General features: G+C 40.0%; 14 protein-coding genes across 28 annotated transcripts in view; 10 read left to right on the forward strand and 4 right to left on the reverse strand.

Moving 5' to 3' along the window:
* Positions 1-1,357: 1,357 nt before the first annotated feature.
* On the forward strand, positions 1,358-30,462 carry ldlrap1b (low density lipoprotein receptor adaptor protein 1b). Of its 4 annotated transcripts, none has more exons than XM_074692737.1 (10): positions 1,358-1,699; positions 14,912-15,054; positions 15,810-15,922; positions 18,252-18,366; positions 20,636-20,708; positions 23,615-23,710; positions 25,186-25,280; positions 25,482-25,516; positions 27,549-27,580; positions 28,265-30,462. In XM_074692737.1, exons 1-10 carry the CDS (start codon positions 1,615-1,617, stop codon positions 28,309-28,311), a joined length of 834 nt encoding a protein of 277 aa, XP_074548838.1. In that variant the 5' UTR covers positions 1,358-1,614; the 3' UTR covers positions 28,312-30,462. The 4 variants fall into 4 exon arrangements, with proteins under 4 accessions (XP_074548838.1, XP_074548837.1, XP_074548836.1 ...); XM_074692736.1 differs by having other exon boundaries at positions 1,359-1,699; positions 25,186-25,319; XM_074692735.1 differs by lacking the exon at positions 27,549-27,580 and having other exon boundaries at positions 1,359-1,699.
* A 261-nt stretch (positions 30,463-30,723) lies between these two features.
* On the forward strand, positions 30,724-40,770 carry kop (askopos). Its single transcript, XM_074691996.1, has 7 exons — positions 30,724-30,876; positions 31,493-31,559; positions 34,400-35,655; positions 35,748-35,875; positions 36,137-36,237; positions 36,610-36,703; positions 39,141-40,770. Exons 3-7 carry the CDS (start codon positions 34,405-34,407, stop codon positions 39,280-39,282), a joined length of 1,716 nt encoding a protein of 571 aa, XP_074548097.1. The 5' UTR covers positions 30,724-30,876; positions 31,493-31,559; positions 34,400-34,404; the 3' UTR covers positions 39,283-40,770.
* A 3,723-nt stretch (positions 40,771-44,493) lies between these two features.
* Positions 44,494-64,200, reverse strand: fndc5a (fibronectin type III domain containing 5a). Its single transcript, XM_074691998.1, has 6 exons — positions 63,213-64,200; positions 47,916-48,031; positions 45,960-46,158; positions 45,360-45,449; positions 45,014-45,199; positions 44,494-44,703 (listed from the first exon to the last, which is right to left on the reverse strand). Exons 1-5 carry the CDS (start codon positions 63,271-63,273, stop codon positions 45,060-45,062), a joined length of 606 nt encoding a protein of 201 aa, XP_074548099.1. The 5' UTR covers positions 63,274-64,200; the 3' UTR covers positions 44,494-44,703; positions 45,014-45,059.
* A 5,330-nt stretch (positions 64,201-69,530) lies between these two features.
* olig4 (oligodendrocyte transcription factor 4) lies at positions 69,531-78,690 on the forward strand. Its single transcript, XM_074692575.1, has 2 exons — positions 69,531-69,600; positions 77,693-78,690. Exon 2 carries the CDS (start codon positions 77,926-77,928, stop codon positions 78,688-78,690), a length of 765 nt encoding a protein of 254 aa, XP_074548676.1. The 5' UTR covers positions 69,531-69,600; positions 77,693-77,925.
* A 4,455-nt stretch (positions 78,691-83,145) lies between these two features.
* Positions 83,146-88,842, forward strand: bsdc1 (BSD domain containing 1). The gene is made up of 11 exons (XM_074692018.1): positions 83,146-83,223; positions 83,870-83,924; positions 84,258-84,374; positions 84,541-84,708; positions 84,964-85,018; positions 85,401-85,516; positions 85,671-85,739; positions 86,955-87,039; positions 87,132-87,620; positions 87,721-87,824; positions 87,922-88,842. The coding sequence occupies exons 1-11, from the start codon at positions 83,213-83,215 to the stop codon at positions 87,949-87,951; spliced, it is 1,299 nt and encodes a 432-aa protein (XP_074548119.1). The 5' UTR covers positions 83,146-83,212; the 3' UTR covers positions 87,952-88,842.
* A 3,086-nt stretch (positions 88,843-91,928) lies between these two features.
* On the reverse strand, positions 91,929-96,744 carry LOC141806467 (gap junction beta-4 protein-like). Its single transcript, XM_074692019.1, has 4 exons — positions 96,629-96,744; positions 94,178-94,388; positions 93,471-93,772; positions 91,929-93,374 (listed from the first exon to the last, which is right to left on the reverse strand). Exons 2-4 carry the CDS (start codon positions 94,346-94,348, stop codon positions 93,035-93,037), a joined length of 813 nt encoding a protein of 270 aa, XP_074548120.1. The 5' UTR covers positions 94,349-94,388; positions 96,629-96,744; the 3' UTR covers positions 91,929-93,034.
* Positions 96,745-99,308: 2,564 nt separating this feature from the next.
* On the forward strand, positions 99,309-106,682 carry LOC141806901 (protein tyrosine phosphatase type IVA 2-like). 8 transcript variants are annotated; one of them, XM_074692610.1, is made up of 9 exons: positions 99,323-99,415; positions 100,160-100,298; positions 100,380-100,504; positions 101,460-101,659; positions 101,996-102,099; positions 102,197-102,289; positions 103,094-103,224; positions 104,656-104,730; positions 104,920-106,682. In XM_074692610.1, the coding sequence occupies exons 5-9, from the start codon at positions 102,004-102,006 to the stop codon at positions 105,029-105,031; spliced, it is 507 nt and encodes a 168-aa protein (XP_074548711.1). In that variant the 5' UTR covers positions 99,323-99,415; positions 100,160-100,298; positions 100,380-100,504; positions 101,460-101,659; positions 101,996-102,003; the 3' UTR covers positions 105,032-106,682. The 8 variants fall into 8 exon arrangements, with proteins under 8 accessions (XP_074548705.1, XP_074548710.1, XP_074548709.1 ...); XM_074692611.1 differs by having other exon boundaries at positions 101,460-101,553; XM_074692604.1 differs by having other exon boundaries at positions 99,309-99,411; positions 100,163-100,298; positions 101,460-102,099.
* Positions 106,683-107,514: 832 nt separating this feature from the next.
* On the forward strand, positions 107,515-112,988 carry sdsl (serine dehydratase-like). 3 transcript variants are annotated; one of them, XM_074691786.1, is made up of 9 exons: positions 107,515-107,631; positions 109,078-109,232; positions 109,355-109,391; positions 109,480-109,619; positions 109,779-109,867; positions 110,002-110,235; positions 110,314-110,444; positions 110,523-110,609; positions 110,815-112,987. In XM_074691786.1, exons 2-9 carry the CDS (start codon positions 109,086-109,088, stop codon positions 110,916-110,918), a joined length of 969 nt encoding a protein of 322 aa, XP_074547887.1. In that variant the 5' UTR covers positions 107,515-107,631; positions 109,078-109,085; the 3' UTR covers positions 110,919-112,987. The 3 variants fall into 3 exon arrangements, with proteins under 3 accessions (XP_074547887.1, XP_074547886.1, XP_074547888.1); XM_074691785.1 differs by having other exon boundaries at positions 107,526-107,668; XM_074691787.1 differs by having other exon boundaries at positions 107,527-107,631; positions 109,075-109,232; positions 110,815-112,988.
* Positions 112,989-113,628: 640 nt separating this feature from the next.
* Positions 113,629-120,879, forward strand: LOC141806781 (protein NLRC3-like). The gene is made up of 9 exons (XM_074692456.1): positions 113,629-113,759; positions 113,844-113,963; positions 114,377-114,542; positions 114,784-116,633; positions 118,338-118,511; positions 119,258-119,431; positions 119,825-119,998; positions 120,590-120,763; positions 120,870-120,879. Exons 1-9 carry the CDS (start codon positions 113,629-113,631, stop codon positions 120,877-120,879), a joined length of 2,973 nt encoding a protein of 990 aa, XP_074548557.1.
* Positions 120,880-122,021: 1,142 nt separating this feature from the next.
* atp10d (ATPase phospholipid transporting 10D) lies at positions 122,022-149,244 on the reverse strand. Its single transcript, XM_074691784.1, has 23 exons — positions 149,037-149,244; positions 141,115-141,464; positions 140,020-140,214; positions 135,963-136,167; positions 135,773-135,852; positions 135,461-135,567; positions 134,627-134,758; positions 134,007-134,119; positions 133,432-133,684; positions 132,152-132,369; positions 131,648-131,839; positions 130,922-131,561; positions 128,843-128,949; positions 128,622-128,748; positions 128,362-128,546; positions 127,780-128,074; positions 127,516-127,592; positions 127,285-127,410; positions 126,517-126,717; positions 125,937-126,017; positions 125,741-125,845; positions 125,069-125,256; positions 122,022-124,110 (listed from the first exon to the last, which is right to left on the reverse strand). Exons 2-23 carry the CDS (start codon positions 141,399-141,401, stop codon positions 123,915-123,917), a joined length of 4,110 nt encoding a protein of 1,369 aa, XP_074547885.1. The 5' UTR covers positions 141,402-141,464; positions 149,037-149,244; the 3' UTR covers positions 122,022-123,914.
* A 294-nt stretch (positions 149,245-149,538) lies between these two features.
* On the forward strand, positions 149,539-154,556 carry commd8 (COMM domain containing 8). The gene is made up of 5 exons (XM_074691788.1): positions 149,539-149,714; positions 151,062-151,217; positions 151,472-151,627; positions 152,245-152,400; positions 154,403-154,556. The coding sequence occupies exons 1-5, from the start codon at positions 149,670-149,672 to the stop codon at positions 154,421-154,423; spliced, it is 534 nt and encodes a 177-aa protein (XP_074547889.1). The 5' UTR covers positions 149,539-149,669; the 3' UTR covers positions 154,424-154,556.
* A 1,682-nt stretch (positions 154,557-156,238) lies between these two features.
* On the reverse strand, positions 156,239-215,419 carry gabrb1 (gamma-aminobutyric acid type A receptor subunit beta1). 2 transcript variants are annotated; one of them, XM_074692763.1, is made up of 9 exons: positions 207,775-208,528; positions 207,596-207,687; positions 207,434-207,501; positions 186,901-187,121; positions 168,000-168,082; positions 164,001-164,144; positions 163,273-163,425; positions 162,902-163,155; positions 156,239-161,237 (listed from the first exon to the last, which is right to left on the reverse strand). In XM_074692763.1, exons 1-9 carry the CDS (start codon positions 207,852-207,854, stop codon positions 160,896-160,898), a joined length of 1,437 nt encoding a protein of 478 aa, XP_074548864.1. In that variant the 5' UTR covers positions 207,855-208,528; the 3' UTR covers positions 156,239-160,895. The 2 variants fall into 2 exon arrangements, with proteins under 2 accessions (XP_074548864.1, XP_074548865.1); XM_074692764.1 differs by lacking the exons at positions 207,434-207,501; positions 207,596-207,687; positions 207,775-208,528 and adding an exon at positions 215,339-215,419.
* An 11,179-nt stretch (positions 215,420-226,598) lies between these two features.
* On the forward strand, positions 226,599-254,984 carry gabra2a (gamma-aminobutyric acid type A receptor subunit alpha2a). Its single transcript, XM_074692762.1, has 11 exons — positions 226,599-226,806; positions 226,911-226,990; positions 227,277-227,353; positions 229,690-229,802; positions 235,071-235,138; positions 243,045-243,265; positions 245,210-245,292; positions 246,053-246,196; positions 247,377-247,529; positions 249,272-249,474; positions 251,825-254,984. Exons 1-11 carry the CDS (start codon positions 226,659-226,661, stop codon positions 252,125-252,127), a joined length of 1,593 nt encoding a protein of 530 aa, XP_074548863.1. The 5' UTR covers positions 226,599-226,658; the 3' UTR covers positions 252,128-254,984.
* Positions 254,985-272,241: 17,257 nt separating this feature from the next.
* gabrg1 (gamma-aminobutyric acid type A receptor subunit gamma1) overlaps positions 272,242-288,358 on the forward strand; it is a 16,295-nt gene continuing 178 nt past the window's right edge. The window contains exons 1-9 of one of the 2 annotated variants that reach the window (XM_074691759.1): positions 272,242-272,570; positions 281,083-281,243; positions 281,596-281,663; positions 282,916-283,136; positions 283,419-283,501; positions 284,578-284,715; positions 285,207-285,359; positions 286,910-287,112; positions 287,206-288,358. The exon at positions 287,206-288,358 is cut by the window's right edge and continues 178 nt beyond it. In XM_074691759.1, the coding sequence (XP_074547860.1) occupies positions 272,494-272,570; positions 281,083-281,243; positions 281,596-281,663; positions 282,916-283,136; positions 283,419-283,501; positions 284,578-284,715; positions 285,207-285,359; positions 286,910-287,112; positions 287,206-287,484 (1,383 nt within the window). In that variant the 5' untranslated portion in view covers positions 272,242-272,493 and the 3' untranslated portion in view covers positions 287,485-288,358. Of the gene's footprint in view, positions 272,571-281,082; positions 281,244-281,595; positions 281,664-282,915; positions 283,137-283,418; positions 283,502-284,577; positions 284,716-285,206; positions 285,360-286,909 lie in introns of both variants that reach the window. The other variant, XM_074691758.1, reaches the window with a different exon arrangement.

Raw genomic sequence — 288,358 nt, forward strand, 5'->3', positions numbered from 1 at the left:
AAAATGTCGGGTGGTTAAAATGATGATGATCAGTCTTTGGACACAGCTGTAGAAGTTTCTTTAAGCAACTATCAGGCCTAACCTGCTCATCCAGTGATTGGTCACATCAGGGGGTTTGTCCCTGAGGACACACCACCAGTTGATATGAATTCAAGGCTTCTAGAAACAGTCCTGCAACACATGTTTCTCTTGGAACATGGCTAAGGTGAAGAAGGGCCTAAGATGTGAGCAATGGGTTGGAATGAAAGCCCTTTTTGATGGTGGTTGGGAGTTGTTGTCACAGAGCCAAGGACTTGAGATGCAGTCCAAGCACTTTAAAGTACACTTTAGACCTCTATAATGCTACCAATTCACAGCAGAACTAAAGGGAGAGATACAAAAAAGAAACTCTCACACAGACAGGTGAGGTATCCTAAAATGTTCAGTTTTAAAGACCAAGAAAGTCCTTACTACAACTGTATAGCACGATCAATACCACAATGACAAATGATGAAACAGCGTCCTCAAGAACTCTGCATCAGAAACTAGAAGGACTTGTTGACAGAATAGCTTCTGGGGTCCACTTATTGGGCTTGGATTTATTTTCTAAGACAAAGACCCTAAATATTAGAACCTTTGTCTGAACTACATGCAGAAAGAGTGATGGAACACTGAAAACAGTGGACTAGCCCTGTAAAAGTCTGTACCTCAACACCATCCAGCAAATTTAAGGTGAGATGAAAAATAAACTAGAGCGGATCTCTTGTACATTCGAAGGAAAGCATTTGGCTTCAGTTGCAGAAGGCATGAGATAACAACAGCGTTGAAGTTCTAAGAAAACACATTAACATACCAGCAGATGTGATGCTGTTGTTGCCGCAAAAGGGGGAAATACCAAATAGAAGAGTCAATGGTGAATAAAAACAGCAGGATTCACTTCTTCTGGTTGGCCTATTTATTGATAAGCGCAACCATATGCATGTCTCAAGATCATTATGAAATTAAAATCATGTTTAAGATGAAGAAAAGGATCAGTATTTTCAGATCTGTCAAGTATTTTAACATTTATGGTCTCACACACACACACACACACACACACACACACACACACACATACAATCATCATAATCATTTTATACTGGTGTTGGTGGATGTTGGTGGGGAGCTTCTTTTGCTTTTTTTTAATGAATAGATGCTTTTTTTAATGAAAAGATGTGAAGCTTAAAAAAAAGAGAGAGAAAAGCTAAAAACAGCCTATGATATAGCTAATGCAAATCCCAGCGCCTAAAGGGTAAGAGGGAGGGTGTGAGTATCTGTGTACCATGCTATGAACCTAGTATCATCGGGAACAACAGCACCGCCCGTCCGGGATGCCAGCGTTGTTGCTGCAGAAACCTAACTCGCGTGATTTCACAACGGGCGTCATGCACATTATTCGGCTAATTTACATACATAACACCGCCCAGGGGGACGAACATGTTAATTCACCATCGATGGAGAGCTAACAGTAGGGAGGAGGGAAAAAACAGCTGAAACAAAGTTTCGACTAGGGTGTCTTGTTTGAAACCAGTGGAAGTGTTTCGACGGAAACATAAGGCGCTTGTAGGGCTCTTTGCCCCACTTTTGGATTACGACATGGATGCTTTGAAATCCGCTGGAAGGGCAATTATACGAAGCCCCAGTATCGCCAAACAGTCGTGGGGTTCGGGCAGACATAGAAGTGAGTATACGGTTATTCAAAGCATTAACATAAAGGCGTTAGCTGACGCCACTTTGGCTAAAATATTGCTAACTGGGCTGAAACAAGCTAGCACCGACAAGAAGCTAACGAAACAAGATGTGTTTATGTTACTTAGCGTTACTTTACAAGTCGTCTGTTTACGTCAAGCCCAGTTGTTGGCGACACAGTAGCTGTCAGTGCTATAGCTACTCAAACAGACCAAACGTTGGTATGTTGAAAAACGGGAAATTCATCATTTAAGCGGCTATTTAATGTCAAAACTGTTTTGTTATGGTCGGAAACTTAACACCAAAACTGACAGCAGCACCAACGGCTTGTAAACTAACTAATGTTGAGCAAAATGTCATAAAATCCGCTCTCCAACTGATCCTTGCATATCGACCGTGTCAAACGAGTTGCTCGGTCTTGTGCACCCGGGCCAAACGCGACCGACCGCATGGTACGACAAAACTTCAGAGTTATGTGTAATCGTGCTGTTGTCTGCCACGTCACTCGTTTGACTGACTACAACGATTTGGAAATGCACAACGGCTTAGCAGGGAGCTTAAACGTCCTGTTGACCGACCGGAGAGAAATGGGGGAGTCACCGGAGTAAAAAGACATAAAGAGATGAGGAGTCGTCTTCTTCCTGGCAAGGCTACTCAATCCTAGCAACCCACTGTTGCTTGGTGATACATTATGTGAAATAAAAAAAGAGGAGCCTCCATAAGGAATACATTCAGAATCCAAATTCAATTTGACAGTCTTATTCAGCTCCCGTGTCAAGCTCGAAGAGGAGATTAGGCTAATTATCGCTGATAATGTCCGGCTTTAGCAAGTGCTGTGCACACTTAGAGGTGTAAAGCATGAATACTGTACTCACTATGCTATCACTGGCATGTGTCGTACTGTGATACCGAAAACGGTTCTATACACAAAGGAGGGATGTCTCCTGCTTCTATGCAACCCCCTTTTCTCCTTTATTCCACAGACAATTGAGCACTTGGCAGAAACATGTCACACGTGCCAGACAGTGAAATCAGTGCTTTGTCTCTGACACCTCCTCACTTGGACCGCTTTAACAGCAGATCCTTGTCGTCTGCCATGGCAGTGGTAACAGAGGTCGACTAACCAATCAGTCTCCAAAGCTCAAACCTCAGACTGATGTGGGCTTTGCCAGAGCTCCACGTATAGTCTGTAGAAAAAGGCACAACCCTCCTTCTGTTGGATAATTAGAAAAACAAAAGCTTGTTCTGATCGCTTCATACCAATTTTAACAACTTATCCCCTTTATAGGGTGTTTCACTGTTTCCCTCTGATTTTGTCCATAGATAACCACGTGTTTTCCTCAGATCAGTCTTTATAAATAACAATGGATATAGCTCTATTTTAGTGGGCACCTGTTAACTGCTGAGTTTTGGGTTCTCATGAGCCTAGGAGGCAACTTGTTGTGTGAGTAAGCTTCTGCTTCATGGTAGACTGTATTTCCACGAGTGGTATCTGGATACGGTTGCCGTCCACTGCAAAAAACTGAAATCTTATCAAGTGTTTTTGTCTTTTTTTAAAGTAAAAATTGTCTTAGTATACGCGATATGAGCCACTTTCAACTTATCAATCCAGAAAAATGTCTTGTTTCAAGTTATCAGAGTACAAAAATGAGGTTTGAATCGCTTGTAACCAGTAAAAAAAATCTGCCAATGAAACAAGAAAAAATTGCTTGAAAATTTCCTTGAGACGAGAACAATGTCTTAATACAAGTAACTTTTCTCTTGTTCCTTTGGCAGATTTTTTTACTGGTTACGAGCAATTCAGACCTCATTTTTGTTCTTAAATAACTTTAAACAAGACATTTTTCTGGATTGGTCATGTGAATTTGGCTCATATTGAGTCTAAAAAGGAATTTTCTACTGAAAATAAGACAAAAACATTTGAAAAGTTTTTAGTTTTTGCAGTGTTTAGAGTAAATTATTTAAAGCTCACTCATATAATGGTGGCCTTCAACAGAGGTTTAAATAGATAACAGTGCAATATTTATATCACATGAAAAATCTTTACCCGTAAAAATGTGTACTCAGCCCTGTCTAATTTGCCTTTTCACTTCTTTTAGGCATTTTTTATTTCTTCTCCTTCCACACTACAGTGTTGAATTGTAGTAGGTTGTAACATTGTTTTCGAATAATACTGTATATCATGACAACATGTATGTCACGTCTTGGCTGACATCAAGTGACAACCTTCGGTCTAAAAATGTGAGGCAATGCAGAAGTGCTGAAATCAGAGGTTAGTCAAGTGTCCGCTTGAGGCTGGCTCAGCAGGTACCAGAAACCAAATACACACCAAACCAAAAAACCCCCCAATTTTCATAGCAGAAGTTAACATGTTTACAGCCTGGTACAAAAAATAGGGATGGGTACTGAATTAGGTGCTTTTACTGACTGTAGTGTGTCTAATTCTGTCTGCAGTATGGAGTACCTTTTCACATTGAATCAAACGGCACCATGTTTAGGTACCTAAACACATCCTTGTGACTGTAAGGGAGTGGAAAAGAAAGTTAATATATTGAGAAATAAATGTGTTCAATCAAAGAACTTTGAGATTTCATCATTAAGCAAATTCATATTTATTACCACATAAACACACAACAGAACAGAACAATTGGTACTGTAGAGTGCCGATTCCAACTGCCAGGTACCTGGCAACCAGGCATTGGTACCATGGTGAAAGGTACCCATCCCTAAATCTGAAAAGCTGAATCCTCTAACAGCACATATTGAAGATATTGAGATGATGACTCAACCCAATCAAAGGCATGATGTTGCAGAGACTACGCTGTCTGGGCTATGTCTGACATTATGTCTGACATTAGCACCACAATTTGCTTTTCCACCGTTTCTCTGGTCATTAGCCTCTACATGGTTGTGAATGATTTGGTGATGTCATTTCCTGCACAGTTTGAAACAGTTCAGGTGCTTTTGGTAGTCTTCTAAGCTGACTGAATGTTTCTCTCTGCTGACCTCCCAATACATCTGAATGGTTTCCAGTTGAAGGTGGGGAATAGAGCATGCACCAGCGACACTATTTTTTCCATCACCAACCTGAGAAATGTGGGTGGCAGAAAATCCCTGTCTGCATTGAAGAGAAATGCTTCCATCCCACATATCTAGCCTGCTTTCGTGGGATGTCAGTACCGAGGCAGCCACATATCAGGGTGCAGGAGACAAATTGGTAGTGTGTGTGGACCTAAACCTCTCCAGCTGTATTAACAAGATGAGTGAGCATCTTTTTTGCACTTGAACCTTCACCAACCCTGTCCATGGCACAGATCAGGCAAACAGGGCTTACCATCTGGGTTTCTTCTTGCAGGATTTCTCTATGGAGTTGTTGAGTCTTCATTCTGTCGGCCCACTGGAGTTATAATAAAGGGAAATGCATGTTTCACATTCCAATTTCATCTGATACAGCAGCAACATCACAATCTCCATCAGAATTTCTTATCATGACCTGCAGTTATCCAGTTATCCCTGTGTGGTGAGTGTATCAAACAGAGAATACACTATTTGCATCTGATTAGGAGCTTAATGTCATTACATTTATTAAAAACATTATAAAAAACAGCCTCCATTTTTGTCAAACCTCCAAAGAAACACTATTATAAATATAATAAGCATTTAAATTGTCCTTTTGCCTCTTGTCTGTAATTATTCTAAAGACAGTGCCAAAAGAAGCTCAGCGACAAACCAGTTCCTCTTCCTGGTGAGAAATAATTGATGTAATCTCTTTCAGCCATATGTGTGGACATATGGTCAGTGTGGCAGTTCACAGTTCCTTGTCAGTAGGATACCTTAGTGTCCAAAAGACTGTACATTGGACTTCTGCAACAAGTGGAAAGCCTGAAAATGAAAAAGAGTTAATTGCATTAATGGCTTACTGAGTACACAGATAGTATTTATTTACCTTAGCAGTTACAGCTTAATTCACTGTAATCACCTTGTATTCAAGGGAGTTAATGAAGTGTCATAAAAGTGCAAACACAGTCACAGCATGAGGAAGAGCCTTGTTTAGCCCATGTAGCAGGAACAGCCTTACTTTACCAGTCAGCTGAGCTATGGAGTCCCTTGGATGTCCTCTTGGTGTTGGGTCAACAAGCAAGAGAAATGCTCCAGTATTTGATAATGCATCCTTGGATTTCTTTGTGAAGAGTGGTATTCTAGTCGGGTTTGCTTTTTGTCCACACCTGCCCCTAAACTGATGACTGTTTCTTTTCTTTTCTTTTTTTGGCCAGTGTTGTGAAATGTGGAGGAATGTTAGAGGGATTAGTTTCATCAAGTGATGATTCCTATCCCTGTATTTTCCCCTCTTTTCCACACCCTTATATCTGCTGCTGCCAAAACTTCAGGCTGGGACACTTCTATGTAAGGATGTTCAGTAATCATATGGAGTGAAAACAAAAAACAAACAGTTGTACAGTGCTTATACAGAAAAGAGATTTGTTGACAATCAGCGGGATGTAAACGAAGTTGGTTGTCTCCCTTGTGTCAGACTTTGCTATGACAGACTCTTTGATCAGAACTAATACTGAGTCAAGGCTCTAATAGTTTTGAATTTGTCATTATAGTTTAGTTTTAGTTAGTTTTGACTTTTTTTCCCCATTACAGTTTAGTTTGAATTAGTTTTAGAGCGGACATTCTAGTTTTTATTTATTTTTGATTTTTGCAACAAGGCTTAGTTTTAGTTTAGTTTTAGTTTATTTTTAGTTTAGTTTCAGTTTAGTTGTAGTTTTTTCATACCTTATTTGCCAGGTGCAGGATTCAAAAAGGTCAGAGTAAATATTTTGTAATACAGTTTATTTTCAAGTCCAACACAGTGCTCACTGCTCAGTTAATGCTGATACTGAACTGTTGGCTGCTGCCTTAAACACAGGAAAATGATATAAACTTAATATAAAAATTATAAACATAGATTATGCAAAAATAATGTTAACATAAATTAGATAAAAATATTATAAACATAAATTAGATAAAACAATATAATATGAGCTTTAATGATTAGAAACTTGGACTCTGTAACAATAAAAGCAGACTCAAATACAACTAAAGTCAGACTCACATGAAATTAAACTATTACAGATGCTCTAATTCATTGCTCCTATACGTTACGTTGCAGCACAGTGCACATTCAGTGCAGCAAACAAGCACGTCCCAGTACATCCCTATGATGGTGCCGTACGGCACTGACAACTGCTGAAAACTGTCGTCAAATTGGTTGGGAAAATGTGTCTGATTAATTTAAATCCTAAAGGCTATTGACATTGTCAAAAACTAAAACTAAGGACATTCTAATTTTAGTTAGTTTCAGTTAGTTTTGTGAACACAAGATACAGTTTTAGTTTACTTGTCGTTTTTGTTTTCTTTTCTAGTTTTGTATTAGTTTGGGTTAACTGCAATGTATTTTAAATTTTGGTTTTCGTTTTTAGTTTTGTTATAGTTAACTATAACCTTGTACTGAGTGCACCAAGCCTGACTCAGACTGATTTTATCTGCGGTATTAAAGTAACACACAGGTGTAACAGAAACTTGCCCAGCTGGTGCATTTGGCACCTCTAGGATCTTATTTTTTCGTTAATTAAAATTAAGTTATTTTATGTCTGTGGATTAATCTGGTGTTGTCATTCCTCATTTAAAACCCTAACTTCACAGGCCTCCGTTCTACAGTTCAGTCATTCAGTTCATGTTTAGTGACTTGATGATACACCAAGTCCCACAAGCTTAGACACGGCATCCGGAGGCGTCATAATCATTTGATTTGCAACAGAGGCTGGCTCCTCCTGCTAAGCATGGCTCTACAAAGTGTGCTTTAAGTGATCGTTTTCATAGCTTTACTGCTTTTTGAGAACATTCTGGCCTTAGCTGGTGATCAGCAGTAATCCCTGACTGGCATGAACACTCATTTCCTCACGCTCCCTTACCCACTTTCCTTCTTTGAATGGATTTAGTGAACTCTGACAGACACGTGTCTAGATGTTGCGACTTAAACTGTGACTACAAGGCTCTTAGCATTTGCAAATCCTTTCCTTATCCAGATGGAATTGTTTTACACAGTCATCATATTAGATGCTGAGCCACTGTCATGCAGCACTTCTTTGTGAGGTAGGTTCTATAGAAGTGAAAAAAAGCAAATCCATGAGGTATATCTGTGTCCAATGAGGTGCCAAAACAGACAAGAAGTTCCCCACTGGAGCTTAAATATGAGTCTGATGCTTCAAAAAGTGAATTACCACCAGTATTCTGGTTCCCAATGACAAGAAATGACAACATTGCCCCTGTAGCCGGCCTGTGGTGGTTTGTATCTGATTCTGTTTGTGTTTCAGACGTCATCTTCTTCATTGTTCTGTAGAAGAGAGGTTAACGTTGAATGGAGTAGTCCTTGTACCAGGCAGAGACAGGCTGTGACAATGGACCATGTGTAGGAACAGTTTTTTTTTAATAACACTAATTATTTTTTCTCTCCCAACAATGCTCTATCTTATCCTTTTCCTGCAAAACCAGTATCTGTCTTAAAGGAATAGTATAATAAAGCTATCACTGACCTGCACCATACTGTACGGTACATAAAACGGTTACCTGCAGCTGAGTATGCCATAGAAATGTCAGGCTTTGTTGCATAGAAAAGGGTTGTCCAAGGCTCTCTGCTAACAAGCATTGTGCCATCTCTGTGTGTATCCCTCCAGGCGTCTCTCCTCATCTGAGTCGGCAGTTTCTAAATTAGTCTCAAGTGTCCTGATTGGGATCTAATGATGCTGCAATAGATCTTTTCTGCATGTGCAGAGTCACTGTAGGATAACCCTAAATAACTTTCTACACTTGGATTTCAAGTGTTGTTTGTGAATTGTCAAGTCAGGGTATGTTCCTCATTTTTTCTATAGTCGGCAAATTGAAAAAAAAAAAACATATTGAAATGAACAACTGTCTTGTTTTAGCCCGTTATCTTGTTTTTGGTTTCACTCACTCTCTCATTGGCTCTTTCTCTTTCACACATAAACAAAACTGTGTAACAGAAAGTGGTGCTTCTCTATCTAGTTTATAACTGAGTCTCTTAGGGTGCGGTCACACTGGCTATGAGTGCTACCTTGCTCAGACACAGCACACTTCCTTGGCTTTGCCAGACTTCTGAGAGGTGTGCTTCTTTGTGGCACACTTCATACCCAAGCAGCCATACACAATGAGGACATGATGTGTGAGGGTGGGAGAAAAAATAGATTCACATGAAGTATCCTTTTCATTTTGTTTAAAAAACATTTTTTCTTTTCTTTTTAATTGAACTCCTTTATTTCAGTCTATGTTTACAAGCCGTGTTGGAAAAAAGTTACCACTTTTCTCCAGGGCAGAGGGCAAAATGTTGCAATATAACTCAAAAAGTAACAACTGGATCTTCATGAACTATTCAGGAAATGTTCAAAATAGGATAAGAAAGGGGGATCACTGTCTGGGTTCAGGATTTTTTTAAAGGATTCTTTATCATTGTGAGATAGGGCTGTGTTCACCATATGTGTATATAACTCCACCATAGATAGTCGGATTGCTTTGCTAAACAATGCAAGACAAGGTCACCATCATTTCTGACATCTGATGTAAAAGTACGATCCAGATCCTGACAATATTCTGGATACTAAGATCTGGAACATGAAATATGTACTGGATCATCATCAATTTCAACAGTCAGGTAACAAACTATGGTACAAACCTGCAACTAACACCAAATTGTAGCAGACAGTCTGCTGAAAGGGAGTATAACGTTAAAGTAGGACGAAAGTGTTGGTGACAATCACAATATGTTTGTTGGAGGTCTGCGCTCTCTGAGTGCTTTTCTAGTTTAGTAATGTGATGTCAGATCCCCTGAATACATCCTTAGAAGTTACTGACTGACTGACTGATTTGCGTTTTAGGGAAAAATATGGCTCTTGATGCAGTCTGTAGAAATCATGATCATCATTCAACTTTTTCACATGGCCTTGTGTTAAAAAAGGAATACCAAAAATTGCAAAAAAAGAGAGAAAATATTTTAAAATGGCAATTTTAATCTAATTGGCACCCCGGGAATCGTAAAAAAAAAAGTAAAAAAAAATACTTGGTAGAAAGGCATTTTTTCCTCAGCCGTAGTATAAATCCATAATGTATAACCTCTACCACCGGTCCTCTCATCAATCATTTTAAATGATAGCAGGGTGTTAGAGAGCTTAACATGACCTAAAAAGGCACTAAAGTCAAAGCAGTGTTCTTTATTAAAAAGTAGTGTAGCCTCATCAGAGTCTGCACAAACAAGGACACAGAAGCTTCATAATTACATAGGCAGGCCATGTGTGTGCCTTAAGCCTGGTTTATATTGGAGTAGTGTGACCGCGGGTCGTACTGGCCAGCGGGGGAACAGCACTGTGGGGGGCCAATCAGTGTGACCGCGCTCTTCGCTGACCACATCAAGGTCAGCCAGAATACACACCTTTTCAAAATATCTTTAGGGTAAGGCACTCGTCCAACCAAAGCAAACATTTAGACTGTTTTATTTGCCAGGTGTCTTGCAGTGCTCCCCTGAGGGACAAGAAGTACGACTTCAGCAATATTCTGAGAAACTGTTGTGAGATCTAACAAAAGCTTTTAATTTTGGTGAATATAGGTAAAGAGGGTCACAGGCACATGCTAACATTAGGACATTCCCACTCCCATTGCCCACAACTTCCCTCCAAATCTCCAAAAAATGTTAATGCAGCAGGCTTGACTTGTAGAGCCTGCAGGGATCAGGGTGTGCTGATGGCTCTGAAACTTGACCTGAAAGTTCAGTATTAACCTGTGAAACCAAGCTGGACCACTTTGCTACATGCCAAGGATGAGAAATGACCCCTGGCTATCAGCCCTGTGCAGGTGGAATGTAAAACAAGACACTGGCTGGTACATTTCAAACACTGAATGAATGATGAACTGTAAATAAAACGTTAACACTATTTACTCTGACTGAAGACAAGCTGGATCATAGACACGTGGTTTAAGTAGTTTCGATGACACTTTGGTGATTTATCCTAAAACTTAAGTTATGCACGTCTCTCTCTGCCAGGCCTGGAGTGATAGCTGCGTTATGGAGCCTTCCTTTACAGCATTGCACAATGCTCCTTACATTGTTTGTATGCAAATTTATATTGGGAATTTTTTGGAAATCTGACTTTATTCCTTTATATTTCCCTGCTGTTTGACTTAATTAGAGCATGTCGTCATTTCTTTTTTGTTTCTAAAAATCTGGCTGACTACAGCCCAATGTTTTTAAAGCAGAGGTAGGCAATGGAGGTTTGGAAAAGCAGCTGCTCTCTTTCATTACAACTCATAGGAGCATTTGTGATGTTTTCTAACCACACTACACCCTGTTTACCTTGTCTATTTTTTCTGTCTTGACCCATAAATGTCCACCCCATTATACATAATAGATGCTTTTCTCCAAGTCTTTCACGATTTTTGGAGCTCTCATATGAATTGAATTGATTCTTCGTTATTTTGAATTTGTGCAATTTTGCGTTTTCTTTTTCAACTCCAGAAAATGTGAAAAATTGAATGGTGATGATGATGATGATGATGATGATGATGATGAAATCTGCAGACCGAATCAGGAGCCATGTTTTCCCCAAAAATGCACATCACCTGAGTCAGAATCATTTTTTCTCTCTGCTGGAGAAAAGCAGTAACTTTTTTCTAACCTAGCTTATATAGCATTTGAATAAAAAAACTAACAATTTATTAACCAAAAATCCCTATGCTGTGAATCAATTTTTCTCCCGCCCCTAATACACATATAAACATACACATTCAAATAGGGATAGGGTGCGTTCAGGGTCAGCATTGTGTATTAGCTGGGGGAGCCTGATGGACTCACCTGGCTTGACACTTAAAGCACTTCAACAACAGACAGACTTTCTGTCTGGATTTCTGCTTTAACGGTTGTTGAACCCAACAATTCTGATAACCTGTATGAAAGGTACATATTTAACATTCAGTCGCTAGCAAGACCACTGCGCCTCTCATTTCTAAAGCACAGATTGTGAGAAATAATGGTGCTGGGATTAAATGCTATGATGTGGGTAAGGCCCATTTATTTATTCCTGTAAATGTTTTTCCAGGTCTAAAGTTTACCTGGATTAAAATGGCAAATGTGAAACATGATGGATATTATTAACTCAGAAAATATTAGTTTTCTGTAGTTTAACTTGTAGAGACACATTACTTGCAAAAAAAACAACAAAGTGAAAAACTTCATTTCTTCATTTACCTCTCATGGCGATCAGTAGCCACGTTTACATGACAAGTTTTTTGTCTTTCCGAATGGAATCTTTCTGAATGACTTTTCCGAAAACAGTAGTATACATGGAAAGGAATATTCCAATCTCTGGTCTACATGCACCGCTATAATCAAACAGAAAAGTCAATTCAGCATGCCCAGAAAAACGTAAACATCACGTGATTTATCAAAGACAGAGGACAACAGTTTTTTGTTTATCATGGTATTGCAATACTCTGTATTGCGAGTGTCCGTCCAGTCTAGAAATTATGTTCAGTTCTTCAAAGTTTGGATCAAAAGCAAACTTTCCTCCAGTGCCGCCATTTTTAAAATCGGGAACGTCTCTAGTTGCGTCTTACGTCGTATCTTAGCATGCGCTGAAAGAACGCACCCTGACAACTTTCCGTCTGAGTGGATACATGATACCTCAATCGGTTTGGGGAAAGGAATATTCCACTCCTGTGAAACTGATTAAATGTCCATTCAGATTGGCACTTTTCTTTCGGAATGAGGTGTATACAAAGGTTAAATTCTTTCCATTTGAGCAAATAAACCGAATGCAAGCAGAATATTTGGGTCCATGTATACTTGGCTAGTGGCGCAATCACCCAGAAGTGGAATGAAACTATGTTGATACCCATCTGCTTTTTTGATGTTAATGCAGAGTATTGAGACAGGACAGGGTGAACATAGGTTCATGTGAGGTGACCTGCTGTAAGAGCTAGTTTTTGTGTTCCTCGTCTCTTCTCCTGGTAGCTTTATTGGTGTAGTGTTGAGACTTGTCCGAAGCAGGATCATGGGAGCAGGTTTCTGTTTGTCTGGTTTAAATGGTTTTTATGCTGGCTGCTTGGTAACAGGCTGATAATGCCAGTGTTGAGGATATGCATGCAAAAGCCACCAGTACAAAAACAGATCAGCCCTTTGTGTCACTGCTTCTGTCGTAAAACAGCTCCCAGTCATAAATTTTGCCTTTTATGACATCTTTGAAAAATGATTTTTGACTCATTGTGTACCACTTTTAATAGTCTAGTACCTTTAACTACTAAGTCCTTTAAGTATCATCCTACACTTCTATTTCTGACATGAATGGCTTTATGTTTCTTATCTGTATCACATCATCTGGGTGTCTGGGGTTGGGTTCCTAAGACTCTCAGGGTCAATTGTTGGTCATCCACACTTGCTTCCTGCAAGTTCAAGTATGGCAAGCTGAAGCACTCAGATAGGCTTCCTTCTGATGTCTCCAATGAGCCAACTGCTGCAGTTGTCTGTAATTATATAAATGGTACCTTTCCTGAGCCTCAAATTGCTCGGTGTTCTACAGCTCTCCTGTTGAACCTTCAAGCAAACCAGTCAAAATGTGGAAATTCAATGAAAACTGTAAATGTCAGCAATAGTTTAAAGCAGTATAAAACCTAGAGCTACTCATAAATGTGGCAAATGTCATCCTAGTGAGCCCACAATCTATAAAATTTGGTTGGCTAATGTCCTTTATAGCCACATTTAGGTCATTGGTAGCAGTTAATGATTTTGTGTCTCAGATTGTTTCACAGTCACACTGCTATTTGGACTCTAATGTGAGTAGAGGATCAGTAGAGAACCGCCTGATCCGTTCCCCACTCCTGGGACCTTGACCTCACTCTAGGTGTTCACTGATTCTCACAATACTTTGGTATGGTGCTGGTGACAGCTGCACTGTCCCCAGTTACCCATTACAATGGGTTGGACAAGATGTAATGATAACACATTACCACTATTGCTAACTAGAAAAGCACTCACAGAGCCCCACCAAGCATATTGTGATTGTCACTAACACTTTAGTCCGACTTTAATGTTATACTCCCTTTCAGCACACTGTCTGCTACAATTTGGTGTTCGTTGCAGGTTTGTACAATGATTTGTTACCTGACAGTGTTGAAAATTAGAGAGTTTTCAGAAAACATTGTTTTTAGTCAATCAATCAATCAATCAATCAATCTTTATTTGTATAGCGCCAAATCATAACAAATGTTATTTCAAGACATTTTACAAAAACATTTACAGGTCTAGACCTGTAAATGTTAATAAGTGACGTACAAAAGCAGTTTCGTGTGGCTGACAGGTCTAAATGCATAAAAATATGGTAGATTTTAGGGTTTCACAGTTGCCATGGCCTCAAGAGGTGGACACCATCTGCTTGGACACAAACTGAGCTAGAGAACTGGATGTTTTTAATTTTGTTGGTGACAGATTTTTGGTGGATACAACAGATCTCTTTTTCCCCTCAAATGCACACATTGACAAAGCAAAGTTCATCAGGTGTGTATGATTTTCAAGGAGAAGTTAACATGCTTACTGTTGTTACTTTTTGTTTCTGAAGGGTTATCACTCTGGATGTTCTTTTCTATCTTACTGCTCCATTTCCGTGGTGAACTTCCTTAGGCACTGTACCAGATAATTTAGTGCTTTTATCAAAAAGAAGGAAATTGCCACAAGCAGCTCACCCAAAAAAATGGAAATTAAAAGTCAGTATAATGTCATTTTCTCTCTATGCTGTAGAAAAAGGTATATAAAAAATGACTCCTCCCTCAGGGGTTGTTGAATTATTCTCAGTTCTTAGTTGTTTGAAAAAAAAATCCCCAAAATAAGAAGTATTTGATGTTCCCAGAGGTCTCAGAGACATCCAAACTTTTAGAAGGTGGATTTGTCTTTTTCTGTGGAAGATTGAGGTTTGGTCTGTGCCAGGGCTAAAAGGTGCACACCTGTAGAAAGTGGTAAATGGTTCACTGGTGAGCTAATATTGAATAGTAATACTGTGAATAGATGAATATAACATGCAATGTGGAAGCACTTTAAATGATCAGAAGTCATACTTAAATATTGTTTTTTTCCCCATTTATTCATTTGTATATTTTTCATCTGCAGAGCTTCCAGAGAACTGGACAGACACGAGGGAGACCCTTCTGGAGGGCATGGTGTTTCAGCTGAAGTACCTGGGAGTGACGATGGTTGAGCAACCCAAAGGAGAGGAGCTGTCTGCAGCTGCCGTTAAGAGGATAGTGGCCACAGTAAGAGACAATGGAACACAGGACACCAACAACACACCCTTCTCTGATGCACATGAAAAATCCTCTCACATTATCACCTCTGTCACTTGAAAGTCTAAATTTTCAAGTTATGTGTACTTTTCTTTCCTTGATCTGATGACTGCTGTAGTTAAGTTAAAAATGATCTGGTTTGGATGTGATTTGTTTTATTTTAAAAGTCACTGGACATTTAAGGTGGTTACGTGCACAACTTCCTGTCTCGCTCAACCTGCTTTTTATATGAAATTGATGCTTTACAGCTCTGGCATGGGGCATAAAACTGCTACCTGCAGCAGACAGGACAAAGCCGTCATCACATGAGCTATTCGATTTTTTGAAATGTTAATGACTATTTGAATATTCGAAAATCATTGCTCATCCCAAATCCAAATTCCTTCAGAAACTCCATGATGAGATCATGTAACATCTTGGGCAGAATCAGGAGGAATGGGGATGAAGCTGTTCTGTTTGACTTAGTGCTAAAAATATTTAGCTACACGTGTACATCTGATCTATATCTGTTTTCAAAATTCTCTTTAGACCTGTTTTTGCTTTGTTAGTGTAAAACATCTAGTGTAGATATAAGCTGGTGAGTGTGATGGTTGTTGGTAAGAGATAGAACTAAAGGTGATGCTGATGCTGTGGCAGACAGATTTATTTTGTTTGTGTCTTTGACTCACTTAGCCACCTTTCTTGCTCTCTCTGCTTCTCATCTGTCTTTTTCTCTTTTGCTCAAGGCCAAAGCCAGCGGGAAAAAGCTCCAGAAAGTTACATTAACAGTTTCCCCACGAGGAATCATCCTTTATGACAGTGCCTCCAACCAGCTGATAGAAAACATTTCCATTTACAGGTAATCCCAGTCAACTTTTCAACATATTTGGTTTTGTTTCCTTTTATCTATTCATTAAAGAATGTGAGTGTCAATAAATGTGGCATTGCAAAGCAGACTGAAGTGTTTACTTGCATGTTTCTGTGTGTTCAAGAACTTTATCCCTCTCCGTAGCTGTGTGTTTGTGCTACACATGCACACATATTTTCTGTGGTAGATGCTGACAGATCTTTCTTGTGTGCTTCAACTTGCATATTTGAAGATGCTTAACCTTCGCAGGCTTTGAGCTTGTACGCCGAGTTTGAATCACTTCACCGAGGCTAGCCACACACAGGATGACTCATTTTCTCAAATCCTATACAATTCCTATGCAGTTTACATTTGATTTGCAGAGTCCTGTTCTTCTTTTGAGAATGTTTCAGACTATGCTCTTGTGACTTTGCTCTTGGTGGTTATGTTTTTTGTGATGACGATGATATTGAGGTTTCATTAAGATGATGATTATTTTAGTGCCAAATCAATAAAATGAAAACAAAAACCTGTGCTCTTACACACTCTTTGTATTGCCTCTAGCACTCCTTGCTAGTACATTTTTGATTGGACTTGTAACATTATGCGATACTTAAGTTACTTAAATAAATAGCTAAGTTGTTCCCCTCCATCTAGAGGTTTGTTTGTAGTGTTTTTTTTTTTACTTTTTTGCCAGTATGTTCTGCAGTCACACCTATCCAAAGTGTGCCAAAGCAGAGAAGTTTACACTTGAGGTCTCACTGGCTAAATGAGCTAAAGCATGCTTGGGATCGTTATGGATGGCCAGTGTGACTGCATAAAACAGCATCCATGCAAAGAGTCTCGATTCTCTTGTTTGAATTTTTTTTTATTAAGATTTAACCCTGAGAATATTCATCCGCCAAGGCTCACTAAAAGGGATGTATAATGAGAAAAAACAGATAGTTAAATAGACAATGTGTTGTTATGAGCTCAACATTTGTCCAGAAAAAAGAGATGCAACTGTACAAACATAAAAAAACTGAACTTTTTTTGATTTTTTGCCATGTCACAGGAAACCTGATGATCTGTGCTGCAGAAAAATCATTAATTAGGATATCACATGAGTCAAGGACTTGTTCTTAAATTCATTTTTGCCATGGAAAAGGCAACCCAGAGTTTTGATCCTTTTAAAAATCTGACTTATGTTCAAGTAGATAACCAATTGGAACAGTCTTTACATTTAATGTAAAGGGGAATCTGCAGTGTTGCCTTCAACTTGGATGATAAGATTGTTTCAGTTAAGTGAAATACAACAGTCAGGCGTTGCACTGAGTAAGAGCCTCATGCTGGGGCTTCAACGTTCCACATGTTTCTATGAGCCGGCACCATAATTCACACCACTTAAGGATTTAAGTATGCCAAATCTGACATAATCTGCTCTGGTTTGCACTGAACATGTGTATTAGTGAACTGAAAGCCATCCTTGCATTAATTTGATGGAAACTTACAGATAACGTCCCTCTCAGCTTTTTAAAGAAGCTTATTTTATCTTCCACATAAGTTTAAAGATGTTTATCTGTAATTCACACTAGAAATGATAATTAACCTTTGTGTAATACCCTTCACAGCTATGGCTGAGCAAAACTTGCTGTTGTTAAAATACACTCAATTTCTCCACTTCCTGAACACTTAGCTGTGAATCCAGGATATAATGTGCAGGCTCCATCAGTGTTTTGGGAGACCTTTGAAATGTATCCTCCCGTGTTTCGTGTATTTCATTTTATCACTCATCATATCTTAATGTGATGTTGCTTGTGTTTCCAAAGAGTAGAAAAGGCAGATGCCACCCTTCATTGTAGCCCGCCTCCATTATTTTGTGTCCCCACCTCTAATAACTGCCAGCTATTTTGGTATTAGGCAAAAAAAGAGACACACTTTTTGAAGAGTTACATCTCAATTTTATTCCTGCGCTGCGCAAAAGACAGAAAACCATAGCTGAAATCTTCTCACAGCCAACAGGGAAACAACAAGTGCAGCAGATGACCTATTGTATCAGTGAAGACAGAAAACTCATCACTATCACTTCCTCATCCTACCTGCATGGACAGTATTTTTTATTTTGTCAGCATTTACACAGCGATGAGTCTGTATTGTAGGTGGTATTAAGAATATCAGGGATTTTTCCTGGAACAGCTTGGAGGAATACTAGATTGAACAGTATAAATCAGATTGCAGGACTAGCTTAAAGGCTTAGTGCAGATGTTTGCATGATGTCCCAGCTTGATCTGTGGGGGCGCTTTAAAAAATGGAGTTTTTACTAAAGGCTTTGCTTTCGTGTGTGCTGTGCTTTGTTTTTCAGAATATCGTACTGTACGGCGGACAAGATGCATGACAAAGTATTTGCATACATTGTCCAGAGTCAACACAATGAAACTCTGGAGTGTCATGCCTTCCTCTGCCCAAAGAGAAAAATGGTAAGACAATGAATTGTGTGTTAGGCCTCCTAAACAATTTTTCCATCAGTCCAATAAGTTGCTCAAGTGAAAAATAAAGTTGCATGTAATATCCATCTGTATGTAGACACATCAGGCTTTAAACTATAAATGAATGAACAGTACAGTGAAACACTTTTTCCTGAATATTTTTATTGGCTTTTTCTATAAACACAAAGGAAACATTCAAAAGCAGTTTCAGATCTTACACCCATGCATGTATCAACAAATTACGCAAACTCACATTCCCACACTCCTGCTCCAAATACACCAGATACTTCTGCTGTCCAGCTCCGCTCTGTTACTGGTTCTGTTGTGTTGACTGTATTCGTCGACTCACTGGTTGAGAGACCTCTCTTTATTCATGTTGGGCTGTAAAACCTCAAACCTGTCGACTCCTGGTCTGGCTCCACTCAGTACATCCATTTGTTGTTGTAGTCAAGTTAAATACGATCTTTATTTTGAAAGTCACTGGGCATTTTTAGGTAGTTTCTGTGCACGACTTCCTGTCCTACATGATCTTCCCTACGCTGAATTTATGCATCAGGCAAAAATTGGATGGCTGCGTATTACCTGCGACCCGATGCAGCCAGACCACAACAAAGCCCATCCAGTGTAAGTTGACACATTGACCTGAATGGAAACCTAGCTGTTCTGGCGCCGTAACAGAGTTGAGACTGGAGACGCATCCGGTGTATTTCAGCTGATAGCTTGCACACTCTTTTGGATATCTGGTATCAATGTACTTTTCCAACAAAGTGCTATAGCTCTCAGAGTTTGACATTTAAAAGAGTAAAAAATACAAAACCCTGAAAAACATTTTATAACACCTTGTAATGCCACATATACAATAGCGCCCCAATATGTAATAATGTAATAAATTTTCACTTCATTATGGAACAAGGCAGCATTTCGTAATAATTTGCCCCATTTTGTGACAAAATTCTTGAATGCATTATGAAACAAACTTTTTTGCTTTATGTTATAAGTTCTTACTTATTACATGCAGGAACCAGCATTTTGTAATGAGTGATGCAACATGTAAGAACTTATCACATAATGCAGCAAAGTTTATTACATATTGCATTTAAGAATTTTGTTACAAAATGCGTCCGATTATTACGAAATGCAGCGTTTTTATATAATGAGGAAAAATTTATTGCATTATTACATATCGGGGCGTTATTACATCATGTGGTGTTACACATCTTTCCAAAAATCCAGAATTTCAGCACATTTCTATATTTAGTGGACAAGAGTACTTTTTATATTGACACATTTAAAGGTCTGGAACACAACCAGACATATGAATATTGACAGGAGTTATGTATATTTTTGTCAACCATTTATAATTAAGTTATTTCCATTTTGTATTTATTCTCTTTTTTTTGTGCCTTTTAAACAAGCATCATTCCAGTCTGTCTCATTGATGCCCTCTTGAAAGCCATTTCTCCATGCATTTAGTTTGTCTAGTGTTCACTCTTTGGTATTAGACATTAAAACATCCATTGAAATGATCTTAAATGTGTCTGCTAAATATCATATTGACAGCCGAGCAGGTTGGCATTAACACAAGAAAATAAAAAAAGAAGGAAGGTGTGATCTGTCTCTGTTGGTAGGTGTCAAAGCCTTCCTTTTAGCATCACGCTCTCTGATGCACTCCCTCTTTCTCTGATGGAAAGACAAGGGTGTAACAGAGTGAAATGAACACATAGCCTTTGTAAAAACACCATGTCATAAATGTTGCTGTCCCCTCAGACAGTTTCTCTGAGAATGTTTCCAACCACTCCTAGGCTGGGACTCTTTGCTAACAGTATTTAAGCTAGCCTTGGACTTCTATAAGAGGATTCTCAGAGTGTTTGTGAACACGGGCACTGGAGTGAGAGCATAAAGGGTGGGGAGGCTTTGATTCCCCTCTCACATTCTCTCCATCCCTGGAGAGTTTGCAGAACCAGTGAGCCACACCCTCCTCTTCCTTCCCCTCTCTAATTTAGTTCTGGTCAAAAGGCCAAGTATCCTCCCAGTTACCTAAACAACTTGTCATGGAGCTGCTGTTTCTCTTCCTCTCATACAAGTGTCTATGAACAGACTCGAGTGTTGGTGCTCATTTCCTGTTTTTGTCATGGTCACAGCTCCATGATTTCCTGGAGTACCCCTGCACTGAATGAACGGCTTATGAATATTACTTATCTTCCCTTCATTCTTTCATGTGGTGTGTGTCTAACCGTTCTGTCTCTGTGCCCACAAACAGGCCCAGGCTGTTACCCTGACAGTGGCTCAGGCTTTCAGAGTGGCGTTTGAATTTTGGCAGGCTGCCAAGGAAGGTACGTGTTTTCATCCCCAAAAAATAAGCATAAATTTTATTGTCCTTTCAAACCCTCTTTCCCAATGATTGTAATATTCCCATTTTATTTGTGCTTCCTTAATCTCCCGTCCTGGTGGCCACACAGTAATCCCATCTCAGATCTTGAGCTCTCCCACAAAACATGGACACATTTTTTTGTTCTTCCAGTCTGGCCCTACTGATTGTCTCTGTTTTGGGTCGAAGAACTTAACCACTTCACACAATTCTAACCACCTTTTAATGCTGGCCCACTCTGAGGGGATGATCACATACTGTGCAGATACAGACACTGGACAAACAGCAGGCAGGGAGGGTGCTGTGTAAGGGTTGTGTCACTCACATTCTTTTGAACAGCTCAGCAGAACACACATGTAATTTACTCCACTATAATTGAGCAGTTCTACCATATAATATTGGTCTCCTCAGGTTCACCCCCTCCCAACCTTGAATGTGTGTTACTTTGGGGGCATTCTGTCCGTCACACTGTCTGTCTTGTTTTACACCTGACACATTCATCCCCACTCGTTCCAGTGGAGTGTTATTCTCTTCTCTCCCCTTCCACACCCTCCAAGAGAAGAAGAGACAGAGCGAGGGGGATGGGAATGAGGAGAGGGGGCAGCAGAGCATAAAAGGCAGAGAAAGAAATGAGAAATGCAGTGGGGAGGAGGAAGAGGAGGAAAGCGAAGTGCGTGTTTGTGCCTGTCAGTGGACGCTGAACCTCCTGACAGGTTCAGTGTCCTGATCCTGTCTCATGTGAGGGACGTTTTATTTACTCAGACCTTTCAGAGACACACTCGCATGTTTGTACTAACATTTGATGTCGACTTCAGATCTTCACATGTTCTTGCACTTCTAACAGGGTGTTATGGGATGTTTAGCTGTGGTTACATTTCCATTTTGAGGTTGGATCATTTATGGCGAGATCAAGGCCAGAGGCTCTGTGGTGTATGCCTCTTTATTTGGTTGTTTTCATTAGTTGAATATTAAATTTGCTGCCTTGCTTTGCATGTTGCCTTTTTTTAACTCTTCAGATCTGCTCATCTCATATTTTCATGATAAGCTCAGTGATATGTTTGATTTTTTTTATGTTTTTTTGTATACTTCAGTGTAGTGTCGCTGATGAAAGAGAAGTGATGTCGAGATGATAAAAGGTTATGAGAGGGTAAAATGTTTTTTTTCACCCTGAAGAAGTTGGGATCTTATAAGAGGTAAAAAAAAAAAATTCATTAATGTTAAATGCCCGAGAGGATCAAGACAGGAAAAGGAGGGTATCAACTGCATGTTTATCTTGTTTACTGAAACTCTTTTCCATCACTCACAGTGGTTTTAAACACACACTCACACACACATTCCTGACCCATATTCCCCTCCTGTAGCTGAGTTTTCATGGAATATGCTCTGTAAACACAACTTTGAACGGTCATATTTATGAGCTTTGCCAGAAGGAGTTTGATACTTGAGCTGGACTGAGAGCTGCACACTGGGGGTCATGTGAGAAACACAGTCTTCACTGGACTGTGGACTTGAGGGGAATGGGATAGTTCACTGAATGAAATGATAGTAATAATAATACAGTACATCAGATTGATATCAGCTACATAAGGATTGATAAAGGCACAGTCTCCCAAAGTCTGGTCTTAAAAACAACCTCCAGGGCCCAAGAGTCCTAAGAGTTAAGTGGCTTCAGCTTAAAAATGGAGACGCATCATGCATTGTTTCCCGTAAAAAACAAAAAAACAAAAAAACAAGAAACAGATTTAATGAAACTTAATCATGAACAGTCATCCTTTGCTTACTAGCAAGTCTTGGGCCTCTAGTCAGAACCTGTTCCACTGGATGCCAAGATTATGCAGGGCAGGTCAGGACAGTTTGACAGAGTATAAATCCCCAAGACTCTTTTTAATAAAGGGGAAAGTAAGCTGACTTCAGCTACTTATTTTTTAAATGCACTGATAGGCTACGTGTATTTTAAATCCAAAGTTATGTAAATATCAGCTTATAATATTCATTATCTTTTTCAATACACCACCTTAATGGGAGGATTGTTTACAATTTTTAATGAATATCAATAACTAGAAAAGCAGTCAGAGAGCGCAGACCTCCTCCAAGCATATTGTGATTGTCACCAACACGTTAGTCCTACTTTAATGTTATACTCCCTTTCAGCAGACTGTCTGCTATAATTTGGTGTTAGTTTCAGGTTTGTACGATAATTTGTTACCTGACAGTGTTGAAAATTATGATGACCCAGAACATATTTCATATTCCAGATCTTAGTATCCAGAACATTACCAGGATCTGGATCGTACTTTTACATCTGTCAGAAATTATGGTGACCTTGTCTTGTATTGTTTTGCAAAGCAATCAGACCATTTATGGTGGAGTTATATTCACATATGGTGAAAACAGCCCTATCTCAACAATGATAAAGAATTCTTTAGAAAAATACTGGATCCAGACAGTGATCCAGATCACCTCCAAAATTTAATCACTTCCTCATAAACCCATTTTAAACATTTCCTGAATATTTCACCAAGATCCATTTGTTAGTTTTTGAGTTATGTTGTTCACAGACAAACAAACAGACAAACTCTCCCAAAAACATAACCTCCTTGGCGGACATAAACATGTCCAACACTTTGTCATTTCTGTTAAAGATTTAATTGAGCAGATAAATAATAATGTTAAAGTTTTTCCAGATTCTGATTGGTTTACACAAATGATAGTATGGTTATTTAATACATTTAATATCTGCTTTGTCAGGTGTTAAAAATGTACACACCTCACAAAAAATTTGCTCTCCACTCACTTGCAAAGTAACTGTCATAGTCTTCCTCTCCTATTTTACTATCCCGCTTTTTCCTCTGTTTGTTGTTCCCCTCACAGAGAAAGAGAAGCGGGTGAAGCCCAGCTCAGATGGAGAAGGTGGTAGCAACACTCAGTCAGACAGCTCTGCCAGCCTGGGCAGCTTGAAAGGAGGAGGTGAGTTGGGTCACCCATTATTAAGTCTTTCCTTTTCTCCTTCTTTGTCTCCTTGTCAAAGCTATGTTAGCTGTAGAGGACTTAGTTGGTTGAATTATGATGTGTCATGAAAATCACTACTTGGAGCTCTTTTTTCATTTAAGACTATGAGGGCTTCTTGCTTTGTTGTAGATCTATTAAAATCAAATCTTGGGTCACGTGTCTCTGTGTTACATCATAGATGAACAGTCGCCCTGGTTTAATCAGGACTCACAACTACTACAGTCATGTTTTGGAGAAATCATAAAAGAGGCCAGTGTGTTTTTGACCCATTTTTGGTCATGTTAACCAATAATCAGTGGCTTAAGAACCAGGTCAAGGTTTTCTGGACATGCTGTTCGCATGAATTGAGCAAGGCAACAAAAAGGCTTATTGATTCCATATGTGATCCTCAGCTGAAGGTATGATAAGCTGAAAAGCACCCAGTTGCCAGGAGCACTCTGACTGCACACTTATTTTTCAGAATGCTTCTCACAGTTGCCATGTTATCTGCATACTTTTTCCTGTCACTCTTTGTGTACTACAACCTCTCGAAACTGGGAACCCCTGGACATTTCAGATTGACGAAGAGTCAGTCATTTTTTGCTGACAAACATCTGAAAACACTAGCTTTATACAGAGCTTACCTCTCTGCCAAGCAATGTGGCCTCCAGCCAGAGAGGGATCACTCTAAATCTGTCCTGGCTCTTTGCTTGGACTGAATGTGTAATATTTTTTTCTAGTCAACACTGGTTTTAGAGGTGATCTCAAGTGGAAAAACCTGGCAGAATAGGACTTGGAAGCTTCCTCGTAACTAAGAGTGTGTTTTAGACAAATAACCCACTGACCATCCGCTGAGTTACTTGGTCATAACTAGTGCTTCTGTAATGCAAATTGACATAATTGAACCAGAGATAAGCACATTGTGAAAGCTGATTAGTGCCTTTTAAAACATGCTCAGCATTTCCCTCCTGCCCTGATATTCGAACTCACAGAAGGTTTCATTTTTCTGTACCCTTCACTCGTACCGACCAAACGAAGCTCTGCTTGTACATAGAGACTCTAAGAATCAGTTGTTTTCATAAGAGTCAGTTTTATTTGAGAGATGTGATACCTTGAACCCTCCCTGCATACCAGACTTCTTCTAGTGGCTGCAAAATATTAAGGCAACCTCCTTTTGTGTTTGTGTTGTTACCGTCAAATCATCAGTAGATTTACTCACATAAGACTGTCCATCTTCTCAATAGTAATTTGATCATAAAACTGCCAAAATTTTAAATGGAAAAAATGCTCCTGAAAATGTCCTAAAGCATACTTGTGCTTCCAATTGAAAAAAAAGATCCTTGCATTCGGCAAGTTTTAATCATGAGACACTTGCATCTCAGAAAACGATAATGAAGCAAGACCTTCAGATGAGTCCTGATCCCACTCTCTTGTGTTTATGTTTTTTTCCACAGAGGTAGCCACAGGAGAACTTCTGGATTTGGCAGAGGGAGCCAATGTCGCACTGGCCAACTCAGGAACAAATCAAGCTGACTCGGATCTTTTTAGGGTGCATAATCACACATCAGAGAACAACAATACTGTATGGGTAAGACAAGAGTCTGGCTGGTCAGCAAACCTCAACTATTTGACTTGATCAGAAAGGAAAGACAAATGCCACAACACCGACAAGTTAGCCACATCTTTAACAGTGATTCCCAGAGTTAAACTGTAAAAACTGAATCTTAACACATCTGTCTGTTTTTGGCAGGAGTTGGAGGACGGTCTGGATGAAGCTTTCTCAAGGTGAGAAGTGGGGTGGATTCGTGTTTTATCAGATGCTCGGGTTTGAAAACAGAAAAAAAGGAAGAAAAAGAAACTCAACTCCCTGTTCTTGATATAAAAACATGAGATGTGTACTGCTCCTGTAATATGCCCTACCTTTCCTTCTTTTCTGCCTCTGCCTCTGGCCTACTCACCGATTTCATCTCAAATTGCATTTTCTTATCAGTAGATGCTGCAGAGGGTTACACTGTGCAGTGTTTATCTCGGGAACCCTCAGGAAAATTACAGTTCTTGATATATTTTGCTTAAATGTAGTGTTATTATGCAATTATAATGGCAATGAGGTGGATTGAAAGTACAGAGAGAGACAAACATTCAAAATGCAAAAAGTCTCCTGGTCCATGTTAGGAGGAAGACTCATTTCTACCCTGCTGTCAACAATGTACTTTAGGATGCAGCTTGATAAATGTTACAGTTAAGTGAGCCTCAGCACTGAACAATGATAAGCCATGATGATCAGCTGTTGAGCTGCACAGTGTGATGGATGAGAGCTGTTTCTCTAAACTGCATTTTGACATACTAAGGGTTATTTTTCTTTGAGGCACTTTGAGCCTCTCTGTGTCATTTATGAGCTAAATCTCCCAGTAATGGAAGCCAAGTTGGCATTTTTAACTTTATTGGGTAATACGTAGATATGCACCGATCCCTGATCAGGGATTGGTGATCGGCCCATCCTTACATATGAAACTGATCTTATATACCTCAAGGAAGGTCTGACAGTCAGACATTGTTGCTTTTTGCTCTGTTACCTAAAACTCAGGACACTTGATTGATTTAAGTTAAAACATAAAGATTTTATTGTTTCACAGGTATTGTTTGATGATTTTCAATTAAATAAGATTGGAACATTGATGGTATATGCTGTCAGTTATAAAAAATAAAAGAAAAAATTCGGTATCGGCCCAAACCGGTATCGACAGGTCAGACTTTTTAAAAATTTGGTGATCGGCCAGAAAATTGTGATTGGTGCACCCCTTATAATAACTCATTGCTCACTGTGATAACATCCTAATGCAATCTGTCTTTCTCTCCATCATGAGGATGCTCCCAAAGTTGGCAGAGATACTAAAAATAAATATTTTTCAAACTGAAAGGAATTCTGGGCGGTCAGAGTCAGGCTGATTTGTTTTCTATCAGGAGCTGATTGTTTTTGTCAGTTATTCAGTTTAAGCAGAATGAGACAAGACAGTTCCAATTTTGGTTCTGAGAATGTTCTGGAATAATGCTATTTTGATTATTTTGGAATTGGCCTCATGCTGTTTTGTATGAGGACTGGCTTACTCTCTGGATGAATGGAATGGATTGCTCATCCTCAAATCATAAACATCTTTTTTTAATCACGGTTCCTTCTGAGGAAGCTCTTTTACAAAATCCTTTTTGAGAAAAAGGGTTAGGGTTATAATCTTTTTACTGCTTGGGCTCCTTTAAGATTGAGGAAGATGTATCTTTTCATTGTTTATGCACAGATTATACCTCACAGTATCTATTCAAACTTCTAACTAAGTAAACATAAAAGGCACTGTGGCCTCGTTTACTTTGCTACAAGCATGAGGTCAACGGGTAGCAACATTAGCAACAAAAAAATGCTATTATAAAGAAACTCAGAAAATTAGATGGGGATATTTGAATTGGCTGGTCTCAAACAACAATTCCCATATCTATTGAATTTTCAGTTACGCCTTCCATCAACTGAGCCTTTTTTATTAACCACAGATGCACCATGTCTAAATATTTTTCTGTTAAAAAGAGACTCTGCTACCATCTGCTGGTTGTGGAATGTTGATCACTTGCACTGCCTAAAAATGCTTGTTGATAGAGGGATAAGACAAGTAAAATGTATGGAGTGAGGCCAGTTATCCAACTCCAGGAATGTTGTCATCCTGTAGCTCAAAGATTTGTTTTTAACGCGTCATATTGATATACTCACACTTCATCATTAGAGTAGTTTAAAATGAAATTGTTGCCTGACGTGATGTTTCCTTTGTACCCCCAGCCGCAGTCTGGATAGCTTTGAATCTTATTCAGGTAACAAGTCATTTACTGGATCTAGTGATTTTCCATCTCATTCTTCCCTAGCTCACTGAAAATTCAAACCTGCCATCTGTCTGAATGTTCGTGTTAAACAAGACGGATAAAGCTCATCTAGTGTCACGTTTGCTTTGAAGTTCATACACCATAAACGTGGTGTATGGCTGAGGTTTACAAGTGATGGAAACTCCTCACTTCCATTCTACAGCCTGATCCATCAGATAGAATCATAATACTCAGTTCACAGCCACAGGAACAAGTGTAGTCTGCCATTGTGTTCTTGTTCTCATCTCATTTGACTCATGTACACACCGTACAAAAGATTTCACAGGAGACTGAAAAAGAATGTCTGCACATGTATGTCTATCGTCTGTGAGTTTGAATGGCTCTACGTGTCCCCCTTGGGTCTTTCATTAAGGGTCCCCACTGTTCATTTTTTGGGGAAATCCTTTATTCTTTTACATACAGCTTTTTTTCAATCATTATTCTTTTCATTATAAATTAGACTTCCACTGTGTTTATAACTCATCTCTTCAATCAACCAGTCTGTCAACACTCTTCCTGCCATTGTTCTAAAACTATTCAATGCAGAAACCTGTAAATGAAATCACCTTCCAGGTTTTAATTGCTATTAAACCAACAATAATTTGTAATTACAATTCTTATCTTCTGTTTCCTTAGACTCGCTGAGTCTCGCACTAACCCCCAGGTCCTGGACATTGGGGTAAACCCTCAGGATTTCAACACTGAAGAGTGCCTGTCCCCAGGCAAATGGGACCAAGATGAAGCAGACTTTGCTGCACAATAAGACACTTTTGGGTTCTAATGTGAAGCCCATGCCAAGAAAAAAAACAACAAGGAGAAATGAGGAGACTAAAACACATTTGTGTTCCACCTTCTCTGTGCCGCCAAGTCTTCTCACTGGTGTGGACTAGTGGGTTACGATGCTTCTGCATCTTCATGGTCACAGGAGGACAAGATGAGTAGGGTGCTCACAGAACAGGCCAAAGCAATACAAACCAACTTGTACCTGAAAATGCAGTAATGTAGTGTTTGTTACAGTCTATATATAATTTTCTTTGTTTTGTCAATTTACCAATATGTAAATTGTACCCGTTTGAAGTTTGCGTATGTGTACGTGTGGGTGTGTGCTTGCATGGATGTCAAGTTTAATTCCACTAAATGAGTTTTGAGAACTGTTGTAAGGGTTAAATTTGGAACAGCTGTGTACACATTTGGTTTACAGAGACGGAAACATATCACTGGATCAGAGGGAAAACTCACTGGTGCACATCACCTATGCACCAGTTCCAGTATTGGGTGGAGAGTCACTATCTATCTACCTGTTCCAAGGATTTAGCCTTTATTTGGCTAAAAAAAAGCTTTAAAACTATGTATACATTTTGAGCACAGATTGTTTGCGTGGGCATGAGTGACTACAAAATGACAATCTTGTTTTTTTTGTAACTCAAAATCTATTTTTGCACTCAAGCATTCATCCAGTTAAAGAAGCACATGTTTCATACAAGGGAAATTTCAGTAAGCATCAGATGAAATATTCAGGTGTCCATACAGTGCCCTGGAGGTCAAAGGGGATTCATGTGATCTTTGAGCACTGTCCAATTTATATTGTTACATTAACTTCTCTGGTTGACTAGATTTTCCATGGATGGTTCCCAGTGTATCTTATGGCATCTGTTTATATATGAATTAATTTAATTAATTGATTTATATTATGTCAATAAAAGTTAAAATGTGTCAGATGTTAGTACAAAAATGCATCACATTTGTCCCCATGAGATCTTTGCCCTTCCTTTAACAATAAAGTAAAAGACAGTGTAGCACCTGTCTCTACTGAAGACTCTGGATCTACTAGTTTTATGATTCATCTGCTCTCAGGACCACACCTACTGGGGCATGTCTACTTACATTTAAAATGAGGTGCACAAATTTGATCAAGCTCACATCACTTCAAACAGCAAACAAGTGAAAAAAAAAATGTAATTGCTTAACAAGTGCATATTACAGCCATGAATGAACAATGTAAAAATGTTTTAAGATGTTTTGGACTTGAGTCTGACACTTTCTCTAACTAAAAGCTCTGCTGGTGAAACCAGTCACAGCCTGGAAAAGAAAAGCATAGACGTGCTTTGGTTTGTTCTCTTATGGGAAAAAATCAAATTTTTACTTTATGAGTCAGAAATGAAACCTGAGGGAACTGAATTGAAAAAAGTGAGGCATGAGTTCAGTCTTGGAGTTAAAGCACATGCCAGTTGCAGTCCTCATTTAAGTGCTTGACCTTTTGCTGCACGGTTTCAAATTCTACTTTTTGCCCCGTTTTTCTATAGCTGTCCTGTCCTAGAAATGGCAAAAAATAAGCAATATATATTTTTTATAGAAAGAACAAATTTACTAAGGTGTCACATGGTATTTACTCAATGGAACTTGTTATACATGTTCTAGGAGGGCTTTAGCCCACAGTTTGGTAACTGCATAATTTCTTACATTTTTAATAAGTTAACTTGATTTGAAGACCTATTTTAGGCTATTAAATGCAAAAAAAATCAACCCAACAGAAAGCAAAGTAATACTTTTTCAGTTTGATAGTAACAGATAACTGAAATGAAAAATAAAACAATTCAGAATTTGTATTGCAAAATAAAGATCCACTGGTTTAATTTCATTACATAACAAAAAAGTGTTTTGTTTTGTTTTTTATACAGACAAAAGTTAGGTATCCAAAGTGTGAAAATCATACTGAAGTTGCCAATCACTAAAACGTCAAGGTTGGAAAACCAGTCAAATTGTTTCTCGAACACGAATGTTTACTGGACGTGGAAACATTTTTATCTTTTTTAAAAAAAGTCTTCTTCCGTGATAAAATTGTACTGAAAATGCATGTATTAAACAGATGATCTAAAGAGATACGTATCTTGACATTATTACATTACATACATTACTGCTCTGCACTTTACACAGCACACAGGTGACGACTGATGGTGTTGATGAAAATGCTTGACATACAAATTGAAAGTCGATTTTGGTAGGTTTAACAACTATCTGTTCCTCATTGCAACTTGACCAAACTAAGTGCGTTTTCTTCACCTCTGGAGGGGAAAACTACAGAGGAAGTTTTTTTTACGTCATTGCAGTAAACCGTGGCAGTGACCTCATCACCCCAACTCCTGTGTGACCGACCGTTTGTAAATCCGCCACAAAGTCCGCCCAGTCGGTGGTACAAAGCTAACGTACTGAGCAGCAGGTGTTTCCGCGACTTGGCTGCTCCCAGAAAGGTGAGTTTTAGCGCGGTTAAATGTTGGTTGAGCATTAATGCAGAACTTAGTTTAGCTGCCCATAGCTAACATGAATTACCGCCTAAAGTTTGCAAGTATCACCAACGCTCCCATAGCCGTAGAGCTAAGTTTGAAGTGTCGTTGTTAGCTAGCAAGAGAAAACCGCTAAGCCTTTACCGCCCATGAACACGAATACATTGAGCAAAATTTACTTATAGAAATGTGGAAAACTGTGAATTATGTCATTGCAACATAAATACTTGTGCATTGGCCAACTGCACATAGTAAACCTCTGTTTTTCACCGTTTAGCTCAAGCTAGCACAAGCTAACTTTAGCTACGAACTTCATCCTGTCAATGACATTAAACATACCAACTAAATTAAGTTAACAATCGTCTACCCTTACTGAAAATAGGAGTTCATACAAAAACTATTGTTTTTTTCTTGAATTTAAGGAAACAAATTCAAGTTAAATCAGCGTTAACGTTAGTTGTGATACCACTTGATGTGGCAAATATATGGCAAATGCTGACTCTGTGTGTTCATGTAAAAAATATTTTGTGTGTGTATATATATATATATATATGCTAAAGTAAGACTATGCAATCTGTTTCAGAACCTGGGCTTTGTCTTGGCCTCTTCAGCTCTCTTAAGGTTTGAGGACCTTTCAAACACACCACAAGGTGAGTCTGGGTAATATATGTTAAAGAATTTTGTGGAAATGTGTAATAACTTTGATTAGAGTTGCTACTGGGATGCACCAATCCAACTTTTCTGGTTCAGATACTGATACTGGGGCTTTGGGTATCGAGCGATACTAGTGCTAAATAATAACCTGCATGCCCTACTGTGGAATAAGACAGGTAATACTTTGGGTCAAAGGAGTAAAAAATGAGTATATTGAATTACTGAAGCTATAATTTATTTAAACTTTAACAGGGTGTCCGCCGGGTCTTAAAAAGTATTAAAAGTTGATAAATCAATTGTGGGAAAATTAAGGCCCTTAAAAAGTATTAAAAAGTCTTAATTGTAATGTTATGAGGTATTTAATTTTATTGGTATTCAAGCTTTGACTCCAAAAGTATCCATGAATATTTATTTTCCTCCTTGCGACTGTTACAAACCAACCTGACACACAGAAATAGTCCATCTGTTTTCAGGGTCTGAACCTTCAAAAATCACCACACCTAATGATTAGATGATCATTTCGCTCGTCACACTCATCACAGATCAGTGTGAGGATCTAGAAAAAGCTCTAGCGTCTCAAATACTTCACTCTGGATCATAAGAGTTTCTCAAGCCTCCTGAGAAAATTTCTCTGACTTTTGTCGACCTGGGATTTTGGATTCTTACGATTTAGAAAAGACTTCCTCCAGCCTCTCCTGATCTCATTTGTTTTGGAACAAGTTTTCTTTGTTAAAATCACCTTTTTACAGGATACCACGCGATGAGATAAGGTGTTTTTCAATACAGTTACGTAGCGCTGTTGTTTGAGACGTGACAACAAGCAAAGTTGTAATTTTTGTGAGGCGCGGGCTATATGTAGCACCAGCAGCCCAACATATCCGTAGGCTAATGTGACAACAAACTCAGTTCGTACAGTAGTGTAGTAGCTGTCCGTATGTATTTTATGCAAGTTGGCCTCAAATAACTGTTACCTGTTGTGGTAATGGGAATGTCAATTACCCTGCCTTTAGTTTCATTTATACTTTCAAGCTTTATTCCTTCTCAGCTTATCTAATTTATGTTAAAATGAAAACTACAATCATCAAAGATTGGTTGCTAACAGCAGCTTAAAGTCGCGGTAAGGTCTTAAGACTTTTTGAAAGGTTTTTAAAAAAAGTCTTAAAGAGGTATTGAATTTAACCTCAGGATTTCAGCATATACCCTGTTTAAAATATTTAAATATTTAGCAGCATTTTGGTAAAAACAATGCTTCAGAATTTACATAAATTCTATTCAGTGGTACACATTTATACCCTGTTGACTGTAATGCAGCAAAAAAAAAGGGTGCGTCAGAGGTAACATTTTAAATCAAGTAGCCAAGAGTTCTGTTAAAAATAGGCAAAGAGCTGGTTGCCTGGATCGGCCCCTTTCCCACTGATACCAGTCCAGCTTTGAGGGGCAGCATTACATACATACCTGTTACCAGGATCGGTATTGGTGCATCCCTAGTTGCTACATTCAGTTGAGACATTTTTGATCCCGTTATGCAACTTGTTTGTGTAAAATGGTCAATAAAGGCATGTTAAATTGTTGGTACACTTTGGACACAGGATGGGTGTAGTTGCACTGTATATTCAGAAACTATTTCTGTAATTTTTTCAGATTAGTTTTTTTAAAATGAGTTTAACTATAACTTTTGATTTGTGATAAGTAATATAACCAGATAATATCATTTTCCATTTTCTCTCAGATCATTAGTACACTGGTCAGGGTTGTTGAATCCTATTCTTCTTCACAACAAAGGACTGATTTGAAACCTGTTTGCAATTATAACAGACAAAGAATACATATATTTGCTTTGTTCAGTGTTGTATATCAGTAGTTGGGTGGGTAGTTTAAGCTTTTAGAATAGATCATTTTGAACAGAAAGATTTGACTCCTACTTTTGTATTTTCTAGAAAATTGTCATTGGTAGAGCTAAATGAGGCTCATTTGATGATATCCTAAGGTATGGAAACAGTGCACTTCCAAGCACAATAACTTAATTTTGTTTTTTTGTGGAGTTTTTGCTAACACAAAAGCCACGTTTCCACCAAGCAGTCCGGGTTGGTTCAGTACAATTTGGGACAGTTAAGCCTGATCCCGTTTGCGTTTCCACAGCAAACTGTGCCCTCTCGTGGTGGGCGGCGTGTAAGCCGGAAGCCGCAGCTGGTAAACAATAGCGCGACGCCGTAGCAGCTTACCCCGCTATTAAATCCAACAAAGAAGAAAACGCGACACAGTAAATAAAGAGCACGGATGGAAGACATGCAGCATTTCGTCCTCTCTGTGATTTTCATGTAACTCTCTGTTACAAAGTGCAATCAAGCTTCGTTTCAGAGAAGACTGTGTGCCACCAGGAGAAATGCAGCGGCTGTCGGGGTAAGTGACTATTCTTTTGACCAATCAACCGTCTGCAGTGTGTTGCTCCACCTTCAGAGAGTGGATCGGTTCAGTCTAGCACCCATATGAAAGGGTCCCAAAAAATTGGGACGACTCGTCTCGGTTTTTAGGGATCTGTCCCGGGATGAGTCAGTGGAAACGCCGCTAAAAGCGCACCGTACCGAGAGGAACCGACCCGGACTGCTTGGTGGAAACGCGGCTTTATCTTCCCTACTGAACGTGACATTGTATGGTTTGTCTGAAAGAATTAATCTTCTGTTGTATAATTACACTACCAGTCAAAAGTCTTAGAACACCACAATTTCCCATTTTTATTGAAAATTTTGCAGTTTAAAGTCTCATTGTACTCTGAAATCAAAGAATGGTACAAATAATTGTACTCAAAATAAATCAAATCTATGTGTTTTTTTTTTAGCTGACATGGATGAAAAGGACAAGCAGAAGAACACAGTGTTCAATAGGCTCCATCCAATGACATTTGAACACTTTAAACCTATTTCAAAGTATTCAATGTTCATCAAATGTGAGCAAAAGACTGATCTGCATCAAGCAGGCATGCTTCCAAATCAGTTCGTTAATTTTAAAATTGAGGTACTGAACAAGTGTCAGAAAAAAAGAAAGTCTGATGACACTGCTTCTCATCATGGTTATGAAACTCCAGCAAAAAAAGTCTTTATCCCAAATGCTTTGTCTCCAGACCTTGGATGTGTTATGGACTTTAGCTCCCCTACTGCAGGACAGGATTCTGTTTCCCCTTTAGCTTCCTCCAAGCTCTCACTGCTGGATAGCTCACAAACTGTGAGTAGTGGAATAAAAGGTCATATCACATCTGAGCAAGAGTCACAGCAAGTGAAATTTGGGATATTAGTAGACCAAGCAGACATTAAAGAGACCTCGCCACACAGTCTGAAGAGTGAGGAAGTCCACACAGACCGTGCACCTGACTTTGACTGTGATGTGGATGACATCTTGTGCCTCAATCCTGCTGGTGCTCCCACTGGTGTAGAGTTCACTAAAAATGTAGAGAGCTGTAAATTTCCAAGTGAAAACATATTAAAACCAAACCCAGTGAATCCCTCTGTTGCACAAAGACAAAAACTGGAAAAAGGACATTGGCAAGTGGATGAAAAAAAAGAAGAGCAGAGACAAGAGACTGGAAAAGATAAAGAAGAAGAGGATAAGGGTTACTTCTCTGCATCATACCTGAAGGACCTTGAATTAGGGAAGAACCTCTCCCCGTCAGGATATTCTCAGCCCCACTTTGTAGCCTCGAGCCCTCAGTTGGGTTTAGTAAAGGCACCAGAGGATGAAAGCCGACCTGAAAGTTCAAAGAAACAAAATAGTTTCACACAAGCTAAGCTGTCTGTGAAGGATGTCTCCTTGACAGACAGAGGTTTGTGTCCCATTGTAAGTGGGTCGCAGTTTGGGTCATTAAGATTTCCTGAGGAGCTGTTAGAAGGGGGCGTTGGAGAGGTGTGGAATATTGGTCAGCCCATATTCGAGTCGTCTCTATGTCAGGAAATCTCAGTGAAACTGGAAAGTGACGGTGAGAAAGTGTCAGAAAAACTGGAGGGAAATGTGACTGAACCGATCCACGAGTGTCAGGCCACACTTGGTTCAGAAGAAACCACATTAGAGACCAGTTATGATTCCACAATATCCTTTGTGAAGGTAAGCATTTTAATTTACTAAAAAAAAAGGTGTGTGGTGTACAGTGTAAGACAAGGAGTTATTTTACTCTGTGTCTTTTTTGCTTTTTCAAGGTGAAGTCAGTTGTGGTTGCTCCCAGTCACTCCACCTTCAGCAGCAGACTATCATCCGAGCTGAACGCTTACTCCTCTGAACTGAGCCAGAATAGGAACAGAGGTTTCCAGCCTTCAAGGGGACCAAGGTACAGCAGTAACCTCAATCAACTCTAGGGGGAGTCGTATGACTATTAAACAAAACGTGGACATTTCTGCCATTGCTCAGTAGTGTAGAGGGCATCAAGGCCCGTTCTTGATGAAGCTCTCATGATTTCACCTGTCTGCCATTTTGATGGTTTGTTTTGTTCCATGTTTGTTTACAGTTTTTTGTCACTATGTTGCTGAGGATTAAATGTCTTGCTGAATGAATGGAAACACTGACGATGCAGGGATATTATCCTTTTCAGACCAGCAATCTTCAAAACAAAGGCAGACCTGGAGCATGAAAAACAGTTGTACATCCACTTAGTCACAGGACACATGAATGAGAGACCACCAGCAGATCCAGGTATGAGCCAGAGCTCCACCAATATGAATGCCTCACTTATGTGATTTAAAGGCTTAATGATGATGATGATGATGATGATGTGTTGAGTCTCAAACCTTTTTATTTTTTCCTCTTGTTTTCCCTCCTGCACTTGCACAAGTGTTTTTTTGTAGATTAACAGCGAAAATATGTGTGTAGTTTTTCAACATTATCATCAAACAAAATGTGTATTTCTTTAGCATTTAGAGACTTAAAGTCTGATCATTTTTTCGCCCAGTTTAGGTATATTTTATTTTCTCTTATTTGACTTCCTAAAGATTATCTATGTAATCCTTTTGTCCTTTGCATCTAATCTGGATTTATATTCTTATTGTGTTTTCTTCTGTGGTGTAGTGACGGAACTACAGAGCCTGATGACCCATGTTGCTGATCAGACCACAGACCAGTGTGCAGAACAGTGGCAGCATCCGTCAGATCTCACGCGAAGGTACAGTGTTTTCACCTGTTTTAATTGCGTTTTTCTGATATCTGTATCTGTGAGGTCTCAGAAAAAGGCCAAAGTGTGCTGTTTGCTATCTGTGCTTTCCTTGCTTTTTCACCCATCTGATGCTGTGACTCAAAAGTTTTGCTGCAACATGGTTCAATTTTTAAATTGTCTTACTACTGAAGTGTAGGAGTGTTTTTTTTTCCCTTTACACTGATTCCAGGAAAAACCAGAGGTTTCACAGATAGCCCAAAACCTGCGATCTAGTTTCTGCGAACATGCCACAAGGGTGTCACAATTCTCACTTTGATATTGAACCATTCGGTACAGCATCCACAGTACAATAAATTACTTATTAACAGGTTCTGTGTGCCTCTGGGTCCTTGTTCAAGTTAAGAAACTCCTCCTGTAATATCCAATCACTACACGCTGACAAAGAAGGCATACATGTGATGTCATGGTAAGTGGTGTCACTGCAGTCACATCCAGTGAATAGTGTAGCACTGTGTCGTACCACAACAAGAAAGCTAGGCAACAGTAAAATGTGGATGGCCCTGAGTCTGCTACTTTAGTTCAGCTAATTTTGAGAAACTGTGACCCAGTTTTAAGTGAATGTGTTACTGAGAACTTATCGGTCCTCCCCAGCCTTCGCCAAAAAAGCTCATTCCTTTTTGCACCTTTTGCGGATGTAACACTGACATTCTCTTCTGCCTACAGTGCACTGAAGAGCAGAAGTAACCAGGCAGTACAGGTGTATAAACTTTGTGCCAACATCCATGAATCAAGTACAGAAGTGTATTGATGCCATGCTAAAAAGAAAAAAGTGTCATGCGATACTAAATTATGATGTTGTAGTAAAAAGAAAATACCGGGGTGGGAACCTTTTTGTGTTGGTTGTTGCTCCATTCCTACACTGAGCCTCCAGTACACTTCTATGATGTAGATTTTGTAACCTGATTTCATGATAAGTTATTGGTAGGTCTGGACTGGTGCAGCTTTTATCTATGGAGCTTTCTGTGCCTCTACAGCTTGTCGATGATACATGAAGCTACTACCAGAGGGTCGGACTGATTGAGCCCAATGCATTTCAAAACCTGCCTCAGTGTTTGCATACTTATCGTATCATCCACAGTGCTTAGTATCGGCAGAATCTCTGCATGTCTTAACTCGGGGGTCTGCAGCCTTTACTTTCGTAGGAGCTGTTTAGTGTCAGCTCACCTGGATTTAAGTCACTCCAGAGCCACAAAATCTGCTTTATCTTCACAAGTAAGACAAAAAAAGCGTATAAACATCTCTTTATAGTTAGAATCTAGGGAACAATTCTCTAAAAAATAATTGTACATGTGATATCTTCGTCTTTATTATTTATAAACTTGCTTATATTTCAAAGAATTTTAAAACAAAAAAATGCACTAATTAAAAAAAAAAGACTTTTTGACATTTAAATTTTTCAGATTTAAAAAATGTAAATGTGATCAATTTGCAAAAAGTTCTAAAACTTGAAATATTACAAAACAGAATTTTAAAAATTTGCAAAATAAAATTGCTAAAATGTGCAACAAATTTCAGTTTCAAATTATTATTTTTTATTTCAAAATATTAAGATTTTTTTTGAACAATGCAAAATGTTTTTGAAATATCAAAACATTGCAAAATGTCAAGAAATTTTGAATTTAACAAATTTGCAAAAATTTGCAAAATAATTTTTGTTCTGTTATATGGATGCAAATTATCTGCATAAAGCCACTTTGTGGGTGGTAGAGGTGATTAAAAGTCTTTCCTTATATAGGGCTATGTCCACACGTAGACGGGTATTTGGGAAACAGCATATATTTTTATACATTTACACCTGTGGTGCACACGAAACTGCAGCTTTACGTCACTGAAAACAATGTTTTCTGAAAACTCCAGCCAAAGTGAAGATTTTGGAAAACTCCATTTTCATGGTTTGGTGTGTACACCGGTAAACAGAGTTGTCAGTTCTAAAACGTCACAGCTGAATGACGAGGGCTCATTCTGATTGGCTGGCATGGGTTTTACGTCTGGAAAACACTGCCCATTATGGGTTTGGCGTGCTTGGAGCCGCATTCACCGGCAGATTTACCCGCTGCGTGTGGATGGAAGTATTTTTTAAAACAAACGAGGGGGATACTCATTTTTGAAAATATCTTGCTATGTGTGGACATGGCCTATATCTGTATGCTCACATGGTTGAGACTGATTGTCAAACTACAGGAAAAAAGAAACAGAAACCAAAGATGGCTTATGGCAATTTCCCTGTAAATAACTAAATGTGTTTAAAATGTAAAATGGTAATCTTATCGTTATGTTGGTATACACTAGGTACTCTATATTACAAATTGCAAAATGCAGATTCATCTAACAGAACTTTTAACAGAATACCTTTAATGTTTTGTCATACACTTGTGCTTCATTACAGAAACTACAAAAACCGCTTTGGAAGTGTGAAACCCAACATGTCCCTTGCTGAATGGCAGGCTAAGAATCGTACAACACACAAGCGTTTTGGCAGGATCCCGAAAAACTCTGAAAGAAGCCATTCAGCCTTCTTGCTCAGATAACACTTAAATCTTAAAGATTAAAACTTCACTGTTATTGAAAGCAGAATTTAATATTGTTTTTGTTACAAATAGCTCTTGATTTTATGTTTGCACTTAAGTGGTGATTTGTTTTTAGTTTGTCTTGTTTTTGTTCCTACCTACATTAACGCATGTTTAAATTATTGCATGTTTTAAGTGTTTTGATGTTTTGTGAATGTTGCACCCTAGTGTTTAGGCATCTTTTAACTGTATTTGGGACTGTTTGTTTTAATGCCCATTGTAGTTATCCTATCCTAGTCTGGATTATTTTATTTTCATATACTGCTCAGATATTCACCTGCACTGACCCGATTCATACCTGCTGCATCTCTGTCAGCTTTATTTTGAGTATACTCGGCTGCATTTTTGTGTTGTGCACAAGAGGAGTGACAGAAATGACCCTAAAGAGTCTAAGTACAGGGACCCATTGGAGAAACGTGACAACATGGGTCCCATCTATTGAATAATGCACACTGTTTAAGTAATCTTGTCTGTACACATCATTGGTAGACCTGGTCAGCCATCCAGAAGGTAACAGTGGGTGTCAGTGAAGGCCTGATGTCACATGCTGTGGACACTGTAAGGCACGTGTCTGGCAGAGCAACCACAGCACCTCCTTTCACCTTCAAACAATATTTAGCCCCTCTGCAGTGGAGGACAGGATCAAGGAGGATGTTTTTTGTAGTTGTGTGGCATGCTTCACAGTCCCCATTGGAAACAAGACTTTACAGACCATAACATCAAGTTCACAGGGCCAGAGATTCTCTATTACTGGTGTTTAGTTAAAAAAAAGTAGACAAATGTGGGACTTCAGTAGTACCAGTTTCATGTACTTCTCTAATTCTAGAGATTCAGGCCCATGTTGCTGAATGTTGTTACAGTGAATGTTTTCGCCTAGTTGCTGGGCTTCTTTTCAGGAACTTGTTTTGTCTCTCCGTTTTGACAGCTGGTTGCTATTAAAGTTTGAGACCCATGTGTCGAGAGCCTTTTGGCCTGGATTCTGTTCGGTTGCCTTTTCCCCAGTGTTCAGACAATCACATACGATTCAGATGTCACACTTGATACACCTTCAACGAGATCAAACAGATTTTTGTGGAAAATATGTAATATTTTATTTTATTTAGCATACACAAGTAAGCATACACCATACCCTTCATTATTGAAGTTGTGTAACCTTGTGCATAATAGATAAACCATGCTAGCCCTCATAAAGCAATGACTGCAGTACACTTCATACAAGGAATATAAACATGATAGCACTAATAAAGCAGTTGATTTTCTAAACCATGCTTACTTGTTCATCTCCCTCCTGCTCTGTATTTCAAGAATCCAACCTCTGTGTTATACCAATGAACTGTAATTTCCACAAATGTTTGTTTTCATTCAAATTACACAATGTGCAAGTTGTCTTGGAACTCAGTCTTCTCTCAACTGCCCAGTTTTCTAATTGCAATAAAGTTCCTTGCTGCCACCAACAAACTGAATGTTTCAGGCATTTTTATATCACACATAACCGTACTGACTGTGAGGAAGCACCATAAGCCTCTGACACTGAAATAAAGTGGTTTTGGAAAAGAGTGGATGCAATCACAGAGCACAGTGGAATGTTGAGTTTATACAGTCATCACCAATAGTTACAAGTTGAGGGATTTTCTTTTTTTTTTGTCTTTCTGATGGATGTTTCTGTGACAAGCTTTATCCAGATTCATGGACGATATGCTTTTAGATGATCAGCTTTTACCTTAAATGATAAGAATAATGAGTTAAACTGACAGGAAAATTTTTGCTTTACTCCACTAAAAGGACAAAATTAGTGAATTATAGGGTGTAATAATACAGTTTGATATTTTATAACTTGAATTTTTCAATAGCTGTCTGAAAAACAAAGTCAACATTCCAGTCCTCTGTAGCTTTCATTATGTAGCTCAGGGGTGGCCAACCAATCAGAGACCACAAAAATTACTGTGGTCTTAGAAACACACTTCCTCTTACACATAAACAAATTTACATAAAATGAAAATCAATACATTTCCAATTTTCAAAGCGAGATTTATTGTTTTTGTAAGTGCGTTTAAATTTGTACTCGGAGCCATGTCAAAGACAAATTTCTGTTTTTACCGCAGAAGAGACTAAGTTCCATCTATTTATCTATCTATGAGCACATAAGCGATTGAGAGGAGCGCATGTAGACAAAAGAAACTGAAACTTAAGTATCAATCTCATCACCCAAGTATTGATCAGTACTGATCCAAATGTTTGCAACAATATATCAGTTTAATGAGTGGATCGAAGAGCCGCACACTGAAAGGCAAATAGCCACATGCTCTTTGGTTGGCCACCCCTGATGTAGCTGAATCTGTTTGGCTGGTTAGCATACAGGGTAAAACTAGTAAAAGCTGTCCTGGCTCCAGTCTTTGTGCTGAATTGGACTAAAAGGGGGATATCTGTTGTTATATACATTACAGTGTTATCTACTTTCTCTAAGTTAAGCCTTTTTCTCCAAATGTCAAACTATTTCTCTGCCCCGTGGATGCCTATAGCCCTGCGTTAAAACCAGTAATAAGGACTACAATATTTACAGAGACAAGACAGAGGACTGTACCATCATTTGGAGTTGGTTATATAACAAGTTTAGAATGCACTCTATTCAGTTGAACCTCACAGTTTTAAAAATAGAGCTCATGCTTTTGGCTTATTAAGCAACTGGAGAGAAGGAAAGTAAATTATTCAAAACAAGAAAATGGCTACCAGCTGAGGGAACTACAGCTTTGAGAGAACCACTGCTGGCAGAGCTAAGACGTGGCCCCATTCCAGACAAATCATCTGGGGACATCATTGTCATTATTTTTGGCTGGGTGAATCAATTAAAGAACATATGGAGATCACTGGGGGAGAATTGTGTAGTGCAAATAATTGGGTAATCCTGCAGAACAAGCCTCATCAAGGTGGTCCGACCAACTATACCTATACCTAGAGGCCAGAGAGGCGCTTGATGCTGCCTTCTGATCTGAGACCACACTTGCCTTTGACACAAAAGCATAAATTTGGAGCAGTATTTAATGGAGGACTGAAATCATGATCTCTTATAATCTTAAATTGATGATTTTAAGAATGGCTGCACAGAGAATGAGGAAGGAGCTCGCAGCAGGCCTGCCATTGCATAACTCGTCATTCTCTCCAACTGTCACATATCTTTGCTGCTTGTCTTTGCTACCACACATTTGTAAAATTTCTCCAAAAATAAAAAGCCAGTATACTTCCGAACTAAGATGGTTTCCATCTCGTATAAGAATACATCCATAGCTTAATCATTCTGTCAGCACAGACTTCGAGAGGCTGAATGGCCTTTAAAGTATCAAGCTACAGCTCTATGTCTGGCAGTCTTCAAAAATTTCTCACATCACAGTCTTTTCATTTGGCACATAAACTGCACAATGACATAAAGTAATAGAAATACGTAATAGTAGACTAGTGCTATGAACAAGCTCATAAATGACAGGACTAAGTGTATCAAACACACAAAAAGTACATAGCACATTTCACCAGCAACAGTGACCCTTGTACAAGTGGAGTCAAACATTGTCCATGGTAGTTTTGAAATAGGTCACAAAAGGTACCAAAGTGACACCATCCAACGAGAATGAAAATACAAAATGTATTTACACGTCAAATATCATCCATCTCTTCCCTTGATTTCAGATCCACCTCAGCTCGGTCTAAGTGTCACCAGTCTGGGAAATGTTCTTGAGCTTTACACAAATTTAAAAGCTAATAAATATGACACAAATTTGAGATAAAGGGCTCACCATCCTCGTTAAATCAATATTTCAAAGGCAGCACAAATGAGTCTGAAGCAGCCCTCAGATACATCATTTACTCTCTGAAAGTAAGACCCTTTAAAATTGCAGTGCACAGTACTGTTTGGCTACTGAAGCATCTCTTATAATCTCTACAACAAAGAATTTCAAAACAAATGTTTACTTAGATTTCTGAATAAGTCTTGATAGAAGCCCTTCTGTTCAGGATGTCATAAGGGTTTGTCAGGGTTGAATGAAGGTTGGGCACATTTCTTTAGTCCCTTGCTGTCCTTTAAAAACATTTTGAAGACGGCTCTGAAAGACTTCTCTGAAAGTTCAGAGGGAACTGTCTGCATGTGAGGCCCAAAATTCCCTCATAGCTGATATGCAGTTTGATCGTCTGTCAGACAATTGCATGCTGGGAGGTTAAGTTTTTGACAGAGGTTACAGAGTTCGAGTCCTTCCTTCCAGGCTCCTCGAATGCTGTTATTGCTGATATAAGGGATCTATCAGTGTCCTTTCAGCGGCTTTTCCATAGCTATCCAGAAAGTGCAGCCCCCTTAAAACCTCATCAAACCGAGAAATGCACCCCGCTGTGGCACCTCTTCCATACCTCCAGTCCTTTCAATTCATCGTGAAAGAGAAAGACACAAGGAAATACTGTAGGTCTCATCCTGAATGTTGGAATGTTATATTTCAGAAATCTAGAATAAGAATATGAAAAAGTGAGAAGTAAAAAAAGGAAATGTGACGATAAAAAGCCTGACTTGCTCAATACTTTTCAATGGTTATGTGATAAGATTAAAGATGCCAAATTAGCCAGGTGGAGTGCAGATTCCTGAGGTGGGGGAAACAGGCTTGTCAAAATAAAATAGAATGATATTAGATAGTTGAATAAAAGAAAAAAAAATTATGATAGACAGGCAGACAGATAGAAAACCTCACTTAAAACTGAAGGGTATTTATCTCCTGAGGGACTAAATGAATAGTTATAAAAACAACAATAAGACTGTTTGGACCCACCTAGTTCAGAGTCAGACAAGTTAACAAGTGAAGCAAGTGACTTTACTGTTTCTCATTAAGAGCTATAGAAAAATGGAATGTTGAAAAAAAAAAGAAAAAGAAAAAATGAGTTTCATGACTGCAAATTGTTGAGTTTGTGGCTGCTGATCACCAGCGGAAAGGTGATGAGAAGAAAGAGCTGACAAAGGGAGCGAGAATTAAACAGTCCTTGGTTCTGTTCACTGGTTTTGGCGTCAAGATCGCTTCACCTTAACTTTATCCGTCCTCAGAACTGTTTCATTCTTCCATCTGCTGCTTCCTGCTACGGTAGATGTTTCCTCTCTAAACTCTGCTCTCAGACCAGCACTGGCCATGCTGCGTCCAAATGTCTGGAGTCCTACTGCCCCGGCTCTTCACCAGGCCAAAGGAGCACAAGCTTTGCAAAAAGGCCTGGAGTCCCAGTCTTGTCATGATGAAAGAAGGACTTGGAAGGGGCTGATGTATCTGTGAGAACACAGAGTCTTTTGGATTAGGAGGAGATGTCCTGAAGTCACACCTCGATGGTGTTCACAAATGGCATCCTGCTGTTGTTCTTCTCGGGGATCTGTGGGTGTAGAAAGGAAGACAATAGGTATCATGAGGCTGTACTCACATGAATCATCAAAAAGACCTTTTTTATGATTATTTCTTCTCTAAATTTCACCTTTTATGGATTCAAATATGATAGAAAATGGAACGATGATTAGAATAATTAGAATGGTTGTGGTGTGGGAGCAGTGCAAGCTGTGATGTGTTTGCTGTTTAAAAGTTTATGAAGTCATCTCTGTTGAGGAAGCGTTTTTTTTGGCTGCAGATGACTTGACGCTGACTATGTTTTAGCGGTGTTAGTGTGAGAGGAAGAGGTTGTCACCTACCTGGCGCTGCTGAGGGGGAGGCACCCAGGGAATGGAAGGGGGTGGGTTATACCTTACTGCGCAACAGTCCTCCGGTTGGATGTTCAGGAGTGCTGCACTCGGAGGAGTTTTTGGCTTTATCCTTGTTGTTGTTGGGCTCGTTGTCTTTGATAATGTCATACTGCCGACAGAAGAGAGCGATCACACCTAGCAGGAGAGGAACAGCAAGCACTGGTTATCTTGAAGACACAAATACAGGCACCCACCATCTTTGTAGACAGCTGCATGGTTTTATTGTATCTCTCATCACGTTATGACAAACATTGTGTGAATAGCTGTCATCCCTTCAGCACAAGTTGATTCTCACCTGCCCACATGATCAGCACCACCACAATGATGATGAGTTCCCCTGCCCTCAGCTGTGTGGACTGGCCCACCTCCTCCATAGTCACTTCATCTGAAGGAGTCAATGGACAAAAACACTTTACATAATCGTAATAATCAACAATTTCTAATTTTGCACTCTACTGCATGATAAAAACTGCAGCCTGCTGATATAGACTGAAGGCTTTTTCAAAATTATGTAAGTCGTGTTGTGGACAAGCATGAAATAAAAACACTTTCCCATGGTTGTACGTTTATCCCTCACACTAATTAAGTATAGATGGAGCCAAGCTTCAACCAGAGGTATATTGATTTGCCAACCCTTGCATCTTTGACCACTTTTCTCTGGGTCTGATAGATTTCCTCGGCTCTACTGGATGCATGCAGTGAGAGGCCTGCCAAGTCAAGTCAATACAGCATACAGTACAGACCCCTCTGGATGGTTTTTATCCCTGCATTGTGAGCAGCAGGAGACTCTAGGAGCACTCTATTTACAAATCTCCTTAAATGTTCATTTTAGTCTGTGTATGTTCAATGACAGGGCAAGCGTTCATATCGAGTATTTCTGAAACTCACACCCTACCTTTGCTTTTAGAGGCCTGAGTCTCGGCCTCCTTTGGGGTTCGGAAGCGCAGAGCTTCGCTCAAAGGACTCGTTCCAGACATGCTGATAGACTGGACATGTACAATGTAGTCTGTCTCTTCCTCCAAGTCCCACAATGCACAGGATCGTGTGGTGGTGTTGACTTCTTGGATGAATCGCAGCATACGCACATCTTTCTTCTATTGGAGGGTAACAAAATAAAGAAAAGTTGTTGACATTAAAGATGAGTGGTCAAAATGTCGAGAATAAAAAGTCAAAACAACCTGCCCTGATGTTTAGTGCGCCTGGTACAGTAAACTCCTCAACAGCCACAGGCATGACTGACTGTAGCAGCAGCTGCCGGTACCAGAGCCTAAACGACAGTCTTCAGGGTCTGTCTAGGTTTTGGTAATTGGATTTTCCGTTCAGAAAAAGAAAATAAAAAGCTATTTTTATTTCTGAAATAAACTATTAGGAGACAGAAAACAAAGCCTGTTTCTCATATTGTGAGACAGGAAGTTGCCTTTTCAAAGTAAGAGCGCCTGTGAGGACGATGCTGTGTTTCCAGCAAGAGCACTGCAATGCAAAGAGGGAATCCATAGCAACTTCAACTGACTTTTGTATGCTTGTTTATCCCAATAATCATATTAAGTAAGAAAACATGTATTTGTACAAGTCCACTGTACAACACAGACAAATCCCAGAATACAATCACTTACACACACGCACGAGGTATTGTCTGATTTCATGAAAATCAAACAACCACTCATTCTTTGTTTTTTAATACCTCTTTTCTGAATGGAAAACCCCAAAAACAAAACAAACATGGACCCTGAAGACTGCTGTTTAGGCTCTGGTACTGCCACTACTGTTGGTCACGCCTGTGGCTGTTGAGGATTTTACTGCACAACCGATAAACATCCCTGAGTTGACTTTTTTTTTCTCATCATTTCAACTTTTATCCCGACCTGCTGTAAATTATTTTCTCAATCAATGATGGCCCTAATCTGCTTCCATAATGTAGAGAGTGCAATTTATCCACACAAAATGATTCTGACTATTGTTTTTCTCTCAAATAGACAAAAATGGACAGTGTGGACAGCAAAGCTTGGTAAGGCTATGCTAAAAACACACAACTTTGACACCTCCCCCTATTCCAGAATAAGTTCAGATTAGGGATGGGTATCGAATAAGGTACTTTTAAAGGTAGCAACCGAATTCTGTCAAAAGTACTAAGTACCAATTCACGAAAAATCAAAAGGTACCATGTTTAGGTACCTAAACACATCCTTGTAACTGTGAGGTAGTGGAAGATTGGGTGATTTTCCATACTGGACATGAACACAGCATTGCAAGGTTAGATAGTGAAGAAGAAATATGTTAAATTGAGAAATATATATTTCATTATTAAACAAATTGATATTTCTTTTCCACATACAGCCAAAAAAGTACAGAAAATTGGTACCGTTGAGTACCGGTACCAATTACCAGGTACCAGGCATCGGTACCGTAAAATGCTAAAAAAAACCCAAAAAAACTGCCATTAGTGGTTTTCAAGCCATTTCAATTTTACTTGTTATCATAAATAGAGCAAAGACTATGTGTAAGGAATTTAGAAATATATATTTCTAATGAAACCATTATTTGGCTCCAAAAGATTTCATTGCACATATAGGGACTCTGAGAATATCTGAAAGTTTTTACTTGTGAACCAAGGCAGGCATTAAAGAAGGCCTTGAGGAAACAAAATTAAACTTCTTTTGAAAACCAGAAAAACGTTTCTTTAAATGCATAAAAGCAGACCTAGCAAAGAAGGAATCTGGGGGTCCTCTGTCAAGAAAGTTTTAAACCACAACTTTCATAACTTTGAGTGTGTTTGTGTCTCTTGTACTTTCATGAGTGTGTATACAAACCAAAATGTGACATAAACCCATTCTTTGAAGTCACTGCTGCTCACCTGCTGTGTGATGGCAAAGCCAATGACGGGGTCTCCCTCTGGGATGTCCCATGTCACCACCGCAGAGTTTGCTTTCACAGCTTTGATGGTCACATTGACGGGAGGGGACAAGCTATCTGGATAATTAAAAAAAAGACAGAAGGTGACATGTTAGCACTGAGTCTGTGAAATTTAGATTTAAAATTTAAAGTTGTGCTAAGAAGGTAGATCTATTCAGTGGTGGCTCCCAAATTAAATAAAAACATCCCCCACCATACCAATTTTTAAATTGTGTCTTAAAACATATTTTTAATCTATGGCTTTTAGTTCACCATGAAAGTTGTGCAATCTCTGTCCTTTTATGTCTTTTATGGTCTTAACCCCTTTGTTTTTATGGCTCTTAATGGTTTCTATGTGATGTTTTAATTCATTTGTTTGTTTTATTGATTTCCTTATTTGATTTTTGTTGTGCAGCACTTTGAGAAACTTAATTGTTTTTATAAATGTCCATCACTTTAATTCCTATATTTCACAGCAACCATTTGATGAATGGCCCTGGAGTTTTGTTTACTAAATATTATCTATTCCCTTAAACTGAATTCTTCCAACTTTGTCTAAATGACATGATACTGGCATGTTTCAGGTTTAAATGTTCAGTTATGTTTGGTATTTTTCTTTTTTCTTTTTTTGCTGATTAATTTCTAAATTTCAATACCATGCTGTCCAAGGGAAATTGAATACGTTAGAATTTCTTTTTCTGAATGAAAAAAATGTAAAGCCTGGCCTTAACTATGTTGTTTCTATCAAAACTTTTATTTCCAAGACCTGGTGTCTAAAGAGTATGGCTTTCTACATTAGGTTTGTCTTGATTATAATCAAACTCAGATGGTAATACATAGCTGGGAAAAAAGTCTTCACAATGAACACAGAGGAGCTGTATACAATATATAATACAAAGACATTGATACATTTTTTGTTTACATAAGTCAGTTGTGACATTTACTAAGTTGTCAGTCTGAGTTAGTTCAGGATTCTTTTTTTTTAATCTCGTTATCTAATTTAGCACTGAATCCGTGGGATAGGTAAAGTCTTTTTTTGGGGGAAGAGCTGCTTCTCATTCACAGGAGCACTGTTTCACAAAATTACTGGCACAGAGTACAAAAGCTTTTGGTATTGGCCACTTTCAGTATCTGGCACAGTTTATATTTTTGGTTGGCTTTTGCATGAATCCTGGTGAGAAGGGAACCATATAACCATAGTGGACTCCTTTCAAGCCCATCCACACTTTTCTCTCTGAACAAACAAGCCATGGTCTTAATGGTCAGAGATATAATTGATATTGGTTCATTGTCCACATTGCATTATACAGCAATTACTTTTGCTATTTTATGTTTATTAATATTTATATCCAAGGGCTGAGAGGGAGTAATAAAGATGAGGAGCAGTGGTCCCCCTCACCAGTAACACTCCTCTTGTCTTTGAAATGGCATAAATCTAATTCAGACCTCCAAATGCAGCCAATGAGTCGCTGAATAGGTTAGCACTCACTTGTCCTTTTGTGGGATTTAGCTTGAGCCTGGCTGCTAAAACAATGGAAACTACAGACACACTCAGCCAAAAAAGAAAAACTAAGCAGTTATTACAGCAGTGATAAGCATGATAACAGCCTGCTTCAAAAACAGCGTGGGTCTGATTACTCCTGATTTCTCTGCTGGCGCACTGTTTGATAGGCACCACAGCTTCGCTGGCAAAAGTCTTTGCTGCTTTGCAACTCCAACCAAAATAGGTCTCAGAAAATAAACAGCTTTATAAAAAACACTGTGATTTTTTTTATTTTTTTTAAAAGGCACAATGAATTAACTGTGATTTTTTTTCTTTTAGCTGCAGTGCTATGACAAAATGAGTGCATAACGGTTAGTGCTGCAGCCTCAAAGCAAAAGTGATCAATTTGATTCACAGTTTGTTGGGTGGAGTTCACATGGATTTTATGGGCTCTCTACAGGTACTCTGGCTTCCTCCCACAGTCCAAAGCATGCTAATCAGGCTAATTGATCACTTTAAATTTTCTTTAGGTGTGAGTGTGTGTGTGAATGATTGCCTGTCTCTATTTAGGCCATGTCTACACAAAGCCGGGTATTTTCAAAAATGAATATCCCCCCTCGTTCGTTTTTAAAAATACTTCCGTCCACACGCAGCAGGTAAATCAGCCAGGGAGTGCGGCTCGAGGCATGCCAAACCCATGAGGGGCAGTGTTTTCCAGACGTAAAACCCAAGTCAGCCAACTAGAATGAGCCCCCGTCATTCAGCTGTGACGTTTAAGAACCGAAAACTCCTTTTGCCAGCGTCTACACGAAACCATGAAACCGGAGTTTTCCAAAATCTTCACTTAGGCTGGAGTTTTTAGAAAACATCGTTTTCGATGATGTAAATCTGCAGTTTCGTGGGAACGACAAGCGTAAACGCATAACAATATAAGCGTTTTCCTAAATACCCAGCTAAGTGTGGACATGGCCTTACACGACAACGTTTCATCTGAAAACACTAAAAACAAATCTACGTTTACAAGGAAACGCTGAGGGGCTGAAAACGCTATAGTAAGCATGCCAGGCCTGCAGGTGGTGCCATAACTGTCTTGTCCAGAAGCCGCTTTTGGGAGATCTCAACCGAAGTAGGGTTGAGCCGATCATCTGGTGTTTTGGGGAATACTGAGTGCAGAGGTGGAGTAACAGATGTACATTTTGTTGAAAGTCAGTCAGCAGATACAGCAGATTGAGCACCACAAGAACAACACGGTAGTTCGCGACGAACGTACAACGGTACTGTTGTCCTGTTGTTTGCGCAGAGTGGAGTGTGACGTCAGTGTTTTCTCTGAAACCGCCGGCTTACTGTTTACACAGCAGCTGTGTCGGCAGCGTTTCAGAAATATCCCACACTGGAGGCTGTTTTCAAAAGTGTGCGTTTTAGGTCGGCTGAAACGCCGTTTCCGTGCAAACGTAAGGCTGAAACGCAACAAAACTTTTGCGTTTCACCCTAAAACCTTTGGTGCCCCTACGTGTCAGACCTGTGTTGAACAGTGGGAACAGTCCAGGGTGTACCCAGCCACTTGCTCTCAGACAGCTGAACAGGATAAGTGGCATAAAAAATTGATGCATAGAAAATTATGCATGATTTTTCCTTTTATTTATTTCCTCAGAATATATCTGATCACCCAAGTCATCAACCACCCACTCCAGGCTGGTTATGGTCCATCTGCTCTTAGAACTGCTGTGATCAGACCCCTCTTAAAGAAGCCCACATTAGGCCCAGAAATCCTCTCTAACTACAGGCCCATCTCTAACCTCCCATTCCTGTCCAGAGTGCTGGAAAAAGTAGTTACTGCCTATCTTCAGGACCATCTCAACTCAAACTCCATCTTTGAGAAATTTCTGTCCAGTTCTGCCCACAGCACCAAAACAGCTCTGTCAGAGTCACAAATGACCTGCTGATGGCGGCTGACGCAAGCACACCATCTACAGCTCTTGTCACCACCATTTACAGGATTGACAAGAGCCTCAAAAAAAGACTCACGTTTTTTAAATTATTCTGCTGGTCTGAATTTACATTTATACATTTATAGAAAAAAAGATTAACACCGATTGCTGGGATCCTGAGGTTAAACTGGAGTCAAACATGAGAGATTACACAAAGATTGCAGGAGACATAGCAAAGTGTGGAGTGAGATTAAAAAGAAAAAGCACTGTTGTTCTTTTCCTCACTCCTCAGTTGGACAGATTGGAACCATGTCTTTGCAAGTCTGCATGCTCTACAGCCTCTGGTAATCCTTTGTCTTTTTTTTTTTTTTGTCCCCTCTTATCGCTGCAATGTGCTGGCAACGTGCTCGGTGACAACCAAGCAAGAGAGACTGTTATGACCGCAGGCCTTTAATATCCACATGACGAGACAGTCAGATCTAATGAAACACCAGGCAGATGTCTTCATAAACTCTCTCTTTTATCCCAGTGGCGTGCAGTCTGCCTTCACTAAAGGGAGAGGGTGACCTTGAAACTTGATGGATGTTTTTGGTGTGTATGTGTTAGCCCAGTTATTATCAGAGCGACAGTTGGCTGTCCCATGCTGTGAGGAGAGGAGGGTGTTAGCATTTCAGTATCCTCATTTGTTAGGGAGCTGCTGAAACTGTGTGTGGATGTACAGTGTGTGAGCTGTATGTAAAGTCATGGAGAAAAAAAGTCAAGATGAAGCGTGGAAACAGATGTCAACACAAAAAACTGATATACTAATGTAAATACTAATATTGATAAATGCTTTTTATCCAGGTTTAAATGAAAGTAACTGATATTCAGGAAACTTTCTATAATTTGAACAGTTGCTTCTTCATGACCTAGTAGTTAGGATGTGAGTTGAGAGAGTTGATGAGACACTAACAGCGCATAGACGGAGCAACATGGGTAGAGCAGCAGTTAGTTACGATGTCTCATGTTTTGGTTGATGAAGAGTTGCAGGTACTGTAAAACATGCATAAGGTGCAAAGTAATGATGGTGCTGAGGAGGACGGGAGATCTCTCTTTTGTCTCTCACATACACAGACAGACACAGACAGACACAGTCTCACTAACTTTACAACACCACCTTTATTTGACACCTGCTTTACAACAATACCTTTATTTGGGTCGGACAACTGTCACTCTGATCAGCATCTCCCTAAAAAATAAGGAAACTGAGATGCTAACAACCTAATACATACACACCAGAAAGGTCCATGTTTTTATTTCTACAAGATGTAGTGTGTTTAAATTACACTTGCTAAACAGGGGTCGCACGTTAGCTTACCGTAACATGTATTTGCCATGTAGTAATTCTTATTACTTCAGATACCTCAGATCAAATGCTTCAAATATCCTCTATTGGACCCTACGGTGGCTGATGAGTGTCAGACAATTTGCAAAAGCCACAACATGAATGCAAGAGCAAAAAAACACCAATGCAAATGCTACAACACAAAAGAAGTACAGGCACAATGAAAGTTAAAAGAGGCTTCTTATCTAAACAAACACAGAAAAGTTTTAAAAGTAAGTAAAAGTTTAACTTCATCTATGATAAATATAGCTTAATAGGGGTGTCACCTTGTGATATCCTTCATAGTACTTATATTTCTTTATTTACATTGGCATTAGAGCTATATTTATCATAGCTTAAGTTATAAAAGAAAACAATTATTAACTTGATTTCACAACTTTTCTGTGTCCGTTAGGATAACAGTCTGCCTAACTTCTGTTGTGATGTTTGTGTTTGTGTTTGTGTTGTGGTGTTTGCATTTGTATTGCGGCATTTGCAAATCCGCTGACACCAATCAGCCACCGTAGAATCCAGAGAGGTAATTAATTTACAGTTTCATCCCGTCCAAGAAACATAAAAAGACGATGACATATAACAAGTGGTGGAGAGAAGAAGGAGAACTGTGGGGCAGCCAACATGCACAGTGCGGCGCATCCATTTCATTAGCTGTGAAAAAGAATTCAAGAGGGAGGAGAGGAAAAAAAAACACAGACTATGCTCCAGAAGGGAGCAGTTTGAGATTTGGAAAAAAAAAACAGCTCAGCACACAAGCACATAAATGACCATTACACCAAAACGTGAAGCCTAGCACATATGGGCGGGGGAAGGCTGAATGCTGCGTATTGCACCATGTGTTAATGCTATTAGCTGGTTTAAAACTCACATGTCTGTAAGAGAAATAAAGACAGTTGCTGGGGGTGTAACTCAGTATTTACTTGGTATTCTAAAGTTAACCATAGTTGTCTCTGTTCTAAGCAAAGTTCTTTACTACAATGGAGGCCAAATTTATTTAAACTTGGCAGATTTAAAAGGTTTCAGATTTTTTTCTTTTTTTTTTGTCCATTAAAATACTATTAAATGGATGAAATATCTACAGATTCATAATAATGCTGTATTTACCAAAGAATAAAGTCTTCATAAATAGATTTAGATCACTTTCTTTACAAAAAGAAACACTGAAAATAATGGACTGGACCCCTCAAGCCTGGACCTCAACACCACTCAGCAAACCAGGGGGGTGGTTTGAATATAAACTTTTTTAGAAACATTGGTTACACTTTATTTTACTTTACTTATTGGCATTTATCAGTTTCACCTACTGGCCACGTCTTTCAGCCAGGGGCAGTTTGGAGTTGAGTGTCTTGCCCAAGGACACTTCAGCACGTAGACAGCAGGACCTGGGTTTAAACCACAAACTTTAGCGCCAGAATTATTTAGTTATATCTGCATACATAGTTGTATCCTATATCCTTTATTTCATTTGAGGTTTATAACACAATGATGTAAGTAAATTATGTTGGATAATAAGAGAATTGTGTTTTACATGAAATAAAAGTAGTTACTCTGCTGTTTTTTCCCCCTAAAACTTTCCTTGCAGGACTTTTTTCTGTTTATACATCTGAATTTTGACGTGATAAATGGACTTGTACTTATGTTTTTGCTCCTTGCAGCTAATTGGCACTGAGCCACAGAGCCAATTAGCTGCATCACTCATGGAGGTTGAATGAAAGTTGCAGCCAAGTGCATGAGCCTGCTGGTTTATTCTCCTTAGAGACTTAAAGCTTTATGCCTGCTGTTTCCCAACTGTGGGTTATTGTACAAACCACAAAAGGCAGCTATCCATGAATTTTCTTCTTTTATCTTTTCTTCTTATCCCATCACTTTTTCGAAATAAATACCAAAGCTTTTGGATTTCTATCCATGACTTCTTTTGACTACCTACCACTATCCTGTCTTTGGGAATATTTTGCACACCAGGCACAGAACCCCTCGATATACTAAGACTCTGTCTTGTTTTATCTTTTTCCTTTCCATCTCCGTCTATCTCACGAACCACCTGGGTTTATTACGGTACTGCTACTACACATGAGCTTTTTGGCGGATTTTCCAAGGCCTAGAGTTTAAAGCTCTCTGCCTGAAACTGAGACTTCGATGGGAATTTGGTTGCAGGGAGCAGACGGTGGCCAAGCTGACCCTCTCATCTGCTCTTCTGCTATTGATTGGCAAGTACTCGCAGAATGAGATCCACTTTATATTGGCAAATATGAGACTTATAAATGGAATCCACTCAATTTCTGTGAATACAGATTGACTGAAAATATATTAAGAATGTACTACCCCACACATTGCCTGGTTCTGTGGGTGGATGGCTATATGTGTGTGCTTTCTTCAATTGTAAAAGTGAGACAGAGCTCATAACTTTTTTTTGTTTCATTCTGCCCCAGTGTATAGTTTGAGGCTGCCAAATAATCACACCTACTGGTCATGTAAAGGTATTTTGTTTCTGCTGTTTATTCCATTCAATCATTTTCATTGGTCAGTTTAGTTACGTGACACTGCTTGGTCACATGACGGAGGAGAAGCTGAGACTATTGCCACATGATCAGCCAGCAGCTCCAGAACCTTTCTTTTCTGTTTCTTTGTCTGTGACTTGGAAATTTGCTTTTGTATTTATTTGCATCAACAGTTGTTTATATCATTACATGAGAGTTATTTGAGTGAGTAATGTTGGCACACCAAAGCTTTGAAGCTGCCACTCACCTTGTTTTAAAGTAAATGTGCATCTTGCATCTTAATTTGATCATAAAATTGACCTACAGCTAAGTCCTGCCCTAATGCAAAAGACCAAACACAGTGCATTAAGCCATTTTCATACACTCAGTTATCTGCCCAGACATGCTTTGAAATGCATTGTAGAAAGTCTGTTTTTAATCAATTTTATGATTATTTTTTCCTAAGACTTTGAGTTTAAAAATGGTCAAATGGTGTCCATGGGGTACATGCAACTCCAACACAAGATACCTGAGAGGCTGGGCAATGGGTTGTTGTTTTTTTTATACCCTTTCCTAAGCTACATCTCACCTAAGAAAAGTGTCTTCTTGGATAAAGTTGTGTGGCAGACCACCACATCAACTTGACAAAGATGTCTACGTCTATTCTAAGTAAGTCAACACAGTATCTGAGGCAGCATAATGTCACTTCGCGGGAAAAAAATATAAAGTTATCTTCAACATCTCTAATGTTAGCTAAATTTAGCCCAACATTAGCTCGTATTCATCATGTCTCTTTGTTTGTTGGGAGTTCATTGGCTTATTTTGTTCTAGTTATTTTTTCTTTGGTGATTGTACATCATAGTTAGCTGCTGTCCAAAAAGCTCTAGTTAAACTAATCTCAGCATCTGTAGCTTAGCTTCATTAATTTATCTGCCGAGCTAACAAAGGCTAGCAAACATTATGCTGATACAATGTAAATACTGTAGCGGCAAGCTAACAGAGAGACTCTTTGTAAAGATAGTAAAAAAAAGTGTTCATTTAACCCTCAAATGCATGGTTTAGACCCTTCTGGTGACTTCTTGGTGATATTTATTAAATGTTTGCTTTTTTTGGTCATATTTCAGTTGTAAAACTATTAACGACTAAAGGAAAAAAACTCTCAACTTCAGCCTCTGATTTTTCATGTCTGTTAGCCGTCTGTCAGTTGGGACATTACCAATGTTTCCTCCACTCACGCACTCGCTTGCTTTTTCTTTGAACCTCCCTTTCTCTGTGTGCCTGTCTTTTATTTCTCTGCAAAAAATTAAAATAAAATAATAAATACCCATGCTGTGTGACTATAGCCCTTGACTGAGTGTTCAAGCCTATCCACTAAAACTAGGCCTGCAGCCAAAAAAACCATGCAGCATGCTGTTCACACTTTTTTTAATCATGAAATGCCAGTTTATGTGTTTGAATTTGTAACAAAAGCATTACTTAATTTACCACCCTGCATTCACGAGCTGTTTGTATGACAGTACACCAAGCCCCCATTTCTTTACAAGTGAGCTGGTGACTTGGTGAGATGTTGGTTTTACTTGGTATATGCACAAAAATAGCCTCTGGCAGCAAGCACCACTAGATTCAAAAGGCGTTTTAGTGCTCAAACTGTAGCACTTGGTCGTTTGTGTGGTAAAAGAAGTGCAGGTTAATTCCATGGAGTGCCATCCTGTGTGGCTTGCTGTGCTGTGAAACACCATCTGGAGCTCCCTCTTCACCCGGTGCCAGATATAAACTCTGTTTTTATGTTTCATCCAGGAGGAATCTGATGGCATTTTTTGGTCCACACCACATGATGCTCAGATCTATACTTTTGACTTGGATTTCATTTCCTTTGATGCATTAGTTTTGTAACTATACGTGCAAAAATATTTCAGGGAAGCAAGGCATTTAAAAAAAAAAAAAAAAAAAAAAAAAATGAAATCATCATTTACTTTTTTGTGACCTGTTTTGGATTATTTTCGGCTGAGTAAAGTTATGGCTTAGTGAACAATAGGAAATGGAGAAAAATTCCAGTGTTTGAAATAACTTAACTGACTCAGCTTGAAAAAAAAAATTCAGAATTGATGAATATAACTAAATAAAAAATAATAATAATAAAATTGATGCTTCTGAAAAGTGGACACTGTGTCCTGTTTTTATTTTCTGTTCTTTATTTACCAATATGAAAAGACCAAGTTTGTTACATCTTAGTCTTTTTCTATCATTGGACCACAAAACGTTTTGATGAGATTTCAGCGAGTAGGATATTTATTTATCAACTATAAAAAATAGGGCAAAAGTATCTATTACAAAGATATATTTTGAGAGCACCAACCACAATAAATGGTCAAAGATATATGAAATAAAAAACAATATGAAACAGAATCATAAAGATAGGAATGGCTCAGCTTAATTCTGACTTAAACTTATGAAAACTTTTTGATTTTTAATAAATTTGTTTTTGTTCTAAAATGAAAATGTAAGAGCAGAAAATTATATTTAAAGTTGACCACGTATTTGAATGTCATTTTTTTGTTGTTGTTTTTTTCTAAATAAGTCACAAGTTTCTTTAAGTTTAAACATTTAATGTGTCATCCTTGCATTTGTTCGGTCATTTAAATAATTAGTAAACCCTTACCCTAACCCACTCCCCATCCCAATCTTCTGAAATGGGATTGTACAAACAAGTTTTCTTTTAGAATTCAAAAACTTAAGTTCACACAAACATACATGAGGTATTTAGTTTTTAATAGTACAGTAAAATATGATGGAGGAAAAGAGTGTGATTCTGCTTGAAAATTGTAAAAATGGCAATTATGTTGCAATTACACACACACACACACACACACACACACACGCACACGCACACGCACACACATATCCCCCATCTCCTCTCTATGTTAGATGAACAGCCTTTCAGTGCATGTTAGATATAGGAAGATGTAAAGCCTATAAAACAGCTCTCACAGTGCAGGCCTTTGACGATTCTCCATGGGATTTTAAGACCAGAACTCAATAGATTACAAGGTTTTCTGCGTGATAAAGTATATTTTCTCAGCTCCCAATAAGCACAGTCAAAGAAAAAAAGCCTGCAGCCTATGCAGTGCTTGCATCAGCGCCCAATTCCTCAACCGATTCATTGATTAGCCCATTTTTCCCTGATAACTGTGAGGGACTGAAGAAAATTGCTTTTAAGGATTTACGGACTCATTTACAGTGAATGTGTAAGAGGTTTGATTTACATTTTAAATGGATACATTGTGTCTCCTTTCCCTAAATCAACTAAAATATTATGAGTCAAAATAAACAGAGGTACACTAAAAAAGTCACAGTGGTGAAAATTTAATAGACCCAGAGCACGCACTTCAGCCAGCCATCTTCGCTGCCTCTAAAACAGTTCTGCATGGTTGTTAGGGTGCAGTTATCCAACCAACTCTTAAAATAAACTTGAAGACAGAGCCTTGAATGAAAAGGAAAAGGTGGTATTATTTTGTTAATGTTTAGGCTCATTGGGTTTGTATTTTATCATTATCCCCAAAAAAGCAGCTAGTTACTTGTTTCCAAGTTGATACATTTTCAAACCAGAGTCACAGAAGATTATTTCACTTTTTATCCACAATGCCTAAAAGTTAAGGCAAGTGGCTGTATATATGGATATCATTTACAAGTGCAAAAGGTCATACAGCTACTGGATGGCCCTTAGGATGACAATTCAAAAATACAAAAATCAACTTGTTATTGAATTCACTTGTCAGGTTGACCTCTTTTACTCTAGTTCTTTCGATTTTAAATTTTCACAGGCCAAATTGTGTGTTTCCAAAGCAAACGGGATCAATGTGAAGTACTGTTGAAAAATGCATTAAATCAATAGTTGATCAATAAAAATATGTAACACTAACCAAATTTAGTCTATTTCACTCCGCTTAGACACAGCAAAGAAAGGTAGCTTTTGAGAACAAATGGTTAACAGTCTCCATTAACATATGACAACGGACTTCATCTAACTTAAGGTTAGCTTTTACAATAGCTATATTTTAGCCTGTAAAGCTACATCATTGTTTAACACATAAAATGTTTTGTAAGAGGCTCAAGTGCATATGGATGGATTTCAACCAGGTATGAAGTGAATGACCGATGAACACATGAATATAACTATAAACATGTGAGCCTGTTAATAACACTACATCATTTGGTAAAGCTAAGCTATCAAAGCATTTCAACAGGCGTACAGGCTGTGTGCTAAAAAATGTCTGACAATAAAATGTTCGAGTACATATGTATGTGTGTGTGCATGCCCGTGTGCAAAACTCACAGCATATGCACAAAGGACATATTTAACTTCACAACATTAACACTCTCCATAATTCAGGAATATTCCTGAGGATATCTGGGGGACCAAATGAGTTTCTAGTGGCCATTAAAATACACTACATCAGACCGAGCTCCGCAGGTAAAACATGCAGTAAATGTCAGCAGAAAAAAAACTCCTCTAATAAAAAGATCTAATTGTCCAATTTTCAACACTTCTAATCTTCCTGTTAACTTTAGTGTTAGAAAAGCATTTTCTGCTGTCTCTATCATACATAAGCATATATATATATATATATATATATATATATATATATATATATATATATATATATAGTGTGTGTGTGTGTATATGTACACACAAACTTTTTTTTGTTTATTTTTTTTTCTGTCCAGGAATCAAAAGTAAATAAGTAAATGAAAGTAAACGACTGTATTTGCATATTTGCATTTTTTCTATATGTTGTTAAACAGTCCATTTGTAAATTCAGGGATAACAACAATAATATTTATTTTTGCATTAAAGATATAATCTTTCTTTAAAAGGTTGCAAATACCATACTGGTGGATACTGGACATAAAATCATATTTCTTAATCAGCAGTATACCATTAATTCAGGATAGAGGTGGAAAATACTTTACTCGGGGTGGTGGTAAAATAAATTTGTTTAGCACTTTACTTCACGAGTTGAACACAAACATCTAATACTTTTTCGATGTAGAGCCTATTTCCCTCAAATATTGTTCACAAATTTGTCTAAATCTGTGTTTGTGAGCACTTCTCCTTTGCTGGGATGATACATCTCCCTCACAGGTGTGGCATCTCAAGATGCTGGTTAGACAGAGCGATTATTGCACAGGTGTGCCTCAGTCTGGCCACAACGAAAGGACACCCTCAAATGTGCAGTTTTACTGTTTTTTACTTATTGGGGTGGTGCAAGGGATCAGAAAACCAGTCGGTATCTAGTGTGAACACCATTTGCCTCACACAGAGCAACACATCTTCTTCACTCCACAGTCATCTGTGAAGAGAACTCCCCTCCAAAGTGCAAAGTTCACCCCTCCATTGGGTGTGAACATTTTATTTCTCGAGTTGGTTACACTGACAAACTGCAGTCAGGTGGAGACCCCGGTTAGGATGATGAGCATGCAGATAAGCTTTCCTGAGTCGGGCTCTGTCAGTTTGTGCAGAAATTCTTTGGTTATGTGAACTGATTGTTGCAGCAGCTGTCAGGGTGGCTGGTCTTAGTCGAGCTTGAATGTGAAGATGCTGGGCTGGTGTGGTGCCACGTGGTCTGTAGTTGCAAGGCAGGCTGGGTGTTCTGCCAAATTCTCTGAAACACCCTTGAAAACGGCTTATGGTAAAGAAATGAACAAGCAATTCACAGGCTACAGCTCTGGTAGACTTTCCTGCAGTCGTCGTGCCAACTGCACGCTCCCAGCCCAGTTTTCACCAAGCAGTCTGATCAGTACAGTTTGATACAGGTTGAATCAGTAAAGCCTGATCCTGTTAGCGTTTCCACAGCCAACTATGCCCTTCTTGGTAGAGGGCATGTAAACTGGAAGCCGCGTCAGTTGCGTACCCTGCTACTAAATCTAACAAAAAAGAAAAATGTCAGACAGTAAACAAAGAGCAACGGAGGAAAACATCCAGCAATTTGTCTTCTCTGTGATTTCCATGTGGCCCTTTGTTACAAAGCACAATCAAGCTTTGTTTCAGAGAAGGCTGTGTGCCACATGGAGAAACACAGGGGTTGTTGCGCAGTAAGTGACAATTCTCTTAACCAATCAATGGACTGCAGTGCTGTAGCTCCATCTTCTGGGGGTTGGATTGGTTTATCGGGCACCCCAACAGAAGGGTACCAAAAAGTGGGACTGTATGGGTTGGTGACTTGGGGTACTGTCCCGGGATTAGTCAGTGGAAACGCCACAGAATGCGTGCAGTACCAAGACAAACCAAACTGAACCCCTTGATGGAAACATGGCTATATTGTAGACCACCTGGGGTACACTTGTGCAATAACTATGCTGTCTTATCAGCACCTTGAGATGCCACACCTGTGAAGTGGATGAATTATCCCAGCAAAGGAGAAATGCTCACCAACACTGATTTAGACAAATTTCTGAATAATATTTGCAAGGAACCTGCCTTTTTTGTAGCTTCAGAGAAAAAGCCCTTGAACTTTGAGTTCAGCTAATGAAGAATGGGAGCAAATAGATGCTGATTACTTCATTTTTTTTTTTTAATGTTCCGGTAACAGTTAATCCACAGGTATGTGCAATCTTTTTGATCAAAATAATACTGCTAAGTATCCTTGTCTATGAATTTTACAAGGAAACAAAACAAAATAAACGTAAAAAAAAACAAACAAACAGAAACAACAAGAAAAACACGTTACTAACTCTTGATTGTCAAATACAGTTATTAACATGTTTTCCTGAACAGAACAAAGTGTTTTGGTGGTTTATGTTATGTTTGATTACTTTCTGACTTATTTTTCAGACTCTAGTTTTCTGGCTCAAATGGGGATAAAAAAATGTGAAGGAAAGGTTTCTTGTTTTTACAGCAGGTGGTCTAATAAATGTGTATATTATTAGCCTGATAGCAGAATTGCCTAAGCCACATTTCAATTTTTTTAAGAAGAAAAAACACATTTTTTATGTATATATTTTTTTATTTATTTATTTATTTTTTACCAGGACTTTTTTTTAGTCTTTCATATATTCTATTGTATTTCTGTGGATAAGTAGCGTGTTGGGGTTGTTTTTCTTGTACACCAGCAGGTTTGTGCAATATGGGCATCATGCACTGTGTTGAGTTGTATGTGTGCATGGGCCATTGTGTTGATATGTTAATGAGTTCTTTATTTATTACTGTTTATGAAGGCAGTATGATGTCAGCACTAAGCCTACAACAAATGTGCTCAAGGGGGCAATAAAGTTTTATTCTACTCTGTTCTGTTTATATTATCTATATCATTATTGTTAACTTATTGATTCCATTTAGGCGCATTTGACTCTGGAAATAATGTTAAGACTCACAAAAAAATAAATGTTTATAATATATGACATAGGTTCTAATGCTATTAAGCTAACGATATTATAATATAGAATATATATTTATATAGAACCTTCGACCTCGTTAAACTATTTATCTGCATACACATACTAACAAAAACAGGCACAGGCGCGCACGCATGCCGAAGCGCGCATGCACAGACAGTCCACAGAGAAACATACATTCATACACCACTTTGAATTAGGAGACAGGCAAAATAATGTTTTACCAAACGGCTTCTGATATTGATTGTGTTTAATTGGCATGATAATCAAATTATCTGTGATCCCAGTTCACGCTGATCAAATGGGAATGGATCAAACTATTTTCATCAGATGACGGCAAGGAAATACCCATAGTAGCTAACAAACACAGTCACCCTTTCTATAGATACAACAGACTATGCTGCGTCTCACAATAATATTACTGGTGCAAATTGGCAGCCAATATCCTGACGATGCACATCAGTGTAGAACAGTATTTCACACAGAAGCACATGAAATCCCTCTGTTAGTCGTTTTATTAGCCTATGAAACATCACACTACAAGATGTGGCTCAAAAAATGCACGGAAACCTCCCTGTAATGCACATAAACATCAGCTTACCCGCTGTGACTCGAGAGACGTAGAGACAGCTGAGGACGAGCAGGAAAAAAGATCTCTCCATCTTTCTAACGCTCGGTCGACGTGCGGTCCCATTTACTCCTGGTGAGGGTTATGTGTCAACAGTCGAACTGGTGTGCCGTGGTCTGCTGCTGCTGCTCGGCATTCACGTCAGTTCATGTGTCTCGTCTTGCCTGGAAAAAGGACAGCGGCGGGTCTGTCGGTGGCTTTTTTGGTACCTCGGACAGCGTATCTGCAGCACATCCATTCATTCCAGAGCCTTCATTATCCCCAAGTCACCGGCGACCTGCAAAACGTCGCTTGAGTCGTTGGCCAGTCATGAAAAAATAAAACAAAAAAGAGGGGGGAAAGAAAAAAAAAGACTCCTCCCCGATCTGCTTTTGATGATTACCCTGGTGGAGCTGGATGTGGTTTCCAGCACCCCTAGACTACTGCAGACGGATATGAACGTGCTGGCTTTGTGCAGTGTAGCCTAAGCTGTCCCTGCCCACAGCACTGACTCCCGATGGCATGCAGCGACAGAGGGGAGGTTGCAAAACATCCAAATCTCTGAGCTAAGAAAAAAGAAACACATTTCCTTTAAGTTATTCTATGACGAAGAAAAAGTTGTTTGAAATGAAACGTTAAAGACTTCTTGTATTTTTCTGCTGACAGGCCTATCCCACTCTCAGCCATTCGTCTGCTCTTCGTTTGGTTGCAGCCTCTTCAGATTTTTCTCTCCATTCTCTGGCTCTTGTATTTCCCTTATGCAGAGGTTAGCCATCAAACAAACAACAAGCATTACTGTGATATGCTTACTTCTTGAAGCTCAATGGGGAGGGAAAAGCATAGCTGATCAAATACATCTTGCTGCCAACAGTCCTTCCCTTGATGGAGCGTGGCTGCTTCCTCTCTCCCTACCCCCTGTTTCTCTGGCCAACTTGGTGAGCCAGTAGCCTGAATTATTGCTGCCCACTGCTCAATTAAATATGCATTCTGTAACCCACGCAAACAGCCGTCTGTGCAAAGATAAGTCCTTTTTCATCTCCGAAAGCAAACACCTGCCTTTTGACTTTACTGATGCTCCCACCACTATCACTCCATCACTACTACATATGCATGTGTGTGTGTGTGGGTGTGTGTGTTTTAAAAACATAATTTCACTAGCAAGGATAACACCATCAACATGATGTAACTTGACAATGATTTATTGTTTTGATTGGAATAGTGACTCTGAATATGACATCAAACTTCCTGCTTTTGCTTGTTTTGCAAAGCTTAGAGGAAGGATCCATTGTAGCTCCTGGTTACAAGGTGCAGAGTCAAGCTGAGATACACACCTGATCAAAAAATTTCAGACCAGTTGAAAAAAATGCAAGAATGAACATTTTTTTCCATTGTTGTCTCCAAACAAGGTAAAAAGTTTTCTCTCTTTGAATGTGGTCAGGTGGTTTAGATGCATAAGCAAGACTTTTCACAGTGTGGTTGCTGGAAGGTCCGAGCAGTTGTAGGCCAATACACGGAAAGATGTTCGACCAGAAGGCTGTCAGTAGTGCACCGACTGAAGCTCATTAACCATCAGACATCTGCTGGAGCTTCAGGAATAAAAAAAGTCTTAAAAAAAAAAAAAAGTCTCCTCAAGTGCCACAAAATTGCCGGTTTGTACTTTGCAAGAGAACACAAAACATGGGAAACTGAAAGGTGAAAATTTTATTCTCTGATGAGAAAAACTGTAACTAGTCCTGATGGCTTCCAATGTTGCTGGCATGTGAGGAGATCCTACTGGAGATTTTTTCACAGCAGCACAGTGGAGGGGGCGCCATCATGATATGGGGCTTTTTCCTTCAATGGACCAATGGGGCTTCGGGTTTGTCAGGAGCAATAAATGGAAGCTGGCTATGAGGGGATATCACAGGGGGCCTCCTTCATGACTGAGGGCCCCGGTCTGTGTGGTAACTGGGTTTTTCAACAAGACAGCGCTGCAGTTCATAATGCGCGCCTGACAAAGGACTTCTTCCAGAGGAATAACCTCACTCTTTGGGAATATGCTGCATGTTCCTCTGATCTAAATCACAGTGAGAACATTTGGGGATGGATGGCTCATTTATAAAATGGACTTCAGACCAAGACAGTGGAGCTAAGTTATCTTCACCACTTGGAGCTCCATTCCCATCAGCCACAACAAGAATCAACAAGAATGATGAAGCTCCTCATTACTGAGTCCTTTTTTAAACTTTAGTTTCTACTTTAGGGAGTTTTCAGGTTATATTTTAAACTGTGGTATATCCTCCTGACTACCAGTAGTTCAAATTTGTCATCTGTGGAGGACATTTGTAAACCTAAATATCTTCCACTTACTTCACACTACTGAATAAACTCCTCATGCCATCTACAGAGGACATTTAGGGCTTTTCAATGATACCAAATGTGAAGGGGTGGGGCTTTGGTACCTTTCTCTTTTTCATTAAGGAAATGGCATCCATAAGTGGAAGTGCAATTTATGGGAAGAGGAAAAGTAAGTGTATAAAAATTTTTAATAAGCAAATTTTCGCTTGAAATTTTGGTGGCAAATTTTATATGGGACTCTTAACAACACATATGAACATTGTCTGAATAATTTTTACTGTATTTTAGCATTGTAATATACTAGTAATATACATAATATCTGAAATACAAAAAACTTTTTTTTCAAAAAAAAAAAATGTGTTCAGTATTCAAATAACCTCACAAAGATTGGGGAATCTTAAAATCTTTGTGATTGGACAATATTTTTTTTTCTGGTTGTCAGGAGATTAAACCTTTGATCAGGTGATGAACAGCCTATTTGAGGTTAATTGTTGCTTGCAATAAAATGCTTTCTCAATTTTTGTGTCTCATCCCATTTCTTCTTTCTGAAACTCTAACCACAAGCTTTTTAAAATCCAACAGTGCAAATTCAAATTCTAGCTATTTTTCAATTGCTCTTACAATTTTGATTGGGTGTGTATGCTGGATTAGAACAGTTGCAGCTGTTTTGTGCTTCAGAGAGAAATGGCCTGTAGTTTATGTGTTGACGTTAATATCAAGATGTAAGCAGTGCTTGGAAGCAGAATTGAGGCAACAGTTTGTTGACAGATGTTGTGTTATTGTGATAATTCTTTTTGGTAGGAAGCCACTGTGTCTTTGGCTCAAAGTACGGTTCTAGTGAGGAACATGGATCAAACTACTTTTGGTGTTTGCACTTACAGAATATTGGCCAGATGATGTGGGAACCTGTCAGAGCTGTTAGTGGGACCAGACTAAGGAATCTGATTCTTACCCTTGGTAGAAAAGCAGAAATAAAATGTGTGACCTCAAAAGGTAGTGGGGCCAGATGAAGGGAAGTAAAGTGGCTTAATGGGCAATTTTCAAAGTCAGAGACTTTCCATTGGAATTTATAGGGAATATTCAGAAATTTATATTAACTGCATTTATCTGGTAATACACATGCATAACAATTTAATTTGTTATGATCAGACATGCATGCATCATGTCTAATGCAATATTTTTAACTGGCATTTAAAATTAGTTCTCAACAATTTTTCCTGAGTCTAATTGTCACAAATGTAGACATAATTATTATGAAAATAATTGTGAAAAAGTTATAAGGACAAATTTAAGTTCTTAGGCAGGGCTATGCAAGAACTTTAAGGTGACCTATGCTGCAAAGAGGTTACACTTTAGACCAGTGAAGTTACAATTAGGTGAACTAGGCAGATGTAGTAAATCAGTCTACCTAGCCACAAAGCTAGGCAAGCCATCACACTGTTCAATTTTATCCTGGCTCTTCTTCCATCTTTCCTCTCTTCCTTTAAACTTTACACCCAGCCTTTACACTGTGTGGTGTTACAAACTCATTTCACCCCACATCAAATATAGCCACAGGTTGAAATGTTTTTTTTTTTCCATCAAATGTTTAAAGTAGTCATTTTCAACTTAACTCATTAATGAACAATAGCTCAAACTTTAGGGTTGCTCATCTGAGTTTTAAAATATAATAATAATAACAATAATAATAATAATAATAATAATAATAATAATAATAATAATAATAATAATATTAAAGGCATTTAACTTGTGTTTTTTTTTTTTTCATTTAGAGCTGTCAAAACACACCTACATGCAATAATAAAACCAATGCTTTTGTCATGGACTTAAGAGGTATTTGACAAAAGTCAGCTGGGCTTGTGGGAGATAAAGTGCTTAAAACAGAGCTGGATATCATGCTAGTTACTAATAACTTTAAAGAAAGAATGAGTTAATGGGGTAAGCTATGCTGTGTTCCATCATCTGACATGGCACATGTTTGACCAAGACTGCAGAAAGTTTCTGAAATGATATCTTTCCACATTTTACCAGCAACATAATTCCTGTCACATCTTCCACACATGCTGAACTGACTGAAATTGGTCAACAGAGGGCAGCAGACACTTAGACTGACACTTTTTTTTTTTTTTTTTAACACGTTTCAGTCCAAACTTTGACTCAGTTTTTACATTTTAATCTTATGTTTGCTTGACTGACAGGAATATGATGACAGGGCACAGTTTGATTGGGTTTAACTTTATAACTTGCACAATAAAGATAAGGACAAGTATTTATTATACATAAATACATCATATAATGCAAGGTATCATAAAATATAGTTGTGCTGTATGTATACTATATGCTACAAATTGTACATTTGAGTGTTCAAATACCAACCTCCGCTCTTACGCATTTATCTTTGTGTTAAAAATTTTGACTTGTGTTGCTAGGCTTTTTTTATTATTATTATTATTCTGACTCTTTTTCTTGTGCAGCATGGTGCTTTTGGAATAAACTATTTAGTCTCCTGCATGTAAGATAACGTGAACTGTTTGCTTAGGTCAGAAGCATGACTTTATGATGTTAAAATACAGGGATTTAGAAATTTATTAGACCATCTGTCATAAAAAATGAGGAAACCACTCAGCATCATGAAGTGCTTAAACTCCCTTTCAGAGGTTTCCTTAGACTTCACTTTTTTTGAAAAGGAGTGAGAGTTTTTTTTTAATGTTTTTACTCCAAAATCTGAGCCAAAAAAGTGGAAGAAGGGGTAATGTATGTATCTATATAAAGGGATTACAACTGATCAAAGTAGATAGTGTAACATTATTATGCATGAGCATCTTTGACATAAGTTATCAGACATGCATGTAGACTTTAACTTCGAATACAGAGGTAAATTGTTCCCTCCGACTTTAACTGATAGAACTGTCATTAGTTATTCATACCACTAGATGTCACTGTACAACAAACAAACTGCGGTTGAGTTGCTGTGTGACATATCAGTCTATAGACATACCTGTAGTAAACAGAAACACCCACAGCAGGCAGCATACGAGGCAGGAATAAGAGGACTGTCATATTATCAGAGCTGGTTGTGGAGTTGGTGAACGTTGGGCCAGATTAGAAACTGTGTTTACAGCTTGAGAGCTCTCTTTCTCTTCTGGAATGCATCAATGATCCTTGACAGGATGTCTTCTGGCATGGTGCATTGAAATTTTTTTGAATGAACAGGTCAGACCAGTCAGTATAGATGGCTTTTCAGAAAAGAACGTAAAACTCAAACCTGTTTTAGATTGAGCAGCTGAACTGAAGGATTTATTGACCTAGTCGGAGTGGAATGAGCTGCTGGTCATATCTGTATTGAGTTCCATTAAATCCCAAGACTGTCTGGATCACAAATGGCTCTATTTGGGGAAATTCTTTAGACTCACTTTTCCAGTAGAGCTTTATTCCTTCTCACTCGCTACCTACCTCGACTCCTACAGATCAATAGGGGTGGTGAAGTGATTACTTTAATTATCCACTGATTATAATCATACATGAATGAGCGTCATCTGTGTAAACGACCAGGACCTTCATAATGCTCTTCAGGCTACCTAGTTCGCTAACTAGCAGGATTTCTTTTTAAGGGCTGGAATAAAACGTTTGACCACAAAACAACAAAAGTAAGACATGTGCAGAGATCGTCTATTTAGCACGCATCTCACGCTGCCCCTCTACAGGGAGCTCTATTACACAGAGTGTGTAAGCTAGGTTTTTATTCGTAAACAGGGAGCACCTGGTTCAGTAATTACATGAGACTTTCTGCTGTCAGCTAGGAGCTGCAGCTAACTAACTGTTGCTGCCAGCAGTGATAAAGACTTACTTTCTTGATAAACTTTCCGTCCCATTCCTGTCTTTACGCTTCTTTCAGTCGGTTCTGTGTGCTACTCAGGTGCACAGGACGGTTGGAAGGCCGAGGGGTTTCACTGACGTCACCATTTTAGGTAGTTACCCGGATGTGCAGCCACCTTGGATATACGCGAAAAATTGAATGGACGAAGATGGGAGTGCGCGGTAAAATGTGAGTTAAAGACGTCATATCTGTCAACAACTGTGGAAAAACGCACAGAGCACACTAAAACTTATAGTGAAGGACTTCCGGGGGAGGACTGGAGGTACTCAGGTAGACTGTTCCACAGACGGGGGCCGTAATTATGAAAGGAAGCTTCTCCGTATGTTTTAGATCTAACTTTGGGGACTATTAAAAGACCACAACCTGAAGACCTGAGGGCTCTAGTGGGCTCATATGGTAAAAGCAAATCACATAAATAAGAGGGTGCAAGACCATTAAGAGATTTAAAAACCAATAAAAGAACCTTAAAATCTATTCTAAAAGATTTTTACTAAAGAATTTACTTTTACTTAAGTGTGATTTTAAGGCGCTATAGAGGAAATGACCTTCCTGTCAGGAAATGCCGTTAACAGGCTTGAATGTTGAGTTTAATGGCAGATTATTGCTTAGGAAATGCAGATGGAGCTTAAGCTAGCCATAATGTTCTCCATTCTTCAGACAATTGTTTGCACTCTTCACCCCGAGCTAGGGCTGCATGATATGGCCCAAAACCAATGTCTTGATATTTTTAAGCTTTATCCCAATTCACGATATACATCTTAATATCCTGATTTTTTCCTCTAAGTCCACTTATGCTTCTCTCAATATCTTTTATTTAACATCTAAACCATCAGCACTATTACTTCTCAAATATAGAGTGGGGGTGGTTTTATTTTTCTTGGGATATTAGCGCTGTATCCCTTTCACAAATTTAAGAAGCTTTATACTAATGTCAAGATGTAGAGAGAATGGGGGGATATAGTATATAAAATGACAGTTTATCTGCTGATTATGAGTATTGCACTAAAATCTGCTCCAGCTCTTGCAATGTCAACGGGATGGTTTTCCTTGGAGATGTGCTATTAAAACATGAGCAGTGGGTTAGCTGAGCTTGATAGGCAAATCATCATGTCTCTTAAGAGACTATCATTTTTTTTAAAACTAATAAATAGATTAAAGAGTTAGAGATTGAGAAATTGCTTGCAGTTCATAGTAAAACCATAGACATTGAGCTGGTTGTTGATACTGCTGATCTTGATGGTGTTAAAAACAATAAAAGCAATAATATGATTGCAAAGCTTGAAGTTCAATTTTCAGTATTTATCGGCATGTCTGTAGAAATATATATTACCCAGGCAGGTTGTATCACAGAGAAGTCCCCAGTTGACCACACAGCCAGTCCCTTTCTGGCTGCATCTGATCAGTGATTTCCTTAAACTGCTGGTTTCCTAGGAGAGCTGTGTGCATTTGCTCTTTACATTAACTCTCATTGATGATTAAGTGGATCTTGTTTGCCTTGAGACAAGACTCCCTTGGGCCACAATAATCTATAAGGTTTGAGAAGTGATGTATTCTGTATATATAGTCAAGAGAAAGTAGTCATCTTTCGGTAGAGATTATGTTGACTTTCCAAGTAAGTTACTTCTCAAAGGTAGACCAGCTTTCAACATAGATAAGCAAAGTTTTCCAATAGTTAATAGGTTAAAGTCTTCTGTATTTAACTATTAAAGGCCCTCGGGATCATTTAGCATTGGAACAAAATTCAATTTGCAGTTTTACTCTGGTCATCATTCCTGCACTTTCTTTAAAGCACCAGAAGTTATCAGAGCAGTGAGCTGGAAGTAAGCACTAAGTTTGGATAATTACAAGGCCTCACATTTCTATCTGTCACAGAGGCTGAGCAAAAACATGGATCTCTGCGTTAAAATGAAGTTTAATGTAACTGTAGTTTATAAACAAATATCAGTTACTCAAAAAAATCCTGATATGTTTCTCTTCTCTATTTGTTTAAATCATCCTGCTCTCTCCCCGTGCTCCCTGTATGTGACCTATCTCCGAGCACCACCCAAAGCCTCGTATATTTTCTCTAAGGACAAAGGCATATCCTCGTACCCTGTTGACTTTAAAGCAGTGCTTTAGTTTCATGCTGTGGCATGCTGACCGCCCCTCTGAAGCTCAGGTCCTGAAAATTGCTGCACCTCTTAGAAATCACCTGGGGGGAGCCAAGTGGAATTGGCTTTAACCCTCCTGTGCTCTTTGCATCACAATGTTTTTGGGTACGTTCCCACTCTTTAACCCTCACTTTCCCTGTCGTATGCGTATATCAATGACTGTGTCTCTCCTCCTGTGGTTTGACATAGAGATCTCACACTGAGCTATTTGATCTTAGTCATAGAGTCCTTTTGCGTACAACTAAAACCAAGGAATTCTTCATCTTTAATACATAAAAACCAGGAAGTTACAGTTTTAAAATTGAATCTAAATAGTATTTTCACTAGTGTTCCATATAACGTGTTGTATTTTCAATCTGTCAAAGATTTTTTGCAGTTTTGATAATTGGTGGTGCATAGTAGCGAGACAGAATATTGATAACTCTTGATTTTGAATCATCCACTCAGTCCCCTCATTCAACTCTTCAGAGGGTGTGATTCATGGGCATGTGAATTACACCATTACAAAATTATTATACTAATAACGCAGGATATATATTTTCATTTTTATGGTATGTCAACACAAGCATCCCTTTATCAGTTTAACAAAACAACATTCCATGTGCCTCAAAGTGGGTTTACTCTTAAGTGATGAAAGAGAAACTTGGGTTAACTAGGACAGAAGGAGGAGAGAAAGAGGGCAAAGGGCACAAACTTACAAGAGTTTCCTCTTTCTCTGATGGCCCATAAAAATGTGAAAGAGCTAATAGTGAAAGGGAGGGATGGGGTCACTGAAAGACACAATAGTAGAAAGGAGAAAGCACATCTCATCGGCTTGGACTTGCTAATTTTATGGAGCACCAATTAAGAAGAGAATTTTATGACTCTTTTTTTTTTTTAACAGAGGTTACCCTCTGCACTATCATCATGCCCCCCGCCCTCTCTTTTCCTCCGGCACTAATGGGATATCACCGCCCTCATCCCTGTCCTTGCCTTGGGAAATGAGGTAAAGTCTGTTTGTTGTTCTGGAAGACTCTGTGTCCCATTTATCACTGACAGATTACAGAAACACACAAAACAGAGCATTTCGGGGGAGGTTGTCCAATATGTCCTTTTTTAGGTTTTGCGACCAGGGGCCCCATGTGGCGAGTACCCCACCCTGGGTCCATACATCTCTCCTGCTCCTTTCTGGGCTGCGACAGCCTTTGTAGCAGCTCAGTTTGGCAGCCAATATTTGTGTCTGCCTTGTTAACAGGGGTCCAGATGAAGCTGCTAACTAGACAATGGATGATCCAAGATGGCCAATGTTTAACCAGTGGCTGGCCCACTCACGCCCACGCCGGCCTCATAGACCTATGCACCTTTGTGGGCTCAAGAGTAATCTTTAGAAATCTTGAGCTGGTGTGCAGCCCATCCTGCCTGCTGTCGCCCAGATATACTGCTTAACAGTCACTAGAGCTGTACTTTTGTGAGGTCTTTTGTTTCTTTTGTGCATTCTGCCTTAAAGTCAGGCCCTCATTACTCTTTGATCCTTAAACCTGTAAAGTAATATCAACATCACAATGAATAACAAACCCAATGAAAACTTAAGAAGATGGCTTGGACTGTGAAATGTGAGTGTTTAGTAAAAAAAAAAAAAAATCAATAGGATATAATTGCTTAGAATTTGATATGTAGTTGAACAAAATTCTGTTTCGTGGCAAAATCCCACCAACCCACCCAACAGACCTCACTTTGCCTCTTCTTAAGTAAATGACCAAAGAGCCCCTTTTACCTTCTTTATACTAAAAAACATATATTATGAAAGAATAATGAGAGTGATACTGACCAACAGTACATCAAAAAAAGACATGGGCATCAGTGCGGTTATCACTTGGCTCTAATGTATAGAGTAAATCCTTGTTTAATCAATGATCTATGGGAAGCACCACCTGAACATTGACGTGGATTCAGGGAGATAGGGTGATCTTTCATGTGGTCCAGGACAGACACTGATCAGCCATACCATTATGACCACCTGGCTTATACTGTTTAGGTGTCGAGCTATGTGGTCATGTGTTCTGACAGCTTTGTATCAAACTCAGTATAATTTATTCAGCAGTTCAGCACCAGTAGCTCTTCTATTGGAGTGGACCATACAGGCCAGGCTTTACCCCTCATATTAGGGAGCTTCATCTAAAGCTCTTATCTAAACATCTCAGCTTGGTCATTGCCCAAACTTAAACCCTTACACTTGTCCATGTTTCCTGTTTCCACCTATCTGAAACTCCTGAATAATATACGTGTATTACAAAAAGGCGTCTAATATTAGCGACAGGCAAAGCATGCAGCAAGTTGTTGTTCCCATGAGACAGATAGACCAGTACATAGAAGAAGGCAAGATGAGGATTGTGATGATGGTGATGATAGGAGTGAAAAGTATTGGGTACCGATTCACAAGAAGTCAAAAGTTACCATGTTTAGGTACCTAAATGCATCCTTGTGACTGTTAGGGAGTGGAAGAGTGGGCAATTTTTTATTCTGGACATGAACACAGCGTTGCAAGGTTATATATTGAAGAAGACATATTTTAAATTGAAAAATTATATACTTCATTATTAAACAAATTGATATTTTTTTACCACATACAGCCAAAAAAGTACAGAAAATTGGTACCATTACCGATTACCAGGTACCGGGCATCGGTATCATATCTTTTCAATTATGAAAGGTACCCATGCGTACTCACCAAAGGGTTAGATTTCAAGTGGTCAAATTCATTAAACATGCTTTGAGAAGTTTTAAGCAGCTATGAAACTCAACAATATAAATTAGTTGTTGTTTTTTTAATTATTGTATTTCTGAGTCTTGTCATTTCTGTTCCAAGTAATATAGTGATTGCAGAATGCAGTCCAAATACCACTAAATATCAATCTTTTATTTCCTGCAAAACTATGTACAGTTTGAAAAGAACCCCAAATGAACATTTTTATTTTTTATTATGCAGAAAAATAAGAAGCCTAAAGTCACACATAATAGTTTATGAAGGAAAAAGACCAATAAAAGTTCCCAAAACTTATCTGACACTGTTCTAATGCACTGACCAATACAAGGCATGTGCCCATTGACCTAAAATGTAGGCATCCATTTCACTGCACTGATTTAAAAGTCAAAGGACCTAATGGTGTGTCACCAACACGTCTAGTGCCTTCAAAGGACCAATGCTAAAAAAACAGATTCGCTCGATTCAGTGTGTCTGCCAAAGCTGTATAGAAACCAAGCACATGTTAGCGCACACACTTCAACCATTAATCAGCCCGCCAATCACCGCCAAAGGAAAGAGCTCGTGGCCACAAACACTTCAATTACTGCGCCCAGTGACCTCGGGGTCATCAGTAAAAAGCTGCGGACTTTGCTTTACACAAAAGGGGAGCATCATGTACAATTCATACAATACAGGGGTGTTGCTGCTGGCACCCTTTTGAACAGACACATGGCAGGCTTACACACAGATGGGACAGGAAGGAGGGGGGTGAGAGCATGTGTTGCCGTGGTGAAAGAGCACATGGAGAGGTAACAGACACAATGGTCCTGATGAAAGACAGAAGCCATGCCTGGGCTTTAAGGAGGGAGGATTATTGGCCAAGCAGGTCCCATTTAATGTGACTGGATAACAAGGGGGATCGGGGGCGGGTAGAAGTCTGAGCTGACACAAAGCCACCTTAATGCATCAGTGGGCAGCCAACTGTTCCAAATGTGACCAGCACAATGCAGCAAGGATAAGCAAGTGTGTGTAATGTTTGATTGATTATAATTTATCAATCTTTGTGCAGCTTTTTTCCTCTTGAGTCACCACAGGAATGCATTAATAAATATCCACTCGTCCATCTAAATACTTTTAGATTTTTTATCCTTTGTTGTTTTTGTTTTAATCCTTAATGTTTTTATTTTCACAGATGTTTCCCTTTCATTTATTGGTGATGGTTCTTAGTCTTTTATATATTTTAATATTTTTCCTCACATTTCTCTTTTACCTCTCTTTTACTTCTTCTCTTCTATTTCTTTTTACTGGTTGCTTTTATGATGTAAAGCACTTTGTAATTTTGTTTTGAAAAGTGCTTTAGAAATAAAGTTTATTATTATTGTAAAGATTATACAGTTGGAATAAAATATTTTCTACCTCTTCACATGAAACCATAGTTTCATTTCATTGTGATGTGTTTAGAAAAAAAAAATTAAAAATAAATTGATATATTATATATTTAGATATACGCTTTATCCATAAAGAATAAGGATATATCACATTCTCAGTCATTTTATGAGAAGAGACAGAAATGATTTATTCCAACTTTGCAGAACAAGGGTAAAGAAACAGTCTGTGACATTATAACTGTATTATCATGTTTCAAGGTTTTCTAGCAACAGTTAATACTTTATTCTGTCAAAATACAGCTCCTCGTGTTCTAAACTATAGTAAATATGGCGGTTATTATTTAAGAGAGAAATATTAAGACAGAGGATGGTTTCGTTTGCCCCTCAAACATCAAATTATTTTTACCCTAAGGTTTTAATATTTTTCATGGTGTTAGCCACTAACATTTTGGTTCTGGTAACCCAAAGGTCAGTATCTGGACCTGGATCATTCATCCTCCATATGACAGTCTGCACAGCAACTGGTTCTGCCTTTTCCTCCTTCACTTTCTCCCCTGGTCTTGCCTTTCTGTCCCCCTCAGCATCCCCCAGGGGTAATTGTGGTGTAATTTATGAAGTTCTGTCAGCATGGAGCAGGCCAGTGTGTGAGACAGCCTGCTGACCAAGTCCCATTCACCTCTGGAGAAGAAGGCCTGACTCCCTTTATTCCACCCATAATCAGCGTCTCTCCCTCGGCCTGCAACCACCCCCTGCTCCCTCCCACCCCCTGACTCACCCTGCCCTACAGCCTTCCTCAGCATGGAACCCTTAGTAGCAGCTTAAAGATGAAGGGGAAAGTTATTGTACTCTTTAGTGACTCACAAACATCTTGGGGACTTTTGGAGTGCTTTTGTGTCTTTTGTTGTCATGGGGATAATACAGTTGTTTCTAGTGGTGTAAATGAATAAATTGCGAGCAATTTTTCCAGGAGTTGAGCGACAACAAAGAGTGGTACTTTAAAATCTCAGAAACACATGCTCAGAAAATTTTCTCTCTTAAAAAACTAAATACTGAAGAAACAGTGAGATGAGAATTATCTAACAAAATTTGACAATTTATCAGTTTCCTTGCAGTCATCTTGATCTTATAACCTGGTTATTTAGGTGACATGAAAACTGTTGTAAAAAGCCAACACTGCTGTGTGTGGGGTTGCTCAGAACCATATGCTTAACAAGATTTGGAGACCTGCTGGTACCTAAGATGTTTGCCCTTCAGAATGGGGCTTTCTTGAGCCGTTATAGGTCCCTATGTGGTTTAATACCTTGTTAAAGCAGACGTTTGTAATAGTGCCTTCATTATTGGGTCATCTGACCAGTAAGTATAAGATGTTATTCAATGCAAAATGCTTCATTTAGTCAAATTCATTGTTCCTGTTTACATTTGGGATATGCAAATAAGACATTGAAGAATTACATTTTAAGTACTAGAGTGCAAAATAAATATGTATTTAAAATCTTTTTTCTTGGAAGAACATGATCCGAGTTTTAAACTCACTTTAAAAGTGTGGGTCTGGATTTTTTAACCATGTGTCCATGCAAGTCATTCACCTTAGATTTCTTCTCATCATTCTGTTTCACGCATGCCAGGATGATCAACTCAATATTTATTACCTCAAACTCAAATAAGTGTTTTTTTTTTTTTTACCTTTTTACTTAATTTAGAAGTCTTACTTTTGGTACAGGTCTGTAAACTCATTCACTGTTCATCATGCCCCCTCTATCTTCAAAGGAATCTTAGCACATAACTCCTCACTATGCATCTCTACAAAGCTTACCCTTCTCCTGGTTAATGTGTAGGGAATTAATGAGTGTTTGTTGTGTTAAATGGGCGTGTGAGACGGTAAAGTGTGGGCGACAGGAAAGAAGAGGTGTTAAGAGAGTAAGAGTAAGCCCCTTTTGCAATTGGCTCATGTTCCAAGTGTCTCATTATGCATCTTTATTGTTCCTTTGTTGTGCCACCAGTATAAATACACCCCAGTGGGCCCGGAGGGTGACAGTTTAAAAAGACCAACTGATGTGGAAAGACTTGTCATCAGACCAGGCAGGACAAACTCAGAGACAAGTGAATCTACGGTGATAAGACAGGGAACTGCTGAGAAGAGAATTGGAAAACATCTCTTTATTTTTTTATGAGGCTGCCTGGATTTTTGGATTACTGTTTTATCCAAAGCTAATTTTCATCTTTTTCAACAATCATGGACTCTGACACAGGCTCCACATGCAGTCGCTCCTCATCTCCAGACCTGGTTGTAGACAGTTCAACCAGGAGAATCTTCTGCAAGTTCCAGACCCAATGCAGAGAGAACAGAGCTGACTACAAGACTAGCAAAAGCCTAATGGTTGGCGGTGCAGCTGGAAAGCCCAGCACAAGGTCTGAACTCAGCAAGGGAGAGATGCAAGACTTAAGATTGAAGGTCAATAGTCGGGAGAGAAAGAGGATGCATGATTTGAACCAAGCAATGGACGGCCTGAGAGAAGTCATGCCCTACGCTCATGGACCATCAGTACGCAAGCTTTCCAAAATCTCCACACTCCTTTTGGCTCGCAACTACATTCTCATGCTGTCCAACTCTCTGGAGGAGATGAAGAAGCTGGTTGGGGATGTTTGTGGAGGTAGTGCTTCCATTCAGAGCCGCTCTTCTATTCTGCCTGTCATCAACCCAACAGCCCCTAATACACACCTCCCTCTGCATCCTCTGGCCCAGCCTCTGCACTCTCTGGTGGGCAGCGCCTCATCAACTGTCCCACACCACCTAACCTCTGCTGCAGTACCAGCCCCCAACTCTCCTCCATCTGCCACCTTCCTGGGTTTTCATTCTCCAGTTCAGGGGCTGCTTAAGGACCCTCATCACCTGACCAGCACCTTCAGGCACTTCCCTGGCATGCCCTGCCCCTGCTCACTCTGCCAGCCTTTGCCAACCACTACCTCCACATTACAGAGCATGTCTATGACCAAGTGAGAGGAACACTAGACAAACATCCTGTTCTGTTTGAACAATGTATGTGCCATGCAATTTAATGACGGCTTGTGCCAAAACATGTACATACTGTAAATACTGCTCATATTTGGGGCGAAGTGCTGCTATTTCTGTGAATCAATTTGTGTCATCAAAAATCATTTATACTCCGTTTATGAATATGAGTGATCTCATGTATTTTTTTAATGTAACAAATACAGTTATTTATCTGATATCTGTTGTAACAAATGTTTTCAATTTAAATGGCTCCTATCTTACAGGATTTCTATTTTCATAAATTAAAAACAAATATTTGGTGCAACTATAAGTGTTGTTTGGCTTAATCTTTTTCTGTTTGTCATCTTGTGTATGATTCGGCTTTTGCTGTAGTTTATTCTGAACAAGGTAAAGAGAAAAGATATTTTCAAAATTAATAAACCATAACAATCTGCCATGCATTGTCTGGTATTGTGACAGGTGTATAAAGGCAGTTACATATATATTTTAAGGGTTTAAGACAAAACACTTAAACTGGCAGCCTAAAGAAGCAAAACAAAAAGAAGTAAAGTTGCTGTTTGTGATAAATGTCTGTCTTACTCATTAGCTTTTGATCCACCACTCTCTGAAAAAACAGACAGACACAAAGGAAACAAACAATTCATGGTGTCATCTAAAGCAATGGCACCATTAATTTTTACCCCAACGGGTGTTGGACATGAAAAGACAACACAGGCGCCAGGAAGGCGCCTTACTTTTGTCTGACCAAGGAGAGGGGGATAGCCATGTTCTGAGCGTAGGGCCGGTGATTTGTCTCTGTCTCACGAAAACATCAATGCAGAAACTCCAAAGGAATATTTGAAGTAGAGGTCATAGAGTGGTTGGTATGCATAAAATATTAGTGAACCCAAATAAAACTTTTTACACAACTTCTGAAAATGCTTCAGGCATTCTATTAAACACAAATGTTTGATAAATTGTATTAAATGTTGAATTTTATCCAAAAAATGTGCCCATAAGTTTCAGATGATTATTATTCCTCTTGACAATAATTATTAATAATGGATTTCCATAAAGATGAATGATTGGACTACCTCAAAGAAGTTACTCATTCAACCAACTATATGTTTCTACTTCCATTGTTGATGGATGAGTTGGGCTGAAATGAAGAGTTGTAACTCTTTGTAAACCAGCCACCTCCTACATTTTACTGCTAAATAGGCCCCAACAATGGCCATGTGTGAGACACAAAGGCACAGCCCTCGTGCCCTGGACACAAACCCCCTTCAGTCAATTTACATTTTATCATGGTAACAGGCGCTGTTGGCCAAAAGGCCTGAGTCCCTCACTCACCACAAAGGCGGTTAGCGCTGATAAATTTGAGTCCATTGACACTAAATGAGTCCTTGTCAGTACTAAGGGACTGTCAGCTGCAGGATGTCCCAGTGGGGGGAGGCAGCTGCTAAATAAATGAAGCAGTTGAGCCACTCTCATGGGGACCAGCACGGTGTCACCTGGTCCCTGGTCTATTGACACAGAGACTTCAAGTTCTCCCACAAGACCCCTCTACATATGGGGATGTAGGATGCAGAACACATTGTGAAGACTAGTGAGGATGGCTTCCATTCTTTGAAGATTATAAGAGACGCTGACTTGTGCAAAGCTGGTGTCTCATGATCAGTCCCAGATGGTGTCGGCCCATGGTGTGGCCCCAGTAGTCATTACAGTTGCATTACATGCATTCCGGTTGGCTGCTGCTGTCATGGTGCTCTGGAGCATGTGCTTAGCAGTGCAGTATGGATATTAGTCTTGGTTCACAAGTAACATAACACAGCATCAGTGTGTGGAAGTTTGTTTTCAAACATTATATTGCATCATCACCAAATTGATTCTATTTAATGTCGTTAAGTACATATCATTTCAGATCCTTTCATTTTGTCAAATGATAAAAATAAACTAGAGAAGTTGCATTTCCTTGCAGCAAATGCGTTGAAATGCTGAAGCTGGAAAAGTTTGAATAAAAGTGGAAAAAGCTGAAAATGTAAAACAAAGGAACGAAAAAATGGTAAGGAATTTGAGGTTGATACAATGAGTGGATAAAGAAAGTGGATACAGTGGAAATGTAAATCAGCCTACAAAAGTTAAAATAATTAAATAAAAAGAGAGAAACTGAACAGTGAAATCTCAAAAATGAAGAAGAAAGCAGAAATCTATGACTAATGTGTTAATGGGATGAAGAGAATAGGACCAGTTTAATATGTGAACAGAGTCTCTAGTCAAAGTCTGCAAAAGGTAGAAGCAGTTGAAGTTGAAGGAGTTGCAGTGGATCAGCAGATTATTTCAGTCTCTGTTTTTGATGGTGAAATGTTTTAAATAAAGTTTAATCATTTAAAAAGTTTTAAAAAAGGGTCAAGATGTAAACCAGTGCTGACAATGTGGAATGGAGAGAAGAAGTAGGAGAAATAGGGGGAAAAAACAGTACAGAGATTAATGCAGCACTAGTAATAGAAGAAAAACCAGCAGTTTGAGAATTATAAGGTGTGGCAAAAAGTTGTATGAATAGTGGAGCATGTAGATTAAGACAAAGGGGGAGGTATGGTATTTTAAGTAACTGAAGTACATGTGTGTCTTTGTTCCTTGATGTTTTGATTACTTAGTATAAACAGCTGTGTGTGATGAAAGGCTGTCATGTTTGAATCCTTTGTCGCCTTGTCTCTGTTTTTGATGGTAAAATATTTGTGTGTGTGTGTGTGAGTTAATCATTCAAAAGTAAAGAGGGTAGAGATGTGAAGCCTACAGCATTTTGTGATATAAGTAGAAGAAGATGCAGTAAAAAGGAGCTGTGGATCCATGCAGGGGTGAGAAGATTGATGGAGGACTTTAGAAATGGTGCCAAAGTCTTTAAAATGTCCAAACAGTGCAAACTTGTGTGTCCTGTGTGTGTGTGTTAGACTGTATCTGCATGTCTTGTGACACCCAGCAGAGATCAGCTGTTGCCATGGTGATCACTACTTAAATCATAACGAGTAACAGATGTTAGGAACCCTACTCCTTCAACAGAAAGCTCTGGGATTTCTGCTGGGACACCCTCTGAATCTTCTGTCACAATTTAGTAACAGAGTGAGATTGGTAAAAAGCGAGCACATCCTATGAAAGCCAAAGCTTTGGGGAACATGTCAGTACAATTTTGTATAGATAGACGTAAAAGAGAGAGGACGGTGGCAATTTCAAAAACGGCCTCGAAATGGTTCTGACCAGAAATGTTCGATCAAAGTCCCATAGTATTACATAGGAGCAAAAGCCAAGTTAGGTCGACAGTTGGCTGCATACTGTCCAAATGGTACAATCTTTTGCTGAAATATCACCTTTGTTAGAAGCAGGAGGACTCAGGAAACATTCTGATGCCTTTTTTGTTTGATTTGAGTCAAGTTTGAGAATTTTATGGCAGGTTAATCGGCAGTTTTTTTCAGTAGCAGCAGCTGCTTCTCCCACTCAATTTGAAAACATTCCGCCCTCTGAGAGCAGGAGGAGAGGTGAAAAGAGTGAAAAGTTTGTGTAGCTTAGACAGTGAAATCTCAAAAACAGTTGAAGATATTAAAAAAGTTATTACAGATATCAGTAGTGGAAAGATCAGTGAACATTTTAAAGCAAAAATGAAGTCTGTAAGTGGGAGTAAGCTGAAGTTAGAGCTTGTTGAAGTTGAAGCAGATTTTAGTCAGAGGAGCTGAAATTTCCCATCTGTTTAACATAGAGAAATTTTTTTGGAAAAAGCTGAATAAATCAAAAAGTTTAATAGTTAGAAAAGTGAAAAGATATAGCACACTATTCCTAGACAAGCTGAATAGTTTAAAAGTTGAACGGTGAAAATCGGACAAAATTTGAAGGCTGTGAAAAGGTCCAAAAAACGTACGGAAGAATAAGAAGAAGTGGAATAAAGTCACAGGATAACAATATGTTGAAATGCTGAATCAGCATTTCAACATAACAAGTCGGCCTATTTTTGAAAGCATTCTTGGTTAGAACTTTTTTCCACCCCTGTCTTTATATTTTTAAATATATAGTTATACCTTGCTGTACATTATAATACTTAATTCTAAAAGATGTATGGGAAAGCGATATATATTGGACCCTATTTTAATAGTCCGGGACCTTTTTAAGGCATGCCCAACTACATTTGCTAGTTATGCAGCACACAATCAGTACGCTGAGTGCCCAGGGTGAAGGGATTATTTAAAAATGTTATGAGCATAACACAAATAATACAAAACTGTGTCTTATATTTGCTTTAATAGCCTGGAACATCCGAAATACTTTGCCTTCCGCCCCTTCTCTTTATTTCTTTTCCTTCCCCTTTTTTAAATCCTTTTTTTTAAATTTTAGTTTATCGCCCAATCAACAACTCCGTACTCCAGTCCGATATGTGGCGGTAAAGAGCCTTTGAGCCGATGTGCCAACCCCCCGATCAGTTTTAAGAACGAGAAAGCAGAAGAAGAAGTTTCTTGAATACTGATGATGTCACCGTCTGAAGATGGCTGAAGGGTGAGAGTGAACCAGCAAATGACTTTTCATTTCAAAATATAACTTCAAAACAATAAGCACATCCGATTACACGTGCTTGGCGTGTTTTTTGTTGTACTATTATTTCCATATCAGGCGTCATTTTTCATCGCAGCACTTTGCTGCTCACGGAATCAGCCCAGGAAGTGCATTTGTTTACCTTAACTCAGATGGCTTTAGCGTTAGCATCGTCATTGTTGTTATCACAAATATTGGTTGTAAATCGACCGAAAAACTTGATGGGTCTATTTATTTGTGTGAATATGCCTAGTTTGTTTGACTGTTTGTTCGTTTTGCTATATTCCGTGTTCGTTCTCAGCAGTCGCACTTAATTATCTCTTTCGACAAACAGCTGACGTTAGCTGACCCACAAATCTTGCTAGGATGCTAGGTGTGTTTGCGTGCGTGTGTACGTGCGTGTGAGCGATCCTGTGAGATACACTGAGGAAGTAAATACTTTACAGTACACCAGTACAGAGCAGTACACCTTACAGAGTTTATTTTAAGTGACGATCTATGTAGACATTCAACTTGGTTCAAAGCACCTTCAGTTACGTTTGTTCAACCGTCGCTTCAATAGTTTAGCCGAGAATGCTTGCTAATTCTCGAAAATTCCCTTCGTTTACAGAGAAGGCTGGTGGGGAGGCTGGCTTCAGCAGAGCTTCCAAACCGTCAAAGACAAGGTAATCCTCATAAGCTATTCGTCAAGAGTAAGGAAATTTATCTCGGGTCAAGAGCTGGAAAGGTTTATGCTAAATTTCAAGATCACCATTTGCATGACAGTGTGATTTTAAAGCTACTGTCTGAAAAAGAAGTGCTGTACATTAACCAGCAACATCAAATCTAGTTGAGCAAGATAGAAAAAAAGCATAAGAGATAGTAGTTCTTAATATTGTATATTTTAATGTATCAATGGCAAAAGCTTTACCAATCGCTTTCTTCTGGCTTTGTTTCTGAGCAGAAATCATTGTGAAGGTTATAATGTTGACCCTGTATTTTATGAATTTAATTTTCAGTCATCTGAGGCCTTAGAATTCCTGAAGCGAGACTTAACAGAGTTCTCAACTGTAGTACAACATGACACAACCTGCTCCATTGTGGCTACAGCCACTGCTGTCAAGAACAAGCTTGCGGTAGGTTTCAGCCCTTGCCTTGTCACTGATTTTTTTTTTTTTAACTTCCTTGAAGTGATCAAGTGCAAAAGAGTGTCAAATTGATTGATGTGTTTTACATATCTTGTTCAATAAAAATTTTGGTTTCCAAGTACCTGTTCTCACCAACTGGTCTATTGCTTTTCAGGTTGAAGGTTCTTCTGAGACCACAGAAAAGGTAAAAAAGAGCCTCTCTAGTTTCTTAGGTGTAATAACAGACACACTTGCTCCGCCCCCGGATAAAACCATCGACTGCGATGTCATTACGTTGGTGGCAACGCCAGCTGGAACCACAGAGGTCTATGACAGTTCTAAGGTGAGTAGGACTTGCCTGTGTTTTTGACCAGTTTAAACCTTTTGTTGCTGACAGAGAAAAGAGACAGCAGAGCTAAACATGAATATCAATTTTTTGGAAATGAATGCTTTTAATACAGAGCTTTGGTTTGATGAAATATTGTAAAATGTGTTGATTCCAGATAGAATTTTCTTGTATTGAGAAAAAAAGTATTAAGGGAGAGTAACTTACACAAAACAAACCACAGTGTCAACTAAGCATTTGTTTTTTCTGTAGGCACGTCTCTACAGTTTGCAAGCTGACCCTGCTACATACTGCAATGAGCCTGATGGTAAGGTTGTATGACAAAGTATTCCAAAGCCTCCACCTCATTGTTTGTATGACGTTATCTATGTTATATGTGTTGTTAAAATATAATACAGTTTCCTGTCCTTTTGACTGTAGACCTTTGAACTTTATAGTTCTTTTTATTACCATCAATACTTCATATCTTTCACAAATGCTGTCCTCACATCCAAAAAAAATTAGCATCTCTTTAATTAAATATGTTACTGCTGAAAAATCATGCTTGTCGCAGCACCCTATGTTTAAAAAATTGAATACCGCCTTTTTAAGATGATAGATGGATGTTTCATGCTTTGTCATCATTCTCGACATTCTTTTGCCCTTGATTTATTTCAGGGGTGATTAAAAGATGGATTGTCTTTATGCAGGTCCCCCAGAGAAGTTTGAAAACTGGCTTTCCACTTTCTCACTGGAAGAAAAAAAGAGAGAAATCTCTGAACTTCTGGTTAACAGTCCCTCTATACGAGCCCTCTATAACAAAATGGTATGTGTTACTGCTGGCTTAGACAATTACTGTCTGAATTTCATCATTACATCATTACATAGCTTTTTTCCCAAGTAGCTCACGAGGAGTCCTTGTTTTGCTGTGATTAAGTACACTGAACCAGATAAGGACAGCTCACTTTTTGCCTTCATAGGTTCCAGCAGCTGTGGCCCATTCTGAATTTTGGCAAAGATATTTCTACAAAGTCTTCCAGCTGGACCAGGTGATCATATGTTTAACTGAAAACTATTCCAAACATGCCAAGTTGTCAGTCCTATCATTTTTTTTGTCTTGGGTTCCACCTAGTGGCTGGTTTTATAACTGCCTTGTACTGCCATGTTTTGTTAGGAAAATACAGAATATATGGAAGAAACTTTGCAACAAGAAGTAGTTATCTGTTATGGGATGTTAACATTTATACAGAAAAGTAATTGAGATTTCAACGTAAAATATGCAGAGTCAAACTGTATTAGGTCTGGATAGTTAGGAAGATAGGAGACACAGTCAGGATCACATTTCTGTGTCCATGGTTCTTTTAATTATGCAGCTTATCTGTACAAGTCTGTTTAACTCATATAATAGTTGCCACTGCAAAGTGTAGTATAATGTGCAGTTGATGGTTGGTCACAGGGCTTTGGAGTCTAATAGAGTGAGGAGTACTTTAATGTAAATTGGAGAGGTTTTGTTAGTGAATTTAGAATGCTATCAAAAAACAAAGTTTTAAAATATTTGTGATAGAATACTAATGGACACAAATGTTCTTGTTTGACCTTAATGGGCAGAGTGCAAAAAGATAGAGGTAAAATATGCTTTGTTGATTCTGATGTTGAAGGACAGTGTGCCAAAAAGACCATTTTTGCACACTTCAACTTCAACATGTAGCACCTCCGATATGCTTGTCATGACTTTTTTTTTTTTTTTTTAAGATTTTCATCTCACTCATTTTTCTGTCAGTTTCCTGATTGTACGGAAAGGAATATCTCGGCTGCAGGGCTCATTTACATATAATTTGAGTATTCAAATGAGTGTGTGGACAAAGAGGGGTCAGAGACTCCAATGTGTGCTTAATTCTACACTGATTGGGATGTACAATGGAAATGTGCTTGGATTCATTTGCGCACAGATTCATACATCTAAGTATATTTTTTTTGAATGGTTTCATTAATTTTTAATGTTCGGCAAGTTTTGGGGCACTTTGTGACCTGAAAATATAGGGTTTATTGTGGCATAGAAGGATAGACAATGAAAAATAACTGTCCCAAGGGTTCCAATAGGGCTGGCTGACCTTTGAGGTTAGGCTGAGGCCCAAGTTATGAATTTCTCACATCTTGGTAATACATTTGATACTGCACGATTTATGAGCCCAGCTGTGTTTCACTTCTAGAAGCTCTTTCTCATCTGTAGAACCCTTTTTACATTTCATTTTGTGTGATTTTAGGAAGAAAGCAGGAGATTGGCCTTAAAACAGAGGGCTGAACAGACTTCGCACACAGAGACCCTGGGCTGGGAGGAGGAGGAAGAGGGTATACAATACTTAGTTTTACATTTTTTATGTAGTTTTATAAATGAAATAAGATCTACTCTCATGTTTCTAATGTCTGTCTATTTCTGTTAGATGACTTTGTTGGTGCAACAGTGTCAACTTCTCACTCCTCAACCAAACTGGATAACAAATCAGCCGATCTGCCCCTGACTTCAACATCTCCTACAGAAACAACTCTGCTTATCCCAGCCTTGTCCTCCTGTGAGGAGCATGATATCCCCCACTCAGTAAGCAGCGATAGCCTTAGCCAGCCAACACAAGTGGAAGTGCGGGCAGAGCCTGTTTCCACAGAGCTAACCCAGAAACTAACAGAAGCTAGCTTGGAAGATGCCAAGGTAAAGCCACAAGAATTGCAGCAACCTTTGAACAGGGACTTGCCTCTTGATGCCCAAGAGGAGGCTGTAACCCTACAAGCAGTCAGGGATGATGGGGCACCAACGCGGACTCTTGCATCCATCTCTAAACCAGTGACGGCAAAGGACGAGGGGCCACAGGATCTGAGGGTGTTTGAGCTCAACTCTGACAGTGGGAAATCTACGCCCTCTAACAATGGCAAGAAAGGTATGAAACCTTAAAGTCTGAATGTTAAGAAGTGGTGAAAACAGGAATAAGTTTGATGTGAGGACTACAAAAGTTTTTGAATTCATTTTTCCCTCTCCAGGGTCCAGCACAGATGTGAGTGAGGACTGGGAGAAAGACTTTGACCTTGACATGACAGAAGAAGAAGTCCAACTGGCACTCTCAAAAATAGAAGCATCTGGAGAGGCAAGTATTGAGTTAGCTTTTATTGTCATCACATTAATTTAAATGTAAACAAATGATAAATATCTTGTTAACCTTTTCCTTTATACATTTTCAACAGCTGGATGAGGACTGGGAGAACTGGGATTGAGGGAACTGCAGCAGAAATCCTTTCCCACATTGGAAGTTGAACCATGCTTAACATGTTTTAACTCTGTCCACACTGTCACCAAGTCATTATTATCAGGACGGTACTTTTGACCATTTTTGTACCATATTGGTAAACTTGTAAAAAAAATAGGAGACCAAGGTAATTAGCATTGAACTGCTATCTTAACCATCAGTGCAGCGAGGGTGTTGGCTCAGGCAAAGCTATGTTTATTTCTTAGGAAACTTCTGGCTCAGAGATTGAGAGTAGCCAGTCGTAGAATGATGTTGCCATGTCAAAAGTGTGTCAAACCTCTCTCCCTTTGTCTTTGTAACATTCATTCATTGTGTATGTTACACGCTTTGCATTATCTTGCAGGGGAAAAAGAATATATGGCAAATGTTAGTTCAGCATTCCTCCTTCAAAGATGAAATACTGGACGTATGTCTTTTGAAATAATGATGAATTGATTTGACTCCAAGTTTCTCGTCTTTTTTTTTCAGCATTTTCTTGTATGTGTAAATTCCAAAAGGAATGTTTTTCCTACAAGGACACCTTTCATTTTGGATAATCTGTTCATTCTAAATGTAAAGTTAAATCTTCTGTCTAGATTTTCTTTTTTTCCACAGGGCAGTAATCTGTAACACTCAGAATATGTGCGACTTAACTCCTTACCCTTCACTGTATCAAAGAATTTAACTGAAAATATGATCAAGACTATATGCTCATTTGTCATTTTTTGTGTTATGCTTCTTGGAGTTGATTATTAGTTTTCACTTTTTGGGTCAATGAAATGATCAGATTCTGATGGGGCTGTTGATGTGAAATTTTTTGCTAGATGTTGGTATGAACTCGAGCAATCCGCACATAAAAATAAATCAAAGCATAAATTTCCATCGAATAAGTTTTGTGTCATTAAGTTATATTTCTGATCTTCAGTTAATTTCACAGATTTTCCATTGTATTTGAGTTGGTTGACTCATGGTTTCTCTGAAACCAATCGAGTAACCTTGGCTGTGTATTTGGGATTATTGTCCTTCTGAAATGCCCACAATGGTAACATGCCAGCAGGCTCTTATCAAGAATGTCTCGGTACATTCCTCCATTCATCTTCCCTTCACCTTCACCTAAATGAACACTGCCAATACTATAGATGAAATGTAGCCTCACACATATGATGTTCCCACCTCCAAAGTTCACCATTGTTTTAGGGCGATATGCAGCGCCATTTGTCCTCCCAACATGGTGTGTGCTTAGACGTGTGAAGAGTTTGGTCTCATCCCAGTACTTCATAGACTTGTCCAAATGTTGTGCAGGAAACTTAAATCTAACCTCAACAACCTTCTCTTCAGCTGTGGTGTCTCCTGTGCCGAGCGTGCATAGAGGCCAAGGTGGTGAAGTGAATTGCTTTGTATTCTTTGGAACAACTGTGCAGCGTGCAACTAATTCTGAAACAATTGTACCTGCTAATCCTGAAGCTGATTATATTCTGACAAAAATTATGGAAGGACATTGCTGGTTTATGGTAAAATGACGTGTTCTTGGCCTCACAGGCCCACTCCCTCTACAAGCAGCCGCCTCTGTCTCCCTGATCCTGTGGAAAATAATTCTGTATTGTTAGTGTGAGCCTGATGTTTACTTAAAGCAATAGCTTTTGGCAAGAGAACAGCATCTAAAGCAGCCAAGGTGGTCGTAATGCAGAATAATGTTCCAAGATGAGCCCTCATTACTCAGGGATGGTGACCTGTCCTCACCTGGGAGCATTAACAAGAGGAAGGCAGTGGCTACTCTGCCTCCTCTGGCGGACCCTCCCTGTTCCAGTCCGGATGCCTCACTTCCTTTTGTAGACACCAGCAGGTAGCAAGTCAGGCTGTTTGTGCTTTTACTGTGCTGTCAGCATGCTCTGCTTTTTGGCTTCTATGTTCACAGCGCTTGGCCTCAGAACAGGATACCAATAATATACCAATAATGTGTATTTTATATAGATTTCTAAAAAGCACAAGATCTAAAACAGACTCTTGCAGTTCACCCTCAGGGATAGAAAAATTAGCGGAAGTGGATCCCAAGATTACTGCCTGCCACCTGCAAGTATTAGTCCACATAGCCTTGGGAATGACAAAAAATGGCAAGGTAATGTTTATTGACATTTAAGGCAATAACAGTGCCTTTACAAAGAGGTATAGCACTAACAGCAATATGAAATGACTTAATTCATTCATTTTCTGAACCACCTATCCTATTCAGGGTCGCAGGTGGCTGGAGCCTTACCAAAAACTATTTTCCTGGAAAAAAAAAACAAATCAAAACAAAAAACAAACTGTAAGTCTTTGAGTTGTGAGTTAACAAGTGAAATTTTAGTTAAGCAGTACAGTTTCAAAATTACCCTGGCCTTATTTGAGCCTCTATGCAAGTGAGCATCAAGTACAGATTTTGTACTGATAAATTTAAACTGAATTAAAAAGACCTTAAACAATGTTACACATTGAGCAATTGGTAAAAGTGGAAAAGAAAGAAAAGGATCTGAGTCGTCTTTACCACTTGTTTTATTTGGATTTATTTTGTGAAGAGTAGATGGCTGTGGTCTGAACTGATTAAGGCTAAATTTTATCTATTTATTTATTTATTTGTTCATGTACATACACCATGTTTTTTTAATAATAAATGAACATTTCTAACTACTTATTTACAACATTTTCATTGCAATATATACAATACAAAAATATTCACAACACAGGTGTTTCTCAGCACATCAACCAAACAAACATAAAGTCACTGTACCTTCTCAGCAGGTGTATCAAAGTTCAGTCAGAGCAGGTTAGATCAAAATGTTTCCTCTTACAGTAAGACTACAAACAGAGGTGTTATGGACCTAACAGCCTCTCCAGCCAAGCCCAGCAACATAGTGTTTGCTGTCCTTTACTGAACCCAAGTCAAATGTGAAACCAAATATACCAATGGTTATTCAGAGAGTTACTTTATTTTCCTAATGGTATATTTCTATATATAAAAAAATAATTACATGTAATTTTTCAGATTCCTGAGTGTTGGTAACAGCATTGCGCAAAATATGTCAAAGAAATTATAAAACATGTAATAAAATTGTACCATTGATGTGTAACCTGAGCCAATTAAGTCTGAGATAATGACCTCTTATTGCTCTTATTGATGAATATACAACAGAAAAATGTATAAATGAAGGTTTATCTTTTAAAATGTTGATGCCAAAATGTCCTCCAGTTCTTGAATGACCTATTTACTAAAAATTGGAGTAATGCAGCACAACAGGATTGTTGTAGAGGGGATGATCAAACAGCCAAGAATGGAGAGTTTTTCAGGCATCAAGGCCAATCAGTCAGATTTCCAACATGTATTCAGTCCAAGTAAAACTGGAGCTGGAGGAACAGGTTTAAATACCAATGAATTGTTGCTGTGAAGCTAAGCTAAGTTCTGCCCTACAAAGCTTCCTGTTTGAACTCTGACCCGTTTTAGAAAGAAGGAATAAAAGATCACATATACATGGTAGATTATGCTCTTTGCCTTTGCGATACCTAAACTGCTTGTCAAAAGCAAAGGGCAGCATGTGCATTTTTGGGGTCATAGGTCACATCATGGCAACAGTTTTCGTCCATAAATAAATTCTATAAGAGAAGACATCAAATATGTACATTTACACTACTATAAAAACAACAAATTTGTCTGGAGGGACCAAAAACTTGAAAGCTATTTTCTCAGTCTCACCATTTGCCCAGTTACTGCCCTTTGCCTTTGTGGGGCAGAGCTGACTGATGTGGTGGACAAGGAGCATTGGGCGAGTAAAAAAGAAAAACTGTCTAGGGGCAGGTGAGCTGGGCAAAACTTTAAATGATGTTAACAAAAGCCAGCGATATCTTTCATGGTGGAAAGAGTTAAACCTAATTTAAAAAGTGAATTCTGCCTCTGCACTTTGTTTATTATCAAAATGAAATATAAATGTTCAAATGAATACAGGACACTCAAAACAGTAAACCCCAAATCCTGGACATTCCTCAGTAGAGTGTTTGCACTGACGTCAAAATTTGGACAGTTACCTAGATGCACGGCCATATTGGAGATACAGGAATGTAAACATTGAATGGATCGTGATAGAGGTGCACTGTCAAATAGAATTTCAAAATGTCTTATCTGCAAACAAATAATAAAAAACTTACAGGGCACACAAACATTTATCAAGGACTCAGCGAGCCAGGTTCTGCCCTCTGTATACTATCCAAATATTGTGAGCTGCCTTGTTTGTACTCCTAGCCCATAACTAACTCTTCCTCCCAGCTCTGGAATTAGAGGAACAATCTATAAAAACCTCAAAACACTCCATGATAACAACACATTTCTCACAAAATGTTTTCTGAATTGCATTGCCAACGTTTTTTACAACTCTTTTCTCTTGGCCCACATTGTGGTTTCATTCAAATAAACATGACATTGATGACATCAGCAAACACAGTGAAAGCTGGAGCTGTTGATACTTTGGATGCATAAGGCAGGAAGGTTGCTGAGACATCAATGTCAACATGAGCGCCTGAGAAACAAAATGCTATAAACAGACTCAGACGTTGTCCAGATTATTGCCTTAGAAATCCACTATCCACTATCGGATCTGTTCTTCAGACAACTGTTTGCACTTCTCAACCCAATTTGTGACAATTTGTGGTTGTCAAATGTTTTTAAGATGTTTTTTTTCTGTTAGTGCAGCTAAAAATGTGGCAATAATTGATCTTTTTGTGCATCAATACTCCAATGTACCTGTGAGCTCAATTCTGTTCTGTTGTGACAGTGCCTCCAACATGGCCAACTTCCAAGCTGATGACGTCACATGAAAACGCTCTATGGACAGGACTACAATGACCAGATTGGAGCATCCTTTTTCCTAAAAATCCATTAAAACATACAGTCAGCCTGTATCCCTCCAGCAGAGATTCATGAACTCTTAATGTTCCAATGGATCACAGGGATAAACCCTCCAAAAGTCTTTTTGCAGCCACCTTGTTCTGGATTACATGATCCTCTGGTGTCACCACTGATTACAAACACACCCAGTGACACCTCAGTCCTACAGTGTTGTAGTTACACCAGCTTCTCTGGCCTTGTCCCTCCTGTTTAAACTCATCTGGCTGTCCAGTGTTGGGTCAGTCTTGCGGTACTGGGACCTGGGTAGGGCCATAGTGGTAAGCTCATGTTGCTCAGCAAACAGGAGCCTCTCATTTTCCCGGCGGACCCGCAGCAATTTGGAGATGCGCTTTCCTATGAGATATATCATCTCACAGATGCACATAAAGATGCACAAAGCACTGGATATAACCATGAATAGCATGAAGATCTTTTTCTCTGTTGGACGACTGATGAAGCAATCAACAGTGTTGGGACATGGCTCGAGTGAACACTTGGATAATCTGAAATTAGAGAAAAACAATCTCTTTTAGATTTTATACTTCCCAGTTGTGTTTCAGAAAAAATAAAGAAGTTGAAAGATATTACACAAGCCTTACCTGGGCAAGTCATATCCATGGTATATTCGGTACAGAATGTAGAGAAAAGATGTGTCAAACCCAGCCTTGAAGACCAAACTCAGCAAATAGGTCCACCACAGCCCTCCTCTCTTTTTGCCAGGGTTGGCGTAAAGGTGAGAGCCATGATGCAGTTCCACGTATTTCCTGTCCTTTCCTTCTCGGAATTTAACGTGAGCCATCACCATCAGAGATGGGCATGTGACAAAAATCAGCTGCAGCGCCCACAGACGGATGTGAGAGATGGGGAAGATGTGGTCATAGCAGATGTTGGTACAGCCAGGCTGCAAAAAGAATTGTTTTCAAAGTTAACATTTGCTGACATGGCTGTAGTGTCAATGAAATGATTGCCTGTACTGGTCCGTGCATTCATGCCAGGAAAAATATTAAAAACAAGAGTCGTACAGAAAAAGAGAAAAGGGTTTCTCAGTAAAAAAACAGATCAATTCTAAACCACAGGTGTTACTGCTGTAATGAATGATATAGTGCCACCGTATGCTATGTTAAAATCTTTGATAAGAAGACCTCCTTCAAGTGTTGTCTGACCCTATAAGGATTCTATTTCGCATAACCACCCACTAGTAATACATAACCAAGCCATCTCTCAGCTTCTGACTTAAGATACAAAGGTGTTGGCTGGAAAAAATGGGTTAAGAGTTTTAAAAAGCAGCACCATCACTCCATCTTACCTGGCGAGTATTGCACACAAAGTCTTTGCTCTCATCACCCCAAACTCTCTGTGCTGCCACCACAAAAACAAGGACACGGAACACAAACACCATGGACAGCCAAATCCTCCCGAAGGCAGTGGAGTATTTGTTGACTCCACTCAACAGACTCTCCAGTCCCGACCAGTTCATCCCTGATCCTCAACTGGCCCCACAGACCGACAGCCAAATCCTTTTGAAGAGAGAGACAAAAGGTTATTTTCCCCTTTAAAAAAAACAAACAACAAACAAAAAGACTAACTCCGTTCATACTCATTGACTAAAGTAATATTGTTAGTACTTTTAAAGGACTTTGCTCTTTAGTTTGATAATGGTTTCTATTTGGACATACATGCTGTCTACATAATTCCCAAACCAAATGGATGAAAGGTTTCATGAATATGTCTGTTACATAAAAACTGCATCTAAAACAGATACGTTTTTAAATATCACTCATTAAATTCATTGTCTGAAACGAACAAACAATCAAAAAAAACATACGTCAGAACACATGCTGGATGCACTTCCTGAGTTTGTTCTTAAACTTAGTAAGACAAACAGAGTTATATTCTCACAAGTAAGATTACTACCGACTCTAACTATTACTCTCTAATTTAAGCTTAGTACTTGTAAGCCAGAGAAGAGGTGAACAGAGAAGAGTAGAGAACTTAAAACATTTTTGTTACAAACAACTGCGGTGGCATCTTTTTCCTGGCAGTGTCCAAAGTTAACCAACTATTCATACCAGTACTTCTATTGCCCTTTACATCTGTTTGTCTAATCTCTAAAAAGTTGAGTGACTGACTAAATAAATAAGTAAGGTAACTACAGTTGAAGTCAAAATGATTAGCCCCCCAAATAAAATTTTAGGATTTTTGTAAAAATTTCCCAAGAGCTGTAAAACATTGCATTTTGAACAGATTTTCTAAACATCCTAGTTATATTTTGTAAGCTAACATTATTTTACTTTGCGAACAGAAAATAAAGTTTCAAAACAAAACAAACAAACAAACAAACAAACAAACAAAAAAAACAAAAAAAAACAAATTTTATTGAACTTTAGCACAAACCACTGTTGTGCAATCCTGCGCTTTAACGTTGTATTACTCACAGCTTGTAATCACTCAAGGTCAAACTGAGGATTGTCCTACCATTTACATTAAGTTTGAACTCCCCATTGAGGGTTTAGGCAGGAAAACTGGGCCTGGGTCGTGGTTTTATCACCTAATGTGACAACGAACCAAAACATTTTGAACCAATTGAACCCTTGTGAAGAACTAGCTCCAGAAAACCAAAATGAACCTTATTAACTGTCCTCCACAAAGCCCTGACTGGAGTCTCAATGAAATCTGAGGGGGCTGGACTGAAGAGGGTCTATGCCAGAAGACCATCAGATCTGGAGCTCCTAAGAGTTATAATAGAAGACTGGACTGGGATTCCTCAGGAAATGAGTCAGACACTGGTTACAAACCACAGCAAACCACTGCATGCTGTTACCCAGCAAAAGGACTCACATCTGGCTGTTAGCTTCAGGGTGAGTAACGATTTTGACCCTGGTAGTTTTAATTTTTTGTTAAATAATTTGTTCTTTGTGTGAAAAGAGAAATAATGTGAGCATCCAAAATAAAATCAGATGTTGGAAAAACAGTAAAAAATTGGGTGAAACTTGGAACAATGAAGTAACAATAATACAACTTGATTTCACTCAGATATATCACATACATTTATATAAGGGTGAATAGGGTTTCAGTGACAATAATGCTCACGATGATAGTATTTCTTACTTTACCTTAAAGTTAACATCAGATGTAACAGTAACAGTAACAGTTATCGATTCAATTAGCATATCACATCAGAGGAATCATGGGTAACATTTTGTAGTTATCTGCTACCAATACATGAAAGCCACAGAAATAAAGTTTTGGAAGGAGGAACATTTCTTAATCAGGAACAAGCTAAAGCTCCACTTATCTGTATTTGCCACATGTGCATGTGAGGGTAATCTGAACACTGGAAACATTGAAGATTAGTTAGTTAAAGTTAGGATTCGTTTAATAAACAATAAATGGATGGTAAAAAGATTCCTTTATGCTCACAACCCACAGGACAACTCCAGTTTCCATCTTTATCATTTTTAAAATCTTCCTAGACTATTGTGAAATTAAAAGCATGGCAGCACCCAGGTTTTATTTGAAGAAGCTGTGTGATTGTTCATAACTGTACCAAACTTAAACATGTTGTTTTTGTCATAGCACAGAAAGACTTTCCTCTCATGATGAAAGTTTTGAAAATTGGTAGCTGTCCCTTTACTTCCGTCTCAGCTTTCAAGGAAATTCAACAACTGTTATTTGCGTTGGAATGAACACTCCTGTCTACTACAGTTTGTTCACTAAAGTCACACAGTAATTTGATTGAAATCAAACTAAAGCTTACCTATAGTTGAATCCTGGTCAAAAGTCAAATCCAAACAGGCACACACAGGCAAAGATTACGTAAAAAATGTAAAGTTTAGTGAAGGAAATGAAAAGTTTCCAGTTCTGTTCTCTCCATGTCTCTACTTCTGCTTTTTTGCCCTTCCCTAAGAAATCCTGCCTAACCAGATTCAGCTGCTGCTACGTCATTCCTTACCCAAACACATGCGCGCACACACAGAAACTTTACATGTCCTGTCCTGTCTGTGCGCAAAACAGCAGAACTCTACTCTCTTCAACTGAGGACAAAAGAAACACCCCGTAAAAGTGAATGAAACCACAGGGAGACAGGACTTCTATCAAGAATGTCTTTATGTGTAAACATTTCTGTGCAGACAGGTCCATGTATTTAGGCTGTGTTGTGAGATTGTTTGCGTCCAGGGAGACAAGTAAAGGAGAGAGGGAGAGAGGGAAAAAAAGTTGCCACACCCTCTCTGTTGTAACATAGAGTACAGTCTGAATCAAATGGGCTTTAAAGAGTCTTCATGTGGTGGAAAGATAAACAGAATTAAAATGCCTTTATCAAACTGGCAAATGTTCTGAATGAGTTTCACTGTCCAGCCCTCTTATAGAAGTGCAGTGAAAAAACAGCTACAACAGAGGGTGGATAAGTTCTCAGATGTGAGCACTCAGTAACCACTTGCCCTTTCAGGTAAGCTCATGAGGTCATGAGGGGCAGTTTCTAAAGAAATGACAACAAAGGTCAGACACAAACAACACAGTCAGATTAAGAAAAGCAAAAGCTACAGGGATAATAATCGGCCCTCACCACTTTGCATATCAGGACATGTTGCGGCTGGATCTGCCTGTGCATGCTGCAGGGGCCTGTGCAAATTTCAGTGCTAGTAGATGAGCCCAGGCCATCAGAGCAGTGGCGTACCCAGAAATAGATCTGTGGCAGGACCTAAATAAAAGTGGACGGACTGCACAATAAATTTCATCAATAGTGTAACAGCATTCAGTGTTACAGTTGGCTCTGCTCCTGAAGTTTTTGAATTCTAGCAGTGTGAAAAGAAAAGAGACCTATACAACAAAGCCATACAACAACCACGAAAGATGTATTTGGTTTGAAAAAGAAGAGAATAATGGAAGCTTGGGGGTAGGTCAAAAATAAAAGATAGCATTAGTAAAGTATGTTCTATTCTATTCTAAATATATGACCCCTTTTTTGTGTACTATTGTGTATTTTTGTTTCAAAACATTTGTCTTAGAATACTGCCCTAAAAAGAGTGAACCCAATAGATTTTAGATAAAGTAAGAACATAGTTAAGGTGGCTAAGCCACAATATGTTCACACCAAGGTTATAATAGTTAACTAAAACGAAACTATTTGTTTTGTTTAACATTGCAGTTAACTCAAACTAATAAAAACTAGAAAACAAAAACAATAAGTAATCTAAAACTGTATCTTGTGTTCACGAAACTAACTGAAACTAACTAAAATGATAGACAAAATTCCCTTAGTTGTAGTTTTTAACAATATTAATAGCCTTTAGGATTTAAATTAATCTGACACATTTTCCCAATTAATTTTAGACAGTTTTCGGCAGTTGTCAGTGCCGCACAGCACCATCATAGCGGCGTAAAGGGACTAGCTTGTTTACTGCACTGACTGGCTGTGCCCTGTACTTCAACAAAACGTAGAGGAGCAATGAATTAGAGCATCTGTAATAGTTTAATTGTTACAGAGTCAAAGTTTTTATTGTATGAGTCTGCCTTTATTGTTACAGAGTCCAAGTTTTTATTTATTGAAGCTTATATTATTTTGTTTTTTTTTATAATCTATGTTAATATTTTTTCTATGTTATTTATGTCAACATTATTTTATATAATTTATGCTTATATTTTTTTATACTAAGTTTATATTATTTTCATGTGTTCAAGGCAGCAGCCAACATTTCGGTATCAGCATTAACTGAGCAGTGAACATTATGTTGGACTTGAAAATAAACGGTATGACAAAATATTTACTCTGACCTTTTTGAATCCTGCACCTGGTTAACAAGGTATGAAAAAACTAAAACTACACTAAACTAAAACTAAACTAAAACTAAGTCTTGTTGCAAAAATCAAAACTAAATAAAAACTAGAATACCGGCTCTTAAACTAATTAAAACTAAACTGTAATGGAAAATGAAAGGTCAAAACTAACTAAAGCTAAACTATGACAAATCCAAAACTATTATAACCTTGGTTCACACTCCAGTTCATCTCTGATTGATATTGAAAATAAAATTTGAAAAACCACAGCAGACAATTTTCTAGAAATTCACTTCACAGTGTATAAAATTCAAATTCAAATTCTTGAATTATAACATTGAATTATAATATTGTATTGAAAATTGAAAATGAATTTGTATAACATTCAAGGGATGGGGTCAGGGGACTTGCTGTAATATTTTTGTGGCTATCAGTTCATCATGGTAAATGAGGAAAAGACTGAAGAGACTACAGATAAATTTGTAAAAGAGAGTACAAAATGTAAAAATGATATTGAAACAACAAGGGAGGACCTCTCCCAAAGACAAAGGAAAATTTATTTATTCTTTTTTTTTTTTTTTAATGTTTGCAAAGTAGAGCGGTTAGGTTGTAGTTCACACTCCATACCAGTAGGTTGCAGTAATGAGCATTGTCTTCTATCGCCAAAGTAAAAAAATGTAGATAAAAAAATTAAAGACCAGAAGAAGAACATGTCGAGTCCGCGGAGTTTTCAGTAGCAACGTCTTGATTTTGGGGAGTTCTGCTGTACGTAAGTATGTATTAGTTTGTGTAGCAACGGTGTCGCTTGTGTTTGCAAAGCTGCAATGCTTGCTGTGAGTCGTTTATATACGTATATCCCTGCTGTTTATCCCGACAACACTCTGTAAGCTGGCCTTGCTAAGTCGCCTTTAGAGACGGATGGCGTTGTTTACATTAGCAATGTATTGTGATGTATGTGGTCATAAATTCATGTGTTTACGTTTTGATATTGATTTGGTATGTAGTAAAATGAAATAATTAGAATCAAGGTTTTAGAAATAATTGCGACGAAATCTTATGCAGTAACGTATTTACTAACCGGGTCACAACTAACGCTATTACTGACTAGCCAGTAGGTACGTTCAGTTACAAACATCAGGCACCTTTTACAGTAACGGGGGTTTCTTTAACTTTAAGCTAAAATAACAGGAAATCCTTTATAAATTTGACGATGTGATGGACAACAAAGTAAACATACATTTGGCATTTTGGTCTTTTTTTGAACAAACAGGTCCACATTTAAATCAGTCTTCATTATTCGTTAGCATTACATTGGGCTAACTGAACCTTTGATCTATAACGTCCCATTACATTTCATAAGGGCAAGGTGCCAGGCCTGATCTGTAATTAAATGTTAATCAGAGAGACTAGTTAATGGAAAGTAAAAGTTAACATACAAGGTTAGGACTGCTTTGGTTATAATTTCATTTGGACACGTTAAGTCAGGTAATGATTGGTGTTTTCCTTCACTCAGCAGCTTAGCAGCAAGCTAGCGGGCCGTTGTCAGCCAGCATCCAGATAAGCAGCATCGTCTTCAATGGTGTGTCTTCATCCAAGAGCTGTCACATTTTTCTGTGCACGCTCAATGAACCATCTCTTCGGCTTTCTTCACGGTAAGATCAAGTATATCCAGTACAGTTTTACGTCTAAATTTTGAGCTACGCGTCATACTTACAGCTCAAACTTTCTCATAGGCTGCACATGTATGGCGTTTGCAAGGGTAGGAGGGGAGTTTTGCCAAGCCCAGCACCTACTGCTTATTGTCGACAAGTGAACAGGAGACACCAGCTTGGCCAAACACTGCCATTCACTCAGACAGGTATGTGTTTTAAAGGCTCATTTGAACCAAGTTAGGGCTGGGCTGTAAATTGAAAAATTCAGACTTGTGGTTTGGAATGAATTTAAAAAAAGGGAGAAAAATGATTTTCTCCCTTTCTCACTCCACTGCTTCCCATATGGCATCAGAGCCAGGCAGATACTACATACTTGCTGATCAAAGAGCACTGTCAAGGGTACTATCACTCGAATTATTGTGATGCAGAATCATGCAACTGGTCAGCACCAGCTCAAGCCTATCAAAAATAAGGGTGAGCTCTCCAAACTTGAGCCCCCATGAGGTGTCAATATCCCTTAGGTTAGTTTTCCTCAGGTCAAAGTTTGTTATGATAGGAGGGCATAAGTAATAAAAGAGTCATTTGAGGGCCCTCCCCCTAAGACATTTGGGGTTTCTGACGCTGAAGTCCAAGAATTATGCTAAAAATGTATGCAACTATTTGTGGCGGAGTTTAAGGATGTCAGGATTAACCTGTTTGACCATTGATCAAGATTTTTAATGTCACAGGTAACTTAATTGTAGAGGCTCTGCTTTGATACATATTTATTTTTTTGTCTCCATCAAAAAAACAGGCCTGCACATTGTGTTAGGCTCAGTTTGAAACCAAAATAAAGCAACCCCTGAGTGGTTTATCCAATTTGACAGTCTCTATCGGTGATGCCTCCTGGGGAATACTCTCATGACCAAAAAGGTGAACACCGTGGGGCTTTAGAAACTATTTGAGTCATTTCTTAGTCATTGTATTAATACAGTTTGTCAGGAAAGATCAAAGATTTTATTTCTAGGTCATATTGCCCAGGCCTAATTTTTGACCATTACAACTAGAAAACTCAGAATAGCTAAGAGGTACACTTCATCAGTGTAAACACATATACATGGAATGACACTTCTCGCAAGGCTTTTAAAAAGTGTACATGTAACATTTCCCCTCTCATTATAGGTCTTTACTGTCTGCCATTTCAACCCATATGAGGACAAGCCAATCTCCAGCCTGTCACCTGTCCTGGGGAATAGGGGAGGGTTTAATCCTTGAGGTGTTACTCAGAGCTGTTGTCTTTTTTGTTTTCTTTTACTCAGAATAATACAGCACTTTTTTAAACAGGCTAACAGACTTAAGAAAAGAAGAAAACAGGAGAAAGGGTTTGTTTTTTCTCTTTGTTTTGTTCTTACATGCTTGTTTATAGAAATATAATTTGGAAAGTCAATTTAGTGTTTTCTTTTTGCCAAAGAGGTTCCACCTGTCTACAAAAATATTTTTTGAGCCTAGTTAGACTTTTTTCTAGTCACTTTAGTGACTTGATTAGATAAACATACATACTTAAGCAGTAATCTGCATTGGAAAAAGTTTTTTTTCTTATTCGTTTGTTACAGACTCTTTTTACTCAAATTTTTTGGAGACCCCGTCTGTTACTCCTTCCAGCGAAGCACAGCATTTTTGTCTTGTACTTTTTTCCCTTTTATTGATAAACTTCGTAGGTCTCAAAATGAACCGACCAGCTTCAGTGGAGATCTGTTACGACTGTCTGAGGTTCCTCATTACGCATAACCCCACTAATGCACAACTTGGAAGGTTTATAGAGGTAGCATGCAGTTTTTCTTTAAAATACTTCTTCAGTTTTTTTTCATCAGAAAGTCCCAGTGAGGATAATGTGATAAAGACTGTGTTTTCTTCTGTAGGATTTAAAGGCATTTGGAGTCAACACACTTGTAAGAGTGTGTGCTGCTACTTATGACAAGACACCATTGGAGCAAGAAGGCATAAATGTCCTGGTAGGTTGAATATCCCTTTAAATTATAAAACTAATTAACTGAAACAGAAATCTGATTTCTTTTGTTTTGCATCCATTAATGTAAAATTGTAAATAGATAAATGTTCTCAACCATCTAACTTGCAAACATAAGCTTAAGGTACAATTCAGGCAAGCACATCAGCTTCTAAGCTGCTCCAACCATAAAGGGTTAATAGAGAGCAGGAAACCATGAACAGAGGGTGGGGCATCCTTCATCTTACTTAATAATAAATGATTAACATCAACAGGAAAAATAATTATGATTATTCAGATATGTGTCATCTTTTTTTCATTTGACAATACAAAACTTTCCACTCCCTTTTTAAACTAGGTGTAGTATTTTAAAGGGCTTCTGAAAAGACAGCACTTAAAATAAATGTGTTTAATCTGACTCTTCAATTGTGTGGTTTTTGTGTGGGAACACAAAAAAGGTCTGTTTAGAACATAATTTCTCCCAATTTCTCAACCTCCAATATAAAAATCCCTTAACACCAGGCCATCCTAGTGTCCCCTAAAAACAATTTCTAATGACTAACAAGTTCTGTCACCTCTACTCCCATTAACATGCCCAGTGATTTATTGTACCGTTTTTTTGCGGACTACAGTTACAATAGCATTGACTTTCTTAACTTGTATATTTCTTTTTGAAAATTAACACTTCACTAGCTCATGTTCCTTTTTACAAGACAGAGGACTGTGGGCATGTGCAAAGGAGTGGTTTTGCTTTTATGGCAGACTATGGCAACAAGAAGTTCAATCAAACACAACACCATCTCCCTTTCAGGACTGGCCATTTGAGGATGGGTCTGCCCCCCCAGACCAGGTGGTCGATGATTGGTTGAATCTGCTACAAATCAAGTTCAGAGATGAGCCTGGAAGCTGTGTGGCTGTGCACTGTGTAGCTGGACTTGGAAGGTCAGTATACAAAACAGATTAGCTTCTAATTTTTAAAAGTTTGTGTGGGTGTGTCATCGTTAAAAGAACACATCATCAGCTTCACTGCAGTCACCACAGGTGTTCTCTCTACACTTGAAGTGTATACAAAGACACCAACTGTAGCGTGGGCTTTCTCTTCAAACTAATATACTTTTGAAACTATTTGTTCCTTGCCAAAAGCTTGGCATAATTCAACACAAACGGAAGAAAAAACAAAACAAAAAGGGTATACTAACTTCGTAACTTAGTCCAATATCAATAGGATGAAAGAAATATTTTACAAACATAATTAGTTGTATTCCTATTTTTTATAGTAAATAATTAGACAAGTGAGAAACACAAAAAATTTGAAGTTGTTTCCAAAACACACCTGTTGCATTTAGTGTCATCTTTGATATTTTTATCTCTGTTTTATCTAGTTTTATTTTATAAATGAGCAATTGTTTTACGTTTTACTTTCTTGAAGTTAGGATTTTAGCATTTCAAACAGTAGACTTGAGTTTGATGTGCAATAGGGTCTATCTGTTGTACTGTCTGTTGCTGTTTCTTACTGCTCTACTGCCCCTCGGGAATAAATAACGCTTTTTCAATTCGATTTACTTGAATGTAAGGCTAATTACTAATGAGCAGCATGTTGGGAAACATGATTTCTTACTTCCATCATCAGTCTTTGTTTATAAAGTGAGAAATAACACATCTTATCTCACAAGACTTTACAGCCAATACAGAGAGACTCACACTGGAGAGATGTGCTTGTTATTTGAGGGATGAGACTTGCTGTAATATTTTTGTGGCTATGAGTCCATCATGGTAAATGAGGAAAAGTAAATGAGACTGCAGATAAATTTGAGAAATACCAAAAAACCCTTTTTAAGTAGAATCTGGCAAACAAGGCTGGATTTTTGTGGTTTTCTGAGAGCAGTAACTTCTTTTGGTCACTTTGTGGTGCTGTTTTCTTCCCCCAAGCACAACAGTTTTGTGTAGTTATATTTTGATTTTTAAAATTTTATGGTGGGGCTTCTGCCACACACCAGGACCAACATTTTAAGGATAAGTTGAAGTGATTCGTAAATGTCTGAAAGTGCATGCACATTGAGCATCAACAATTGTTATTTGCACACTTGCACATGTTTTTTTGCATGTCTCGACACTAAAAATTTGTGGGACATTGCAAGAAAAAAATAATATGCTTTCTATTACTACCTATTAACAACAGCTAAATTACTATGATCTGTAGCTACGGACCAGAGAGAAATGTAGCATGTACTAGGTAGGGCATAATACTCAAAGCACAGACTAAGTTTGAGTAAATCTGATTTTTTTTTACATGCTTCATACTGGGCTTTACAGCCAAAAGACTTTTCCAAAGAGATGACTGTAAATTTTAATGTATGTGTTACTGTTTTACAGAGCTCCTGTGTTGGTGGCCTTGGCCCTAATTGAGTGTGGGATGGAATATGAAGATGCTGTGCATTTCATTAGATTGTGAGTAAAACTCTGACACCAATGATATCCATTTCCCAAAGTTGCATTGACAGTTTATGTAATTCTGCATCATATAATAATTTTTGTATGTATAATGTTTGTATTTACAACACACCTGTCATCCTCTGTCAGTAATACATCTTTTAAAATTATAATATATATATAATAATGTTGATTTTATATTTTTAGGAAGCGTCGTGGGGCATTCAACTCCAAGCAGCTACTTTACCTGGAAAACTACAAACCAAAACTGTGTCTGCGCTCCAAAGATGCCAACGGACAGAGCTGCTCTATTCAGTAGACACCTCCAACTCAATGCGTCTTACATGCAGCTCAGGATGATGAGAGATGTTTTTATTTGATTTTCAGTAGATAGGTGACAAGTGTAGGTAATATTTTCTGTCACATCCACGCCAACTTCTCTATATATTTGAGGCTCTACATTTCCAAACTTTCTTGAGAAGGAAAACCCCAAAAAACAATATTCATTTAGATCTTAAACTTATAATGTTTATAATCTGGCCTATTTGGCAGTCAAAATGAATACTCCAGATGTTATTTGTAAATTGTTAAGAGTGGAAAGACTATGAAACTAGGGATAGGTATTGACAACTGGATCCTGTTAAAATCGATTAGAAATTATTTAATCCATTGACATAAGCAGACTTTATGCTTAATGATTCCCTTGTCAATTCTTTACATTATGCTGGAGCAGCCAGACCTTACGTCAATCCTGCTTGTCAGTCAGCAGCAGAATTACCAAGACAGTAGTGGAGGGCTGTAAGTCATCAAAAGCCTACCTTAAGTTTACCAAAAAGGACACTAACAACGTAAAGTGCAACTTGTGCAATGCTGTACTATCATGCAAGGGTTGCAACATCACCATGTTAACAACATTTCTTTGATGCATGGTGTTAAACACCAAGAGTGTCATGATATATTTACTTACAAACTCAATAAAATGTGTCTGACACCAAGCCTTTAAATCCTACTTTTTGTAGACAAAAATCCATGGGAATTGATGAGGGAATCAACAAAGAACCAGACTGAAAAGTGGAATTGATAATGGCATTGGTCTCAATAAAATCTTATCAACACCTATCCCTATATGAAATTGGTTTCACAGAAAATTTGTATTTTTCAGATAGAAAACAATTTGAACACTTGACATGGTTCACTCATTAAATGTCCTGTTGCCAGGAAGTGTCCCAGATAATAAGAAAAGTTGGAAATGTATAACATTTCAAATGTTTTTAAATAGTTTTTAATTATTTTTTTAAAGCTTGCAATTGTATGGTAAAGATATGATGTGCAGTTTTCATTAGCATTGGAGTCCACCTTGAATATGCGCCTAGTCAGTCATTGTCCCACGTTCAAATTCCTGTTAAGAGATGTGTGTGCTAGCTGTCACCTTATGAACACTGTTTCAAAATGTTACCAAGACCTAGCAGGTCTACATGTAAAACTGAGTTGCTGAAAACATATTTTAATAAAATGAAACGCTTAAAGGATTTGGTAGGTTCTCCTTTAAGCTGAAAAGTACAGTGATCCATTGGTAAGCCCTTTTCAGCATACAGTGCTGGGTGACATTATCCCAATATTAGGTATCAAATGGCCATAGTTAGTTCTTTCTGTGAGTACTATAAAATATTTCAGATGGTAATGCAAACTGTAACATTTATAAAAGTTAGAAAAGTATATCTATTTCTAAAAAAAATGTGCAGATCTGTCTTGTGTCCGATGAATCATCCCTGACCATTCACACACAAACCTAGGGACAATTTCCTATTATGTTTAAATCTGTTTGAACCCCATGGAACCTTAATTGTTGCTGTGCTTGAGGGATGCTGGGGGGATCTTTACTTGTTTTATTTATTTTTTTCTTTTCTTTAGAGTTTTTTCTTCTCATTCCCTGTACGTGTACTTGTTATTTATTAAATGATATAACTGTATTTTCCATGAGAAGTCTGCCTTCTTGAACAAATCCATTTATCTACTTGAATACTTTAAGTATTTCTTACTGAAAGGTTGCTTCCCACTACAACTTTGATGGATTGGTTAGTTAAAATTGAGCCAGGCAGCTAACCTCAGTGAGTGCTATAACAGTGGGCGCAGGTGTGATGCAGCCCTCCTGGTTGACAGACAGCATTACCTGGACCAGATGGATATGTGCATGCTGTTTCCAGATTATTTTTATGGATAATGTATTACATTTCTAAAATGTTAAGTGATGACATTACTAACTAAACCATTATGCCCCAATGGTCTAGCAATGTTGAAAAAAAACAACAAAAAAAAACAGCTTGGAGTTTTCTTTGGGTTCCTACACTAAAACATCTCTAATATGAAACATAAAGGAATAGTTTGCTGAAAATCAGTGTGGCGAGGCAGCAATACGCTTCCGTATCTTAAAGTATGAAGTCTGTTAATTAAGTTAGTCATTAATAGATTAGCTGTACAAAAGATCGCTGTTGATATCTGAACTGATCAAAATGGTGAAAGCGTTTTAGTACACGTGCGCGCGTGCGTGTGTTTTCTGAAAGTAGTCTATGATGAAAATGCAACGTGGAGCATGCCACGTGTACACAATAAGGCCCATAGAGCCCCTTGAGGTATGATAAAGTCTTGTTCAGAGGTCAGATGTGGTTTACAACCGGAGAGCAATCCAACAGTAACGTCGTTAAATTTTAATGCAGGCTCACGTGAATCATTGCATGTCCCCGCGTGACGCGCGAACTGCTTGCTGCGCGGAGGTCATCTCGGCAACGGAGCGGAACCTTTCTCCTGCCCTATTTTTGGGCATGGACCACTTATCGGACGGACCCAAAGAAACAAGAAAAGCGCCTACAGTTTGAGCAGCTGTAATTCGCACCCAACCAACGGATCCTCATCAGAAATCAGGTACCTTTTCCAGTGCTGTGGGACAAGTCAGATACTGGTAAAAACTACGCAATTCTGCTGGTTCATTTACATAGAACAGAAAAGAATATTCTTTATTGATCTCCATGGGGACATTTTTGTGTTACAGCAGCTTTGGAAAAATCATGGTGAAAATCCAATGATAAAAACAGAAATAATGAGATGAACTCGAGACAAGAATTAAAAATTAGAAGAATGAAAAAAAGAAAGAAAGAAAAAAAAATCACTATTTACACCATAACAAAATAAGTACAAGAATAAAAAATAAACAATACTAATGTGAAACTTAAGAGTTAAAGTAATGAAAAGTATTTAACTCACACTCTCCTTTAGCAGTTAGTGTTATTAAGACGGCGGTTATAAACACATGAGCTTTTGCAGATATGTTATCCCTGACTACACAGCACATCTTTTTTCAAATACATTCCAATTTTACTTGCCTTTACCAGCATAAAAACCCACTGAGATCCTTGAGAATTGAAAGGTTTCTGAAATATTGGAAAAAAGTAAAATATTAAGTCAAAATGAGAAATAATGGTTAAAACACAAAACTGAAATGCACAATGTTATCTTAAATAATGATAGCTAAACTGCAGATATTTCAGCCAATAGTGCAGTGCTTCCTAAGAGTGCCATGAAAGTAAGGAAGTAATACTAGGTCCACTGTGTGATGCATTTTAAGACAGCCTTTTGCTTTATGTTTTGATCACACCCTCAGTTAGTTTACCCTCCTGGCTTAGTGAATCAGTCGTAACTGTAACTGAGATACTAAGTTGTATGATCTAAATATATGATTGAGATGCAAAACTGGAAGTGAAAAAACTACTTAATATCTCTCAGACATTTTATTGGACTTAAGTAAAATGCTAAAACAAGATTATGCTCTATTATTCTGAAACCTTAGCATTTTTATCTCCCCCTGACAGTAGAGGTGTCCCATAGTGGAGGTCTGCAGAGCAGGGGCGTGTCTAGTATGTTTTTCTTGGGAGGGCCAGGTCAGTGCACGGACTGTTGAAGAGGAGCACACTGAGATTAATTTGTTTTTCACAACGATATATTTGCCACAAATACACTGTACAGTGTAAAAATATGACAATGTACATATTAAATGTCACAATTTTATGTTAATGAAATCGTCGACCAATCCCACCAACTGATTTTCTAATATACCCAAGGTGGCCTGAACAAAATTGGCTGGTTTTGATACGGTTTTGTCAGAATCCTCACATGGCATGACAAAATTACATCACCTGAAAAAAATTGTAATCAGATATTTTACAAATGAATACAAACACTTTTTAAAGCTAACCAAGAAGACCTGGATTCATCATTAGCTTCACCAGTCAGCCACAGCTAGCCCTGCTCAAATTGTGATTATGCTCAATTTTTCTCCACTTAAAAATGTTATTTGCCACTTTTGCAAAGTAGGGTGTGCAATGGAGAAGCAATTTCACCTCAACACACCACTGCTGGAAAGTGTCAGCATGTCAAAGCGTGTGGGAACAACGGTCTATCTAAAGATGGAGAATTCACAGCCCTCTGGCTCCTTCAAAATCCGTGGTATTGGACACCTCTGCCAAAAGGTAGGAACTCTTTATCTAGTGATGAAATTTCAAATATTTTTTTGGGAAAAGGACTGTTGTTTTCAAAGGACTTATATTAACTCTAACTTAACTCTAACCTGCTGTTTTCCATATTTCTTTAGCTAGCGAAGCAGTCTAAAGGAGTTGTGTGCTCATCAGGTGACACTTTTTTAATTACCACATCTCAAACCAATATGCCAGAATAAAAGTGGATATAAAATGAAAATATTATGTTTTTTTCTCTTAGGTGGTAATGCAGGTATGGCTGCAGCCTATGTTGCCCGAAAAATGGGTATACCAGCCACCATTGTGCTTCCTACTTCTTCTTCTTCTTTGGTTTTTCAAAGACTCCAGGAACAGGGTGCCAGAGTTAAGGTTTCAGGCAAGGTAAACTGTTTTATAGATATATATCTAAGTAATCTCTTTGTGACTTTATATTAGTCTGATATTGTTTAATTTAATCAACACATGTTGTTTGATAGTAGTTGTGAAATTGTTTAAGAGTTTAGATTGAGGGGGTTAAGAGTAAAATCTGTGTGTTTTTAGGTTTGGGATGATGCAAATACAGAGGCACTAAGGCTGGCTGAAACTGAAGATCTGACCTATGTTCCCCCATTTGATCACCCTCTCCTCTGGTAGACAATTCACCTCTGTTGAAGATGTAGTTTCCTCTAATGAGAAATTTACCGACATATCAACTAATCAACAAAATAAACAAACAAAATAACTTGAATACATCTCTTTCTCACCCCACATATCACAAATTCAGGCAGGGCCATTCCAGTTTGATCACAGAAGTTGCGGCCTCTTTTGGTCCGGGGGTGAAGCCTGGGGCTGTGGTTTTATCTGTGGGTGGAGGGGGCCTTCTTTGTGGAGTGATCCAGGGCCTCATAGATAAAGGCTGGAAGGACGTACCAATCATTGCCATGGAAACTGTAGGAGCTGACTGTTTCAACGCAGCTATTAAGGCAGGGGGTCTGGTCACCCTGGATGATATCACAAGGTTGGTAGTTAGACAGAGCTCAGATGTTTGGATCAGTGATCATCAAACCACTCACTGCTCATCTGTGTGTCATTATAGTGAAGCCAAATGTCTTGGAGCCAGAACCGTTTGCAAGAAAGCTTTTGAATACAGCCAATGCCCGGACTTGACGATCATTTCTGAGCTTGTGACTGACCAGGAGGCTCTGCAGGCTGTTGAAACATTTCTGGGTAAGTGATTCTTCACAACAAGCCTTCAAATAACTGTTTAAGTTATTAAAACTTATTCCAATGTGGCCTCTGCTGTAGATGAGGAGCGTGTGTTGGTGGAGATGGCCTGTGGAGCTTCACTGGCAGCTGTCTACAGCGGACTAATACAAAGACTGCAGAGTGAAGGTAAATACATCATTTCTATAAAATGTCCTCAACATGTAAACACCTGATGGAAATACACTTATGCTTACAAACCAAAGTGTTGTGACTATTTCTCTGTAACCATTTTTTAGCCCTGTTTATTCGGTCATTCTAATTAAAACTATGAAATAAAGCTGCTCTTCCAATAAAAGTCTTTCATAATTTATTTTGCATATCTCCTTTCTAGGTCGGCTGCCGACTCTTTTGGGCCCCCTGCTTGTGATTGTGTGTGGTGGCAGTTCAGTCGACATGAAACAATTGACTGACCTCAAAATCAAGCTTCAGACTTAAGATCATGTTATTTCCGCACATGTGTGTTGAAGACTTTTCAGAGTGGCTACGATGTACTCCTGGTTGCTGTTATCAAGGAAATAACGCTGAATGACTGCAAATCAGCCCTAATCATCATTATCACCATAAAAAAAAAGATATTACATTTTTGAGCCAAGTAGTGACTTTATATATACATAAATATAAAATGACTACTAAATTATACATAAATACATTTTATATAGAAACCAATATGTTTGAGCCATAATTAAGTTTTGTTTTCTTCTTGGTTTCTTTTTTTTTGTGTTTTTGTTCTGCCAGTAGGTGGTGTTTTAAATGGATTTAAGAAGCGTGAGTTAATGAGCCAGGTGTGTGTGGAATGGGAGGCATACAGTTTTCAACCATGGTTTGTTGTAATGGGCGGTGACTGTTTTTGCTATTTGTTTTATCGTGGATTATTTGATTTTTTGGGTGAATAGTAAATGAGTCACCGGATCCTAAGCTCTAAGGACAACTGTATTGGTTTTTTCTCGTTTTTATTTTTGTCACTACTTAAACGTGTGTCTGAGAAGTTCTTCCGTTCACACCGAAAAAATGTAGTCTTATTGGAAGAATCTACACAATATATACAGTGCTTAATCATTTTATTAGACCACTACTACCTGTGTAGGCTGTTTTTCACTACTGTCATAAATTAGTATTATCTGATGACATTTTTTTAATGTTTCTGTTAATGTTAATCCATCAGTATACAAAAGCTCTTTAGTTAAAATGATGTCTTGAGTGCTTAAATATAATTATTGTTGTTATGAAAGAGTTTTCAAATTTACCGTTTTACCATCAAACTAAACAAAAGAAGTAGTTAAGATCAATACATTATTGCAATGGGAAAACAACAATGCTACAAAATATTAAAAAACACAGCCGTATGTTGACTGATGCCAGTTAGATGGTATTAAAATTAAATGTGAACTATATTCTACGCCTATAACAAATACATCTATCATTTTACATATAAATCTAGTCTGTCTCTGTGGGGGGTTAGAAGTTATTACATAGTAGAGCAGTCTGTTTTAAGTACTGTAGTTTTATAGCTTTACCTTTGTGATGCAGCCAACAACAGAATCTTTTCCTGTGTTCAGTGTTTCAATGCACTCATTCATCATGGTGATGGTAATCTTGCTTGTTTTGTGCTGGATCAGAGAAAGTTCCTTTGTACACTTTACACTGGATTCATCAGGGTTATGATTGCTAATAACCTGTGTTTTTGTGTTTATCAGAAGGTTTGTCAGTTTGGTTTTGTTTTAATTTCTTTTTAAAAATCAAGTTTTCATTGAGTCTCCTTTTGTTATATTAATTTGTTATTTTGAGCAGCATTCCTTGGCCCTCTTTATTTGCCTCATTGCTCGTTAAACGCACTATTTTTACTCTTTTTCTAATAAATAACTTTATTATCACAGCCAGGGTTTTATGTTGCTTCTTATTTCCAAAAATGAGCCGAGTGCCAAGTACAAAGAGGTTCTCCATATCAGTTGTTTTTAAAGCCTAAATCACATGAAACAACAAAAATAATATTTTTGTTACAAATCCACCAAACAGATTGTGTCTTGTATTACGTTTATTTTAGATAAAGGTATTACAAATAAGAGGCCACAAAAGTCTTGGGTTTCATGTTAATTGTCCTTCTGTGTTCTAATCCAAAACCAAGACAACAGCAACAGCCAAATAATTCTTTACCTCTGAGTTCCTTTGGAGTTGGGTGTGAATGTTGAGTGTGTCCATGATTTCATTTCAGGCAGAGCTAAAAAACTCCTGCTGTGTCTCCAACGCCCTCAGATCCTTAGATTCATCATAGTCATGAGGAAACTGGACATCTTCCTTCCTCTGAAAATTTAACCCACCCGTGTCTCTGGGTGCTCCAGTTCTTGTTATAATATTCAAGTGTACAGTGTTGTCACTGTTTACCTAGAAATAATCTTCTCTGTTCTTTCCAGATTCACCTTTCAGTCACTGAAACAAACAAATGTACAGTCACAACACACTCATAGTGCCAATCTGACAGACAGTCCCTTCCCTGGCTCACCACAGGATCATAATTCATAAAATACTTTTGTCAGTTTTAAATGATTTCAGTGACTATTGGGTTTTTATTCTTTAATTGAATGGTTACACTGTTGTGTCCATGTGTGTAAAATCTCTCGCTGTTAAGCAGAAGTTGGTCTATCTAGTTTGCTTTGCTCCTATCAAATAAAGCTAATGTATAAACAAAATAAATAGAGCTGCCGTTTTTTAAGTAGTATTGTCATTAGTTGCATCTCAAGAATTCACCTGATAGCTCTCATCACGTGTTCCAGCCTGATGAGAGCGGGGAGGGATCTCTAAAAAAACACTTTCTCAGTGAACAGTGAACGGAGCAGGAAGGTGAAGCGTGGTGAGTGTTAATCCAACATTTGTACCTTTTCACTTTCAAAATCTCGGGTTAAGTTTTCTCTCTGTGAACCTTGAAGAAAAGAAAGGTTGAAATGGAGCCTGCTTTTGTTGTTTGTTTTGTTTTGTTTTGTGTGTGTGTGTGTGTGTGTGTGTGTGTGTGTGTGTGTGTGTGTGTGTGTGTGTGTGTGTGTGTGTGTGTGTGTGTGTGTGTGTGTGTGTGTGTGTGTGTAGGGTGTTTCTTCTTTGTCACGTGACAGCAAACTGGTTTCTCTTGATTCTTGTGTTCAGCTGTTAGGCCAAAATGAGCATTGATTTAGAGGAAGAGGAGGATGGAGAAGGGTCCCCTGGACCCAGCTGTCTGTCTCTAAAGAGTGACCGGTCCAAAGACCCTCCTCTGTACTTCAGTAAAGAACCTGGACCCTCAGATTCAAAGTAAGAGCACTTGGATTTGAATAATGTTGTCATACGAGAATTATGATGTGATCATGAGTTATCAGAACATGTGTGTTTTTTTAGATTTCAGTCAAGCAGACAGAGAGAAAAGTCTCCTGGTCTCAGCTGTCTGTCTCTGAAGAGTCATCGATCCATAGATCTCCCTCTGTACTTCAGTAATGAACCTGGAATCTCACACACAGAGTAAGACAACTTACTATCTCACGCTGGTTCAGCTGTTCAAAGTTTTCAAATCAACTTCAGTTTTATTTTCAGTATCCTGGAGGAAATTTGATCTGCATCAGGTATTGAGACACAGGGAAGACAGAAAACACAAGTAAAGGATTTCCTTTCTGATATAACAAGACTCTTAGTGTCCGTGATGCAGAAAATAAGAGGCCTAAGATGCAGACTGTTGGACAGTAATCTAAAGTAAGTTCATAACAAACAGCTAATGCTGGCTCCTGTTTGAAACCTGTCCTCTTTAAGTATGGAATTAAAGTTTTACCTGAGAGCAAGCAACACAGGTAAAATAGGAATAACATTACAGACTGTAGGCTTGATGTTTCTCTTCATTAATCAACCAATCCCGAAAACATGAGGACGTGTCTTCACAGGGGAAGAACAGAGCAGCCGTCCTGCTGTGCTGTGTGTCAGGACGTCCTGAAGGATCCAGTCCCTACCAGCCGTGGACAGGGCCTCACCTCATACTGGGACCAGTCTGGTCCACCAGGGGACTTCTCCTGTCCCCAGTGTGGAGAAAATACAGAACAAAGTAAGACTGTAAACCCGTCTCATTTTATGGATAAGATTGAACACACATCCTGTTTATGAGACATGGTGACTTTCTGTGAGACAGCACAGAATGTTTCATGACTATCAAAATTCAGAGTCTAAATAAGAATAAACTACAGTTTGTTTGTTTCTCATTTTAAAAGATGACCGCTTTTCATTTTTCAACTTCAAATCTGGTGTAAAACAGTTTCTGATTTTTCTTTTTTCTCATTCTTCTTTTTTTTAAGAGCTAGCTGGTCTGCAGCAGGTTTTAAAAGAACACAAGCTCCGTCTGAGGGGAAGATGTGAACGTGTGACTGAAGGAAGTGATGAAACAGGAAGTAGAACCCTCCTCAACAGGATCTACACTGAGCTCTACATCACAGAGGGTCTAAGTGAAGAGGTGAATACCCAACATGAGGTGAGACAGCTGGAACCAGCCTCCAAGAAGATCCTCCATGACACTCCCATCAAGGTCCAGGACATCTTTAAAGCCTTAGCTGAGCAACAGAAAGTCATCAGAGTGGTTCTGACAAACGGTGTTGCTGGGATTGGAAAAACTTTCCTAGTGCAGAAGTTCAGTCTGGACTGGGCAGAGGGCTCTGAAAACCAAGACCTCAGTCTGCTGCTTCTGCTTTCATTCAGGGAGCTGAACCTGATCAAAGACCAGCGCTACAGTCTCCTCAAGCTGCTCCATGTTTTCCATCCAACATTAGAGAAGCTGACAGCAGAGACGCTGGCTGTCTGTAAACTGTTGTTCATCTTTGACGGCCTGGATGAAAGCAGACTGTCTCTGGATTTTCAGAACACTCAGGTTGTGTCTGATGTCACACAGGAGTGCTCTGTAAACGTGCTGTTAACAAACCTCATCCAGGGGAACCTGCTTCCCTCAGCTCTGGTCTGGATCACGTCTCGACCTGCAGCGGCCAATCAGATCCCTCCTTCATGTGTGGACAGGCTGACAGAAGTACGAGGCTTCACTGATGCCCAGCAGGAGGAGTACTTCAGGAGGAGGTTCAGCAATGAAGATGTGTCCAGCAGAATCATCTCACACATCAAGACCTCCAGGAGCCTCCACATCATGTGTCTGATCCCGGTCTTCTGCTGGATCACTGCTACAGTTCTGGAGCACATGATGAGCACAGAGCAGGGAGGAGAGCTGCCCAAGACCCTGACTGACATGTACTCACACTTCCTGCTGGTTCAGACTCAGAGGAAGAAGAAGAAATACACTGAGGGTCATGAGACCAGTCCTCAGGAGCTGATGGAGGCTGATGCAGAAGTTCTCCTGAAGCTGGGCAGGCTGGCATTTGAACATCTGGAGGAAGGAAACATCATGTTCTACCAAGAAGACCTGGAGCGCTGCGGTCTGGACGTCACAGAGGCCTCGGTGTACTCAGGAGTCTGTACGAAGATCTTCAAAAGAGAGAGTGTGATCTTCCAGAAAACTGTCTACTGCTTTGTTCATCTGAGCGTTCAGGAGTTTCTGGCTGCAGTCTACATGTTCCACTGCTTCACACACGAAGACACAGCAGAACTGGAAGACTTTCTGAAAGGACAAGACAGTACAGAAAAACCCACATACTGGAGCTCATTGTGGTTTCAGCCTTTTCTGTTAAGCAAACGCAAGACTTCCTCTCTAGAAAATCTACTAAATGGAGCAATGTTGAAAGCTCTGAGAAGTAAAAATGGTCACCTTGACCTGTTTGTTCGCTTCCTTCATGGACTGACTCTCGAGTCAAACCAGAGACTTTTGGGAGGTCTGTTGGGTCAAACAAACAACAGTACGGATATGATCCAGAGAGTCATCAAAAACCTGAAGAAGATGAACAGTGATGGGGTCTCTCCTGACAGAAGCATCAACATCTTCCATTGTCTGACAGAGATGAAGGACCCCTCAGTCCATCAGGAGATCCAAGAGTTCCTGAAGTCAGAGAACAGATCACAAAGGGAACTCACTGAAATCCAGTGCTCTGCTCTGGCCTACATGCTGCAGATGGCAGAGGAGGTTCTGGATGAGTTAGATCTGGAGAAGTACAACACGTCAGATGAGGGACGACTGAGACTGATTCCAGCTGTGAGGAACTGCAGGAAGGCTGTGTAAGTTTATCTCTATTATAAATCAGTGTGATACAATAGTTCAGTTATATGAATACTCAGAAAACACAGCCATGAAGTCTTTTTAAAAGCTCCCCTTCTGTCAGTTCCAAAATTAAAGTATCTATTACTAGTAATTTTGTGATGTTTCAGGCTGTGTTTGAGTGGCAGGTCTTATCTTTTGTTACGGTGTCTCTCATTTGTTAAACATGTGTACGACCCAAAAATGGGTTCAAGCTCTTTCCATGCACAGATCAGCATTTTTCAATCCAGTCGTGGTTGGAGGGTACGCTCAAATCCCACGTCTGGTGTCAGTTTGTGTGTGCCAGTTTCCTGTCTAAGAAGAGCGCAGCGCAGTGAAATAAATCTGTAAATTATCTATGACATGTAGAATGTGTCTAACATTTCACTCTACTTTTACCAATTCAGGTTAAGTTCGTTTGCCAAAACATCCTAGAGGCTTGTCAAAGGTCCTTCCATAATGTTCCAAAACTCCTACCAACTTTTTTTTTTTAAAGCCACAGCCAAAATCCCCCCAAGTCTACTAATCAGATGATAAAACCACACAGTCAACCATTAATCTGAGACCAACACACTTCTTTGCCACACTGTGCATGAACACAGTGGTTTTTTATGACCAGTCATTGATGAGAACACAAGATAGATAAAAAAAAACATCCCTTGTTTGGATTAGATTTGCTGTTCCTCGAGCTTTCCCCATCATTGCCCTCGTTTGCTCAAAAAGACTGGCATACTGAAAACTGCTGTTTGGTGAAAAAGCTTACACTGCGCAAAAAAAAAAGAAAAAAGAAAAAGAAATAAATTTTTCCAAGTGTTTTTGTCTTATTTCGGTGAAAAATGTCTTTTTAGACTTATTTTGAGCCACATTCACTTGACCAGTCCAGAAAAATGTCTAACTTCAAGCTATTTGGAGACAAAAATGAGGTCTGAATTGCTTGAAACGAGAAAAAATAATCTGCCAGTGGGGTGAGAAAAATGTACTTGTATTAAGACATTATTCTAATCTTGACAAGCACATTTCTCCTACCTCACTGGCAGATTTTTTTACTTGTAAATAATCAGGTGTCATTTTTGTCTTTAAATGACCTGAAATAAGACATTTTTCTGGACAGGTCAAGTGAATGTGGCTCAAAATAAGTCTAAAAAGACATTTTTCACTGAAATCAGACAAAAAACACTTGGTAGGATTTCAGTTTTTTGCAGTGTAGCTTGATAATCTTTTTTCTAACTGCAGATGCCATTCATAGTTATGTAATAAGCCGAGTTTTTAAACATGTGATGCTCTTTTTATGTGTACATTTGTAAATCAAACTAATCTAACATAGTGTGTTTATGTTTGAACAAGAGCTGGCTGTTGAGTTAAGTCTTTTTCATCATCTTCAGATATGCATGTCCTTATGTCATATTTCTGTTTTCTTCACACCAGAGGCTTATATTGTTGATTTGCAGGCTGAATTTATCGGTAGCTACTAAATGTAATTAGAAAGTACTTCATATCCATTCCCTTCACTCCTGTACCCTGACTGATACACCACTATGTTTACGTGCCAGAAGTTACTCACACCTGCTTTGTTACTGCTTAAACAAATTTTATTTCATCAGGTTTAGACAGGGTATGATCTCACTTCCTACAAAACACATTCACAAGCATTAAGAGTTCTCTCTCATTCAAACAAACTATTGCAGACTTTCATCCTGTGGACTCTCAGAGGCTCATTATCAAGTTGTGGCCTCTGCTTTGAGGTCTAACCCCTCCCACCTCAGAGAGCTGGACCTGAGTGGAAACAAGCTGGAGGATTCAGGAGTGGAGCTTCTGTCAGCCGGTCTTAAGAGTCCACACTGCAGACTGGAGACTCTGAGGTCAGTTCGCTGACTGAAGCTCATTCTGTTGTTTCAATTTTTTGTGTGGGCATGGAACAAAAAAATCTTACTAAAAAAGTAAAATATTATGGTGTTGGCTGAGATGGTGGCTTTTCTGTTTTCCGTACTCATCAGAGGAAATCATCTCTGCAAACCCAACCTTATCTCATCTGTACTCGCCTCACTTGTCTACATTCCCAGCATATGTGGCAAAAGACAAAATTCTTTTATTTATCTCAGCTGGTACTTCCTCCCCTTTCCTCCCACCCTCTGACTCCCCGTTGCTCTAAACTCTTCTTGTGATCTCATGTTGTTTTTCAGTTGATGTTGCCCCCTTCAACTATGAACAGGCGCTTATGAAACACTGCTGTTGTGGTAGTTATAAACATGATACAATTTCAATTTTAATCTGTTAAGAATAGCCTTTTCAGATGCAGCATCTTGTTTTTAAGGGGGTCCTTACACAGAACATAAATAACAAAACAAGGATTGCAATACACAACGCAAATTAAGTGATACAAGACAGACAAACCATACATACAGCTCTTCTTCAAGCACATCCCTAAGTATTCCCCATCCCATCATAGGCACTCAAGCACAACGTTGGTAAAGAAATTAGTAAATAAATAACAAAATAATAAAGTTATAGGAACATTAAAAAATGATTATATCATCATAGTAAAAAAAAAAATAATACTAGAAATCAATGAATTATTTTTTTATCTTAACATTTGATCTTTTTGCAGATTTAATGTCAGCCAGCTGTCAGGGATCAGCTGTGCTTCTCTGGCCTCTGCTTTGAAGTCCAACCCCTCCTATCTGAGAGTGCTGGAGCTGAGTGACACTAATCTCCAGGATTCAGGAGTGGAGCTGCTGTGTGGTTTCCTGGAGAGTCCACTCTGCAAACTGGAGACCCTGAGGTCAGACACCATTTCCTAAAAGTGCGATCAGTGTTTGATGTGAAACACATTAGCTTTTTCATTGGTTTCGTATCATGACAGAGGTAAATTCCTTAGATTTGAGACATTGACATTGAAAGAAAAATCCTTCACTAATTAATTTAGAGCTTCTGAGAGGTGCATGTCAAATTCATTTAGTGTTTAGTTTCTCCAACATCTCCATCAAGCTCTATGATGCTCACTAGTTAGCTTGGATGCTAACTATCTTTCTGAAAAAGAATTCAACAAATAGTTTTTAACCTGAGTAATGTTGGCTTCAGTTGTTTGGAGTCTCATATTTAATCTTCTGAATCTCTGAGCAGGAAATTAATCACTGAATGGTTTTGGAACAAACATTGTTTATTTTTTATTCAGGTTGAGGAAGTGTAGTTTGTCAGAAATCAGCTGTGTTTCTCTGGCCTCTGCTTTGAAGTCCAACCCCTCCTATCTGAGAGAGCTGGACCTGAATGGAAACCACCTGCTGGATTCAGGAGTGAAGATACTGTGTGATTTTCTGGAGCGTTGCTCCTGCAAACTGGAGACTTTGAGGTCAGTTCATTTGCTGTTGGTGTGACATGTTTTACAGTTTAAGTTCACTTTGTTTACATGCACATTAGATTAATAAAGTTGTGCATTTTCTTTCTTTCTTTCTTTCTTTCTTTCTTTCTTTCTTTCTTTCTTTCTTTCTTTCTTTCTTTCTTTCTCATATCTTCATGTTTCCTGTCCTATACTTTGTTTGCCACTCCTTTAAGACTCATCTTAATTTAATGAGAAAGAAGTACCTGTGAAGAATAATAAATGAAAGTTGTCAAATCCCTTTATGTCAAAGTTCCTGCATTGTTGGTTCTGTAAACAAATAATGTCTGATTTAACCTTTGCCTCTTAAAAATCAGATGCCGTATTGTGGACTTTCCTGTAATACATTCAGTTCATTAAGCCCAGGTGTGTAAATGTTGTGGTGATATTAAGATGATGACTCTGGAAGGCTGAATTCATGTCAACCCCCAACATCAAAATGACAAACTCACTATTTATTTGCGAAAAGATCGTTGATTGGGAAATTTTAATCTTGAACTAAACATTTTAAACATGAACAGATCTGATTGGATGCTAAATCATCACTGCTCTTTCTTCTTTCAGATTGAGTTGGTGCAGTTTGTCAGAAATAAGCTGTACTTGTTTGGCCTCTGCTCTGAAGTCCAACCCCTCCCATCTGAGAGAGCTGGACCTGAGTGGAAACTACCTGCTGGATTCAGAGCAGATGCTGCTTGCTGATCTTTTGGAGAGTCCACACTACAGACTGGAGACTTTAAGGTCAGTTCTTGCTGCTTTCAGCTGAAATCAGGTGTCATGGTCCATTATTTCTCCAGTCTGTGGTGTAAACACTGATTTGTGACCTCTGCTGTCCTCCTTTCCTCAGATGGTGGTGATCTCTGTGAGAGAGATGATGATCCAGAGAGGGTAACCCAACAGCAGCCTGTGTATGTAGAGGCTCTGACTGCACCACGTTACTTACTGCTCCGCCCTCCTGCTGCACTCTGACCCATGTACAGCCCTCCTGATGCCTTCACTGACTGTCAGAGAAACAAACATCAATCTGGTTGAAAATTTTCATAAAATTCAACACCTGTTTTTAGAATTATTTTGATTTCTTCTGCTTCTCCAAAATGTTCTAACAAAATTGTGTGATTAACCCATGTTTCCGAAACATCTAAACACATTTTTTATTTTTATCTTTTTTTTAAACATGCTTTTATTTGATTGTGTTCTAAGACTGTGCAGCACTTTGGTCAACCTTGGTTGTTTTTAAATATGCTATATAAGTAAGCGTGATTGATTGATTGATTGATTGATTGATCAGCTGACACTAAACCCAGACTTTGTGTAAAGATAGACCGATATGGATTTTTCCGGGCCGATTTATTATTTATTTATTTATCAAACAGCTCCCAGGCTAAGCAGCATGTTTTATAAAGTTAAATTAAAACTTAAAAAAAATAGATAGCTTAACTTTTCTATAGTAAATAAAGTTTTCCAAAATTTCAATGTAACTGCAATAACTGTAATAACTGCACTGCTGATTGGCTGTTTCCCAAGACATGGCTCTGCTTGTAACCAATCAGATGATGCTGTGGGTGGGACAGTGCTGGGGACTGAGTAGTGACTGCAGACAGCAAAGCGGCTGCATCAGAGCCACAACAACAAAGTTTTAAATTTGTTTCTTACCGGCCGTTGGATTAATTAATGTGTATTTCCTTGTTTTTTCAAAGTCCTTGAAACCTTACACTATGAGAGGAGCAGCTCTATCTAATTGTTGTGCATTGTATAATAATAAAGGCTAATCTATTTTATTGTTGTAAAATTTGATTGTTTTAAGTCAAAATCTGACTAAATCTAAAATAAATTAGTATATAAACTCCAGAGCTAATTGTCAAACTCATTTTTTAACATGTTAAGTAGATAATAGATTCATAAATTGACAGGTGGAACAAATACATTGAAGTGTAGTGTATCTTGGCAGTTAAGGACTTGGATGAGACGATTGTGAATCATTTTAGCACAAACATGATTTAAAGTCTGTTTATTGATTTTCTTCAACAGTACAAGGGAGCAGGAGTTTGTTCCATACACCCATCAAAAAAGAAGAAATGATTAAACTTATAAAAAAAACCCTCTCAGTGGCTGCACTTTGGTTTTTAAGGCTTCAGTTGAAGGTTGTCATGTGAAAGTGAAGTTAAGGCTTTTTGATGGCATTCGCTGGTTTATCGAGTCACAATCTGCTCATCTTCAGCCTCTGTTCATGACGCAGCATGTGCACACAGTAAACAGCCTCACTGAGTGTTGATTAGAGGAAATAAATAAAACAGAGGGAAATGGAGTCAGTATGACTCAGAGATTAATCTTTCATTTACCTCCAGCTAAGCAGGTAAACAAAAACAGGCCGCTCAGAATAGCATCTCTGTTAAAGGCTCTTTTTAAAATATTTTTTTTTGTCCTCAGGTCAGAGGACTGTAAACACATGTAAGACATCACACACCTTCCAGTGTTTGTTCATCATCACACAGCATAAATAAACCCAGTGTTAAATGCTCCCAGTGGAAACAGTACATGGTGGTTAACAGCAGAAGTTCAGGTGATCTCTGTCATTGTTTTCATTCTCACTTCCTGTTTAAAACAAAGGCTGACGGATCATCTGTGAAAGAACAGCACACTCATCTTGTTTTATGATAAAAAAAAAAAATCAACATCCACCCTGCAGGCTTCATTCCTTATTCTTGTTTTTAATCCTGACTAAAATGTAACCAGAGACTGTTCAGGAAAGTGTGTTCAATTTCTGGTATTCAGGCATTTTTTTCATTTAAAGAAACTTGACCAGCAAATTTTTGTCCGTGAATACACAACCAGCAAAAACTAATTAAGTTCATGGTGTCACCTTTTTCTGTTTTCAAAGCCACTGGGATATAAGTTTCAGGAAGCAGCAGTAAATTTATGTGGAGAGTAAGAAAACTTTTGGTTGGTATTTAATGGCTGAGCAGCAGAGGAAAGGAGACGAGGAGTGGGACAAGAACAGAAAAGTGTCAGTGTTGGAAACGGGTAAATCTCCTCCGCTTTGTGTCGCGTCTTGTCTCTCCCTGCTTGTACAACTTTAACTGATTTTAGAGAAATAAACAAGACCTCATCTACTCAGAAGATAGAAAGTGTTTACTTCTAAAGCATCACCCACAAAGGGAGATTAGTCACTGTACCACTGCCCCCTTGTGGTCACAATGCACCATCTACACCTTTAATGCTCAGTTCTGAGGCCTTCGCTCAATTATTTTCTTTTTCCTGGTGATTTTTACAAGAAATTGGACACAATTACTAATCTAAGAAATTAAAAACTGATATTTTGATCACACATGTTGAAAGCTCCACAAAACAAAGGATCAGATCAGGAGGGCAGAAAAGTCAATTTTAACACTAGCATGAAGTGCAGCCTGTCTTTTCATTGACCCTCCAATAAGCTCCTCTGTGTTTGATGAATTCATCCATACCTGAGAATAAAATATGACTCGGTCAATTTATCCTTCATCCTGAAGCTTTGATTCTTTGAGATTTGATGACTCCTCATCATTATCATCATCGTCATCACCATCAGGCCTCATTTGATTAAAGTGATCACAAACTGAAGGCAGTGGAGGTTGCTCTCACTCACTGGTCCTAACAAATTAAAAACACATTTGTTGATGTTTTATGATCCATGTATAAATAATGTCCTCCAACAGGATATGCTGTTTCACAGATTCTTAGGTGAGGTATCCAACAGATGTCCTGGTTCAGCCGGTGAACTGAACAGGTCTGTTTTTTTTCTCAGTAAATCAGACTCAATCAGAGTTCTTTGGTTGTTGACATCATATGATCATTGCTTCAGCAGAGAAAATAAATATCTGTGGAGTGGAGTCAGAGGAGTGATCCCTCCCCTTGGTCAGGATATCACCGAGGCTGTGTTTGGCTCCAGGCCGGGGTTATCCACACACACTGGCACTCTCTTGGCTCGGGAGTGTTTCAGGTTCCAGCGTTGCATCCTCCTGTGGTATTTCTCTGAATCCACTTCATCGGTCTGAGCTGCTCTCAGAGCAGGAGTGGGGTGGAAGGTGTTGTGTAGAGCTCGAAGCAGCAGCCTGAAGGGGAGAGAGTGAAAGTGAGGATCCTGTTCATGTGGTGTGGTCCATCATCACGCTATTCGTGACAAATCTTTCAAGTTTAACCTATTCTTTTCACAGGAAGCAATTACAAAAGTAGCAGCAGTGAGGCCACTTGGTTGTTAAAGGGGCTGTGAGGAGTTGGGAAGTGATCTTGAAAAAGTCTCCCTTCTAGATATATGCCTGATCGTAAAAAGCGCACACTTAATAATGAGATTATCAGCGCCAATGTTGCTGGTTACAGGTCATTTTAAAATTCTACTTCTTAGCTTCCAGTTTGGGTTGACCAGGACTGGATTGATTTACGGCATGTCTAGGTCCCTATGACAACACCACGCCGGCTGACGAAGTTTAGAAGAGAGAAGAGATAAAACACAGAGATCTGAGTTTTCCTCTGATGAAAACAATTTCTATGACTAATTTTGTAGTGGTGGTGGACACTGGAGCCTAACTGTCAGACAGAAAAAGGACAGAAGAGCAGAAGAAAGACAAAGAGGAGAGAGATACAGCCCAAGCTAAGGGCTAATTAGTGTCAGAGCACTAGGCTGCAGATGTTGCTAACATGTTGCCAGCTGCTACAGCCTTTGCTTGATGTCACATTTCAAACTGTAGCGCCATGTAACTGTACTGATAAATACCTTACCTCGGCGTGTTGTATCCCGTAAAAGTTGTCTTGAACAAAGAAAATTTGTTTTGATCCAATTGTCATTTAATTCCAAAACAAACACGCGCCTCACTAAAAGTAATTTACGACAGTGTGCGTGAGACTCCAGGCCACAAGGTGGCGAGGGAGTGCAATAACAAAAGATCCTCATGGCATCTTTAAACTTTTAGTCTTTGTGGCTGCTCAGGACTCAGGACTGGGGGATGATGACAGCTGAATCTTTATAAAGTGTGTTTTTAATCTGTGTGTGTTCTTGTTTGTGTGTGTGTATACCTGGGTAACAGAGCCAACACTGTAGTGAGAGCACACACGATGTAGAAGAGAGGCTGGGACATCTGGAGTGTTTCCACACCCAGGGGGTTGGTGGGGGGGCTGCAGGTCACACAGATCAAACTGAAGACCAGCACAAAGCCAAAGTAGAAACCAGCGCTGAACAACAACACCAGCCCGTGGATCCACGTCTGCAAAATACAGAGATATTAGAAAGTCCACAAAAACACCTGGGACACTCAGAGCCTGAATCCCTGAATGATGAGCGCGCACAAAGGGTTACAGCTCCATGATCTGCTCTGCGGAGCTTACAGTGCTTTGTGTGCCAGGTTTTACTTACATTTAAATAACCCATTGAACAATAATGTTTAGTAAAACAGACTCTTTACTATTTAAATGATCCTCTTTACAACAACAGCTGATTGACTAGTAACTCTGGTGCTGACAGCCCCAATGACTTAACATAGTTTCCCACAAACTTTCCGGGGATCAAAGCAACAATTTACCTCTTGATGAGCTCAAAAGAACATACCTGAACATAAGGTCTGTTAATATGATTCTGACACATCTGTTATTACAATAATCAGGAGTTAAATCAGTCTGGAGCTGTCTGAGGATCAACCAGTTAAAACTAATAAAAATATTGTAAAAAAAACAAATAGCTCAGTGTCTGACCAGAGTGTGACTCTCGATGACTTGGTGCAGCAGGATGATGAGAAGAGCTGAGGCGTTGATTGGAGAACCAAAGGACAGATCACTGATGTCTGATCCTGCATACGCCTGGGATAAAAATGAGACCAAGAGGATAAATCAATAACACACAGAGTTAAACATTCAAGACATGAATTACTAGCAGCTAAGTCGCTCTTACAAAATAAGGCACAAAGAAGCAGACGAGGCTTTGGTAAAAGGCATCCAGGACTGTGATCCAGAACATGGAGGGCACATAGACCTGCAGAGAGACAGGATTCATGTGAGTCCTTGAAACTTGGTGTCTTAACTTCAAGACTTTCACTTTCAGATCTTTAAAGAAGCTTCCACACTTCTCATCTGCTCAGATGTTCTATTTTTAACTCTGGCTAATGGTTAATGACTCAATGCTGTACAGCTCTACGACCTGGATGTAAAGAAACACAGATGACAGCATTATGTGGTGGTTTGTCAGTATGTTGATCCAGATAATGGAGATAAAGTTTTATGTAGGCTGCGTCTGCTTAAACCTGCAAAACAATCTGACTTTTTTTTCTACCCACAGACTCTGTGACCTCGTGTCAAATAAACTTCAACTGTTTTTTAGAGTCTTTCTGTTCCTCCAGGCTGGTTAATCTCTAATGATCTTGGGAACTTTCACACAGAAATACAAGCCAATGAAGAGCGGGAACTAAAATTGCAGCTGCTTAAAAAGTGCAGATTAGTGTGCAGCTTGCATTTGTGTGTGTGCACACAGTGACCTTGGAGGATTGTGTGTCCTGGTAGAGCTCAGGCAGCTGCATCAGAGTATCCGCAGGTGTGTCTCTGTCCAGGACGCCGTAGATGAGAGGGGGAACAGAGGTGAAGAGCAGGTTGAAGAAGATGAGCACCCAGGAGTTTGTCATGACACTTCCCGAGAAACCACAGAAGAACTGATACCAGAACAGGAGGTTCACGTACATCTGTGCAAACATACATTTAAACACACACTACATCAATAAATGTTTCAGAAAGGGCTCAACTGGGAACGATATCTGGATTCTACTGCTTTTGATGCCCTGCAAAGTGAGCCTATATGTCCCAGAATGCACTGCAACTTCTTTTTCTCTTTGTCTGATTCCTGCCCAACATCTGCTTAGCATGAAACACTTCTGAATATCTTGCCACAATTTCAAATGTTTCGTCCTCCATACAATAATCTGCTTCTTGTTTTGGGCTGTTATTTATTCTTGGTGTATTTTTACACCTCCCTCACAGCCACGACACTGGGCTCTCTCCCCATTCCCAGATTTTTGGGAATGGTTTTCTTTGAGCCTGACAGTGTGAATGTGTCTGTCAGCTCCTGATGTTACAGCTAAAAGAGTGACCCTGTAAACTGGAGACCTTGAGCTGAATGTGTCAGTGGATATTCAGTTTGACATCAACTAAACAATCCTGGCGTTCTGTTGGAAAAGCTCAGCTCTGACAGCTCTAATGCTGACATTGGATGACTACACCATAGTCTCTCAGGGTTGATGAAGGACTCTCACCACATTCTTGTAGATGAAGTAGAGGATCATGTTTGCCAGGCGAGAGTAACACCAGCGGCCATGGACCAGCAGCAGCTTACTGAGGTGTTTGAACCTGGAGATGGCAAAGTCACTGGACATGACGGCCTGACAGATGACAGAGACAAAGTTCAGTACATTATTTAGAAACCCCAACTGTCAGTTGGAGCTACATCAGTTTGAAAGCTCTTAGGTGGGAGATGGTGTCATTACCTGCATACCCTCCTGACCAGAGATCCCGATGCCCACGTCAGCGACCTGAATCATGCTCACATCATTGGCGCCATCGCCTTTAGGAACAAAAACAAGAGGAGTTGGTCTTCATGTTTACATGGAAAAAGAGGAGTAAGGAATACTTTCATAAAGAGTTGAAATCAGGCAGCTCATCCTGCTGTGGTTGGTAGTTTTGCAGCTCTTGATGTTGTCTACCAAAGTACCTCTGATTGCTTCTTAGTTGACAAAGTCTGGAGTCCTCACCTACAGCCAGGGTCATGACGCCCAACTGGTCCCGGATCAACCGGACCACCTCACTCTTCTGCAGCGGTGTAGACCTGCAGCAGATCACCGCCTTACACCTGCAGCTCAGCTCCAGGAAGTCGCTCTTCAGCTCGTCCTGCAGGACCCAGTCCAGCGTGCGTCCGTCTATAACCAGGACAAAACCGGTCCTACTGTCTGAGGAGAGCTTCCCATGATTCCCTGTCGCTTCTGTAAGACTGTCCCCACCACTCTGCACTTCTAGTCTGAGCTCCTGAAGTAACACAGCAGACGCCTCCTGGTTGGAAAGAGACATGAGAAGGGTTACAATCACTCTATGTGAGTGAAGTATATCCCCTGGGAAGATGGGGCTGAAGAGCGTGGTTTGAGCTGGGTGAGATGCTCTCTGTCGCTGAAAGATATCATTGAATGACACTGGTTTCTAGTTACAAAGAAAGTCTCTCTGTAAATTCCCTCTTTGTAATGTTTTCAGACACTTTGAATCGCAATCTGAGGGTAATAATCTGCACAAGCTCAATGCTGAATCGATTAAATATGAAACTCTGAAAACCACTAAGGACCCACCTTGCTCCCACAGCTGGCCGTCAGCAGTTGGTCGTTTGGACGGAGAAGTTTGCAGGCGTAGGCGATGTTGATGGCTGTCTCCTTTTTGTCCCCAGTGAGGACCCATACTTTGATCCCAGCCCTCTGAAGGGCTTCAATGGTCTCTGGGACCTCCTCCTGCAGTCGGTCCAGAATCCCTGTGGTACCTGAACACATAGACACATTTCAGACCCTTGTCTCTACTCTGACTCAGGAGTGTTTGTATTTAAAGTCTCCCGTACCCAGCAGAGTGAGGTCGGTCTCCAGCCTCTGAGCCGACTCCAGCAGCAGCTCCTCTCTGTTCTCTATGCTGCTCTCTGCCAGCAGCTGCCTCTTCAGCCACACCTCGTACTCCTCCTCCTCCAGGACCTGACACACAGGATACACATCACTCAACATCACACAGAACACTCTGAATGAATGGCAGGGAGGATTTAAAGGTTTGAACTATATCAAACTTCACCTTCTTGGCAATGCACAGTGTGCGCAGGCCGTCTCTAGCGTAGCTGTCTAAGTGTTTCTGGGTTTGTTCTCTGATGTGGCCGTAGATCTCCTGAGCATGTTCTGCACCTGGACATCACAGGGACAAAGAGAAGCATTCATGGTGCACTGCAAAAAACTGAAATCTTATCAAGTGTTTTTGTCTTTTTTTTAAGTAAAAATTGTCTTAGTATACTCGATATGAGCCACTTTCAACTTATCAATCCAGAAAAAATGTCTTGTTTCAAGTTATCAGAGTACAAAAATGAGGTTTGAATCGCTTGTAACCAGTAAAAAAATCTGCCAATGGAACAAGAAAGAATTGCTTGAAAATTTCCTTGAGACTAGAATAATGTCTTAATACAAGTAACTTTTCTCTTGTTCCATTGGCAGATTTTTTTATTGGATACGAGCAATTCAGACCTCAATTTTGTCCTTAAATAACTTTAAACAAGACATTTTTCTGGATTGATCAAGTGAATTTGGCTCATATTGAGTCTAAAAAGGAATTTTCTACTGAAAATAAGACAAAAACACTTGATAAGATTTCAGTTTTTGCTGTGTGATGTCGTTGATCACCCTCAGATCTTTGAGAAGACAAACTTTTAAGCCAGGAATGGCCAGGAAGATGATTTCAGACGCTTTAACTCTCAGAAATCTTCACTAATGTTTACAAACCATGAGCCTGCAACAGAGCAATATTTTTACATCATTTTTTAAAGTACAGAACATACAGAGGGTTTTATTCTTTTAATATTCATGAAGTTCATAAAGACTTAGATGAAGAACTATTATTTCTGCTTGGACTGAAAAAGATTTGTGTTTCTAGTGACAAGCACAGTCTGCAATTTTATTTGGAGGCTGTCAGACTCTCACATCAGCCAGTATTTTTAGATGAACTCAAGCTTGGGCTAAATAAACAGCTGATGAATATTGCTCTTATTATGATAAAAAAATCAAGTTTGATTTTCATAAAATCAAATCAGTTAATCAGTATAAAAAACAAACACAGTATCGAGACTTCCAAAAACAGTCAAGTCTAGACACAAACAGTAATCCACAGTGAAAACTAGATTCACTGCTCATATGGCTCTTTAATATTCATTTAATGAAAAGTAACTATAAACTGAAATTGACTGTTAGAGTTAGTTTTGAACATTTTCCTGACCTCTCACCAGCCAACTGCGCAATTTCTGACTTTTGGTCAGTAGGTGAGCAGTGTAGGTGTTGCCTTCAACATCCGCTGACGTGATTGACCACGCTATTATAAAATGGAAAGCAGCTTGCACCCCACCTTGTCAACTTTTCATGGGGTTAAAATTGAACGTCTTATAAATACTTATGCATTCTCCTTGATGTGAACCTGTCTTTTAAATTGCACATTGACCAACTTGTTGCCAAGCTGAAACATAAATTGGGTTTGATCACCACAATGTTTTTACCCTTGTTGGACTATGGAGGCTTGCTTTTTATGGATGCTCCTGATCAGTTTTTAGATGAATAAGATACTGTATATCACTGTGCCTTGTGTTTTATTACTGGTTGCAGCTATCAAGTTCATCACTGTTCCCTATATGCTACTGCACATTGTCCTTCTCTGTACATTTGCAGACACTCTCATTGGCTGATGTACAGTAATAAATCTATTCTTGGACTTCTGCCTACATATCTGTGGACATTATAAAGGAGCATGTCCTGAGAGTAAGAACTGAACTTGTAACCCTTGGGGAATTTAAAACGATTATAAAAGACAGAGAAATTAGCGCAATTGGCTCTGGTGACTGCACTGAGTAATTATATTCTCATCGTTGTTTTATTTTCTGTTTTGTGCTGCAGTCTTAGCCAGGTCACTCTTGAAAAAGAGGTTTTAAATTTCAATGAGTTTTTACCTGGTTAAATAAAGGATATTGATTGATTGTGTGAAACCAGCCCATCAAAGCTCAAACATCCTCTTAACTGTCTTTTTTTTTCTGAGCGCTTCTCTTTGAACCTGTTATTTGTTGCTATAAAAAGGAGAATATTTGACAGATGATGTTTCATAGGCCTTGCTGCTTTTTTTTACCTTTAGGCGTCTCCGTCAGGTCCATGATGACCGAGTCTGCTCCCTTTGTGTAGACCACCACTTGCCCTGAGAGCGGGTGGCGGATCACCACAGACATCCTCTTCCTGTTGGAGTCAAAAGGCAGGATGTGGAGCAGCTGGACGGCCAAAGAGCCGATTCCTGGTAGATCCACCAGCAGGCTCTCTGCAGAGCGGCCCCTCAGGGTGCAGCGGTAAGCCTGGGCTGCGTGGACCAGAGCTGCCTCGTCTGGACTCTCTGCTTCATACAGAAGCTCATCATCACAGTCCAGGCCCCTCGATTCAGGGCTCATCTTCACATCCTCTGAAATATCATCCACCCTCTCCTTCACCTGTCCTGCATCTCCTCCTCCCACTCCAAGATCTGAGTCCACTTTAGGCATCAGGATGGGAGTTTCCAGCTGGTTTTCTGGGCCTGATTCTGATCTGTCTGCGGTGCTGTCAGGAGGTGTGGGGAAGGTGAAGGAGCCGGTCTTCCTGCTGGCAAACAGCCTGCTGGTGAAGCTGTGAGGGCTGCCTTTGACCTGAGGAGGGGAGAGGGTGGAGAAAGGAGAGAAGCTGAAGCGCTGGAAGAGCAGTTTGATGTCCTCCAGAGACTTCAGGGGTGTCCGTGCTTCAGGTACCTGCAGGAGGAGAGGAAATGAGGTCAAATACCAAATCGAAAGAAATATGGAGGATGTTCAGAGTTATCCAGAGGCTATCCTCTTACCACATGTCGAGGCTGGCTGGGCGAGGACACCACCACGCTGTTACACATGGCCAGAGCCAAGAAGAAGTCTGTGATGTAGGTGAGCTCCAGGCTGGATGGGGTCCTGGAGGAGCCGTCACTCAGAGTCAGCGCAGGGGAGCAGAGCCAGTTCAGCTTTCTCACCAGGTCAGGGTCTGGTACCACCTCCCTCGCCTGGCAGAGAGACAGGGAGGCTAAGATAAGACTAGCATGCACAAAGGTCTCCCTGAGGTAAAAGAACATGTGAGCCCTGAAAGATGCCAAAGCTAACTAAATACTCTAGTGTGCATGAGTTAGAGATTTTTGACCTGCAATGAACTTGTTTTTTTTATTTATTGATGATTCACGGATGATATTTTCCTTCAGTCATGATAAAGCAGCTCCCATAAAAGTTACTCAGAGCCCACAGCACACACCTTCAGTTACTGATTAAAAAAGCTTTAGTGTGTGTGTGTGTGTGTGTGTTTGTGTGTGTGTGATTCTGACCACACGGCTGCAGAAGGCACTGGTCCTGTGCTGGATGTCATTGCTCAGCTGGTCTTCCTCCTCCTCAGCCTCATCAGTGAGCGTGTGCAGAGACACAGAGCTGCGGTTACAGCTCAGCGAGCGGCAGCTCAGAGATTTCCCGCTGCAGCCAGACTTCAGTGTCACAGAGTGACCGGCTGCCTCGCTCTTCTCTGCCTCGTACACCTCCAGCCTTCGAGCTGAAAAACACAGGAGCGAAAACACAACCAGTGTGATTAGAGTCAGATTACATTAAATCCTTTGCGTTACTGAATACAGAAGTCGCCTAAAAACACACTTTAAAGAGGGGATGCTGTGCTTTTAGTAGTCTTTATCCTGTCCCTCTAGTGGATAAAGACAGATTTTGACTCCGGAAAAAAAAGACTTATATGCAATTACAGTTTTTAAAGTCAGGATATTGTGCTTTTTAAATCTGTATTCTGTCCCTCTGGTTCCCCTGTAGTATCTTTACATGACTTAAAGCTCAAATCTCAAATCTTAATTTCCTCTCTCTGGTGTTTGAAAAAAACACTAATTTCAGCCTCTGTCTGAAACACTTTGTTTTAGCTGCGGTCCCTTTAAGGCTCACATCCACAAACCCCCCTTCCTCTGTTTGGCCAGCCTTCTGGAGGCCTGCCAAGGTCTTAACATAAGGGTCAGGAGTACCTTATGTGAAGACCTTATTATTACCTCCGCCAAGGAGGTTTTGTTTTTGGTAGTTTGTCTGTTTGTTTGTCTGTGAACAACATAACTCAAAAAGTAACGAACTGATCTTGATGTAATTCTAAGGAAATGTTCAAGATGGGATAAGGAAGAAGTGATTAAATTTTGGAGGTGATCCGGATCACTGTCTGGATCCTGGATTTTTTTAAAGGATTATTCTTCACCATATGTGTATATATAACTCAGATAAATGGTCAAATTGCTTTGCAAAACAATACAAGACAAGGTCACCATAATTTCTGACAGATGTAAAAGTACGATCCAGATCCTGGAAATATTCTGGATAATAAGATCTGGAATATGAAATATGTACTGGGTCATCATAATTTTCAACACTGTCAGGTAACAAATTATGGTACAACCCTGCAACTAACACCAAATTGTAGCAGTCAGTCTGCTGAAAGGGAGTATAACATTAAAGTAGGACTTAAGTGTTGCGTGATAATCACAATATGCTTGGTGGAGGTCTGCGCTCTCTGACTGCTTTTCTAGTTTCAGCAAGTTCTTGTGAAGATCTGCTGAAGATCTCGTCCGCTCACCATTCTCCTCGTGCGGATATTCCACCCCAAAGATGCTGCAGCGGCGGAACACCATCTTGTTCTCTGTCAGAGTTCCTGTTTTATCAGAGAACAGGTACTGGATCTGACCCAGGTCCTCTGTGATGTTCAGGGCCCGGCACTGGATCCTAGAGTCCAGCTGCTCATTGTACAGAGCCAGGTCATTGTGGATGAAGTAGATCTGACCCAGTTTCACGATCTCAATGGACACGTAGAGAGAGATGGGGATCAGGACCTGTTGGACAGGAAGTCATTACACCTTCTGCACCATGCATCGATCGACACAGCACTTCAAACATGTAACACACACATGAGGTGTAAAAGTTTGTTGCTGTATTAACCAAGGGTGTAAACATGCCAAGAGCTTCAGGGGATCACATTGGATGTCTCAGTTACAGTGCAATTAAAAAGGGGGTATTGTGTTTTTTTACTCTTCTGTTCCTCTAGTGCCCTCGTAGTATCTTTATGTGATTTACAATTAAAAATAATCCCTATTTTTCTCTCCCTCTGTCATCTAAGCAGCTGTCTTTTTAAGGCTGAGAGAAAGTCAAATATACCTGCAGCACAATGATCATGGTCCAAAAGACGTAGAATCCAGCCAAAGCAGGAGACGGCTCCCCGTCCACCCTGAAGATTGGATCTTTGAGGTTCTTCATCCAGAGACCATGACCTGAAAACACAGACACCAGAACAACTTTACTCTCTGGGAAACAAATGACTGACGCTGCACCGAGCTGATGTCTGTGACCTCTGGAGCAGCAGTGATCAGTGATCTCTGTAAGAGATGAGATAAAACCACATCATCTGGTTCAGAGCTAAACACCCTGAGCTGCACGGCACAGCTAAAAGGTCTGTGTGATCAAAGGAGCAACTCCCCCCTAGATTACCCACCAATAACGCATCTGAACGTCCAGGGCCTGAATGACCAAAGGATTGTGTTTTTTCTAACATGTGCAAATGAGCTAAAACAACACTACAAATGATCCACAGACTGTGCCACGGAAAAAATAGCATCTCTGTGCACAGTGTTGCATATATGCATGAGCCATTATCTGTTCGATACAAGAAAAAACAGGCCCGAATTAATCCTAACTGCAAAAAAATAAATAAATAAAGCCCAGAATCAGACTCACAACCACGAATGCATTTTCTCACCCCCCTGAGTGCTGGTGCTCACCTACAGCGGCGGTCAGACACATGACGACGAGCAGCAGCACGCACCACAGGACGTCTGTGTTCAGACGCTTCTCCAGCTGGCTGCGCTTGTATCGAGGCCCGCTGTTGTTCATCATGGCTTTGGTCTCATGACCTGAGTCACACAGCGGGAGAAGAACAGATCACAGACACAAACCACTGCTGTGGGAAAAAGTGGGAATATCTTCACAGGGCATCTGAACTTGTTTGAACACTGAACACTGAGAAAATAAAAGGTTCACACTAAGGCTGCACGATTATCGCAATCGCAATCGCAATCGCAATCGCAATCGCAATCGCAATGTCAGCACACGCAATTACGTAATCGCAAAAGAGGATATCGCAATCGCAATCGCAATGTCAGCACATGCAATTCAGATTTTTCTCCATGACAACCAAGCAAGTCTGTAGACTCATCATGACACAACTTTTTTTATTAAATCGCAAGCACAATCGCAATCGCAATATTGTCCACCTAATCGCAAATCGCACCTTTTCCCCAAATCGTGCAGCTCTAGTTCACACCGATTTCACAAATCCGACACTGCTGATTGCTGACAATATTTATAGGGATCAGGTTACACAGTGTTGTTCGTATGATGACAACACTGTCCTAACCCTCTTTGACATCCTTAGAGAGGGCTAATGTTGTCCAGAGGAACTGTTACAACTGTAGACAAGACTAGAAGTGGAGATGTTATCCTCCTGCTGTGTTTCTTCTCACACAACAAGGGGAAAATTGAAGATTTCACATCAGTTGTTGACGTTGTTTAAAAGAACGCTAAACTGGTTTGTGTAACTGGTTTTATGCTCTTACCAGCATAGACCACGATGCCCACCACAGTCTCTGTGTTGCGGATGGTGCAGCTCCTCAGCAGCAGGTTGCTGTTATGGAGGCCAACACGAACTCCATTAGGATGCTCCCTGTGAAACAGCAGGCACACAAAAACCCCCTGAACAATCAGCTGATTGTTTTTCATCATCTTTAAAGGCTGTTATCTGTTTGCCATGGAGGGTTTAGAGTGAATTCAGATCAAATGTCACTGCGCTTCAATTGATCAAGATTTTTCCTTTGATTAAAAAAAAAAAAGGATGAAAGAGTGAATGTTATACATGAGAGTTGACTCACATGTAACCTCTGAACTTGCTGAGGTCATTGTTGGGATTTTCACACTCGATGCGACTCTTGAAGTTCTCAACCTCTGATCCCTTGTAACACACAAACACCAGTGACAAACCAACACACACAAACCCACACATATGTGGATCACAGTGAAGAGATGTAGGTATGACTCCTCTAAAACCTCCTCATGTATTACCTGAAATGGGAGGTCTGACACCACCTGTCTCTGTTTCAGGTTGGTCTCACCGTCCAGGTTGGAGGTCTGGATGTAACACACCCCACGAGGGTCCGAGGAGTACAGCAGCAGCAAGTCAGCGGGGATGATCTCATTTGAGGACAGACGCACAAAGTCTCCCACCTGCACATCCTTCCAGCACCTCTGGACGTATGTTTTCTGCTTCCTGAGGATGAAATGAGAGAAACAAGAAGTAAAAATAACTGGGGTGAAAAACATGCAACTAGACCTCCATTAGGCGAAAAAAGACCTTCATTGTTGTTGATTTAGTTTTTTGCAAGTTGGAGAGTTACAGGGTTCCCTCTCCTATGCACCAGATGAGGTCAAAATTCTTTTTTTCGTCACTCGGGTTTCAGGAAACTTTTTTTTTTCTTATTTCTCTGTCTGAAACATTTTGTGCTAGATGCTTTATCTCAACGGCTCCCTGCTGCACAAATCCCCTTGACTTTGATTGGCCAGCCCCTGGAGGCCTGCTGGGGGTGGAGCTATTGGCAGACCTTGGTGTTTGAGGCCCCACCCCCTCCAATGTGTAATGATGCTTTCCATTTGTACTCTGAAGTTGGAATTACGGAGTGTTCTAAATGGGAACCATAGGCTGTAAAAAAAATGGACGTCTGCTTGATCGGCTCGAAGTGAGGTCTCCACAAAAACTGCTCCCCCTGGTGGCTGGCTGCAGTATAGGTCAAAAAATCCAACTCCCCAGCCACTCCAGTTGGGCTGTGGTCAAATTAAAAAAATTATTACACCTCGTAGAAATGCTTCATATTTCTGATTGTTGTGGTGATTTGAAGATATCATTCGGCTGTCTTGTATATTCAAGTCCTCTTTTTTTCTGATAAGTTTCATTTTCATTGGTTATACGAGTTAAAAACGAGGCTTTACGTCACATTTAACGAAGATTGACAGCTGCCGTTCTCGTGTATTTTTTTCGGGGACTGTAAAATATGTCGGGAGGTAGAGTCAGGAAGTGATTAGACTCTGGAAAGAAAAAAATATAAATATATTTTTGTCACCCAGCTCCACTCAGATTCTCCCAAAATCCCTCATCTTCTCTACTGTGCAGACTCTGGCTGCAAACTGCTACAATGGTGGTGCCTGTGACGGGGGTATTTTGGCTTCAAAACCGTACAATGATAAATGGCGGAATCACGCTGTCCACCCTATATACAGTCCATGGTGGGAACGCCTAGCTGGAACGCCGCCTGAGGTTGGAATTTCCAACTTGTAAGTCAAAGCACCCATACCACCCCCAAGTTCCCAGTAGGAAATTCAGAGTTCAGGAGAAAATAGTAATTAAGCTCCTGTTATATTCTTTTTCTGACTAGTGTTTGTCGCAATAAATCAGCCGTATATGCAGTGTTATTCAATGTTTATATACAGAATACTGCTGTTATAGCATGTTTTTCCCAATTGGCAACTGGACCACTGAACTAGGCGATGACGTCATTCCCACTCCCAACTTCCCAGTTCAGAGTAAAAATGGAACGCAGCATATGGAACCAGTGTAAAGATCCTAATGTGATGGTGATGACATCATCATTTCAACAAGTCTGGTGAAGACCTCGTGTTATTTTTTTTTAAAAGCGTTTTGAACCTTTTACAGACACATTCAATATGTGATTTAAAAATCTGCACATGCTCAGTATGAACATCCAGTTTTTTTCTTTTATCCATGTTTACAATATGAGAAAGCTACACCCCCTCTTTAATCTTCTCTCTGTAAATGAACTTTGTCCTACACTCCTGTTTAACCAGCAAAGCAGCATAGCTCACAGAGAGGGGTATTCTTTAAAAATCACAGTACTTCACCCAGGTGATGGTGTGGCAACTTCACTGCAGAAAACACACCTTAACACAGGCTCTAAGTCAACTTTTGGATACTGTGCCATTAAAAACAGAGTAAAAAAAAAGCCAACCTGCTGTAAACATGGCAGTAAAGCCTGTTGATGGAACGATCTGACTTAAACCTGCGAAAATCCTCCCAGATGTCTTTAATGGCTGTCACTGACAGCACAATGATGATGGGGAGCAAAGCGATCTCCGGCTGAAAGGCCTCCACCACAGGGACGAAGTTTAAAGCAGCCAAGAAGATGAAGTAGATATTAGCAAAGCGATGGAGCTGCTCAAACAGATTCTTAGGCAGGAAGGAGAGGAGGGAGTACTTTGTTGTCCGGATTTTATTGTTTTCGTAAGACTTCAGTAGTTCCCTCAGCTCCTCATCTTCTGTGAAGGAGGGCACCACAGTCCTCCTCTTCTGTGGACGTCCTCTAGTAAAATGAAAACACTCGAGGCTAAACATGAGTCCACTCCACAGCTCGGGGGGTTTACGGCTCCACTCAGAAGAGCTACCAGCCAGAAATAGTTACCTGATAGTCATTTAATATCCATGTTCATGATATGACAGCTTTTGAATCACTTCTCCTGTCCTTCTAGAGCGAAGGGATCATCTACGAGTGAACAGGAAGCAGGTACTTCACAGTCTTGGTGACTTATTCATGAGCCCTCCTCTGTTCTCTGCAAACAAACTCAAGGTTCAAGTTTTACAGTTGCCTGAAATGACTGAGTGGGCAGTCAGATACCAGAGAGGGAGAAAGGGGAGGAGCAGAGCGGCAGCAGGGCTTGTCCTGTCACTGATTTCCTGATGATCCTTCAAGTTATGAGTGAGAATAGAGTCATTTATCCATCAGAAACAACAGCTGGGTTTGCAGACCCTCTTCAGTCTTCTTTGATTAAGATTTCACTATTTGTATAATCTAACACTGCCAAAGAGAGGGTGGACAGGCTGAATCCAAACGACAGACCTGGATGTAAAGCTAATGCTGATGACATCATTACTTTTAGGTTATAGGACTTCCAAGTTTTTTTTTTCTAATTCCACCTCAACCAAAGTTAGGTTTAGTCGACTTTTCTGATATGCCTCTGCTTCTGGAACAAACGGTGACGTCACAGAAACTACGTCCAGTCTGACGTTGAACTTTGAGAATTTCAACAATCATTTCAATGATTTTGGCACTTTTCAGCCTGGTTTATCCTTCTGTATCAAATCGATGCTGTAGCGTACCACGTAGGTCATATCCTTTTTTCAACGCAGACACCTGCCATGCACCTGGTCCACAAATCAGCATCTTATTTTCTGTATCCACATCAGGTCCTGAATCCTTTTTTCTAATCCATCATGTTTCAGCTTCAGTGTAACAGAGAACACTCAAACTCACTGAGAAAAAGGGACCAGAAATTGAAGGCACAGGATTGTAAACACCACACTGCCCCCATGTGTTCTGGAGGAGTATTGCAGAGCAATGCAGAAGTACTGCTCTTGACTGCGAGTTGAAGTATAAACCAGGATTTAGGCTAAACACAATATGAAATTATCAAAGAAAAGAGGAAAAAGAGGAGATGCTGTTGTTGTAGCTGCCTCGGGAGACGTTTTAGGAAGTTCATAAAGGTGGAGACATGTTCTTTTTTCTCCATGATATATGTGAACCAGCACAGCCATAAACCTGATTCTTATCCTGGTGTATTTGTTTCCACCATATCTGAATAACTGCGGCAGTGAATGCAAATCAAGCTGCTAACTGGTATGAATATGTGCTCTCAGACTGAGATTTGCATGTTGGTAAACAACCACAGAGATGTTATTTTGTGAGGCACGGATGTGTGACTTTGAGGGTTTAAACATCCAATAAAATTACCTCCACAGAAAGAAAGTAAGAGTTCAACTAGCATGTGGTAGCATCTCTGTAGTCAGTGAGCCAGCACAGCACTGAAACCCCTCCTCAAACAGTGGGTTGGGGTTGAGGTTGTGTTTATCCTGGTGTTGTAACAGTTGTAGGTGTCTGAGCTCTTCCTCCCTTTCAAATGAGGAACAGTACAGGGCTTTAAATGGTTGGCAAAACTAACTTTTGTTTAAAATACAATTCTTTATTTGGTCTGACTTTGACATCTATAGATCTATTAATTTCCAACACCTAAAAGGAATGAATGACTTACAGAGCTGTTCGACACCTGACTCACTTACCCACAGAAGACTCGCACCACATTGTTGTTGACCTTCTTGTCAAAGAGGTAGCGTCTGTAGTCTTCCAGAGCATCTTTGATGGCAATGACAATGAGAACTACGACCAGAGGAATCATCGTGATCTCCTTCTGAAAGGCTTCAACCACCGGCACCCAGTTCAGCAGAGCCAGGAACAGGAAGTAGAGGTTGGCCGCTCTGCAGAGGAGAGACCAGAGCAGCAAATCAGAGTTCTTCCAGACCATTAGGATCTCCTGATTATTGATTATGCCACTCTGCTTATATATATGACACAGACAGATCTTTCATTAATACAGGTTAAATCTGATAAAAACAAAAACAAAAACATGCAAACAGAAAGTTTTTAATCTGTTTCTCTTTGTTGAAGACCCCAGATGAGACTGAACCAGGAAAACAAAGGTATCAGTGGAGGAAGGCATCACTGTTAGTTCCTGCCTGTTTCAAAGTTTAAAACCAATGTAAGCTAATCCTTGCATGGTAAATATATTTAACAATGCAGCATCAAACACCTGAATTAAGCTGGAAAACTATTGTGGTTTAAAACATCTCAGTTAGTATTTCATTTCCTCAGGTGAAAGGTCTTTTATTGGTATATAGGCTCATTTATGCCTCCTCTACATACACAAATTGACTCATAAAAAAGCTCGGTTAATTAGAAATGGTTGTAAAAAAAATAAATACATCTATAAGACGGTGCTGCTCAGAATCAAAAGTTAGTCCAAAGAGGTAGAAGTTTATGACACTCTGTTATTTGTTAACTTTAAACTGACAATGTTAAGAACTGACAGTTTGAAACTGAGATTGTGAAAAATATTGAGGGTGCCCAAAAACTTTTTTCCCACCACTGTATATAGAAAATGAATGTGCTTTTAACCAAATCCAGATGTTTGTAAATCTGTCTGAAAAGAATGCAAACTAAAACCCTTCAGGTAAAACAGGACAACATTCAGACCAATGGGAATTCATGTATGCAACGTCCCATTCTTCCATTTTTAAGGTGATAAAATCAGAAGTGTTACAAAATAAGATGTTTTTCTTTGTGTTTGTTGTGTTCGCTTGCACACGTGTGAGTCTCACCTGTGGAACTGCTGGAATAGGTTCATTGGGAGGAAGGTCAACAAGCTGTACTTTGTAGTCCTGATGGCATTGCCCTTGTAGTTTTTGGACACAGCCTGGTACTCCTGCTGATGGGGCCCATGGCGTGCAAACACTGTCCTCCGCTTCCCGCTGACTCTCTGAGGCGAGCTGTGGGTTTCTGGGAAGTTTTTGCTGGGCAGGCCATTCGGAGCAGAATACAAGCCTCGCCCCGAGTCGCCCGCCAGGAGGTGGCGACAGCGATGCTGCACCCAGTGGAGACGCTCCATCGAGGTAGAGTGACCACCACCTCCTCTGTGGCCTCCACAGCAGATTTTCACAATGTCTTCATCCTATAGAGAGAAAACAACAACACCATCCAAGCTATTAATCCTTCATGTCCCTGAAGACTTTATGATTAATGACGATTCCTGTGTTCTGTTTTCCATTTCAGGGGACACATTTGGTTTTTTTAAATCGTACATTAGGCTGTGCTGGATTTTTATATATAAGAAGGTGTATAACTTGAATGCAGAGAGCAGAGAGAGGGATGGAGAAAGTAATTTAAAAAAAAAATTAGGATCATCAGCATCCAAACACACCTGTCCAAAATCTTTAATGTGTGTACATGCTGCAGACATGCTGCACACACAGGACACAGCATGGAGAGTCTGCCTGTGCAAAACAAGTGTGTCGGATTCATCAAGAGTAGATTTTTGACTCTTCCTTTTTTTTTTTTTTTTTTACTGGCTGACCTCATTCAAATCAAACCTTCAGGCACTTCAGCAACTGAACAACACCCTTTGTGTCTGAGCTAACCTGACAGAGATGAACTGAATATCCTTAAAGAGCAGACTAACATCCCACAGAGCAGGTTGATTTATCTGTTATCAAACTGAGTAGCAAAAACAGGTTTGTTAAAAGATTCAAAGACAAAACTTCAGGCTCACGAACCCGATCTCACAGGTGATTTGGGCGATTTTGTTACAAAAAGAGAAAAGCTGCAGACAAGACACTGACACAGGTCAAAGTTCAGAGTTAAGATTAAAATACAGACTTTTAAAATTGTCTGTTCTCTTTTCTGGGTTTAACATGAGTAAGCAAATTCCTTTTACAGCCCTCACATACCAAATATCTCAAACACAGGCCTGTGTCTCCTCTTAGTATCTAGTTTAGGAATCCAGCGTTGTAGCTGCACAGTGTTCTGCCAAACTCACCTGCTTGTCTCTCTCCTGCTCTCTAGATTCAAACAGGAAGTGTACGCTAAGTTTACTAGAGTGAGCAGCTTCCTGAAAACACAGTTCTAACAGCATGGAGCATAAAACAACAAGGAACTGAGAGTTTAACAGAGGTGAACTGCTGAGCTCTGTATTATTCTCCAGAGCTGGTTCCTGTAAGTGACACCCTCCCCATCCAGACATTTGATACCCTGTCAGCACAAAGCGTAGATTAGCAAAGCAAGAAATTCAGGTCGAGGTGAAAATTGTTGGATGTATACGCTATAAGTGAACCCACGGCGATGTTATGACTCATCAGATCTCCTCTCTGTGCAGCATGTGGGCATGTGCAGACTGGTATCTCTTCTCTTCTGTTGGTATAGTCCTACCAGTTTGGCTGGAACAACTTAAACTTCAGAGAGCATATAGTTGGATTTTGGCAGGATGGAAATACAGATTGTTTAATGTCAGTTGTAAAATTATTTCTCTAATTTTACAGATTGACTATTTATGTGTGCACACTTTAAAATGACACCAACAGATCCCTGTTCAGTCAGTCATGATGACGGCGAACTGCATCGTTAAAGACTTAGAGTATGAAAAATAGAAGGACAAAATGCAACAGCAACTCATTTAGAAAAACATGAGTGCTGGCGTATCTGGAAGAGTTTAGAGCCAAGGGGGAGAAAACTTAAATTAGATTTTTTTTTTTCATTTTCATCTTCTACTTCAGGAGTAAAGCTGAAATAAATAAAACTTTAAACTGTTCAAATAAAAGGGAAAGAAAAAAAGGTAGAGGAAGAAAGAAAAAAAAAGAAAGGAGGAAGGAAAAAAACAAATAAAAAAGAACAGTTTTAGTCAAAGTCCTTGCTAACAAATTTTAGTTTAAAATAAATAGCCTTTTTGTAGTTTCTCTTTTTCTTTAATAAAGAAATAACCAATTAACGAAAACAATGAACTACTAAAGGACTAAGACTAAAACAGATGAATACAGTAATTAAGCCGATCTATCAAATGAGTTTATGTATGTATATGTATATATATATATATATATGTATATATATATATATATATATATATATATATATATATATATATATATATATATATATATATATATATATATACATATATACATATATATATATATATATATATATATATATATATATATATATATATATATATATATATATATATATGTATGTATATGTATAATTCCTCCTCAGTGTTTTTTTTTTGTTGTTGTTGTGTTTTTGTTTTTGTTTTTTGTTTTGTTTTGGTTGTTTGTGCTGTTTTCATTACTATTATTATTTAAGACAATTTAATTTGATAAATAATGAGTTTTGACTGATTGAAAAAATGAAGTAATAAAAAAAATAAACTGTTCCTGGGTGTCCTCCTCCACCAACACTTTCTCTCCCTGCTCTTTGGGTCAGTTTGCTTGTGGAGAACTTGTAAAAAAAAACTTGTAAAAAAAGTTTTCTATGATTCAAAAGTCAAACTCTCAGAAGTGATGGTGACACACTTAGTGCTGCTCTTATGAAGTGTTGAGCTTTAGTACCTGTGAGGTTAACACTTTTCTCTGCTTTGTAAAAGTCAGCAGTGCACCCTCTCAAACCACAAATCAAACAATGTATGAGGAAATGTATTATTTACTCTTGGAGGTGTGCAGGTTGGGCTTTGTCAGAGCTCTGTGAGGACAGAGGCAAGAAAAATGGCTTTTAATCTGTTGCATCTAGTGGCCTTAAAGGAAGCAATGTAGCTAACACTGTACCTGCTTTTGAAAGGATATGACCTGGGGATGGGTACCAAATTAGTTACTTTTATAGGTACTGACCAAATTCTGTCAAAAGTACCAGGTATTGATTCACGTAAAATCAAAAGGTATCATGTTTAGGTTGCTAAATACATCCTTGTGAGGATGAGGGAGTAGAAGAGTAGGCGATTTTCCATACTGGGCATTAACAGCATTGCAAGGTTATATATTGAAAAATGAATATGTTGAATTGAATTTTTTTTTACATTTTTTATTAAACAAAGTGATGTTTTTTACCACATAAATGCACAAAAATACTGAAAATCGGTAGCATTGAGTACTGATAACGATTGCCAGGTGCTGGGAATCGGTACCGTATCATTTCAAACACGAACAGTACCCACCCCTAATGTGACGTGCACAAAAAAGGCCTAGAACAAGCCTTTTTAGGATAAATAGTGGCTCAAAATGGTAAATCATGACACTAAATATCTTGGCTGACTAATCCAGCACTTTTCCTTGTCGCATTCAATTCATCCTGTCTCTATCAAGCCAGTCTACTTACATAATATCAAAAGTTTTTGTGCCTAAAAGTATTATCTGCCTTTTCGTGACCAACGAGACAAATTTTTATCAGTTAAAAATACTGGAATATCCCTTTAAGAGCATACTGAAACCTCCAGTCTGCCAACCGACTGTTGGAGGAGAGACGGTGCAGACATACAAGCTTTACACCCTACTGTTTGTCTTTTTGAACTCTTTTTGTTTGATTTTTACTTTGTAATCTCGGCAGAAGAAGAATCTGCAGCAGATTTCTCCTTACTGTGAGTCATTATCCCACCCATGTGCTGGGAAGGATAGTGAGCAGGTTCAACATGTCACAGAGCTCTGTGAGGACGATCCAAACTCAGCTGGAGGGGGTCGACCACAGGGGAGAACACAGAGATGATACTGACTCTAAAACTAAAAATATCAACTCAACAAACAACCCAAGACTTAATTTTTTCATCATACACATGATGACTATAAATGTCTGGAATTAAATCAGGGCTGTCACTGTTTAATATTCTGCTTTACACATATCAGAGTCATTAATCACTAGTATTTATTTACAGATATCCACGTGAAGTGAGAGACTCAAGGAGATGGCTGAAGTTGACTGTCATAGCTAACAAAAAAAAGTGTTAACCACTCCACTCCTCATAAGAACAGCTCTGTGTCTGCACAGAAGCAGCAACACACATGTAACCTCATCAAAATTTACTCTGCAACAACAAACAGACAAATGGTTCCACTGTGGTAAACACTGATAACTTGATAAGTGACCCACTGAATCCAGAGTCCAGATACAGCTACTGAACAGTTACAGAGTACCAAAAGGGTTGACCCAACAGGCCTGTCTTCTCGCAAACTACAAGAAACATGCACGCTGCTTTGTGGGAAGCTCTTACTTGCCTGTGGACCAGAGAGGGTTCTTAACTAAAGACTACAGGGTTTTTTCAGTGATAACATCAAAACTTAAAAATAAAACAGCATTAGCAAAGTCAAAAAGACGCTAAAAAAAAAAAAACTAAGGTCACACCCAGGGCCCAAGTGACTGCACATTGTGGAAGTTTTATCCCTGCCCTGAAGTGGCCTCATGGGGCGAATGACAAGCCACAACCGGGCCACATAAAATCACAGAAATCAACCCTGAAATGTGACTTAAATTTGACGTGTTTTGAAGTGTGACTGGAGATATTATGTGTGAATTAAGCTGCGGTGGGTTACTCTAACGAACTGTAACTGGAGCTGTCTAACCCCCCAGAGGGATTCCTGCAGGTCCCCAGACTCCAATTTCAGAGCTGCTGACTTAATGTTGACATTTTCCTCTTAACTACATCGTCTGTTCTTAATTTGTCTGCTCACGTGATGTGAAACACTCTGCAAATGCTCAAACATCCTGACACGGAAGTGCTGCAATAACCACAAAAACTGCATTAACAAACATAAATGTGAACGCAAATCGATTAATGCAAAATTAAAAACACACAAAAGAAGAAGACTAAACTTAAACATGGAAAATCAACACGTTTACAGTTTGCATCGTTGAAGATTTGCAGCATGTTTGAATAGTGATTGGTCATGTTTGCCTTTATTTTGCACCCAGGTTGAAGACCCTTATATTAAACTCATTGTTCTCACTGGGGTATGAAAGCACAGACATTTAAACACATGGGGCTAATCAAAACATAACATATTTCCTTCCTTCATTCATAATAACTTCACTGTGATCCAGTCATTTCGCAGCTACCCAGTTACAAATATTTTAATTAAAAGTTTTATCTCCCAGTTTATAAGACATCAGGGGTCCTCAAAGCTGTTGAACCAGGCTCACAAGTGTAAGTTTGGTGTTCAGTGCTGTTAAATTACCTTCATTCACTGCAAAAACTGAAATCTTATCAAGTGTTTTTGTCTTATTTCCAGTAGAAAATTCCTTTTCAGACTCAATATGAACCAAATTCACATGACCAATCCAGAAAAATGTCTTTTTTAAAGTTATTTAAGGACAAAAATGAAGTCTGAATTGCTCGTAACCAGTAAAAAAATCTGCCAATGGAATAAGACAAAAGTTACTTGTATTAAGACATTGTTCTCGTCTCAAGGAAATTTTCAAGCAATTTTTTCTTGTTCCATTGGCAGATTTTTTTTACTGGTTACAAGCGATTGAAACCTAATTTTGTACTCTGATAACTTGAAACAAGACATTTTTCTGGATTGATAAGTTGAAAGTGGCTCATAACAAGTATAATAAGACATTTTTTTCTTAAAAAAAGAAAACAACACTTGATAAGATTTCATTTTTTTGCAGTGTAGGTATTCTTCTCCTTTCGTAGTCATGAACCGATACTGCAGACATTTCTTCTCACTACAAACCATCCAGGCCACATGACATCGAGGTGTTTTTAAACTGTGAGCATCACTCAAAGAACAAACGCAAAGCAAAATAAACACTGATGTTAAAGCCTTACAGCTAAAACAGCGTCAGACTCATTTAACTGGTGTCAAAGAAAGCAGCATGATGGTCCTAAAACAGCACATTAGAGCTGCAATGGTCTGCTGATCTCTACCAACACTACCACGCCTCTGAATTACCACTAAATACAAGTAATAAATCAACCCGGCAATAAATTCTACTATTACAAAGGTTTGATATTTAAACTTCACAATGTTTAACCCAGTTTATGACTACACATCCATTAGTTCTGATTGAGTGACTCGATTAGACTGTAAGTGACGACAGCCAGTTTTGAGGTCTATTGCATATAATTTCTTCGTTATACAAAGGTAACAGTGAAGTCGTTATGAGATAATTAGTTTGTTATTTTTTTATCTTCCCTCCCTGAAGTCTCTTTTTTTTTAGCCTTGTGTATTTAAATAAGTAAATACTGTTGGTTTTTGTTTGTCTGGTCATACCTGGGAGTAAGGAAGCAGTGAGTCACTGCTATGATGCAAACAAGATTCCTTGCTCAACTTTAAATTTAATGCACAGCTTTAAAGAGGGGGTGTTGGGCTTTTCTTAAGCTTTATCTGTTTACAGACAGATTCAGAGATTTCTACAGATTTCTACTTTTGCCAGCATCCAACACACCCCAACAGGTGCTCAGGTGTGAGGGCCTGCTCAGTGTTGTTTGCAGTCCTGGTTAATGATTGTTTCTATACCGTAACAAACCCCAGCCTCTCCCTCCTTCATTCAACCTGAGCTTTGTGACCTGAAAAGCCCAGGCAATGAAAAAATCAATATCAATTTCCAATAATCATTAACAGACTGACTTTGTTGGCAGGTAGGATTGTCCTGCTGGATGCATTAACAACCTGGGCTCTGCAGGTGATAGAATCATAGACAAAACTTTCACTCAAAACAGTTAATTTCATCATTCCACTTTATGTTGGACATAAACATGTGAAAAGCCCTTCGTAAAAAAAAAACAAAAAACTTTTGCACCATATTTCTAAAACCTTCACTTCCCCCAATCTGGGTTTTTCTGTCCTAGTGTTCACCACGAAATAAAAACTTATCCGATTAAACAACAGACAGGTAAAAACGAGCAACATTTAAAGGCATCCATTTATGTAAAGAAAAAAACCCCAGCTAATTTGATGAAGCCCTTTTAGAAAAGCAGCTGTGAGTAAACCTCAGAGGGCCTCAGTCTGGAGGATTAAGAGGGGCTTCTCTAAAACTACAGTTTCTCCAGCATTCTGTTTTCCTTATCACTTTCGAGATAAGATGTAGTGTTTGACTTTTAAATGTCTTACTCACGCAGATGTGCAGAAAACATCCTTTAAAAATCGTGTTTAATCCCCTTCACTTGCAGAATATCAACACACTAGTCTTAAGATGACATTTGACACATTTTGCTTTATAAACTTAAAAACTTTACTGAGTTTAACCATCAGACTGTGCTGCTGGGCTATAGGACTCCAGGGCTTCAGATGGTGAGCTCGACTGGTTTGCTCTTAAATGCACCTCACCTGCACTTTGTCTCGGGCAAGGCAGGTGCATTTTTAACCCGTTATTTTGGGATGTTTCATGAAGTCCTGCTTTATGTTTCAGTTCAAGATAGTTTCGTCAAAATGAGGCAAAGACTTCAACTGGAGTTATTACAGCAACTGGACTTAGGATATAGGACTTCAAGTACAACCAAACAGACTTAAACACTTTGACACAAACGACATATAGAAATTCACATTGTCCTGCAGTAATATAGCCAATGGCTCTTTATCTCTGTGTGTTTTTAACACTATCTTTGTTCGATAACCCACCGAGCAGCTGCTATCTCTGAAGGAGTGTCCGCTCGTACAGTAACGTGAGGCCCATTCTCTGCGTATCGTTCACCTTTCCTGTCATAAAGGACGAAACCTGCTACCTGCATCAATCTACAGCACAGACAGACAAACACGTAGCTTACCTGCTGTTTGTCTGTTTTACCCTCAGTCAGGAGACCTCACCATCGACCAGCTTGCAACTCAAAGCAGGATGTGAAACACTAGCTTCTGTTGCTCCTCGGCTGCTGCGACCGTTTCGCTTTCTCCCGAAGCGCCGTCCAACAGAACCCCATTAACAAAGCGTTCAATTTTACCGTGAAATCCGTGTCAAAAATAACATAGACGTGTTTCACAATAAGACGTGTCTCAGTTGGAACAACTAGGCTTTGATATTGCATTCGGTAACTTATTAAATCACCGTAAACGCTTTGCGAAAAATAATTTAATATGTCTAAATTACAAAATAAAAACAGATCGCTGCCTGTTGTCTTCGAGTCGATGGTGAAGGTCAGAGAAATTTTAGAGATCTTGGAATGGAGTTCCGGTTTTCTACATTAAACTCACTCAAGTGAAAGTTGATACTGTCCTTCATCGCAAAACAAAGTAACCTGTAGCCACTAGATAACATAGTGGATTAAACCCATATACTAGCATTGACAGGCCGTACAAATAAGTGGTTTGATGTGATGAAGTTGATTTTTCCAGATCATGTGAACGCAGCTTAGTCAACCACGTGACGGGTGTCAGCTGATCGTCAGGCGGAAGCAAATGAAAACATGGTGGATTCACTGTGCAGGTTACCTGTCGGAGACTGCCTTAAGGTAAGTCACACAGAGGCTCTGCAGAAACGGGGACGGTCAATTAGTGTTTTCAGTGAGTGTTACAGAAAGGTCACATACAGAGATCGACAACTTAATCTGAAACACGTCTTACTTCTTACTCAGAGATCCCGTAGATCGTACAGTCGAACATCCAATATTTTACAGTTTCTCATAGTAACAAAGAACGTAAAGGGAACGTTAGCCTATGGTTTTCAAAGGATAGTTAGAATCAAACCAAGATCTTACGTTTAAAGAACGCCCCCTTGGTTACACTGAAACCTACCAAAACCTAACGTTCCCCAAACATTAAAGGAACCATCCAACCGAAACCTTGTCCTGTGGTTGCACTGCTACTTTCACACAACATTAGGTTGGTTAGTCCGGGTTTTTTATTTTTGTTGGTCTGAGAACGATGAGTCACTGTGCTGTCAAAGTGTAATAAGCCTAAAGAGTGGGTTTAGAAACTAGAGGATGGATAAACATTTCCTTCTTCATCATCACATATCTGAAATTATAATCTGCACATTGCCATGAACGCTTTCCTAGTGTGGACCAACGTTTACTTTTTAGTTTTTGATTTTATTTCTATTTAGCTTTAATTTTCAATTTTAAATGCACTATATAAAAACTTGCTGACGGTGTATACACCATCCTTTCTTTTATTCTTCTTCTGCACACCTTGACATGACCTGCTATAAACGTTACACTGTTAACTTCTTTACTTTCATGTGTATACTTCTAGTTCACTTCACAAATTTTACAAATAAAACTAAAACAAACAAACAAACAAATGAAAACCTCGATATGTGTCATTTTGGAAATAATCAAAAAGAAACTAGTATCATTCCTGTTTAAGTCCCCCTTTTGTAAATATAAAAGGCTTTTTGCAATAACACATCTAGATAGCTTACTTTTTTGTTTCACGTTTATTTATCTGATTTTTGTGGTTTTAACCCTGCCCTGGCATTTCTCTTTTTTCTCTCTTGTATTTATCTTGATGCGTGAATTTACATTAATAAGCTGTATGCATTTTGTCATTACATAAAAACGATCTGTATTAAATATGAAAACATTCCAATTAACATAAAAAAGCATCAATGCTGGTTGCTGGTGAAATTCAGAACTGTAAAAATTAAAAAAAAAAAAATCAAAGAAATCTACAGCACAAAAATGTACTAGGAGTAAGAAATTAGTTAAATGCACATTTGCAGGTAAAACCACAATATAAGCAGTTCATTTCCACATCTATTTAGCCTTAGCAAACGGTTGTTAAATGGATCTCTGCATGAAGGGAGGGGAGGATTTAGATAAATGAATCTAAATCTTACAGTGTAATCTGCTTTGTAGCTGTGCCACAGGGTGGTGGATGGGCTCTGTGGTCGGGAGCCTCCATCCAGAAAGGACTTCAGCTCCACCTGGAGCCTGGAGGAGTGGCTGGACCTCCTGAACTCCCTCACAGCCTTCTTCCGTGTGGCAGTGGGGAGCAACAGCTCAGATGAAGAGGCAAGAAAACCCAACAGTTCAAGCTTAGGCTGTAAATGCTCTTGTATTGTTTTACTGTAGGATCACTGTATACTGTATTTAGACTTTTACTTTGTAAATTAAAGGCTTTGTGACAGCTCATTCATTTGTTTCTTCAGAAGGCCTGGGCTCTGTGCCAAGGCAGATTTCTTTTTCTACTTCATGCAGTAATCACAGACCATCAGCAGTGTCAGCAGCAGTGAATACATTTTCTGTTCCTCTCTGTCTGTGCACAGGTGCTGGCCGGGCTGTCGAGTATGAGCAGCAGCAGTCATGCAGACACTTTACTGAGTGTACTGAGAGCCCGACGAGAAGAGATCCTTCGCGCTTTGCTGGACAGAACCAACTCCATCTCCTCAGCCACGCTGCAAGACTTTGACTGGCAGCTGAAGGTGGCACAGAGGATTTATTTCCACATCCATCTTTAAAAACCTTTTGTTAAGACAATGGCTAAAAGGAAACGTTTACTTATAAAGATGTCTGACAATTAGTGCTGCATCTTGCAAGAATTAAAAGCTGATGAGTGTTTTTTTTTTAACAATCTAGAGGTAATCTAGTCTCAAGAAATAAAAGTACTACTGTAGAATTATTTACAAAGTGCAAGATAAAGGCCTCAAAAACTGTTTAGACCCAGACCTGAATAGCTGTCTTCACACAGGAGAGGATCTAGATTTGACAAGCGAGAATCCAAGCTTTTTTTAAAATTTATCCTCAAAAAGGAAAATAAAAAAAATCAAACAAACAATAAAGGAAGAGTTTTAAATAAACAACAAATCTGCTTTTTTCCCTGAATTAACAAGGTATTAGTGCTTCAGAATTTAAGTAGATATTCTCACCCTTACAGCTTGTGCTGCATTGCCAGGCTCAATGGATTTTAGGTCTGCTATCTCAGAAGCTTGATTCTGGGGAAACAAAGCCATGTTCAAAGCTACTACTCTCAGAATGAAGCACTTCTTCATGGCTGTTGTGTCTAAATAAACTCTTTGTGCTTTCTGTCTCCTCTCTGCAGTTAGCCCTGTCCAGTGATAAGATCTCATCTCTGCACACTCCTCTGCTCAGCCTCAGTCTGGATGTAAGAGAGAACACAGGCCTGCGCTCTGTGACCATGGAGATGAACAGAGACGAGCTGAACACACTCATCACTTCACTAGAGGCTGCTAATAAGGTGTGTGATGTAGACACCTCAGGTGATATGTCTTCAATTTCAAACCTGTGTAAGATAAACTTTAAGGATTCCTGTCAGTTAACATGCAGCTTCAGAGTTGGATTAAGATGAGATGAAGTGCTGAGTTCACTTGTGCGGTTTTGAAGCAGACGCTCTTCACTCTTATGTTAGTGTTTGTTATGTTTCCTCTTACCGGTCTTCTCTACTCAAATAACCTGGAGCACACAGCAGAAGCCTTATTGGCTAATACAGCTGTCAATAATGATGTCACACACCCTCTTTAGCATCAGACAATGAATTCAAACCAAAAATGTCAGAAAAATGAACTCTAACTTTAGTTAGAATGGTAAAAACTACAGTTAAAGTAACCAGGTTTAACAAATGTTCGTTGGACCTGTATTTTGAAAACCATAGTTTGACGCATCCCATCTGTTAACATAGAGGGGGCAGGCTTAATACTGCAGTAAGCCACCAGGGGGAGCCCTTTAAATCTGGGCTCTACCTTTAAGGGGTTACTCCTTTCACAGAGACAGAACTATATGGGTGAATCCCAAAGCATCAAACTGCAGTCTCCTCTCTCCCATGGCAAGGGAAGTGCTTTCTAAACCGCCATATTGAGTGGTGTCCCAAAGCATTAACTGTGAGGAGAAAGGAGAAAGGAGAGAGGATACTGATTCCACTGATAGACACGCCCCCATATTATCCCTCACTGAGTGGATGCTGCAGAGACTTCTATAAAACTTCACATCACCAGGGTTTGATGACAGCAAAAAGAGGGAGCTGGAAACAGTCACTGAGGATAGTTTGAGGATAGAGGATAGAGGATAGAAGTGAGGATGAAACTTTTGGCCTTTGGGGTTTACAATCTATGGGTAGGAAACAAGAGTACTAACAGCGAAATATAAACCCCTCTCTTTTTTAAAAACTCTGATTAGATGCAATCAACTATAAATGTTTAATTAATCATGATGAAAGTAGCTAACCATAAATTATATTGAGTGGGTTTTGAAACTTACAATTGAACAATATGACTTAATAATATGTAATTACAGCAGAATATATTTAGACTATAGGAGCATGGAAATGCTCCCCTTGCTCCCCACAGTTATGAAGAACAAACACTAGACGGTGCTGTTGTCACAGTCTAGAGTTTGGGTCTTGCATTCTTGAGACATGCAGGGTTTGTGATTCCATTAGTTTAAAGTTATGAAACAGTTATGTCTATTCAGCCCCATATTGTATCCTCATACATTAACACACACAAGTTAATTTAAGTCAAAATGCACACAGTTTTCAGCTCTTATATTAATTTATAGCACATGTGAACTTTTATATTCTTAACCTTTTCTAGAGCCAATGATTAAAGACCTGAAGTTCATAGGATCAGAAATGAAATGATTGTACAAGAAACAGTCAAATATATGGCTGATATTGATCCTTCCTGTGATTTACTGACAAAAGAAAACCTTTCTATAGTTCCTTTAACACTCTCTTTATGTTGTAATATTTTTCCCACTAGAGGGTAGAAGTCAAAAATGTTCCCAACACCGAAAATGTGGAAACAGAATATCACCTTATTGAAAAACTTGAAAGCTGTGCAGTGTAATTTCATCTGTGTAGAAAACACTGTATTAAAAATCGTATGTTTCAAATTCTGATTTTAAAATCAGAACCGTTTTAACAGCCTCCACCTCTACCTGTACTTTTTTTTTTTTTTTTAGAGCATTTAATATCCTAAAAAATCATGCCTGGGGTTTGGCAGTTCTAGGTGAACCCACAAAGTATAGCTTTAAACAGTTGAAGAGCTAATTTTAGCTAGCTCATTGACACCTTTAGAGTAAAATAACAAAACACAATAAAACTGTCTGTGTTTAAACTGATGGATCAGACAGGACACAGATCTCTTTGAGGGTGAAAATAAAGACTTTCTAAATGAACCGTGTTCATCCTCCCTCTGTTAGTCAGCGAGCTGCTCGTGACTGTGTGTATTTGTTTCTTTCAGGTGGTGCTGCAGTTGAAATGAGGGACAGACTGCTGATCCCATTTCATCTCCAGGAAGTCAACGATTTAATTTGTCTGAACACTTTCACTCTTTTTTATGTTCTTTTGTGTTATGAACATGTCAAAATAAAAGCCATTTTCTTTATTATGTTTGCCTTTGCTCAAAAAAGCATCCTTTGTTTTTCTTTCTTTTTTTATAGATGGTAGAATGTACATGAATTGTTGCGGGGGATGCAGAAAGAAAAACTACTCACCTTGAAAATGACAGAACCATGTGTGCTAAACACGATCCAGCAGACTGCTTTTAAAGTGTCACCTGAGTCAAACGTGAGGTTAGGGTATCCATTGTGTCTTAATTTTCTTCAACTTTATTCTGAATGTGGGGAACATTTCTGTTACATACTCAGTGAAACATCTGCTTGGTGACGTATGCTTTGATGCACCTGTATTAACCAGGTAACTAAAGCTGTCACTATGAGTATGCTTTAAAGTCATGATATGTAGAAGTAGTTACAGGAAGAAATGTGGTCTTAAAGTACTCTGGGAGTAGTGACTCTGAGCATATATAAGAAAAAACAGAAAAAGAAAAAGAGTCTGTACTTACCAATCCACTGCACTTGCCAGGGTACGCTGGTCATTACTGACCAGATTGGCAGCTGATTTGAGACAGTGAGTCCTTACACTTCTACGACAGGTAAAATCTGTTTCTGTTGTAAGACTGACCTGAGGCAGTCATAAAGAAAAGAAATACATGTGGAATGGGAAAGGAGGCTGAGAGTTCCCAGCATGCTCCGAGCCAGTCCAGGTGTGACGTTTGTATCCCGACAGCAGCCTTCCAGTCGATTAGACAGCCAGCTGAATGATTAATAATGTGAACAAGCACAACTGCCGACAGACAGAGTGGAGCTAAATGTGCTAATGGCATCAGTCTTCACTCCAGAGCTTCACATTAATCATGGGAATGAGCACTGCTGCTGTCAGCGGCATACATGCTAACTGGACTAATGGCATCTCTTCCACACTTCCTCTGCAGACCTTCAGTCTCTGTAGAGACCTCAGCCCTCCTAAGTCTACAGTATTCAGCTGGGTCGAAGACATGAAGAATCAGTGAATGGAGATGTTACAGTTCCTCTTGTGAAAGATGCGGTGTGTTTTTCTTGATCGCACTCATGAGATACAGTATTTAAAGACTTAACCCACATTTATCATACCCAGACAGCAGATATTTTACTTTGACGTCACACTTAGAAAATGAAGCCTGGAGACTTCATGCAAACACAGCAGCCTCTGGTGGTTTGAGAAACTCACAGCAGCTTTTCTGCAGTCTGTGGTGAAGGCTGTATGCAGAGGCTGGATTTCTTGATTTCTCTACACCACAGGATTCCTTTTTCTCTTCAGCTGTCCTGTCTATTAAAAGAAAATTGAAACAAGTTTTGAGGACTTTATCAGTGATCTTAAAATGTTTTCACTTTTATAATTTCGCCTGTTCATAATCCACTGTTAAGAATGAGATCATCAGCGTTCAAGTTGGTCATTTCCAAATACAACCAATATCCGTGAACCACTTCAACTGCTTCCAAAACAAGTGCACAGCTTATAAAGAGTCACCTCTTTACCCCAGGAGGTGATGGTGCTCATTTAAAATGAGGACTTCATCCCTGAAAAGCATGACCATTGCTGACACCAAACACATAGTCCTCTGATCTCCGAGTTTACGTCTCTTCATCCCACCAAAATCCTCAACAATCCTCTTCTGCGTGTGTACATTTTGGTGTTTCTAAAAGCAACACCAAAAACAGCGTAGCACACTTCTTCAAAGAAACTGGCAAAAAGAGACTTTTTAATGTTGTTGGTAGAGATGTCAGCAATTTTATTTAAACTCTAAATTCTTTGAAGTCTCTATAATTTGACACAAAGAATTCATATTTTGTGTTTCCTCCTTTCACACGCATCCATAGGCTCCCCCACACGCACACATACATACACAGACATCCATACAACCAGTCCTGCACAGTGTCTCATGTTGGCCTGTAAGCAAGCAGAAAGACACACACATGCAAACTCACCCACTCTCCATTCCACTTGAGAGCACATATAGAGCATGAGAGAAAAATTGTACAGTAATTTTACACAATAAGAGTCCAGCACATGTCCCCCCCCTTCACAGCCGGTGGGCAAACTGGTTGTTTAGGGCTTCCATTAGTTCACCCGTTCACAGAAATCATGAGTCCATCTGCTCCGGGTCATTTATTGTGAAGAAAGCCGAGTGGTTTTGTTGGTTCGTCCGCCCTTTCTGCGCTCGCTCCAGAAACAGCATCACTTACATCATGGAGACCTTGCAGGAGATTATTTTCAGCATTGAATTCAAAAGATTGTCATCATAATGCTGGAATGTCTTACTACAATCTACGCTTAGATAATGGAACTGTACTGTAGAGCCTCAGAAAAGATCGTAAAGAGTCCACATCTGTCTCTGCTTCTCCTTAATCTAAAAAAAGTACAAGATGATTTGTTCTCAATTCTACTCTCTAGATAGAAGTTAAGTTTAACCCTGTGAAAATATTGAGATTCTTGGTAAAAGGCACAATATTCAGCCATGAGGAGAGAGGACACTGCTACTATTGTGTGTCCTGTAGAAGCCTATCTTGTTTTCCTGTTTTGTTTTGAAGCCCTGATAAGACAAGCAGGTCGCTTTTGTCCTCACTTTAGAGTTGCAGTTATCATACATTTAAAGTCTGACCCAAACCGAGGAATCTTTATCATGAAGTATCCTGTTTTTTCTTCTTATGTCTTGAACTTTTGGCACTACTTCTTTTAAGTGTTATATTTCAAATAAACAGGGAACTGGCTAAATGTTTCCAAATGTTTACGTTTAGCTGAATTTGAACAATCACTTTTCCTTTTATACCCACAAATAATCAATTCAGTGTGTTTCTAAGCAATCTTGAGCCACTTGGGTTGGTTTGCTGCAATAAATGACATTTAGAACAGCAGCGCTGAGTGTGCATCATGTGGGGAGTCATGTTATAAAGTTAAAAAGACCAACAGAGCCTAGTTGTGGACGCTGTTGGGATGATAGATGGATTATACAACACAATCATTCCTCCTTGGATTCTGGGGTACGAGCCTCTCACATCAAATCAAGCAGAAAGAAAATCGAGCTTAAAACACAAACTACAGGTTCCTTTGAAAAGCTAAAGCTCTGCAGGTAGGTTACAGAACTTACAGTGGCAAATGGGCAATTCTTGTGCTCTACCTTCAAAACTCACTGGGATACCAGCTCCACCATCTCTTTACAGAACAGATTTATGTGGATGTGGAGAATGTGTACTACAGGTCAAGTCAAAAGAATGATAAGTGATACGTGTAAATAAACTAGGGATTCACCAAGCTGAACCAGGTGTCGGCCAAATTTCAGTTTGGTTTACGAAGCTAGTAAGTCTCAGTCTCATCCACATATTAAAGAAAACAGAAAACTAAATTGTTACTGATATTTGATCAGATCAGATTTCACAATACCAAAGCCCAGGTATCAGGCCTAAAAAAATTGGACCAATGTATCCCTAAAATATTTAATTTGAAGTCCAAACCTCTCTCACAGCAGACGTCATTTTAAGACGACTGGATGTTTTTGATTTGTTTCTGAGGGATGGAACACTACCTCACCAGACAGATGAATATCAGTTCACCTATAGGATGATCTGTTGATAAATTCACTTTTTAAACAGCAGGGGGCACTTTATGCTTTTGACCTCTCTTATTTGGCATCCTCACGTCTCTTTTGTCTGTGGCTGAGAAGTGTACAGATCACGGACTGCATATTGTGTTCCTTATGTCACCCATTTGTTTAAAATTCAGAGTTGATGGGGGCCATATTGTAAATGTAGAACTGAACCCAGTCTTGTTTGAGTTGGGGTGACGTTAGAAGGCAGGGCTTAAGTCTCTTTTAAGCCTGCACATTTTTTTTAACCAGGCTGTTGATATGCTAATTTATTTTTTTTGGCATGGAGTGTGATTGGTTTCTGGTGTTTCTGCAGCAAGCCTCAAGTGGACGCTGAAGGAACTGCATTTTTGAGCACTTCCTTTTGGGCTTCTTGTTTTTAAGACCAGAGGTTGCTGCTCGGTACAGAAATGGCAGCACCAGGTAAATATTCCGCAGCTGAGTATGCACAACCATTTTTTCTTCACACAGACGTCACCTTGGAGACCTGACAGAGGATACAGGTGTTTTGGAAGAAATTTTGATTTCAAATAACCCACTAATTCAGAGACAGTCAGCATTTTTTAAATTAATACACAGTACCACTGATTCAAAAGTGCTTTACAGAATGTAGCTAGCAGTAGCAAAGCTGGCTTCAGCTCTAGGTCAACATCCTCACGTCTGTATTGGCTCATTATGTCTCTGGTGGAGAGTTTGTGTACCATTTTATCATAACACAGCCAACATACAACTTCATCTCCATTTACTAGATCAATATACTGACAAACCATGGCAAGATGCTGTCTGTGCTTGATTACATCCAGGTCGTAGATATTTTTCAGCATTATGGTAGCAGTTATTGATTGGAGCTACAGATCTGGTTGTTGGGTGCTGTGCTGCAGCTTGGACAAAACAAGTTATTTTGATGCAAACTGCCAAATGTGACAATGATTAATAAATCAGTTGACTTAATACACAGATCCCTGGTTATGACAGTGTGAGAACTCAAATCTCTTTAGAGGACGCTGACACAACCCACATTTTTTAGCTGTTTACATTTACTCTAAGAGCTGGTAGTGCCCTTTCAGAACAAAAGCATGTTTGTTTTCAGCGCAAAGTACAGTTATGTTGCCTGAAAGCCGAGTTAAAATTGGAAATACAAGCATCCCATCAGATTCTTGATGTCACATAGGCTGTGGAGAAGCGTTACATCCCCATTATTTGGTATTACCGATCGACCACATTAGCCACGTTTGGAGGTGTAGGCCTGCTTATTGAACTGTCTGATATGAAGAGGTGGGAGGGAAAATGATTTGGTGAGGGGAATAGAAAAACTAGATGTTGATGAGGTGAGGGTTGGGCAGCTCGGAGTACTTAAAAGTTGAAGGTTATGGAAAATTCATAGACAGGGATGATGATAAATATGACATTATTTGCAGCTCTATGAACACAGACTGACGTTTGGTGTATGAATATTACACTTGCTTCTTGGCCGTTCTTTCTGTGGACTAAGCTTTGAACATGAACCACAAGGAAGGGGGCATCATTTTTCTTTTCTTTTGACAAGCTGGCTACTTTTTACTCTTTGTGCTCTGCTAAATGTTCGTATCCACACTTCAAGTCCTCAACACAAGTTTGAACTCTGGTACAACTGTGAACTGGTCCTTAGCCCTGACTCTTTTAGCCTTGGAAAGAGCCTGAGGAGCTCACAGGTAATCCTGTAAAAAATAAAAGTTCTTCTTATCTCATTTCTGCCCTTAACTTGTGCCACAAATTAAGATGGATGAAGCTCAGAGCAGTGTGCAGGATGATTTCAAGTGTCACTCTGCAGCACCGGCAGCGTGTTTTATCAGGGCTCGTAACCGTGGTTGTGATTTTAGATGTGTGGTGACATCATCGGTCAGTCTTTACCTGATTTCTTTTCAAGAGTTTTCACATTTTACATTGTCCCAGATGTGAGGATGTCATAGGTATAAATTTGACTACACTCTGTTTTTGAGAAATAAGTGTGGAGTTCCAATTAACATGGGCCCTGTAGTAGCCTTAAATGCAATGATTGTTCGAAAGCATACAGTATAATGAATATAATACAGAGTGGCCCAGAGAGCCATGCAAAGCTTTTCTTCTTTTTTTTTTTTTCTCTTTACGGAAACAAAAAGAAACCCGAGTTTGGTTTTCAGTGCAAAAGGATTTCAGCACTTTGATACATACCCAAGCTAAATCCAAATAAAGACTGCTCCTCAAAGTTCAACCAAATGCTTATGCTGATTGGCTGAATGAGCTTTAATCACGAGAACTCTTAAAAACTGTTTTTGTCATCTACTTGTTTTGTTTTGGGCTTTGTTGTCTCTTTTTTTCCTATAAGCAAATAAAATCTGTGTTTCATTCACATGCAAAAAGTGAGATAACAGAAGGTAAGGTAAAGAAATAGACCATATCAAAGATCATTGCCAGTAAAGTTGGAGTCACCAAAGTCTTTTTGGCAAGTTTGGACATAGCTGTGAACCTTTACTGTGTCTTAAAATCCATATTATATTTTATCTATATCTATTTTGTGTGGACGAGTACAGCAAAAGTGATTTTTAATAAATTATACCTCTGTATGTATTATATATATTTTATATATATATTCAATTGTATTTACATTGAAAAGATATCCAGTTCTACTCATTCCAAAACCGGATTTATACAAATGGACTGAATGCTCCGCTAGTTTCATCCCTGTACAAGACCTAGGTAGCTTTTCAAACCCATCATAAGCAGTGGTGCTGCCACACAGGCTTGCTGAGGCCCTCTAGTGGACGTAGTAGAGCCAGTAGACTAGGTTGAAGAAGGTGAAAGCAATTGGAAAAACAACACGGGACCACTTGTCTATGGCGTTGACATCTGTGAGGTCCGGGATCTTGACTTTGAGCTGCGAGGCCCTCCTTCGCAATCTGCCCTTCTTGTGGCCCATCGGTCGGTCGATGGCCGGCCGGCCGTACAGGTCTCGACTAGTCATGGGCTTACGATACTGTATGCTGGCACTGTCGTACGAAAACATGGTGGCCCGAGGGTCGTTGAGGGCACCCATCATATCTGCTCCACCCATCTCGCTGGTGAGGTTGGTCAGAAGGATGTTTCCATGAGCATCAACCTGGGGAGGGAGGAAATAATCATAGTATCGTTCATCTTCCATTCATTTAAACGTGCTGTGAGGAGGATCTGTTCTAACTGAGCTATAGCGCCACCTTTCGGCCTAGAATTTCACAAATATAGCGCTGTTGTTTGAAACGTGACAACAAGCGAACGTTGTAAGTTTGTAGCGTATTTTAATAGCCGGCTATATGTAGCCCTACTGGCAGCCTGGTGTTCTAAGATGTGTCGGTAATGTGTCATCTATGTGAATGCTGGTTAGATGAGTTGATGTCTTAAGCTAGGGTTGTACTTCTCCAATGACCGACGACATCTCTGCATCAATCTGCAAGACTCCTCCAAAACACACAAGGGCAGTGCGGTCTGCATGATTGTTAGATTGCTTGTTTCCTGTCCTGCAGTATTTTCTTCTTGTTTTTTTTCTCTGAGATTTAACAGTAGTTTTGTGTTAACAAGAAACATGATCCTGCTCAGTGGACCAATTACACGGCTTGGGGTCGATGTCAGTTTGGCAGTTAGTCACATTTTGGAGGAGGTGCACATCAAGCTTCTTGTTCAGCTTTTGTTTTAGGGAAGGCCAACACAGACCAACAGAAGTATAAACCAGGCTTAAGTAGAACGCTGATCACGAGGTGGAAACTCAACAATGCTCCTGTAAGTGCTGTGAGACTGGCTGTCTGTCCTCTAACCATCAGTTAGGTCCTTGTCAGAGTTGCTAACATCCTCACGCTCGCCCATTTGTCCTGCTTCAACACATCTATTTCAAGGACAACCTGATGATGTACAGGAATAAGTCTAAAAAGAATAGCAGCAACACCACAGCCTGTGCTGTAAGAAAATGAGACTGAAGCAATGAGGGGCTGATGTCTTATGTTTCACAGTTCAGTGAGACGTGTCTCTATCATGGCATGGTGAGAGGGTGGGACCATTGTGGTGATGCAAATGACTTCTGTATGTTTTACAACACATACATCTAAGTTTTAGGGCCAAGAAGTTACACTGAAGCCCCTGGCTTGATGAATTAGTGCCAGTCTTCACCCTGCTGTGTGTTAATGAGAGGTTATCTAGGTCGTTTGACAGAAATCCAGCATCCTGCAGCAGCGGTGTTAGTCTCTTCTAAAGTTGTACTTCTTTGTTTTTTAGGGAGGTTTTGTTGCTAACTTTACTTTTCACAGCTTCCCTCTGCTGTCCTACTGAGCCCAGGGGTTGATTAGGCGCTCTGCCCAGATTGAAGCTCAGGCCAGCCAGTAGCGTTGCAAATCAGAGGCCTCTGGGCTCTGGCTATCACTCCTCTCATCTCCAAGGGAAATGATTTATTCTTAGGCTTAGCAGCAAAAGAGCCAGAGAGAGGACTACTACTCGCAGACAGACATTCTTTTTCTTATTTGTGTTGGTGTCCACCACATTTTAGCTTCCTCTTCTTCACTATTTTACACCTCAGAGTTCTTTTTCAGCCTTTGTTCACAGGCTGCATCCTTTGAAGGACACATTTTGAGACTGATTGCGTCACCACTGCATACTGAGGTCTGCCCTGTTTCAAAAACTTCTTCACATGTGGTAGACATATGCATCCTTTGTTTTCGTGTGCACTTTCATGTGTTGGGCTTATGGGACTTTTGTTATACTTGGAAAATGGGATGCTGCAACAATACAGCTCTTCCCCACCTGCACTTTGTTGCTCTCCAGTCTGCTCTTATTCTCGTTGTTGGACTTGGCAGCCTTCTCTGCCACTTTCTTCTGCAGGTGAGGACCTCGACCAAAGAAGATATAGTTGACGAAGGCGTACTCCAGCAAGGCCAGAAAGACAAACACAAAGCACCCCATCAAGTAGATATCAATGGCCTTGACGTAAGGGATCTTGGGTAGAGTCTCCCTCAGGTGGGTGTTGATGGTGGTCATGGTCAGCACCGTGGTTATACCTGCAAACAGGCAAATGAGAACAACAGATTATCACCGTGTTATGTTTTTGAGTCTTTGACCAAAACAAAGACATCAAACATGAACGTTAACCTGTAAAGCATCGACTCATCACTGACCTAAAGCTACCCTGGCAGCAGAGGCGTCATAGTTAATCCAGAAGGACACCCAGGACAGGATAGTGATAAGGGTGGAGGGCATGTAGGTTTGCAGGATGAAATACCCGATGTTCCTCTTCAGCTTAAAACTCAGGGACAGCCGGGGATAGGAACCTGAAAGACAAAGTCAGGATGGCTGAAGCAGGCATAAACGGGAAAAAAGTTGAAACTGTTACAAGTTACTGACAACAGCTGAAACAATTTGAGATTATTGTTTTCTTATTGTCATATTGTTTCCTGCTCTATTTTAAGATTGGACAGAATTGAGACAAAAACTGGGAGAGAAGAGTGTGAAAACTAATGTTTTTCCTGTTTCCTTTGCTAACAGTTTACTACGAGTTTTCTTTGAAATTTATTCAAAAAAGCATAAGGTAACACATTCTTCAACATGTTTCCCTCTTTTTCTTTTTACCACTTCTAGCTTTATAAATGCAACTGGCTAGTTCCCAGAATTCCCCATTAAATGTTACACTCACATGTAAGCACCACTACACATAAACTGGGACTAGGCAAAAATTACTGATGATGATGTTAATAAAAATAAAGAGCAACAGAGTTATAAGTATGATTTATATTGTTCATTGGATTTTCATTGCTCAGTAAGAGTTAAAACCATAGTTAGCACATTCATTGGAAAGTAGCAGAAATATCTTCTCAGGTATAAAGCACTATTATTATTATTATGTTACCTGTAGCAAACACAGCTTTCTTGGAGAGTGTCTGGTAGTCTATGATGGAGAATTGGGGCAGTTCAATGTTCTCCACTCCGGTGACGGACGAGCCGCTGCTCCCTCCCTGCCAGTAGAACTCGATGTCATCAGTGGTGTATCCATCTGAGGGAGGCAGGGGACAAAAAGAGTGAGACTTCATCAGAAACTCAAGAACAGACACATTTAGCTGCAAGCAGATGGACAGGGCATAGACAGGAATTGGTCTGGAGTTGACAGCTGGGGGCTGGGTTTAGACCAGCGCTCATGCTTGGTGTAGTTCCCCTGCAGAAAAGAGAATGAAGTGATGGCTTCCTAGTCAGCCTTTCACTGTATGTCATATAGGAAAGGAGGTCAGGGACATGATGCACAATGATGTGTTAAACTCAAAGATAGCTGCTACTCTGCTGTTGTATTATTACAGAATTTCACCCTCTGATGTATAAATTATGAAAGCCCGTGCCAAGATTATTGTATTTGTTTAACATTTAGGGTTCTTTTTTAGAAGGATTGACAGGATATGCTAGCATGGGTCTACAAGTGTATGGGGGCCAATCCCAGTTGCTACTTTTCCCCCTCCCCATTCATCTGCCCCTTCCCCTTGTCCCTTCACTTTAAGTGTACACACAAACCCAAAGGCTAAGGGGTAAAACAAGGACTAAAAAGGTACGATTTGGATTGAGCCTTAGAGTCAGAGACAATTCACTTGCAGTTCCAATGACTGACCACCTTAGAGATGTTTCATTTAGGAGAAAATGACTTTTTAAAAGCTGTCCACTGCAGTCAACACTATGCACCAGAGGACTGAAGTGAACCTAGTAGTTGAGTGCTAACATTACCATTAGCTTTCTAGCAGCTCCATCATCGACAAGTAGGCTTTACTTTAGCATCTTACTGCTCTTTTTTGTACTGGACAGACACTTGCTCAAGTTGAAGCTGTAAAATACTACATATGTTACTCTGATCTTGCTTAAATTAACTCTACAATTAGTGAAAAGCAAAATCTCTAGTACCTCTAGTGGCATGCAGGCAGACAGAGCAGGACAGTCTGCACAGTGAAGACACAAGCTGGGTAAATGATCAGGGCCTTCAACCAAATCAAGATATAATAAGAGAAGTGACAAAAAGTTTTATAAGTAAAAAAAAAAAAAAAAAAAAAAAAAAATCAGAGTCCTGCTTTTTATCATCTTTATGTTATCAATGCTAGAGTCCAACTCCTGAAAACCAGGGCTCGAAGTTCAGACTTGAGGCTGCAACATTAGAAGCTGATTTTTTAACCTTATCCTCTCAGTAACACCTGATATTAATGATATACTTAATGATCAAAAATAGTCATCAAAGATATGTAGATCTGTAACATCATGCGCCACACAGAGAAGATGTCACACTTTGTTCCAGCAGAGGAGCTGAAGAGACGATAAATCTCTGTTACATCATCAGTGTGAAACCGCAGAGAGTCGGCCTCTCATTCTCTGTTCGCCTGCTGCTTCCAGCTTCCCACAGGCTCCACTGGAACAACAATAATACAGCCTGCCTTAACTTTCTCTGGCAGGTCTCTGGGCTATGGCTAAAGCCTGGACCTGAGTGGAACAGGCCTCGCTGCCCTTTCAGTAATTAGACCAATTTAATTAGGACAGCTCGTCTCTGTCTTCAGATTCTGCATCTTATCTAAAGGCAGCTGCAGGATTTCAGGGAATTAGCTGCTGCTCATTACTGGAAGGCCTCATTATGATTTTGCCCTCTGTTTTTTTTTCTTATCCAATTAATATATTTGACATTACAGATGATTTTGAAATATGACAGTATACTCTCATATTGGAGAGAGTTAAAATCACCAGAACAAAGAACAGTTAGGATGCCAAAGTTTCTTATGAAGTGACAAAAGAGTCTTTTTATTACCTCTGCAAAAAAAGGGAAAAATAGATTTCTGACTCATTCAAAGACAAAATTACAACCATAATCCTTTATTTTCAAGAATTGTAAGTATATACTCCAAAAACAAAAATTAAATATAGTGTTTTCATATTATTTTTAGTCAAATAGTCTTATTAAACTAACTAGGAGCCACATCTACCTGAGAAGTGTAGAAAAATGTTGTATTTCAATATATCAAAAGGCAACAACAATATATGAATTGATTGTAAAGAGTATAAAAATCTGAAAATGCTCAGGTTTGTTAAAATAATCATGTATCAAAACAATAAACGAATCAATTATTTTTCTTCCTAGCCCCCTTTATTTGATTCTCCATGATTAAAAATGGTGACAAATACATTTCTTGAAAGGTCAAAAACTTTTTTCTTTTCCATCCCTGCAGGCAGCCTAATTAGAGGAGCTTTGTTGGGACAGGGGAAGGGGACATGGTTGTAAAGAACATGTCCGGGGGAAGAAGTAAACATCTCCTAGAAAGACAAAAGAAAGAATTCAAGCTCTTTGGTTGCCCAATCTACAGGAAAAAGAAAAAATCATTTTCTGACCAGCATCTGTGGGTGGGTTAAATTCTTATTAACCATTTTATCCTCTTTGTTGTTTTATGCACTGAGTTGCTGTTGATCGTTTCTGTCGGGATGGTGACATTTCTGAAATTTAGGGACATTTCAGTTAGCTCTCAATGGATACCTGATAAGTTAAACTGCAGTGTTAAAGATGACTTTTATTTGAGTGATGACTTTATTTTTATATCAATAAGCATGCTGCAGTTAAGTCAATCAGTTATGTGATGCTATAGGAAGAGGTCATGATTGACAGCTGTGTTGACCAGTGAGGCTCTCGTAGCATTGTGTGCTCCCGGATTTCCAGAGTAAAAGAGGAACAGTGTGAAGAAACAAACACTAACACACAAGTCATTAAACTTCCTATGACCATGAGTGTCCACTTCAAACCCACACAAGTATCAGTTCTGCTGTGGGCTGGACACACCTGAGGGACACACCTCTGATGCTCTATCACTAAGTTCACTGTGTTTTGGTTGACAGAAGGGGTGGGACGTCAGCATCGCGGCTCCACCTGTTTCATCACTTCTGTGCAGACTAAATGGCCAGCTAAGCATCCATTGTAAGGGATGTTTTGGCTTCACTTTTGCACAAAAGGATAAGATTCAGCTATGTCTCTCATCTGTGTGCACAGTTACCATGCAGCAGCTGCATGGTGCAGTGCATCCTGATACCTGTAGAAAATGCTGGAGGATGGAGGATGTATTTATGCAGATATGATTTTTTTTTTTTAGAAACATGTTGCTAATACCAGGTGGTTGCAGATCTACTCTTTCCCTCCTGTTTCTATTCTTTCAGTAAATACAGTATTTCATATCATGATGTCATCAAAGCGTCACATTACGACTCCACTGGCTCACACTACCCTCAGACTGAGCAGTGAGTCTTTCTATGCATATATTATGTGTGGGACTTTAACTATGCATGTGGGTAGAATCCATTATTTAACTGAACCACTCCAGCCAGGTCTGATTGAACAAGAGATGCCAGTTTGCATTAGCCAATGTGAAGCACAGCCTGACCTCAGTGACCAAAGAGTTTGCTGCAGGAAGCAGATTCTGACCTGAGGCTCTGCGTGGACCTCGACAAGACAGGGAGAGATTTAAAGAAAGATCTGATTCAAAAGATATAAACTGTAAGGTTTAAAGAGTTTAATGACAAAGTCCAATATGACTTCCCACATCTGAACGGTCTCAGGGCTGTCGTCATGGTTGTACATACGCACATTTTGTCTCTTTTAGGCTGAATGGGCCTGAAATGTTTCTGTGATGTGGAAAGTCACAATCAAAGCTTCACTGATAAAATAAAAATCATTGAGCCCCTTTTTTTTTTTACAATTCCAAAACTCTTAGTGCATGAAAAATGTCAGAACTCGAGAGAGAGTGAAAGTGAGCTGCATGTCAGTCCATGTCGACTCCACTTCAGTCACGCTGACTTATTTCTGCAGGTGTGACTTTCAGAATAATTTCATACAAACTTTGACACTTACAGCTCTCAATCTCCAGGGTGCAGTTCTGCTCATCCAGCGGGTATCTGCGCAGGTCCATCATGCAGGCAGCTGTTGTTGTGATCCTAAAAGAAAAAAAAAAAAAACAGCTGTTGGTTATTACTCATATTAACAGCAAAAACTGGTGTTTTCACCCCCAAACCTGTGTCACACCACTTATGGAACAGGTGATAACATCTGTTTGGGATTTGGGCAAAAGAAAAAATAAATAAGTAGAATAAAGAACTTTTGGTTGCCGGTAAAATACTCCTGGAACTACGTGGCTAAAAGGAATTGCACAACATCACCAGAGCAGCAGAGTGCAGTAAGACAACAATGAGAAAGTAAGTAACACCATCAAAGGAAACAGACAGCCTGCTATTGGTATGTGCAGCACCACAGTTAGCCTGTTAGCATGGAGCATATTCAGCCTGGGCTTGTTTTGATTGTGCTTTATTGTACTTCAGATGGATTTGATGACACCAGAAAGGAGACAAGAGCTGCAGGCTTTTTGAAACACCTTCTAACAATGAAACATGAGGTAAAGACCAGAGGTGACTCAAAAGGTGCTGATTGACGACTTTCAGCAGATTCATCCTTGGGGACGGGTACCTTTCACATTTGAAACGATATGGTACTGATGCCTGGCACCTGGCAATCAGTATCGGTACTTAATGGTACCAATTTTCTGTACTTTTTGTGTACATGGTAAAAGATATCAATTTGTATAAAAATGGAATGTTTTTTTTTCAATTTAACATGTTTATTCTTTAATATATAACCTTATGCAGGATTTTGTGAATCGGAACCTATAAAAGTACCTAACTCGGTACCTATCCCTATTCATCCTTCTTAAGCAGTTTTAAATCATCACTAAATACTAGTCTGGTTGGAATATGATGACATATGTGTAAATGAAACTAAACAAAATGCATTCCTGATAACTTGTTCTGTGTTTGAACAGCTGTTGTACACTGGATATCCACTGACACATTCAGCTGAAGGTCGCCAGTTTACAGGGTCACTCTTTAAACTGAAACACCGGGAGCTGACAGACACAGTCACACCATCAGGCTTAAAGAAGATCAATGATCCTGAGTTATTAAAGCAAGTCAATTACAGCTGTGTGTTACCTTACTGGGTGGGTACTCAACCAATCAGAAATGCTCATCTAGCAGGCCCCGCCTCCAAAGTTCCTGGACACTCTCAGAAATAACATCCTCCTAGGCGCAGCTGTTTTCAAGGGTAAATTAATCTAAAAGCACCAAATGAAGCTGCATAAAGCACATGTGCACAAAAATATTCATGTTTCAGTTTTTAGGCTTTTTAATAAAACACAACAAAACAGAGTAGAAGGTGCTAACCACTGTTTATTTTCAGAGCTTTTTAGCTTTTCTCTGACAGGGGACAGGGAGTATTAGTTACACTATTGCACAAGACAAAGCTCACATCTGGCATGACACCAAAACATATGAAGATAAATGATACACTGAATATACAGCAAATCTAACCCTGTTTAACCCACTCTATACACAGAACTAATAATGATTTAACATCCAAATTCATACTCTGCGTCTGCTTTGACATAATGACGTAATGTTGGGGCTAATTTAACTGCTGTATCCGAGTCTCACTCAGTGTTGCTCATTTTAACTCCCCTGAACACAAAGCTCTGCCTGCATGTGCAAAACTGAAGCTGGGGGGATACCTCGATCTTCAGACACTGCAGCCTTCAGCTGCTGACTCAGCTGCTGCATTTGACAAGCTGGGAGTGAGTGTGTTACATCTATCTGTCTCTAAAGCACTGTTCCCTTACATAACTGTGCTCCAAAACTTTGAATCACTATTTAAATGCACAAATGGAAACTTCAGTTCACACCGTAACACATCCGGCATCCACATTTGAAAAGAGCAAAGCATTTAATTTCCTGATGCCTGAGAAGAAATCACTTGACTTTAAAAAAAAATGAACAATATGTTCCTCCCCTCACACAGCAGACGTCCTACCTTCTCAGCCTTCAATCACTGAAATCCTTTTACATCTTGACTGGAACTGAACTATCTGTTTCTTTCCCATAATTGCCTCTGCACTGCTGGAGTCATGGCTGCAGCTCCGCTCCCTTTGAAAGGCCTCGTGTTTAATCTTAATTACAACTATGAGTAATTAAGATTAAACACTAAAACCCCAGCAAACGGGTGAAACTCATGTCCTCCCCCCTTTGAAGTCTAACATCTGAAGGAAGAGACAGTTTGGTTTGACATTTTTTGAGAAAAGTATTGATTGAGTCATTTTATTTCAGTTACACTTTTTGGTGTGAGTGCCCAGCTAGTCCTGGAACAGAGGCAGGACATCGTCACAGTCTCACACATCTGGCTTTGGCTTTGTTGTAACAAAAAGGTCGGGCATATTCAAAACAGCAAACACAATTAAAGCTCATGCCAGCTAACCATTAAAACCACTCAGGCGTGTGACGTTTATATACTGTAATGCCAAAATATTATTACAAGGTTTATGGACGAGCAGTTTCCTGTTGACATGCCATTCAAATCAATCACACTAAGTCCTGCGGAACAACTAATACAGGAAGCAAACAACCCCTGCAAACTGCATACTCTTTCATATGAGTTTAGCTTCATTCAGGAAATGTTTGCACTGCTTTTAGGCTGAATATGCAAATCCAACAAAACAGCATCATCTAGATCACAAATCACGCAGTAAGGTAAAAAGTTAAAAGCTCCACAAACTGCACTGCAGAGCAAACAGTGTCGAGCAAATAGCGTCACCTTCTGTCAGGGTTGTTGCACACATTCAAATGAGACATCATGCAATTGCTCGGGAAAAATTAGCACTTTCCTGTGCAGAAAAACCTTACTGCAACAAACGTTTAGTTAACAACCACAAACGTGGAAATTGTACCATCTGCTGAGAGTTAGAGGTGACTGCGCTGCAGAACCTTCCAGCGATAGTGACAGTAGCTCCACCTCTGAATGACCTTAAAATACTGTTTCTCTGCTAATATTACTCTAACATTGAAATTGTTCTTTAATACACCTGGATACAACCAGGGATTACATCTGAACATCTCTGTGGCTTAACACCTGCACAGTCCTGCTCCACACAGCAGAGGGTAGAGATGCTGACAGCTCAGACAGTCACATACAAAACAAGGGCAAACTGCAGGCAAGTGAAATTTTGTGTGTTCAGCGTTTTTCTCTCAGGACATAGTGAACTTGACCTTTAAACGGAGCAGATAGTGAAGGCAAACGATACACAATGCTGCTATTGGCATCAAGGTGCAACACGCATGCTCCTCTAAAGCCCCGGTTTAGCAGTCCGGTTTAGTTCAATACACTTTGGTATGAGTTGGCTTGGTTAAGCCTGGTTCTGTTTGCATTTTAACAGCCAACTGTGCCCCCTAGTGGTAGGCGGTGAAAAAAGACATAAAACACAACACTGTACTATTAGTGTTAATCAGATAAAGTACACAGTTAATGAACTCAAACTTACATAGAATTTAAACAATGTTTTAAAAAATACTGTTAAAATAATTTTGCTTGGTTGTTTTGCTGTTTGGTTGCTGAATCTTGTGTACCCCCGGAGTGCCCTCATGTACCCCCCAGGGGTATATGTACCCCCATTTGAGAACCACTGCAGTAAACAAAGAGCAATGATGGAAGACACCCGGCACTTCATTTTCTTTGTGATTGACATGTGGCTCTTTGTTACTAAGTGCAATCAAGCTTTGTTTCATAGAAGACTGTGTGCCACCAGAAGAAATACAGCCACTGTTGCACAGTAGGTGACGTTTCTTCCCACCAATCAACGGTCTGCAGTGTTGTAGCTCCACCCCCCTATGGAACTATGGAAGGGTCCCAAAAAGTGGCACTGCTTTTCTCGGTTATTTGGGGATCTGTCTTGGGATTAGTCTGTGGAAACACTGTAAAATGCATGCTGTACCAAGATGAACTGGTGGAAACGGGGTTTCATGAGTATTTATCTCTCTCTCTCTTTGTAGGACGCTGTAGCACACAAACTGATGTGTACACTTTCCGGATAACCTTCATGTATGTCTCAAACCACAGATGCTTCATTCTTTGCGAATGTTTCCAAGCAGGATGGGTGATGAGTGTCTCACTGACAGCTGAGCCAGAGGAGCAGTTTGGTTCCTGACACTCCAGGCCAATGGTTGGCCATCAGCCTGCGACAGGCTGGAGGCGCCAAAGTGTAAATTCTTGGCCCAGACGAAAGCAACCTAAAGCAACACAAAAGTCAGACTGTAGCACCTCTTCTTCCTCTTCTTCTTTTTCTTCTTCTTCTGTGGTGTTACATACATAAAATACAGATCTTTCCCTCTAGGATTACACCGGCTATTACGGTGATTGCTGTGGCCTGACACGTCTGACGTTAGAGCTCCTGTGTCTTCTAAAAAGTGCACTGTTTGAGACTTGTGATTTGTTTTTTTTTAGTACAAAACTTTACACGTCTAGTGTAAAGGATGGGACAATGCTCCAATTAACTTATTGTTAGTTCAGCCCCAGTCCAAGACCTCTTTTCCAACACAGACCTGCAGCATAAATAGAAACAAAACATTTTACACACACACACAAACAAAAAATAGAAATAAATAAACAAATGAATGCACTGAAATTTAACCCCAAGCCATCTTTTGACTGACAAAGCCATTTGTCAACTGCCACCACTTCTGGTTTGCTTGAGGTGACAAGGAGTTAAATAACAAATATTATGTGTGAAACCTGAATGAAACTGTGATAAAACTTAACATTTGTATTTCATTTTAACACAATTGTAACACAACCACAAAACAAAGATGAGGGCAAGATGAAAGTAAAAACCCTCTTTGAAAACAGCTTCAAAGTGCATTTGTAACTTAACCTCTGATTGACTAGGAGTTTTATTCATTAAATCAATAGACGACAGAGTGAAATAAAGTAGACGGCCATAACATACATATATATATATATATATATATATATATATATATATATATATATATATATATATATATATATATATATATATATATATATATATATATATAGACAATAAAACAGAGATGTTGCAGAATGAATTCTTGTTATGGTCATAAAGAGGCTGTGGTTCAGGGTCAGGTTAGCTGTGACTCTGGTGTCAGAGCTTAAGTAGAACAGTGCAGCTGTCTTCATGTTAAATTTGTGACTTTATTCTTAAAACCTTTCTTTTTCTACCATTACATGGCCCTTTACCCCCGTCCTAACTTCATAAATGTTTCATTGCCTATTTTGTCATAATAACACTTCCCCCCACTTACTGGATACTACGAGATACAATAGCAGCACATCAGTGGACCAAATCAAGTAAGTGTTCTGGGATGAGGAGTGTGACCTCAAATGCTGATAAAAATCTGGGGATGCTCCTCCTGGGTCTTTTTTTTCTTTCTGCTGAAGTGTGTGTCCAGCTTCTCTCACATCTCCCTATTTTCAGCTGTTACAGTGTCAGGTCGTAAAAAGCCCCTCAGGACATGAATATTCATCATTTTCTTACCTGGTTGAATATTCTGGGGCTGTCGATCCATGTCTTGGACATGCTGAACGCATTAGGGAGCAGTGGATGAATTATAAAGAAGGTGCAGAGAGTGTGGTAGGACAGTAAAAATAGAGTGTCAGCTCTGTGACCTGTCAGGAAGGACTGCAGGATGCTGCAGCTCAGCCACTCTCTGAGCTATCATTAGGTCTTCAATGGACCAACCGTGTTTTTATCTTGGAATCATCCAAAAATGGAGTTTGTCTCAAAGCCACAAGCACGCATACACCTAAAAAAAGACCAAAAAAAGACCCACAGACCACTTCCTACTTTGAGTCCTTTATTTTATTCTATGTGGAATAAAAATAGCAACTAGAGCTGACTGTGGAGATTAAGTGTTTCAGATACGTAGTCAATTTATCAAACAAAGCACAAGAAATCTGCTCTGACATTTTGAGAGATTTTAGAGCCATCAAAGCATTGAAGAAAGGCCGGTCATCTCTTGAGCCAAACTTCACAGGACTTGATGTTGATCTGTCCTGTCAGGGGTCTGTTGGAGGAGGACATGCTGTATGTGATTTATTTATGACCCGAACAAGATAGATTACCTTTTAGCTCATGTTTAAGCCTGCTTAGTTATACATGGCTGTACATGGTTTGTAAAGGGGGGCATGTTTACTTTAGATCCGTATCAGATCCATGTCCTTCGCCTCTCATATGTTAACTCTGTTTTCAGTCCAGCAAGTGATCAAACCATGGGGCTGTAAAACCTGGTTTCAGTGCACAACTCCCTATCTCATTTGATCTGCTTTTTGTAAATTGATGTAACATTGCTCCAGCAATCATCAGGAAAAGAAGTCTTGGGTATCTAATCCTAATGGCTCTGACCTGCCGGAGCTGAGATGCAGGCGTGTGTTAACACATCAAACTGAAACCCAAAAGATCCAGATTGTCGAAGGATCTGTTGTTATTTGGCCATTAGCCTCAGTCAGAAACTAATGCATGGAAACCTCTGCCTGAGACCTTCATGCAAAATCTCTTGAACTCTTGAACTCTCTGTATGTAGTAACTTTGCAAAGCCGATGGATTGGCCAAATTCCATGTCTGTTTTTGGGAAGTTGTACCCTACAAAACCTCAAGCTTGTATGGTTAGAGCATGACCGGAGCAATTAGCATCACGCGGTGGCTAGGAGCATTTTAGATGTTGTGACTACAAGCAGCCCATGACGCAGCCAAAGATTAGTGGGATGCAGCTATCACAGCAGGTTTGTCAGAACTGGAGAAATGTGCTCTCTTTAGGGATGAAATAAAAAAGGTTGCATCAATATGTCACAATTAACAGGTAAATAAAATAGTGTAATAGATTTCCCACCTGTTACCACGTGAGATGACTGTCCTTGAATTGATATACTTTAATCCAGCAAAGACGAGTGTCTGGCTTGTGTAATGTAGCCTCTCTGCAGCGCCCCCTAGGTTGCATGTTTGCTTGCTCTGATTGGGATGTGATGAATAAGACAGAGCGTTTGTCCAGTCACCTCCTTGTTTTTTTTCTAATGTTCTGCCCTTCCCAGTCATGTCTATAGGTTGTTACCTTGACAGATGTGCCAAATGTCCTATGTTATGAGTCAGAACAGCTGATGTGGTGTGTCTATGTAGTGCATTACAATTTGTTAACACAAGCTTGATGCTCATGCCGGGAACACACCACCTGCGTCTACAGTTCTTCATGTTCAGATCAGCATGTATGAGGACCTCCAGACAATTGTACAGTGGCGATTGCTCTAAGACTGCAAGGGAAGCCTAGCTGCCTATGCGCTAGAATTCCTTCGTCTTTTGTTCAGAAACAGCTACCTATCACAGGTAACTGTCTCAACCGCCTTCTCATTCATCCCCGCAGCATCTCAGCACAGTGGGACACTGAGCGTCTTCTGACTTCAGCGGGGAAGCGTAGAGTAGGTTGTTCCACTGTGGAAACTGGACGGTCATTGGATTAACGCTGGGCTTAGTCCCGACCTTGAATGCTCAGCGTCTCTGGGGGTCTATGAGACAGTGGGCTGGCCTGGATGCTGGGCTTCTGCGTGATGATTGGATGATCTGTCTGAGGCCGAATCCCTTTTTGATTGACAGTGAAATGAGCCAGTCAGTGATCTTGAAGTATAAACCGCCACCAGAGCATCTTCTCAGTTATTCTGGACTGATCCGGAGGCTTTATCGATCCCCAGCGAGTTCACCGTTCTTAAAAACGACAAGCGTTGAGAGAACACTGGTAAAATCCCTGGAAAAAACACCTGGTTGGTACGACAGGGTCATGGATCATTTTCTTGAAAAGGAACAAAAGGTAGATTTTTTGTTTAAATAAACAAATTTATGATGTAGGCTGGAAAAAATGAGCGCCCCCTCCTTAGCTGACCAGCAGGCGCCACCACAGTTGTAGTAACCGACCTTGATTCCCACCCCAAAGATGATCCTCTCCTCATGAATGTTGGGCTGCAAAATCTCAAACCTGACTCCAGGCCTGGTTCTGCGTATCATGGTGGTTTGTTGTTGCAGTCAAGCTAAAATGATCTGGTTTCAACACAGCTTTGTTATTTTGAAAGTCACTGGGGATTTTAGGAAGTTTCCATGCCGCAACTTCCTTTTCCGCTCAGGCATTCAGAAAAATTATTATTATTAAAATTAGCTTGCATATGTGCTGTGTCCTGCTGTAGCAGGGACGCAGCTGAACTGCAACAGAGTGGATCCAGCATGAGTTGACACATTGACTTGAATGGAAACCTATCTGAACCAGAGCCATGATGGAGCTGAGACTGACCATGGACAAATTTGATGTATTTTGGTGGTAATTCAGTCGGCCTGTTTGCTTTTACATATGCCAATTTTATGGACTCTGGTTCTCTTTATGGACCCCTCCCCACATGCATGGGCTTTGTGAGCCCTCTTCACATGGAGGCCTATATACTGAGCCATGACAAGCAGCTTTATAAACAGTGCATCAGCACAGGCCCAGCGGCACAGACTAAACTTAGCTGCTCTGTCATCTTTTATCTCTTTTTGCTATTGAGGACAACCGTCCTCCAGCAGCCGCAGAAAAACACAGAAACAGGTCCGCTGCAGCTGTGCAGTGGGATACAAACAAACACACACTGTGTGGGTCACACGTCTTCTTTGCCAAATCCAGATATTGAGCAACATCCACAATGTGTATGTGCCAGTCAGCGGTGAGGTCATTTCGGCAAACCTAAAAATAGCTTTTTGTCAGCAGGGAGCACACTGGATGAATAATTGTGGGAGCCTTCAGGGGATAATGATTCTGCAGTGTGCTCCTGTGAAGAAATAAAATAAACCTCTCTCCAGCTCCTCCATAAACTGTGAGAAAAGGAGCTGCAAAAAATGATTTCATGACAGAGAAGCTGGAGAAAGAACTCTGATGCTGGTCTTACACCACTGAGATGTTTTCCATGAAGATATTTTGCACGATATCAGCAAACTCATATTTATTCACTGCAAGACTGAGAGCAGATCAGTCATAGTGAGTGAAGACATCAGACTGACAGAGTCTGTGAAGTGTGAAGGGTTTTACAGACCAAAAAGGAGATCTGGTTTTGGAACAATGCGCTGCATGTAAAGTCAAAAAGAAATAGATCATCGTTTCTTTTTATGGTCATCTGACCTGACACTCATCAGACAGGAGACTGGTCAGCATGGTAACGTTCATCGGGGTTAGATTATGCAGAAATAATTACAGAAGATATTTACCTGTTTTAACCACTGATCCAACTGGCTCTTCAATCCAGAAATATCAGAAAACATACCTAGAGGTAGATCTGTAAAACACGAAACCCTACCCAACAGATTCAATCTGTTTTTCTAAAGTAGTCTATTTACGTTTTTATAGAATAATTAACCGAGAAAAAAAAAAAGACCATTTATATGTACATAAATAACATGAGAGACTCATGTGTCACATGTGACGTTCTTACGGCCAAAATATACCAGATGTGTCTCCGCTCCATTTCTGCTCAAGTTATGACATTAGCAGGACAGGAAGTCAGGTACTGAAACCACATTAAAACATTTGGTAACTTTCAAAATGAAACAAACGCCACTGGATCATTTTCAACTTGACTATAGAGGGATTATCAGTCTGCGTCTTCATAAAGATGCGCACGCATCTTGACCGCAGAAGCAGCATTTAGCTCCATTAATTCAGACTCGTTAGCGATTTTTAAACAGTGAATACAACCTGTTATCAGCATAAACATGTACTGTTGTTCTGTGGTCAGTTTTTAGAAATGATCCTATACAAAAGAGGCAACGTCTATCAAGTTTTGACTGTCACAGAGCAACCGGTGTTTTGGAGTTAATAGCGACCATGCTAACTGGTGACTCCCAACTGGCAGTATCAGTGATTAACAGCCCAGAGTCACCGATTAACAGGGTCACACTAGACACCAAAACACCAGCAACGTCTGCGGGTAAATAGTTAACTGTGTCGTCTTTATCTGATTTGGTGCAGTTCTCTGGACATAGTTTTCTGGTTCTTTCATCATGAACCGGGTCTCAGACTCAGAAGTCTGTGTGCTATTTTTGGTTTGCGAGGGTTTCAGATTTATTGACACATGTTTACGTCCTGATATGTCACAGTCTGGTAAGTGTCCACGGATCATCTAGTCATGAGCATCGAGTGACAGTTGTGTGTTTAAAATGCTCTCTGGGTACTGTTGATAAACAAATAATCCCTCTATGACAACAACAACAACAACAAACAGACATAATGGGCAGAGCTTGGCCAGGCCAGGAGTCGACAGGTCTGCAGTTTACAGACCAATAAGAGTGGCTAATATTTGGACATATTAAGTAAGTTTTAATTTTTTGGTTTCTATACAATGGTGCAGTGAAGACAAAATTATGTGAAACAGCTCAACCATACTTTCCTAAACAATGCCCAGTGAGACTCCTCATATCCTTATATTTACCATCTCTTCTTTAAGTGTACGGCTTCTTTCTTATCGCACCCTTTGAGGCTCTCATGCTTCATGTGTTAGCTTGGAGGACTGAGGGGATGGTGAGGACAGCCTGCAGGGCCGGTGTCCACTCAGCCATGAAGGCAGGGCCAGCCAGTGTTGTTTTTGGACAAATCTAGCTGCTGCTCTCTGTCCTTTTCAACACGCTCGCTCCTGTTTTGGGCATAAATAGAAAGCACTCCAGGTCCGTCCTTGGATACCACTCACTCTCTTTCTCCTTCCCTGTCTGTCCGTCTGTCTCTCTTTGTTGTGTGTTTGAGTGTGTGCTCCTGTGTGTGTGTGTGTGTGTGTGTGTGTGTGTGTGTGTGTGTGTGTGTGTGTGTGTGTGTGTGTGTGTGTGTGTGTGTCTGACACCTACGCTGAGTCGATCTGGTGAGAACCAGCTGTCAACTGGAACTTCCTCCAGCTTGGTGCACCTGATCTCTGTAAACAAGTGGCTCTTTCTGGAGTTAATTGGATTCACTCAAAGAGGACTGATAAATGTAGGGATGCTATACTCTTCACTCTGCTGTGAGGAGAGTAGGGGACACTGATTTGCTATGGGAGCATTTCCTCGGCATGTATGGGCTTCAAATTGCTTAAAGAGGGAACCGTGTGGGACTAGTTATCAATGTGCTGACAGGTCATGTGACCTCTGGCAGACATTTCTTCAGCCATGTGACCGATCCCAAAGTAAATGGTTATTTTGATCACTTTACTTGTTGAACCAGATCTCAGTGAGAGTCAGTTTCTGACATTGTTTTTACACCTAAACATGTTTCTTGTGGTTGGGAGAGAATATATATATATATATATATATATATATATATATATATATATATATATATATATATAGAAAAAAAACAATAAATCGGGATTTGTCCGGCAATATCAAATTGGGATTCTTTGTCAAAAAAATAATAATCTTTTTTTCAAATTCAATTTCATTATTTCAGTCTTTTTTTATAAATGGAAATGAAAAGAGTTACCACTTTTCTCCAGCAGAGGGTGAAATGTTTCTCTCTGACTCACGTGATGTGTATTTTATGTGAAAATATGGCTCCAGATAAGATACAGTCCATAGACATTATCATCATCATTTAACTTTTTCACATGATCTGGTGTTAAAAAAATCAAACAAAAAAACCCGCAAAATCTTAAATATCGAAGAATCGTGATTTAAATTGAATCAGCCCCCCAAAAATCGTAATTCAATCAAATTGCGAGAATAGCATATCGTCCCAGCCCTAATATACTGTGCATATATTTATGCCTACATCACGTACAGGGAAGAAGCTGACAAAGGAGTGAAAATTGTGCCCCTGGTGTGGATGTATTTTTAACTGTCGGAAAATGATTACAACTTGCGAAACATATTGCAAGTATTCAGCGAGGGGGAGAAAAATCTCAAGTTTTAACTAAGTGACAACCACCAGCTACAAGAAAGGAAGCTGATGCAGAGGTGCTAAAAACTGCAGTTCCTTGAGTGTCCACTGAAGGCTGGCTACAGACCTACATGAAACCACATGCACATCAAGCCAAAAGAGCGGATAAATACAGCAGCAATAAACGTTTTTACAGCCTGGTTTGAAAAGAATTACTTCAGTCTGAGAAGCTTATTTCTAAATTGACAGGCAGGGGAAGATTTATTATTATTTTTTTTTACGACTCAGCAGTTTAGAAGATACTAAGATCATGAGTTGGCCCAATCAGAGGCACAGCTCATCTCACCCTGTAGCTGTTGGATTCAAAAACAAGATGACCCAAAGCTAAAGCAATGAGCAATAAAATGAGTGTGTTAGAAGACCGTGGAGCTGATGGTGGATTTGGAGGTGTATCCTGAGTCTCTGTTCTGTCTACGTATCCCTTTGTGCTTTGTGTGATGTGATCTCTGCACACGTTCACAGTCAGTAACACAAGTTTGAACACAGACAGACCTCTGAGGTTAGTCTATGAAGATGCTGAAGGGTCAGAGTTGTATGTTAATATATGCATATGTGTTTTTGCTCACTTGATCCTAGCCTATCTTATTTTATTTGTGGCATCATAAAGGTCTTTATTATCATTTCTTATGGACGTGGTACTCGTCGAATCTGAACTCCGACTGCAGTGTGAGGACGAGTGTCTAACAGTAACTCATTCTGCAGCCCTGTCAGCCGCTATGTAAGACATGATGCACAGTCACCACGGTGTCTTCCTCTAAATGAAGTGTTGCCATGATCACCATGTTGGTTCTTTTCCTGTGCTGGTCAACTGTCAGAGGCCTGCTGCTCAACCACCTGCCACACCATCGCCAAATCCTGCACGCCATTATGGTACAGTCCATACCAAGCCAAAACACACTCACACACAGACACAATCACATACAGGCACAATCACACACACACACCGGCATGTCCACCAAACATGTACAAGGTACTGGAGGATGAAATGTTGCAGACATGTTTGAACATTTTGGTTGTCATTTCTACAGAAGATCAAGAAAATACTCTAAGTTTGATCATATATCAAAAGAAACAAGGGGTTAGAAACAGTACAAGAAATATCTTGTTCACGATTGTGTAACCAGATTCTTTGGCTCTGGATTATCAACCAGAAATGAAACTGTAAAAATCTGATGTCTGTACTGAAGGGCAGCAGATATTATTTTTATATTCCACAAGAAAAAGGAAAAATTTTAGAGTTACAAACAGCTTGGTGTTTTTATCTCACCATGCATGTTGACATATCGGAGCCTTCAGACAGCCAGTGTGAGGTGTGTGCTTCACACGCCAAAAAACCATGAGGAGAGAAGGTTGGTCTATTTTTAACCTTGTGGCTTTTCACCAAAACAAACCGATAACTGAGTCAGCAACGGTAAAGCCTCTCACAGGAATCAAAAACAGAAATTGAGATAATGGTGACAATTCCTGTTTGTGTGTATGTATGTATGTATGTATGTGTCTGTCTATGTTTGTGTTTTAATAACAAGCTTTTTTTTTTCCCGAGAACAGGATCACTGCTAATAAAAAAAAAAAAAGAAAAGAAAAAAGAAAAACAAAACCTCAACTATTAAGCATCATGAACAATGTTGGGACCCCAAATATATGACTAGACAACTTTTTTTATTTATTTTTTTTTTTATTTGGATATTTCAAGCTGACGTAAATTAATATGGGAAAAACATATTTCGTCCACACACACACACACACACACACACACACACACACACACACACACACACACAAACACGCACGCACGCACGCACGCACACACACACACACACACACACACACACACACACACACACACACACACACACACTAATATAACTGGGTATTTCTGAAAATGGATTTTTAGGTCTGGATGTTTTTGAGGAAAACATATTTTTTCAAAAGGAGAGGTTTTTAAAAACTGTTTTGTCATGTTGACACCAGAAGCAAAAGTTTTGTAAAAGTCTGACTGACTGGTGTTACGAACTCCTCAGTAGCTGTTGGCTGTTCTTTAAGTCACTAAATGATGTCATTGTTAAATTCGTATAATTGTCCATTTGCATGTAATTGTCATTGATGCTGTAGGAGTGAGGAATAATGTCACGGGAGGGACAAAAAGGGAGTAAAAAACACCATAAATATGTTTATAACTACAAATGACCTTTCTGCTTTCAATTCTTGTTTTTTTTTTTTTAATGCTAAATATCAGCCCTCCCCCTTTATCCGGGCTTGGGACCAGCAAAAGTGACCCAAAGGAGACACACATGCTCGATTCATTCACATGCAGTCACCTGCTCTGGCTGCAGGGAAGGACTGCTGCAAGTAAGGAAGGCTTGCCTGCCTGTGAGTGGCTTGGGATGCAGGAGGGACCCACGGCAGAAACCAAAGCTTGTTGAGAAGAGTAAGACGGATAACTACAAACTCCAAAAAAAGACACTATATATTTCCCCTTTTTGAAAAAAATAAATTAAACTCACTGGATGTAGCACCAAATAAAATGGCAAGAGCTTCACAAGATGGTAACTTGAAGAAATTTATTATCAATTTTTAGTTTATTGATACCATTAAAAGTAAAAGGATGATTTTAGGGAAAGAAAACAGACCTCAGTTTATAAGAAAGATTACAAGGGCTTTTATATATATTCTTCAAAAACATTTAAAAGTTTAGTAGTGATTTCACTCAACAAAAATTTAAATTGAATTTCTTTTCATTTTTTAGAGCTTAACACATAGTATGGATTACTGGTTTTATTTTAAAAAAGACTTCATAATTAAAAAACCTAGTTTTTTTAATACATTGTTTATATCCTACTTTGCTGAAATACAGATGTATATTTATGTTGACTGTCAAAGGGAAAAGGTCAAAAATCTTTAGAGAAGTGAAAAAAAAACTATTTAAAAAAATCAGCAAATTCAATTTTGATCGTTTTTTCTTCTTTCTTTGCATACATTTATGTAAACTCCTGAATTCCTGATTATTGCTTCTTCACTTTTATATTTTCTAGGACGAGTTCACGCCTCATTTATCTGCAACACCTCCCTGGTGTTTGTGAGGAAAAATGAAACACGAGTAAAACATGAGCGCTCCAAATCAAATCACACCCAGCATTTTATCAGACGGTGTAAACACAGAGGCTCTGACAGCTGCTCTACGTTACAGTCATCCTAAATGTCAGAGTTTGATGCTGATCCCTGCTTTGATTTATTCCATAGCACCTTATTAAAATGTGCAGCTTTGCCTCAGAGCTAAAAAAAAATCTCTCATCTGAAAACTGTCAAGTCATCACTCCTCTCTCACGTTGGAGCACAGAACGCCTTTGAACTCAGAGGTCTGAATTATTGACAGTGACTGGCCCACAGTTTCCTCAGTTAACTCCACGCAGCACACTTCATCGTCGCTCTGCTCTGCTGCAGAGGGCACGGCCGCGCGCGCATGTGTGTGTGTACACTGCACCAGGAGAGGCTTCATAAATGATTTACCAGCTGGTTCTCCCTCGAAGCTCCCGAGGAGACACAGACAGAGCAACACTCACCCTCTGAAGGAAGCCTTTGAGGAACACTCTCATGCTAATCAGATGCTACTTATGGAGCTCTGCAGTGGTTTTTGTATGCAAACACGGACACAAAAATCTACTAGGGATTTGTTTGTGTCGGAGAATGGGGATAGAAAAGCATCTCCCCTTACACGCACACACACACACACCCACACCCACACAAATGAGCCATGTGTAGAGGAGAGTCACTCTTTGGAAAGACCCATCAGCTTTACAGTGAAGAGCAACCATTCATGTAATTATTAATCTAGAGATCCTGTTACTTGAAATGAGCACATTCATCTTATTTTCTGTTAATCACACAACACAGAGTCTCTACTTCACCCTGAGACCAGGGGACAGGCTGTGCATCGAGCGCAGATTTCACATGAGACTCTGCAGACAAGTATGACATGCTAACCTGCACACACAAGGAATGGACACCATTATTTATTTGGCAAAGATTGAAAACAAAGTTGAACAAATTAAGGTGAAGCAGATTAATTTCCACCAGGTTAACAAAGATATGACATCAAAGGCGGCTTAGCTCTGACCAAAGATGCTGCCCTGAAATTGAAGCACAAACATGCACACAGAGTCCTGCAGCTCTCTGCAGCTTTGCTCGCTTTGTGTTGGATTGAGGAGATAAATTATTCTTGTATATACTTTACTTTACACATACTGTCTGGAACCTGTGAGAATCCCATTCCTTATAAACATAGCAGTACACTTACCAACAATTCTCAACAGATGGTAAGAGATGAATTTGCGTGTGGTTGTAAATTTGCCTTTTTTTACTAGGAGGTCAAATTGTATACAAAATGGCATGTTTTGAACTGCATAGAAAGCTCTGCAGTGTAGTCTGTAGTGCATTCAACCCTTTAAAAGTGCTTTGTGAATTTAGTCTTTGGATTGGCATTTTAATCGAATACACTTCTCAACAGTTATGCTAGGAATACACCAGATGCATCTCTGGTCTGTCTTCAGTTTGTTGCGTCTGAATTCCTTCGATTCCCACCCCAATGATGAGCCTCTCCTCATTCATGATGGGCTGTAAAACCTCAAACCTCAAGCCTGGCTCTGCTCATCATGTTGGTTTGTTGTTGTGGTCAAGCTAAATATGATTTGGTTTTGACAGTTTGTTTTATTTTGAAAGTCACTGGGTGCTTTTAGGCGGTTTCTGAACACAACTGAGTTCTGCAGCTCCATCTTGCAGATCCCAGTGGCTTGCGAATCAGCTGCAACCAAGCAGCAACCTCCGATCTAAGAATATGAGACAATGCTGAATAGTATAATGAAATTATGTAGTTGTGCTTAGATCAGACCCATTGTGAGGAGGGCATCTCTAGTCTCAAGGTTTACCTGCCACATGACTCATCAGTATGTAATTCTACACCACCATATACTCTGCACTACTTACAGCTGATGGTCTCAGAGGCTATCTTTAAGGTCACAAACTGCAGTTAGAAAAGAATTCACCCCCCGAATGGTGTGTGCTTATAGTAAAGTTAGTGATTCAGACAGGAGACGTTTTCTAAACCAGGCTGTAAATAGGTTATTTTCTGCTTTGAAAACAGCTTTTTTAGCTTGGTGTGTATGTGACTACCGGTACTTCTGGAGTCAGCCTCAAGCAGACACTGGAGAAACGCCCAATTTTAGCACTTCAGTGCTATACTTGAAATTCCTAGGTTGGGCCTAGCCCAGGTAAAAAAGTAAAACAGAAGCTTCTCACTTGGACCAAGCCCAAGTCTTTGATTAAAGGGAGAAAGAAAGGAGACAGCAAACGAGTGCTTGGTTCAGTCCTCGGACTCTCTCAACTTTATTCAGGTTAACAGGGTATACTAAGATCATGAGCTCGCCAAATCAGAGGCAGGGCTCAGTTCATGTGTCTAACAGTTGCGCTATAGCTGTACTCGAAGCCCCCGTCAATTCCAATATGGCCTTAATAGCCGATCTGCTTCAAAAATCTGTTTTAGAAACAGAGGGGGACATCAGGGAAACTACTTCACTTAATTATACATTATTCCATGGCTGCAACCTGATGGACAAAGGACTCAGATGGATCACAATGGAGCAGATCCAGTGTGAGTTGACTCTTTGACTTGAAACGAAACCTATCATGACAGAGCGTAGCACAACTGGAAACACATCTGGTGCATTTTGGTCATTACTGTTAATGCTTGACTTTCACCAGATCTGAATTTGAATAATCTCTGCTGGGTCGCAATTTGGCTCGGTGAAAACCACAAACCTACACTGTGCTAACACAGTGTATTTCATGTTGAAAGTCACCAATGTTTAAAGAGTTTTGGTGCACCACTTCCTGTCCGACTCAATCTGCTATGTGCAGATTAATTTGTCGTTGCTGTTGGCATTTTGGCAAAGCCAGAAGTCTGCATAGCGTTGTTGATATGACGGACACATGGCTATGATCAAGATGCAAAAAGTTTCATAGTTCAACCGGCAAGTTCACACTTTAGCTCATGTTTTGTTCATTCTGGTCACAGAAGGTCCCTTTAATGCATCTTTTTTTTCCAGATCTGAATCTCAAAGTGCTTCAGTAAGTGCTTTCTTTGTCTTTTTAAAGTGATGGCAACAAGCACACAGCTTTCAGATGCCTCGTGACTATCGTGTGGTTGTGCTGCATCACAACAAGGCACTAATGAAAACTACTGAAAGTACATTTTCAAGATGAAATAATGGCAGCAATAAATATATAGCTTTTTTTAAATTAATGATGATCCAGGCACAGACCCTAAGTGTTTCTCCAAATTTAACATAGTTGAGATGGTGTAATGAAGGCTGACAAACTGTGTGTGCATGTTTCTATTTGTTGGGTTTGGATTCTTCATCTGGGTTGATTCAGGCTAAGTTGGTAAAAGATTTCAGCCCTTCAGCATTTCTTTAAGTTTTATTTCTTCTGTTGTTGGGTCTTTACCTTCCAAAGAGTGCCACACACTCTGAGATGTTCAGGTGAACTGATCAAACAAATGTCTGGAAAATACTTAATGCCTCTGGCCTGTCTGTCCCAGTTTAGAGGATAATAAAATCATGTCCACATGACAACATATGGAAGAATTCAGCACCAATGAGCTGAGGAAATATTGCAAATAGGAATGTATATGGCACAAAAGGACAGAGTGGGGCATAAACCTAATAACACATGATTACAAGGAAAGTACTTTCATGTCTTGGATCCCTTTTTAAACCAAACTTTACTGGATCTGGTCCCTTCGAGGAACTGGATCCTCTGCTTTGTGTCCATAAAATCAACCTCTCACTATTTATCACTAACAGCTCAACTCTTAAAAGTTCTGACTCTTTCAGGGGGTTTGAGGTTTATGAAGTTGAAAAAAGTGAGGACACATGTCTCACCTGAGACCGTAGAGCACAGTGCCATCAGGGTGCAGTCTGATCATTCGGTTCTTCACGGTCACTCCATGGACGAAGGACTTCTTGTCGTTGATGAAGTAGGTGTCAGGGACCCACAGCTGGTCTGCCACCCGGTTGTCCAGGGTGAGGTTGAGAGGGATGCCGGTGTAGGAGAGGCGCTTGTCTCTCCAGGATTGCTGGAAGTACATGGTGATGGTGTAGTCCTGCAGGGTGAGAGGAAATGGATTACGTTGATGTGTTGAGTAACTCCTGATACCACCACATTTCACCTCTGCTGGTTGACACTATGGCAAATAAAATCACATGCAGGCTTTTATTGGACTAAATTAGATTTAAACAGTGTCATGATTTTGCAAATTACACCTTAATGCACCTTTTGATGGAGAAAACTATGCAGAACATGTAATCTTCAATCTTCCTCAGCACTCCTCTGCTGGAAAGTCAGTTTGACTTATCATGAGTGTGACACTTACAGAGTGATACATCTACTAATGACAAGTATCTCATATACCCCAATTTAAAAATGGACTGTTCCTTTACTTTAAACCACTCATGGCTTGGAAACCAGTAATAAAGCGCTATAGCAGAGTGTCAGCTCCTTTCGGAGTGTGTCCTCAGAGTGGGGGCTGCGGTGTGAATATGGTAAATTAAGCAGCGAGGCTTCGTGTGATTTGTTGCTGCTGTGTGTCAGAGCTTCACTAGAAGTGTACTTGAGATGTTCTCTGTGATTCACGGTCTGGCCTGTCACAGGGCAGAGAGCCACAGCTTTCTGTGCAGTGTGTCTCTTCTTCTGAAAAACAAGTCTTTCCAGCCTCAGCAGACTGCTGAGGTGGATTATGTTGTGTAACGTCACTTCTTATTAAGCAGCGGCAACAGTGACCGGCCTGCTCCCTTCGATTCTCTCCACAACTCCTCACAGGGCTGAGCAGCCTCCTTCACCTGTCCTTCAGTGGTTTCTGTCACCACACCAGGCTGAGCACGCTGCAGGCCTGCAGCCGGCACATCCACCCAACACATCCACCCGCTCATAAACTCCACCGCGACCACACTCTCTGTCACATCTTCTCACAATCAGAAAGTCATAAGAGCCCTGTGATGAGTGTTACCACCACGGTGAAGCCTCATGTTAACAGATGTCTCCTGCATCACTTGCCTCATCACAGCAAACCCAACAGTTACTAACTAAACGTATTTTAAAAAATCTGGAGGGTCAAACAACTCACTTAATTTAAAGATATCTAAAAGGAGGAGCATGGGAATTATGCTCCATTACACATTTTGCTTTCCTATATTTCAGTCATGGATATAAAGTAACAATGATGGATGTTCACACTAAATGTGTGCAGATTTTCAAATCACTTCAGAAATCCCTGAATCTGTCTGTAAATGGATCAAATTGCTCTGTTCTAAAAGTAGAACCAGATCCTCATAAGGAATGGGCCTAAAACATCAAGGTCTGCCAAAGCGCCCCCCCGATGTAAATTATCTTAAGTTACTATGGGAATAAAGTCTAAAAAAGAAACAATTCCTCCCTCCACACATCCCCTTCCCCCTGATTGGCCAGCCCTCTGGAGACTTCTTGAGGTGGAGATATGGGCAGACCTTGGTGTTTTAGGTCCGTCCCTCCAATGTGTCATGAAACGGTGAGATCCGTATGCAATGACCTCATCATTTCAACGAGGCTGGTAAAGATCTAGTGATATTTTTAGAACAGAGTGTTCTGATCAGGGAATATGGGAAAGCCACATGACCCCTCTTTAAGTTTTACTTTCTGGATTTATAGGGATTGTGAGGACTTCCTCAGTGATATTGCAAAAGTCTCCTTTCTAGATATATGCTTGATCGTAATCCACACTTTGAAATGAGATTATCAACACCAATAGGGGTTATTTCATAATGCTACTTCTTAGCTTAGCTAAGTGGGTTGCGAAGGACTGGATTGACACAGGACTCATCAAAGTCTCTATGACAACACCACACCGGCTGACAAGGTTCAGTAGTGAGAAGAGAGATCTGCGTTTTTCTCTGCTAAAAATGATTTCTTCTAACCCATGTGCAGCAGTTATTCTGCAGTGGTCTGTTCAAACTTGAGAGTCTATCAATAAAATGAAGAGCGACGTCACGTTAGCTCTGCTTGGTAGATGACTGTTATGACATAACCAGGATTCACTAACGTTACAAGTTACGGACATGTCTTAGAGCACTGGGTTGTCAGTAGCATTAAACATAGCTGGCTACTGAACTCCATTTGCTTGTTGTCACAGTTAAAACAACAGTTCTACAAAACTGTTGATAAATAGCTTACATCATCTTGTTGTATCTGGTAAAAAAAATACCTTGAACAAAGAAAAGTAATGTTAAAAAATCTGATCTCCATTTACAAAATTAACAAATGCCTTGTTAAGAGTCACGTCTCCATAATAGTGTATACTCTAGGCCAAAAAGCGTTGTTGCACTCTAATTAAAACAGATCCTCCTGTCTCTTAAAATAGGAATATAGATGTATTAAGTTAAAGATCTACTCTAAGAATACATTTCTAGAGTGACCAAACCCATAAAAACAATGAAGTTACCTAGGGGTCACTTTGTCACATTTTACCCACTGGAGGGTGTGTCAAAGAGGGCACATGTGGGAACCACCGTGGGCTGATGTACCCTGTCCCTCTTTTGAGCACACTGCTGCTGGAGAGGGACAGGTGGGAATAGCATGCAGTAAAAGGCCACAGGTTGGGTTCAAACCGGGGTCACCCACCCAGTGGACTTTTGCCTCAGTACACACAGTGCATGATTTAACTGCTGAGCCAAATCAACCCAGAACGCTACACTAACCCCCCTATTATACTTCAAACTTCAACGGGTCACATGCTTCTTCTTAAAAGTTTGTGATAGGCTTGGATTTGCCATGACATACCTTTGAGGACTTGAAGTTCTGACGTGTGATAGAGAAGCATCCAGAGCTGTACAGACAGAGCTATTTTTACAGCCACCATCACGGTTTATATCAAGCAACACAACAAATACCATCTGATATCAGGGGGTTAGGACACAGAGCAAAACGTCATCATTGTGTATCCTCAGTGTATGATGCTCTGTCTGTTAACATCAAACAGAGTAATAATCACTGACATGGTGTTTTTCTTGATCGTGGCTGAGTGTTGGGGTAATGATTCTCTGAAAGTGATCAGTTTTAGGAAGAGGGATTGTTAGCATTTGTTCACTGTATTACTGCAGAACTGAACTCTGTCATCTTCTGCTCTACAGAGCTCTTTATTAGCATCTGACTCTTTTTATTTGCACCTGCTCACAATGTGCCATCATCACATCCTCAAACACTGACACCCTCCGTGTGTATACTGAACATGGTGGGTGGTGTGTTAGAAGCCTGCAGACAATAAAAGGGGAAAACAGGTGCATAATAGAAGAACAGGGCTGATTATTAGATATTCATGCAAAGGGCTGCAGTGCCTTGAAGTCTTCTACTGCATCAAAGAAAGAAAGAAAGAAACAAGCATAAGGAAGCATGTATAAGCTGACAGAAAGACGGCTTCTTTCATTTATAGAATTTATAATAGCTTCTAAAAGCCTTGCAGGCGTTCAGCTGAACGACTCATCGACATGCTTCAGTTGACTGCAGGTAACCTTTCCAGAAATCTGCAGGAGAAAGCTGCACACTGCTCCTCTATCGAGCTAATCTGAGGTGCAGAGCTGCTGTTAAGATTCCACTCACAGCTCTCTGGCTTTCAGCATTCGTTGCAGTTTGTAAAGATGCTTATTGTGCATTTCCCAACAAGCCAGGGGGAAACAAACTTTCTGAACGCAGAAAAAAGGCAACCATGTACTTCAGGCACGTCTGAAAGCTTTTTCTCTGTGGTCATAAAACAGCAGAATGAGAGAAAAGGCTTGTTCTCAGCTTTAGGATCAACACTGCTGTTTTTTCATCAAGAACAAATACATAAACTGGATCACCAGCACAGCATGTAGACTCCTTAACTCTTAGAGGACAAGCAGAGCAACTCACAATCATACAAAAACTTATAAATAATACCCAACAAAGAAGAAACTCAGTCACTTAATGCTTATGACTTTATTACTCGTCTTTTGAGTCCTCACAGGGCCTGTCATTGATTTTTAATTTTTACTCCATATGTCCCTTAAAAAACCTGTTGCACACTTCAGGACATAATGTCAAAGTTAAAACTAGTTCCCATATTCAGAAACTTTGACATGAAATGCAGCAAAGACCTCTTTTTGTATTTCAGCCCAAGCGCATGCTGGATTGATCTCATAGTTTGCTCTCCAAAAGGTAAGGTGCTTTGTTGCTATGAGGCAAATACAGACATTTCTGGATGGTAACACAGCTGAATGATGATGCTCTTGACCCCACGGAAAAATAATGAAGCTGGTTCCAAGTTTACCTCCGATCTATTCATCGTAAACTTACTCAGCAGGAGCGAATGCTAAAATGTTTTCAACCCAAATTTTGTTTGTTTGTTTCACTTCATTTAACAATTTGAAAAATTTGAATTGCTAAACAAATCAGAGAGGAGCGTGATGATTCATGGGTCTGAAAATAGCACGTTTAAGTTCTTCTCTGGCTGACTTCCTGCTGAATGCCCGCAGACATTAATGGCATTAAAAACTGTAGTGATACAGCTCTCTGAGACTTTCATCATTGACTCATTGAGGTAAGAGTGTTTGGGCTGTTTGTAGCTCTCTATATGTTATAATGAGGTTTAATACATGCAGTATGTTTGTCCAGGACCAAGTAGCTCTAATTATATGTCTTTTTATTGTTTTCATCATCAAAAAACACTAAAGTCACTTCTGTAATCATAGAAATAGTGATCCACAGTGATTTTCAAAAGATATCTGTACACTGTCTTAATGCTGTTCTAACAAGAGTCCTGTAGCATCTTTATGAAGACTTGTGATCACGCATTCTTAAAAAAAACAGCCATCCACTGTGAAGTGTGGTGGGGCTGTTGATAAATTTTCATCGACTTATCTTTCCATGACCAAGACCAGATGATAATGAGGTGGAAATGTTTGTAGTGGATCCATGATATTTCCTCCACCGTGTGTCTGATCAATCAGGAAGTGCATTCCTGTATCAGGCTCGCTGAGTTAGCTTAGCTGGCTCAGCCTTGTACCTTTAACAGGTGTGCTGTGGGTACATGTTCACACCTTCTCCATGCAGCTATCTCATGCTCATTGATTATTTTAGCTCCTGGTGTGTGTTAGTGATAAAATCACAACCAGCTCTTGGCCTGACGTCAGTTTCACGTTTAACATTTGCCACTTTTTGCTGCTGTTAGCGTTAGGAGCTCTGAGTCCATTTATTCTTGTTTCGAAATCTGTTGGACACATTTACAATGACTATCCAACATGCTCCTTTCACTGCGGGTGCATTTAAGGACCATCTGAAAAAAAAGAAAAAAAAAAGAGAACAAGCTAGAGCACTTTTATTCAAGATTAAATATAGAGCCATAGTCAAGAGTGCTTTCTTTGTACATGACTTGGGAGTAAAGACCATTCTTACGTAACTCCACTTTTATCCATGGGTAATGACCTTTACTCACTCTAGTAAAACTAGACTAAAACTACAAAGATCAAAAATTTAAGTGTAATTCTTTCAGTTTTTTCTTTTTTTTTTAAGTTGCCATTTTTACAATTTTCCTGTCTTGTTGAGTCAAAGATAGGGTTACTGATCTCAGAAGACAAGTGCCTCGGTTAGCTCGCCAAGGAGGCTATGTTTTTGGGAGAGTTTGTCTGTCTATGAACTTAACTCAAAAACTAAACAATAGATCTTGATGAAATTTTCAAAATGAGATAAGGAAGACGTGGTTAAATTTTGGAGGTGATCCAAGTCACAGTCTGGATCCAGGACTTTTTTAAAGGATTCTTTATCATTATGAGATAGGGCCGTTTTCACCATATGTGTATACAACTCCACCATAAATTGTCAGATTGCTTTGTAAAACAATTCAAGACAAGATCACCATAATTTCTGACGGATGTAAAAGTACGATCCAGATCCTGCCAATATTCTGGATACTAAGATCCAGAATATGAAATATGTCATAGGTCATCATAATCTTCAACACTGTCAGGTAACAAATTATGGTACAACCCTGCAACTAACACCAAATTGTAGCAGACAGTCTGCTGAAAGGGAGTATAACATTAAAGTAGGACTAAAGTGTTGGTGACAATCACAATATGCTTGGTGGAGGTCTGTGCTCTCTGACTGTTTTTCTAGTTGATAAATTACATAAATCGATTGTCTTTAGGACAGTCCCTTGAATCATCCAGTGTTCAAGGGAGTCCTTAGCATCTCTTAGCCCAGCTATTCCCTGTCACAAAAACTATCTAGATATTACAATTATAAATTAATGGTTATAGATACTCATTATGTTATATCCCATCATCATCAATAGTACATACATTCATAATCGATTAGATGTAACTTATCCACAGTTCATTACAGACCAATATTGTCATCAGTACTTACTTAAAGATGCTATGAGAAGGATCTGTTTTGATTGCATATTATGTGGAAATTGGATCAAAACAAATTTTCTTGGTTAGAGACAACTTTTTACTGGATACAATGTGCTGAGGTAAGGTATTTATAAGTGACATCAAGCAGACGTAGCAGTCTGCTATATGTTGCGCTGTCAGCAGCGCGGTGCTTCGAGGTATCTGTCCAACGTGACAACAAGTAAACACTGTCAGTTTGTATGTAGTTTAGTATCTGTCTATGTTTAGCGCAGCTGGCAGCCCGGTGCTCTAAGACATGTTTGTAATGTGTAACGTTAGTAAATCCTGGTTAGCTTTGTCCTGCCAGTCATCTACCAAGCAGAGCTAACTTAACCTCACTCCTCATTTTATTGATAGACTCTCTGCTGCATGTGGGTTGGAATGGACATTATCACAGACAGTCACAGACCATATCTGCATCTGCATTAAAGGAAAAATAAGCCTTATGACAATCTGCCTTTTCATCTGTAGAGTGAAGCCAAAAGATGGCTGCATCTGTGATTTTTACACTTGCAAACAGATGATGTGTAAGAAGCAAAATTGAAAAATTGCATTGTGTCACTTAAAAAAAAATGCTGTGAAATCAGGCCTTTCTGATTGCAGCAAATAAAAAGCCTGTAGAGGCTGCCTTTTCTGCTGCTCTCCCTTTAACTGTGTGTTCATGACTAAGGGTTTTCTTTACCTGGAAGTGTGAGGTCTGTAAGGCTGGTTGTTTCATTTACCTGATCACCTGAGGATGATGCGATTTTATATTGCAGCTGTGAGGGCAGGAGATCAAAAATCTGTTTCCAGTGACAGTAGAGTGGTTAGATTGAAGCATTGGCTCCTCTGTAGCTCTGCAGTAGATCACAAAGTGATAAAACAGATAGTTAAGCCAATAAGCCACTCTATACTTCTGCTACAGGCCTCCAATAAACTGTAGGTGACACCAGCTCTCATAGAGCACAGACACAGAGTGAGGACAACCTCTGTGAGAGTGTCTATGAGTGTGTTTGTGGGTGTTTGTTAGGTGTGGGTGGGGGTAACAGTCCCACTGGGGATGAAAACTTTCTAAGAGGCTATTATTAGAAACAGCTGATCCCTTCAGCACCCATCGGTGTGGCTCGTCTGTGTTTCGGAGGCTGAGCAACCTTAACGTGAGCTGAATACGTGATGCATATGAGCTGTGCTAAAGCGTGGTGGCAGGGAGAGGCGGAGCTGCACCGCTGCTGCTGTTTCTGCACCACACTGCACCGCACTCCAGGCTGACAGCACAACATGGACTTAAAATGCCCTCAGTTTGTCGTCCTTTACACTTTCTATTCCAATGTAGCAAATCTGTTTAAGGCACCCATTATCCCCTCTCTGTCTCTCTGTAAATGTCTCAGAATCTGCTCTTTCTACTGCTCCTGTCCTGATTTTAATGCAGCAAATAAACAAGCAGCGCAGCAGAGCATGTGCAGTGATGCCAAGCTGACCCCACTGCAGTGAGCTCCTGCCTGACCTAATTCTTCCATCTCTGGGTTCAGCCAGGAAGACATCATACAGAAAGCTTTGCTGAGGTAACATCGCAGTCATTTTGCACCACATCTCAGCTTCAGGTTGGAAAAACTCAGACAGGCAGAGCTGCTTTAAAACCCTCCAACACGGTTCTTTGTTTGAAGGTTTACATCGCTTTTCTTTTTGATTGGTGGATGTCAGAACACTTTGGTGTCTGGAGGAAAACAGTGTGTATGGAGAGCAAAAACAGGAGGAACACACTCCAACGTAATCACATCTAAGGAGGACTTCTTTCTTTCTATAAACAGATAAGAGCAGCTAACAATCTGTTCTGGATCAAGCATTTACTCTGAGACACAAATCTGCTTGATGCTGAGTCACTAAAGACAATCAGCACTTAGATTTCCTGACTTCCCTGAATGGATCCGCTTCCATTCAACAAACAAACGATGTCAAAGTAGCTTTCTTCTCCTCTCAAAGAGAGGCCTGACAAAGCCTGACTTCTGACTTTTCTCTTAAGATGCATCCTTATTTTGCCATTTCAGCAAACTCAACACAGACTTGTGATCCGATATTTTGTTTGTATTTAATAAAAAATCAGTTAATCTCATTAGAAATATTCTGTTTGCTTTGAAGGCTCCTAAAGGATGCACACAAAACACTTTTACTGTAACGGTGATCATGATACACAGGACCAAGAGATGCTGACTGTGTGTAACCAATCAGACTTCTCTCTGTTGCCAAACCAACCAGCCTCCTCTCTCCCTCCCTCTGTTTCCATGCCAACCACAGTATGCTCTCACACAAAGGTAGAAAGTGACGATTCAGTAAAAGTCAAGGTTTCTCACTGCAGTGAACTCAAGGACAAGAGGAATGACTCTCTCCACCAAGAAACAAGAGGAGAAACATTCTGACTGCTTCATGAGGGGATGAAAGGCTTTTAGTGCTGGCTCTATTTTCTGTCACTCTGAGGAGTTTGGTTTTTACCTCTAATAAAAATGATAGAGTCTTCTTAAAAGCTATAAAAACGCAACAGCTGACTTTGTATGAGGCCTTTTATGTGCTCCGGTTTTTATAAGATTTATATATCAGTCCTGTATGTGCAGCAACTGTTGCTGTCGTTTTCTCCTTCCTTTGCCATTTGATGCAGGCACTAGGCTTATGTTTTACATGCCGAGTCAACTTATCAGAAACAGAGCTATCAGCTCTTGGGTGTAGAGCTTCTCTACCTTAGTGATGAGATAGTTTCACATTGTATCAAATGACCAACAGTAGGCAGCGCTATAAGATCCATTGGTGACTGTGTAATCTTATTAGCTGGCTGTCAGAGTAATGCAGACATAGCTGTTGATGCTACTGAAGGCAATGTGCACATTTTCATTAACAGCTGATGGGCTGCTTATTGCTTGTGTGCTGAAGCTATTGATTGATTTTGGCAGCAGCGAGCTTCCCACAGCCTCCGGGACGGTGTCTCCTATCAGATGATGTGTCATTAAAGCACACGGCAGACAGAGGACTCCTGCAAAGATGTGCTAAAACATAGTGCAGGGGTGGCCAACCTGGGGCTCGTGAGCCGCATGTGGCTCTTTGCCTTTCAGTGTGTGGCTCTTTGATCTATTCCTAAAAAAATACATATAGATCTATATATTGTTATGAGTAGTGGTGTGCTGATCAATCTAAAATATTGATATATTGATGCCTACTTTGGGATCAGTATTGATTAATACTTGGGTGATGAGAATGATACTTAAGTTTCGGTTTCTCTTCTCTATATGTGCTCCTCTTAATCGCTCATGTGTTCATAGCTATCTAGATAGATAGATGGGAACTTATTGATTTTCATTTTATGTCATTTCGTTTATGTGTGAGAGAAAGTGTGTCTTTTTGTAGTACCACTGTAATTTTTGCGGCTCTTGGTCTCTGACTGGTAGGCTACCCCTGACATAGTAGGACATATTTATTTATTCATAACTCAAGCATGGAAACCATGACAACCAGAGAAAAACGTCAGTCTGGTTAAAAGAACTCTTGAGTGACAAAGTTGTAGAGCTCATATTTTTCTCATTAAAGGCCCTGTGAGGACTTGATGAGTGATCTTGAAAAAAAATCTCACTTTAAAATATACCTGCCTGATTATAATCCAAAATTTAAAATGAGATTATCAGCACCAAAGGTTTAAAAAATGTTTTATTTTGGAAAAAAAGATGTTTTATTTTGAAAATCTGGCCCACAGCCCACCAGCTTTGTTACTGATTGATCACAACGCTGAAAATCCTCATAAGCACAGTGTGAAACAAACATTGTGAACCTAGTCGGACATATGACACGACCCCTTGGTTCTGCAAGGAATGCTGGGATAGCAAACGATCAAACTTCACCTGCCAGAATTTGACATTCACAAGACAAATAACAACGTATCTTCAGACATGAACGCATGCTGTGCTACTTTCTGCAGAGAGCACTATGCATCATCCAGGCAGAAACAATGCCATAGCCGATCAGTGTGCACGCTGGGAAAAGGAGCCAGACCTCTGCGAGCGAGCAGCTAAACCTCACGTCGCATCACTGTCGCTTTACCTCACCAGCTGCCCTCCTCTCTGACAGCACAGCATGTCTGATGACTAAGGCCAGTACAGGCCTGACAATGATCTGCAATCTCCTCATAATCTGTTCACTAACTGCCAAGTTCAGTCGTATGCTTCATGAGCACACAGGCCTGTCCGCCGGCCTCCAGTCAGTGTCAGGGACAAGGTCGCCTGACTGGCCCGAATGTGACATGACAAACGTCCTCAGGGAAATCTGTAGGAGCCCGCCTCTTCATCTGACTCTCGTCCATATGTAAACAAGTAGAAGGCCATTACTCACAGGGATGGGTCAAGCTGGTCCATCCACAGAGCGGACATCTCAGTCCAGAACAACAAATGTACAACCAAAGAGAGCGTCTGACTTTATCTATGTCCTTATCTCTGTTTGAAGTTTCTATTTTCAGCATTTAGATTCCCTGTTTTCATCAGAAATGATGGATCCAAGTAGTTTTCTTCTCCTCTTGAGGCCAATATGGGTAATGAAATAACCATAACCATTCTGAACACACAGTCTCTGGATACGAGTTAGACTGTAAACATGCAGGGGAGGAAAAGGAGGAAGATGTGTATCCCTAACTTCTGGATATTATTGATAGATAATGAAAATGATAAAAGTTAATATGTTTGGTGATCCACCTTGGTATAGAAAGAGTCTTTAACAGAGCATCAATACTCAATAATCAAACATCTTCACCAACAAACGTATCACTCCCTTTTTAAATCTACGTTTCTCCTTTGCCAGCAGCAGTTTTAATGTCTTTTTATGTTGCCCTCTCTGGAGGCAGAGGACTATGGTTGCTGGTGTCACTAACTTCTTATTTCTGACTATCACCGGAGTGTTTAGCCTCAAAGGCTTTTTAGCATGCTTAGCAGGTGTGCAGATAAGTGGGGCAGATTTATTTAAAATGTGAACATGCTGGTTTTCAGCCACTGCATCACGGCTGCTCGCAATCTGCTGGGGGGGGGGGGGGGGGGGGGGGGCTAAGCTAAGTCAGCCTGCAGGGGGCTGGCTAACTACAGCTGCTAACCGTGGTCCACCTCTGATGCAGAGCCATGTCTAATTCACTTACCCTCACCTCAAACTACCATTATCTGCAAAAGAGGATGAGAAATAACTTATCGTCTGACACATAAGGCAGTACAGAGCAGGAGAGGAAAAGAGAGTGGGAAACTAAACCTATGGAGCTAAATTTGTCGGACATGCTGGGTGCATCTCAAAGCTCCAAAGTTTCATCCTCCCTTCCTTCCTCCACTTGTGTCGTTCACTTGCGTCTTAGCCCCTCCCACCAGAGATGCACGGGAGAGACACGAGGAAGCAGCTGTTTGTGTGTCTGCAATAACTCTTATCAAACAAACAGTAACAGGTATTTGTCTGTTCCTTTAACCTGTTCAAGAAACACGTTACCATGAAGAAAATCTGCACTCTGTTTATTCCGTTAAGAAGCACACAGATCACTTTACTGGTTAATGCATCATTATTAGATTATTTAACTTAGCTTTTACCTTGAGTGCATCTGATCGTGGCATTGTTATGCCAGTAACACACAGATTTACATTTCCACCAAATCCATAACCACAGAAAGACACTCCACAATCATCAACTGCCTCACTGAAATAAAAACATGGATATACCACAATTTCCTACCCCATAACTACAACAAACCCGACCTCATTATCATCATCCTCAAGTCCCTCACTAATCCCATCCAGGACTTCAGTCTCACTTTTAATAACTCCTTACCTCACATCTGTAACCATTTTTGACAGTGACCTTTCTTTTCACCCAGCTAACTAAAATGGCCTTCTTCTACCTTAGAAACAGCCCACCTCCATCCATTTCTCTCTTTTTCTGCTGCTGAAACACTTGTTCATACATTCATTGCATCATACTTTGATTGCTGCAACAGCATCCTCTATGGTACATCTTCCAAGTCTTCCTTAAATTACAGAACATCCAGAACTTCCACTGCACGTCTCCTCACCTGCCACCTCCCATGACCACATCACCCCCATCCTCCAACATCTTCATTGGCTTCCCGTCCTCTACTGCAGACAGTTTAAAATTCTCCTCCTCACAAAGCCCTCCACTGCCAGGCCCCTTCCTACCTCACTGACCTCCTCCACCACCACATTCCTTCACTTCACCTTGGTTCCTCACACACCAACCTTCTGTCTCCCTCTCATAGACCAAGCACCAAACCTGGGGAGACAGAGTGTTCTCCACAGCCGCCCCCACCCTCAACATTGAAATCAGTTGAAAACTTATCATTTTAACCCCTTGATGCCTGTTGTTCCAAATTTGCGACATAACCTATCAGGTCTTGAAGTAGCTGAATTGACCTTTGTATCTCATAATTACCCATTGATTCATATTCTACACATACCAAACATTGTATCATTTCCACTATGTCACAATATATTCAGGAGGATGAACTTCTCATGTTTATAATTATAATAAACTTATTTATAACTATTGTGTGTACTTCACTCAAATTTATTATCTCCACTTAATTTAACAACTGTGAAAATGCAAAAACACATAAAAACAATCTATCAATGTATAATTGTTTATTACTGACAGGCAGTAATGGGGTTAAGTTAGCTTTCAATTTGTGATTGTACTGTTGTTTTGTTTGACTTATGTTCTTCCCTTGTATTGATTTTAACAAATGAAAAGTGTTTTTAAGTTTTTAAAAAGTGCTATAAAAATAATAAAAGTTATTATTAAACAATTTATTATTTTTTAAGATAATTATTATTCATTATTATGTATTATTATTATTATTATTATTATCATCATCGTCATCAAATAAAAATATAATAACAATAATAATAACAATAATAATAATAATAATAATAATAATAATAATAATAATAATAATAATAATAATAATGATAAAAATACATTTTATGTTATGTTATTATTGTTACTATTATTATTACTTATTATTGTTATTGATAATAATTATTAATTAATATATTGAATCACCTAAACCACTTTAAAAGAGCCCACTGTAGTGGAAATAGAGCTACCTTCAGTTTTTTTTCTCTCTTTTAAACACCTGCAACACCTTTTACTCTTTCCTTTAATTCCAACATCTGGCAAATCATTTCAACTTCATTTAATCACCAAACAGCATGACCAAAATGAAGCTTATAGAGCAGAAGACACATGACAGAGATCTTGCTTAAGATGCCACAGGAATAGGATGAGAATCAAAACAAGCTGTTCATAAATCTTTGAACATACAGTCAGACTGACCCATGGACTGTCTCAAAGATGGATGGTATAAAATCTATGCAGGCTTAGTAAAATGCTCTCCACAGGCTCTTGAGATGCTTACACAGGAATCAGTATTGTTGTTTGTTTACTACTCACAGATCCTTGCCTTCAAACCTGAAACTCAAAGACAGATTTGAGAGCCACATTTCCACTTTCAGCCTTATGCCCGTGTGTGAGTCATAAAGAGAAGCAGCCACATGCCTCACTTCCTGCCAGTGCTCACTGCGGCCAGCTGTAGCAGCCACGTTTACTTTTGGCAGCTATTCTCGTATTCTGAAATTTGGCTGCGAACAGTTTGGTCCTCTCCTCTCTGCAGCCTCAGGGACATCACTGAAGCTCATTCAGCTGGTTCCAGATCACTACATGACTTTCATGAAGCCAATGCCAGGGCAGGCAGAAGTATGTTTGTGTGCGAGTGTTCAGAGAAATACCACCGGAGATGAACAGCTGCAGTCCTGATCCTGTTACCTCTGATCAATAAATCAAATAGATTCAGTATTTCAGTAAATCAATGCCATATCATTCAAGATTTACATTTGTGATTCACATTATGCCATGCATTTGACTCTAGTTTTTCCAAAAACCTTTAACCATGCAGACTAAAATAGCAAGAGTCTTTGTCTCTGACCTGGAGGGGCGGTCTGCAGTGTCAGAGAAAAGGAGCATCCCATCAGGTGCACAAAAAAGAAAAAGTCTCCTGCATCAAAAGCTCCACAGGATGCAAATGAACAGTCTGACAATTAGTCTGTGTTACTAGAAAAGTTGCAAAGCAGAAGCAGCATCTAGTCGTAGAGAGAAAACTCACTTCTTCACTGATTTAGCATTGCACCCTGCTGTTGTTTCTCCCTCTCGCTTTCCCTTCTTTTTTTTTTCTTTTTTGCCAATGTGCTCAAGGAACAACCAACCGTGGCTCCAGCAGGGGGGGACACTTATTTGCATTTCAGTCTGACACCAGGGAGTTATTTTGCACTCAAACAACCAACAAGGCAGCACTTCTGGTGCAATGGTGGTTTTTAAACTGTGACAATGGAGGAAGTGCACAACAAGAGCAGAAACATGAAAGACAGACGAGCACCCGAATAATTCAGAATATTGTGGAATAGTTCATTTACTGCAGTATTTCAAGTCAGAAAGTGAAACACATATTTTATGGATTCAGTTTACACAGAGTGAAATATTTCAAGCATTCAGGGGTTTTTTTTCCATCGAGCCAATCAAAAGAAATGTATCTCTGTGGCTCTGCTGAGGTGTTACTGAAGCTCAGGTTGCTCCAGCTCAACTGCGTTATTGGCTCCAGTGTCCCCCACCAATAATATAATACCACATTGATTCTCTACGGGATTCACTTCCAAACACAATAACATTGTTGTCATTGAACAAGCTTCTGGTTCTTTAGGCGCTGTGGGCAGGAGCCAAGTCCTGCAGGAAAATGAAATCTTCAGAATAAAGCATGAAGTGCTCCAAAGTCTCCTCGTAAATGCCTGTGTTGACTCTAGACTTTGGAAAATAACAGCAGATGACATGGAACCCCAATCCATCACTGAGGGTGGAAACTTCACTCTGGACTTGGATTCTTCCTTTCTACTGAAAGGAGGACTTTGGACCATAGAGCAATAGTCCAGTTCTTTTCCCCCTGAGCCCAGGCTTCAGATGTTGTCTCTAGTTCAAGAGTGGATTGACTCAAGGGATGAGACAGCTGCAGTTTAAATTCTTTGAGCTACCTCAAGTTCTTGAACAGCCAGCTTCTTTAGCGATCACCTTCAGTGTCGTACCCTCCTTATGGAGGGGGTCATTGACTGTCTTCTGGAAAACTGTCAGTCAGCAGTCTTCACCATTCACAGGCTCTGGAAACCTTTCAGTTCATTATCTGATTATAGTGGGAGGCAGGCTAACTAGCAAACACCACATAACTAACTACCATCATCAACATTTTGGAGCTGATTTCAAGTGCTAAAGCGACTGTTCTTTAGCATTTGAATCCTTCACTATTCCACTGAGTTTGAGCCAAAATATTAATATTTAATATTGTGTTACTCAACTGCTGAAAAATCAGACAGGACAGAAGCACCAGGTGCTTCCTACTTAGTTCAAAGTAGAATATACTGTTTGGCAATTTAAAGGAGCCTTTAGAATAGGACAAACTGCAACACACAGATTTTTTTCTCTCAAATGACCTTACTGTTTAATCTGGTTAAATTATCAGCTGCCACAGAAGCTCCTCGGACTCACGTGATGTGGCTTTTAGAGGGCATCATGGCACTGAAAAACAAACTAAAATAAACTCTCTAATGCTTACAGCTCTGTTGGAACTTTGTCCAAAAGATTCATGTCATACGTAAGGATTTTTTTTCAAGCTCACTCTGTAAAACCTGCAGTAACTCAAATCTAAAGCAGGTAACTGACGACAGCAGTCTTCAAGTCCACTTTTGGTCAGAGACGCAGCGTCCTACCCGCGAGAGAGAGCTGCTGTGAGTGACAGGAGAACGACGGAGTCCGTGTTACTTTGTTTAATAAAGGTGCAATGAGATGCACTGATGGTGATGGAAACACATTCTCTCCCATCAGAGGTGAGATCAATGAAGTGCAGCCCACCACGGAGGAGTGCGATGAAAGTTATTTGAGGAGCTGCAGTGTGTCCTTGCAGATGAGAGGTGCCTGAGAAATGGTGGCTGCGAGCTGCAAAAGATGTGTCAGACAAAGCAGAAAGTGAGAGGATCAGCAGATAACGAGGGAGGAGAGGCGAGAAGAAGACATCAGCTGATCCCTGCATTGCACCTCACACACAAATGCTTCAGCTCTTCAAAGAAGGGTACATCTTTCTGTCTGCTTATAGACTCAAAAAAAGCCAGGTTTAAGAGCACTTTGGGTTTTTTTGTTTTATGAAGTGTAACAACAGTTAGGAAATAGTCAAGAATGATAAAATGCACAACCATGCTTAAGAGTCTGAAATTCCCTGTTTTTCTTTGTATCAATGCACACAAACTCTTGGTTTTTACTCTCAGTTGGAGGTTGTGCCTTCAACAAGAAAGCTTAACATGAGGTTGGCACAACAAAATAAAAAAGCAAATTTTCACCACCTTTCACCACACAAAAGTTAGCAGCGTCCTGATTTCTGGTGGTGGGAGAGGAACACAAATCAGAGGCCTCAGCATTCAACATTTACAACCCTAAAGCCAACCCAGTTCTTCTTTCACCTCCTCATCTGCCAGGTTTGTTAACATAGCAGTTTTTAAAGTGTGTACTTGGTGAGAAGAGTTTGTTGGACTAGACGTTGGTTTATGACTTCAGAAACTTCAATAATCTCCAATGGATGACCAAAGCTCATGAGTTATGTGGTCCCACTGGACGTGTTGAATCTGATCACTCGTCTTTTTTCTGAAGCAGAAGTTTCAAGCCTGGTGCTGAAAAGGCTGGCTCAACGTAACTTATGTTTATCAAGTGGGAAGAAGAGAGGTGGGAGTTAAGGTAGGTTATAAGCCTCTTCACTAACTGTAACAGGGTGTCTACCAGTCAATCAAGTCAGCTCTGCCTCTGATTGGACAAACTTGTTGATAACAGCCAAAATGCTGAGTCATAAAATAATCGCTGAGAATCAGACCAAAGTTATTCATGTTTTTTAAGCTGTAAACATGTTTATTTCTGCTGTTAAAACTTTTTAATAGATGTGCTTGTGGTTTCTGGTGTTTACAGCCCGCCTCTAGTGGACACTTGAGGAATTGCAGTTTTTAGGTTTGCATTGTTGTAACTTGGTGAAATCAAGGTATAAGATTGATGATATCATCTGAAGTTTCTTTCTACCACAGAGAAGCTTAACCCAGACAGTAACTCAAGTAAGGCTGCAACAATTGTCATAATGAGCAATTGCAAAACTCAAACTGCAGCATTATTGACCCCATGTGATCAATAATACATGAAGCTGTCTGGCCTTTTACAGGCTTTCATCCTGAGTGTTAGTTGAAGGGCAGGATTCACATAAACATAACAGGGGTGAACATTTGAAGGCTCAGCTGTTTTAAGTGGTGGAAAAAGTCTGTTTGAAGGTCAGGAGCAGCAAAACTTTATGTTTCTATTTATGTCTGTAGACAAACAGGCATAAATTTGGTGCAGATTCACAAGTGCTGGTCATGTGACTGAAAACTTTGAAAGAAGCCAAATACTGTCACCACTGGGTGCAAAAACTGGCACCAACCAAAAAGGCGAACTTGAGGCTTCAAATGTGCTGTCCAAATTCTGCAAAGCACAACATGGCAACTACAGCAACTTCTCGTCATACAGCCTGAGTCCTGTACCAGGGGTGATATTTCACCTCCTTTCTCTACAGAAACTCTGTAACACTGTTTATTTTTAATGTACTGGTTAATAAAGTATTTCACATTCCTTGAATTGTCACAGTTTAAAAAGTATGTCTGTCATCCCATTCTGTTGAGAGTCACAGCAGAACTGGAGCCAGCCACAGAGCTGACCCATAAAGACACAAACAAACCCCTCCCTCTGGCTCTTTAGAGTCATAGATGAACCTCATGAGTGGGTCTCACAGGGTTCATACATGCACAGAGAGAACATACAGAAACACCCACGCCAAGTCACCTTCCTCTTAGCTCTGATTCAAGCTGCTAAACAATTCATAACCCGGGCTCGCTATGACACCTCATCATCAACTCACCAAACACTGTGCATTTACTTAACAGACTAACCCTGCCATGCAAAGATGACTCATGTGTGTGCAATGAATGTAAATCTTGAAGGATCTGTCTTGATCCAAGCTGCAGATCTGGTTTAGATTTGGAGACGATTCTCGCAGAAAAAGTCACCGGAGAATATATTTTGGAAAATGAAAATAAAACTAGTTTTAGACACATACAGAGAAGAGTGAACAAAAAAAAACAAAACAACAAAAGTGACAATTTCTGCACAAAATTCACACCAAGTTGTTGGAGAGTCATTTCTCGCTGCCAGAAATTCTGTGACTATTCATTTAAACTGGAAGATTGAGAATGTAGATAGAGCATCCTGCTTGGCTTGATCCTAAAGATTAACGACAGAAGGCCGAGGAGAAGGAGATTGCTCCTTGAGTCAACACTGGGCTGGACTATTAGCTACTTTTTAAAAATGGTTTTATTGGATAAAACCTGCATTAAAAAAGTCTACTAGGACTGAGATTTATGCACCAATTGTGGATCAATTTCTGTCAAAGAAATCAAGATCTACTTTAAAAGTGAACTGAGCGCTGGGCACGCTGGCTGCCCCCCAGCTTCCTCGTGAAGGGATGTAACTGAAATGTAATTTCCCCTCAGGGATCAGTAAAGTATTTCTGATTGTGATTCTGAAAACAGTCTCATCTGTCATCTTTCATGCCATGTTTTAGAACCTTTAGATCATCATGCTGACTTTTCACCAGGTATTCAAATAGTACTACTCTGCAGAAAACTGTTTTTTTCTACAGCTCTACATCTTAGACAGAAATTAGTGCTGATGCTTCGTCGTGTTATAGGGATTGTTTTCAGAAACTAAACCACTATTGGTGGAACGCATTCACAAAAATGCACTTTTAAGATGCCATTACACCCTCACATTAGCTGTTCAATAATCAGGACTCATCCCTAGCTGGCTACCTGTCACCTGCCCTTATTTCCAAGTATAGATTATGAGGAGCAGAATATTCACTGTACATGAGTAAACAAACAACTCTGATTCAAATGAGCAGCAAACTCTGAAGTTGTCACAGATCCTATATGCAGCTCCAACGTGGAAAAAAAACATTCAGTGATCTGTAACTTTGATTCATGGCAGCTCCTGAGCAGACACTAAATATAGCTGCAGGAACTCTGCTTCAAAGCAGCACCAAAGTGTTGAGGAGCCAGCGAATGAGAGACCTATTGTATAAATAAGGCTTATTGCACAAGCAGAGAGAGGTCTGCATGTGGAGCTGCAGCAGAGTGAAAGTATGTTTTCACACACACACACACGCGCACACACACACACACGCACATACATATGTTCTCTGACCTCACATAGCTCCTCCAGCTAACACTGATGTGTATATTCTCACAGCAGCAGCATTGATAGCCTGCATTAAGTGGTCAAATCATATTCTGCAGACGCTCTGCTCCACTGGGCTCCTTCCTCCCGTTGACTCACTGACAACCGTTATGTAATTACTGCATCGAGGCCAAAAAACGGACAAAACGCGCTCACAGACGTCTTATTCCTCCTCCTGTCTGTTCCCTCATGTGTCCGTCTCCCTGACCGCTGCTGCTGGAGCCGCGTGCGCGGAATCACTAAACGTGTCTCTGTCTCTCTCTGTCTTGTTAATACTCTGCCTCCGCCGGTTGTGACACCACAGGGGAAGTACTTGATGCATACGGATTGGCTTTGACACATTGCGGATCTCTCCATGGTGCTGAAAAGGGGAGCGGAGGGGGGAGGAGGAGGGAAAGAGAGAGGAGTAGGAGTAGGAGGAGGAGGGGGGATCTTTTTAGCTTCCTTCAGGAGCGGCGCTGCAGCAAGCACACCGGCGAACCGGACTGACACCGATTTCAAGCCTCAATCTGCTTTTCTCCCTGCTATTTTTTTTTCTTTTACTGGAGGATGTCGTCTTCTTTACGCGGGAAGGAGGAGAGAAACTTACCATGTTGACTTCAGACACCATGTCAATACTGGCGATGTCAATGCTCATGCCAACATCCACAGGGGGGCCTGTGGAAAATATGAGAGCTGAGTGTGAGCGAGCATCACAGCACATGTTAATAAGGCTGCATGAGCACAGCAGGCTCGAGGAGGGGGGCTTTACCTCCAAAATCAGGCCTCAGACGGATGTCATAGCCCTTCAGCAGCTTGTCCACGGTGGCTTTCACATATGACATGTTGCTGGGCTCGTTGGCACTGAGCAGGGAAACACATTCATGTTCACAGAAGAAGAAATCACACATTGATCATGTATGACACAGACATGACACGTGATATTCTCACCTTTGCGCCCCGCAGACCACAGTCGCCAGCAGGGACAAGCAGCAGACCCCCCAGCACCCGCGGTCCAGAGTCCTCCACATCACTAACTCCTGATCCTGCCAGCTACTTTGACACAAGATCTCAGAGATGCAACTTAGGCTGCAAAATTATTCCAAGCGCAACGCATGCGCGTCGTTTTACCAACATCCAAGCGTCAGCGGCGAGGTGAGAAAAGACGAATCCTGATGCGAATGTAGCCGCGGTGAGGGGGAAAAAACAGCCTATAGGTGTGGAGGCTTCACCTGAGGAGTGAAGGTTGGCGCATGAAGCGTCACCCAGCACTTCACATGTCAATACACAGACACCCCCCACCCACCCCCCGCGCCGGCAGCTGTATTCCAGCAGTCACAACAGAGTCCAAAGCAGATCTGCGTCAGGAGCGTCTCTCCACCGCTGCCGCTAAATGTGTAGTCAGTAAATAATGAGCGCAGATCGTAGCTGCCCGGTCACCTTAACTAAGGCAGAGAGAGGAGGAGAGAGGAGAGAAGGAGAGAAAGAGAGACAGGAGAGAGGGAGAGGAGCGTCATGCAACACAAGCACGTCTGAGGAGCTGCGCATTTTTCGGGGCAGCGCATCCCATTCTGCTCGCGTCACGGGCTGCACCAACTTAATTAATTGTTTAAAATCCCAGAAAAATGCATTAAAAAATGCAACGCACGACTAAGTGATGAGAGAGGAGATAAGATACGCTGTGTGGGAGCCGAAATGGATTCTGCCTCCACTGCAGGACGTGAAGGGAATGAAGAAGTATTCTGCATTTAACCCCTCAGAATATCCACAGCAGAGGATTTTCACTCAGATCTCCTATTTCTAGCAGAATCCTCTATTTTTAGTAGAATGAATTCAAATTTGATACAAAACTATCAACAACACCACATTGAAGTCATTCAACATCAGAATTCTTAAATCTCATGACACTCTGAAGGTGGACCTGGACCCTGACAACCAGGACCAGGACTCACATGAAAAACACCCTAAAGTATGTCCTCTCACCCAACAAAGCCTAACGCTCCCCTGAAGCTGGAAAAATTCCAGTGACATGATAACAGATGGCCGTTTACAGAAGGGAGAGTCATGACCCCTGGTTGCAGGATCATGGAAGAACAAAAACAAATAAAACAAGTTAATAAAAAGTACAAACCACCACTGTGCAAAGAGAAAAGGTGAGTGCATTGCTTCAAATAATGATTACTCTGTTCAGAAAAAGTGCAAGAAACCAAGACCAAGGGAGATCCAGAGATGGTCAAGGAGGACTAAACTATGTGAGCATCAAAACACAAGTTAAAGACAGTCTTTCCTTCTTAAAACACTAATGAAAGGTCCCCAGACGTTGTCTATCACCAAAAACTTCCCACACCACCCCTCAAAAAACCCAACCTCTCAGTCAATGCTGTGCAAAGAGAATCAACCCCCTTAAAGCTCCAGTGGGGAGGTTTTTTGAGGGGGTTTTTAACAGAATGTCTCTTTATGGGCTACACAGCAAACAAGACCACCAGGAAATTAGTGTTTTTTTCTGTCTAGTCATCTCTAAGGTTTGTCACTATTCCACTGGGTCACTGGTCGAGACAGCGATTAACAACATGCTGACTGGAAGTGCCTCAGCTTTGTGTTTCCATGGTGATACATCTGACAGCTATGGGGCAGCAAAGAGATTACAGGAAACTAAGTCTTGCACAAGATCAGCAAAGAGTTGGACACAGGGCTTTGTCCACACAGAGGCGCTGCATGCCAACAGGCAGGACAAGCAAGTGCTTGGGGCCCCAAGCTATAGGGGGACCCCAGAGAGCTGACCAACTTTGAGTCACTACAGAGCAATGACAATGCATCTTGAGCATAGACTGTGTGAGAGGGTTTTTCAAACTGAAGAGAAGCTACCCTTCTGTGAGCAACAAATGAAAAAATAAAAAATAAAAAAAACCCAGGGAGCTAAAAAGACACCAAGTAAGCGGTTAGCAGCACAGATAACAGCTCACAGAAGCTAATTGGAGCAGCTCAGTCTGCTTTACTCTTGTTGAGTCCTGCAGTTTAAGACACCTGCAATCAACTTCTTACTTGAGCTAGCAGGTTGAAAATAAAAACAGCTAACTTGGACATTACTTTTTCTTTATCTATCAAAAGAAACTATTACCAGTTAAAAGTAACAGTGAAGCTAAGAATGTTAAGTATGCAGTATGACTGCTGCGTGTGTGTTGGAATGCAAATTATCACGAACAGGCTAACCTGTGTTTTAGCCCATGATCTATCAGTCTCCTGTTTAGCTTTCTTCTGCTCTTCTTCACCTTTTTCTTTTTGACTTCATTTGTATTTAATGGTGTTGGAGTAAAATCAAATTCAATGACCGTTCTCTAGAGTCCTGGTGTACCTTTCAGATCTGATGTGATCCCTGACTCAAGCGTTTGAAGTAATCAGTGTTCTGCAGCACCTCTGAGGAGGGTGAACACACGATTGTTCTGAGGTAAATATGTGTGGACTTGATTAGGTGTTGGGTTATTTGCATTAATCTGATATTAACAGAGCCTTTTGAATAAACATCTCATCAGCTCTGTACACAGGGGGTTTGTAGGGATGTCATTAAAGCTGTGAGCACTTTGATAGGTGATTAAACTTATACATATTTAACGTGTCTTTTCTACTGTTAGTTATTTTCCTCGTGGCAGTGCTCTCCAGGTTTCGTTCCCCGACAACCCCAAACACACAAACAGGCAGAGTCTGACCAGGGACTGTATAAAAACATGGATGCTTCAACAACTTTCTCTAAGTGAGGCCAAAATGTGTAGCACTCCCCCTACTGACCGACTGCCGTATAGTATCAAAAGCCCACTTCCTTCATGTTGCTAGATTTAATCATTTCCGTCACAGCACTTCAGCCACATTTCCACCACGCAGTCCGGGTGGTCCAGGTTGGATCGGTTAAGACTGATCCTATTTTCGTTTCCACAGCCAACCCTGTCCCCTCGTGACAGGCAGCATGTAAGCCGGGTGACAATAGCTGTGTCAGCTACGTGATGGCCTGACACCATAGCAGCACGACACAGCGTAATCCAGCACTGAAGGAAAAAGGCAACACAGTAAACAAAGAGCAACGATGGGAGACATCCATCAATTCTCCATTCTTTGTGATTTCCGTGTGCTGCTCTGCAGTGGACCTGAGGGAGTAACAACAACTTCTTTTACAATGGAGGGAGATGGAGATGCATGAGGCATATGCTCACCTGTCTCTTACCAGGTTTACCTGTTTAACTGCTCGTTACTGCAAATATCTAATCAGCTAATCACACGACAACATCTCAGTGAACTTAATTTCGTAGACATGTTGAAGACCAGCTGCTGAAGTTCAAACTGAGCATCAGAATGGGTTGCTAGTCAGTGTATTTGACAAACTGGGATTTATACCCACTACAGATTCTCATCATAGATGTGCAGCTGACAAATCTGCAGCGTGATGCCATCATGTCAATATGGAGCAAAACCTCTGAGGAAGGATTCCAGCACCTTGTTGAAGATTTGACACCAAAAGTATAGGCAGAAGGGGGTCCAGGTGGACCAAATTCAGTGGCCAGTAAGTGTGTATAGCTTTTGTACTCCTCTCTAAATGGCCTGCACTGGAACAGCTCTCTATTTTAGTCTTTACAGCTCAAAGTGCTTTTACACAACACGTCACATTCATTCTTTAACACACACATTCAAACACTGATGGTAGAGGATGTTACGTAAAAGGCCTGTGAGGATGAAATAAGCCCATTCATACACATTCACTCTCTGTTGGCCATCAGACCAGGGGGCAACTTCAGATTCAGTGTTTCCTCCAACCTGTGACAAAACAGGAGCTGATGGACGGATGTTTGACTCTACCACCGAGCCACAGAAGCCTTCATCTCACTGAAAGTCAACTTTACCAGGTGGCGAAACTAGTTGCAAATCAGGCGCAGAAAAACACCTCTCACAGCACAAGAAAAGCTGTTGAGAACACTCCTTACCATTCAAGAGTGTGTCTGAGAGAACTCACAGAAACTCACTTTTTCTTTTCTTGCAGGTTTTAAGTTTTGTTGGAAGAAGACTTTGGGGTTTGGCTGCTGCAGCAAAAACCAGAGGTGGACATCAGTTTACTATCCACTTTGATGACTAAATCATCAAAAGATGAGAGAAGGGCTGGTGCTGATGAATTATTGGTAGGCTGCTTTGATTCAGGATGGAGCTCATCTGATCTTGGATTCTTCAGCCCCAGACTTTGATTGGGGAGAGCTGTTTTTGACATTTAATCATTAAGTAATTCAGCAGAAAAACAGGAGATGTAATCTAAATCATCTCTGTCTGTGTTTATCATAGCAGCTGATAATAATGTCCATATAAAGGGTGGAACACACATTGTACTTGTAAAGGTTATACTGGAGACCAGAACACTAATGAGACAAGAGACTGGAAGTCAACAAACTGGAAGTTCCTCACTGGAGCTTTATTTTGACAAACTACGAGAAAAAAAGTATTAAGCGGTTAGGATCATACATAGATGAAGTTGTCCATGCTTGCTTGGACCTTTCACTAAAAAAAAAATCTTCAGACAACAAGATCGGGACAGCGTGAGACTCTGGGAGATGAAAAAAAATTCCAAACTGGCATCCTAACAGATTGATTTTAGATTAAAATACAAGGAAAGCTGTGTAGACACAACTGTCAACACCAATCACAGACGCCACAGAGGAAATTTAGATGTAATTAACCGGCTCTGACAGCTCGCCTCTCCTTAACCCCAAACTGAACTAATGGGTCATTTTTATTTTTTCCCACTTTTGTCATGTTGTGTGATGCTTCAGACAGTTCTCCGGGTCTGCAGACACAACCTCAGGGTTTCATTTAACATATGTTTAGCTTTACATGCCACCAGAGCACCACTAACTTTCTCTCCATGCTGCTCAACAGTAATCTGTTCTCTGCTGCCATCTAGTGGTGACAGGAGTTCATCACAGTTTAAAACCAAAGTGTGGAGATTTTCTCTCCGGGTAATGCATCAGTTGATTTGGAGTCTTAAAAAATGTTCATTTGTTGCTATGATTTGGTGGCAGATTTAGAAAAAATGTTAATAATTTTGTTCTGGTACTGTTATAGTTTCATCACATTTAAACTATCATATTTTGATCTTGATACGTTTGAAAATCTTTCTGCATCATGTGTTAAGTGTCCCCTCCAAAGGTTGTATCAAGTGTCTAAAACTGCAGCATTTCTCTTCTTTAACACTTTCTCTGGTGTAATATCTTGGTGTAATAAATGAATCTTGAACTCTACTTCCTGTGTGAAGCTGCTGTGTTGTCCCTGCTGATCTACAGACTAAGGAAAAATCATTACACGCTAATCAAAGTGATTTGTAGGAGAAGGATCCTAACTCCAAGTAAAGTCAGAAGTGAAAACAAATTCTGTGCCACTTTGGCTGTGGCTTTTAATCTGTGGCCAAAAGTGTTATGGACAAAATACAAAGAGTGTGTTCCACTTTTACGATGGTCCTTAAATGCACCTGCAGTAACAGGTGAAACTGAAAACAAGGAGCAGTTGTTGGTAATAACACTAAAAAGTATCAAATGTTAATCTTAACAGACTCTAAGCAGCGCTACTGGCAGCCTGGTGCTCTGACGTATCTGTAGGCTAACATGACAACAAGCAAACTCTGTCAGTTTGTAATGTAGTTTGGTAGCCATCTTTATTTAGTGCCCTGAGACATGAATGTAATGAGTAATGTTAGTGAATCCTGGTTATGTCCTGCCAGTGCTCATCCACCAAGCAGAGCAAACGTAACCTGGCTCTTAATTTCACTGATAGACTCTCAAGTTTTAACAACTATCACTTTCCTGTTTAGCTGTCTTCTACTCTTCTGTCCTTTTTCTGTCTGACAGTTAGGCTCCAGCGTCCACCATCACTACAAATTTAATAAAAGAAATACACAGGTCTGTCTTCTGACTACTAAGCTTCATCAGCCAGCGTGGTGTTGTCATAGAGACCTTGATGTGTTGTATATCAACACAGTCCCACTCAACCCAATGAGTAAGCTAAGAAGTAGCATTAGGAGTAATCTCTTTTGGCGCAGATAACCTCATTTCAAACTATGGATAACGTTCAGGCATATATCTAGAAGTGAGACTTTTTCAAGATCACCATAAAAGTCCTCACAGTCCCTTTAATTAAACACTCACCAACTAAAGATAAGTCATCCAAGGTCACCTCAATAAAGGGCAGTGAAGCTCTAAGTTAATTTTCAAGTTTTAAGTGTCACAAACTCTCTCAATTATGGTCCTGGGCCTGCATGCATGCTTCCAGTCATCACACAATGGGGAACATAAGTCATAACATACCGTTATGGAACAGTCTGTTTGACTGTAGTGTTGGTCGCATGAACAACTTCCAATTAGCTGATGTGCATGACTACTCTGCATAACAGCTGTAAACATAGCATGCGGTAATGGTGTCACTGAGAAAAAAGCATTAACATATTCTTACTGTAGAAGAAATGGACATTTCATTGGAAAGAAGAATCTAGACTGAACAAACAGCTGTTATCGGCCAGTCACTTGTCAAAGATTAAAAACAAGGAAGAAAAGAAAGTTTTACAAAATATTTGTAAACTATATACTGACACTAGATGTGTGTGCTGTTTTCAAGCACAAAGTAAGGATATCATTAATAAAGTAAGCAACATGAAAGCAGCTTTGCAGAACAAGCACCGCCACCAACATGGTACAGGTGAAGGACCACCTGACCCCCAAAAAGAATGAGGACTTGATAGTGGGTTGGTTTGGTAAGGATTAAGTTCATATCCAGGGTATTGCTGGTTGGTTACCTGGTACCTAAAAATTACACTCTAATTCAGTGTTACTCAAATTTTCCCTCATTTTGTCCCTCATGTTTTGATGTTTTCTTTTAGAAATAGGGAGAAAATGGACCTGAAAATCAGAGTATAACTACATTACTGATATATTATTCTATGATTATTAAAATGGACAGTATTTAAATACTTAATTACTTTGATTAAATGAAATTACTCACCATCTTCCATGTATAAATGCACAATTCTGCCTCACTTCTTTCATATATCCAATGCCACCACTCAGACTTTCTTTGAAAGAATTAAAAGCATTTTTCTTGTGGATTGGGCAACATGTGTTTGCTACTGTTATGTTAAGTTAAATTTAAATAAAAAGGCAATGTTATGGAAGTTACTGAGCTCTCCCTAATGTCAGTAAATGTGTTGGACTAATCACAGTGTTACGTGAGAGGCTGTTTGCCTGTCAGTCATCCCTGATACCTATAAAAGGTATCTGTATGAGAGAGCATGCACGTGATTGGTTGATGGACAAAGGAGGCGGGTGTGTTTGTGTGTGCGCGTGCAGCAAGCCTGAAAGATGAAAGAGAAGGTAAGAGGAGAATGTTTCCAAAGTTCTCTACCTAAGCTTAAGCTAACGCAAATTTCAAGTACTTCTCGTATGTGTCACAAGGAGGGGTTCAGTAAACATCAGGACAAGACAAGTTCTCAGAGACTTACCAAACATTTCCAACATGGAACATATGTGAAGTTTTTTAAGCACCCCTCCACCTCAGGTGTTGTTTTAGCACAGTGGTGCTCCTCAGCTGGACCACAGAGTTGATGCACAGTTTGTTTTAACACACTTTCTAGCGTTACCTGATGTAAACGCCTACACACTGACAGTTTTGAGCCTGGCTGCTTTCTATGCTGCTGCAATATTCCACGTGTATCAATCAGCGGCTTTACTTCACTTCCGCCCTGCTACGCTCGTGTTTACGTGCGGAGGAAACAGCTCCGCTGCTCTGGTGGGGACGTAATAACGGCACAAGAGATGGTATGGGCGGGGGACGGTGGACACGTTTTGGGCCAAATTTCCAAAAACACACAAAAGTAGTTTAACCCTCGGACTTGATTCAAGACGCCTGTTTATCACCTCAATTAACATGGGCTTCGACAGGGGGCCCATATTTGACGGAATTTCAGCTAAAACTATAATGTCAAAATATGGCCCAAACCCTAATGACTAGCCCTTAAGTTTTGGGCCAAATTTCAAAAAACACAAACCAAGGGTTGTAACCCTTGGTTTATATCCAGGATGCATTTTCATCAACCTGGATGGCATGGCCTTCGACAGGGGGACACATTTTTAATGGAATTTTAGCCAAAACGGCCAAATTCAAGATGCCTTTTTGGGCCAAAAGGCATCATCAATGAAGTCCAAGGGTGTAAACCTCTTTTTCTGTTTTTTGGAAATTTTACCCGAAACCTAAGGGCCCTTAGGTTCCAAAAACCCAAACAACATCGTTTGGTTAACACATGAGAGAAGGGAGGCAACTGAAGCCTCAAACTGGCAAGGCTCACTACTCACTGCTGAAAAATTTTGGAGTCCATGTGGTTTTCCAGGAGCTTCCTCTGACATATGATGTTCTGCCCCTGCCTCGCTTCCATATAATATTTGCAGTCGTGCACGTGTGCAGTTAACCCTGCGACCAAATGTGCGGTTTATAATCGTATGTCTAGACTAATGGTCCTGTTTGTGTCAAAACTGGATGTGCGTATGGGCCCTGGTCTTCACTAGATCACTGCAGGATCTTCTGACTAGTTCATGACATATTTTAAGTGTGGCTCTCTGTTACAAAGCACAGTCAAGCTTTGTTTCAGAGAAAGCTGTGTGCAATGAGGAGAAATACAGCTGCTGTGGCAAAGTAACAGTTCTTTCCAAGGGCAGGAGGCAAGACTAAAATGTAAATGTATGAATTGCAAAGTAATTGCTACGATAAATTATAAATGTTCAAATTAAAAAATCACTCATGATATAATAGATAAAACAGTTTAACAGCCCTGAAAAAAGACGGTCATGTGTTGGTGTAGTAAATACTTGTACCACAGTAACATGACTAACAACATTCAGTGATTGAAGAGTCGCTACCAGAAAGAAGATTTCTTTAAATCAGGCAAATCTATCAGGTCATGTGTTTTTGTCATTCCTCTCCGCACTTGAGGACTGTTCTAACACACCTGACCACAAGATGGCACCCTAAGGTTTCATATATTTCCTTATTCGCTCTGAAAAAATTGGGAAATTTGATTTTCACCTGTTGAGTCTTCAGAAACTGTTTATATTCATCACGTCAGTTAGACTGAGGGGGTGGCCTGGGGTACAGGTGTTAAAGATGTTTAGAAAATCACAGAGTGTTCAGGGACTGACAGTGAGGAGATATTGATTATTAGTAAATCAATATGTTGATGTTAATGAGCTGGGTGCCACAGATTACTGCTCTGGAGGAAACAGACATCCAAATAAGGAGAGTCTTTTTGTATTACAGGTACTAAACACTGGTGTTGATTGAGCTTTCTTTTTTTTTTTTTTACATGTCATTACAGAAAGTTTCATACAAACAAACAAACAGAAAATACACAAATATTCATCTTAAAGCTCTTTTAAGTAATTTTCATCTGAAATAAACACTGATGCCTCTTTCTGGACCATCAAAAAAAGACTGAATATTCTTATCAGGTCAGTGTCTGAAGCTGCTTCTGTCTGCTTACAGCGAATGATACAGCTCACTGTGTAAGAACAGCAGAGGTAGCTTCAGGGATATCAGCGATGAAACATGCAAAAGGTAAATATCAGCAAAGATACACAGCCTACCTCTGTATCCACAGGGGGCGCCAAAATCCACACAGACCAGAAGTCCTTTACAGGAGCTGACTTTGATTTCATCTACAGGCCTGTGGTGATTCACTTAAAATTAGGGCAACTATGGCGCAGTTACCTGCTGATATCAGTTTGATGGATATCAAAGTCCATAAGCTGGCAAGTATTCCTAAAAATGGATCTTCTGAGCTTCGGCAGGCTTGTAGTCGGTCGTACTTTTACAGTGCGCTCCCTCTATTAACATTTAGTAGTTGCATTTTCAGCGCCATCATAAGGACTTCTTTATGTAATCAGCAGATTTCCTCCCCAATAATGAGCCACTCCTGATCAATGTTATCTTAAGCGGCTTCTGAAAACTTCTGGCATGTTGACTCCTGGCCTGGCTCTGCTTATTAGGTCCATGTGTTGTTAGTTGAGTGAAATATAAACAAGCATTTCCCCAGAGGGTATTTTGAAAATAACAAGTGTATGCAGCACTATGCTAATGTTTCCTGCATGCAGCACTGTGCTAATGTTTCCTGCAAAAGTAGAAGACTTCAGTTTCTGATATCACTTTTTGAGTAGAATGCCCAATTTACATCAGTCCCTTATTGTGCACCAAAAAGTAACATAATTTGTTTTTGCATCATTTTATTCCCTTTGACTTATTGAATCAAGATGAATTATCGCACAAAACAGGATTAAGAAGGAGTCTGTTCCCTTTTTGTTAATCCTGATATTAAAATGCCCTGACTGATCCATCCTGGTTGTTTAATAGGCCATATTGTAAACACACATACCTTTACTTCCAGGTGTTATTAAGGTTCAGTCTTTGGATAGGGATGTGCCCTTTACCCTCCACCTCACCTCAGTGTGACACTAACATGAGTCTATGCTCTCATTACCATCAGTCAGTGTTTGACAGCTCCTTCTCCCTCACACAGGAGCCGTCCCCCTGCCATTAAACCCTCATTAGTCCTTCATTTCAGACCCATTATAACCAGTGTACACTCCTAACTGGTCCCACTGCAGCCATCAGTCATTAGATGTGGACCAGGTGATGAGCTTAGAGGCATGTTCAGGGTCAAAAAGTCAAGATTTAGAAAGGATGAATGTTGAAATGAGGACTAATGGGGAAAAAACCTTCATATGAACAAATAGCAGTCATTTCATCGTAGTGATGGGACCTCCAGCTCCTCTCCAGTTCAGCAGTGAGTGCCATGACATGAGAGAATTTTAATTTCCCTGTTTCTGCACACAAGCCTCAACAAAACTGCACCTACACCAGCAGAGGGAAGCTCCATCTGTAACCAGCCCAGAGAAATAACCAGAAAACAAAGCTCCTAATAGAAATGTTCAGGCAGGAGATGACAGGAAGGAGAAAAACAGAAGTGGCCCTCATCTTTAAAGACTCAGACTGTCAGGACTGAACAGCTGCTCTGATATGAAGGCGAGCTGTTGAAGAGGAGAAACACACGTGACAATATGATCATGTAATTTACGGTATCTGTATGACAGCAGCAGGCCTCTTTCATGCCTCCTGCTCTGTGCTGACATGAACGCAACATTTTCAGAGAGAGCTGTCACGACCACATACCTTAATTTACCATGAATCCCCTCCCCCCTGCCACACACACACACACATACACACACACACACACACACACACACACACACACACACACACACACACACACACACACACACACACACACACACGTATGTATGCCAGCTGTGTGTGGCTGTCAGCATCCTTTAGTATCAAAATCAGTTGTACACAGAAGATGCACCCAACAGAGCTGTAAATACTCTACGACATAAATGTCAACAAATGCCAGCCTGAGTACGTTCAGTGATGACGTGTCACAATAAAATAAACCAATATCTGAATCTGCCGTAAACATCCACATCTGTGACATCAAGGTAAGCCACAAGGAGAATACATTACAGGGAGAGCTTTATGCATTCAGTGAAATGGAGAAAAGATAGCAAACATGCTAACAGAATATTGTTGTTTTGTTAATCCATTGTGTACAAACTGGTCCATGGCTCTGTCTTGGTGTTATGAACCAATTTAGTGAAACCTTAGTTGGTATACCTGCAAACCTGTTAAGAGTTTCACTGCCACAAAACACTGAGTGCCACCTTCACCTTTAATAAGATGTAACCTGTGATTTCTTAAGCAGGTCAAAGTCTCAAACAAAGAGGACAAGACCTGGACAGGTTACCCAAATGACTGCTGAATTGGAAATATTTAGACAGATCTGACCTGGGGGAATCACAACACTGACAACTAAAATACACCAGATGCATCTGCAGTCCATCTTCCCTCTGTCACAACAATGGATCAGATAGTTTTATATTCCAGTCAATTTGTCAACGTACACAGGATCTGTTCTGTTGCGGTTCGTCTGCGTGGCTGGTCCGTCATGTAGGTAATACACAGCCATCCTATTTTCGCTGGACATGGAGCTGGGACGCAGAAAATTCAGTGTAGGGAGGATCAAGCAGGACAGGAAGTCGTGACTGGAAACTACCTAGAACACCCAGTGACTTTCAAGATAAAACAAATCGTATAAAAATCAGTTTGTATCTCACTTGACCATGATGGCAAATGGACTTAATGAGGAGCGCCATACCAGAGGTCAAAAAGTTTGAGGTTTTACAGCCCAACATGAGTGAAGAGAGGATCATCAATGGAGTGGGATGTGCGGGAACTTCTCTGTCAAGACCAAAGTCTCCTATTTATGATCTGATGAAGGCTGTGCAGTATAGAAGTGTGTGTGCCATGCCAAAAAAAAGAAAAGAACGAAAAAAATCATGTTTTAATGTGGCGTAGCAACAATACACTTCCATAGTGAAGATTTACAGCTTATAGAAGCTTTGTAGTTCAAGTTGTGCTAACTTTTTAACACATTAATTTAAGTAAACATCTGTTTGCAGATAATGAATGTAACCGAAGCCTATTGGTGCCTCCCAGAAGTAAAAAAAAAAAAAACAGAAGCAAATGAACACCCAAAAAAAAAGAAAACCCCCAATACAAATATGGCTCACTTGGGCAATTTAATAGAATTCTTCCTTATACATGCAAAAAGACATAGAGAGGTTCAACTGTCTTTGAATACTGTGGATGAGATAATGATAATTATGCGTACACTACGATGGATTTTGAAATGCATGAGGCTCTGAAGAAGGAAGAATCAGTCCGACCCTTCGGAAGTGGCTTCATTTATCATCCACAAGCAGGAGGGGCACACAAGGCTCCTTGGATACAAGCTGCACCAGTCCAACGCTGCCAAACACGCTGTAGCAATACACCTCTGGAGGATATAATGTGTGCAAAAAGAAACAGTTCCAAATCAGCTGTGAATTTTTACTTTTTTTTTTTTTTTTTAACTAAACCAGCCACTGTGCAGAAGGTAAATTAGCATTTTACTGTTAAGTCCTTCAGATCTTCATTACGACGGGTCAGAATGTGTATGTTGTATGTCTGCATGAGGAACTGAAGGTGACTGTAGAAATCTTCTGCAGTCATGTCCCACTAACCCAGAACTCTGGAGGCTTGAAGGGTCAGGCTGGTCCCGTGATGGAGCTCTCCATCTGGCCTCAGGTGGAATGGTTCATACTGGACTGAACCTGTCAGGATGCATTTAGAAGCCGAGTTCAGCTACAAGGCCGAGCGCCACGGCTGATGTTAGAGTCAACCACAGAGCAAATAACCATTTGAATGAAACATCATTATGCTCAAGTGGTCGGTCCTCTGAATAAAACTTCCACCCTTTCCACATAGGCAGTCTGCTCTGCACGCTTTCGAGACATCTCAGTTCAGACATATGCAGCCCCTCAACTGAACTGATGTTGGAGAACTATAACAGTTCCTGGCCACAACATAATGAAATAGTGGCTATGAGCTGTTGATTTGTGGTTGTGAAGTAGTTTTCAAGTTTTTATCAAACCAAGCCGCGACCTCTGGCTGTAAGTAATCAAGCCTGTGCAGGAGTGCTAAAAAGCTACAGTTCACTGAGTGCCCACTTAAGACTGGCTGCAGAAGGACTGGAAACCACAAACACTCAAAGTCAAAAAGCTGATTTTTACAGCATCATTAAATATGTTTACAACCTGGTCCAAAAAAAATGTTTAGACCAAACCTAATCCAACACAAATCAAGTGGGACAGTAACTAAGGCACTGAAACCACATTAATGCATCATCAGATGCATCCGCAGTATGGCTCTCTTCTGCTGCGTGTTGACTGTCGATGTCAACTCACACTGGCTGTGTGTTTAGTGCGGCAAGATGCTTGACTGACAGACAGCTGAAGCGGCAAGACTGAGGAGTTCAAGCGTAACCCCCATTGACTGTTTAGAACATGGACGTAGCCTCCATGACGTCACCCGTCTGTTCCTGAAACCTTGAAATGAAGCAATCCGTGGACGCAGTCACATTTAATATGACACCGGCTGTGAGCTTCCTTTCTAACAGCTATAGTGGGCCTGCCAGTCACGTGACCTGAGCTGTGCCTCTGATTAGACAATCAAACGCGTTTTAGACCCAAGATGTTTATTTGAAAAAGGCTGTAAATATGCTTTTTAATGCAGTAAAAGACCATAATTTTTGGCTGGGTGACTTCTGGTCTCTCTCCAGCCTTAAGCGGATTCTGGATGAACAGCAACTTCTAGCACTTCAGCACAGGCTTCACTTTTACTTTACGGATGTTGCCCCTTGACCCAAAGCACTCTGACAAGCAGCCCGAATATGCAACTTGGCCAGTTGGGGCATAAAATCTTAGTGTGCAGGTGTTTCGTCATTGTGATTACTAGTCATTCTCTGACAGTACGTTTACATGCATCTCTAGAAATCAGACTATGAGCTGAGTCACAGGGCAAGATCAGACTTTTGAAATGCATGTAAACAGCTTAGTCAAACTGAAATCAGACAAAGCATAGCTCGATCGACACACCAAGATAACACCAATTGTAATCAGACAATGGCTGGATTCAGCAGGGCTCAGCAGGTTTGGGTATGCTTCGACATGTAGCTGGAAGACGAAGTAGATGACCATGACTAATGGGATGGCTGCACTCATACAGTCCATGTCTCAAACACAACAAACAAACATCATGACGCATACTTTCATTAAAATATAGAGAGCTTCAGCCGCATCCATTTCCATCAGTCTTGTTAGAATGTTGCTTTCTCTTTTGGTGAACCAAAAGTAGTTTGACACGCACGCAGCTTGGCTTATCACTATAGGACACAGCGCCGCCTACTGAAGCAGAGTGAGACGTTCTTGGCCTGAAGTCTGATTCTCTTTTCTGCATGTATACGGCGTCGAGACTAGACCCATAACAAAGAAACCGAACACCCGCCACTCTGAGGGCGTACGGTAGGTTACATGTGGTTAAACTGACTCATGCTGCATGTTGAATGAGTTTGCATGAAGTCAAGTTGTCCACACCTGAAAATCTGTGAACTCATTGTGGTTTCAGGGTATCTGCAACAAACTTGATGGGAGCATAATAGGCTTCTTCCCAGGTTATTTGGACTCTGCAGCAAAAGGGATGTTTGTAAGTGACGCTGCATGATGAGGTATCCTTCAGAAGCATTCAAGAGTGAACGATGGGAGATGACTGATGGCTCATTTCTCCAGCTGAGTCCTGTCATTTTCTTTTTCAGGAAACCATCATTCTGCTTCCATCATCATGAGCGCCTTTTGTACTATTTCCTGCTCAGGTCATTGTGACTGTGCCAATGACTAAGCATTCACACTTGATGCCTGGGTCCACTTTCACGACCCTTGAGAGCAGCTCTGCCCTAACAAACCAGGGAGTGTTCTGTCTCGAGTGCTAACAGTCATCAGGAGAAAGCACGAGCTGCTACAAGAGACCACTTCTTCCAAATACTGGCAGCCCTTCTGATCAAGATCCGTTCGGCTGAACTGAGTCTTTTACAGCGTAGAGGTTCGTGTGATAACACCATGCATCCTTGGCATCCAAGTGTGACTCCAGCTCTGCTGACCTACAACTCTCAGGGAAGAAGAAAGAAAGTGCTAGCTGTCTTTGCATCGACAAGAACAGAGCAGGTTTCAGCCCCTTTGTTTCTCCAACTATCACAGTCCACAGGAAATACAGGTGAGAGTCGAGAGCAACAGCTCTTCAGATTTGGTTTCTCCTTCAATGCCAACATCACTCAAACAACTTTCTCCTGCAAATGACTTCACCACAAATAAAGGAGGATAACTGTTACAATCAGGAGCATCTTCTTTAATCACTCTCAGCAGATGGAGAGCTTCGACATGCTTCCCTGCTTCCCCGCTGTGTGTGATATCAGCCACCTCCTGACCTTATTCTTACCCTTCGTACAGACAAATTTTCCTTTCTGTTAACGCTGTGCATCACAACACTTGAAGCGTTTCATCAGCCAAACCCTCTTATGTTGAACACTGGATATTGTCAGGCCCTCTGGTGGGACTTTGGGCTTCCATCTCGTTTTGTTTTGAGACTCCTGTGGTTCTTCATTCAGGCGGCGAAGCTTTTATTCCTGTTCTGTAATAAATGTCAATGATGAAAAACTTCCCCCTTGACAATTTCTGTTTTTCTAAACACATTCAAACTTGACCTTTTGCAGGTACACTGTTTGCAATGCATTGTTCTTCCTTTGTGGGAACACATTGACATATGTTAGCATTAGCATCTTAACTAGCACCAGAACCCTGTCAGCAGGAGATAGCTGCTCAGCCAAAGGATTTTACATCCCCCTGTGAGCTCTGAACATTTAGTACTCGTCTTTTCTTGTTCCTGAAGGTTGCTGCCGTCAGGGACTATTACACGAGACATTTACGACCTTTTAGGTCTTGATGCTTCCACAGTTCCTTCTTTGCTGTTTTTCTACTGTCTCATTGTGTGCTCACAGAATACAGGTTTTCATGTTGGATATGTTGCGGCACAGGTTGAAAAAAAAACAACTAATACTGTTAGAACAGAAAGATCACAGAACAAAGAGTCCTGATATTACCTTCCCACAACCCCACATCATCATGGGCGTATGAACAATCATTTCACTACTTTTCACCTCATATCGTACACAGTGTTTGGATTAATGGTAGGAGTGTTAACAAAATTTGTGGCATGACGTTTCTTGAAATGAAAAAATGGCAAAATAAATTTTAAAGCTGCATGAAATAAAATCAGGTAAAAATAAATAAATAAATAAATAAATAAATAAATAAATAAAGGGCCCAAATTTTACTGTGTTACTGCAGGAGATTTGCATGGTTATGTGAAGTGCACCAGTCTGGATCAGTGCTTCTCCCACACACTCCTCTCTGCGTGCATCAGGACACGGGAGGCTACTGTTGTTAGAACATAACTTTGACAGACAACCACCCTAACGTAACAAACTTTAAGTAATGTTGGTTACGTTTGATCAAAATTACAGCAAGGCAGCGTCAAATCACCTGTTTCAGCATGTTTGCCCAGCTTAAACATGAAGTCTGGATTGGACTTTGGGAAAACTCTTTCAATTATCCTCCTTCTTATCAGCTGACTCCTGCTAAAGCTAATCTACTTGCGCTAAATGATAAGCCCCATCAATACAGAGATGATACTGTAAGAGCTAACAAAACAGCAGTTTTTATCTGCAGTTCTTGAGGTGCTTGTGTCATTATTTTTCCGGACTCTTCGCTACACAGTGTGATCCTGTGTGTGTGCGTGTGTGCACATGTCTGTGTGTTTGTGGAGGCATGGGGTGGAACTCTGCCTTGCCCTATACAGACTGAGTTTAAAAGTGAACATGCGACCATTAGGCAGAAATGACATCATGTAAATAACATCAACATGAGGCTATTTAGTCTGTTAGATAAAAGAACAACCCTAAGACCTGATCTAGAAGGGAGCCAATGCAATGTTGCTTCAATTTCACCTCCACTTCAAGTTTTTAATGAGAAACTTCAGCAAAACAAGAGACAACTTGTTCAGCAGCTTTTGTTTTTTAAAATAGTTGTTTTTTACTGCTGGTCACTGGTCATGGTATACCACTCCTGGCCCCTGACAAAAAGTTGGTGCTTTGCTCCTGCCCAGTAAAAAGTTGGTGTTTGCTTGTGACACTAACATTTTGCTGATTTACATCATGCAGTACTTATTTGAAACTACTGTTTGGGTTATGAAGTAAGTTAGGGCTGGTTGGTTTATGCATCTGCTTTGAACCCCAACCAGTCAGTTTCTATTTATATTACACATCATTTATATATATTTATATTACAAAAACATCTGCAGGTCTGTTCACTCCCTAACGGTTTCCTTAGATCTCTAAGCCAAAGCTTGCACAGGTCACCTGATGTGCACGTGGTCAAAATGAAACTACAGTCAAGAGAACAAGGACAACAAGTCCTGCGATTTGTTTGCTAGGTGCCTTATTTCCTGCTTTCACAGCATTTCCAGTGTTCCCATCTGATTTGATCAGTAAGTGTTTATTTCTCCAACACCTCTCATTTCTTTTTTGCAATTATTAGAATTTAATTAGCAACTACTCAACATTCACCAACTTCGGTTCCTTTGCAATGCCCAGATTCGGTTGCCACAGTGCCTTGCACATTAATTGAAAATGTGTGCGTACATTGAAAGTGTTCATTTGCAAATTGATGTGGATACTCCGTGGCCTCTATGCATTAGTACAAACTAGGTTCCAGAAGGGGGATCGTATTCAGAAAGATTCGCAGTTATTTCTTTTTTGCAACCAGTATAGTCACCCCCTGCTGGTGACTAGAGAAAATACAGATATCGCAGTTTTACTTTGTAAACCAAAAGACAGCAACTGCTTGGTTTTTCTTCATTAAAGGTCCGCCTCATTTCATTCTTTTTGCCCCAAGCATTTAAGTGTTTTTTGCACTGGTCTTTGAGCATTTGTCATAAAATTCATAAGATGAATACTTTTCAAATAACAAAAAAAAAAAAAAAAAAAAAAAACAGCAAGAGAATAGACTCAAACAGTAACGGTTTTTTTTATTATTGTTGTTGTTATTTTTTGTATTTAGAAACATCCCCTACAGCATTTTCTTTTAATGGACATTGCTCGGTTTTTCTGCCTCTTCGTGATAAAGCTGGATGTGATCATTTTGATCTGGGCATTTTGAATGTTTCTTTTTTTCTAATTCTATCCCAAATCGATGAATTAGCACATTCTGCATGCTTTTTGAGCTTCTTGCATGCTTGATATTCATCGTGCGCATCTGGGCGCGCGAATAGAAGACCACACCGTGCGCTCTTCTGCAGGCGGACCACTCCGCCTCAGTGTTTGTCCACCAGTGCGCCGTGCTACAGCAGGGCGCTGCTCTCTGTACGCTTTGCTCTCAGGTTAGTGTGTCTAAGAGAACTGTGGGGATTCCCTGCCGGAGGAGCAGACAGCATGAGCGAACAGTGACCGAAATTCTCTCTCTGGGTTACTTTCATTCCCACAGAAAGCTTCTTCATCCATCCACTGTCTTCATTTGCTGCCCAGTCTCTCTTGGAAACCCCGGGGACACCTGTCGCGTGTCAGGTAGGCAGCATTCACCGTTCAACAAATCTCAATCAATTGGACACATTGTTCGAAACCTAACAAAAGCTTTTTGGTTGGACCCTGTTTGGAGACAGAGTTGTTCCGAGGAGTCTTGGATTAACTGCACAGAACAGACGTATTTCAGAACACTAAACCGGTGTTGTGTCCGTCTTTGTGTAGACAGCTGCATCTCTGTGGATCGTTAAATTGCAGCCGCTGTAAGGTGCTTTGTGCCGATCTGCCGTGTAATTACGCGCACTAAAAGCGTTGCCCGTCTCCTTTGCAGGCTCCAGCGATGAGAGGACGATGGTGCTCACAGTCCATTCCTGTATTGGTCTGTTTGATCGTTCTTTGGCAGACACGGTGAGTTTAAGTCAGTTATTTTTGTTTTTTCCTCATAAACCACAGCAACAAAAAACATTGCCTTTTGGAGCATCGACTCAGCGCGCGCACTGCAGCGTCCGAGGAGGTTTGACCGCAGAAATATTAAGCAAAATGTGCTCATTATGAGGCAAAATACTGATGCACTCACAGTAATATTAAATACGTGTGTTGGAATGGAAATGTGTTTATTGCTACTATGGAGCGCCTTCCATCACCGGTTGCTCTGTGCGCTAGTTCCTCTCCAAGTGGATGCTACACCAGACCTCATTGATAAATCGATTAGTTACAGGAATATTTGATATTGTTAACACACCCCATGTCAGTGAGCGTTTTAAACAGCCTTAGGATAATTTCCTAAAATGTCTGTTTAATTCGGCATCTCTAAAAGGATCGAAGAGTCGGAGTATTTAGATAAATTAGAACTTTAGGAAATGGCACTCTTATCTATCCACCCTTCGCGGTGAGGTAAAAAGATCTTGGGAGGAACATAAACCTCGTTTGTAAAACTAAAAACTGTAATCCACTTTAATCCTATTACAAACCAATCAATCCTCAAAGAATAAAAAAGACTTTAAAAGTGTGATACAACCTTAATAAAAACTACAGAAAATATCGTGCTCATCGCTCTGGAAACGTACTCTAAAACATGATAATGTCATTTCAATTCTAGGCTTAATGGACAAAATGAAAATATCTCTATGAGGAGAAGCAAACATATTTAAGTCAGATTCTCAGAAATCACTCTGGGTTTCATTTATTTTAAGTTGTTAAAGTGACAGAGAGAATAAATTATCCTCAAATACTTAACAAGATTTTAATTGTTGGACTCGTTTCATTAAAAAAAATAAATAAATAAAAACACTGAAATGGAAGACATATGGAGAGGTCCACTGAACAAATCGGTAACACACTAAGGTCTTGATGTTGTAATGTGGGCTCACTGTATGTTTGAGCTACATCTTCCAGACAGAGCAAGGTGAAGCCCCACCCACGCAGGATGCAGAGTGTCCTCCCAGTGTTCAGTTTTGAATGAAATTTCCTTTAATTCGCTTGAATTTGTTGGCAAACAACAGGACCAACTCCCAAGGGAGATGCTCACTGACAATGAAGCGTCTAGCAGAGTTATGGACCCCTCAGAGGCAGCTTTGAGGAGGGATGGTGTGAAGCTTTGCTCTCCCCCTTTGAGTAGATTAGACCATATTTGAAGTAAGTGGAAAAGGATGAATGCAAGCTGAGTTTCCTGATCCTGGAAAACAAAGAATAAACCTTACCTAAAACTTTCCATCTGGTGCTAAAACCACCAACAAACATCTTTCTCAGACTGAGAGAACACAAGTTACAGAACTTTTAGTTTCCTTGTTAACAATCTGTAAATACACGTAGCTCTGTTAACTAGACTTTAACTGCCACTTTGTTTACCATCATAATGTTTTTATGCATACCCCTCCTCTGCGTGTTACTTATATCCTATTTTTTCTTTTGCAGTCTGCATTTCAGTAGAGTTCCTAAACATGAATTTGAAACAGGAAAATGTAACTCCTAAAGCCTATATGACACAATTTTTCCAAGCCTGAGTGGCTTTATTTGAAGGGAACTAAAGGATTTGTCTCTGATTGTTCAGAGCTGAAAAAGCAATCAGTAGTGAAGCCTTTGGGTGATAAAGATTTATAGACTGAATCAAAACCCCAATGACACCCATTGGGGATGATGTTTCAGCTCGCGTCCAGTGTCTTTGCTAAGCTAGGGTAAGCCTGTAGGAAGGCAAATAAATACATTAATCATGCTGTGCAATAAATAAATTAATCAATCAGGAGTGGGATGGAGTCGGCCTCGAGTGCTTCCATATTACTCTCACAGATGAAGTTAAAAGTGTTGCTGATGATGTTACACTGCATCCTGATTCAAACAACACATAATAGAAATACAACACCAATGACAAAAGACGTCAGGTGAACATGTTCCACAGTAATCTCACTTTTCACTGTGTGCAGGTTGCTTCAGGGTTCTGCAGCATTACCATATATCCGCTGTGATGTATGACATGTGCCTCAGGGTTTGGTTTCAAAGTTTTGCATAATATTTGAGATGTATACAATAAATCTACATGCAGAAATGTAGAGCATTATATTATATACCGTCAGGATAAGTAAAGAAAGCCTGGGAGCAATAGATTTAATATTGTAGGTGGAGATTACTAACATGCATCACCACCTACAGCTCCAAGCAGCACTCAAGTGAAGTCTATTTCTGTGACTGATGGAAGAATTCTCTTCCTCTTAGTGCACCTGTAATAACAGGTTTCTGCTTCTATTCAGGTCACAGGCAGTGTCCAATACAACACGTAACTCTAAAGACATCGCCACCTTCACAAAGATCCTGGACAGTCTGCTGAATGGATACGACAACAGGCTGAGACCAGGCCTCGGAGGTGAGAAGCTTACATCTCACATAGGCTGGTGTGTGTGTGTGTGTGTGCACTGGGAAATATGAGTCTGCTTGGTTCAAATGTTCCTCAGCAGGGGGCGACTGCACTGGTTGATAAAAGCAAGAATATAAAGAAGGCTACAGGAAAATCACTCTGCTTTTCATGCTTTATTAGTTTAATAACAGGGCTCTGCTCTGTAAGAAATACTAATACAATGCACATAGAGGTGTTCTGCGGTATGTTACCCAGAAAATGGCTCTTCAAGAAGCAAGTAACCCCTTTAATGCTCATATTATGCGAGATACACAGGTAACCATGTATTTAAAGAAACAATATGATAAACTTCAGGTTAATAAACCCCAAGTGCTGGTTTGAACCATTGTACGATTTCGAAGCCAAAATTTCACCGCCACAGGCGCAGACATTGGCAGCAGTTGTGCAGCCAGAGTCTGCGCACCAGAGACTGTGAGGGATTCTGGGAGAATCTGAGTGGAGCCAGGTGACAAAAATAATAATTAATCTTTTCTTTCGAGAGTCTAATCACTCCTTGACTCTACCTAATGACATATTTTACAATCTCTGAAAAAAATACACAAGAGCAACAGCTGTCAATCATCATTTAACGTGACTCAAAACCTTGTTTTTTACCTGGTATAACTAATGAAAATGAAACTTTTCAGAAAAAAGAGGACTTGAATACATGGCAGCCAAATGATATCTTCAAATCATCACAACAGTCAGATGTGAGAAACATTTCTATGAGGGGCATTATTTTTCAAAGTTTGACCGCAGCCATCTGGAATGACTGAAGAGTCAGATTTTTTTACCTACACTGCAGCCGGCCACCAGGGGGAGCAGTTTTTGTGGCGACCTCACTTAGAGCCGAGAATGATCATTTTAATTTTTTTTTTCCATTTTTTTTTACAGTCCATGGTCAGGAACACAGTTTTAACCTTTTGCCTTCTTCCAGGCCCCAAAACATACTGCTGGTGCTTCTGAAGTTGGGATTCCCAGCTGATTCAGCCAAACATCCTCAGAGGAGAAGTTGTTTATGGAGGACAGTATAGACCCAACGTTGTCTTAGTTGGTACATTTAGCTCCTCAATCCTTCCTTGCTGAGATTAACAGACTGACAGGAACATACTGACTTTGATGACCTCTGACCTCTATTATTGGCTCCTGTGATTGGTGTTTGGTCTGTTCATCACCACTGATTTACTGAAGCAATATCTGTCTTTTCTCTTTAGTCAGGCTTGGGTTCTTACTATCTGAACCCTGAAATGAAACCCAAAGTTGAGTTTATAGAGACAAGATGGAAATACCAATGTAGACACTGACAGACCTTCTCTACATATCGACCCTACGCTTTAAATCTGACACAGTCTCTACTGTTGTAGTATGTTAAGCTTGCCTGATACACACTGATCAGATAAGTTTCTTGCATGTCTGCTTTGGTCAGTTGATTGTGTGCTAACATGAGTTGAATCCCAAGATCAGATTTTTTTTCAAATCCAAATTAATTAAATCACTTAACCTTTAAAGAAGGGGTATTCTGCTTTCATATATTTTAAACATGGATATAAAGTAACAGTGTTGGATGTTCATAGTAACCGTGTGCAGATTGTCAAACCTCTACGTATTCATATGTCGTTGAAATCCCTGAATCTGTCTGAGAACTGTCCAAAACACTCTGCTTTAAAAAAACCAATATGAGATTTCCACAAAATCTTCATGAGAGATCTTCACGAGACTTGTTGAAATGAGATCATCACACATGATCTCTGAACTGGTTCTTCACATGTTGGACAGGGAGGGCCTGTAACACCTTAGACCTGCCCCCTGAAAGGCCTTGAGAGAGGTGGCCAATCTGAGGGAAGGGGGGTTGTGGTGCAGGGAGCATTAAAGAGACAGTGTTCTAGACGGAGACTGAATTGAGGGTTCTCTAAAACACATGTGAGGGAAAAATAGGGTTGTTTTTAGCCTTAAAGCACAGAAAGCTACAACAGAAACAGAATAAAGACCAAAAACAACACAATATCTCCTCTTAAGTGTCAAAAAGCTGAACTAAAACTTAAATTCTTCAACTGTCTAGGGCTTACACCGGATTTCCCTCTATCGCCATGAAGCTGAGTTGACTGTGGAGCTTCCAGTGAACACATTTTTTTAACAAATAATGTTAATAAATTATCTACATTTTTTTAAGTAAAACTTTAAAACATTGTTTTCATTGGTTCTGATGATGAAAATGATGATTGAAGCGATAGAAACGAAAAAAGTTTTGGGTTTGAAACTTCAGTTTTTTTGTGATTTTATGAAGCTGGAGAAAATTCTTTCAATGTTGACAATGGGTGTGTTGACAGTTTTCCACATTTAAACAATTACACAGTTTATCTCTGGTCTAAAGCAGCTAATTTCTTCACACTGGTCTCTTCTCTATGGGTCCCTTTGTCAGCAGCACAATAGAGGTCACTGGAGAGATTTTAATTTTATGCATGAAGCAGCCTTCACATTGTTCGCACTGCCAGACAGTGAGGTTCATTTTTACGTTATCACCGCGTTCCCTTCAGTGTTTCTTTGCTGATGTGACTCTGTGGATAAGTCCATAGAAATATGCTTTAAACTGTTAGTCACTCATGATTAATAAGCAAGCTGGAGCTCCCATTAAACCGATCTCGAGGGGATTTTTAAATCAATATTTTATTTGAGTCTGCTCTGCTTACATCTGCAGCCCCTCGGATGTGTTAATCACAGCCTTTTAGAGCTGCGGCAGCAGTGTTTGATAAAATGTACTACAAAAGGAGACTTTACATGAATCACACTGAATGTAACAATATACACAATATATACATAAATGATATATAAATGAGTACAAATTAAAACATTACCTCATTGCTTTTCATGCTTTCCCAGGATGCAAAGCGATAATGTTATATATTTATTTTTTGTCTTAAACAAAGAGAAATATTTTTAAAAAGACAAACTGCTCTCCAAAACAACGCACACCTTGGCAAGAGTCACGTCTTTATGACAGTAGATGAAGGGGCTCATGGGAACTGAAGTCTTGATCCTGGAAAACCACTACCGATTTTAACCACAGGTGTCACTGCAATCAACACCAAACTGATAGTCCTCTCAGAGCCTTTATTGTGAGTGCAGCAACATGAGACGGCTGACGCTGAGGGCATGTTTGTGCTGAGGATGCTGACACAGGTTACAAGAAGGAAAGCACTGCCAGCACATTAAAAAGGCGTACGAGGATAAAGAGCCCCAACACAGCCCACGTTCAGTATGTGCATTTACTTACTTACTTGAAAACTGTCATTTCACAGGAAGACCAAGAACAGTGAGAAGGTGTACTTTCTCTACTTGATATCAGCTTGCAGCTGCAGCACACTACAGGGGTTTTTAACATTAGTGAAATTCAGAATACATCCTTTGTTTCCCTGCTACATGCAGAAGATTTAATACTTAAGAACTTATTATGCTACTTAAAAATGAAAAACCAAGACCAAGAGTGACTTCAGAACATGAAAATATACTTGTTACTCAGCCTAAGTTGGACAGAGACCCTGAAGTGTGGTGTTCCTACAGGTTGTTCTCAGACCAGAGCTGTAAAGATGTGAAACACTAAAAACCAGTTGTTATTCCTCTTGTATTTATTTACCTATTTATTTAGTTATTTTGGGTAAATTTGAAGTACATGTGAGCCACCTTTAGCACCTCATGCACTAAAAGACTGACAGATTACTGCAGCTCTCAGGCTGTATGTGCCAGCAGACACAGAAATTACTTACAGCAAAATGTGCATTCAGTGGCTCCACAGTCGCTTCGCGCATGATGAAACGTCACAGCTCACTCTCAAGTACCCCAGCTTTAATTAAAAACACAGACAGGTTGTTTGATCCATGCAGGAAGGAGAATTTTTTTTTCTTTAATGTTAATCCATTAAAAATGTCTTCTTTCTGCAAACTTTGTACAAAAAAGTTCAGAGTTTGTTTTATTAAAGTGACATATGGCTTCAATAACTACCTCAACTAAAATAACCACTCAGGCCACTACATTTGAACATGTATTACCAAATTGTTTAATTTTTGTCTTGTTTTACACACCTGGATTTAAGTTGTTCTGCCATTTTTGATCAATTGCACAGTTTAAATAGAAATAGTTGGGACACTGTGCAAAATGTACTGTGCATTCACAAATGGAGGTACATACTGTACAATGCGAAAAGCAAAACAGATATGCCCATGATCCAGAACCAGGGGAGACTTCTCTGGACCTTAGTCTGTTTAATATGGACGAAGTGGAAAAGTGTCCTGTGGTCTGATGTATCCAAATCTGAGATCCTGTTTGGAAATCATAGAAGCTGTGTCCTCGGCTCTAAAGAGGAGAGAGAACACACGGTTTGTTCTCAGCGCACAGCTGCAGCAGTCCATGTCATGGGAAACCAACACATCTGTGGGGGCTCCATTAACGCTGAACAATATATTCAGGTTCAGTAGCAACATGTGCTGCCATCCAGACAATGACATCTTCAGGAAGACCTTACATATTTCAGAGAGACGATGACAAACCACATTCTGCATTTGGAGCAAGTGAAAAAAATGCACAAAGGAGATCCTTGAGCATCTGAAATCCAAAGCTATTCAGTGTTATTACTTTGGATTTAGAGGGGTGTAGCCATATGAAGGTTTTTGTATCAGTATCAAAAACTTGAATATTAGGATATCTGCACAAAAATGATACAGCGGACTGAATACAAGAGCTGGACGAGCGCTATAATGGCCAGGGGTGGCACAGCCCCCTGAAACCTGATTAGCTACTCAAAAGTCAGACTATAAACTGATTTGCTAATTTTCCCATTTGAGGAGGGTCTTAAATGAACGAATCAGGCTGCATTGCAACAGCTGCTCGTAGCTTTCTTTGCATGTTGATGATGAATATGATTATGAACTTTAGGACATAACCCTTTTTCTTTTTCTTAAGGTCTTAAAGAATAAGTTTAGTTGTTACAGTAAAAAAAGAACATGCAGGGATATTATGACTCTGTGTTAAGAGTAGTTAAGCAAGGTAATAGAAAGGGTAAAAACACACTTTTCATCTGGTTTATGGGCACACATAACCCAGTCCACCTGAGTCAAAACTAGCTCCAGCACCTTTTTCAATTGTTTTTTTTTTAAAATCATTTTGTCTCTTTTTTGAATCAAAACAGTTTTTCTTTGTTACAGAAACATAAATCTTACAGTAAATTTCTTTTTTTGTCCCTGACAGATCGAGTGACAGAAGTAAAAACCGACATCTATGTGACCAGTTTTGGTCCAGTGTCTGACACAGATATGGTAAGTCTCACATCTACCCTTAAAGTGCATTATCCTCTCAGGAACAGAGGAAACACACACACACACACACACACAAATTTGAAAGTGCCTTCAGGTCTCTGAAAGCCTCCACTGCACACTTCAAACTGTCAAAATAACGGTGCAGTTTCAAACGTGTATCACTTATTTTGAAAAGGCTTAAAGGGTTTCTGCTGCAGGTGTGAACAAGACGCCGTCTGATGGCCTGTGAAACGTTGGAGGCTCTGAGGAACTGACTCATAAACATATTAAGATCTCTAAAAGAGTAAATGAATTAGGGGACGCAGTTCATTTGCGAAGACAATCACTATTATATGTTGGTGGATCTCAGTGGCAGGACAGAATATTTCCCTCCTCTCATTGGACTTAAATGAGTTCCTCTTCTACCCTAATAATCCAGAGCTCACAGCTTGCAGAAACCTCATTGGTCAACAAGCTTGTCAATCATGGTGTTGTAGCCATTCTTTGTACCATCAAACTATTTTGCATTTATTTTGCTTACATGGCTACATGACCTTTACTGCAGCCAGTCAACAGAGGGAGCTCTAAATGCTTAGTCTTCAAGTTTTGTCAAATTGCTGTCTTGTTTATGGGACAACAGAAAAGAAACAGGGAAAATTTGGTGTAGAGAGTCAGAGAAATCAGCCACAGCCCCAACTAGTACTCCAGGCCATATTTAAGGGGACATACTTGACCTACAACAGCCCAGTCCTCCATTGGGTTGTGCACTCAGTGCTCTGAGATGATCAGGTTATGGTATAAGAACTGCAAATGCACCAGGGTTTTGTTTTCTTGAAGAAAACATCCAGGTGACATCAGGGTGAACGTGTGGCTGTTTGTTTGGTCGTTGGCTCTTTGGCAGCGCTCTTTATTTTTTGAGGGGGTGTTGTGACGTAGTCTGCTATGGCTTTTCAAAGATCTTTCCTTGTTAATTTGCAAACCTCACCACTTTCTTTGCCAGTTTGTTGAATTTTTATTTTTTTCTGCGGATCTCAGCTTCTGGATTTTTCTGCCTGTGGAAACAGTTTGGGCTGTAGAATTGTGTTTACCCTCATCAGATCGGAAACTATTCTCCTTGGAACATTCAACAGTGTGTGTTTGCACAAAATCCAGTGTAACCGCACACAGTAAATAGACACATCCATGAGTACTGAACAATCACACATCTTTGTGAACCTCTGGTGTTTTTCCTCTGGTGCTTTTTAAAATCTCTGGGTTTCCTCGCAGGGTTGGCTCAGAAGTAATTACTCACATCCAGCAGATAAAATCTCCCAGACAGAGACCTGTCAGCTCTGCTTGTCCTGTTGCTATTGGAAACGGAGCCACTCCAACCAGGAGAGTGATGACAAGGCAGGGGTCAGACTGTGTTATTAAAAATGAGATCCCATCATCTAGCACCATGCCGCTCTGATATGCAGCCGTTCCATGTGCTACATATTAAACATATTCATGATCATATAGTGGATGTCCATAGTGAACCCCATTATACTGATTCAAATGGTTTTTGATTGGATGACACACATTACTCCTCTACATTTTGTAATAGCACCGCAGTGTCCATCACAGCTACACCCTGCACCCTGCACAACCAACATCTTTTAAGTTTTGCATTGTGATCGAGGTGTTTCCTGAGAATTATTTGACTCTTTGCTGCACACACACACACATGCATGGGGCTGAGAAAAAAGAAAGACAAATAGGTTTTGTGCTCAGTATTTGGGGAAAATGAGCCAAGCAGAGGGAGCTCAGGATCTCTAGCAGAGACCACAACCTCTGCAGCTGTATAGCTCTTTTATTGCGATAATCTTTTGCATTTTTTGTACCAAATTTCCAACTGAACTAAAGCCAACAGAAGCCAACCTAACACACTCAGAGAAGGGCATGTTAGGTTTATATGACATATGGATGTTGTCTCTGTGACATCACCTGTTTGTTTCTGATGTTCTGATGTTGCAGAGTTAAAGCTTATCGTTGACTGGGTCATACTGGAAATGCTGAGCGTCATTTGAGTTTGAATGAGGTTAACTCCTTGATGCCTGTTGTCGCAAATTTGCGAGATACCCTGTCAGGTGTTGGTGTAGTTTGTATCTGATTATTACCTATTAATTCATATTCTACACAAAACAAAAATCATATCACATCCACTATGTCACAATATATTGGTCAGGGGATGAACTTCTCATGTCTCTATATATAATATAACTTAATTATAACTATTGTGTATACTATACTCAAATTTACAATCTGCACTTAATTTAACATCTGTAAAAATACAAAAACACATAAAAACAGTCTATTTTTTTAAATTGTTGATTAAGTCAGGCAGTAAGGGGTTAAGAGGCGGGGCTTTAACCTTTTTGTAGAAAGCCTCAGGCTGCTCACATGACAGCCATGCCCTTATATGGACAAAACCCAGAAGTTTCATACCCTCAAAAAAAATAATAAATTGTGGAAAAATTAATCTCCCCATAAGAGTGTGCGGTGTTGGGACATAGCAAGGATGTAAACATGTTTATATTTCTGCTGTTAAGACCAGCTTTTTGTATGGGTGTGTATGTGATTTGTTGTGTTCCTGTAGTCAACCTCTAGTGGACACTTGTGGAACTGCAACTTTTAGCACTTCTGCACAAGGGTCATATCATTTGTCTGGGGCTGCAGCTCCGTTGGGTTTGAAATGAGGCAACATGTTGGTACCTAAAGGAAGCAGAGTGTGTTCAAGGCCTGAGGTCAGTGGTGCAGTACTTTCCTGATACGTAAGCCGCATTTCCACCAAGCAGACCGGTTCGGTTTGTCTCGGCACGGCGCGCATTTTGCGGTGTTTCCACTGACTTATCCCGGGGACAGATCCCTAAAAACCGAGACCAGCCGGCCTACTTTTTTAGGACCCTTCCGTATGGGTGCCAGACTGAACCGATCCGCTTTCGGAAGATGGAGCAACACACTGCAGTCTGTTGATTGATCAAAAGAATCAACACTTACCCCCACAGCGGCTGCATTTCTCCTGGCAGCACACAGACTTCTCTGAAACAAAGCTTGATTTGCGTTTTTCTTCTTTGTTGGATTTAATAGCGGGGTAAGCTGCTACGGCATCATGCTATTGTTTAACAGTTGCGGCTTCTGGCATCCAGTTTACACGCTGCCCACCACAAGAGGGCACAGTTTGCTGTGGAAACGCAAACGGGATCAGGCTCAACTGAACCAAACTGTCCCAAACCGTACTGAATCGACCCGGACTGCTTGGTGGAAACGCAGCTTCAGAGGGCACAGCACTGGGGTAGATGTGCTGATTCACTTAAAAACAGGGTCCAGTGACAAACCAATGTTTAAACCTGCTTTGAGTGATTGTGCTGCTTTTTAAAGAAATATCTTAAAGCATGTGTCAACTCAAGGCCCACCACGCCATTTAATGTGGCTTAAAAGGTCTGATTGTCTTATGATAGATAAGTCAAAAGGTGCACTAAACATAAACTATGTTTCCCATGATACCTATAGGTCAGGGGTGTCAAACTGATCCAGTAAAGGGCCACTGTGGCTGCAGGTTTTCTTTCCAACCAAGCAAAAACACACCTGACGCAAATTATTCAATCAATCACCTGGATTGTCTTTACATGTTTCATTTGTTGGATCAGGTGTGTTCTTGCTTGGTTGGAATGAAAACCTGCACCCACAGTGGCCCTTTACTGGATCAGTTTGACACCCCTGCTATAGGTTATGTCACCTGCGAAGTGACGGCATCCTACCACTAGACTGCAGTGTTTTCACATCACACCATTTTCTTACTAGTGGAACTGAGAAATAAAAAAAAATCATCCCAAAATGTCCAGGAAGAGAAAAGTTACTGCAGGTGGAAGGCTGTTTCAAGAAAGATCGGAAGGGGTAATATGTTTGTGCTTTAGGGAGAAAAAACGGTGTGTGTTTTGTGTTATGAGGCTGTGGCAGTTGTCAAAGAGTACAATTTACATCGGCATTTTGACACCAAACATGGAGCTAGGTACGCCAAAGTGAGCCTGTAAGAAAAACAACAAATAGTGCGAGATTTAAAATACAAACTGCAATCAGAGTAGGATGTGATCAAGAAAGCCAAAACCAAACACAACGCGGCTAAGAAAGCTAGCCTTATTGTGGCTGAAGAGTGTCTGAAGAGTCAGTGCAAAGTCTTTTACAGAAGGTGCCTTTTTGATGCGGAGTTACATTTATTTTACATTACATTTAGTTACATTTTATACTGTCTTACAGTTACATCTGGCCCTTTGAGGGCAACTATTATGCTGATGTGGCCCTCAGTGAAAATGAGTTTGTTTTTAAGGCTCATTGTTAAATTTCAAAGATCGTGTATTATACTTATTTTACTGTTATGGATCTCTCCTCCTAAAATTATTGTCTTTTGTTTCTGAATTCATGTATATATGCATTCAAATAAAAAATAACAAGAAACATCTTATATGAGTCCTCAAGAACCAACATGTACTTTATAACCCAAACCAGATCCCTACTTAGATACAGATTTTGACTGTTTTATTGTTTTAAAACGCTAATGGTTAAATCCAACATCCGGAGCGTTCTCTGGGAAACCCTCACAACCCAGGAAATATGTCACACACACAAACACTCTGCTTCCCTTAAAAGCTTTCCTCAGTTTTTCCATCACAATCCGAGCCACCACCCACCCGCTCCTCACCCATCCTCCCTCTTCTCTCAAATATTTAAGTGGCACAGGAGCGAGGGGCAGAGGGATGGAAGTGGTCGTGATCGAGACAGCACCTTCAAAAGAAAGAAAAAAGAGAGACACTCTCATGATTAATTCATGCCATGTCTCCATCAAACTTGCAGCAGATAATTTCACTCCACCACTGTGTCTTTTTTCTCTGCCTTTGATAGCTCAGCTCTGATACGTGCGCACACACACATCTCCATCTCCCACGCAAGAACACACACATGCACACACAGTCTCACACATACACACCTCTTCCCTTTGCCAGATAGATTGAACGGCCCCCTGCTGCTCCCTCTGCCTCCGTGTTTGTGAAGGTTTCTCATTGCTGGATTATTATGTCCCGTCTGTGTTGCTTTGGCAAACACCATGAAAGAAAAATAAACCCGATACACCTGCTTATTTCGTTTGTTGAACTCCCTTTTCTGACGGCGCACTAATTCTAAAACCTTCAATTTTCATCTGCTGGAGCGTATAAAGCTCTGTAAATCTCCTGTTCTGTGATGTTTTAAAGAAAGGAAATTTGTAATTTAGATTTTTCGTTTGTTTCATGTTGGTTTCCCCTGATTTCACAGTATTTTGATCGGGAAAAAAGAGAGGTTTCTGTCACAGAAGTTCAGAGACCTTCCTGTAATATGACTTATTAAATGAAGCGATGCCCATGAGTCGGCTCAGGCAGGCAGCTGGCGCTCCACTGGTTTTCACTGATTCTTCTCACTCACCTGACACAGCCTCCCAATGTGGCTAACGTACTTTTAAGCCAACAGTTACAGTCTCTGCTGTTTTGTGCAAACTTTCAGCCTCTTCAACTCAAACTCTAACTCCGCAGCCAGAGGAGGATTAAGGTAGTCGTGGACCCCTCTGCTATTCTTTTTGTGGGCCCCCCTCTTATAGTTCATGCTATCCCACAGGCACACACTCCAGGCAATAAACAGTGAATATGAAAAAAAAGATATATTCTTCTTTAATTGAAAAATAATTAATGAAATAGAAATACTTCAAATAATTAAACTGAATAATTGTACAGTGGTAAAGTTACAAGGAGTGGTGACACAGACTTTATAAAATATTTTTAAACTAATACATCGAGTTGTTGAACTGAAACTTTGTGACATCAGCTTGAAAAACAACAACAAAGAACAGACTTGAGCGCTCATTCAGCAAACAGACACTATCTATTACTTGTGGATGGTTAAAGACCCTGTGAGGACTTTTCTAAGTGATCCTGAAATAGTTTTACTTTTATAAATTTGTCTCCTTATAATCCATGGTTTGAAATTAGATTATCAGGACCAGAAAATGTTTATCTCTAAATGCTATTTCTCAGTTAGGAGTGAGCTGACCAAGTCAGAAACAATCTTCCTTTTTCTTGCAGCAAAGGGTTTTTTGGATTTACTTTGCAGTAACAGTGGACACTGGTGCTGGCAAGAGGAAACAGGACAGAAGAGCAGAAGAAAGCAAAAGAGGAGAGTATTAAGAGCTAAGGTTAAACAGATTTTTTTAACAGATTTTACAAAGTTTGATTGTTGGCAGTTAAAAAACAGCTCTACGCAACTACAAATAATTACACTACCTCGCTGCTTTACATCCTAGAAAAAATTGTCTTGAATAAAGAAAAGTAGAGTTAAAAAGAGGATATGCTCTCTAAAACAAATGAACACTTCGATAAAAGTCATGCTTTCACAACAGTGGGTGATGGTGCTCATGGGAAACAGAGTATTTATCCTGGAAAAACACTACCGATTCCAAACGACAGGTGTCACTGTAATCAACGTTGGACATATAGTCCTTATGGATACTTTAAAATAGGAACAAAGCTAAATTCTGGTGTCAAATAATGAACCACAACACTTTTATTTAATTTTATTTGTTTGATAATTAAAATGTGATCACTGACTTACGACTAAAAGAAGGCTTAATGCTGCACCGGTGAGGCCTGAAACTGTGACTGGAAAGGCAATAGACTTCCTCAAAGTGTTGATGCTGTCAAACATAGGGTTTGTTTTATCATCTGTACTTTAGTTACTGACCTCCAGTGGGTCTGGTTAGCCCAAAAGAAATGGCTTTTTTCACGAGTTCCAGTCTGGTTGCTCTCTGTGAATCATACAGATCCTGGATGAGTGAAGCTAACCACAGTAAGGCTTAAGACTGATCTCACAGTGAACCTCAAGAGTGTCTCTGAGGTCTGTGGTCATTCTCAGTTGTTTTTTAATCAATGTTTTATTCAAAATGTAGATTACTTTTTAAAAACTTATTGGGGTACCTTGGAGTTTGAGGTTTCTGAGGAAATCTTTTTGAAAATCTGTTTCCAGATGATCATAGAGAACTCAGCTGGTAGAGGTGTGGTCTTGTGTGGGAGTAAGGTTTTCAGGTTTCTGTGAAGTCATGAAGAAGGCTGAGTGAGAGAAAAGATGCTTCCACTCTACAGGATGGACTGACGACCTCAGTGATGTAAACCACGTCTGACGTTTTGCCTCAGGGAGCATCTGGATCAGAGACAGACAGTCAGGTCTGAACCTAACTGGGTGCAGAGCCAGGCCACAATCACCACACAAAGCGCGTGTGATGCTTGAGCCAAGAGGGGTACAGGACATGCCTGATTAGGAAACAGTGTCCCCCACACTCACATCTGACCGTCTGATTTCACAGTCTCTCAAAAATATTAATAGACAGGATATTACTCATGGGGGAGAGGTTAGTCAGCTCTGCTGGAGCGACACTTTTGATCACTCCATCCAAATAAGACGGAGTGTCATCCACTCATAGCTGTGGACAGAGCAGTCCCTCTGATCCCTCTGCTCATTTTGTCCTGTCCATGTCAAGTTCCTTTACCTGGGGATTACAAAGAAAACCTCTCTCTCTCACTTGAGTTTTATGCCAGAAATTATCCTATGAGCAACAACAGATTCTGGTCAACGTGTTTGAGAAAGTGTGTTTTATAAGGACAGGAATGTAGGGAGTTGGTGTTCTTTATTTCACTTGTTTTTAGAGCTATATGAATGTCTCTTCACTGTCATCTAAGAAGGTTTTGCCAAAATATCTATAATCGTGGAGAGAGATCGTTAAACCACAGAAACTGGCCCAGGTCAAAATATCCACTCTCAGGCCCCATGGGGGTACAGATCTTTTGAACCCTGCCTCCTCTGCTCACTCTGTCTCTGTCTCTTTCTCTCTCAGGAATATACTGTGGATGTTTTCTTCCGTCAGAGTTGGAAGGATGAGCGATTGAAGTTCGCTGGACCGATGAACACTTTACCGCTCAACAACCTGATGGCCAGTAAGATCTGGACCCCGGACACCTTCTTCCATAACGGCAAAAAATCTGTGGCCCATAACATGACCATGCCCAACAAACTGCTGAGGATCATGGAAGATGGGACTCTACTTTACACCATGAGGTGAGGTTATACTTTTCTTATGTAGCATGTCAACATTTAAAAAAACAAGGTTTCTTTTAATGCTTGAATCAAATCATGGAAACATAATTTTATCCAATTTAAATCAAATTGATCATTAGACATGCCCCAACAGAATATGATATCAGCATCGATGGGATATGATACAATAAAACACTGTGTTGTACAGCAGGATGTTATCCAACCTAAAATGTTACCAACACATTAATGAAAACATTCGAATAGTTTCCATCTTAATTTGATCAAACAATATGAAATGATACCTATACAGTAAAATACAATTGATTATGATACAAATTGTCGTGTTATGTTAACCTTGTCTTCCCGGACGCTTCCAGTACTGTGGAATATGAGGCATTAATACAACATTCATGTCAAAAAGCCAGTTTGCCTTGCGTTAATATACATGTAGAATACCTACAGACAGCTCGGAAACTCGGCTAAAAGCTCATTTTAACCACTTTTTTGACCATCAAGCACAGATAGAACATTAAGCATCCCTGAAAGCAGAGACTTCATGGATTCCAATGGTACCATTTTTATCCTCCCATACCTAGATTCACTGATCCAGTAGCTAAATAAGACAAAACAAACCACTCCCATTTAAAAAAACACAACCAGTAATTTTGTCTTATTTTTGCAGTTTTGGAGCAGAAGCTTTATCCACCATCATACAAATGTGATCACCACAGAACTATATCTCCCAGCGTACTTTGAGAACAAATTCCAGCTCAATTGATTTTTCAACACCATTCAAGCAGTTTGATTGGAGGACGTTGCTTGTCTGTTAATAAATGCATGTTTGCCCCTCCTCTGACAGTCCTTTAGAGACCTCAATCATCCAAATTGAACACTAGGGAGCGGAGCTACTGCACTTCGTAACTCATATAGCAAAGCTAGCAGCTATTAGCTACAAGAGCACAGGGAGCAAACATGTTTCCTGTGAAAGTGGCGAGCAGAAAACAGGTTTACAACCAAGAGAGAGTTTGTATCTAGCCATTAGATAATTATTTTTGATATATATTTATGCTGACAGTGATGATGAACTTGAGCCACCAAGGTTCTTAAGCTCTGCTGGGTCTCAACATGAATGATGCTCTGAACAACATTGTACAAACTGATACAAGATAAAACAGTACAAACAAACAGAATACAGCGTGACACTTTCCATTAGTCTATGACCTGATACAAAACAATACAGCAGGGTACAATGCATTACAACAGGTTTCAATACAGCATGACCCAACACAAACGGTACAGTGACATAGGATACCAAACAACGCGATACACTGATCTACATAAAGATACAAAACAATATGATACGAAATGTTTGGATCCAATTCGATAGAATAAGAAACGGTAAGATCAGACTTGATACGATTTTATGGCATACTTCAAGACACAAAACGATGCATTACTTTTAGAGATAATGTGATCTGAGAAAATGAGATACTATTTGATATTATATAACATGATACATGACTACATGTCTGGTTACAATACAACCTGATTTGATACAATAGAAACCAATCAAATAGTATACAATACAGATACTGCCATGTAGGGTTTACCATGACATGATAAAAGATGATGAGGTTTGATAGGTAAAAATACAGTAAAATACACGACAATGATTAAACAAAGCAATGCATTGATTCTGTAGTTTTTTGTGGTGGCACAGTGGTGGTTACTTTTGTCATGAAAAATGATGCTAACAATGTTTTAGATTAGAAATAAAATGTCCTCACTTGTTTAAGAGACACAAGGCTGGTTCCTCCATTCATCAATTAATCATCAAGTCCATTTGTTGATCTCTCATGGCTCAGTGTGTGTGTGTGTGTGTGTGTGTGTGTGTGTGTGTGTGTGTGTGTGTGTGTGTGTGTGTGTGTGTGTGTGTGTGTGTGTGTGTGTGTGTGTTTGTTCCAGGTTAACGGTTCAGGCTGAGTGCCCCATGCACCTGGAAGACTTCCCCATGGACTCTCACTCGTGTCCTCTGAAGTTTGGCAGCTGTAAGTGTGAGCAGATTCCCTGCTACACTCTCAGAGCACATCAAAAAATAAAACCTCAACCATGACCTACATTTATCCATGAACTTCTTATATTATATCTGCTTTAGCACCTTTCAAATATGAAACAAAAGCTCTACGTAGTGACAAATAAATGCCTTTCCTCGTCACTTTGCATCCTGGGAAAAGTTGTCTTGAACAAAGAAACAAGATCTGCTCTACAAATCAAATGCATGCCTTGACAAGAGTGATGTCTTCACAACAGTGAGCAAAAGTGCTCATGGGAAACAGAGTCTTTATCCTGGAAAAACACTCCCCATGCCAGCCACAGGTATCACTGCAATCAAGGCCAAGTGGACAGTCTTAGAGCCTTTAAAAACCTACTGAAATCAGGATCCTGAAGTCCATGTGAACACACTCACTGGTTGATTTCAAAACTCAGTGACAGGTAGTTATGTACTGTACACTGAAGTGATATTCGTCACATCTTTGAAGTATGGTGAAAATAAATAACAAGAAGCATAATTTTTTAGATCTTGGTTCAGAGAGGGTGAACCCACATGTTTGCTGTCTGCAGTAAACTCGGGACATTATGTGAGGAGAAAATGTCATCAAGAGTCTGACTGTGGGGGTTGATGTCAGGAGATGCAGAGGAGGTGTTCATTTGATCTCTGTAATTCAAAACTTAATAAGCTGCTCTGCTGAGAGCCAGTGTGCTGTACACTCAGAGTTTCTCAGTCTCCTCGCTCCCTCTGCCCATCAGATGCCTACACCAAGACCGAGGTGACTTACATCTGGACTCGTAACGCCTCTCAGTCTGTAGAAGTGGCAGCTGATGGATCCAGGCTGAACCAGTATGACTTGGTGGGTCAGACTGTGGGGAAGGAGACCATCAAGTCAAGCACAGGTGAGCATCCATTACAAAACAGACCTACAGAAAAAGGATTTAACAAGATTTAACAACAGCTGTTCTCAGAATAAACCAAACTTAACAGGCTTTGGACCCAGTGCTCAATAGCACAAACCAGGGAGTTGACCAATCACAGGGCTTGCAGTTTGTGTTGGTTTCACCCATAGTTACATTTAAGGCCTTGTTTACACAATAACGTTTCATCTGAAAACCCTGAAATGCAGTGAAAAAAATCTGCGTTTACACAGAAACGCAGAGGGACTGAAGCCTGTGGTAAGCATGCCAGGCCTGTAGTCGGCGCTATAACTGTCTTGTCCAGAAGCCACTTTTGGGGGATCTCCACCAAAGTAGAGTTGCGATACAGCAGATTGAGCAGCACAAGCACAACATGGTAGTTTGCGACGACCTTAACAACGGTACTGTTGTCCTGTTGTATGCACTCGCCCGGAGCGGAGTGTGATGTCAGCGTTTCCACTGAAAACACTAGCTTACTGTTTACACGGCAATGGTGTTGGCAGCATTTCAGAAAAATCCTACTCTGGAGGCCGTTTTCAAAAGTTTGCGTTTTAGGCTGGCTGAAACGCCGTTTCCGTATAAACCCGAGGCTGAAACGCAATAAAACTTGCGTTTCACCCTAAAACGGTTGTCATGTAAACGGCCCCTAAGGGGAGGTTCACATCAGAGTATGTGTGTTGGCTTCTGCATTGGAAAGGGGCCATGCACACGCAATAATTTGTTGCAAAAAAATAGGCTTTGGTTTCTCGGTAAAAAAAAACAGTTAAAAAATAATTTTTGAAAAGTAGCTTTTCAAAGTCATGGTAATGAAGATCTAATCTTATGAGAAAGAAGTCTTCATTACAGGCTCTGGATAATCCATCATACAGCAGAATCTAAAAACATCAGACATTCAGACTAATTCCCCTCCTTCCTCCCCTCAAAGCACAGAAAAAGCAAAGGATAGAGAGAAAAGAGGTTACAGCATCATAGGAATCACAGGATCAGAAAAACAGTGAAGTGACTTTGCATAAAAGCTAAACAGGTGAACACAGCTCAGCCTTGCCACAATGAAACACCCAGGGCTACCTGTTGTTATTGTAGCTCTACAAAACTGTTCCCACCTATTCATGGTGTACATTTGTTTTCTCCTGCCCTGATCTTTGACCTCTCTGGTCCCCAGGTGAATACACAGTCATGATGGCTCATTTCCATCTGAAGAGGAAGATCGGCTACTTCGTCATCCAGACGTATCTGCCCTGCATCATGACAGTCATCCTCTCTCAGGTCTCCTTTTGGCTCAACAGAGAGTCTGTCCCAGCCAGGACTGTCTTTGGTGAGTCTTCAAACTGCTTTAGATCAGTTGTTTTTCTCTTTTCTACGTTTTAAAGAGAGTTACTGATTTACTCAATGACATGAGATACATAAAAACAGTTTTCATGTCAGCTCCTCCGATTGTAAGTGTGCTTCCTGTCAGTTCCTGGGTTTATGCTTTGTGCTTTTTATATAGTAGCTTAAATTTTCTGATTTTAAGAAAATGCCCTCTGGATATGATCATTAAGTGGAAAACCAGGATGTACATTTGTTAACCGTGTTTGGGAATATTGTAAAAAAAAGCACAATGCAGGTCTTTTTAGGATGAAATACAGGGAAAGATGTGTGTGTGTGAGTGTGTGCGTGCGCATGCATGTACACAAGGAGGGAAGCAACATCAAAAGGAAAGAGCATTATCCTCTTACGCTGGGTATTGATGTGTTCACTGTGTGATAGAAAGCTATTAAATATGGCCTGCAGCACAAATACGTATGAACGTGTGTGTTTGAGTGTTAATGTGTTTTTGTATGTGCGTGTCTGTGGGTGTGTGTTCTTCTAACCTGCACTGCTTTGTATAAAAATATCTCATATTTGTTTGGTCTGTCTGATTTTTCCCCCTCAGCACAGAAAAAGAGGCGTGTCTTTAATAAGTCCCACCCCCCTGATTGTAAACTGTGATTGGTTATCTGTCCCGTCAAAGCCAGGATGTGTTGCAGTCGGTCTGTTACATGTCATCCATTGATCCAATACCAAGTAAATACAGGGCCAGTATCGCTGATACCAATACCAATACTAGTACTTTTAATATTTAAGGTTGATGTGTCATCAAACTGCAGACCTTTAGGTGTTTCTGTGATTTTTTCTTTTGATTATGTTTTTAAAACCTAGGACAGAATTTGGTCAAAGTTTAAAGGTGACTACAAATTACTTTGGTGTCATTATAAACATTTATGTTCAGAAACAATACAACAGTAACAAAACAAATTGTCCCCAAAACAAACTTATGAGTGATTATTTATCTATTTATTTTTAAGAAAATAAAGTGCAAAAAATTATCACTTCAAGGTAAAATCAAAGCCAATTTTTTTTTAAGCACAGAGTTGAAGACTACAATACAAAAAATAATTATAAAAGTTTTCATTGCACTCATTTTTTTAAAATAATAAACTATAAAGAATTATCACACTAAAACAAATGTTACAAAACATATCCAACAAAATATTTTTTTTTCAAGTTGAACTGTTTATTGAAACAATACAAAATTAAGGAACATTCTGTTTTCTCATAAATTAAGTTAAAAATCACTTGAGTATAATTAAAAGATAAATCTCTTTTGAGGTAGAGAGTTTAGAAAGCAGAGAAAGCAGAGTGGGCGGAGCCTGCTTGCTTGTTTCCTTGGTGCTGCTGAGCCACACGACGGTGCAACATCAAAACACAGGAGGGGGAGGGGTTAAACTAGAGTATCGATCTTTTTACACTGCTATCATTGGATATCAATACTAACATTGATATCGATATTATCGATCGATCCACCCACCTCTACATGTCACACAACAATGGTAGACTTAATGTTTTCCACAGGATGCAGTTGCATCACATGGTAAGATAATTTCTTTGAGACAACATAAGGCTGTTAAAGGGTTTACAAAGAGTGCCATGTGTCTTCTTTAAATAAACCAGTGGTTTTTTTTTGATGAAGAACAAATGATGCTTAAACAGTAGCAGTTTGCATTACTCCTCTGTTTCCTTTCTCCACTCTCTTAGGCGTAACGACAGTCCTCACCATGACCACTTTGAGTATCAGCGCCCGTAACTCTCTTCCTAAAGTTGCCTACGCGACCGCCATGGACTGGTTCATCGCCGTCTGCTACGCCTTCGTCTTCTCTGCTCTCATTGAGTTTGCAACTGTGAACTACTTCACCAAGAGAGGCTGGGCCTGGGACGGAAAGAGTGTCGTCAATGATAAGGTTGATCTATCACACACTTCGGCCATGTCCACACATAGTTGGGTATTTTCAAAAACGAATGTTCCCCCCTTGTTCGTTTTTAAAAATAGTTTCGTCCATACTCTGTGGGCAAATCTGCTAATAAATGCAGCTCCAGGCATGTCATGCCCATAATGGGCAGTGTTTTCCAGACGTAAAACACATGCCATCCAATCAGAATGAGCCCCCGTCATTCAGCTGTGATGTGAGAAAAGGAGGCGTCCACGCGAAATCATGAAACTGGAGTTTTCCAAAGTCTTTGCTTTGGCCGGAGCCTTCAGAAAACATTGTTTTTAATGATGTCAAGCTGCAGTTTCATGTGGATGACAGGCCTAAATGTGTAAAAATGTATGTGGTTTCCCAAATACCTGGCTACACATGGACTTGGCCATGGTGGAACCATGTTTGTGGCTACAGTAATAAGGCCAGCTCAGCTCCACTGGCACTGAATGCAGAATATTTATTATATGTTAAAGATAAAAAGATTATAAATATAAAACAATCAGATTTACAAACAACACACCAAAACTCAAGAGGCGCAAGGAATCTTACGTCTGAACTGATGCATTCAAAGGATGTTTCAATTCACAAAGAGCTTGTGTATGAGCATTTGAGCAACATTTCAGGCAGTGTGTATTTATTGAAACACTAAGCAGTAAAAAATTGTCAAACAGCAAAAAAAAAGTGCCCTAAATAAATGATCCTGTCTGATTGATTATGAATTATTATTCCTTAAAGTTGGGTATAGGTGAAGGGTAGGACAAAACTTCAACTCAGAGAAAGACAGAGACAAACAAAAGAGAAATAAACTGAAAAGTTTTATTTTCTATGAAGTTAAGAAAAATGCAGAAGTTAAAATGAGGTTATGTCAGAAAACACTAACAAAGGAGAAATTGACCACCTTTGAAATAAAATCCCCCTTCTCTTCCTCCCCGCTGCTCTTACACTCTGCTTTGAGCGCCAGTCAAACACAGGTGAGCTCAATTACCTGCTGCTGTAGAAGCTAAGGCCAGGTTCACATGTAGATCAGTAGTTCTGAAAACTGACTTTTCCTCCCTGTTCCAAAAGAAATAATTCACACAACAATGCAGAAACAATTGAAAACACTTGCATAAGCATGCCAGGCCAGAACGTGGTGAAATTGTTTAATTAGCCATTGTGGCCATAAACACTAAAGAGGACCATCTGCTACCTGAGTGAGCGGTCATAGTAAACAATATTCTTTATACTTGAATACTGTTCAGTGTGGTAGCTTTATATCTTCAAACACGAAGGTACCGCCAATCATTTGGTTAAATCTGAACCCCCTATCTTGGTGCAAGTAAGTGCAAATGTATAGAACAGTTTCAATCCACAGGCAACTCTTGATTTTTGCGTACACATGACAACAAGACAACAGAGTTTTTAAGAAGCCTTTTCACACTGTAAACATAGGTTTGAAGTAACAATACGGGGCATTGACACTGAATGTGTGCAGATTTTTTTTTATCTCCGCTATACTCGCTGAAATGATGACATCATGGCATAAGGATTTCCTAACTGTTTTATGACACATTGGAGAGCAGGACTTTAACACCAAGGTGCGAAAGATTTGGAGGCGTCATATTCAATGTCTGCACGTATTCTCCTCCAAACGATGACTTTGCAATCGTTGTCTTTGTAGTTTTTATGTCTTTTGTCATTTAGAGCCAGGTGCTGGACACGAACACAATCAATGTTGAATGTCTTGGTACGTGACTTGTCAACAACGAGCGTTTTGATTGGTCGGATTTGTACTTGTTGCAAGCGCAACTTTGGAAAAACCGACGTTGGTCCAAAAAACTAAAAGCAGCAACTTTGCTCAGTGAAAGAACGTTGCTGGTGTGGAAGCTTGCATTGAAAAACAAAAAGTAAATAACATATGAAATATTTGCGCAAAAAATATGCATCTGGTGTGCAAATGGCTCAAGACGGACAAGGGTTTGTGGAGCAGGAAGCTTTAAAAGAGACAGCAGCAAAAACATAGCGTTTAAGACAGAGGCTGAAACAATGGTTTTCTAAAACACCAGAGAGAGAAAAGTAGGGATTTTTTAAAACTGTAAATCATGTAAAGATAGTAAGGTGTACAGAATAAAGGATTTTAAAAAAAGCACAGAAATATCTTTCCAGTGACATTTTGGTCTCATTTGGTCTAAGACCAAACACAAAGAAAAAACAGCACTTTCAAAAGTTTTTGCATCCTTGTGGATGGAAAGCAACATCTGCAGGAAACAGAGAGACACAGAGGAGAGTCAGTGTTGATAAAGAACACTCCACAGCACAGGTCACTAACACTGAACGTTTCCTCCTGCAGAAAAAAGAAGCAGCCATCATGAAGAAGAACAACGCCTACGCTGTAGCTGTTGCGAACTACGCCCCGAACATCACCAAAGACTCCACGCTGCCGACCATCTCGAAGTGCGCTTTGAACGACACAAACAAGAACCAGTCTGAGACCAAACCCGAGCAAAACAAGAAAACCTTCAACAGCGTCAGTAAGATCGACCGCATATCACGCATCATGTTCCCCGTGCTGTTTGGGAGCTTCAACTTGGTCTACTGGGCCACCTACCTGAACAGAGAGCCAGTCATCAAAGACCTGGATCCTGCCAAGTAGAGTGCACAGACTCCAAACATTCAGGATGGAGGTGTTTACGTGGACGGACAATCCTTCTCTCTTTTCTTACTCTGTACAGCTTTGGATGTTTAGAGTTTAGTTTAGAGCCCATGAATCCTGAGTTATCCTGCTGTCGAAATCTCAAACAGGATTCTGTAAGTTTAGGGACGGTAGATCATTTCTGTCAGGATCTGCTGAGAGATCAAACTAATTTCAATGTAGCTCACAAATCTGTGGATGAAGAAACGTACAGCTATGATCATGAAATAGTCCCACCACTGACACCACATTAACAGACTCTTGAGTAGCTCAAAATTTAAAAGAATCATTGAGATGTTGTCATTTTCACAAACTCTCTTTTTAATTTTTTGTATTTATTTTTCAAAGGCCTGTGCTTAAAAAAGTTTCCATCTTTCAAAGACATTCTGTCCGTGTTGAGCTGCTCAGCTAGACCAGAGTCTGAAAGAAGGAGGATTTGTTATCGTTCAGGTTTTGTGAGCATCAGTAGCAACAAAGCATCTTACCATGTAGCAATAAGAGAAAAATCTCCTGTGTTTTCTGGGGGGTGGTGAGCAACATTGGTGGAAATTAATTTGAAAAAAATATTTCTAACACAAGAAATGATTGATAATTATCAGTAACAGCAGTGAGCACCCAAGGATTCTTTTCTCACTCATTTCCGACTTTCTCATAACTGTGAGATAAAGCAGTGATGGTTTATGGTTATTTGGCTTTTGATTTTTCACCATGCCAAACCTTAATCATTTCTGTACATTGAGTACAACTCAGTGATTTTTTGCTCCCCTAACAGCTTTCTCATTAACGAGCTTTGATATTGACGAGGCATTAGGGAGGAGACAGGCAGCGATTCAGTACTGAGTGGGAAACAGCGCTGCTGGGTGTCATCATGTGAACACTGAAAATGGACCAAAGCAGCTCTCTGTTATCTGATTTCTCCTCAGTCTTTTTTATGGGGGCTGTTGGAGGCACTCGCACTGAAAACTGTTTCCATTAGGAGAAATTTACAGCACCTTCATGACAAAAAAAAAAAAAGAAATTCAAGCAGCTCCAGAGCACCTTGTAGACTGAGGAGCTGAAACTGCTGCATCAAATGCAGTGTTCATACATAAAGAAGGAGAGCTCCCTGGTGGTACAGAGAGCACATGCTTTTTTTAAGCTTTTTTTAAGCTTTTTTTTTTTTTTTTTTTTAAATTTGCAGCTGTTTCCAATCCTTGTGTCTGGAGCCTGTTCCTCCTAATGGAAACTGTTTGTGTTGCAGCGCTGTTGCCTCTATGGTCCATCCTATTTATACTGGGCTGTCCACTTTAGGAAAACATAGACATTAGAATTTAAACCACAGAAGGGAACTTACTGTCTGGTTAGTCCACACAGCTGCTCCTCCACAATCACATGTAGCTTTCGTACTGATTTGTAGTTTTTCCACGATGCTTCCTCACACACTCTGCGTCACACTGTGGAAGATGATCCTGCCTGAACACAAAGATTGGGAGGATTTGTGCGAATCTTATGAGCTGTAGCAGAATTTTAATCAGGAAAACCATCTTTTCTGCTCCCCCATGTCATTTATATTCTGCCTTTTCTCTGTTCCACTGTTTATTCCTCAGTCAGCCGATCATGAACATTATCTCTTAGTTCAAACCAACCTGACGCCATGAAAACCATGAATCAATCACAAACTCCAGTTTTTACATCTCCTCCAGCACTCTGGGCTCCTTTGAGGTGGCCATAAAGTAAGAACATGAAACGTTCATGAAGTTGAAGTTGAAGCTGCTATTCTTAGAAGTACTTTATGATGACCAAAGCTCAAGAGACCAAGTAGTTAAAGCTTCAAAGAATCAAAGTCATACATATTTTTCTATCAGCCCATCCACTGATGGGGTGCAATTCTCAGCAATTCTCCAAAGAATGTCCACTTTCTTTGAAATCCATCCAAATTTTTAATACAAATGTATTTTACTGTTGAAATCAGAGCTGAACTTCTTCTAACACTCCTTAAAGCTTAACGTCGAACATCACAAGTTTGAAAAATAAGGAGGCTCTGTGAGGACTACCTATTTGGCATTGAATGCAGTGACACCTGTGGTTGGAGTTGGTAGTGTTGTTACAGACTGCATTTCCCATGAGCACCATCGCCCACTGGCTTACATTTGTTTAGGAGAACTTCTATCAGACTCTACTTTTCTCAACCCGGAATGCAAAGCAACGAGCTAATGTATCCATTTGTAGTTATGTACAGTGCTGGACTGGGATTGAAAAACAGCCCGGGACTTTGACTCGAACCAGCCCACAACAACGGGACACATCAGTAGACCGGCAGCTCCCCAACATCAGCAGCATCGGCCGTACACAGACCAGCAGTTGGCTTATTTTGAGTAAAATTGTCTTACTGCACTTGATATGAGCCACGTTCAACGTATTAGTCAGGAAAAATGTCTTGTTTCAAGTTGTTTGAAGGCAAAAATGGGTGAAAAAAAGACTGCCAATGAAACAAGAAAAAAATGCCAGAAAATTTGCTTAAAACTAGAAAAGTATTTTAAGACAAGTAACTTTGCTCTTGTTCCTAGGCAAACTTTTTTTTTAACTTGTTCCAAGCAATTCAGACCTAATTTTTCTCTTTAAATAACTTAAAACAAGACATTTTTCTGGACTGCTCAGATGAATGTGGCTCATATTAAGTCTAAAAAGACATTTTCTACTTTAAATAGGACAAAAACACTTGATAAGATTTCAGTTTTTTGCAAAGTGGTTATGTCCTACCAGTGCTTATCTACCAACTCCAACCTCACCAAGCAGAGCCAACGTAACTGGGAAATGAAACCTGACCTCAGATACTGAGGCCCCGTTTACACGGAGACTCCCGCAACGATTCTTCCTTTGCGTTTTCAAAAGCCACCCGCGTTTACATGAGGACTGCGTGAAAACGATCCGCGTTCATACGACTCCAGGAGGAGAAGTCTCCTCTTCTGTTCTTTCTTTTTCTGCCGTTTTGTTGTGTGAGACGGTCGGCAATCCAACCATAACGCGCATTAACGCCAACTACTGGCTCAACTGGAAATGTGGCTGAGCGCGGAGCCTTCACCTAAAACTGCGAGTGCGCATGCGGTGACGTCAGCGTTTCACCCTGAGACGCTCCGCTCTGTGTTTACACGAAGCTGGATGGAGGAGCGGATTCAGATCTTTCCACTCTGGGGAGCGTTTTCAAAAGTTTGCGTTTTCACTGAAAACGCAACGTGGTCTCGTCTAAACGGAAGGCCAAAACGCAACGAAATGTTTGCGGAATCGACCGTTTTCGGCGTCGTGTAAACGGGGCCTGAGAAATGATATTTTGAAATAACACTTTTGTTCTGATGATCTCATTATAAATTGCGGCATATGAACAGGGAAGTACTTAAAGTGACGAGGGCCTTGAAGATCGATCTATTTTACCAAGCACTTGTTTCTTGCACTAAGCTCAACCCAATATCATCCATCGAAGCCTCCAGCCACTTCTTTTCACCTCTTTATCATATTATCATCACTACCATCATCATCATCAGCAGCAGCATCATCATCAGCATCATCACCAATACCATCATCATCATCATCATCACTAACATCATAATCATCATCATCATCATCACCAACATCATCATCACCATAGTCTGCTGGTATTCCTAATGGTTATCATCCAGACTTCAAATGAAGATGTCATGATGGGGTTCAATCAGCAGAAACTCTTCACATTCCTAAACTTTATCTTGTGCTGTGTCAAATACTTGTCTTAAATCTGGTCTGTCCTGACTGAAATATATTTATACTTCTGTGTTTGTGTTTTTAATAGTTTTTCTTACCTTTTTATCCAACGCAAGTTGAATCAGAGACCTTTACACGTGAGAGTTAAAAACTTCCATCCTCACTACGGATGTGAATACTTCTGTGTTCATTGAACTCTGTGTTGTCTTTCTGTGAGAAACATTTGTTATATACTGTACATTTCTTATATGAATATTTGTATATAAACCCTGTGCTTTGTTTAACCCACTTTCCAAGCTGTCCCTAAGTTGAGGAGTGTTTGAAAAACATTTGATCCTGTTTGTATTTCTTTAGATGTTAGACTTGAAAAGCTTTGTGACTCATATGAACACTAATACAGATTTGTGATATTCACTGACATGATCTCTCGCTGTCTTCCTGGGGTCAGTTTGTCAATCTGTCCAGGCTTCTGTGTCCTGATCTCCTTGAGTGCAGAATGCTCAAAGACGGAGGAGGTGGTGTTTCAAACCTGATGCTCAATCCATGGAGCTAGCAGCAGAAGGTGAACAAAAAGTACTGGGAATTCATTGTGTTGAAGATACTGCTGAGTTTCAAATGATTCTCCAGATCTAGAGTTTGATTTAAAGGGACACTTTAAGTTTTTTAATGTTGTATTGCTAATAGTCTGTTGGGAAAAAGTCCTGTTGTCTCAGGTTATAGACCTAATGTGCTGATCATTGCCTTGCAGAGGTAAAGGGGGGGCTGTGGCTCTCAGGGTTGGAGAAGTTACCTTTAAAAAGTAGTGTTTGCTCATTGCACGTTACTTCTTGAAAAAGTAGTCCCTTACTTAAATAAGTTACTCTCTATGGAAAAAAAAACTTTTTACATTACTCATTACTTTTATGTTAACTTTTGGGTGCTCGACTTTGGGCAGAACCCCTATCTCATTTCCTAAATATGTACAGGCCTACATAAATATAAATACATGAAGGACATAACAGGCAATTCTTTTATGCTCTTTATTTTGAAAAATGCCACAGAGCACGACAAAAAAAAAAAAAAAAACATAATGCCATGATGACTGACTGCTCTCTGTACCAGCCTCAGTGTGGAATAAGAGCCCGCAACTATTGCGCATTCCCGCAGCTGAGGCAGTGTTGCTGTAGTAGTAGTAACGTTACTGTAACGTGTTCCTTTGTAACTCGTTACACCCATAGACTGTATATAGAGTGGACAGCTTGGCTCTACCATTTTTCATTGTACAGTTTTGAAGCCAAAATTCCCCCGTCACAGGCGCAGCTATTGAAGCAAATGTGCAGCCAGAGTCTGCGCAGTAGAGACTGTGAGGGATTCTGGGAGAATCTAAGTGGAGGTGGGTGACAAAAACTTTTTTTTTTTTTTTTTCGAGAGTCTAATCATTTCTTGACTTTACCTCCTGATATATTTTACAATCCCAGAAAAAAATAAACGAGAACGGCAGCTGTCATTTATCGTTAAATGTTACGTAAAGCCTCGTTTTTAACCTCGGATAACTAATGAAATGAAACTTTTCCGAAAAAAGGGGGGTTGAATACAAGACAGCCAAATGGTATTTTCAAATCACCACAACAATCAGACATGAAAACGTTTCTGCCAGGTGTATTAATTTTTTTTAAGTTTGACCACAGCCCAACTGGAATGGCTGGGGAGTTGGATTTTTTGACCTATACTGCAGCCAGCCACCAGGGGGAGCAGTTTTTGTGGCAACCTCACTTCGAGCCAAGCAAGACGACGTCCATTTTTTCCACAGTCTACGGTTACACCCACACTAGTGGCTCTGAGGTAGAGTTGGTGTTGGCTCAAAGGCTTGAGGAAGACTCTGTTATTCAGGATAGATACAAGCCAGTGGTGCCATTAGTTTGTGTCATAAACCCAGATAAATTGGAGGTATTAAGCACCCGCCTAAGGAAGCAGGTTTGTAAGGTAAAAAGAAAAAGAAAGGAAACTAATCTTGCCATTTTAAACAATTATTTATTTGTTTAATTATATATATATATAAAAAAAAAAATCGAACACCTACCAAGCAAAAGACAAACTCTAAACCTAACTCATAATAAAAACCAAAACAGAAAAAGTAAGCACAAAACAAAAAAGGTGCTTCTCAAACACAAGACTTATTTAAAACACAATTATCTAAACTAACTTACTAATAAACAAAAACTTCCAACACAATGTAAAGCTTTAATACCTACAGAGCATGTTTCCCTGCACCAACTTAGGTCCTCCTTCATCGATACACTGCAACCTTTCTGATAAGTGTTCCTGATAACCAGTAAATTCCCTGGGATAGATTACAGAGAGGATGAGGTATCATTTCCAGCATCCCTGCACAATATCAAAAAATATTCTTAAACAACCCCTGTCTTCATTTTCACAGGATTTCCTCCATGAACCAAAATTCATGCCCCCTCCCACAGTGGAGAAAGGGATTAAATTTCTATCACTCATTTATGATACTGTGGAAAAAGTTAAAAAGAAACTGAGTTGAATGTGAAATGAAATTAAAGATCTAGGCTAGTGAGATAGCCTCTTCTTCCATCACCAAAATAATTACATTTATTTAACTTTAACATCCACCCCCTTCTCTCCAAGTCATCTTGCACCCAACCCCCGCTTTGTAAAGCTCATCCTTCTATGCAAATGAAATAAGCCTTTTGATTTGCTTTATCTTTGTCCTTTAAACTCTGATTTAACTAGAGGCAGCAACAGAAAAACATGTGTTCTTCCCCCACAAGATAAAGCTACCATATAATTAACTGAAGACGGTGGGGGGCAAGTGTGACTTCAGTGGTTTTTACTGTAAATAGATGTTCACCATCTGGTGAGTCAGTGAGCTGAAGCAAATAACAGAAGTGAGCTGTAGTAACTGCTGAAAGGTTGATTCACCTCATCTCCAAACTGTAACGTGTCACCTGCAGGTACAGGTTCTTTTTAAAGGACAAGTGATGATTTTATTAGAGATGTTGAAATAGTCTTACTTTTTTATATTTTCCTAATCCACAATTCAAAATTAGATTACCAGTGCGAGAATGCTCATTTTTTAAATGCTTTTTCTTAGTATCTATAGAGCATGAACCCCATTTTTTTCTCCGCTCAAAATAAAATTTTAGATTAGTTTTCTAGTTAAGGAGAACACTGGAGCTGGGCTGGCAAAAGAAAAGGACACCTGGGCAGAAGAAAGCTAAATGGGCGAGTGATAGAGTATGGGCTAAAACATTGGTTAAAACATTGGCCAAGCTAATTGTGAAAATGTGTGTGTTAGTAGAGCTAAAAAGAAGATATGCAAAGAAGAAAACTTTAAACTGAATTGTTTCATAGAAGGGAAGGGAAGGTTTTAGTTTCATCCCTCTGCCTGCGTCCTAACACTCAGCAGTTCTTAGGCCCTGTTTACACAATGTTTCATCTGAAAACACTAAAACACAATGACAAAAAATCTACGTTTACAAGGAAACGCTGAGGGACTGAAAATGCTGTAGTAAGCATGCCAGGCCTGCAGGTGGTGCTATAACTGTCTTGTCCAGAAGCAGCTTTTGGTAGATCTCCACCGAAGTAGAGTTGAGCTGATCATCTGATCTATTGGTGAAAACTAAGAGCAGAAGTGGAGCAACAGATGTACATTGTGTATGAAGACACTCAGCAGATTCAGCAGATTCAGCAGCACAAACACGACACGGTAGTTCACGACGATCGTAACAACGGTACTGTTGTCATGTTGTATGTGCTTGCGCAAGGCAGAGTGTGACGGCGTTTCCACTGAAAATGCCGGCTTACTGTTTGCATGGCAACTGTGTCAGCAGTGTTTCAGAAGAAAATCCACTGTGGAGGCTGTTTTCAAAAGTTTGAGTTTTAGGTCAGCTGAAACGCTGTTTCTGTGTAAAAGCGAGGCTGAAACACAACAAAACTTTTGTGTTTCACCCTAAAACCTTTGTCGTGTAAATGGCCCCTTAGTCTCCTCTGCAAGGCATACTAGGCCCAGCCTTTGGACACAGTCACTAAGGGTGAGAGAAAAAAATCAAAAAACTATATATAGGGATTTTTTTGTCTGACAGTTACATAATCTGGATTCTTTGTCAAAGAAACCATTTTTCTTTTGAAATTAGAATTCTTCATTTCAGTCTATGTTTATAACCTGGACTGGAAAAAATTACCACTTCTCTTCAGCAGAGGGTGAAATGTTTCTCTCTGACTCACGTGATGAGCATTTTATGAGAAAATCGAAATCGAATCAGCACCCAAGAAATCATAACAGAAATGAGTCACAAGATTATCATATTGTTCTGCCCTAATGGTTACACTGACCATCTCTACTGTGCCCAAGCACGGTTTAACCCCAAAGTCCAGTTCGTTTGACCAGTGTGACCACTCCACTCCATGAGGAGTGGTTACACTGGCCATCCGTACTGTGCCATGCCTTAAACACATTTGGCCCTCGGTCACAGTTATTATATGTATGGGATTATATGTCATGGATTATACATCATGTCCTCATGCATTAGGTTTACCGTGCTGAAGCACACCTCACATAAGTTTGCCAAAGGGCGCAGTCGCACTGGAGATCTGTACCAAAGTACACCTCAACCATAAAGTCCAGTTCAGTTTGGTCAGTGTGATCCATCTGTACCGTGCTCAGGCACGGTACACTTCCTGGGCTTGGGCAAACTTTGGAGAAGCGTGTTTCAGTGCGGTACACTCCATGCATGAGCACAACGATGACATGATGTATAATCCATGACGGTTAATCGCTGTGACCTCTCCTCTCGACAGTCATCTCAAACGGAGGGCTGTGTTGGACCAAAAGGACTTAGCATAAGCCAAAAAGTCACTTAATTTGTGGCGGTGTTCTCTTTATTCTCCACCGAGCTGACTCTGATAAAACTGCACTTCTTGTGAACAGATGCTTCACGATGATGTAGGCAGGCCATGTGTGTGTTTTAATACAACTTGATGACTTATACAAGAGGCAATTGTGCTTAAGTCTGGGTTATATTGGAATGTTGTGACTGTGGGTCTTACTAGTCAGTGGAGGAATGGCGCTTTAGAGGGACAACTGTTCTTAAGCATGTCACGTTATGGATAGCCGGTGTGACTGCACCCTTAGAGCTAACGCTGGGACTCAGACTGGGTTCACTAGAAAATGCCACAGACTCACCTTCTCAGCCTGCTGCTGACACACGCCAGCTTGGGAAATAAAAAGGAAATGGTTGAATGGATGTGTTGAAAGAGGTTGATTTTGGCCTGTAACCACTAAAAGCAAAGTGTAAGGGTTCATCCTCTTTGTTCTGTACAAATGTCACGGCACCTGATTTGTATTTTTTATGGTGAAAGCTCTGGACTGACCTGGCTAACATCACCATCTTTACTTTGCTACCACAGAGGGATAAATCTTTAACGGTGCAGCTTTGATCCAGTTTAGGGTGACTCCTTATAAAGGGGTTCAGATATCCCCGATACACACACATACACACACATGCACATACACACAAAGATACAGAAGTCAGCAGAGCCACAAGGCATCCAAATCCTAACAGTGCTTAGATCAACATTGCTGAGAGAGGAGTCCTGCTGAATGGTCGAGTGTTGCTGAAGAGGCTTTAATCGGGTGGAGCAGAGCATCCGCAGCACATCAGCACATTTAGCCTCCTGTTTGTCCACCTGCCTTTGATCTGCACCTGCATCACCTGATCCCCTCTGCTGGCTCGCCTTTCATTCGCTGTCATCTGCCCATTCTCACTGGGGCTTAAACCCCGCAAGCTTTAAAAACGTCAGCTATGGAGAGGTTAAAAAAAACAACTCCAAGTACATATGATCACATCACTTAAACTTTAAACAACCTTTCCTGTGGATGATGCACTCAGGTTTTAAGAGGGAACAGGTTAGAAGATTTATATACCAGTGTTTGATTGATCAGCGTTGATTCAGTTATAAAATTATGACGATAAATGTGAGCTGAACCCTGGAGTGTGTGTTTGTAGATCCACACTCTACAGGGCTTGAATCAGACAGAAATTGCTGTTCTCCCCCAGGCCCCAAACAACACCTCTGTGATGTAAATGTGTAGGTGAGTTTAGGAGTTGTGCCAGTGCAGTTGGAAAAAGATGTTTTTCCTTGCAAGCCAAAGAAAGACAGTTAGTGTTTGAGTTAGAGTTTTAGGGTGAAAATAACCTTTATAACACAAACAACCGGAAAATAATGTTTTATATCAATTACTCATATGTACATACAAGTTCATGTAAACACAACATTACACCTGTCAGTATGACTAAGATCATTTATAACACACACACACACACACACACCACACACACACACACACACACACACACACACACACACACACACACACACACACACACACACACACACACACACACACACACACACACACACACAGAGTCCTTAGAGTGAGGTTTGATCTCCGAGGCCGACTAGCTCTCTAACAGTCGACTACAGCCAGAGGCCAGAGCTGTCCTCACTTATCTCCAGACTCATCCCAGCTCACATTTCCACCCTCGACCTGCTGTGAGTCAGGAGGAGCTTAAACCTGATTATCAGTGAACACACACACACTTTGAGCAGGTCTCAATGAGTCTCAGTTACTCCTGTTATTTGGTAGAGAATGCTGCAGGAGAACTGAATGAGCCTTCAATCAATCATTTTTGTACAGCACCATAGTTTTCTTAAACTTCAGTTCCACACAAAAAATAAACACTGTCACATAACACAGACAGAAACCATGTCTGGAAAACCTTTGACCGATCTCACTTCGGTTGCACAGTTTGATCCATGTCTGTCCATGTATTTATACAGCATATAGCAGGGAACAGACCGAGCAGAAACCTCTGATGTTAGAGTATTAAGCCAATCCAGAAGAGTTTAAAACTGCACTTCCTCAAGAGTCCACTTGAGGCTGGGTCCAAAAGTCAAGGAATCCCATTTACACACATACTAAAATGTTCACTCAACCAGGTACCAAAAATGATATCAGTCTGACCCCCTTGTTTCATCATTCATTTTATTATTTATTCTGAGAATATTAAGGCTATAGATGGCAAGAATTTCTTCAAGGACCCAGGCGCACTACCGGTAGAAGCCAAAAGTTGATTTTATTGAAATAAAAGTGAAAACAAATAGTCATTGAAAACTCAGGACAGGAACAAACAAAAACCTCAGCAAGTGCTGGAAAAACTTCAGCTCACTAAATACTTAAATTCACAGGCAAGCCTGGCCAAAACTATCTAGGAGTAAATTGGATTCAACGTGAGACATGAGAAGACTAGCTTGACGACACAAGGCGAACAGACACGGGACAAGACACAGACTGTTACTGTAGACATTACTACAAAATTAAAACAGAATAACATAACAATATTGACCTGAATAGGGTGACTGATTCAGGGTTAATATCTCTTAAGGACAAAAAAAGAAAGAAAAAGGAGAGAAGGAAAACAAACAATGTAAACAAACTTTTTTAAAATAAAAAAAAGACAGAAAAGTTCAAGCTAATTTCTGGGCTTAATTTGATGTGTTATGTGACTAAAAACAGGAATTGGAAGAAGCAGAATGTGGAGTCTCTGTCTCCTCTGTCTGAACCCTTTGTTTTAGCTGCTATCTCTTCAAAGCTTGGTTTATACTTGACACATTTGACTCTGTACGGGACAAATTAATGAATTTTGAAAACCCCGTCCCATTCCCGAGAAAATTTGAAAGTTTTAATCCCCTGCACAGAAACACATGGGTGGCCAGGACATAGCAATATTGACATTTATATAATTCATCATGCAGAGATCACTGTGATAACCATGTGATGAAAAATTCCTGGCCTGAAATTGCAAACTCAGCAGAGAAGAGGAACTGACAAATAAAAGTTGCAATCAGTGCAAACAACTTCTTCTGCTCTAGTTTTGTACTGTGATAGACCCATGTTTGCCATACACCGCCCCCTACAGTTTGGTAACAGACGCTAATAGACACCACACGGTGTATTAAAAAGTGTAAAAGCCACGCGTGTTCTATTATCATACTTGCAGTTTCTGTAGTTCGTCCTTCTGCATTTCTGTCAGCTTTACCTGCATGTGAATTCACTCAGATGAAGCTTCTGTTTTCTTAAAAAGTTTTTCTATCTTTCTGACCTCTAACAGCACCTCTCTGCTTTTTAGAGGGAGGCGTCACCTAATTTAGGGGGACACTAAGGTTATACGAATCAGGACAGTATGCCAGCAATCAGCGTCTAATTAAGAGTAAAAAATGTCAGAATAAATGTCTTCTTTCTGATTACGTATTCATGAATTATCCAGCTTTTGTTCATGAATCATCAAAGCCTTTAGCATTAATAGCTGGTTATTATCACTCAGTGTAGCTTTGACACAATCAGCGTCTCAGTGTAAAATAAAATGCCACCATCAGCCCTCTGATGAGCTGCACACCCAGCTCGCCTAGGATCTAAAATTTAATCTCAGCTGCAGCAGCGACCCTGAGGATGCAGGCCGGTTCACAATGTTTTTATCATGCGTGGATAATCTACCTCTCCACTTCCTGTCTCACCTCTGGGCCCTGAACTGCTTCAGTCAGCAAGAAAGGACTCAGCTCTGCCCCTGTAAGCAAATACAAACACAACACTATCTCACAGTGTGATCTAATTGGAACAGAGGGGACACTATCACCTGTCATACAGCATGTGAGTCAGACGGATTTTATCCGTTTAAAGGGCCACACAGCATTTAACTAATGTATAGAATCAGGTTAGAGGTAAGAGCAAAGCTGCACAAAGCTCAGAACAATCAGGGAAAGACTGTACGGCTGTCTGATGTGGCGGTAAAGATAGCACTGCAATGGTCCTTTACCCAGCTCTGAGGATGGGGCGAGGGGTGGGTGTCCGTCCAGTAAATGAAAACCAAGAAATTTAAATGAAAGAAAAAAACCCTTTGGTTCTTATTGATCAAAACTGATGGCTATATGGCAGAAGCATCTAGCTGACACAGTGGAATATTTTAAATAATGGATTTTAATGTATTTCTAACGATATAGGACTTTGCTCCAAGACTTAAGCCCCGTTTCCACCAAACAGTTCAGTTGAGGCACATTTTGTGGCACTTCTACCATCTAATCCTGAGACAGATCCCCAAATATTTAAGGCCTGAACCACACGTATATGGATATATTCCTAAACGCACATTTTTCTGTTCAATTGGGCCTCTCAACCACACGAACATGGTGATTTCACCCACATAAATGGAGATTTTTAAAAACGAATAAATACAAAAATATCTGGTTGAGTGGATCCGTGTAGCAGTGTTAAACACAGCTGGTGTTGACGCAATGACATCAAGCGCCTAGCAACAAGTCACTGTAGCAACGGTTAATATCCTGTGTTTGACTGTGCATGCTCATAACGTTCTTCTTCTATGGTTTTCACATTTTGCTAACCTGCCACTTATCGGCCAGGCATGGCATTGCAGGCTTCAGAGGCGATCGTTTTCAGTTTGGCCTCTTCGTATAGAAAGAGATATTTCTGTGGTGTGGATGGAGATTTTTTTTTTAAAACGAGGACAAAGATATCCGATCCAAAAAATATCCATATATGTGTGGTTCAAGCCTAAGATGAACTGTCTCATTTTTTGGGACCCTTCTGTTAGGGTGCCAGACACACAGCTCCAACCCCAGAAGGTGGCACTACAATACTGCAGAAAGATTCGTCACTTACTCTGCGACAACAGCCGTATTTTCCCTCATGAAACACAGCCGTCTCTGAAACAAAGCTTGAATGCGTTTTGTAACAAAGAGCCACATGTGAATCACAAAGCAGGTGAATTGCTGGATGTCTCCTATCGTTGCACTTCGTTCACCATGTTGTGTTTTTCTTTTTCCTTGGATTTATTATCGGGGTCATGCTGCTATGGCGTCCAGTATTATGTAACTGATGTGGCTATCGGCGTCCAGCTTGCATGTCGCCTACCAGGAGGGGGCAGAGTTGGCTGTGGAAACGTAAACAGGATCCAACCCGTATCAAACTGTACTGATCTAAACTGGACTGCTTGTTTGCCTGTAGACATGTAAGGGACACAGGTTTGTTGAGAATGAAGCACAAGATGAAGCCAAAATTTACTCAATTTGGAATCTCTTATTAAAAATGTATCCGTTGACGCTTTCAGCTGTCAAACTTTGGCTGCAAATGTTTTCGAAATGCTGTTTGATGAGCTAAAACATGTCTTTATCTCCCACGTTCTTCTGCAAATTTTTGCAATCTTTGGATGCTGCTAAAAATGTTTGCTGTGCTTGTTTGTCTCTCAAATGGTGTTTTGTGACTTATTGTTTATGGAGAACTTGTGTGCGGTCTGTGAGCAGGAGTGCTGATGCTACAGACGGAGAGACGTGTTGAAAAAATAAAAGCGTGAGAGATTTCTAATAATTGGTTTCTCTCATTTCATCTTCTTCACGCTGTTTAGGCACGGACAATTAGCTGATTCAGTTGCTGAGCAACGGTGATAATATTTTTCCCACAAGAAGTTCAGGTATCCATAGTTAATTAGATTATTTCTAATGCGTTTCTTGGAGGTGATATTAAGTTTTAAACAAAGTTAGTCAGTTTGAGCGTCTCCCTCCTCTAAAAATCTGCAGCTGCTCCCTTCTTTGTCGTCCAACATCGGCTCCATCGTGTCGTGTCTTGTGCTCCTCCAGATCTCTGAAGCCTCTGAAGGATTTCAGTCATCATCCAGGGACAGGAAGTGAGGAGTAAAGACTCCTTCAGAGACCAGTTGAACACTTGAGGGTGCTTTACTGACATCAACTCACTGTAGAGACTGGAAACATTGTTGGTGTTACTAGATGTTGAGGCAAGGCAGAGTCACACTCACTGTTTCACCTTTCATAATAAAAATGTAAACATGTCGAGAGTGGGGTGTCATTCCATTATTTAAGGAGAGTAAAAAGTTCTTAATGTTACAAGGACAAAAGTATTTACGGTATTTTACTGAAACAGATTCAACAGCAATCAGTTATTTAAATGTTTGAAAGAAAAATAAATCAAAAACAGATCGTAAAACATCATCAGTATACATGATACAATTTCTCCTGGGTGGATGAATGAATGAAATCTAGAAAATGAGAAATTTTCGGAAATCTGATTCTATATGGGGCTGATATTGTTATCAAAAGCCTTGTTTCCATCTTTTACTTCCAACCTCAGCTGAGCTTTGTAAGAATATATAGCTTATGTAGGCATGCTTTTACTAACAATATTATACAGATGTGCTTTACTAACTTTGTTGTACAGATGTGCTCATTGTGTTGGAGTGCATTGCAAGACATTTGAGCGGGGCTGGAAGCACCCAGAGTAGGGGGGAGACCCCAGGTAGAGTTAATGCTTTTGCCCATTGATAAAAAGAACCAATTGCATGTGTGGATGACTCTTATAACTCAAGTTAGTAATTTACTTTTGTAGAGGTCAAAAATATGTTTTAGTTAAAGCAATTCAGATAAAGGAAAAGGACATAGGAAGATGTGCGTAAAAGTTGCTCTGCAAATAAATGAAGGGGATCTGTTCACCCACTTGATGAATGCCAGTCGCAGATTGCAAACAGAGACAGAGGATGGCCAATAAGAGGGGAGACAACACTGGAAGAGCCAATGAGAAGATGACTCAACCTACTATGTGAAGGGAAACTCTGTTAGTGACTATACACTTACTGGCTACACCTTGCTAGTACCAGCTTGGGCCCCCTTTGTCTTCAGAACTGCCTTAATCTTTTGTGGCATAGATTCAACAAGGTCCTGGAAACATTCCTCAGAGAATTTGGTCCATATTGACATGATAGCATCAGACAGTTGCTGCAGATTTGTCGGCTGAACATCCATGATGAGAATCTCCCGTTCCACCACATCCCAAAGGTGCTCTACTGGATTGAGATCTGGGGACTGTGGAGGCCATTTGAGTACAGGGAACTCATTGTCATGTTGAAGAAACCAGTCTGAGATGATTCCAGCTTTATGACATGGAGCGTTATCCTGCTGGAAGTAGCCATCAGAAGATGGGTACACTGTGGTCATAAAGGGATGGACATGGTCAGTAACAATACTCAGGTAGACTGTGGACTTTAAACCATGCTCAGTTGGTACTAAGGGGCCCAAAGTGAGCCAAGAAAATATCCCCCACACCATTACACCACCAGCAGCAGCCTGAACCGTTGATACAAGGCAGGATTGATCCATGCTTTCATGTTGTAGACGTCAAATTCTGACCCTACCATCTGAATGTGGAGCAGAAATCCAAACTCATCAGACCAGGCAACGTTTTTCCAATCTTCTATTGTCCAGTTTTGGTGTTGCTGTGTGAATTGTAGCCTAAGTTTCGTGTTCTTAGCTGACAGGAGGGTCACCCGGTGTGGTCTTCTGCTGCTGTAGCCCATCTGCCTCAAGGTCGGACGTGTTGTGTGTTCAGAGATGCTCTTCTGCAGACCTCTGTTGTATCGAGTGGTTATGTGAGTTACTGTTGCCTTTCTATCAGCTCCAACCAGTCTGTCCATTCCCCTCTGACCTCTGGTATCAACAAGGCATTTTGTCCCACAGAACTGCCACTCACTAGATATTTTCTATTTTGGGGACCATTCTCTGTAAACCCTAGAGATGGTTGTTGGTTAAAATCCCAGTAGATCAGCAGTTTCTGAAATACTCAGACCAGCCCGTCTGACACCAACAACCATGGCAAGTTCAAAGTCCTTTAAACCACCTTTCTTCCCCATTCTGATGCTCGGTTTGAACTGCAGCAGATCATCAATGCCTTGAGTTGCCATGTGATTGGCTGATTAGAAATTTGCATTAATGAGCAGTTGGACAGGTGCGCCTAATTAAGTGGTTGGGGAGTATATATTGGTGCAGAGACAGAGAGACAGGGTCGGTCTCAATGACTTTCTCATTCAAGGTATTTTGGTGAGACAGAGAGCCCCATCAGCTTCCACGCCTTCAGAGGATGATATGGATGCAGCAGCAGCTCCCACTTGTGTATGTAGTGTGGTCTAAACAAAACATGACAGTGAGGTCTGTGGGGTTTGGTTTCAAAGCAGAGATCCAAAGGGTGAAAACAGCTTTGCACTGATTTACATGAGCTGTATTTAAAGAGCCTGTAAACCCATCCTCAAACCAACTCCCTGCTTGAAAGCTTACATTAATTTTTCCTCTGTGTTGTTTGCACACACAGGTCACATATGTGCCTCCCGCAGCAGTGTAAGCTAATGAAGCTGGCCCATAAACCATGCAGATACACTGTGGCCTGTATAGATGCAGTGTGAAGTGTTAGCACTGTGTGGGACTTAAAAGACAACTCTGTGTCTGAAATGGATTACAGAATAATTCTCCTTGATGATGGAGCTTACCTAAACATGACCCTGGTGGTGGAGGAGCCAATTTCAGACTCAGATCCCTTCAGAGAGCTGAGATGATGTCACAAATGCCTCTCACACGGGACGTGGAATTTACTATTTCTCCAGATTGGAATTTTAAATGTCCTCCTTTGAAATCCTCACGGTGAAAATCAACCCCGCAGAGCGAGGTGCCGTGCTTCTTTTTACCAGCGCTTTCATGTGAGGATGAAAACTATAACGAGAGAGCAGTCAAAGAGACGTTTTGATCTCTTTCTGACAGATATTCATCTCATCAACTCAGCCAAACTGCTGACAGAGACACTAAGAGACAAAGCAGAACGCTCCAGTGCAAAGACTTTCCACTCTTTTTCTACATCTCACAGAGCTTTGGCTGCTGAGACAACAGGCCTTTAAAGCGAAACAGAACTTTAAAGTGTCTGAGCTAAATAATGTATTCTTGAGACTCTGCTGGTGGTTCAGTGGTACTCGGGGTGGAACGGATGAAGATGATACACTCCTGAACAAATGTTAAGACCAGAATGACAAGAATTCACATTAGGTCTTGGTGGATGGCAGGCCATAAGTCGAGATGCAGAAAGAAGAAACAGGAACAAGAGACAAAAAAAGGCATCCACGGAGCTGCCGTCTGTTTTTGTCAAGTTCCTACACCATTTATCACCACTAAATGTTCTCAATTGGATTTAGATCAGGGGAACATGTAGGATGGCTCAAAACAGCCATGATATTCTCCCCAAGTCCTGTTGACAGACAGAGACATAACTACACGGACAAGGGCCCTCAGACACAAGGGATGCTTGCTGCAGCATCTCCACATAGCCAGCCACCATTGGACATCCCTGACACCTGAAGCTCCATCGCTCCACTGAGGAAAAGCTTCCAGCCTGTCAAAACAGCAAGTTTGTGGCATTGGTTTCTGTTCTTGAAGCTCTTCTCTCTCAGGTGTGGTCTCATGGTTATTGAGCATCAGTCAGCAGCAGTTACAGCCTTCATTTGGGTCGGGGATCGACCTGGGTTTTTTACAAGAAGTCCGTTGGCTCCTCTGGCTCAGCCTGAGTGTACCACTTCACTTTTTTTGTCCTATAACCCCCAGGATCTTCAAGAAATTTTAAGGAACTGTCTTATTGCATTGAACCTCGGACACCGGGGCCTTGTGCTTTCAGCTTTTCGTTCCTGCCAAGTTAAGATACAGAAAGTCTTTTTGTTGTTACATCAGGAGGTCATGACTGAGTGATGACTGACTGAAGATAACATAAAATACAGATTTCTGCTTTTTTTCTTTAAAGCTGAGAAGCCTGTTTCAATTGAAATGCAGTTTTCAATAAATGACCTAAGTTTTTTTTCGTCTCTTGTTACAGTATTTTCTTTTTTTTCAGCTTAATTTACAGGATCCTATTTTTATGCATTAATTTTTTTTAAATGAATGCTACCATATAATCCAGGTTTAATTTGAAAAAAGTTAATAAGTATTTTGTATTTACTTTTGTAAACATTTTAGAAGTTAACATTTCTTGAGAAGAAGTGACAAGATTTATCAGTGTTTCTTTCACATCATTTCACTTCTGTCTCACAGACTGTCTACAGCCTGTTGCATACATACCAAGATTTTCTTCTGGATCAGTAGGACATCCAGGAATTTTTTACCATCAGTTGCTCATGTTATTTACTTTTTGTGCTCCTTTTATTTTCACCCACACCATCCATTTTTAGTTTTCCAACTAAGCTTATTTATTTTGTATTATTTATTTATTTATTTATTTATTATTATTATTATTATTATTATTATTATTATTATTATTATTATTATTATTATTGATTAATTAATTAAGTAATTAATTAATTAATTAATTTATTCATTTGGGGGGGGGGGGGGGTTGTTAATCGTTGCACGTGGTCTCCAGTTGAGTCTTCATCTTTTTTAAATCCCTATAAATATGACAGAACAAAGTGTACTGGAGCATAGTCCAGTAGCCCTGAAAAAGTTGGTACTTGTTCTGACAGATAGTGACACAGAGATAGTGACAGAGATAGTAGCTGACTGGACAAATTTACCTGTCCATCTTTCCTCTATTGTGTTTACCTTCTGTTTTGTATATTTGAGTTGTTTTTCTTTTCACTTTTGCTTCTTGCCTTGTTATGCACCTTAAGGCCACCATACATGAGGGCCAGAGAGGAAAAAATGCATTCAAAGAAAAAAAAACATTTTTTTATAATGCAATCAGAAATAAAGTTAAGACTGCTAGAATAAAGTTGGAATATCAAGAAAGAGGAAATTATTTCCAACTCGTCCCCACAAATGTTTAAAAAACTCACCTTTTACCAGTTTTCAACAACTGTCTGCTCATGTGTTAGTAATGTCTCCTTCGCTTCACTCACAAAATAAGCCAGCAGGATTTTGGAGTTTGAATTTCAAGGCTAAAGCTTTTCGCCAAAACCAACAAACAAAAGAGAATGATGCAGTCACACAGGGGTTACTATAACTAAAGTTCAGCGCAGATGCTTAAAGAAGAGTGTTCAGGGGGTGGAGTGTGGAGATCAGGGCTGTGTGAACATTGGAGTCACCTTGGACTTCTGCTCTGAGGTATTTTTTTTTTTTTTTTTTTTTTTTTAGAGCTCTTGGTTTCCCTGAGGATACCCTCCATGGTGCTTAGAGCATGCTGCTGAGCTCCTGCAGAGTGAACGGAGTACACATCAACTGTGTGTGTGTGTGTGAGTGTGTGTGTGTGTGTGTGTGTGTGTGTGTGTGGGGGGGGGGGGGGGGGGGGGGGGGGGGGGGGGGGGGGGTTCATCTGCAGAGCTCCGGGGGGTTTGTTTGCATAAACATGGGTGTAAGTAGTTACAAACAGGAATAAACATCTGCATGATCCTTGGGTCAGGTGTTCAGTGAGAGGCAGGTTGTTCCTTCCCTGGTGGGTGACAGCAGCCTGTTAGCGGCACTGCAGATGGACTAGAGCAGAGTCAGCTCCCCGGCAGCAGCAGCAGTCTCCCTCCCTCAGCCACATCCCCCTCCACACACACACACACACTCATACACACACTCTCACACATTCACATACAGCATGGACGTAGCTCTCACATCCTCCCGTCGCTACATTTACCCTGAGCATCTGCATTAAGACGCGACCTGACGGCAGAAAGCGCTACGTCTCCTCCTCTCCTCCTCTCGCCGGTAAGGTCGTTCGATTCCCGGCTGCGGATCCGAGGATGAAGCGGCTCTTTGTCAGATCCGTGCGGGACGAAGCCATGAACCCCTGGCTGCTCTTCGCTCTGCTCGGACTCTGGTAGGTGTATGTGGATGTGGAGACGCAGCGGTGTCTCCATGATGATGAGGGGTGGTGGGTTTTTTCAGGGTGAACGGCTGCAGATGTTGCTCTCCTTCTAGCAGCATGAAGGTTTTTACCTGAGAGAGGTTATTGTGTGAGCTACGGCCTAAGAGGAAAACATTTCACCTCCTGTTTTTAAAAACATCAAATGTGTGCGTTTTACTGATGTGTTTGTGTGTGTGTGTGTGTGTGTGTGTGTGTGTGTGTGTGTGTGTGTGTGTGTGTGTGTGTGTGTCTTTGCGCGCCCCTAGGCCTGATCTGTCTTAGTACTACAGCTGTTTACTGTCACATGCCTATTGACTAAGGGATGATGGATGAATTTGGCCCTTGGAAGACAAAGGTTTTCATTTTTCTTTTCCAGAGGTAACCTCCATGTGTCAGTCAGTCACAGAAGTGTAAATAGTGTGTGGACAGGCCTTCAGCTCCTACCTGCTGAAATCTTAAAACGCTGAAGTGATGAGCTGAGCAGACACTGCACGCCTTTGTTCAGCAGCTATTCTTCACATTTCATCATTACACTCATTAAAGTATTACAGTGCCCAAAAGGAATGGATTCTTATTAGGAAATGATTATATTTGGCAATTTGGAATTTCAGAGTAGAAATGAAAGTTGGTGTCAAATTGAATCTTGATTTTTTCTTTTTTCTTCAAAGCTCATCAAGCCCCCTCTGCTGTCATTTAAATAAGAAAAACTAGCAGTTAACCTGATTTGTAGCCTCTTTATACTGCAGCAACCATCGTTCACCTTAAAGGGATTTTAAATGGGATTTTGTCAAGTTGTGTCAAGTTAAAGTAGTTTCTAAAGCTGAATTTAAAATACAGACTGATATACTTTTCAGTGAGCAAACACTGGAAAAACTTTCCATGACACAAGATATGTGCAAAAACAGAAAGTTCTCCACTTCAGCTTTGAGAAACAAAAATGCAAATAAAAACATTACAATGACCAAGCAGGGGACTAGATGAAATTAGAAAAAACAGCAAAGAAAACACAGAATAATCGACTGTAAAGGTCAGGACGACGGGAGTCAAACACTAACATATTACGGTGTGTGCTGAGGCCTGATTTAAAGAAACCACAGAAGAGGTCTTAACATCATAGTCACCTCTTGGTGTAAAGTTCAAGGGTCCTTTCAGAGCCTTGTGGTTTTATAAGGCCTCAAGAGAGCGGTTTTATTGGAGGAGGCAGGCTGTCCAGGGCTTTGAAAACAAATAACACAACTTTAAAATCAATCTAGAGGCAGATTGGGAGCCAGTAAAGGAGGTGAAAATGGGATTGATGTGACCCCTCTTCCAGGAAGCATTCAGAAACCAGGCCACAGCTGTAGGCGGTAAACTGAGCCATAAAGAGACACCAGCATGGATTACTATTTTACTCACAACAACACTATAATCCAGACCCTCAGTTTAACATTGATAAGCAGCATGGAATAATTTTTAATCATTATTTGAATAATATAGCTCACATGTAGACACTTAAAGTTGATACGTGTCTTGCTGCTTTAATTTATAACCCGTTCTTTTAAAAGACTCTCCACTGATTAGTTTCTGTCAGACGAGTTATTGATGAACACATTCACGCACAGATACCTGCGTGAACTACTAACAGCCTGTTCTACACACTGAATGTGTCCATACTGCTGGAAACTGATTAATGGAGGAAAACACTGTTGGTTTATAACAGAAACAATGGTTTTTTATCCTCATAATTCACCAGTTTTATAACTCTAGCTTATGAGTGACCCTAAATAATTATCTTAATATTTGTGATTCAGTAATTCACAATCCTTCTTCTTACAATCCTCCTTGTCTAGTTATAAGAACATATGAAAAGAGGGTGAAGAATATGTGATTTGATGATATGAAGCTGTCAGTCTAGCTCAGGAGATCTTTACTTTCAGCTTCCTACCTGTGATCTGCAGCTTCAGCACAGGCTTTGTTGTTGCGAGTGAACCTAGCAGACGCAGAAGGAGATCACAGCAGAGAAAAGTCTCTGCAGAAGAACTTGCTGAGACAGACTGAACTGTTGCAGAATCAGTGACTCTTCTTTAAAAAAAAAAAAGCCTCCAGGGCTCCAGCAGGGAGAGTCTGTAAAACTCTGCCTCACAGCTTTCCATGTGAGACTCTAAACTTGAGCTGAACTCGAGCAGAAACCACCCCGGCTGAGTGCTGAAAGCAGCGTCCCTGGTGTGTTACAGTGAACTGAAAATGGACCTCACATGAATAGCCTGACTGTACTGAAGTCAATGATGAAACTCCCAACATTTACCATGAAATACAGGACGCTCTATCTGCGTTACATCAGCCTGATGTGGTTGCCTCTCCGGCTGGTCTGAATGTTTGTCAATGAATTCTGTTTTCTTCTTGTGAAAGTGTGCAAGTTCAAAAATACACAAGGACACAAGACTAGATAAAAGTTATGAAAAAGAGCAGAAAGTAGGTTAAAATGCAGGATAAAGCCAAACTCACAATACAGGATTTTAAAAATCTTGAAAGATTCTTAAAATGCGTTGTATCCCACACTTTAAGGAGATGTAAGGAGTGTGAAAGTGATCTTGAAAAAGTCTCCCTTCTAGATATATGCCTGATCATAATCCACACTTTGAAATGAGATAATAAGCGCCAACATTGCTGGTTACAGATTATTTTAAATTGCTACTTCTTCGCTTCCTGTTCAGGTCCTCCAGGACTGGGTTGATTTATGGCACGTCTTGGTCTCTCTCTAGTCTATCTCTCTAGTAAGAGATTAAACACAGAGATCTGTGTTTTTCTCTGCTAAAAACTATTTCTATGACTAATTTTGTAGTGGTGGTGGACACAGGAGGCTAACTGTCAAACAGAAAAAGGACAGAAGAGCAGAAGAAAGATAAAGGCTGAATATAAACAGCTAATCTATTTACAAAGTGACAGTGATTACTTGTTGCCACGTTAGCCTACAGATACGCTGGGGTACCGAGCTATCAATGACGCTAACATATAGCTGGCTGCTACGTTTGCTTGATGTCACGTTTCAAACCAAAGCGCTATGTAACTGTACCGATAAATACCTTACCTCGGCACGTTGTATCCAGTAAAAAGTTGTCTTGAACAAAGAAAATTTGTTTTAATCCGATCAGCATTTAAATCTAATACAAAAACATGCCTTGCTAAAAGTAATTTACAACAGAGTGTGGAGACTCCAGGCCAGAAGGTGGCGAGGGAGTGCAATCAAAACAGATCCTCCTCAGAGCATCTTTAAAAAGAACCTGCACAGATTATCTTCCCATCTTAAACGTGCACACATTACAAGATCTGAAAATAATGACCAGCACACACTACAGGATTTCATCAAGCTTATCATACCGACACACAAAGTTATCCTATGTCATCTCACAAGGAAGGAAATGTAAACAAAAACACAAAAAATGGAGACTAGTGCTGCTGGCTGTAGCCATGATTTGAAGTGAGAAAAGGAGAAAGACTTAACCCATCTGAATGAAGAAGAGGTTGGCGAAACAGACATTTTGTCTCACTTCTGGTTATTTCTGGCCCCACGTCAGTGGCTGTCTCTGATTGGCTATTGTCAGCCCCAGTGAGAATGAGTGCGATAATCATCTGGATAAATATCTAACAAATGATAACGGCGCCTCCAACAAGTCTGTGAGCCGGTCGTGGGGCTGTATTACGGTATCAGCAAGAATGTGATGCACAGAGTCGTAACGAGGGAACACATGTGGCTTTTTCACTTCTTAAGAGGGCTGTGTGATATTGGGTAAAATTACATTGAGATATTTTAGTTTCCTGTGATATATATTGCCATATTTTAATTTATATTGCAAACACACATCTACCATATAGTTATAAATTAAAGTGAAGGAGTTGTTTAACATTTTGTCTTTTTTTATTTGGTGTAGCTGCAATTTTGCTTCATGGAATTATTCATTGCATGGTTATCAAAGTTATCTTTCAGTGATGAATCTTACCAACGCCAGTTTTGTTATACTTTAGACACTAGAAGCTCCTGTTCATTGTGCATCTTGCTGCAGAAGATATACGTTCATAGATGTGCACAAAACCAAAATTTTCCTCTTGGAAAGGACTGCGTGAGGGGGCGAGGCTGCTACAATGACAACATTCATTGCGAATGTGTCAAGCATAAACCAAGCTTAAGATTGATCCGTCACCTTCTTACACTTGAAGATAATCTGGGCCGAACACTGGGGCCAACCTTGATCCCAAACCAGATTTCTGTAGTGTGAGGGAGGCTTAAGAAATATTTGCAGCCACAAGTGTTGCCTGCAGGTCAAACTAGTCTGAATATGAAAAACAAACAGATAAAATCCATATCCTGATCCTGCCATAAAAACATCTGGACATATTTTCCCCACATCGCCCCCTAATGACAGCACTTAACACGGAAGAAAACAGACCACTAATCATCTAATATCAAGACAACTGAGGGACAGGTGAGGTTTGATTGATAAGTCTGTAATGGTGCTTCTGAAATATTCAATAAAATGAAATAATGCTTGTTTGGCTGTGAGTGCCCACCTCAACAAAGAAGGGAGGTAATGAGTCCAGGAGTTGGAAAGTGTGAGAAGCGATGGTTTCATAGACTAAGTTTCCACATCTCCAGTAATGTCTGAAGTTTTGGGTGCTTTTCACACAACAAGAGTTTAAAGATGTGGATAAAGGTATTCCTGGTTTCTACAGGACCATTTAAAGGCTTCATCATGGTATGTTTCCTGTGGGGAATGAAGGAGTCTATGTTTTTCATTTGACCCTTAAAGGCTGAGCAAACATTTTATTGAGCAGCTACGCTACACAGAAATGTAGAGGGATCAGGCCTTGAGGGATACCTCTCCTGAGTCTGTTTTTATCTCTGCCAGATTTCAAGGCATTAATTCAGCAGTTACCCAAGTATGTGTTGATACTGAGGTGTTTGAACTGACTGTGTAGCCTTTAAGCTCTACTGATTGTGTTGGTGTAGAATAGATTATTCCAGAAGAACAGTAACAAAATAATGCAGGTTTTTGCTCTTGATTCATGTGCAGTAGATTTACATAAGCATGAGTGACGTCTTGCACAGTATCATTTCTGCTTTCCAGGTGATGGCACAGATAAGCTAGCTTTGTTTCTGCAGCCTTGGTTGAGGTCATGTCCTTTGTATTAGAGGCCTGGGCTGAACGCCAAGTCCTCAGGTCTCTTTACAGTATCAGGTCCCTGTTCATTAACAAGGAAAAGGCAGTGAAACACCTTGGCACAGACAGACAGAGCTCAGTCGTGTGGAACAGACTCACAGCATGGCAAGGCTGCAGGAGACGCATGTAAACCCCCGCTACAGCTGTTTGATCCAGCAGCACTTTTATTACATTGGATTCGCTGAACATCCTCTTCTTCTGAATCCTCTGTGTGTCAGTGCTTGTTTGTGTTGGAGATAAGCCCGTGCTTTTACCTGAATACATTTTCTAACGTCATCATGTAGGAACAGAAGATGATTGAAAAGCTTCTTTATTTAAATTTATTCCAGTGATCACTGAGCAAATAGCTTTTTGTTTGCAGCGACAGCTGATTTTGTGTTGTGTTGTTTGCTGACATAAGCATAGAACAAATGAATGCTTTATAAGCAAAATCTGCCCGCAGTCCTTGGAGAGTCCTTGAGGTAACAATATGGTGTTAAAGAGTCTTAGTCCTTTGTAGCCCATGTCTGACTCCTCTGTGCTGTGTGTATAAGAGTAGCGCTGGTTCATCAGCATGTCATCCAAAAAAAAAAAAAAAAGAAAAAAAAAGAAAGAAAGAAATTGCTCCATTTAATTAACAACTACCTCAGAAAGAAAGACTTCAGTGTGTGTTAATTCCACATTAACATTTAAACTTCATTTCTCAGTAGCTTTGTGATAATGTCACTGGTGGATGAATTAAATACTTCTCTTAGTTTTTTGGTGGTTGTAGGAAACTGGGTAGCCTAGTTTCCACCATGTCCAGGATACATGATCCTTTAGAAATGATGGATACCTGTATCCTGGTTTCTGATTTCTGTGTCCTCTTTGTGAAGGTTCCTGTGAGATTGTGTTTTTAACCCATGCTTTGATCTTTTCTTTATTAGTACAGCTCCTAGGTCAACTAGCTTGTTTTTCAGTGTTTGGAATAGGCTCTATGCACATCTAAAGGCTTTAAAATGTATGTGTTTTTATTTGTTTGGAGCTTTGCAGGTAATTTGCTAACAGTAGCTAGCCTGAGCTAGAAGACTTACCTTCGTGTTTAAAGTTGAGAGCTTCAGGTTAATCATACTTTAAAGTAAGTGTAATCATGTGTATATACCTCTGATTTTATGTGTTTGTACTTTTATGAAAGCACAAGATAAAAACAGGGCTACAAGAGATCTCCCTGAGAGCCCACTGATACATAACTCTCTGACAAGATATATGCTAGCGGGTAGCATACATAGATAAAGCTTTGTTTTTCCAGCAAAATAGCATTTTCGCACAAGTAACTTTAACTAACTACTTTTTTAAAAGTTATTTGCTTAATACTGCTTGTTTATAAATGTGCTATATAAATAAATATGAATGGGTTGGCATTTTAACCATAATCTGTAGAATACATGGACAAAGCATCCGCGACGTCACCTGTCTGTTCCTGAAACCATGAAATGAATTGCTATGACGCTGGCTAAGAGTTTTTCTTCCAGCAGCTATATGGCGCCCGGCAGTCATGTGACCTGAGCAGTGCCTCTGATTGGAAAATAAAACGACCCTTATAACTTCATTATAAGTCCGAGTTAGAAAAAAATTCACTCAGCATACAGTGCGTGCCGATTGTGAAGTCAGTGTTTTAGACCCTAGCTGTTTTTTGAACCAGGCTGTAAATATGCTTTTTAATGCCATAAAAGTCTGGTTTTATGGCTGGGTGTGTACGTGACTTCCGGTCTTTCTGCAGCCAGACTCAAGCGGATTGTCGACTAACAGAGACTTTTAGCACTTCTACATAGGCTCCATTTCTACTGACCAGATGTTGCCCCTTGATTTTGATGCTTTCATCCATCTAAACTTTTTGTTTCATTCTTCTAAAAACAAAGCTGATTTTCTGCAGATAGCAGCAAACTAAGGTTAAGGGTAGAAATACTACATTATCTTGTTTTGGAGTTCTACATTGAGGAAATTTGGTCTCCTTAAACCAGGATAAAGTCGTGTACTAGGGTTTCAAATTTATAGCATTCTCTTTGATTGATGTTCTAAAACGACAATGACCAATTTTAACTACATGTTAAAAAATTTAGATTTTACCTGGGACAAAAAGGGGTGACAAATTGGTATTGCATCGCTAGAGAACAAACTAAAGAGGCAGACAAGTTGTTTCAAACACTGACTATCAACATGCAGAGCAGGCTCTTAAAGGTAATCTCCTCTGACACATTTAGTCATCAAAAGCAGGCTCAAACTATTACACGTGGGACTTCTGCAGGAAGAGACCTGTACAGAAAAACACTATCCACTTCACTGCCTGCATGTTCTTTCTAAGAAATATGAGCATGTCCTTGTAGTGAGGTGCTAGTAAGGAGCACAATGAGGTCAGGACAGAAAACACACCCTCAGACAGTGCTGGTGTACCAATGGGAAATCTCTCCACATGGAGTTTCCTCCAGTATGTCAGCTCTATATCCAGTGATGGGGTGACGTCTTGTAAAGAGATCACCCTCCTTGTCTCTTCCCCAAAAATGAGAGCTCACATAAACCTGGTGCAGCCCGCAACTGAGACCCTGAGTCACAGAATGTAATGTGTGAAGATGACAAGCCCAAAGAGATCATCTTAAAAAGGCTAACAGTCAGGGAAAATCTCACTGCGGTCCTCAAAGTGTCTGACTGACGAGAGAAGAGTGTGAGTGTGTTAGTGAAAAGCTCGTCAGATGACTCGATCCTGCATGGTTAAACGGTGGATTTCCTAGTCCAAATGATTTTTATCCAGAATTTCCAGAAGATTTGGATTCTGACTGACACCTTCTGCAGCCCACATGTGGAAGTTTCTATGGAAGATATTAAGCCCTATGTTTCTACATATAACTATGGTGTGTTGATATGCACAAAAATTACCATAGACCCTGTTAGCATAGCAGCACCTAGCATCAGTATAAGTAATGAAGCTACAGCACAACTCCAAATGACAAAAACTGAACTATATGTTGTGCATAGCCTCATGTTCTCCAACAGTACTCCTAAAACAGGCTACAGCTCTCACAAGTCAGCAGATGAGGATGATCTGTCACAGTGTAGCTAACACCATCAGTTTAAAAAACTGCAGTCAGTTATTCATTCCTAAAACCAACTAAAACTACCACCTATAGATTGCATGAAAGCTACAACACGCCTGAAAGATGACTCAATCACTGATTTCAATGTATACACATTCATTCCAGGTATTCTCACATATGTGTGAGAAGATTCTGTGTTTGTGTGTTTGATTTTCACAGTGTGTCTTTGATTACTCTCCACAGTGCTGCCATCGGGCCCAGTAAACAGGAAGAGGAGGACTATGAAGATGTGCCCATAAATAAGACCTGGGTGTTATCGCCAAAGGTCCATGAGAGCGACGTGACTTCGATCCTGAACAAACTGCTGCACGGATACGACAACAAACTGCGGCCCGACATCGGAGGCAAGCAGAGTTTATCCTCTGGATATGTTCTGGGTTTAAACTCTGCGCCCACAAAACAACAGCTCACAGAGAAAACAGGGTTCAGATAGGAGATTGTTTTGGTTACTCTTAATGTTGCGTCTGCTTTTGTTGTCTGGGGAGGACCTCGTGTCAGTAATATTTAACTTTATTCTGTATTTATGGCACTTAAAAGGGTCTCATAGTTTAAACTGCTGAAAATCAAATAGATTTAAGTTTCTCGTCCCTGTCTTTGTGATAAAGTTTAGGATAACAGACATCCCTGTGGCCATTCAAACACAAGTAAACATGTTGATCCACCCTTCATCAACACACATCTTCTTTTGTGTTCCAGTGAGGCCGACAGTGATCGAAACAGCCGTATACGTCAACAGCATTGGACCAGTTGACCCCATCAACATGGTGAGACTGATTCTCCTGATTTCCCTTTCTTAATTTGCTGGTTTTACCGTCAAAATCAGGGGGATGTATGGAATACAAGTAAAACTCCAGTTTTGGTGGCATTTTGATAAGAAACTGTGAGGCAAGTGGTAGTAATCACACCTTAGCATTAGCCACGGGTCTAGACTTGGGAACTGTACTTAAAAAACATGTTGGGACTTCTACCTCCATGCTCTCTCTGCCATTACTGTGGACCAAAATGATAACAGAAGCCCCACTCCCTTTTGATTTTGATTAGTGGGGGAAGAAGTGACATCTATATTGGAAATAGGTGCTAGACCAACAAATGAAACATCCCTTGTTGTGTGGGGATGCACAAGTGCCTATGGAACTGGTAGCTTACACATCTTGCAAGGCACCATGAGGAGCATAGTGCTGCTTCTGCCTAAGGTTGTAATAAATTTATATCAGAAAATGGGTAACCCTAATGCCCACACTCAGAGGGCTTCACCAGCCAAAAAACAGGGCAGTTGGTGTGTCTGACTCTAATCTTCAACAACTTGGCGCTACAGCACCAAAAAAAATTCACCACAGCCATAGGTTCTGAATGCATACCTCACCACTCCTGTTACCACATGGGCTAACCCAGACCATTTTGTAAAAACTTGCTTCTTGGTCTGTTAACCACTAAAACAGTGTGGTTCGTTTGCCTCAAATTCTTTCGGCTGGTTGGCTGGAGGGGGGCTCAAGTTTAGATTTTCATACAGAAAAAATAACAATTTTTTGTCCATGTTAAAATAACTGGAATCCACCCTGGAGGGAGTAATGATTAGGGATGGGTACCAAATTAGGTACTTTAATGGGTACCGCCTAAATTCTGTCAAAAGTACCGGGTGCCGATTCACGTAAAATCAAAAGGTACCATGTTTAGGTACCTAAACGCAACCTTGTGACTGTGAGGGAGTGAAAGAGTGGGTGATTTTCCATGCTGGACATTAACACAGCATTGCAAGTTTATACATTGAAGAATAAACGTTAAACTGAAAAACGTCTGTTTTGTTATTAAAAAAAATTATATTTTTTACCACATAAACACAAAAAGTTACCGAAAATTGGAACCATTGTGTACCAGTACCGATTGCCAGGTACACAGGTAATGTGAAAGGTACCCATCCCTAGTAATGATGCTATCTTGCTTGACAGTTAAGGTAGTGTTTAATACCACGCTGGCCTTTTGTTTTGTGTGGCAACTCTTCTTCTCACTCTGTCGCAGGAGTACACCATCGACATCTTCTTTGCCCAAACATGGTACGACAGCAGGCTTAAGTTCAACAGCACAATGAAGCAGCTCATGCTCAACAGCAACATGGTAGGCAAAATCTGGATTCCCGACACTTTCTTCAGGAATTCTCGCAAATCGGATGCCCACTGGATCACCACGCCCAACCGCCTTCTGCGGCTGTGGAGCAATGGCCGAGTCATGTACACCCTGAGGTAAGACAGTTCAGCACCCAGGTTTCCAGCTCATGATAGACTTTTGTAAAAGTGAAACTCTTCAGATACCTTTGTTGTATGTGCAGCTTTAGTGTGCATCTGTACTCTTATCATGTAGTTCTCTCTGTAGATGACCCTAATTTGTCAGATGTGATCGAACTGTCATTGTTTCTCCTGTATATGGTGGTGTAATTTAAGTGAGAACATGCAGTACTTTTACTCATGAGGGGGAAAACAATCCTGAGTCTTGCTCTTTTTCTGTCACAATTCTGTTTCTGTCAGGTTGACTATTAATGCGGAGTGTTACCTTAAGCTGCATAACTTTCCAATGGATGAGCACTCGTGCCCTCTGGAGTTTTCAAGCTGTAGGTGGTCGAATGTCTCCCCTCTCATTTTTTAACCGCCATCTCGACCTCAACTTTAGTGACTTGTCAAATGAGGGGGGCTTCTGTGTGGGCCAGCATAGTGGCTAAGCCCTTGTGCCTTCTCTTTGCCGTATGGCCCATCTGCTTGAGGCTGCCCTCTCTCAGCCCGTACCAATCTATCATCTGCTCCACCAGCGGAGAGAGGGGGTCACCCAGTCCCATTTCTCTGACAGTCTTAATGAATTATGCACCGTCTCCCAGTCTGATTCATGCTGTCTGTGTCATCCTTCATTTGTCTCCTTGCATTTTGCTTTAGCCTCTCATGTCCTGCCATGATCTTAATCTTCCACACGCTGGTGAAAAATGCAAAGACCATCTCATGGAGTTAAGAATAAACCTCAGAGCCAGCACAGTCACACAATATGTCGTCAAATGGGCATGACCAAAAAGTGCAGACTTAGTTCACACCTCACCTGACAAGCCTCTTGCTTGAGCTTAAGCCAACCGGTGTTACCTGATGATAGCATATAAACTCATAAAGTTCAAGATATATAAGTAAGCTACCAGGCAGTAGCATGGTATGTTGATGGGATCTGGGTGTCATACAGGTGCTGTTTTCTTTTTATCACCAGGGAGGGGCCCAGGTTTGGCACTTTATTAGTTTCAGCACAGGAACACACTGACAAGAGACCCTTCCTTCTATTTGGGAGCAAAAGAATCTAAAACATTAGTTCCTATTTGAGTTTAAAATACTTTCAGACCTTGAACAGAGTGTCCTGAGCTTTGAAACATTAAAAACTTTTGATAAATGCTTAAATGACTGATTACCAGTGTCCCAAGAAGCTTCCAAGCTTCTGTTTGGAGATGGTGATGCACAGGCTGTGAAGAGATCTTGCCCATTTTAAGATATTTTCTGAGACTGTGCCGCTTCAATCCATCGTGAGTGCTCCCCTTTGCCTTGCCGTGGTGCGATGTTCCTTGTTGATGTCCATAATTTAGAATGGAAGATATGAGCTATGTTTTGGATATTTGAGGCACAAGGAAAGTAGGTGTTTCTTTGGTTTTCCGTTCGGCAGATGGTTACCCCAAGAATGAGATCATGTACAGGTGGCAGAGACGGGCGGTGGAGGTGGCAGACCAGCGCTACTGGAGACTCTACCAGTTTGCTTTTGTTGGACTAAGGAACACATCTGATGTGGCACACACCCAATCAGGTGAGAGATAATGGGCATGGGCATATCTGTGTGGCTCTGAAATGACCAGAATCTGGGGTTTGATTTTAGGAAGTCATTATTATAATTCTCTCATGCTGCACTGTTACCATGGAGTAAAACTGATGAATCTTAAATTATGGTTGGTACAGCCAAGTCATTCCAATTCACTCTGACTGGTAAAAAGCCCTCTTTAAACCAACAATCCCTGATCATTTTTACTAAATCAAATAATCTTGAATAAATGTTTTTGCCGGTGTGTTGTATCTTTAGTTTGTAAACCGGAAACAAGCAGAGCTTCACGTCCGGGTCTTGTCACACCCTGTCAGGTTCTGTTTCCCCTAATTACTTGCTCCCCATGCGTTATCCCTCACAAAAGATATCATTACAAGGCTGACGTAAAGCCTTTCATCTATGACCTACAGTGGGTTACATACATTTTAATTCTGAGCGTAGTAATGTTTTATCTAATCTACTGTGTTGTGAACTTTCAGGAGAATACGTTATCATGACGATCTTTTTCGACCTGAGTCGGAGAATGGGCTACTTCACCATCCAGACCTACATCCCCTGCAGTATGATTGTGGTCTTATCCTGGGTCTCCTTTTGGATCAATAAGGATGCTGTTCCAGCTCGCACATCTCTAGGTTTGATATCTCATATTGTTCTTTGCATTATTGTATCTGCCACAGTTTCCAAAAGAGGGCACAGTCACAGGAAAGAATGATGAGAAATATATACATCAAGAGGCATCAACTCATGACATGTTTTCACTTAAATCTTTCTGCTTTTATTTATAAAGAGTCAACATTAATCCAATGTGAGGTAGCCTCTCGGTGACATTTAGACTGTAGCAGTGGTAAGAAACGCTTTGGTTAACAAGCTAAAACCTTGAGGGAATCCAGACTCATGTTAAAACAACCACCTGCTGCCATTGTCAGGCTTAAAGGTAGGATAAAGGAAGAGAGACAGCTGCTATGATGCTGAAATAAGAGACTGAAAGGGATATCTAGAACGAACATAAATGATTACAATAATAACTGGAGTAATGACCAAGAAGAAACCTACAAGGGGAGCTGATCTATCTAAGATCTATCAGGAAAGATTTAAGGTATTTATGCACCTTTATCATTTGGAGACATAGCTCTGAAACAACTTTTTGGACAGGTGTGAACACAATAGCCGCTCTGTAGCAGAGCAAAACAAGCCGACAAGTTAATGGGTTATTTAATTAGTCAGTTGGACTTTACTCCATTCTGTCATAAATAAAACATTCAGTGCAAAGCCTTGAGCCAACCCTGAAGTATAACCTTAAAACAAAGACAGATTCAAGCCTACTCTTAAAAGTAGAGATAGAGTCTAACTCTTGGATCCAGACTGGTATTTAAAGGAAGAGAAACCTGAAAACAGAAGGCCCACCTTCCATAATCATTTTAGAGACTGGAGCACATTGATCTTGTCTAAAGGCCTTAACGCACTGAGTCCATTATTTTCTTCCAAAAATAACATTTGACTATTCAGAGATGCCATAGGCTACTTGCAACATCACATTTTCACATTTTATGACATATTTTCTCCACACGTTTCAGGCAATGTTTAGTTGATGAATGAAGTGTGTTTGTGTGTGTGTGTGTGTGTGTGTGTGTGTATGCCATGTTAAACGTACTGACAGCTGCTGTTCAGGATCAATTGCTTGATAATTCAATTTTTCTCGATCCTTAGATGAATTAAGATTTGTGTACATGTGTGTGGTATCTGTGTGCCTGTGCCTGTGTGTGTGTGTGTGTGTCCCTGTGCGCTTACCTCAAACTGACAGCTGCTGCTCATGATCAATTGTTTTATCACTGCTTGATGATTTAATTTTTTTTCGTACTGCGAATTTCTCGCAATTAATACAAATAAACGCATTGGGTTCAGTGCGCAAGGTGTCTGTGCGTGACGCTTTTTTTTTTTCGGTTTTTCGGATTATGGATCCAAAAACACATCCGAAAAACACAGACTTTGTGTGCAAAGACCTTTAGTCATTCCTTTAGTTGTAGTGTTTTGGACCAGCTGGGAATCAAAAGGGAAATACACTTATTCATCCAGATGAAAAAAATGTAAGGGCTCCTTTCCTGTATCACATGTAACACTATAATTTAAAGTAAAATGGGGAAACGTGTTGAGTTTATGAAGTTGTCTGTGGAAATCTGTTCAGGTATCACCACCGTGCTCACCATGACGACTCTAAGCACCATCTCCAGGAAGTCCCTGCCGAAGGTTTCCTACGTCACCGCCATGGACCTGTTTGTGTCTGTCTGCTTCATCTTCACCTTTGCTGCCCTCATGGAGTACGGCACTCTGCACTACTTCACAAGCAACAGGCAGACCAAAAAATCAAAAGCCAATAATAACACACAGGTAGCCAGTCTCTGTCTTCCTTCTCTTCACTGTTCACCCAGGCTTAATCCTGCGCATGCTTCATCCACTAACCTGTGTTTTCCTACACACCAGAAATCATCCAGCATGGTTAATATCCGACCCGGCACATCCCTGCTGCAGATGAACAACATTGTGCCCTATCATGAGGAGGCTGACTACGCGTATGAGTGTTTGGATGGAAAAGACTGTGCCAGCTTCTTCTGCTGTTTCGACGATTGCCGCTCAGGTGCCTGGCGTGAAAACAGGATGCACGTGCGGGTTTCCAAAATTGATTCTTACTCACGAATATTCTTCCCTACTGCTTTTGGCCTTTTTAATCTGGTTTATTGGATAGGTTACCTTTATCTATAAAACCACCACCTCAAAAACAGGACAACTGGAGTTTGACATCTGCAAGCATTTCTCAAATGTCAAGCTGCTCTTGTAGCAGAGATAAACTCTCTTAGCAAACATATTTTTCAAAAAAAGGAAATATGATCTGATGACAAATTCTGAACTGCAGTGCCTTGTTTTTTTCCCAGTGCTCACTTTGGAGTTTAGCATATGAGTGTTGTTAGTCAGGCAGTCCAACACAGTGCTGAACCAAGTAGATTATCCCCTCACCCATGGTGACCCTTATATCTGATTACTCCTTACACCATGACAAGGACTTCCATGAAATCTGTCACAATGCTTTCCAAGAGGTTTGTCAAGTTTTTTTAAGACCCTAAAATTTCCATTTGTATATTACAGATATCAGAACTTGATAATTAGTCTAAAAATGTAATTACCAGTACAACTTGATTAGTCAGCAGAAATGTGTAAATGGAACTTTTGTATTTTGGACTTGAATAATGATTCTTCAAAAGGGGTTAGCCTGTAGTTTTACTGAATAAATGATCCATCCCACCCTCTTGACAAATATATTTGGATCTGTCAATGATCTCGGGCTCTAGCGTTGTTTGACCCTTTCATCTTCTTACAAACGATCCAACATGGTGGGATGGGATGACTTTTTCTGTATGGTGAGGTGATCTGTAGGGCCTCTCTGTTAACACATAGAGGTTTGGGTAGATGTTTTGTCATTTTAAGACTAATGCCCTTGTATTTTGAAAAATGCCTGCCTTCTTGCATCCCCTTTGCCATATAAAGATAAAATGTATAGCTTTGCTGTTGTCCAATTGGGAAGAAAATGTATAAGAGCCAATCAGATGTGGTGCTGAGCTGTTCAGAGTCATTTCCAAAT

This window comes from Halichoeres trimaculatus, unplaced genomic scaffold (genome assembly GCF_033239565.1).
Source record: "Halichoeres trimaculatus isolate MK-OKI-2021-1 unplaced genomic scaffold, fHalTri1.1 fHalTri1_scaffold_17, whole genome shotgun sequence".
Classification (NCBI taxonomy): domain Eukaryota; kingdom Metazoa; phylum Chordata; class Actinopteri; order Labriformes; family Labridae; genus Halichoeres; species Halichoeres trimaculatus.

What these genes read in the sequence shown, in the direction of transcription:
- gabra2a (XM_074692762.1), top strand. Translation starts at nt 226,659, where the DNA reads ATGCTTGATATTCATCGTGCGCATCTGGGCGCGCGAATAGAAGACCAC. An exon ending in TCTGTACGCTTTGCTCTCAG is followed by an intron (nt 226,807 to 226,910) that starts GTTAGTGTGTCT and finishes TCATTCCCACAG; the next exon opens with AAAGCTTCTTCATCCATCCA. An exon ending in ACTCTACTTTACACCATGAG is followed by an intron (nt 243,266 to 245,209) that starts GTGAGGTTATAC and finishes TGTTTGTTCCAG; the next exon opens with GTTAACGGTTCAGGCTGAGT.
- sdsl (XM_074691786.1), top strand. Translation starts at nt 109,086, where the DNA reads ATGGAGAAGCAATTTCACCTCAACACACCACTGCTGGAAAGTGTCAGC. An exon ending in TTGGACACCTCTGCCAAAAG is followed by an intron (nt 109,233 to 109,354) that starts GTAGGAACTCTT and finishes ATATTTCTTTAG; the next exon opens with CTAGCGAAGCAGTCTAAAGG. An exon ending in AGGAGTTGTGTGCTCATCAG is followed by an intron (nt 109,392 to 109,479) that starts GTGACACTTTTT and finishes TTTTTCTCTTAG; the next exon opens with GTGGTAATGCAGGTATGGCT.
- ldlrap1b (XM_074692734.1), top strand. Translation starts at nt 1,615, where the DNA reads ATGGATGCTTTGAAATCCGCTGGAAGGGCAATTATACGAAGCCCCAGT. An exon ending in TCTGCCCAAAGAGAAAAATG is followed by an intron (nt 18,367 to 20,635) that starts GTAAGACAATGA and finishes GCCCACAAACAG; the next exon opens with GCCCAGGCTGTTACCCTGAC. An exon ending in AGAACAACAATACTGTATGG is followed by an intron (nt 25,320 to 25,481) that starts GTAAGACAAGAG and finishes TGTTTTTGGCAG; the next exon opens with GAGTTGGAGGACGGTCTGGA.
- atp10d (XM_074691784.1), bottom strand. Translation starts at nt 141,401, where the DNA reads ATGGAGCGTCTCCACTGGGTGCAGCATCGCTGTCGCCACCTCCTGGCG. An exon ending in AGGACACACAATCCTCCAAG is followed by an intron (nt 126,018 to 126,516) that starts GTCACTGTGTGC and finishes GTCTCTCTGCAG; the next exon opens with GTCTATGTGCCCTCCATGTT. An exon ending in GCTTCTTTGTGCCTTATTTT is followed by an intron (nt 125,846 to 125,936) that starts GTAAGAGCGACT and finishes TTTTTATCCCAG; the next exon opens with GCGTATGCAGGATCAGACAT.
- LOC141806467 (XM_074692019.1), bottom strand. Translation starts at nt 94,348, where the DNA reads ATGAACTGGTCGGGACTGGAGAGTCTGTTGAGTGGAGTCAACAAATAC. An exon ending in TTGTGTGCAATACTCGCCAG is followed by an intron (nt 93,773 to 94,177) that starts GTAAGATGGAGT and finishes TTCTTTTTGCAG; the next exon opens with CCTGGCTGTACCAACATCTG. An exon ending in CATGGATATGACTTGCCCAG is followed by an intron (nt 93,375 to 93,470) that starts GTAAGGCTTGTG and finishes CTCTAATTTCAG; the next exon opens with ATTATCCAAGTGTTCACTCG.
- olig4 (XM_074692575.1), top strand. Translation starts at nt 77,926, where the DNA reads ATGGACTCTGACACAGGCTCCACATGCAGTCGCTCCTCATCTCCAGAC.
- LOC141806781 (XM_074692456.1), top strand. Translation starts at nt 113,629, where the DNA reads ATGAGCATTGATTTAGAGGAAGAGGAGGATGGAGAAGGGTCCCCTGGA. An exon ending in AGGAACTGCAGGAAGGCTGT is followed by an intron (nt 116,634 to 118,337) that starts GTAAGTTTATCT and finishes AAACTATTGCAG; the next exon opens with ACTTTCATCCTGTGGACTCT. An exon ending in TGCAAACTGGAGACTTTGAG is followed by an intron (nt 119,999 to 120,589) that starts GTCAGTTCATTT and finishes TTCTTCTTTCAG; the next exon opens with ATTGAGTTGGTGCAGTTTGT.
- fndc5a (XM_074691998.1), bottom strand. Translation starts at nt 63,273, where the DNA reads ATGGAGAGATCTTTTTTCCTGCTCGTCCTCAGCTGTCTCTACGTCTCT. An exon ending in GCTTTGCCATCACACAGCAG is followed by an intron (nt 46,159 to 47,915) that starts GTGAGCAGCAGT and finishes ACCCTCCAATAG; the next exon opens with AAGAAAGATGTGCGTATGCT. An exon ending in TCAGGCCTCTAAAAGCAAAG is followed by an intron (nt 45,450 to 45,959) that starts GTAGGGTGTGAG and finishes TGACTCCTTCAG; the next exon opens with ATGAAGTGACTATGGAGGAG.
- bsdc1 (XM_074692018.1), top strand. An exon ending in AAGTCTTCCAGCTGGACCAG is followed by an intron (nt 85,740 to 86,954) that starts GTGATCATATGT and finishes GTGTGATTTTAG; the next exon opens with GAAGAAAGCAGGAGATTGGC. An exon ending in CTCTAACAATGGCAAGAAAG is followed by an intron (nt 87,621 to 87,720) that starts GTATGAAACCTT and finishes TTCCCTCTCCAG; the next exon opens with GGTCCAGCACAGATGTGAGT.
- LOC141806901 (XM_074692604.1), top strand. Translation starts at nt 102,004, where the DNA reads ATGAACCGACCAGCTTCAGTGGAGATCTGTTACGACTGTCTGAGGTTC. An exon ending in AAGAAGGCATAAATGTCCTG is followed by an intron (nt 102,290 to 103,093) that starts GTAGGTTGAATA and finishes TCTCCCTTTCAG; the next exon opens with GACTGGCCATTTGAGGATGG. An exon ending in TGTGTAGCTGGACTTGGAAG is followed by an intron (nt 103,225 to 104,655) that starts GTCAGTATACAA and finishes ACTGTTTTACAG; the next exon opens with AGCTCCTGTGTTGGTGGCCT.
- gabrb1 (XM_074692763.1), bottom strand. Translation starts at nt 207,854, where the DNA reads ATGTGGAGGACTCTGGACCGCGGGTGCTGGGGGGTCTGCTGCTTGTCC. An exon ending in GAAAGCTGTGTTTGCTACAG is followed by an intron (nt 163,426 to 164,000) that starts GTAACATAATAA and finishes TTTGTCTTTCAG; the next exon opens with GTTCCTATCCCCGGCTGTCC. An exon ending in TGGAGAGCAACAAAGTGCAG is followed by an intron (nt 161,238 to 162,901) that starts GTGGGGAAGAGC and finishes CTCCCTCCCCAG; the next exon opens with GTTGATGCTCATGGAAACAT.
- commd8 (XM_074691788.1), top strand. Translation starts at nt 149,670, where the DNA reads ATGGTGGATTCACTGTGCAGGTTACCTGTCGGAGACTGCCTTAAG. An exon ending in GCAACAGCTCAGATGAAGAG is followed by an intron (nt 151,218 to 151,471) that starts GCAAGAAAACCC and finishes GTCTGTGCACAG; the next exon opens with GTGCTGGCCGGGCTGTCGAG. An exon ending in ACTTTGACTGGCAGCTGAAG is followed by an intron (nt 151,628 to 152,244) that starts GTGGCACAGAGG and finishes TCCTCTCTGCAG; the next exon opens with TTAGCCCTGTCCAGTGATAA.
- kop (XM_074691996.1), top strand. Translation starts at nt 34,405, where the DNA reads ATGGATGAAAAGGACAAGCAGAAGAACACAGTGTTCAATAGGCTCCAT. An exon ending in CAGCCTTCAAGGGGACCAAG is followed by an intron (nt 35,876 to 36,136) that starts GTACAGCAGTAA and finishes TATCCTTTTCAG; the next exon opens with ACCAGCAATCTTCAAAACAA. An exon ending in CCGTCAGATCTCACGCGAAG is followed by an intron (nt 36,704 to 39,140) that starts GTACAGTGTTTT and finishes GCTTCATTACAG; the next exon opens with AAACTACAAAAACCGCTTTG.